Below are 288,358 nucleotides of genomic sequence, written 5' to 3'. Positions count from 1 at the left end.
ACGGAGATTCCTCGACGGGTACCGATGGAGAGAGAGAGTTCAAACTTCACGGTGTCTTCTGGGTCGAGCGGTGGCAAGACAGATCCGAATCTCTCGCTCTTCCCTTCCGATGATCTCTTCTTCAAAGGAAGGCTTGTGCCTTTTGAGCCATCATCCCTTGACTTTAACCCTTTTGAGCCAAACTCAAAGTCTCAGTTCCCTGTCTCCTTGTTGAAATCTGCCACAAAGTTCGAGGTCTTCACGTTGGGGTTCAGGAAGCCCAAATCGACGACATTTGAGAAGTCAGAATCAAACGTTATAGCTGCGGTTGCTCCGAAACAAAATCAGCAACCACAGACTAAGCAGCGCCGACAAGGAAAATTTCTCACAGTGAAATTGAAGGTCGAAGAGGTTCCGATCGCTTCTCTGTTTACCAGAGACAACAGTTCAAGAAGCTCTGGAAACAAGCTTCAGAAGCAGAGCTCCGACGAGGGGGCTACAGACAAGAGGTTTTCGAAGGATGTGGTGCAGAAGTATCTAAAGATGATCAAGCCCCTCTACGTAAAGGTTTCAAGGAGGTATGGGGATAAGCTGAAGTTTTCTGGAATTCTGGGCAGTTGAGCTTGGGGTTAGGAAAGGTAACATCGGCAACTGTTCCTGCTCCAGCGCCAACGACTTCGCCAGTGTCCTCTCCAAAAACAACTAAGAACAACCAAGGAGATAGTTGGAGTGTGAGATGCTCGTTTTGCTCCTATTAAGAGGAAAACCTCACCGGTTGTACACTTTAAACCAGGTTAATGTTTCAGACTTTTTTCTCCTTGCCGCTGGTAATGGTCGCCGTAGCCGGAGCAGGTGATGGTCGCCGTAGCCGCAGCCAGCAGCTATAGAGGGAAGAAGGTGAAATGACAGTTTTTTTCTTTTTATTTAAATAACTAAGGCTAAAATGGATATTTAGGGAAGAAGATGAAATAACACTTTTGTCCTTTTATTTAAATAATTACGGGGTAAAATGGATGGATACTAACTGTGCTTAACGTTTGGGGTGTCTGTGACATTTTGACCAAGTATGATAAGTTTCTGAGATATTGGATACTTTTAGGGGATGTGATAAGGCATAAAAACACCCCACCAATCAGAAGCTGCCACGTGACCGAGTCGAGGTCAATCCAAGAACCGAACCGAGCTCAGCGGGAGATCGGGCCGACCCGATCTTCGATAGACCTTACTGCTTGGCCGAGCTCGCCAAGCACACCCAAGTTATCCGCAGACACCGAGCCGAACTCATATGGGCCAGATGAGGCTGACCTAGTAGGCCTAGCTCTTAGGCCGACCCCTGACGCACCAGATTAATACTGACCCAAAGATCTCCCCAGCACGGCCGAGCTGCACGCCTGTCGATCCCACGGTCCGAGCCTACGCAAGTCGGCAGCGATTGGAGCGCCATGGGGCGGCCGAGCTCACACCCAACTAATGATGACCCTCAGGTCATATTGGCCGAGGCCGACCTCCAAGGCCAACCTCCTAGGCCGAGCCCTCCACCAAGGTCATCATAACGACCTGCCGGGAATTGTGGAGCCACTTCAGTGCAACCCGAGAATCACGGGATAAGGATCGAGCCACAATCCCAGTGCAATACGGAATCTCGCTTTACATGGACTCTTACCTTAACGAGAGTCCGACCCCGAAAATGTCTCTCCATTCTGCTCTACGCGAGAGAGCCTTCCAAAAGAAGGACTCCTACCATATTAGGACTCTCCCAACCGCCTCACCTCATCTTCACTCTATAAATACCCAGGTATGGATCACAATTGGACATCTTACTTTCACTAGCTGTTACGCTATCGCATTGGAGACCTGACTTGAGCGTCGGAGGCCTCTCTTGCGCTCACTCGGTTTTTTGCAGGCTCATCCTTGGGCGAACCGGGCACCGGAGGTTTCCACACGCAACAGGTTTGGCGCCGTCTGTGGGAACGACGTTAGCAAGCTATCGTCGTTTCTACCAACTTCACGAGCAGCAACAATGGTGCACATGAGATCAGGTCAACATGGCTCAACTTCCCGTGGGGATGAGCTGCAGCCTGATAGGCAGGCGAGACGCTCGCCACCTCCTGAGACATTGTGGCAAGGCGTGACTGGAAGACCACCGCGAGGGGGAGCAGCACAGCGGAGTGTAGGAGCCGCGGCTGATCCGATCCCACCGCCGGTGGATGAGAATAGAGGAAGGGTGGTGGACACGGCTGTTGGGGAAGGGCGACCCCAAGATGAGCCTATCCTGCATGGGCTGGCCTTACCGCTATCGCCGCCTTTGCCGGACAACTTGGACCCCGAAGCACCGGCAAACAATCGGCAAGTTATGGACTTGCAGCTGCAGATGCTCCACACCAACGAGATGTTACGCACCTTCATGACCCAGATGGCTCAGGGCGGGCTAATGGGTCAACCATCGGTCGCGCCTCCGCGGGCACCCTCGCATGTCATAGGAGATCAACGACAGCACGGTGATCGGCAGAGGGCCGAGCTTAGCCGGGCCGCGTCATCCCATCCCCGAGGCCGAAGAACTCCCCCTCCACGACTAAGTGGGGGTAATCGACGAAATGAGCCAAGACATCGCCGAAGCCCGAGGGCCACAGAGGACATCGAGCCAGCAGGGTCAGCTGCGCGGAGATCGATCTTTTCTGGATGACTCGGCGACGACGAAGGACCGAGGAGACACCAAGACCGGCGTGAAGAGCCCCGAGGGCGACGTGCTACAAGGGAAGAAGAGAATTCTCGCCCTAGCCCCCTGGCGACGAAGTCCACTTCGCCGAAGAGATGTACGAAGGAGCCCACATGAGTCTAACTATAGAAATGACGAGCGCGTAAGGAGAAGTGAGGTAGGCCGAGCTGAACATAATGGCCGGCCTCATCAACACGAGCGGGAGGAACAAGTTGGCCGACCTCATCAAGATGAGCTGGCCGACCATAACGGCCGACTTCAGCAAGAAAAAGTGCAAGACCCCATCCTAGCTGAGGAGTAAATTGGCCGAGCTCTAGAATCTGAAATGGAGAAGAAGCTAAGGGAGCTGATCGAGCAAGTTGAAGGGCTTAAGAAACAAGCCACCCCGGACGCTTACTCACTGGTCGGGCGTCACCCCTATCCTCCTGAGATCATGACAACACCGCTTCCGATAGGGTTCAAGCCACCTCCCTTTGATCGGTATGACGGGACTACCGACCCGACCGACCACATCAACTACTTCAACGCAACGATGACCATGTACGGCGGGACAAAGATTGTTTCTTGCCGAGCTTTCCCCTCGTCCCTGAAGGGTACGGCAACGCCATGGTTCTCTTGGCTACGACCAAACTCCATTACAAGCTTTGCCCAACTTTGCCGAGCCTTTGTCACGCATTTCCAAAGTAGCATGAAGCATAAGAAGACAACGGTGAACCTCCTCAGCGTGAAACAGAGGTCGGACGAGTCAATCCGATCGTAAGTCTCCCTGTTCAACAAAGAATCCCTGGATGTTAGGGACCTGGATGAAGCCAAGGCTCACACCGCGATGAGCAATGGACTCGCACATGAGGACCTGATCAAGGATCTGGCTCGAAAATCGACCAAAAGTATGGCCGAGCTCCTAGATAGGTGTAACGAGTTCTCAAACATGGAAGACGTTCTCCGAGCACGCAAGGGGAATGAAAGCAAAAGTGAGAAGAAGAGGTCATCCACTGGTGATCGAAAAGATGAGAAGAGGACCTGGACTGATCGCCGAGCTGAAAGGGCTGACCGAGCTCGAAGTCCCGACTACACTCCCTTGAATGCATCGCGAAAGGAGATTCTGATGCAAATTCAAGACGGTGGATACATCCGCCGACCTCGCCCAATGCAAGCCAGCTCATCTTGAAACCCGAACAAGTATTGCTTGTTCCATAAGGACAACGACCACGACACTGAAGACTGCTATCAGCTGAAACGAGAAATTGAGGAGTTGATCAAAGCAGGGCATTTGCAGAAGTATATTAAAGGCAACCGGGAAGAGAGGAGTAGTCGCCGAAGCGATGACAGCGACCAGAGGAAAACCGAGCCGAGACCAGATGGTCGTCGAGCTGACCGAGACGAGGGCAAAGCCCAGCTGGCAAAAAAGATGAGGAGGCCGGGCCGAGTATTGACAAAAGAGCTCCCATGTACACCGTCCTCGGAGGGCCTGGACAGGAATCTACCAGGAAGGCCAAGGCAAATGTGCAGTTCGTCGGAGTCGCTGAGATGCCCACCAAGAAACTCAAGCCCGCGGCGACGATCTCCTTCACTGAGGCCGACCTTGAAGGTATAAGTTTACCTCATGACGATGCTTTAGTGGTGTAGGTAGAAATTGCGAAGAGACCCGTCCATCGGGTATTGGTCGATACCGGCGCATCCGTGGACCTTATGTCGCTAGACGCGTATCGACAATTTGGCTTCGGCGATGAAGTACTCAAACCGGAGGGCACCTCACTTCACGGGTTCTCCGGAGCCGCCGCCACCATCAAGGGCTCAATCGATCTACTGGTCACGATCGGACAAGCTCCATGTCAAGCGACGATCTAGGTCAAATTCATGGTAGTACGCTCGGTTGTGGCTTTCAATGCCATACTCGGCCGCCCATCATTGATCGTTCTCCAAGCCATCGTCTCGCTGATGCACTTGAAGATGAAGTTCCCTACCCCCCGGTATCGGCGAGGTCCAAGGTGACCAGAAGAAGGCACGGGAGTGCTATGCTACTTTTGTCAAGCAAAACAAAGGCAAAGTTTGAGGAATGACAATGTGCGTCGAGCACCTCCCTGAGGATCAGCGGGATGAGCTCATCGAAAGGAGAGGATGACCCGTGGAAGACCTGACCCCATTCCCCCTCAGCGAGGAAGACCCAACAAAGGTGGTCCAGCTCGGATCATTGTTGAGCGAGGATCAAAGGAATCAGCTCAGAAACTTCTTAAAGGCGAACGCCAATGTCTTCGCCTGGTCGGCCGTCGACATGCCGGGCATACCGAGGCATATAGCCGAGCACCGACTCCATGTGGATCCGAGCCGAAAGCCAATACAGCAGAAGAGAAGGAACTACGCCCTTGATCGGCAAGCCACGACCAAAGAGGAGGTGGAGAAGCTCCGCCAATCAGGGTTCATCCGAGAAGAAAAGTTCCCGACCTGGTTAGCTAATGTCGTCATGGTCCCTAAGCTGAACGGGAAGTGGAGAATGTGTGTCGACTACACCGACCTCAACAAGGCTTGTCTGAAAGATGAGTACCCACTACCTCGGATTGACCTCTTGATCGACGCCATGGCAGGCCACGAGATGCTGAGCTTCATGGACGCATATTCCGGCTACAACCAAATCATGATGCATGAGGAGGATGAGCCATACATGGCATTCCGAACTGACCAAGAAAAATTTTGCCACAAAGTCATGCCGTTCGGATTGTAAAACGCCGGAGCGACATACCAGCGGCTTGTGAACTATATATTCCGCGAGCAGATCGAAAGAAACATGGAAGTCTACGTGGACGACATGTTAGTGAAGAGCTTGAAGGTCGAGCACCACTTGGCCGACTTGGAAGAAGCCTTTGGTGTATTGAGTAAAACCCAAATGAAGCTGAACCCCGCCAAGTGTGCATTTGGCGTGACCTCAGGAAATTTCCTCGGCTTCATGGTCTCTGTCAGAGGCATCGAAGCCAATCCGGCAAAAATCAAGGCCATCTAAGAGATGAGCCCTCCAAAGACGATCCGAGAAGTACAAAGGCTAAACGGGCGAGTGGCGGCGTAGGCACGATTCATGTCGAGGTCGGGCGATAAGTGTCTACCATTCTTCAAGGCCCTCAAGAACATCCGGAACCCGAAGGACTTCGTCTGGTCGGACGAATGCCAACAAGCTTTTAAAGAGCTGAAGAAATACTTGGAGAACCCGCCTCTTCTCAGCCAACCCAAGCCAAAAGAGGAGCTTCAAGTTTACTTAGCCGCTACCCTGGTGGCGATCAGCGCGGTGTTGGTCAGGGAAGAAGGTCAAGCTCAGAAACCCATATACTACATCAGCCATGTCCTTGTCGACGTCGAGATAAGATACTCCGGGTTCGAGAAAGTAGCACTCGCTCTTGTCACGGCCGCGAGAAAGCTATGGCCGTACTTCCAAGCTCATCCGATCGCGGTGCTGACCGACCAGCCTCTCAAGAAAATATTGCACAAACCTGACGTATCAGGTCGGCTGATCACCTGGGGGGTTGAGTTGAGTGAGTACGATTTAAGCAATCGCCCGAGGACCGCGATAAATGGACAAGCCCTCTCTGACTTCATCACCGAGTGCACAGTGCCCGACCTCAAAGTCGAGGAGGAGAAGACAGCAGAAGAGGCTGAGGCTAAGGCCGACCCAACCTGGACCATGAATGTCGACGGCTCAAGCAACTCCGGAGGAAGAGGAGCTGGGTTGATCCTGGTAAGCCTCGAGGGGTTTCGGATACAATATGCCCTAAGGTTCAAGTTCCCCGCCTCAAACAATGAGGCCTAGTATGAAGCCCTCCTAGCCGGACTTCGAGTCATCAAGGTAATTGGCATAAAGCGATTAAAGGTGCGAGGAGACTCCCAACTCATGGTCAACCAGGTCAACAGAGACTATGAGGCGAAAGATGAAAGGATGATAGCTTACCTGAACCGAGCACGGGATCTGATCTCTGAGCTCGAGCACTTTGAGATGACTCGAATACCGAGAAAAGAGAATGCCGCGACTGACTCCCTGTCAAAGTTGGCCGAGGCCGACCTCCAATATCTGAGCCGATCAGTGTACATAGAGATCTTGGAGAAGCCATCCTTGCAAGAAGAAAGCGTAAAACACATTGAAGAAGACGGGCCAACCTGGATGGACCCCATTGTCAACTACTTGGAGAATGACCAGCTGCCGGAGAACCGAGACGAAGCAAGAAAGGTCAAGATCCGAGCTGCCAATACACCATGATCAACGGAGTGCTCTACAAAAGAGCAATCTCGACACCTCTTCTCCAATGCCTTGGACCGAAGGGAGCCGAGTACGCCTTGGCCGAGGTGCATGAGGGAATATGCGGGAGTCACATGGGTGGCCGAGCCCTGGCATACAAGATACTTCGGCAAGGATTCTATTGGCCAAGAATGCAAGAGGCCATGAGGTATGTGAAGACATGCGAGAAGTGCCAGCTGTTTGCACCAATTCCAAGACGACCAACAACAAAGCTGACCTCAATGCTAAGCCCAATCCCTTTCGCTATGTGGGGGATGGATATTCTCGGAGATTTCACCCCGGCGTCGGGAAACAGAAAGTACGTGGTGGTGGCGATCGATTACTTCACCAAGTGGGTCGAGGCCGAGCCCCTAGCAACCATCACCGAGAAGAACATGGAGAAGTTCTTCCGAGATAAGGTCATCTACCGGTTCGGACTACCAAAAGTGCTCATCATAGATAATGGCACACAATTCAATAACCCGGCCTTCCGAGAGTTCTGCGAGCACTTCTACATTGACTTCCGACCCATCTCAGTAGCTCATCCACAAGCAAATGGACAAGTAGAAGTGTCCAACCAAACACTACTCGCCGGCATTAAGAGAAGGTTGGATGAGGCCAAAGAAAGATGGGTGGAAGAGCTCCAAGTGTCCTATGGGCATATAGGACGACGGTAAGAACACCAACCGGGGAGAGCCCTTTTCGCCTAGCATATGGGACCGAGGCCCTCGCCCCAGTCGAGGTTATGGCATTGTCATACCGAGTGCTCAACTTCGATGAGAAGACCTATGAAGATGGGCTGAGAGCCAACCTTGACTTCCTCGAAGAAGTTCGAGAAAATGCCCTACTCCGAAACACGGTAAACCAACAGAGGACGGCAAAGTACTATGACTCAAGGGTAAAAGAGCGACACTTCCGTCAAGGGGACCTCGTCCTCAAAAAGCTCAGTGCATCCCAGCTAAGGTAGCAAGGAAAGTTAGCACCAAATTGGGAAGGCACGTACATAGTCTCCAAGCAAATTCGCCCAGGGACGTATCGCTTGCAGACTTCGGGGGGCAAGAAGGTACCGAGACCTTGGAACTCGAAAATTTTGAAAATTTTTTTTTAGTAATTTCCTTAAGTATCCTGCTCGACAAGGTTTATGACGAGCATATTTGTATTTGGCCTCGGCCCCGACGTTTGATTCAATAAAACAAAGTCTTTCTCCACCACTTGGCGTATTTACAAGCTCCAAAATCAAAGTCATAAGACCGGTCCTCATAGACCTGGCCGACCTCAAAGACCGACCCTCATAGGTCGACAACCAAGTCGTAAGACTGGTCCTCATAGACCTGGCTGACCTCAAAGACCGACCCTCATAGGTCGGCAACCAAGTCGTAAAATCGATCCTTATAGACCTGGCCGACCTCAAAGATCGACCCTCATGGGCCGACAACCAAGTCGTAAGATCGGTCCTCATAGACCTGGCCGACCTCAAAGACCGACCCTCATAGGTCGACAACCAAGTCGTAAGATCGGTGCTTATAGACCTGGCCGACCTCAAAGCCCGACCCTCATAGGTCGGCAATCAAGTCGTAAGACCGGTCCTCGTAGACCTGGCCGACCTTAAAGATCGATCCTCATAGGTCGGCAATCAAGTCATAAGACCAGCGCACAAAGACTGACCGACGTCTGAACCAACAAGAGAAAACTCTCCCCATGGCCGAGTTGAACAAAGTCTAAAACTAAGCTAAGGCATTACGCTCAGCCATGGAGGCTGCTCGGCCACACAGCCACTTATGTGGTAGCCGATCTGAGCTGACCTCGAAAAACAAATTAAGTAACCAAGGCGAAAGTCATCCTGACCTCGGACATGGCATGGCCGAACCGATGAGCTGATAAAACATAGTTAAAAAATAGCTAAGTCCTTAAGCTCGGCTAATAGAACGGGTCGTCAGCTCGGCCACAACATCAAATAGAACAACATACACAAGAAAAAGAAGGCTAAAATTATCGAGCTAAAACACTTAGACAAATTTTGAGGAAAGAGATTTTCATTCATTACAAACCGACTGCTCGGCATGGTTACAAAAGTGGGCAGTTCGGCCTAGCAAAAAAAAAAAAATATATATATATATAAATAAATACTAATTACATTTCACTCTCCTCGGCGACGGTCTTAGAAGCGACCTCGGCGACCTCCACAGTAGTGTGCTCGGCAAGGACGTCTTGTGGCTCATCGCCGAAGGCGAGGTGGTCAGCCTGCGTAGGGTCCTCGGTTGGCAAAGCCTACGTGACCTCGGCGCCCTCCTCATCTCCCAACTCCTCAGCCAAAGTGGTCGCATCATCGTCAAAGCCCGAGAGATTGAGATTGGGATAGGCGGCCTTGATCTCGGCCAAGAGTTCAGCCTGGCCTGCCTCAAAACCATCAGCATAAGGAGGCTTCCTGATCTCATTGCATACATTAGCATACTCCTTCGATAGGAGGTAATTGTTGATCGCCTCTTTCGAGCTAGAGCCAGGTCCTCCTTGGCCTTCTCCCTCACGTCGTCAAGCTGAGCCTGCAGAGCCTTAACTTTCTCCTTCTGCTTGGTCACCTCGGCCTTAAAGCTCTTGACCTCAGCCTCGGCGGCAGTGAGCTTATCTTGAGTCTCCTGACGCCTCTGAACGGCCTCCTAAGCATCCTGGTTGGCCTTTTTACACTGGACGCCCAGGGAGTGGTTCTCGATTAAGAGCCGCTAAAAAAGGAGCATGGTCTCCACTGCCTTGGCGAAGCCCTGTAAAAAAGCATCCGAACAAAGGTCAGGTCGGACTCCACAGGTCGGATCCAGTCACAAGAGCCGAATAGAAAACTTACCATGTTAAAATCCTGGAAAAGAGTAGAGAGGAGCTCGGGGTCGGACAGCACCTCGAGCTTCTCCCTGTCGGCCGGGAGCCGACCTGCATCCAACCATTCCTTAGCATGCGAGGCCGACGTCAATGCCGAGTCCCTTGGGAAGAGGCACCAGGTCGGCCTCACCAGAACATTGCTGGCCGAGGCCCTCCCCAAGACGTATCGGGAGATGTCGAGGGGTGAGGCCACGGGCGAAAGACCACCACTCGTCAAATTGACCAAGAGATTTTGACTTTTGATGTCCCTCGGCGGGCTCGGCTCGCCCTTTCGACCCTTCCCTCTACGGGAGGGGCTCAACGTGGCTCTATCCTTCTCGGCCTCTAGGCCAACCACAGCGTCAGCTGGGCTCGGCAGCGTCTCCTTGCCCTTCTGCGCCTTAGAAGACTGGCCTTGAGGTTTCTTCGCGGCATTCTTCCTCCTCCTGTCCACGATGGTCTCGGCCCTGAGCCGAGATGAATCCATTGGGGGAATGTGGTCGACCACTGCAAGAAAGACAGAACGTTAGAAATATATCAAAAAAGAAAGAAAACTAAGTAAAGGGGCCAGCTCGGGCAACAGAAATTGGCTCAGCTCAGGCTCCTACCAGGGGTCATATGTCACCTTTGGAGGAACCCCTCATGCTGAAGCTGGAGGACGTTGAAGGGCTAACGCTGGAGGATCAGGTCAAGCGAGGTCAGCTCATTCTCGATCAGGGGCAATACCCTGTTGACGTAGTTCAAGTGGATCTCCTTGCACTCGGCTCGGAGAGGGTTGTTTGGAATGGAAGCAAAGAAAAAATGAGGCTTCCAAGATTTATTGAAGCTCGGCGTGCTGACCAAAAACTTATGGCCTCCCAGGGCCACTCTCTTCCCAGTTCGACGGGTGAAATAGTACCACCCCTTCTCTGGCGACTTCTTCAAGAAAAAGAGCCGAGAGAAAAGCGCAACGCTTGCACCTCGGCCCATCTCGCAAAACAGGGCATAGAAGCCATACACGGCCAGCCAGGAGTTTGGCACCAGTTGACCTGGGGACAGGTGGAAGTGGTCCAGGATCTGATCCACCAGGTCTAGCATGGGGAGCCTGAATGCGTACTTGAAGGGCAGCTTGTACAAAGCCACCTCGTCGGGCCTGATATAGCAGGCCATCTCCCCTGGGTTGGGAGCTCAGAGTTGGATGTACTCGGGGATGGCGTAAATCATCCTGAGGCGGTCGAGGTCGGCATCCATGATCATGCTCGGGACGGTACCGACACTCCCTTCTTCGGGTTCAGGGGCGTCAGCGGACGAGCTGACCGAACCGACCCCTGCTTTTGAAGAACTATCCTCACTTGGCTCCTCATCATCGGACGAGGACGACTCGGAGCTCTCGGCTCGGTCTTCGGGAATTGGTTGGGCCTCGAGGACAGACTCCAGAGGCAACGAAAGCTCGGCAACGTCGGCTTGACGAGGCTCCCCTACACCGGGCTCGTCCGAAGTCGAGCCCAACAAGTCTATTGTGGGAGAATGAGCTGGGAGCTCTCGGCTCGGACTCGCGCCCTCTGCCGCCCCGACTAGCAGCTCGCCGATGTGACTACTACCAACTGACATATTGGGCGGAGAGGACTTACTGGTTGAAGAAGAGCTGGAGATGAGCTGAACACGAACGAAGTAAAAGCCGAGCTGAACACGAACTGGAAAGCGCTGAGCACTGCAGAGCTGAGAAATCCGAACTAGCAGAGCAGTCAACAACTTGAAGCAGTGAAGAATGAACAGGGAGGAGTTGCCTATTTATAACTATTGGGCTGAACTGATCCAACGGCTGAGAAGAACTCAGTAAGATTCAACGGCCCAGATCGAAGGACGATTCGAATTCCCGAGCTTGCCATAACGACTCTGCTGACGTGGCACTGACGCCCAACTGTCAGACCGTACAATGTCAAATCCTCGACAAAATGAGCTTGGCTCGGCCGCAAGAAGGTTTCAGCTGATCAGACCTAGAAACTTCACTCATCAGTGCCGAGTCGACCCCTGATGAGTGGGGGGGCCTGTGATAAGGCATAAAAACACCCCACCAATCAGAAGCTGCCACGTTGCCTAGCCGAGGTCAGTCCAAGAACCGAACCGAGCTCAGCGGGAGACCGGGCCGACCCGATCTTCGATAGACCTTACTGCTTGGCCGAGCTCGCCAAGTACGCCCAAGTTATTCGCAGACACCAAGCCGAACTCATATGGGCCAGGCGAGGCCGACCTAGTAGGCCGAGCTCTTAGGCCGACCCCTGACTGCACAGCACGACGACAGATTAATACTGACCCAAAGATCTCCCCAGCACGGCCGAGTTGCACGCCTGCCGATCCCACGGTCTGAGCCTACGCAAGTCGGCAGCGATTGGAGCGCCATGGTACGGGCGAGCTCACACACAACTAATGATGACCCTCAGGTCATATTGGCCGAGGCCGACCTCCTAGGCCGAGCCCTCCACCAAGGTCATCATAACGACCCGTCGGAAATTTTGGAGCCACGTCAGCGCATCTCGAGAATCACTGGATAAGGATCGAGCCACAATCCCAGCGCAATACGAAATCTCGCTTTACATGGACTCTGACCTTAACGAGAGTCCGACCCCGAAAATGTCTCTCCATTCTGCTCTACGCGAGAGAGCCTTCCAAAAGAAGGACTCCTTCCATATTAGGACTCTCTCAACCGCCTCACCTCATCTTCACCCTATAAATACCCAGGTATGGATCACAATTGGACATCTTACTTTCACTAGCTGTTACGCTGTTGCATTGGAAACTTGACTTGAGCGTCGGAGATTCCTAGGCCGGAGCCACACCGGCTCTCTTGTGCTCACTTGGTTTTTTGCAGGCTCATCCTTAGACGAATCGAACACCGGAAGTTTCCACACGCAACAGGATGTCTGTAAACTTTTCTTTTGATGAAACAACAACAAAGTGAAGTGTAATCAGACACCAGCCCCAAAAGGTTAAACTTTTCCCTTATTTTTTTGGTAACAGAGAAACCATAATTTTTTGATGAGACAGAGAAACCATAATTTCCAATGGCACTCCCCATCGATGACTGACCTGAAGGGTCAGGTCAGGCTTTCCTTTCCACAGTGGAACCCACACGCTTTCCCAATTTCTATTTTTTCGAAGCTGCCTGTTACTTTTCCTCGTGGAATCAATTTGCCCACCATGAAAGTTCCACATGAGGTTACTGCAATGGTTAGTCTCCGTATAACAAAAGAAAAAGAAAGGTTCTTTTGGGTCGAGCAAGTGGAACCCACGCGCTTTCACAATTTAACTCCTTGGAAACTTCCTGATACTTTCCTCATGGAATCAATTTGGCACCAAGAAAGCTCCTGCTAATAAGAAAGCCCTTTTTAACATCTCTGCAATTCCTACAATTGCAAGTACTATTGCAGTCTCATGGCGGAACTGATCGAGGCATCTTCCTCCTCCTCCTCCTCCTCCTCCTCCTCTGCCTCTTCATCCGGATCTTCCAATTACGATGTGTTTCTCAACTTCAGGGGTGAAGACACTCGCAAAAACTTTACTGGCTTCCTTCACTATGATCTGAAGAACAAAGGAATCAATGTTTTTATTGATAACGAAGAATTGTGGACTGGAGAAGCCATTGGCCCAGCCCTCCTTAAAGCGATCCAGGGCTCCAAAATCTCTATCCCTGTCTTCTTCAAAGCCTACGCTTCAAGCAAATGGTGCCTCCTTGAACTTTCTAAGATACTTCATTGCCACCAATCCAACAGTCAAATAGTCCTCCCCGTATTCCTCGACGTTGAACCGTCGGATGTTCGTAATCAGACCGGAAGTTTTAAGGGACCATTTCGAAAACACGAGAAGAATTTTAAGCCCCAAATCGTAGAGGGTTGGAGAGAAGCTTTGAGAGTGGTAGGAAGTCTGAAGGGATATGTTCTCGAGGACGACGCAAATTGGTGAGTCTCAATTCTACAAATTTATTTCATTAACATATATACTTCAGTCCTTTACTTCCTTCCCTTAAATTTGTTCTCCTTCCCAATATATAGTTTGATTTATTAGCTTTAATAATTTGTTCATAGCCACAAAAAATGTTTAATCATGATAAGTAGGATTAACGATTAAAACTCTTTTTTAGTGTAGTAGTGAACACAATTGCAAAAAGGACGATTAAAACTCTTTTTTTGGGCTCACTCACCTTCTCCAATAATATCAAGAACAAGACAAACAGGGGTGACGGCAGGAAAGCAAGGGATGTGGCGGGGTTGGGAGGGAGCGGAGACTGAGAACGGGGGGAGGGAGGGGGGTGTTGTAGGTGGCGGGGGAGGAGAGACTGAGAACGGGAGAGGAATTGCGGGGATGCAGTGGCCGGATGGTGCAGCCATGTGCGGAGAAGAAAGGAGGAGGAGGAGGCAATACAGATCGTCTACGGCCCAGCTGCCCGTAGCAGCCTGTGTGGCGCAGACTGGGCCGCGCGTGCAATGACTGCCTTACCCCCTGCTCAGCGCCTTGCCCGAGCAGGGGTAAGGCGGTCATTGCGCATGTGGCCCTTTCACGTCGCACAGGCTGCTATGGGCAGCTGGGCCGTAGGAGATCTGGATGCAGGAGGAGGTGGTGGTGGGTCGGATCAGGACCGTCTACGGCCTGCTGCCCGTAGCAGCCATAGCGGCGCCCTAATGAGGTGTGGCGCAATGACCGCCTAACCTCTGCTCAGGCAAGACGCTCTGGCAGGGGTAAGGCGGTCATTGCACCGTGCCTCATTAGGGCGCTGCTATGGTTGCTAAGGGCAGGCAGATCGTAGACGATTTGAATTCATGGTGGGTCCCACATATGTGATTAAAAATTGAAGAATTAAATAACAATTTTTAAAATAAAAAAATGGAGAGAGAAGATAAAGTGTTGGGGTATTTTGAGAAGTTCAATTATTGGGAATACAACTCAACTTTCAAAATCCACGACCTTTGAGTATGCAGAATTCTAGGGTCAGCCTATTCACATGCATACTGTATATGTACCCCTTCAAGTACCAATACATAATCACCACCTTTGGGTATATAACTACACATCAGAGTTGAAGGACATCCCACAACTGTATAAGACCGGTGTTTCACAAATCCAACAAGGAAGGTCGCTTTGGCGGCTGCATCCTGTCGAAACCATGAAACCCCCTTTCAGGATTTTCCAAAGTTACTTACATCCTTAAACAATGTGTTAGTTTATAATTTATGACAAGGGACTTTAAATGTCTTAAAATTAACACAAAAATAATAATAATTCTGTTCATCAAGGTAGGTATTCCAGCAAGTCAGAAATTAGTTCGGTTCCCAATAGAACGAACTAATAAATTACATAAAAGGGCATGCATCAAAAGAATACCAAAAATATTTCAAATATGCATATCTGATCAAAATAGAAGGCACCACTATGTAGAGCACAAAAAAACGAAGCCAACACAAAAAGGGGGACCCCAAACGGAGTCTCGTAGCCCCCAGAAAGCTCGGTCAAAGTTCAAGTCCAAATTCGGTTGACTATACTGGTCAAACCGGTCAAACCAAATTCAATTCAGATCAACCTCGATTCAACCAAACCGGTTCAATTCCGGTCCGACAGGGTCCGGGTCAACCATGCCCGGGTCAAAATCTGGGTTACTGGGTCGGGTCAACAGTTTGGGAAACAGGTCTACCCAACCCGACGACGCACGTTAGCAGGACTATATAACTGTCAGGGGCACACGATAGCAAACCTCGTAAAAAGCTTTTTTTTTTTCTTAACTTCTGCCAGCGAGTGAGATCACCCGCGGCTGCCACCGACGCATGAGAGCGCGTTCGACTGCCGTCGACGGTGATCCACTCACCAAAATTTTTGATTTCCGAGCTCTACACCCCCATGTGATTAGATTTGATTTTTGTCGGTTAAAAAAATCGGCAGTGTACCAGTTCGTACGGATTTTTCAAAAAATTGAAAAACCCCTAAAAACCTTGATTCAAACCGAAAAATTTCGATTCCCTTAGCATGTTCTATTATTTTGAATCCATATAGGTTCAAGAATGGATCTATGGAGGCTCTTATACCACATGTTAGAATAAATTGATCCGAATAGGGACAAAATCCCAAAAGCCAGGATCTCCATAGGGCGTTCAAGAACACAATCAAATAAATAATAGAAAATAGGGATAGAACCACCAGCCTTGTTTCGCATCCATAGTGATGATGATTGTAGCAAAAAATAAAGAACAAAGATCTAAATGCTTCTCCTCTATTCCCAAAGTAACTGGCTTGATGAGAATACCGAATGCATAGGGATGACGAACATTGAATATCTCCCTCTCTTTCAAGAATGCACTCCTCAATAGCAATTGAGAATAATAAGTTCTTATGGGTAGAGGGGGGACCTAGCTCTCCTTATATAGTAATCCCTATAAGGCCTGACTCATCACAGTCCCAATAGGAATCTATCTGGCCCACACTAAGCCAGTCCACATTAGACTTCTAATAAAACATAATGACGCCACTTTATTAGATCAAAACCCTAATTAGCCTGGTTTAGGGATTTACTTATGTCCATATGGAATTTTATTAGAACTAAAATTCTAACATTCCCTACAATTGAAAATAAGCAAAGTAAATTGAATTTGGAGGAGACTACAAGCCAAAATAAATACTGGGAAGTCATTAGGGTGAATCCCATGGTATTTGGAATGTCATAGAAACGGCAATGTAATGCACCTAAATCACTGGCAAAAAGAATTTTAAAATGTAAGAGCATTACTCAATGCACTATATGTTTATTGTACTTTTTAGCATAAGGTCAGCAAGAATATATTAGAATAGGAGAAGAATATACACAATTAACGTTCAGACATTCCAACATGAAACGAAAAAAAAAAAAAAAAAAAACAACACTAACTAAAATAGTCCACTCTTCCATCTTCGGCATTACCATAAGCAAAAGAGAAAACTAACAAAAGAAAGAGACCCATCCTAATAATTCAAAAAATCTATAACGAGGTCTTCCCAGCATGTCCCACCAAATATGTTTATTGTACTTGATTCCATGCACTTTGTATTATTCCATGTACTTTTTATGATAATGTCTCTAAAAACTAGATTATAAGCTCACACACAAAAACTAGGTTTTATGTATATATATGGAGGGAGAGAGAGAGAGAGAGAGAGAGAGAGAGAGACATGTGCTTTGGTTTTACCTTGTGTCCTTCTAATACTTCCAGGATTTGGCCATGAGACCATAACCTACTACGCTTACCCGGCTCCATAAGATTTTCTTCTAAGACAATGTCCCTTCCCATGTCTCGAATTTGATCATGCATCTTCAAGTAGGAGCCTTCAAATTTTAGAAAGGACCTTTTAATTAGCCTGTGTATTACTGATTCAGGATGATATCCACAAGCTTCCCATAAAGTAATTACGATTTCTTTCTCCCATCCAATGAAAAAACATGCAGCATCGAGAAATATGGCTTTTTGATAATCGTCTTCTAGATTATCATAGCTTATCTTCAATCTTCTTTGGACTTTTTCATGAGGATTTTCTTTCAACTTTTGTAATGTACTTTCCCACACTTTTTTGCTTCTTATGTCCGTTAGGTAAGACCCCAGTACCTTTAGAGTCAAAGGCAATCCGCCCGAATAGCTTGCCACATCATGTGAAAATTGCACATAATCTTTAGGAGGCTGGTCCATTGAAAAGACATGCAAACTGAATAGCTGAAGAGATTCCTTATGGTCCAGTACTTGAGGCCAGTAGATTTTATCTTAATTAACTTTAGCCACATTTAGAATATGTTCGTCCCTGGATGTTATTATGACTCTATTTCCTTGACCAAACCAATTGAGTTCAGTAGGCAAAGCATCTATCTATTCTTGATTGTCCACATCATCAAGAACAAGAAGAATATTTTCTTTACAAAGTCTCTGTTCTATCAATTTTTTTCCTCTGTGATAATCAGCTATGTCAATTTTTGTTTTGAGAATATCTTCAAGAAGTTACTTCTGCAAAGATGCTAGACCCATGCATTGCGTTGCTCGTTCTCTAACGTCTGAAAGAAAACTATGCTTATTGAAGGTCAAAAGGATGCGATTATAGACAGCCTTAGCAATAGTTGTCTTCCCAATATCCCCGAAACCACAGATTCCCACAAACTGAACATCATTGGAATCAGTATTTAATAAAGATAATAATTCATTTACATGGGAATCTATTCCAATGTTGTATTTACATTCTGCCAAGTGGGTGGTACTGATCAAATCTTTGAGATTGCACCAATTGTGAAGACCCTGTTTTCATTCTTGAAAGATGTAAGAGAGTCGTTAGGTATTGGGGTTAGGGTTTTGATATGAACAATCCCTCATTATTCATTATCTCCGGAACACGTGGGCGATGAGCCTGGAGAAGTCAATAAACAATGGTTTGAGATATTAATACGAGTAGTCCAATGGCAGTTCGACCTACTCGACCGAAAGGATGCGCTGTCTGGGTCTAGGAAGGGTATTGATTCGCCGTGACCTGATTCACGTAAGCCCAAGGGCAGGAAATCAAGATTCTAAGGGGATGTTTTGGTAAAATCGCATGTATGATCCTGAGGTTAGAAAAAGCTATAAATAGGGGGTGTACCCTCAAAAGAAAGGACTGGGGATTTCTTCCTTCTCGCTCCCTGCGTCATTCCTCCTCTCGACTGTGCTAGAACTAGATCTCATTCATTCCATTTCCCATTCTTGAATATTGTAACCTGGCCCGATCTAGTGATATTGTAATTGATCGAGATCCCTAGATCTCAAGTTGATTAATTGAAGTGTTAACGAAGAATTCCGGCAAGTTTCTTTGTGTAACAGGTTTGTTGGGAAAAAAGAAGAGGCTAATGGGGAAGAAGAAGACGAAACAGTAACATAGGCGAACTTTTGTTTTTTCTTCTGCATTTGCATTTGGAAAAAGGCTAAAATGTGAATCTGATTGAAAATATACTCAGTCAATCTCCTCGAAAACGCTAACCCTACTTTCTCCCTCCAAATCAAGCCTCAAGTCGGCGATTTTTCTCTCAAGAAAACAACCCTCTATGCTTCTAATTCTACATCTATCAAGGCCAACGATAATTCTAAGGAGAATGGTGGAACTCATACCATTGGATTTGCTTGGAGAGACTTGAGTGAATTTCATGGCCACCCAGATGGGTTTTTGTCTGGGGTTGTAGTGATGGCGAAGACGGTTTTGCCGGTGACCAAACGGACTATGGTTAGATTCCGGTGGGGTGAATTTTCCCTTTGATTTAGGGCTGGTTAGGTGTAAATTGATTCCCCATATGTGGAACTCATCTTCCCCAATCGATTTTGGGAAAGATGAGTTTCAAATTTGTTTTTTTTTTTTTTTTGTAAGGGTAATTCTGTCAGTTCAAATCTAAATTTTAACACAATTAGTTATGAACTGACGGAATGGACTTATTTGTTACCGTTTACAAACCTCAAGAGGTTTACGCAGAATTTTCCAAAACTAGGGGGTACAATTATCCTTTCGTCAAACCTCAGGGGTGGTTGTCCGTTCCATGAGATGACTTTCTCACAAAGAGACAACCCAACTGCTTGCCTTGCCCGACTCACTTTTTGAGTTGCTTCCTCTAATTTTTAATTCCTAATAATATTTGATTGGTTTAATCTGGTCAATTGATTTCCACCATTTCTCATATCAAAGGGAAATTATGAAGGGAAAATTTTATGGATACACCTTGTAAGTATATTGAATATCAGACACCCCAAACATTATCAAAATATCAACTTTCCTTTTGATGTTAAGAACAGTTAGCACCAAAGTAGAAATGTTCATTTTACCTCTTTAGTTATTTAAATAAATTTTTACCAAAAACATGTTATTTAAATAAATAAAATAAAGTAATGAATCCCATCCTCCCATCTTTTTCAACTTTCTAACGGAATTAATCAAATCTGAATGCCAATAAAAGTGTGCATATCATTTGATACAGTTAGGGGTTTCAATTTTGGATCGGAACCGGTAATCAGACCAAAATCATCCCATTAGGAATCAGAACCGACCCACTCAATAACTTATTGATCCGGATCTGATTTTAGTGATAGATTATTTGTCCCGATCTGGTCTAATCAAAAAATCAAAGTGAGCGCAAACCAAAGCATAAAAATCCATAGTGTTAAACTTCTGATTGCCAGATAAAATGTGTAAAGTCTAACCAAATTGCTCTCTTCAAGCAATGGACCAGATTCATTACCCAAAATACACTGAAATCAAACCCTGATGTCTCCTGTTTTAATTTATACAAAACGCAGTGTGAGAGAGAGAGACCATAGAAGAAGAACTAATGGGGCAGTGAGGGCAACGCAGCTAAAGCAATGGGAGACTCTGTCCAAATAATTACCAGAGACGGAAAGAGAACAATAGAAGGAAGAAGAACAGAATAGAGAAGAGGGGGAGGGGGGGGGGGGGAGAGGAAGAAGAGCAGAAAAGGAAAACGTACCTAAAAAGGTTGAAACTCCAAGGCTGCCTTCACGCCCTTCAGTCGCCAGTGAGTAGTCTATGCACTTTGAGAATGGAGAAGACACTCAGTTGGGAACTCGCCAGCCGCCACTGCACTCAATCGGGATGTTCAACAGAGAAGAAGAAAAGGGGGTAGGGGGATGCTGTTCTAAAACCAGAAAAAAAAACTACAAATCTGAGAATGCTCTTCGGTTTCCGCTGTCAATAGATTCAATATTTAGGAACTCGCCGGTCACCGCTGCACTAGATTGGGAGTTTGGGATGCTCAGAGTCTTCAGACTTCGTAGTTCAAATGAAGAAGAAGGGGGAAAGGGGCGAGGGTTCCAAAACCAGAGAATGTGAAAGGTTCGCCGGAGAAGAGGGGAAATGGGAAAAGGGTAATTTCGTTATTATAAAAGAAGTAACAGCGATTTAATTGCACAAACTTGGACTAAGTTGAAATTAAATCATAAAGTAAAAGGTGTCTGTGATATTTTGATAATGTTTGGGGTGTCTATGATATTTGATATATTCAAATCTTTCTAGAAAGTAATTAAAGTTAGGGCCGGCATGATAAGACTTTTGTTTCTGTATTTAATTGAAATCTATTTGTTATTATTATTGTGTTCATTGCTAAGTCATATTAATCCGATAAAATATAAATCCATCACTTTCATCTTTTATATATGGTCAAATGTTTTCTATGTTGGGTGCAAGTTGCACCCAAATATATTGGAGTGGGCAAAATGGTTATCCTGGCCCCCTTAAAAGTCAGGCCCATGTGTCTAGGTGTAGACTGCATTATGACACAAAGAACTTGACCCTTTTATATATATATATATATAAAAAGGATCATTAACCAGTGTTGTGTGTAAATGTGTATTTATACCCAGAGATAGACACACAGCACGAAGCAAAAAAACCAATGAAAATTTTTTTCGAGGACATTTTGTTTTAATAGAAATGAGTTATGTGTTGACAAGACAACAACTTGCCCTAGAAACCGGAGGCTAGGTGTCCTTCAAGGACTTGTAATGGCAACTAAGATAGGCTGAGATCTTTTCGACATTTGGACAAATTGCCGTAGAAGCTAGAGGGATAGGTGTCCTTCAAGGACTTTTTTTTTTGTCCATCTGAAAAGGTTTGTATTAATGTAGATTCTGATCCATGATACTGCTGTTGTTTGCTGGGTTAAGACTTAAGAGGTTGGCTTATAATCCTATAATGGAGAAGTCAGCCTATTTTGTTTATGGAAGTTGTGTGGATATTATTTCTCTTTTGAATTAGTGTTTTCTTGCTCCCACACAAATAAATAAATAAATAAAAATTGACAACTTCCGAGAACCAGAAATTGTGAAAACGCTTGGGGCATGGGGAATGCAATTTTGTTTTGGTTAAGAGAAGGTGGAGTAATGCCTCCACCAAGCAAGATCTATAGAAAAAGAGAAGAATCTACAAAGTTATCATTCAGTAAAGAAGGATTTACAAAAAAAAGGAGGTGGATGCAATCACCACACCTTAGAAAGCTTCAAAAGTGCAGTCCCTTTAGCTAGAATATGGGCTTTCCTATTTATAGTCCTAGGAATGTACTGAAAAGAAACACTATCAAAAGAGGAGTATAGAGATTCAATGTCATCAACAATCGAGCGCACTGCCCAATCTGGCGCTGCTGCAGATCTATTTACACAAGCAATGTCACTCATAGAGTCAGAGAGAATAAGGATATGATGAAGATTTAAGCTTCTAGCCAAAATTAGGCCATCTCGTATGACTTCCGCCTCCATAGCTGCTGGAGAAAAACTGCACCTAAACTTGCACTTTACTGCAAAAAAAAACTTTTTCATGATCTTGGATCACAACTCCACGCCCTCCATTCAAGCAGTTTTTCTTCCATGCGCCATCGACATGGATAACAAAATGCCCGGCTGGAATCCGAGAGGAGATTGAAGAGACAGCAGCAGAAAATTTAAATGAGACCTTATTGCTACTAAGGCCAATCCTAGCTTCTTCAACAATACGGTAAAAAAACTGAAAGAGAAATGTTAAGGTTAAGTTAGAATGATTAAAGATATAATTATTGCGGACCTTTCAAATACACCATATCAACGATACCCATTGAAGAACAGCATCACCTGAATGTGGTTTCCTTGATATTTAACTTTGAATGTGGTGAAAGAGAATTATATGGGGTAACAATAATCACCCTAATCTATTAACAATAAGATATTGTGGATTTCTATGTGATTTGGAGATGTGAGGAAACAGGAATAGCTTTAAAAGCCAAATCAGAATGGACTGTCTCAACAAAGAAAAAAATAAAATAAAGAAGAGTTGGATATGCCTTCGGCTATCGATAAGCAAGCAATATGCACCAATCACATGGCTGAATATAAGAGGGAAAGCGAATCTTTTTCAAAGAGAGAAGAGAAAGAATGATACATGTTGAACACCCTTGTGGCATGCCCATCTTTTTCCTGCAAAATTATCACCCAGTGCTAGGAATATTTATTCTTGTGCATTTCGTTCCAAAAACAGAGTACATTTTCTATATTATTATTTTGATGTTTATTTCCAATTTTCTTATCCGCATTTTAATGTTGGAGAATATTTTTACATCATTGTAAGTTTTCTTACCTTTTTTTTTTTTTAAATCTTAGTTTCCAAAATACACAATCATTTCAAACATTGGTGGAAATTCATCTTTTTGTCGGTCATTGGTCAATATAATATTAAAAAAATTCCTAATTGTTTGCTTTTAATCCAATCCCTCATGTTTTTTACTATTACCAATGCCAATTCCACCCCGTTCCCCTCTTTTAAAGGAAAAAAATACTTTTTCTCGTGTGTCATAAGAACATTCAGGGACGATATCATTAACTTTGGTCAAATAGAATGCAAGAAAAAAAATTATTTTCCGACAGTCAATTGGCTCTCGTAATTTTCCACCATCAAGAATCTCATGACTTCAATATTTACCAAGAGAAAAATTGCATGATCATGATATTCATTGTTGGGCCTAAAAGTTCAGCATCTCCTCAGGAACCTGAAACTAACCGCTTACCCTGCATGAGAAAATAAAGTTGCGCTCTTACTACCATTAATTGATTTTAATATTATCATAAACGCTTTATCTGAAAGACCAATAATTAGTATCAGAGCCAAGATCACAGGTTTCAGTGATTTTGGAAACACTGAGGGGAGATTGTTGGGCACAGAAAATCAGCATTACCTTGCGATTCTGGGACTAATCACCCACTCTGCGTATGAAAATAAAGTTGCACTCTCATTACTGTCAATTAGTTTTAGTTTAGCGGTAAGAGCTTTACCTGAATGAGTAGAAGGATGAGGAAGATGAAGAAGAAGTAAACCATGAAAATTAAAATGAATGGAATTTCATGGTACAAGCACAAGTAAGGTTTGACAATAGAAAAGAAATACAAGTTCTCAAGCTAAAATGTCAAAAGGAAACAATCTTCTGGTGGAGAAACGTTGAAACTACCTCAAACGATACTTCGAGTTTTAGGTATCACAAAATGTTTTATAAGAAGACAATTTATGGAAGATGACATCACTTGCTTTTCATTTTTTTTTTGCTAAAAGATCAAATGAAAAATAAAATGAAAAAATATTACCTATATTGAAACCGATACACCAACAAAAATCAAGACTGACCCATACCACCTATGACAAAGTCATCAGTAGGAGGTGAAAGCACACAACATTAAGGGAAAATAAACAGAAACCCCATCATAACATACAATATCTGGGACGATACTGAGCATCCGTCAACAATTCGTCCCGCATAGAGGGGGATAGGGGCACCATAGATGAAAAAACTTCCAAACTTACAATTGATCTAGCTAAAAAATCTGCAAGGGGATTGGCTTCTCTAAAATAGTGGAAGACTTTTCATTCGATAGAAGACATGAAAGACTGCATAACCAATCAAGCTTGACAAATAGACCATGGAACAACATTCGACGACAGTAAAATGACAACTGAGACTGAGTCACACTCCACCCAAATCTTCTGATAGCCAAGGTCTTTAGCTAACTCCAAACCATGAATAATAGCAAAGAATTCAACTTCAAAGTTTGTTTTTACTCCAAGAAATCTTCTAAAAGAGAAAACGACGTCAGAAACCACCCCCACCTCCGCCGCCGCCTCCTCCACATCCGCCACCACCACCGCCATGGTGGTGGTGGTGGTGATGGTGGCCAACACCAACATGGTGGTGGTCAACACCAACATGGTGGTGGCCGACACCGCCGTGGAGGTGGTGGCCACCATTGTTGCCGATGTCATGACGGTGCTTATGACGCTTCTTGTGTCTATTTGAGTTATCTCCACAACCAAATAGTACCATAGAAATCATCAAGAGAGAGACAACCACTACACAAAGCAAGAAGACGCCACCGCTATTGGCTAAACCACCACTCGCTAAACCATCTCTAACACCATCAATAACCCTAACCATTTCTCTCTCTCTCTCTCTCTCTCTCTCTCTCTCTATCTCTCACAAAATTTAGTATAGATTCAATATGAACTTATAGGGTTTTATATAGGCTACAAAGAAGTCACCAATCACCTTAGGTCATCATCCTTAAAAGGAAATTTAAGCTTGTCATGATACACACCTCTTTTTTTTTCTTATGAGGAATTTATTCTATGACGGGAACTTTCGTTTAGAATGTAAATGAGAATTTGGATACTACTTATCTAGTGGATGGTATTCCGATACGACCTTGTGAATTGATGAATGGACTCCAATTATATATAATTGAAAATGAAGTATTAACAACCTAAAATAAGTCTTGAAAATTTATAGATTGACAAAGTTAAATGTGTAAATCGTGTAGTAGTTCCATTGACATTCATTGATTTGTTATCCACATCATCAACTATCAGTTTGAAAGTTTCGGTGAAATTCACTTCTTTTGATATGAATGTATAAAAATTGATTGACTTTTGGGGTAAGATATATATATATATATATCATATCATATCATATCATACTATTATATAAGTGCACAAACTATATATATATATATATATATATATATATATATCATATCATATCATACTATTATATAAGTACACAAACTCATGTTTTATGGCTATTTTTTCACTTGACCATTTTATTCTTTTTTTTTATTTAAATACCATATTTTCTTTAGTAATCTTTTTGTCTTTTATTTTGCATTTTCATAAATTATCGATATTCTTTTATTTATTTTCATTTTTATATTTAAATATTATTTTCCCCACTTCTCACCCTCTCGACCCTCTCACCCCTTCTCTCTCTCTCTTTTTTTTTTTTTGGTGAAGAAAAGAAAATTTAATTAAACATAATATTAACAAGAATATCCAAGCAGTCAGTTGAGGACTGAGTAATCCTAGCATGTCTAGCTAAGTTATCCACAGGCTGTATCAGTGGTCTAGGTTGTTTTAAAATATTTACAGACCAAAAGGAAGAGAGGAATTGGGAGATATCGAACAAAAGTGAAAAATATTTCCAAGGCCAAGGGAAAAGTTCTTTAGCAGTAACCCAATCCTGAATTTGCTGTGAATCTGTCCAAATAGTTACTTTTTAGTAGCCCAATGAAAGTGACATTTCGATCCCTACTTGGACTCCTCGTAGCTCCATTTCTTGTGCTGTGCCTACATAGCCACAATCTATTGCCGATGCCAGAATTGTATTGTTATAAATAATTAAAAAAACCCCAACCACCACATGAGGATGAGTGACAAAAACTGCCATCAGATAAAATAAGACATGAACCCTTGGTGTCTAAGTCCAAGTAATAGGAGAGAGGTAAGGGTTGAGGCTAAGCTGTGTCAGGAGGACTGAGGGGTATGTGTCCCTCATCAGTCACATAAAGGTTTAAATCCGCTACCCAACGATGGATATTAGATAAAATTAGATGGGGGTTGATAGGTTTTTTGGAAAACAGAACTTGATTCCTCTGAATCCAAATGAAGTAAAGGGTAGTACCAATAATACTTAAAATTCTGTTTTGTGTGTCCTTACTCCCTCCAATCGCATTTAAAAGACTAGAGAACCCATCAATTAAAGAGATTCCAGTAACATGTTCAGTTCGGATTCCAAGAGGACCAGCCGCCCAGATTCGTTTAGAGAAACCACGAGAGAGGAAAAGGTGCCAAGGGGTTTCAGTTTCTTCCTGACACAAAACATAGAGATTGTTGTCCAGGGCATGCCAAAATAACTTGGACTTGGTAGGGAGACCATCATGGAGGGTTCTCCAAAGGAAAATCTGAAACTTGGGGGGGAGTTTAAGTTTCCAAATCAGAGCCCAAGTGGGATGAGGTTGACCCTGAATGGGAGTACCATGATTGGTTTGGGTAAGAAAGGTTGCAACTCGTTTAGTGGTTAACTTCCCGGTTTTAGAAATGGGAGAACATAGATGATCCGCATGGGGATGAGAAGAAATATGAATTTTTAAAATTGAGTCGCAGATTTGCTACGGAAAAATAGAGGAAATAAGAGGAATATTCCAAGATCGGTGAGATATTAAATCCGAGACAGTATGATAAAGTGGTATGGGCTGCATAAATTGATTTAGGGATGTAAAGGTGGTAGAGGGGATCCAAGGGTCGTTCCAAAGATAGATATAGGAACCATCCCCCATGTGCCAGCGGACCAATTTCCTAAACAGAGGTAGCATTTGTAAAATGCTATTCCAAGTCTAGGATCCTCTTCTAAAATTAGCAAGTGGATTTAGAAGAGAAGAGTGTGGGAAGTACTTTGCTTTGAGGATGGTGGCCCATAAGGAATGTGGTTCAGAAACCAAGCGCCAAGTTAACTTCAAAATAAGAGCTCTATTGTGATCCCAATGTGACCGAGCCCTAAGGCCTCTAGATTTTTTATGTTGACAAATCGAACTCCAAGATATCATGGGTGGAGTTTTAGTACCCACAAGTTTACCATTCCAGAAGGCAGAACTGAGGGAGTCAAGTTGGGAGCAAACAGATTTGGGAAAGAGGAAATAGGACATTTGGTAAGTGGGAATGGAGTGAAGGACCGATTTGATGAGTGTTAATCTGCCTGCCTGAGAAAGAAGGTTGCACCTCCAATCTGACAATTTCCCTTTAACACGATGGAGGATGGGTGCAAGACTTTTGGACTTAGATCGGCAGGGGAATAGAGGGGTGCCATGGTATTTGGATTCAGGCCGCATATCACCAATTTCCAGAAACTGACAAATGCCACGTCTCAGATGTTGAGATGTATTTGAACTGAAGAAAATGCCACTTTTGGAAGGATCAAGTTGTTGACCAGAGAGGGACTCAAAGAGGCATAAAATGGCCTTTAAAGTGTGAACATCCTCTAAAGTAGCACGGCAGAAAAGAAGTGTGTCATCGGCAAAGAGCAAGTGGGTAATTTCAAGTGCATTGCGAGAGATTTTTATATTTAATTTAATTTTAAATATAAAAAAACTAACAGTACCCCCCCTCCTCCTTTCTCTTGCAACCCCACCATCCCCCACTACCTGCTGCAACCCAACCCACCCCTATCCCCTTACAACGCAACCCCACCACTTCGCTCCACCCTCCTTCTGTTCCTTTCCCCTAACTCCCACCCCCTGCTTCCCCACAACCCCAACAATTTAAATCCAAAATCAAACTGCAAATTACAAAACCCAGATAGTGAAAGCGCCCTGTATCAAAGCCAACCAAAATTAAAACATCAATAGCCAATTATAGAGTCCAACCTTATTCAAATGAAAAGAACAATAATAAAAATGAAAAATAGTGAAAACTAAAAAAATCCTCCAATCAGTAGATCGAAAAACAAACTCAGCAAAAAATGCACATTTTACAGGCAAAAAGAAAAAAAAAATTTAAAGAGATGCCTATAGAGATGTAATTTTACAACTCAGCACCGGCCGAGCTGCAAAATGGGTCTTGAAAGCGAGTGAGAGAATCGGAAGGCGTTCGAAATTCTCAGACCAACCAAAAAAATTATTTTAACAAAATTAAAATTAAATTTAAACGCAAAAAAAAAAAAAAAAAGGGTTGTGGAAAACCAGGGGGTGGGAGTTAGGAAAGGAACAGAGTGAGAGGGAGACGGGGAGGGTGGTGTGAAGTGGTGGGCTTAGGTTGCACCAGAAAAATGTGTTTTTTTGTTCAAAGATTGTTAAATTGAAAATAGTGAAATACAGCACCAAGTTTTTAATTTAGGCTCAGTTTGGTTGCAAGGGGAATTAAAGGGAAGGGAAGGGAAATTTTTCAAACCTAAAACGGAAATTTTTGTAATCATTACCCCATGTGATTGTATAAACTATTTAAATTTCTTACCATACCTAGTAAAGGTACATTTTACATGTAATATTTATTTTACATTTTAAACCAAAGGGAAATAGATGTAAAGTAAAGTGAAGTTTAATAATCAAATATGAAATGATTTAGAGTTAGATATATTGTCACATGGTATCACATGGGGTAATAATTAAAAAAAGTTCTTTTTTTAAGTATGAAAATTTCACTTCTCTTCCCTTTTTCCCTTGCAACCAGACTAAGCCTTAAGATTTCTTGTCATTTTTGGTTTTCATGGCTCCTTTTGTACTATCATACTTTTATAAAAATAAACTATTTTTCAAAGAAAAATTAAAGCAGGATTTACAAAATAAAATGGTAAATGAATATAATTACTTAACTCATTTTATAAAATTTTCTTGTGCTTAACATTAGATCATTAGTAGGGTATGAGTATATATTTATCATAAAATATTTAGAAAAGGGTGGGTGGTAGCGGAACGTGCGTTCTGTGAGCTTGTTCATGCGTTTATTTATTATAACCAGATCTGACATTAAACTAATTAGAACCATCCATTGCCGCAGTCACCGGCTGGTATGCTTATCCAAACAGGAAAAAATGTAGAGAGGCGGTTACGGCTTTGGCTGCAACTCATCTTGTTTGGGCGCCGTGCTCGACGAAGATGCAGAGGGGAGGTAGGGAGGGGGATGTAAAAGCTAGGACGAGAGAGAGAGAGGGTGCAGGGTTGAGAGTGAATGTAGTTTTTTTACAATTTCAGTTTTGTTAGGAGACGATAACAAGTGATACACATTGTAGATCAAGAAAATGTGGGTTTCTGTTTGTTTCCTCCCTCTGACTTTCTCTGAAGGAGATTAGAGATGGATTTCTCTATTTTTTCGGTTTTGGTGATGGATTTACCATTGGAGTTACAATTGATTTTTGGTACAGAAGGGTGGGAGGGAGATACAGAGAAGTGGAGCTAGGAGGGGATGTAGAGGCAAGGGGAGGAGAGAGAGAAAGCGGGGAGCGGGCTGCAGAGGCCAGGAGGGGGAGAGAGAGTACAGAAGTGATGGAGGGAGAGAAAAGGGTGCAGCGGGGATGCAAAGGCGAGGAGGGGGAGAGAAATCACCGTCCTAGTCTGTTTTAGGTAAAGTAAGACTAAAGCAATTCAACGGCAAATAGTCAATGGGGTTAAATCTACGGTTATAACCATAGGAATGCTCTCCCAACTTATTTTTAAGGGCTAATAGTTGGAATGTGTATCCTTAATTCATTCTAGTTCAAGAGGACAATATTTATACAAGAGTGTACATGTGATGAGAAGTATGGTAACCCAATATTGGGTTGTACAAGAATATGGTAACCCAATATTGGGTGATACAAAGATATGAATGGTAAGCTAATCAACCATATATATCTACAAGAGATGCCCAGCCGATTGAGATTCCATAGCAGACTTGATTGAGTTTCCATAGTAAGGTTGATCCATATCACATGTGATCATAACCGAGAAAGGAAGGTATATCGTGATCTTTCTCTCTATACACCCCCTCAACGTGGAGAATCGGGAGGCTGAATCTTCAGCTTGTCCCTTAGTGTCTCAAATCTGGAATGTGGCCAACGGTAGGGTGTGAGCCAGTTGATCTTGAGAAGATATATATTGGACCTGGAGCTGTTTCTTGGCCACACGATAGCGTACAAAATGGAAGTCCACCTCGACGTGCTTGGTACGTGCATGGAGCACAGGATTCGCTGACAAGTACATGGCCCCGAGGTTGTCGCACCATAAGATTGGTGGACTAGAAGTAGGCTGGTCGAGTTCTTTAAGAAGCGATTCTAACCACACCAACTCGGCTGAGGCATCAGCCAAGGCTTTATATTCGGCCTCAGTGGAGGACCGGGCCACAGTTCTTTGTTTTCATGACACCCAGGATATGAGATTTGGGCCGAGAAAAATTGCGAAGCCCCCAGTAGATTTGCGGTCAAACCCATCTCCAGCCCAGTCTGCTTCTGTGAAAGCTTGGAGAGTAATGAGCTGTCGGGGTTGGTGGTGGAAAGTGATAAGGTGAAGGGTTCTGTTGGCGATAGAAGCATCTATCAGTGGAGTGGTTCGTACGCCAGCAAATTGAGCACCAGAATCGACCACAGCCCATAGGGGAGCCACGGCCAAGACCAGCACTTCGACCACCACTACCCCACCAACCACCCCTACCACCACGGCTTGGTGGAGAGGAAGCCGAAGGAGTGGTAGAAGAAGATCTTTGAACATTATTCGTAGATATTTGGGTTCCAGGAGCAGCCGGCTCAGTGATGGTAAGTTTCTTCAGAGATGTGCCATGTAAGAATTCATGGCTCAGTAACATGGCATGGAGATCATCATACTCGATTGGATCGGTTCTAGTAAGCAAGGACGACACCATGGACTTGAATTCTGGTTTCAGCCCACGGTATACATGAAGGTTGAAAGCTCCAGGACGAAGGGGATGACCCGCAGCCACGAGTTCATCAGCAACAGATTTGGCACGCTGGAGGAACACAGAGACGGTTTCATCAGATTTTTGTTCAAGGTCTGTAAGTGCCATATTTAGTGCCATTAAACGGCTCTCAGAGGGAGAGGAGAAAGCAATCTATAGGGTCTCCCAAATTTCTCTGCTGGTTCGCTTGCAAACATCCAGTGGAAGTACCTCCTCGGACAGTGAGGCAACAAGCATACTACGCATAAGTGAGTCCTGACGTCGCCAGGCAGCAACCTCTATAGGATCAATCGAACAAGGGGTAGACCCATCAATATGCTAAAAAAGATTTTGCCCATCCAAGAAGGGCTCGACCTGAGTTTGCCAAAACATATAGTTTTTAGAGGTGAGCTTTAGAGATATGTAATGATGGGCATGATTAAGAGACGGAGGAGAGACTGTGGTAGAGAGGGGAAGAGGGTTGGGCTGTTCTTGGGCGGCCAAAATAGTGCTACCACCGCCAGTTTCATTAGTGTTTTCTCCGGCCATTGCAATTGAGAAAAGGAGTGACAAAAAAAAAAAAAAAAAAAATTTCAAGTGTGGCTCATTGGAGCACTTGTGGCTCTGATACTATAATAGTTGGAATGTGTATCCTTAATTCATTCTAGTCCAAGAGGACAATATTTATACAAGAGTGCACATGTGATGAGAAGTATGGTAACCCAATAATGGATTGTACAAGAATATGGTAACCCAATACTGGGTGATACAAAGATATGAATGGTAAGCTAATCAACCATATATACCTATAAGAGATGCCCAACCGATTGAGATTCCATAGCAGACTTGATTGAGTTTCCATAGTAAGCTTGATCCATATCATATGTGATCATAACCGAGAAAGAAAGGTATATCGTGATCTTTCTCTCTATAAGGGCGTACCGCAATATTTAAGCCTTCAGATAAATGATTATTTAATTATCCTTTGGTAAGTTTCAACACAATGCATTTGAACTCAAAGCTTTTCGAATTTCTACTACCATCTTAATGCCCCCACCTTTAATTATCACTAGAAAAATAAAACCACTATAACCACTGTTAACTGAAAAAATTGAACTAATTAAGGCCATACAAAGAGGGACTAGGTAGAAGAGAAAAAGAGGCTCGATCATCATACAAACTCTCTAGTGAAACAGTTACAGAAACGATCCCAAACAGCTTTCAATGTGACAAAGAGTGTTAAAAATCAATCTAAGAGAAGGTCCTGCTGCCTCATCATTGTCGTCAAAAAGACGAGCTCTCTTGCTGGGCCTCAACATCTCTCCCTTTTCCTCCCATACATCCGAAACAGTGTTGAATCTTAGACGACTCAAGAAATCTACTGTTGGTAATTCCTCTCCTCTTCTTATTCTCTGGTATTTCCAGAGGGATTCCCTTTTCCTGAACATGTGATGGTTGGTCTAGTGCGTGCTGGTTGGAACCATCAACAAAAGCTCCCTTGCAGTCACTAGCCCTCTTCAACTCTCCCTCTTCCTCCTCTGATTCTATAGAAACAGAATTTGATCCTTCAACCTCAGGTCGTAAGCAACTTGTTAAGCTCTGTATATGAAAATGTACTCCATTGTTATCATTGACATATGACCAATTGAAGAATTCTGCAACCATCATGGCACTTGAATGTTCTTTGTTCTTGAACAAGATCTCCCAGTATTTCACTATAGCGCCATGTGTACTAATATCTAAAATCTCAATACCATCTTTTCCTTGCAACGGAATCCCAAACCAATCAAAGCCTTTGAAATGGTGAATGTAGATTATATCTCGATCAGCAGAAACCTCGACATCCTCAATTCTTAGTGTATGAAAACACCTGGTTGTTTTACCTTTTTGGTAGATAGAAGCTGAAATATGTAAATAGAGGGTGGTTTCTGAGAAGAGTTCCAAAACAATGCACAGAATTGATTCCCTATTATAGATCCGGTCATCAGTAGTGAAGGAATATCTAGTTCTCGGTAACCTGTTGGGTAAAAGTGTTCCCTGAAAATCAGAGTAGGAAAGAAAGGAGCTGTCAATAATCAAAGCAATAAATTAATTGGCAGTTTCTAATCATTACCAAGTGTAGGGGAAAACAAGATGGTGAAAATACCTGGCCATATATCTTCCTTCGGGGACGTGTTGAGTTAAAGCATCTTCGTGCATCCAATTCTTCCAAGGATTCTGTTCCATGTAGGCCACTAATCTCCCCTAGGTTTACGCAACCCTCAAGATGTAATGTCTTCAAATTTTTAAGCCTTGACAAATCCGGTAGTCATACCAAACAAGAACATTCTTCACAATGAAGTTCAACTAAACTTGAGGGAAGTTCTGGGAGGTATGCCAACTCCCTAGGAATATTAAAGAAATCTTTGGATTGCGATAATTGCATTACTCTCGTGCTTATGTGTGAAGTCGTCGGCCTTGGAGAAATTTTCAACTCCACTAAATTCGAAAGGATTGAAAAATCATCAGGAAATGCAGCAACACCAGTTCCTCTCAGGTTAATGATACGCAAACACCTCATTCTCCCCATTGATCTTGGTAGCTTCACTAGTTCATGGCAATCCTTAGCATCTAGTACCTCAAGCTTCTCTAATAGTCCAACATGATCGGGCAATTTCTTAATTCCTGAAGCACTCAATTGGAGCTCAACCAAAAATTTTAGATCACCAATGGACATAGGCAACTCTTTTATTTGCCAACAGTTCTTAAGAATAAGATTTTTGAGCTGACTCAACTGCCCAATGGACTCGTCTAATTTATCCAAGGAATCACAGTTTCCAAGATCTAATTGCTCCAAGTAAGGAAACCATGAAAAGTCTGGGGACTTAGATAGATATCTACACTCACTAAGATCAAGAACTTTCAAATTTTGGAACCGCTGGCAAACAAAAAGTTAACATTACAACACTTCCCATAAAACTTAATAATTAAATTAGAAAAGAAAAGGTCAAATAGTATACCTCATTTTCATCTTGAGGCCTGCTATTCCAAGCTTGTCTAATACGGCTCCACGAAAGGTCAAGATAAACTAGTCTGTCATGATAAAAACTGGCTGGTAGAATACCCCAAGGACAGCCCATCCACCTGAGCCAAATTTCCCATAAAGTTTGCTGAACTAATGTCGAGAAATCTTAGATTGGACATCATCTCAAAGTGTTTACTATCTAGAGAAACCCTCGATAAATCAGATGGAAGGATTATGCCTTTTATCATATCAGTTCCCTACAATAGAAAATAAGCAAAGTAAACAGAATTTGGCGGACACTATAAGCCAAAATAAATAATGGGAAGTCATTAGGGTGAATCCCATGGTATTTGGAATGTCATAGAAAAGGCAATGCAATGCACCTAAATCACCGGCAAAAAGAATTTTAAAATGTAAAAGCGTTACTCAATGCACTATATGTTTATTGTACTTTTTTGCATAAGTTCAGCAAGAATATATTAGAATAGGAGAAGAATACACACAATTAACGTTCAGACATTCCTAGATGAAACAAAAAACAAAAAAGCAGCACTAACTAAAATAGTCCACTCTTTCATCTTCGGCATTGCCATCAGCAAAAGAGAAAACTAACAAAAGAAAGAGACCCGTTCTATTGATTCAGAAAATCTATAACAAGGTCTTCCCAGCATGTCCCACCGAATATATTTATTGTACTTGATTCCAAGCAATTTGTATAATTCCATGAACTTTTTATGATAACGTCTCTAAAAACTAGATTATAAGCTCACACACACACAAACTAAGTTATATATATATATATATATATATATATATATATATATGTGTGTGTGTGTGTGTGTGTGTGTGTGTGTGTGTGGAGGGAGGGAGAGAGAGAGAGAGAGGCATGTGCTTTGGTTTTACCTTATGTCCTTCTAATACTTCCAGGATTTGGCCATGAGACCATAACCTACTACGCTTACCCGGCTCCATAAGATTTTCTTCCAAGACAATGTCCCTTCCCATGTCTCGAATTTGATCATGCATCCTCAAGTAGGAGCCTTCAAATTTTAGAAAGGACCTTTTAATTAGCCTGTGTATTGCTGATTCAGGATGATATCCACAAGCTTCCCATAAAGTAATTACGGTTTCTTTCTCCCATCCAATGAAAAAACATGCAGCATCGAGAAATATGGCTTTTTGATAATCGTCTTCTAGATTATCATAGCTTAGCTTCAATCTTCTCTGGACTTTTTCATGAGGAATTTCTTTCAACTTTTGTAATGTACTTTTCCACACTTTTTTGCTTCTTATGTCTGATAGGTAAGACCCCAGTACCTCTAGAGTCAAAGGCAATCCGCCCGAATAGCATGCCGCATCATGTGAAAATTGCACATAATCTTTAGGAGGCTGGTCCATTGAAAAGGCATGCAAACTAAATAGCTGAAGAGATTCCTTATGGTCCAGCACTTGAGGCCAGTAGATTTTATCTTTATTAACTTTAGCCATATTCAGAATATGTTCGTCCCTAGATGTTATTATGACTCTACTTCCTTGACCAAACCAATTGAGTTCAGCAGCCAAAGCATCTATCTGTTCTTGATTGTCCACATCATCAAGAACAAGAAGAATATTTTCTTTACAAAGTCTCTGCTCTATCAATTTTTTTCCTCTGTGATAATCAACTATGTCAATTTTTGTTTTGAGAATATCTTCAAGAAGTTGCTTCTGCAAAGATGCTAGACCCATGCATTGCGTTGCTCGTTCTCTAACGTTTGAAAGAAAACTATGGTTATTGAAGGTCAAAAGGATGCGATTATACACAGCCTTAGCAATAGTTGTGTTCCCAATACCCCCGAAACCACAGATTCCCACGAACTGAACATCATTGGAATCAGTATTTAATAAAATAATAATTCATTTACGTGGGAATCTATTCCAATGTTGTATTTACATTCTGCCAAGTGGGTGGTACTGATCAAATCATTGAGAACCCTTTTGACAACTAATTCAACTAGCTCTGCTTGATCCCTGCAATCATTTCATATCAAAAGTAAAATCAAACCAACAACTAATGTGATGAAAATACCTTGTAAAATGAGAACAAAATAAATTTACAGTTTTTGAAGGAATGGAAAGCAGTTAGAAATAAACACTAACAAAAAATTTTTACTGAGTACAAATTGGAAAATGCATCCTTGTATACAAATTAGGAGTGTGGTGGCTTTTGATTTTGGTTATATGTTTGCAACTATAACATAAATGTAAATATCATTAGAGTGATGACAGAGCAATATCAAGACAATCTAATTTACCAGTTTATTCCAATACTAAGTTACTTAGAGGTATTAAGCTAACCACCTTGGGCTTCAAAAAATGTAGAAAATCCCAAGTAGTATGTCAAAATGGGTTTGAAAATTCCTATTTCTTGAAAAAAAGCTTGAATCAATTGAGATACAAAGGGAAGGGTCTGAAACATGGTCAGCCATTGATGATGAACCAAATCATGAATATGTTCCATCAAAAGGATACCCCTAATCAAACAATACACCAAATTTTCCATGTCTATTAGACAAGTAGAGATATTTCCTTCTTGTAATTATTTGCTCTTTACACTGCAAGTTTTGATTTGAAAGTTCCATTTCCATGGTTAGCAAAATCCATTCTAAATATTATGGGTAGAAAAGAAAAAAAAAAAAAAATCTTGTTTATACATCCAAAGAAAAGGGGAAAAAAATTTTAATGTGTGAAATAATATGAGACTACCTTCAGTACAAGTTTGTGGAATTGAAACTCACCCATTAACGCCTTCCTTGAGAACCCATCCCTTTAGATTCCCTACCTCTCTCAAAGCTTCCCTCCAACTCTCAATGACATCGGGCTTAAAATTCTTCTTATGCTTCCGAAAGGGTCCCTCAAAACTTCCAGTTTGATTCCGAACATGCGAGGGCTCAACATCAAAGAATATGGGCAGGACCATTTGACCATTGGATTTGTGGCAATGAAGAATCTTAGAAAGTTCAAGGAGGCACCATTTGCTAGAGGCGTAGCCTTTGGAGAAGATAGGGATTGAGATTTTGGACCCCTCGATTGCTCTAAGGAGGGCTGGGCCAATAGCTTCTCCGGTCCATAATTTTTCACTATCGAAAAAGACATTTATTCCTCTGTTCTTCAGAGCTTTGTGAAGGAAACCAGTGAAGTTATTGCGAGTGTCTTCACCCCTGAAGTTGAGAAACACTTCGAAATTAGAAGAACCAGATAAAGAGGCAGAGGAGGATGCCTCGGTCAGGTCCGCCATGAAGCTGTAGTTGCAATAGTTGAAGTTGCAGAGATGTGGAAAAGATCTTTCTTCCTATGTATTCTCTCTGCTTGAATGTGCAAACCGCAAAGGCTAATAAACTGTACCAGTAGCAGAAGGGGGTTAAGGCAAGGATTCAAGAAGACTCTCTCGGCTTCCTCTAGAAATTAATTTCTGTCCGATCCGTGAGATGACTTTCTCCCAAGGAGACGACCCAACTGCCTGCCTTGCACCACTCACTTTTCTTTTCGAGTTGCTTTCTCTAATTTTTAATTCTTAATAATATTTAATTGGTTTAATCTGATTAATTAATTTCCAAGGAGACGACCCAACTGCCTGCCTTGCACGACTCATTTTTCGAGTTGCTTCCTCTAATTTTTAATTCCTAATAATATTTGATTGGTTTAATCTGATCAATTAATTTCTACCGTTTCTTATATCAAAGGCGTAATTACTATCACTATCTTATACTTAGCCTATATTAGTTTTAAAAATGGATTATTTGAATGAAATGTCTATAGGTATATTTAGAACATATAATCTTCTTTTGATTGGCATTGTCGTGCACCAAATCATTGGATGGGGTGAGGGGTCGTGTATCATACACGTTGTGCCCATCCAACGATTGAAAGCACGATCGTACACTATATACAATGCAGTAACCTTTCCACTAAGAGGATATTCAAAATTATTTAAGAGTAATTTGCCATTGTATTGTTTTCAAGAGTTGTTATTGTTTTGACGTGTGAAAGAAATATGTGTTATAAACTTATAACATTTTTTTCACCAACCCTGATCATAACAAGATTTTCCCGCTTTGGCCTTGTGGTGTAGCCCAACCATGTTTCATACTACTTGTGGTTGTTTAGACAAAAATTATCATTTATATGAGATTCACAAATTTAGGATATAAGAGAAAAATAATAAAAAATATAGCTTTGCAGATGCGCACTTAGGGCATCTAACGTATGACAAATTGTAGCTTAAATACCTGATGTTTCATATATTACGATTGGGGTATCTAAACCTAAATCGGATTTCAATTAATCCAGATTACTCAAAAAAAAAATTTTAAAATATTTTTTTAATTTTACCGTTGTAAATAGTTAATTTTAATTTTAAAACTAACGGTACCCACATCAGTCCCCCACCCCCCACCTCCCCCCCTCCTCCTCCTTCTAACCCAACCCCACCACTTCGCTCCACCCTCCTTCTGTTCCATTCCCTAACCCCACCCCCTGCTTCCCACAACCCAACAACTTAAACCCAAATCAGATTTAATAAAATTACGTCAAAGATAGAAACAAAACCCTTCTATTGTTCAAGAGTGAAAATCAATCGAAAGCGATACAATGTTACCAAATCTCATCCTCCAAAAAAATTAGGAAAAAAATGGCTACAACACACGACAAAATCAAACTGCAAATTACAAAACCCAGATAGTGAAAGCGCCCTGTATCAAACTCAACCAAAATTAAAACATCAATAGCCAATTACAGAGTCCAACCTTATTCAAATGAAAAGAACAGTAATAAAAATGATAAATAGTGAAAACTAAAAAAATCCTCCAATCAGCAGATCACAAAAACAAACTCAGCAAAAAATGCACATTTTACGGGCAAAAAGTAATAGTGGAAAAAAGAAAAAAATAATAAAGAGATGCCTATAGAGATGTAAACTTACAACTCAGGACCGGCCGAGCTGCAAAATGGGTCTTGAAAGCGAGTGAGAGAATCGGAAGGCGTTCGAAATTCTCAGACCAACCAACAAAATTATTTTAACAAATTTAAAATTAAATTTAAACGAAAAAAATAAAAAAAGGGGTTGCGGGAAACCAGGGGGTGGGAGTCAGGAAAGGAACAGAGTGAGAGGAAGACGGGGAGGGTGGTATGAAGTGGTGGGCTTAGGTTGCACCAGAAAAATATGTTTTTTTGTTCAAAGATTGTGTTAAATTGAAAATAGTGAAATACAGCACCAAGTTTTTAATTTAAGATTTTTTGTCATTTTTGGTTTTCGTGGCTTCTTTTGTACCATCATACTTTTATAAAAATAAACTACTTTTCAAAGAAAAATTAAAGCAGGATTTACAAAATAAAATGGTAAATGAATATAATTACTTAACTCATTTTATAAAATTTTCTTGTGCTTAACATTAGATCATTAGTGGGGTATGAGTATATATTTATCATAAAATATTCAGAAAAGGGTGGGTGGTAGCGGAACGTGCGTTCTGTGAGCTTGTTCATGCGTTTATTTATTATAACCGTAGATCTGACATTAAACTAATCAAAACCATCCAAAACATGTGATGGTTGGTCTAGTGCTTGCTGGTTGGACCCATCAACAAAAGCTCCTTTACAGTCACTAGCCCTATTCAACACTCCCTCTTCCTCCTCTAATTCTATAGAAACAGAATTTGATCCTTCAACCTCAGGTCGTGAGCAACTTGTTAAGCTCTGTATATGAAAATGTACTCCATTGTTATCATTGACATATGACCAATTGAAGAATTCTGCAACCATCATGGCACTAGAATGTTCTTTGTTCTTGAAAAAGATCTCCCAGTATTTCACTATAGAGCCATGTGTACTAATATCTAAAATCTCAATACCATCTTTTCCTTGCAACGGAATCCCAAACCAATCAAAGCCATTGAAATGGTGAATGTAGATTATATCTCGATCAGCAGAAACCTCAACATCCTCAATTCTTAGTGTATGAAAACAGCAGGTTTTTTTACCTTTTTGGTAGATAGAATCTGAAATATGTAAATAGAGGGTGGTTTCTGAGAAGACTTCCAAAACAATGCACAGAATTGATTTCCACCCCACCCCAAAAAAAAAAAAGGTAAAAAAGAAAAATCCGATTTTTTCAAGGGAAGCACTTTAACCTCAAAATGAGATGATAATAGAAATTGGAAAAAATTGATTTCCTCATCATAGACAAAATTAATGAGTGAAACGGCAAAAATAACAAAATTATGTGGAGACGTCAATACCATAAAAGATAAACCCTGCATATTACCATTAGAGTGCTAATGCAAAAAAGGTTGACCTGTTACTAGGAAACCTAGCGGCATATGTCCATCCTATGTTGATTCAAAGGTACATGAAACAGGAAAATTGTCCAAGAACCTGTGCAGAATTGTACAATACAGATATTACTAGTCGTAGGATCCAAAAGGAACTAATATTGAAAATGAGCCGAGAACTCTGACCGAAACAAACGACCCTGACAAAACACTCCCGACCTCTCAAAAAGGTCAAATTCCTCTAACCAATTCACTGCGTCGTGCCGTCGCCGCTGCTATGTGCTTCACAGTGGAATGGGAAAGAAAAGTCGAGAAGATTGTCGCCGCTGCTATGTGCTTCAACCTTCAGTGCTTCACGGCGGAATGGGAAAGAGAAGTCGAGAAGGCCATCGCCGCTGCTATGTGCTTCAGTGCTTCACGATGGACTGGGAAAGAGAAGCCGCTGCTATGTGCAATGTGCTTCATGGCGGAATGGGAAAGAGAAGACGAGAAGGCCGTTGTCGCTGCTAGGTTTTGTAAATGCCTCTCGGCCCTCTCCTCTCTTCACTCTTCTTATTTTTCAAAAGCATTTTAAGGTTTAAAGTAACTAGACTTTTAAGTTTAAGGGATGTAAAGCGGTTCCGGTTCTATTCGATCCTTAATGGGCTATCAGCTCTGGACCTGTTGGAAGAACCAGATCGAAACCAATCCGGACCGACAGGAAATCACTAGAACCAGATCTGTCCTATTAAGCTATTGGATGGTCTGGTTCCAGTTCCTATCAGTCCAGATCGGTTAAGGTTATCAGTTCTGGTTAGGGGTGTCAATGGGTCGGGTTGGGTCAGGCCTGCCCTAAACCCTGACCCGACCCTAGAGGCTTTAACCCTGACTTGACCCTGTCAGGGTCGGACCGGGTTGGGTTGGTCCTGATTTATGGCACAGTCCACGTATCTCATTAGACCATGTTTTTGTAACATAGAATCTCAACCTGTGGAATAGCTACTAAATATGTTGAAAAAAACGGCGTATGTATAGACTCTCTCTCTACAATTGTAACAGTATCCCCTCAATAGGCCTGAAAGCTTATAGAGGCTACAACTAAATAACAATCATGTCAGTGACTCTTTTTATGGCCCTGATCAAAATAGTAGATGATCTACTCTTTTTATGGGTTCCCACTTCATGATGATGACAAAGCTAGTAGATATCTCTCTACAATTCTCTTATATATTTTTTTGTTTGTTAAGAAAATACTTATATTAAGTGTAATATTACATATATATATATATATATATATATATATATATATACTTATAATTAATACAGGGTTGGGTTGGGTCGGGTCGAGTCGAGCTCAGGACGGGTTCGGGCCAACCGGGCTTTATTGACACCCCTAGTTCTGGTCCACAATTGACACCCCAAACTTAAGGGGTGTCATCAAACTGTCAATACGAAAATTGCTTTTAAAAATAAAAAATATCTTATTATAAAGAAAGGTTGGTGAAAAAAATCATAATCTTCTTTTTTTTTGTTTTTGTCCGCTTGATACACGTTTTCTTTTCTCCCTTTTTTTTTTTTTTTTTTTTTTTTTTGGGGTAATTGATACACATTTTCCTTTTAACGAGGGTTGAAATGTTGAACCCATCATTTTACATGTCGAAACATTAGCAACTTGAAAACAATACAATAGTAAGTTAATTTTAAATAATTTTGAATATCCTCTTAAGGGAGAGGTTATGTGCATGGCAGTACATGGTGCATGATCATGCTTTCAACCGTTGGATAGACACGATTGTGTATGATACACGACCCCTCACCTCATCCAATTGTTCGTTTTTTTTATTTTTAATTTTTAATTTTCTATCTAATTAAATGACTCAGTTTCATACAATACGGATAAAGTTGATAAGTGTCGATTTATTAGACCAGTTTTATACAATATGGGTAAAGTTGATTCGGTGTCAATTTATTCTCCTCTGGAGGATGATTTTACCACACACTCCCTCACTTTTTTATCTTGTACAAAAAAGTTTGTTTCAATTCCTCATTTAGGCTATGTTTGGTGCATTTCCATGTTCGAGAATGTGCATTCCCATTCTCAAAACATAGAATGTAAATATTGTTTGGGTACATGCTTGATTAAAATATATTAATTTATTTTTTCAAAATAATTAAGCATTTTATCAAACACTTGATGGATAATTACCAAATTTTTTTTTTTTAGGTGAAAGGTAATTACCAAATATTGAAAATTAACATCACCTAATTCAATAATGAAACTGAGCCAAAAGTTCTCGAACAATAAAAAGTAGAAAACGAAGGAAATTTTCCACTCAACTCGATAAGCAGATAGAATTGTGAGTACTCACCTGATTTATGTATTCGAAGACTCAAATGTGTAAGAAAAAATATAGGATTATAGGATCTGAAACTCGTGAACATGTGCCTACAGAGAAGCACCTCTACTACCGTTCACAACTAAAAGCACTCTCACTCCCGCGACCAAATAAGCACGGCGTCAACCGATGAAGGTTAAGGAGTCCCGACGACCATCGTCCTCACTCCGTCCGGCATTAACCAACGAAGGTTGAGAAACACCTTTGCTACTGCATGCTAGCACTCTATTTGTTTATCTCTCTTCCCCTTAGCATAAGGTATATCACTAGCATACCCAACATTTTCCCTAAATATAATTTCCTTTTTGCAATTATTTGTTCACTACTACACTAAAACAGAATTTTTAATCTCTCATAAAAAAAAAAAAAAAGGGGTCCTCTTCATTTATGAGGGCCAGTCATCGTCCAAGACAAATGGCTTGGACAGTGGAATAGATTGAACAAAAGTCAAAGTAAAAGAAAAAGAAAGAAAGAGAACGTAATACTATTCATAGATACTATTCACGTATTGTTGTATTCTTTTCAGTAGGTGGAAAAGGATTTTTGCACTTTTCCCAATATATCTTACTCATCATGATTAAACATTAGTTGTGATTATGAACAAGTTATTAAGCTTATAAATCAAACAATATACTGGGAAGAAGAACAAATAATTAAGGGAAGGAAGTAAAGGACGGAATGAAGTATATATGTTAATGAAATAAATTTGTGGAATTGAGACTCTCACCCATTTGCGTCGTTCTTGAGAACAAATCCCTTCAGTTCACCTGCCACTCTCAAAGCTTTTCTCCAGCCCTCTACGATTTGGGGCTGAGAAGAAAAATTCTTCTCATGTTCCTGAAATGGTCCCTCAAAACTTCCAGTCTGATTCCGAACATACGATGGCTCAACGTCGAGAAATACTGGGAGGACCATTTGACCTTAGGATTGGTGGCAATGAATTATGTTAGAAAGTTCAAGGAGGCACCATTTGCTTGAAGCGTAACCTTTGGAGAAGACAGGGATAGAGATTTTGGAGCCCTGGATCGCTCTAAGCAGGGCTGGACCAATGGCTTCTCCAGTCCACAATTCTTCATTATCTATAAAGACATTGATTCCTTTGTTCTTCAGAGCATAGTGAAGGAAACCAGTGAAGTTTTTGCGAGTGTCTTCACCTCTGAAGTTGAGAAACACATCGTAATTGGAAGCCCCAGGTGAAGAGGCAGAGGAGGAGGAGGAAGATGTCTCGTTTAGTTCCGCCATGAAGCTGCAGTACTTGCAATAGAATGAGTTGCAGAGATGTTAAAAAGGGCTTTCTTCTATATATAATGCAGCTTGAATGTGCAAAATATAGCATTAGACTTCATGAACAGGAGCTTTGTTGGTGGCCAAATTTTTTTATTTTTTCGATGAATTCTTGGTGGTCAAATTGATGGTTGCATGAGGAAAGGGGAAGCTGGCCGAACTCGGCTGGGAGTCCTTTTGGAAATTATGGTTTCATCCACTTGTCCCAAAAGAATATTCCCATGGCATCTGACATGTGCCTAATATATTATATGGACACCAACGAATCTTTCCAAGATTATAAAACACATGTTGGCCAATTACTGTCCTCCTTATTTTAATTTTTGGGTAAATGATAGTTGGGGTAAAAGATTTTTTGATGAAAGTTTAATCACACAGACCACACACCAATCCTAGAAGGTTAAATGGGTAAAAAGACCTTTCTTTTACCTTCGGCAACGGATTGAATTGATTTGAATTTTTAGGTTAAAACTTTTAAAGGGTAAGTTGGTCATTTTAATTTCACAAGTTTCGATTGAATAACTCATAAGGCTAAATTGGATTTTTCCATTCAACCATTAATAGTAGACTAACACCGTTAGGTTTCATGAGGTATAAGTAATTGGTTGAAAAGTTGGATGTATCAAGCATTCGAGCCATTGTACAGGGGTGTACAAGTACTTTTCCCTTTATTTAGGACACAAAACATATAGTATTAATTGGATGAGACTATCTACTTGCCAAAAAAAAATTGGGTGAGATTATCTAAGCTAGATCATTGAGATGGTTTTTCTCAGGGTAGTGTATCTTTAAAGTTCATCCTCTTAGTCTCATGGATACCATCGGATATACAAATACCATGCACCGCGCTTGAGAAGATGAAAATTCCTTTTTCTCAATTGGTCCAATCCATATAAATAAAACCATAAAGGTATGAGTCTAACTCTCATGTTCATACACTCATCAAAAAAAAAAAAAAAAAAACTCTCATGGTCATACAGATTTTGTTCTCTCTTTTCCCCCCTTTTTATCACTACAACCATATAATAATCGTCGAGACGATAAAGGCTATCATTCCATCACCGTACAAAGCTATCCTATAATCCCAAACTTAAATTTCAAGGAAACCATAATTTCCAGCAGCACGCCTCAGCGATGACCGATGACTGACATCAAGTGTCCGTCAGGCTTTTCTTTCCATAATTGGAACCCACGCGCTTTCGGATTGAGCTCTTCTCCCGCGCGGGGCGATGTCTAGCGCACATTGTTCGGTTGGGGAAGCCTCCATCCATATGCCACTGCATCGGGATATGTGCAATGTTGTGGATCAAAACCCGAAGTCCCCCAGTTGCACGATGTGCACCGAACACCGTCCGGCACACAAGTGTAGTGGGGAAGAGTCGGATCCCGTGCTTTCACAATTTATTTGACTCTTCCTAGAAGCTGTCTGACATTTTCAGATCCAGATGTCTTACGGCCCAGCTGCTCGTACCAGTCTGTGCGACGTGACAAGGCTGCGCGTGCAATGACCGCCTTATTCCTGCTCGAGCAAGAAGCTGACCAGGGTGTAAGGCGATCATTGCGTACAACGCACAGTGTGCGCCGCACAGGCTGTTACGGGCAGCTGGGCCGTAGACGATCTGCATTGGACACTTTCCTCATGGAATCAATTTGGTCGCCAAGAAGACTGCTGATGAAGTCTACTGCTATAATATAGTCTACTGCCTCGCGTTTAGCACACTCAAGCTGCAGTATATATAAGAAGAAAGCCCCTTCCTTTTTAACATCTCTGCAACGATCATACTATTGCAAGTGAAACAGCTTCATGGCGGAACTGATCGAGGCATCCTCCTCCTCTTCCAATTACGATGTTTTTCTCAACTTCAGGGGTGAAGACACTCGCACAAACTTCACTGGTTTCCTTCACTGTGCTCTGAAGAACAAAGGAATCAATATTTTTATTGATAATGAAGAATTGTGGACTGGAGAAGCTAGCCATTGGCCCAGCCCTCCTTAGAGCCATTGAGGGCTCCAAAATCTCGATCCCTGTCTTCTCCAAAGGCTACGCTTCAAGCAAATGGTGCCTCCTTGAGCTTTCTAAGATACTTCAATGCCATCAATCCAATGGTCAAATGGTCCTCCCCGTATTCCTCGACGTTGAGATATCTCATGTTCGGAATCAGACTGGAAGTTTTGAGGGACCTTTTCAGGAACATGAGAAGAAATTTGAACCCCATATTGTAGAGAGTTGGAGGGAAGCTTTGCGAGTGGTAGGGAATCTGAAGGGACATGTTCTCAAGGACGACGTAAATGGGTGAGTCTCAGTAAAAACCACAACCTTGTTTTAAAGATAAGTCTCAATATTATATTATACTTAACGGACTTTCTTTTTATTGTACTTCATTTCATTAGCATATATAGTTTGATTTATAAGCTTTTGTAATAATTCAATAGAATTATTTAGCTTATCAAAATCAAACATTATCACTAAAATTAATTGATCACAGTTTAAGGAACCCTTTTCACGATTCACATGTGGTAATTCTGTCAGCTCCTTTTTGTTGCTATTTGAGTTTTAGATCCTTTGCTCTTTTCTTTTTTTTACATATTTGAGCCGTCGAGTATTGGATCCGACTCCTCTACTTCCGCCTGTCCGATACTGTTGTGCGCCTCTACACACAAGCACGATGAAAAGTATCGCCTTACCCCAGTGGGGGTAAGGCGCTCGGGCAGAGGTAAAGCGATACATTTTGCCTTACTTGTGTGTGGGGTGTACACGCCAGTAGGGGCAGGCAGAAGTAGGGAAGGTGAATTGTGGAATACTTGAATCAGGTGAGGATTCTCAGATTCTACTCCTTATCGAGTTGCAGTGGAAAATTTCCTTCTTTTTTATTTTATTTTACTCTTTTGTTCCTTAACTTATGGCTTCTAATAATCTCTGTTTCATTCTTGAATTAGGTGATGTTAATTTTCATAACCCATGACATGATCGATGACAAACCTAATTATTTTGGGGAAAAAATAATACGTTTTTAATCAAATATGTACCAAAACAGTGTTCACACTCTATATTTTCAGAATGGCAATCAACATTCTCACATTAGGAATGCATACTAAAGATGCGTTTGGGATAAAAATAGTAGTTTTTATGGTCTGAGAATGCAAAAGCAACCTAGAATGCATACCAAACACAGCTTAAGGTACCATTTAGTATACATTCTTCGAATGCATTCTAATTCGATTAGTCTCGGATAATAAAAATAGTTGTTTTATTGCCCGAGAACGTGAAATTAACTTAGAATGCATTCCGAAACGCATACCAAACACAGCCAAAATATAACCTAAATGAGCAATTCGGACGATCTTCTTTATACAAGAAAATGGTTAGTCATGAACATCTTGATGTGCTGGATAGTTTATAAAACCGTAGTCATCCTCAAGAGGAGAATAAATTGATAACTAATCAACTTTACCCATACTTTGTTAAACTGAGACGAATAAATTGGAATTTTTCTCCTCTCAGGTTCCCTGCTCGGTCAGGTTCATAGGTTCCTCTCATAGGGAGGACAGAAATCATGACCTCACCCCACCCGGTCAGTGTGTTCGGGCAGGGGGTGAGGTCGTTATTTTTTACCCCCTATGAGAGGAACCTATGAACCTGACCGGGTAGGGAACCTAAGAGGAGTTATGTCCACTTCATCAACTTTACCCGTATTGTAGAAAACTGAATCAAGCAATCGAATAGCCAAAAAAAAAAAAAAAAGACTGGTATTATTTAAGTTGGCATTGATCCATCAAATTATAGTTTTAAAAATGGATTATTTGAATGAAATGTCTATAGGTATATTTAGAACATATAACCTTTTTTTGATTGGCATTGTCGTGCACCAAATCATTGGATGGGGTGAGGGGTCGTGTATCATACACAGTTGTGCCCATCCAACGATTGAAAGCACGATCGTGCACTATATACAATGCACATAACCTTTCCACAAAGAGGATATTCAAAATTATTTAAGAGTAATTTGCCATTGTATTGTTTTGACGTGTGAAAGAAATATGTGTTTGTTGCGTGTGAAAACCTCCGGTACTTGGTTCGCCCGTGGATGAGCCTGCAAAAACCAAGCAATGAGCACAAGAGGGCCGGTGTGGCTCTGGCCTAGGACTCTCTAATGCTCAAGTCAGGTCTCCAACGCGATAGCGTAACTGCGTAGTAAAAAGCAAGATGAGGAATGGTGCTCCATACCTGGGTATTTATAGAGTGAGGAGGAGATGAGACGGTTGGAAGAGTCCTAGTATGGTAGGAGTCTTTCTTTCGGAAGGTTCTCTCGCGTAGAGCGGAGTGGAGAGTTATTTTCGGGGTCGGACTCTTATTAAGGTAAGAGTCCATGTAGAGTGCGATTCCGTGTTACGCTGGGATCGTGGCTTGATCCCTATCCCGTGATTCTTGGGATGTGCTGACGTGGCCCGGAGATCCCGGTGGGGTGCTATGGGAGCTTCAATGGAGGAGGGCTCGGCCTCGGAGGTCGGCCCAGGGGGTCGGCAGACGGTGTCGGCCCGAGAGGTTGGTCCCGGCCATGAGCTCGGCTAGGAGTCTATGGCTGACCCGTATGAGCTCGGCCTCAGCCACCGGCTAGCTCGCTTAAATTTGGCTTTGTCAGGTGACTTATCGGAGATGGGGTCGGCCCAATCTTCTCCTCGGCCCAACTCGGTTATCGGACTGAGGTTGGGTCGGCCATGTGGCAGCCTCCGATAGGTGGGGTATTTTATGCCTCATCATAGGCCCCCCCACTCATCAGGGGTCGGCTCGGCGTTGATGAGTGAAGTTTCCTGGTCGCTTGTCTGGAAGATTCTTGCGGTTGAGCCGAGCTTATTTATTGCTACGGATTTGACGTTGCACGATCCGACGGTTGGGTGTCGATGCCACGTCGCCAGAGTCATTATGGCAGGCTCGGGAATTCGAAACGTCCTTTGATCTGGACCGTTGAATCATGCTGAGCTCTGGTCGGCCGTTGGATCAGTAAAACCCAAGGATTATAAATAGGCGACTCCTAACTATTCATTCCTCACTGCTTCAAGTTATTGACTTCTTGGCAAGCTTGCATTCTTCAGCTCGGTAGCGCTTGGTGTTTACTTGTTCGTGATCAGCTCGGCCTTTGCTTCGTTCGCGCTCAGCTCTTCTTCAACCAGTAAGTCTTCTCCGCCCAGTATGTCAGTTGGTAGTAGTCCCATGGGCGAGCTGTTCGCCAGGGCGGCAGAGGGTATGAGTCCGAGCCGAGAGCTCCCTGCTCGTTCTCCCACCATAGACTTGTTGGGCTCGACCTCAGATGAGCCCAATGTAGTGGAGCTTCGTCAGGCCGAGGTGGCCGAGCCTCCGTTACTCCTGGAGTTTGACCACGTGGCCCAATCCATAGCCGCAGACCGAGCCGAGAACTTTGGGTCGTCCTCATCCGATGAGGAATCAAGTGAGGGAGATTCGTCCGAGGTGGGGGTTGGCTCGGTCAGCTCGTCTGCTGACGCCCCTGAGCCCGAGGAAGGCAGTGTCGGCACCATTCCGAGCACGATCACGGAGGCCGACCTCGACTATCTGAGGACGACCTATGCCATCCCCGAGGACATTCAGCTCTGAGTTCCTAACCTCGGGGAGATGGCACTGCTTCATCGAGGCCTGCGAGGTGGCTCGCATGCGAGACACCCTTCAAGTATGCGTTCGGGCTCCCCGTTCTCGGCTGGTGGACCGGATCTTGGACCACTTCCACCGTCTCTGGTCGGTGGTGCCGAACTCTTGGCTGGCCGTGTACCGCTTCTACGCCTTATTCTGCGAGATGGGCCGAGGTGCGAGCGTGGCACATTTTTCTCGGCTCTTCTTCTTGAAGAAGTCTCTCGAGAAGGGGTGGTACTACTTCTGCCGCCGATCGGGAAGAGTGCGGCTCAGGCAGCCACAAATTTTTGGTCGACACGCTGACCTTCAATAAGTATTGGAAGCCTCATTTTTCTTCGCTTCCATTCCCAACAACCCTCTCGAACCGAGTGGAAGGAGATGAACTGAACTATGTCAATAGGGTACTACCCCGACCGAGAACGAGATGACCTCGCTCGACTGATCCTCCAGCGTCCGCCCTTCATGTCCTCTAACTTCGGGATGAGGGGTTTCTTGAGTGGCATATGACCCCTGGTAGGAGCCCGAGCCGAGCCCGTCTCTGTTGTCTGAGCTGACCCCATTACTTGGTTTTCTTTTCCTTTTCTGACTTATTTTTTATTTTCTCGGTTTCTTTGCAGTGGTCGGCCACATTCCCCCTATGGATACAGCTCGGCTAAGGGCCGAGACCATTGCGGATCGAAAGAAGAAAAATGCAGAGAAGAAGCCCCGGGGCGAGTCCTCCAAGGCCCCCAAGGGCAAGGCCGTGATGCCGGGGCCATCGGATCTGTGGTCGGCCTTGAGGCCGAGAAGAATACGGCCCACCGGTCTCCGAGGAAGGGGAAAGGCCGAAAAGCGAGAGGAGCCCGCCAGAGACATCAAGCGTCGAAGCTCTCGGTCAATTTGACGAGTGGTGGCCTTCCGCGTGGCTTCTCCCACCAACATCTCCCGATACATCTTGGGGAGGGCCTCAGCCAACAACGTTCCTGTGAGGCCAACCTGGCGTCTCTTCCCAGGGGACTCGGCTTTGACGTCGGCCGCTCACGCCAAAGAATGGCTTGATGCAGTCGGCTTCAGCCGACAAGGAGAAGCTCGAGGCGCTGTCGACCCGAGCTCCTCTCCACTCTATTTCAAGATTTCAACATGGTAAGTTTCCTTGTCGGCTTTTGTGATTAGATATGATCTGTGTAGTTTGTCTTGATTTTTGTTCTCGTGCTTTTTTGTAGGGCTTCGCCAAGGCAGTGGAGACTATGCTCCGCTTAGAGCGGCTCCTGACCGAGAACTATTCCTTGGACGTCCAGTGCAAGAAGGCTTATCAGGATGCCCAGGATGCCGTTCAGAGGCGTCGGGAGACCCAAGAGAAGCTCACTGCTGCTGAGGCTGAAGTGGAGAGCTCTCAGGCCGAGGTGGTTAGGCAGAGAGAGAAGGTTCGGGCAGGCTCAGCTTGCCGAGGTGAAGGAGAAGGCCAAGGAAGATCTGGCTACGGCTCAGAACGGGGCGGTCAACGACTATCTTCAATCGGAGGAGTATGCTGATGTGTGCCATGAGATTAGGAAGCCTCCCTACACCGAAGGTTTCGAGGCAGGACGAGCTGAGCTTTTGGCCGAGATCAAGGCGGCGTACCACTGCTCTCAATCTCTCCGTTTGATGATGATGCGACTACCTTTGCCGGGAGTTGGGAGATGAGGAGGGAGCCGAGGTCACCCAGGCTCTGCCCTTCGAGGAACCTGCTCCGGCCGACGTCTTCCCTATAGAAGCTGGACCACAAGACCTTCCTGCCGAGCCTACCGCCGTGGACACTTCCGAGGTCGCCTCCAAGTCCAACGCCGAGGAGACCGAGATGCAATTTTTTTTTTTTTTTTTTTTTTTTTTTTTTGGGGCCGGACTGCCCATTTTGTAACCGTGCCGATCAGTCGCCTTATAATGAATGAAACAATTTATTTTTGCCAAAATTTGTCTGAGTATTTTAACTCGGCGCCCTTAGCCTTCTTTTCCTTGTGTATTCTGTTCTATTTGTGGCCAAACTGCCGAGTCGTTTCGCTGCCGAGCTTAGGAACTTGTCTCTTTTTTACCCATGCCTCATGTGGTCGGCGGCTCGGCCATGCCATGCCATGCCCGAGGTCAATGTGATCCTCGCCTTGGTTGGTTAATTCGCCGTTCCCTTCGGTCCAATTGGAGAGGCTATCATATAAGCGGACGCGTGGCCGAGCATCCTTCCTGGCCGAGCGTAATGCCTTAGCTTAGTTTTGAACTTTGTTAGGCTCGGCCGAAGGGGGATGTCTGCTCTTGAGAGGTTGGCCGAGTCTATGAGGACCGTCTTACGACTGCTTAGCTGACCTATGAGGGTCGGTCTTTGAGGTCGGCCAGGTCTATGAGGACCGGTCTTACGACTTGGCTTGGCTGCCGACCTATGAGGGTCGGTCTTTGAGGTCGGCCAGGTCTATGAGGACCGGTCTTACGACTTGGCAGCCGACCTATGAGGGTCGGTCTTTGACTTGGCTGCCGACCTATGAGGGTCGGTCTTTGAGGTCGGCCAGGTCTATGAGGACCGGTCTTACGACTCGGCTTGGCTGCCGACCTATGAGGGTCGATCTTTGAGGTCGGCCAGGTCTATGAGGACCGGTCTTACGACTTGGTGCCGACCTATGAGGTCGGTCTTTGAGTCGGCAGTCTATGAGAACCGGTCTTATGACTTTGACTTAGGAGCTTGCAAATCGTTAAGTGGTGGAGAAAGACTTTATTGAATCAAATGTCGGGCTGAAGCCGAATACAAGCATGCTCGATTATTGAAAAAACTTCTTCAAATTTTCCGAGTTCCAAGGTCTCGGTACCTTCTTGCCCCGAGTCGCAGCGTCGTGCCGGCGAATTTGCTTGGAGACTATGTACGGGCCTTCCCAATTTGGTGCTAACTTTCCTTCTTGCCTCGGTGAGATGCGCTGAGTTTTCTGAGAACAAGGTCCCCTTAACGGAAGTGCCGCTCTTTTATCTTTGAGTCATAGTACTTTGCCGTCTTCTGTTTGTACGTCGCGTTCCGGAGTAGGGCATTTTCTCAGACTTCATCGAGGAAGTCAAGGTTGGCTCTCAGCCCGTCTTCATAGGTCTTCTCATCGAAGTTGAGCACTCGGTATGATGAGGCCATAACTTCAACCGGGGCGAGGGCTTCGGTCCCATAAGCGAGGCGAAATGGACTCTCCCCGGTTGGAGTTCTTACTGTCGTCCGATATGCCCATAGGACACTTGGGAGTTCTTCCACCCATCTCCCTTTGGCTTCATCTAACATTCTCTTAATGCCGGCGAGTAATGTTCGGTTGGACACTTCTACTTGTCCATTTGCTTGCGGATGAGCTAGTGAGATGGGTCGGAAGTCAATATCGAAGTGTTCGCAGAACTCCCAGAAGGGTGGGTTGTTGAATTGCGTGCCATTATCAGTGATGAGAACTTTCGGTAGCCCAAACCGGTAGATGACCTTATCTCGGAAGAATTTCTCCATGTTCTTCTCAGTGATGGTGGCAAGGGGCTCGGCCTCGACCCACTTGGTGAAGTAATCGATCGCTACTACCACGTACTTTCTGTTTCCCGATGCCGGGGTGAAATCTCCGAGAATGTCCATTCCCCACATAGCGAATGGGATTGGGCTCAGCATTGAGGTCAACTTTGTTGCTGGTCGGCTTGGGATTGGCGCGAACAATTGGCACTTCTCGCACGTCTTCACGTATCTCATGGCCTCTTCTTGCATTCTTGGCCAATAGAATCCTTGCCGAAGTATCTTGTATGCAAGAGCTCGGCCACCCATGTGACTCCCGCATATTCCCTCATGCACCTCGGCCAATGCATACTCGGCCCCCTTTGGTCCCAGGCATCGGAGAAGAGGGGCCGAGATTGCTCTTTTGTAGAGCACTCCGTCGATCATCGAGTACTTGGAAGCTCGGATCTTGACCTTCCTTGCTTCGTCTTGGTTCCCGGGAGCGGTTATTCTCCAAGTAGTTGTGATGGGGTCCAACCAGGTCGGCCCTTCCTCTTCAATGTGCTTTACGCTTTCTTCTTGTAAGGAGGGCTTCTCCAATATTTCTATGTATCTTGTCGGCTCTCGATATTGGAGGTCGGCCTCCGCCAACCTGGACAAGGAGTCGGCATTGCATTCTCTTTTCTCGGTATTGAGTCATCTCAAAGTGCTCGAGTTCGGAAATCGAGATCTCGGGCTCGACTTCCCGCACGGAGGAGCCGTAACCCGTTATGCGAGGCACGAGGCGATCACCGCCCCGAAGCCTCTCGGCGGGGATAAGCAGAAGACCCCCTAGGGCGGGTGGTGCGCAGCCCATCACGGTACCATTCCCCACCGAGAGAGTGGGAATGGGGAGGTGCGCTAACCACGGCGCGGCTAGCAGGTGCAGGCCGAGCCAAGCTTGGGCCGGGAATGGCCTACCAGCACCGCCACCCTTGCTTGGAGAGTTTGGACCCGGCCCGCAAATAATCGACGAGGTTATGGATTTGCGGTGCTGCAGTGCTCCACACCAACGAGATGCTGCGCACCTTCATAAACCGGATGGCCCGAGGCGGGCTGATGGGCCAACCACGGGCCGCGCCCCCTCCAGCTCCGATACGTGCAGAGAGAAACTTGCAGCAAAATGGTGGCCGGCGTAGAGCCGAGCCGAGTTGAGCCGCCAAATCTGTTGCGTGTGAAAACCTCCGGTACTTGGTTCGCCCGTGGATGAGCCTGCAAAAACCAAGCAATGAGCACAAGAGGGCCGGTGTGGCTCCGGCCTAGGACTCTCCGATGCTCAAGTCAGGTCTCCAACGCGACAGCGTAACTGCGTAGTAAAAAGCAAGATGAGGAATGGTGCTCCATACCTGGGTATTTATATAGTGAGGAGGAGATGAGACGGTTGGAAGAGTCCTAGTATGGTAGGAGTCCTTCTTTCGGAAGGTTCTCTCGCGTAGAGCGGAGTGGAGAGTTATTTTTGGGGTCGGACTCTTATTAAGGTAAGAGTCCATGTAGAGTGCGATTCCGTGTTACGTTGGGATCGTGGCTCGATCCTTATCCCGTGATCCTCGGGTTGTGCTGACGTGGCCCGGAGATCCCGGTGGGGTGCTATGGGAGCTTCAATGGAGGAGGGCTCGGCCTCGGAGGTCGGCCCAGGGGGTCGACAGACGGGGTCGGGCCGAGAGGTTGGTCTCGGCCATGAGCTCGGCCTCAGCCACCGGCTAGCTCGCTTAAATCTGGCTTTGTCAGGTGACTTATCGGAGATGGGGTCGGCCCAATCTTCTCCTCGGCCCAACTCGGTTATCGGACTGAGGTCGGGTCGACCACGTGGCAGCCTCCGATAGGTGGGGTGTTTTATGCCTCATCAGTGTTATAAACTTATAACATTTTTTTTTCACCAACTCTGATTATAACAAGATTTTCCCAATTTGGCCTTGTGGTGTAGCCCAACCTTGTTTCATACTACTTGTGGTTGTTTAGACAAAAAATATCATTTATATGAGATTCACAAAATTAGGATATAAGAGAAAAATAATAAAAAATATAGCTTTGCGATGCGCACTTAGGGCATCTAACGTATGACAAATTGTAGCTTAAATACCTGATGTTTCATATATTACGATTGGGGTATCTAAACCTAAATCGGATTTCAATTAATCAGATTACTCAAAAAAATTTTAAAATATTTTTAATTTTACCGTTGTAAATAGTTAATTTTAATTTTAAAACTAACGGTACCCACATCAGTCCCCACCCCCACCTCCCCCTCCTCCTCCTTCTAACCCAACCCCCACCACTTCGCTCCACCCTCCTTCTGTTCCATTCCCCTAACCCCCACCCCCAGCTTCCCCACAACCCAACAACTTAAACCCAAATCAGATTTAATAAAATTACGTCAAAGATAGAAACAAAACCCTTCTATTGTTCAAGAGTGAAAATCAATCGAAAGCGATACAATGTTACCAAATCTCATCCTCCAAAAAAATTAGGAAAAAAATGGCTACAACACACGACAAAATCAAACTGCAAATTACAAAACCCAGATAGTGAAAGCGCCCTGTATCAAACTCAACCAAAATTAAAACATCAATAGCCAATTACAGAGTCCAACCTTATTCAAATGAAAAGAACAGTAATAAAAATGATAAATAGTGAAAACAATGGATCGGTACGGACAAGGGTAAAAATACGGGAAAAAAAACTAATTTTTTGATGAAAACAAAGCCGATCCAGACCGATACGAATTGATCCGGATCAGTATCGACAGAGACCGAGACCACCGCTCCCGATTACTAAAACCCTGGTCTGGACTCAGGTTTTTTGGTTCCAAGTTGCACCCACAGTCCATTTTATCTAAAAATTCAATATTCTGTACAATTTTCTCTGCAACCGCAATTCAGTGCCAGAAGAAGAAGAAAAGCCCCAAAGTTAAAACGATGATTGTGGAGACTAGCTTGGGAATAAGTTTGTGTGTGTGTGAGAGAGAGAGAGAGAGAGACTTACTTAATTTTTGCATCTCCCTTGAGAGTCCAACCCTTTAGTTTCCCTACCTCTGTCAAAGCATTCTTCCAATTCTCTACAATAGCAGACTCAGACTTCCTCTGGTGTTCTTGAAATGGTACCTCCAAGCTTCCGCTCTGATTTCGAACATCCCGTGGCTCAACATCGATGAATATGGGCAAAATGGTTTGACCGTCGGAAAGATGATATGCCCATATCTCAGAAAGTTCCAATAGGCAGTATTTGCTATCTGCGTAGTGTTGAGAGAAGACAGGAATAAAGATTCTGGACCCTCGAATTGCTCTTAAAAGCGAAGGGCAAATCTCTTCTCCTTCCCAAAGTTCTTCGCTATCTATGAAGACATGGATTCCATCCCTTTTTAGAGTATCGTAAAGAAGACTAATAAAGTTTTCACGAGTATCTACACCTCTGAAATTAATAAACACATCGTAAGAAGAAGTACGGCGGGAGAAAGCTGATGAAGAAGTAGCCCCTGATGATGATGAAGCCATAAATTTGCAGTAGTTGCAGAGATATTGGGGAGGCAGGGAGCCCTCTTGTTTTTCTTGTTAGACTTGAGAGTTGAGAAGCTCTGTTTTTGCTACGAAGTTATTAAAAAGTCTTATCTGCGCATGTGCAGATGTTCCCTTTCTTTTAATGGTAATGCCGTGCGGCGTGCCATAGCAACTTGTATTCATTGACAATTGACCTTCTATAGTGTTTTTTATTTTTGGGGTTAAGCCATAGTGATCGCAATCAATCGAGATCTCCTACGGCGCGCTGCCCGGAGCGGCGTGTCCGGCACAGACTAGGTGTTGCGTGAAATGACTGCCTTACCCCCTTGCCCGAGCGGGGGTAAGGCGGTCATTTTGCATGACACCCAGTTTGCACTGGACACACAGCTCCAAGCAGCGCGCCATAGAAGATCAGGGTCCGATCGCGATCATTGCGATTTGATGAGTGTTAGAGGGATCAGATCCACTATGGCACGTTGCTATAGCGGCCTAAGCGGCATAGACTGACCCGCATGTGCAAACCGCCTTATCCCTGCTCAAATGCCTTGCCCGAGCAGGAGTAAGGCGGTCATTGCATACATGGCCCAGCCTGCACCGCATAAGCCGCTATAGGCAGCTGTGAAAAAGAGGGTTAGGAACCGTTGAGGGTATTTTTTTACCTAAAAAAATAAAAAAAGGGAGTAATAATGACTTAAATTTGTAGGTGTTACCACTTACCATTACGTAGAAGATCAGTAACAATCGCAATACAAGAGAGCACTGGTTGATGCAATTAATGAATGATTATATTAGCTACAAAAAATTTTACTATCGCTATATTGTGATAACTACTCTACCATATGATTGACATTAAATCATGTGTTTCATGTTAAGATCAAACACGTGGAAGTACCTATTACTTCATTCGAGAAAAGTTCATCCATAGAAAATTATAATGCAATCAGTTAAAACAAAAGAACGAGTTGCTAACATGTTCATCAAGGACTTGGTTTTACACCAAGCTTGACAAATACAGAGATTAACTAGGCATAACAAGCATGCTGAAAAAAGTGGGAGCTGTTGTTACCCATTGAAAAATGTCTTGTAGAAAATTCTATAAAAGGGATCCTTTCTAGGGTAATACAAGTGTAATCGTAGTTCAAGTTTGTAATAGAAAGAATTTTTTTCCCTTTCCTATTAGAAAATATTTTCTTGATCCGGGCAATGGATGAGCCGTTAGATTATTTTTTCAGTCCATGGTTTGTCTCGAATGCTTCAGATATCACGAGCGCATCATAGACACTGTCTATGTATCAGGATCTTGTCCAGTAATTGGAGAGAACTTGTGAGAAAAAGTACAGAGGAGAGGATGAGAGTTGTGGGGTGTAAGACCCACTGGAGGACTTTGGGCTTCAATGTCTAGAGAGGAGCCACGCCTAAGGGACCTCCCTCTGAACTAATATGACCTCTTCGCTTTTTTCTTTTATTTATTTGAAATCAAAATTAAGTCTTAAGCAAATGTCCAACCTATGTCCCTCCGGGAACAATTAGAATACACTGAATTTCCATCAAAAAAAAAATTAGGATACCACCCCAACCTTATCAATTATTTAAAAGCAAGGAAAATCTCATTATAATAGTCCACTAAGATAAGATTATCAATGGCCCACCCATCTTGGTTATCCCACATAGAATGATCATGTGGTAGTTATGACCATTGGATAGAAAGTATATATCTGGATTAGTCATTTGTCAAATTTCATAGACTAATTCAATCAAATACTCTCTCATGTATTGACAAGCATTCCATGTATGCCCATGCACTATGATACTCCAATCTCTACTATAAATTTTTCCATAGTCCTAAATTTCCGAACCTCTATCTTGCAACTTGGCAAACTCTGTTTAGATCGAAATTTTACATGTCCACACATGTATATATTTTATACTTGTATAAATTCGGCTATGGTAAGGTTGGGGCGTCTGTGATGCACTAATGTCTCAAGTCCTTTTAAACACAGCCAACCTCAGGCTGGGACTTCTCAAATCCTAACGTAACCCACATAAATGTAGAATAGAATTGGGTGCCTCTTAGGGGATTAAAATCCTCTGCAGTGCAGGCTGAGAGCTCACGACATGGAAGAATCTTCATCCAACGGTGCGAGCTTGAGGCAAGGCAGTTTTTTTTTTTCTTTCCTCGAGCTCAGCACTGTTGGATGTCGCAACTTCCACATGCCGAGCTCTCAGGCCCACAGTGAGAGAGTCTGGGCATGCTGCCAGGTGCTCAGGCTGTGTTTGTCTCTCTCCCAACCCTTTGGAAAGGACCACCATGCTCCTCCCTATGCCACCCGCCCATTGGTCCAGGCTGCCATCGTGCCTGGAGCTGGCAGCGTGCTCACTCCTCCTCCCCCTGAAAAACAAAAAGAAGATGAATCTTCTGCCAGTTGCAGTCTTTTTTGGATCGAGTTTTCCCTCAATGACCGTAAAAAGAGAATTTCTTCACTTCTGGGTTTTAAAGTTCGGATGGAACTCCTAAAACAATGGGGAGGGTAACTCAAACATTCGTGTAATGGGAAATCATTATGACATCTCATCCATGGAATTCCTCCCATAGAATGCATCAAAACTGACACCATATATTTCTATGTTTTGGGTGATGAGTGGAAAATTGTTTTGTTTTGTTCTTTTTCTTTTGGTATTAATTGGGTGTTCGGTTAAAGCTTTAAAGATAAAATTAAGGGAAAGAGAATGCCATCCGATCGCACAACTCACAACCTCTCTGTGTCCTGACACAGGGCATGAGAAATGATCGTCATCGCACCCCCTAAAACCCCGAAAATGACTAGGAATGCAACAGCTATTTTGCACGACCCTGTGCTTAGGTGCAGGGACAACGTCTCTAATGCAACCGGGTGGCATTCTTTTTCCCTAAAATTAAATAAATATAATCCTTGTAGTTCTGACCTAGTTGTCTTTGATAGGTGGTGGAGAGAGTGGATTCAGGTCAAGCTTTTAATCTTCCGTCTAACCTACTAATCCAACATATATTTTCTGATTAAAAATGCTCCTCACCAACAAACACCTATCCTTTCCATATTCAATTGACCACTGACTGGCTAATGCATATCCAATAATGCTATAAATGGCGGAAAATTTTATCAAACATAAGGAGTGCAAAAAATAATTACTCACCTATGTCCTACATGTTTAATTTCCTTAAGCTCGGTTTATTTTATCATTGTTAAATATAAATTCAATATAATCGTGATAAATAATATAATTTCTATATATTAAGTCAGCAGGGCTGCATGCCACTCTGAGTGTACGTTGAGTGATCTACATAGGCACACTCTCTTCAGATTCCCCCTCTCCCACCTAGTTGTAGTACCTATTAGAAAATGCTCCATATTTTTAATTAAGAATTAGACACATTAAGACTTGTAAATTATATAATTATAGGGTAATATTTTGAATATCTCTTAAGGGAAAGAGAACACCATCTGGTCGTGCAACGCACGCTGTCCCTACGTCTTGATACAAGGACTCACGAAATGACCGTTGCATTCCTCTGGAAACCCATAAATGACCAGGATGTGGCGTCTCTGGAATGCCCAAGTGGCGTTCTTTCCCCCATCTCTTAAAAAATTCCATTTATATGGAGGGTTTTCGTTCTCGTCACTATGCCTAGTGAATTATAATGCTTCACTTTCGTCATTTGCCAGTATATGGGTTAATCCATGTGGTGAAGGACCCCACGCACATCTCAATAGTCAAATTTTAGTCCAAAACAATCAAGAAAAATTGCTCAAAGCCTCAAACTATGATTTGAAGTTTTGATAAAATTACCAAAATTTAGCCATTGAGATGTTTGTGGGTTCCTTTATGAACATGGCAAGTAGGGCTGTAAACGGATCGGATTCGACTCGGATAGTGCTATATCCGCATCCGCCTTTTCGGATAGCTATAGCCTATCCATATCTGCATCCGTTTAACTTTCGGAAGGATCCGGATAGTGCTAAACGGATGCAGACACGGATACGGAAACGGATTTCGGCTATTCATTTACACCCCTAATGACAAGTGACAAATAGTGAAGCATTATACTTATTTAGGCATAGTGACGCGTAAAAGGAGGACCCTTTATATGTAACATGTCCATGGAATCAAATTTATTCCCATCCATTTTTGAAAATAATTGAATGGATCCAACGCCACCGACCACCCACACAAGCGACCAGACTAAGCAGACTCTCACACTTGGTTGTGTGACTCACTTCCTCCCCAAATGGGTGGACTTGGTAGTTCATAGTGGGTTTGGTTATGTGAAACACTTTCTCAAATGGGTAAATACTGTTTGAGAAAGTGCTTCACATAACAAAACCCACTATGAACTTTCTCAAATAAATAATCCACTCCATCTACCTTGTTGAATTCAAAATTACACCAGACAATAGCTTGTTAATTTTCTATTGTAGTAGTTATCTTGAGTTCTACTTTGATGCATTGCTCCTTTTGCATTCTAACTCATCCTTTTACTTGCATTTAACTGCATGATGAGCTTGCCAGATTCAGGCTCAAATGAGACAGATCGGCTAGCTCTGCTCGCATTCAAGGCTCATATAACTCATTATCCTTTCAAAGTCATGAGTTCATGGAATGACTCCATTCCCCATTGCATTTCAAGAATGGGTACCAAACGCAGCCTCCCTATGTCATATCCCAAAATTTTCATTTTATCTGTCAATAATCATATCGAATTATATTTTTAATGCATCCACCCTGTATATTCCTATACCCGCAGCCACCATGGAAGAACGCCCGCAAGAGATGCAATGAAACAGAAGAGGCAACAGAGGCCCCACTTCTAGAATCCATGGAAGAAAAGCCCTCTCCGTCGTAGCAATCGCCATAGAAAAGCTCACATTAATTTGATTACATTTTTCGGCATGATTAATTTCAGCAATGAAAGGACAAATCAGACGGCCTGTTTGTACACATACCCTGCAAATCCTTGATAAAGAAAACACCATTTGGAAGCATTTTAAGACCTGGTATTGATCGAAGGAGAATAAACATCAATGCCATATCAAGTTCCACTTTTCTTCAACCCCTTTACTATGGTGTCCATGAAAGATATTTGAAAAAGATGGTATTACCTGAAAAGGTCGTCACATACACAAGGTAACTGAAAGCCCAAAATCAGGTTTCCTTCAATCTCAAAAGCCACTCCCTAGTAACAAACTTCAAATTGAACCTGATAATTTTAAATACATCTGGTTTCTCTGTAAACTCATACTAACATTTGGTAGTCCTCAATGAAAATGTCCATGTTATAACACATTCAAAATAAAAGCAACCTAGATGTATTTGATTCATTTTGAGTACAACCAGCTTCATCGCGATTTCTTTGGGTCTGAAGAAACTCTGCACATGGCATACTTAATGAATAACCCTCCGAAGTACTGCTCGACCTATGAAGTGGAGACAGGTGTGTCCTCTTGTGCTCCCCATTCAGTCCAAGATCCATCATAAACAGCAACATCAGACTTCCCAAGTCGATGGAGACCCTGTAAGGTGATTGTAAGCACTCAAATCTTTTTCAAATATCATAATCCAGATACACTTTAGCAGATCTATAATCTCTCTCGTTTTACCAAAGAAAACTCACCAGTGCAAGAACACAAGCTGTCACACCAGTACCACAAGATGTAACCACAGGTTTATCCAAAGAGATGCCTGCAAACAAAACATGGTGAGAAGAATAAAAGTGGAATGGAGACCAAACATTCACTGAATGTCAACGAAGATAACATAAGTTTAACCATATAAATATTCAGAATTTTGGGACTATATGACTAATCATACAAAACTAAGCACTGAAAGTTCACAACACACAAAAGGATAGAATAGAACATTGTCATCATCACTTTTGGATGTGTGTGAATCCTTACTGGATTTCAAATCGTCATCGTCACTTGTGTGTGTGTGACCATCCAATCCTTAATTTCCCAACAAATACAGGTCTGAGAGAAGGCTGGAATGTGATTATCAGGAAATGTAGGAAATACATTACTTATATGTACTTTAATATAATAATGAGAATTAGGGAAAAAACACAGAAGAGGGTTTAGAATATAAACAACTCAGACATGTCCACCTGAACGTCACAATTTTGAACCTCTTGAAAGCCGTGGTCAATCTCTAAAACCCAGAGCATATTGACCTTTAACCATCTAATCTTAAGGGATTACTGCGTTCTGATTCCCTGCCTTTTTCTCTGTAAGGCACACTGAATATGAGCCACAATGTTTTCTTCATTCAGACTTCAGTTACGAAGTTTGGGCTGGCTCTTGAGAATTTTGGCATATTTTGGATAATGCCTATGCTCATGGTGGTGTACTTGAAAAGGGAAAGAAGATTTGAAAGATCCTGCTACCAGCCACTTCTCAGAGGTTATGGGGGGAAAAAACACGACAGGACATATGAGAATCACCAATGAACCAGCTTACATGGCAGCCAAAACGGCTAAAAACATTTTTTGATAGATAAAAATTGAACTAATTTTTGGGCATCAGTTGGCAAAGAAAATATCAGAAATACACCTATATGATATTAGAGGCAGTTGTACCCCCCTCTCCCCTCTTTTGTATAGTGTAGACATTCTCTTATTAATTGATATGTTTCATGATTAACCTATGGTGGGAAAAAAAATCCAAAATCTTAGTTCAACCACACAAAACAATATCTCAATAGCTACATAAAAAAATTCAATTGGATCATATTACTACTAATTTGAAGGTCTACACACCTTCTAGCTCAAATCGTTTCTTAAGGTCATCCGGAGATAAGAGGGTCTGTGAATCATCCAACATCTGCAAGGGAACATCACACAAATTACAGAACAAGTTCCTGGATTAAGTGAAGTTTTTCCTTGACAGGTTAAAAAAATTAAGATTTCAGATTTTTTTTGTTTTTCAAGAGATCAGAGAAAAGCATGTAAGATGGATATTACACCCTCAAGCAAGTAAAATAATACAAAGCAGTAAAATATTTCTACTAGATTAGTTTTCCCACAATCCAGATTGCAGCAAAACAACGAGATAGTTCAACATCTGAGAGGCATGACAAGAAGAAAACTAACCCTTATTCAAAATTTTCAAAATGTTTCCAGGTTAAAAATCACATCTTGAAATAAAATTCAAACATGACTTAACTTTCTTACTTACAAATTCAAACATGACTTAACTTTGCTTATAATTGAAAAAACGTAATACTGATTAGACTTGAATGGTGAAGTAGGATTCATGTAGTTGATCCCATTTAGTTGGCATAATTCTTAGTTGAGTTAGCTTTTACATTTATTTTCCCTATTCATTTTCCACCCACTTCAGGCTCAATTAACATCATAATTTGTCTGATCTTCTCAAAGGTTAAATCCAATGAATGTCAGGAAGAAAATCTGGATAGAAACTCATCACTGCACCAAGGGAAAGTGGGAGATGCATCAAAAGCAACGAAGATGACTAAAAAATTGAAATTTCTGATAAAACAATAGAAAATAATAACAACAGACCTGACAGGTTGGATTAGAACACATTGGATTCAGCTCAGAAAATACGAGAATCAAAAACTTGAAAAAAAAAGTACAGACCAACATTTCCTAGAATAATGCAGATTCCAAATCACGAAAAGAGAATAACAGTAGGCTTTTGACCTGAGCAAAAGGAATACATTTGCTTCCTGGTACATGACCACTTCTTATTCCCTTTCGTGGCTCTGGTGCAACTCCATCAAACCTGCAAAAGAACCAATAACATCTCCATCAATTCAAGTACAGGATTCCACAAGATGTGGGCCTAACAGAATTCTGTTTATTTACTTAGTTTTTCTATTTGTTTCCTTGCTGATCCAACAGTGCTTGGCACTCAAAAGCAGTTCTCTAACTTCAGCTACAGTTGAACTCAATGTGAAAAGGACATCAGTTTTTATCAAAATTTGGCCCCATGTCAGAAGCCCATTCTTATATTTTGGACACCTAAACTACATTTTTCCTTAGAAGTTTATGTTATTTTCACAGCAGGTGCCATGTTGGACGACGACCATGGTTCGAGAACTCGGTTTCGGTACTGGTTTCCCCCAGCCAAAAAACCGAGTTGGGCCGAGATCTCGGCGAGTTGGTGTTTTTTTTTTTTTGAACTCGATTGATAGTTTCGGTGGGTTTTTTTACCTAATTTGGTCATGAAACTTGGTACACAACCTATTTTGGGTCATATAAACACAATGGCACTATCAGATTGTCCAAAATCGAAGTCCAAATAGGAGTTTGACTTCGAACCCTAGTTTGGTAGGCTACGACGTACTAATAAGCCCTATTCTACACATAATTTAGTAATAGAAAGAAATCAAAGCATACAATTAATATAAAACAACTTAAATAAACATTAAAAATGTAAAAGTGTAAAATACATCAATCTTAACATATACCTCTATCATCCCAAGCCATATTGTCGAATCATGTAAGCCTCTGAATGTGCCACATAGGATTCCCATGTCATAGTGCTGCTGAAGAATCGCACATAGTCTTGGACACAATTCATATAAGTGTTGTCATCAACTAACTGAAGGTACCCTATCCAAGGGTATGGAAGAGGCGGTTGGGTTTTCTGGGGGTATTCTGGGGTCAAAACCATGCAAATTGGTTTACTGGGGGTTCTCTGTCGAGACCAGCGAGAGTAGTGAGATCTCCACATTTTATATGGGTCAGGAACTTAAGTGAACCAAGATCTTGGCTGAGATAATGTAAACCAGCCATTTCGCCACCTATCTCGTCTCGCCTTTCCAAAAAAGCAAGATCTCGCCGAGTTCTTGTTCCATGACGACGACACCCATGCCTGTGTTTGAGTCCTTGTTACTGAAGTTGTACTTGTGAATCCTCGATCAGGCTCATTTTGTCTTTAATAAATTTCTTTCCGTTGCCAATCAAGATATATATATATATATATATATATATAGGATGAGTGGAGACTTGAAATGATACCCTATTAAGACGTAACCAGAGCACAGTTGGCAAAGCACATCAAAACTTTTCCATACAATAGATGTGTTGATGAATGGAGCTTTTAGAGAAAGGGAAGTACGGCCTTGCCTTCTTTTTTTGGGGGAGGTGGGGAGGGAGAGGGTAAGGAACTACTAAAAATTTTGTTTCAATACAACCTGGGGAAAACTCTCATTAGGACTTACAAGATGGTGAAGATACTGTGTTGTGAAATATGCCTATCATCAGAAACTCAAAAAGGCTTTTTTTTTTTTTTTGGGGGGGGGGGGTGTATAGGAGTGGGGAGGAATGAGGGGAGGTGCTATATACGGATGTGACTAGACACTGGATTAAACATACTTCACAGATTTCACTTTTCTTAAGTATATACAGAATACTATATGTTTTCAAGCAGTAGATTTTTTGGTCCATTATTTCACCATTTCAATGTTGAGGTGATATTATAGTTACGACCTAATCATTGATGAAAGAAGAAGACCTAAGAATAAGCAAAACTGTTATAGTCAACTGTCAACATAATATCTTGGCAACTGGAAAAGAAATACATGCCTAAAAGCACAAATTGTTCTAACAATTAATAAGACCTAGGGCAACAAATTTAAAATCAAATAAAGGAATGATCATTACTATATGATATGCAAAATTAAGCATAAATCTTTATAAAATGAAATTCCAATCCTCCCCTTGTGGCCAGATTTCATGCCATTGACAGTCCACTCTAAATTGATTGAAACTTTTCTACTTCATGCTACATACAATAGAATGACACAATTGATACTAGTCAAGAGAAATCTAAACAGAAAATAAAAACATTACAACCATAAATAATTGAATACCTGGCCTTCGAGCGAGCATCTATTTGCTGGTATTCTTTGTCCTCAATATTTGTTCTAACCTGAAACAAATGGAACGAGGAATAAATTACATGCAAATAGTGCTCAAAATAATATTCAATCATGCTTCCCCTTTGGGGGGGTGGACCTCAACCAATTTTCTGTAAATTAGCAGGCCTCATTCTCAAGGAATCTGGCTTATTCATCAAGCTTTTTGAGAAGCCATCATCAATGTTTGAACAGAAGAAAATCTCCACCCCACCTTTGCTACAAGTAATTGAGTCGCACAAAGTATAAACTAGGAGGTATACAAGGTTGGAAAGAAGCAATCCCAAGATAGAAGCAAGGTTCTAAAACTCAGGTTTCGACAAGGTTTCGATCAGCCAGAAATTGAGTTCGTCTCAGTTTCGACCATATCTCGGTCGAAACCTGGGATTTTTTCCCATTGATAGGGAAACCAAGGTTTCGACCCTAAAACAAGGTTTTTTAGACCTGATTTTTTGCAGGTTGCCTATTTTTCACATTTTAAACACAATCCATGAATTACATTGACAAAAAAATCACTGAAAATAGTACTTGTCATTATTGACCCCAGTTTACTACTACATTATAAGGGTATTTGTGTCATTAAACTTGGGTTGTTGATTGCCAATAAAACGGCAAAAGCAAGTTTTGTCTGTTCAGTCAAAAAAGACAGTTACAGATAAAGGGTAACTTGGTCATTTCAGACTCCATAATCACTTTCTTCTCACTGTAAATGCACTATCTTCCACTTTTCCAGTTCAACCGTAGGCCCCAAGACACAGACATGCTTAACATTTTTTTAACATTAAAATAAATAAAAACGAACATAGAATAGATTTTTTAGTTTTTTCAGAAAATTGTAGAGATAATAAAAGTATCATAAATCCTCCATAACGGCTATTCTTCTTCTTCTTCTCTCTCTCGCTTTCAATGGGCCAACCAACGGCTAGTTTTCGTGGTTTTTAGCGCTGCAACTGTTCATTCTCTGGTTTCACTTTAACTAACCCCATTAAAGAGCAAAGAAGAAATAGAAAGTTGGAGAATCAGCAGAGGAAGAGGTGGGATTGTGGGAAGAAGGGACTAAGGAGATATGGATTTGAGCTCGTTTGTCACGTCGCTTGCGACGTCTTTCGTGATATTTTTGTTTTTGATGCTCTTGTTCGTATTGCTTTCGAGAAAACAAGGCAACAGTGCTGTTTACTTTCTGAATCGAATTCTCAAAGGGTTGGAGCCATGGGAAGAATCGAGGTTGAAGAACCCATTTGCTTGGATTCGAGAAGCGTTGAGCTCCACAGAAGCATAGCCTTGGTTTCGACAGGTTTTGCATTGGTTTCGGTCGAAACCATTACGAAACCGTCGAAACCTGTCAAATTAATGGATTTTTCAAAGTTTAGGTCCAACTCGCCTTGGAACCTGTCGAAACCAAGTTGTCTCTGCAGTTTTGACAGGTTTCGACCGAGTTTTGATTCCATGGATAGAAGCATTGAAGGTGTGACAAGACTTAATTTACATCAAGGATTCTAATTAATTCTTCCATCATCCTGCTTGATTCCTTTCAGTAATTTCAGAAAACTAGAACATTCAATCACCAGACAGACAATATATGTATGAACTTTTAGTTGGGTGCACAGGTATCTCCTTGAAACCTCAACACAACCCCCCCACCCCAAAACAAAACCACTACTTTCAGATGCTCAGTAAGGAGTGAATGGAAGAAGGAACCGAATAATTTTACCTCCTTTTCAACAGGAAGCTTTCTACTAAAAAAAAAAAAGCACTGACTAATTAATGCATTTCCAGGTCCAAAAAACACCCCGGCTGGGATCGAATAGGCCTACCCAAGTTCCTAAATAGGTCAATGTGAAAGGGTAGTGACAATCTGGTAATTAACCAGAACTTTCAAGGGGATCGAGTAGAATAAAAGAAAAAGATAAGATACAAATCATAAAATAAAGAGAGACAAACTTGGAATGAAAGTATGTAAAAGAGGATATGGAGGGATAAATACACAGTGAAGCTGTAATTGTGGAAGTGCAGTGAATAAAATAAAGAAGGGAAAAAGCACGCTACCTGGTCGTGTGGCTCCTGCACCCAGACACAGGAACGCGTGAAAGTACCATTGCCCCCCATGAAATAAAAAATTGCATTCATGATGATGCCGCTGTGTGCAGTCTCATTGCCCCCCGTGCTGGCACAGGTGCTATGCAACCAGACAACAATCTCTTGCCCAATAAAGAAATAGAGCTATCGTGGGGAAGGGGGGATCGTCTTCAACCTCCCAATTTGAACCAGCGGCTGGGAGGACTGGATTGATGAGAAGTTCTTCCTCCCTGGAGTTCCGATCAACTTGGGATCTCGGATGAAGAATCGCAAGGACAGTCCGTATTGAATACGAGAGGTAGCAGTCCAATCAACCAACTATTAATGCACATAACAGTGACTGAAATCCCAATGCAATGATAGGTAGGGAACCACCAGTTTCCCGGGTATCAATCTCACAAAAAGGGCGTTTCCAAATCTGAATCTCAGAAAGGTAAGTCGCTTCTTTGAGTATGAATACACCTCCAAACCTCAGGCCAAATGGCCCAGGAATAAAGGAACGTCAATGATTTTCCCTCTTCTCAGACTACCACCCCAAAACGAGGGAGAGAATGATTTATTCAAAGGATGGTTGCAGCAAGGATCTAACGTAGGAAATAAGAACAGCACAGGGGAAAGGGAGAAGATAAGAACAGAAAATTAATAGAAGAAAGGAAGATAAATGAAGAACACTCCTGGATGGGAGGTTCGGAACACCGGGAAAAGGGGGAGGGGACGACAGCCAAGCCGCCTAAGCCACGTAGGCAACACTCAAACTTAAACCAACTGTTCATTCTTCAATTTCTAAAATCCCAATAGTAGGGTACATGCATATAAATAGGAAAATAGAACTCCTGAAAAAAAAAAAAAAAAAAAAAAAAAAAAAACTCTTAGACTAGGAAACTGAAATAAACTCAAACAAATCTCCTACTTAATCTACCAAAATAAAATAAAAGATGAAATAATTATCCCAAAATAGGAATAAATCTTAAATATTCTACTAGACCCAAAGCCCCAAATTTGGACACCAATTCAGCTCGGTCCACAGAAGTGATAGTGCATCACTACTCTCAAATAGAAAAGCTGGAAAAAGAAAAAACTCAAACCCACAAAAGGAAAAATGAAATCCAGCAACACTAGTTATTTGAAAACTTTATCTAGAAAAAATTGGGAACCCTATTGGAATTTACATAATGATATAAGAACCCTGAAATCAAATGACACAAAAAGCACTTCGAAGTTGAAGTTTCAACCACATTAAACCCTAAACATACTCCAAACTAACCGTTATCAGGTAAGCCGGGCCGAATAAATGACATTTTAGTACCAAAAGTTGGAAATTCTAAAAAATCTTCTATCACATTTTCTATCAATAACTTAGAGCCCAGACTTGAAAGAAAAAGGTGGGGTGAGGGAAGAAGATACACGAACAAAGAAAATCAAAGAACACTCTGGCAACTCAGCTGTACTCTACAATCAAACAGGGCACTTGCTACACCATCCCTGGCTAAGAGATCTACCAAAACATTAGCCAATCTGAGATAATGATGATGAGACACCATCAATGTAATAGATGCAATGTTCTTTCCCCAGCCATCGACTTGATAACATTGCTAGAATTTCCCACTATTATGAGAACTACATCCGTGTCCCACCCCCACCCCCACCTGGAAAAAAAAAATAGACAATCACCTAAAATATGTTTAGACATTGAAGAAGAGCCAAAACTTCAGCTTGTCACACTGCAATGAACATGAGAAAGACTCACCTCTTCGGCCAAAGAGACTCTTGCCAAGCAAACAAACCAGAAGATTTCACCTTCTTTAAGGATAAAATAAAATTTTGAGGAAAGTTAAACAAAAATATCCTACTCTCTCAAAATGTTGCTAATAATTTGGACCTTAAAACACCTCTTTGCCCAACCTCAGACTATCATATATATCTTAGTCCAGTGGTAGGTCATCATCTTCGTTTATCAGCAATAACCAACTGCAAGGGGACTTCTTATCAGAAAATTCTTCTATTTCTCTCCTCCAAAATGCCCCAAAATATTGGCCATCAAGGAGATTTTGCAAAGAATACAGATGCAGTTGAATAAAATTCCCATTCCATTGTAGGATGAGATATAGAATCATTCCAAAGATTGGGAAAAGCTACTCCTACCTATGCAGGTTATCACCAATGGGTACCAGGTGAATGCATCAGTATCCAGCTTTTACATGCATCTTCTAAATAGAAAACGAAAAACAAATATCCCAAGAAGATCAACCACGTCAGGATCACAAATTAAACATTGAGAAGATTCAAAGGCCTTAAAAGTATAGATAATGGAGATGATTTTAATTCTAAACATAGTCTCCGACTGGCATTGCAATTTATACATTTAGATTTTAGACAAAATGCTTAGTATTAGGGCGACAATGGGTTCAGAGAGAGAGAGAATCATCTCACATTTCTATAAAATAAGAAACAGTGGTTAATGAAGAACCAAACCTGTTCAAGTGACCAGACGAGATGTGGTTGAAATTTTGTCTGAAATGTAATGGGGGCAACCTGTAGAAACAAGAGTGCAATAAGTAAAAAATACTCAATAGAAATCAGACCAAAAGCAGAAGAAAAACAGAAAAGTGCCAAGTTGTGGGAACTTGGAATGATTTATATTTAGAGGTTATGACAAAGAAGCTAAGAACGAGGCATTTAATGGTGGAGAGCCGGTTAGGGAAGAAGAGGAAACCTGAGAGAAGTCTCAGTGTTGCAGGGGAGGAGATGAAAGAGAGGGGGGGGCAGGGGCCCGGGGGGAGAAGAAACTCGCACACGCACAAAGCCTCGCAGACTCTCAAATATAATTAACTCAAATCATCTTTTCAATCTATTCAACAATGGGGAATTACACCATATATATAGAGAAATAAAAGACTACTAAAAACAAATACTAACTCTCTAACTAGGAAACTAAGAAGAATTTGGAAACCAAATATCCTACATAACAAACAGAACAAATAAAGTAAAAAAAAAAACATTATTTTCCCCAAATAACATAAATTCCTAAAATCCTACTATAGGGGTGTAAATGCTTAGCCAAAATCAGTTTCCGTATCCGTGTCCGTATCCGTTTAGCACTATCCGAATCCGTTCAAAAGCTAAACGGATGCGGATACGGATAGGCTATAGCTATCCGAAAAGCTATATTTACATGTAAATGGATAAAATATCCGATTTGTATCCGTGTCCGTATCCGGTTAGCACTATCCGAATCCGTCCGATAGCTAATCGGATGCGGATGCGGATGCGGATATAGCACTATCCGAGCCGAATCCGATCCGTTTACAGCCCTATCCTACTCCATCCAAAACTAAAACTGGACCCGGTTCATCTCCTTCTGGATACCCAAACGGGTTTGGGTCGGTCCAAGGTAGTGCACCTGCATCAATTCCCCCGGTGTTGAGAAAAACTCGTCCACGAGTTTTGTAGAACGAAAGAATTAAAGCTCACAAGCAGGTGCTATTGCCTCCATGTCTGCAACTTGAAGAAAATTCAAGATATGAAGCTTTGAGGTTGCATTCATGTCTGCAAATGTGTGGGGAAGAATGAACTCATGATGTGGAGGAATTGCTTTCACTGCACTGGAATCCGTTGTTACCTTATCCACAATCTTCTCGTCTTCCGTTGCCACTATTTTCTGTTTTAGTTGAGGCTGCATCACTGATCTTGCCTCGGTTGGCTTAGAACAAACATCATCAACTAACCCATGAAGAATGAATGTTTGGCACATGTGAAATGATGTAGGGTGCACAAGTTCCTGTCACGATCAACAATGCCTTTTCGTTCTTCCAACCATTCTCGGCCCAAATTAATAATGCGCCGAGAAGAATCAAACGCTTCACAATATCCATCGTCACAATATTGAGAAATGGAGAATTCGACGAATACATAATCCTCGAGTGAATAATGATCTGGCTGTTCTTTGATAACATCTCTACCACATCGTAAGAAAAAATTGTTGCTTTGCCCTTCATCAATAAACAACATATCAAGCTTTCCATTGGGAAATCGAACTCTGAAGTTGAACACAAAAGGATCAATGGCCAGGTTTGTATTCAGAATCATTATGGATCCACAAAAATACGAGTACTCAAATCAAGGAGTTAGTGGCAAAACAGTAAATAAATGGAGATTTATACGAGGATGGCAGAAGTGTAATTTAAAGGAATCTTGAAGCATTATTAAGGAGACCAAAGTGAGGATATGCTGGGTAATAAGAATTAATGGCTAGGGACCTACTTGGAACAATAAAAAAATAAAGGAAAAGAGATAAGAGAGGAAGTCAGGGGTATTTTCAATTTTGGGAAACTAAAAAAAACAAAATCAGAATTAAACTAAAGTCGTGAGTGGGGTGGGGGGTACTGACGTACCGTAGTCAATTTGGAAAACCAGCAGGGTTTTGAGTTCACAGACGAAGGAGATCTCAGCTCAACAGAGGAAGGGAGTGAGAGACGTGTTGGGCTTGGTTTCCTCAGCGACGAACTGCTACTTCAATGAGGACTGCAACTTCGAAGGAGGTGCCGACATGAGGAGTTGAATCAGGAGAGAATTCTGAACCAGGTAAGAGGGGTTTTTTTTTCCTTGGCTTTCTCTCGCTCTTATCTTCTCTGCTTCTCTCCTTTTTTTTTTTTTTAACTCACTGAAATCCTAGAAGGGGGAGGGTCCGATCGAAGCTATGGAGCAAAAGGAAGGGAGGGAGTTGCTAAGGGAATCGGAGGGGTGGGTTTTTCTGCGGGAGATGGTAAAGAGAGAGACTGAGAGAAGGGGGTTTTTTTTTTTAGTAGAACCTAAAAGGGTTGTTTGCGGAAACAGAGTAGAGGGGTGTCGGGAAGGTTGCAGAGGGAAGGGAGGAGATGGGTTAGGATTTCACAGTGTAGGGGAAAGAGGGCAAGAGAGTCAGGAGTGTTTTTTTTATTTGCTGTTACAGTGAGGAAGAAGATGGGGAGATGAAAGGCTGCAGTGAGGTTACAGAACTAGTGATGTAGATCGAAATATGAAGAAAAAAAGGCCAAAACACTGTTCACGGTACTGTTCACGTGAACAGTATCACAGCCAATATTTACCTTATTTGGGAATGTTTTTTAGAAGATCTAGTGGGCCCATCAAGTGGAGAAAGCTTCTATCCTAATGCTGCCAAAGTTTAGTTTCTATTTTCATATTTAGAAAGTAGGCTTAAGTTTCTATTTCCTTAAGTTTTTAATTTCAGTTTGTTACTAGTTTTATTTTGTTCTCTAAAAAAGAAGTTTCTATTTTGATGTATGGCAGCTAGATTTTATAGGAAGTTCCTATTTTATGGGTTTTATGAATTAGTAGTTTCCTTTTCTAGATTTATTTAGTTTCTTAATTAGATTGGGACTTTGTTGCTTTGTAATTGGGTTATTATAAATAAGAGTATGAAGCTGAGCAGAGAAGAACAGAGATTAAGAGAAAAGAGTTATGAATGAAGCTGTGAGAAGCGGCAACGATGAGAGACTGTGGGTGAGAGAGGCCCTGGGTGAGAAGATGATGGGCTGAGTGAGCTGATTCTATCCCCCCTTCTATATCCCTTTATTCTTCTTCTTATCCTTTTATGTTTCTTCTTTCATATATGTAAACAGGAACCAAAAAAAAAATTCAGTTATATTCAATTTGTTATTCCTTATTGTGTTGATCTAGGCTGCAATCGATCTCCCACTGGTTTCCCTGGTTCGAGGTCAATTTTTGCATTAACTGGTAATGTAAAAGGGTAGGAGAAGAAGAAAAACTCACAAAACTAATGGATGGAAGGGGAAATCGATTGTGATGGACTGGGAAAAGGAATTGGGTCTCTCACCCTAGGCCTCTCACCCAAGCCTCTCACCCAAGCTCTCACAGGACCCTTACGATGCCAAAGGCAAAGCAATTCTTTCATTATTCTCTAATCTAATTTGCTACTAAGAGCAATTACATATTTATAGCCCAAGGGGCTGAAGTAAATAGACTTTATTCTAACTAGAAATTAAAAGGAAAACAATGACTTAAACCTAATAGACTTAAAAAAACTGTAAACAAAGTCCACGAGTTGGTTGGCTTGGTAGGGTGTAGTGCTGGTCCATGGGGACCCTACACCTGCAGCTGTTTTCCCCTTTCTACAGGCTTGATCTACATCAACTGGGGATAGGGAAATGAGTGAGAGAGGTTGATGGGGAAGGAGATGGATCCTTCGGCTCTAATACCAAATTGGTGGAGGGCCGGTTAGGGAAGAAGAGGAAACCTGAGAGGAGTGTCAGTGTTGCAGGGGAGGACAGGAAATCGCATAACAAAGGAGGGGGGGGGGGGAAGAAGAAACTCACACACGTACACAGCCACGCAGGCTCTCAAACACGACCAACTCAAATGATCTTTTCAATCTATACAACAATGGGGAATTACACCATATATATAGAAAAATAAAAGACTCCTAAAAATAAAGACCAACTAACTCTCTAACTAGGAAACTAATTCAAATAAGGAAACAAAGAAGAATTGGGAAACCAAATATTCTACATAGCAAACAGAATAAATAAAGTAAAAAAGACATTATTTTCCCCAAATAACATAAATTCCTAAAATCCTACTAGATCCAAAAACTTAAACTGGACCCGGTTCATCTCTATTTGGATACCCAAACGGATTAGGGTCGGTCCAAGGTAGTGCACCTGCATCATTTAGATTCCAGAAATTGAGGAAAGTTATAGAGATAAAATATTACAGCAAAGAAAAACTGAAGGACATTTGAAGGTTCTGTCTGGGCAGAGGAAGTTAGTCACCTACCAAATCTAAGTTGGTAGGGTCAACCAAGTGGTTGAACTGGTAACCAGCATACTGGTTCTTTTTCTAGTTGACCATGGTCAGCTTTAATAACTGTGGAAAGGCAGTTCCTAAAACAGCACATTTTAGTCTTGAATAAATCCATAGTGAATGGAGACTCCTAAATCTACAGAACATATTCAACATCACATAAGCAATTTAATGTTCGAATAAAAGCACAAGTGCAATCTTCCTATATGAAAGAGCAATTTTAGCTCATTTTCACTTCATGTAATCTTATTATCTACTCTAACCCCCCCCCCCCCCTCAAAAAAAAAAGAATAATAAGTATGTTGAATCAGTAGAGGATAAAAAATAATAAAATAGTATAGAAGATGTAAAAGTAGACAATACAATTCTATTGGATAGAATATATAACACACAAAGCAAGAATGCAACATCATGTTAGATGGATGAATAACTTACTGTCTTTCCTTGATAAATATTTTCTATTGCTTCACTGGAAGCCTTAACTTTCAAAATAGCGTCTCCAGATGCACTGGATTCAACATCAAAACCTGAAGCACGCCATCGTGGCAAGCCACCATCTAATACCCATACTCTGTCATGACCATATACTCTGAACATCCTTTCCATTCAGCACATATAAAAAAATTTCAGAAATTAAACACATGTGCTTAAGCAAGGAAGGTCATATGTGATATTTAATTATGTTGGATTTTTCGTCTCATGCATAAAACTTACCACCAAACACGAGCCGCACTGAATATTCCTTTCCCATCATAAACAACCAAGCCATCTTTGTTCTGGATGCCAAGCGCAGAAACTGCAGCAGCAAAAGCTTCCTCCGATGGCAACATGTGTGGCAGCTGATCCAAATTGTTTAAATTAAACGCACAGATCATCCGATAGATGATGATTTCTTTAAGAATAAAAACATCAACAAAGAAACACAAGACCTCAAAAAATTGACCACAACTTCTCAGGCAGAGGCATACTGATAGAGGACAGCGTGGAAGGGGATGCATGATCGCCCCACCTACAAAACTCTCAACCCAACAGACAACCCATCTAGATGGTTGCATGACGACTTAATCAAATCCTTTTGTTAGTCATAACGGTATTGACAAAACCATCCAAATAAAACTTCTTTTCATCTAATATGGTGAACATGTAAAAGGACCATGTACTGTTTTCTATATTAATTTGTCTGTCCCAACATGTGAAATTAAAACTTCATAACAAAAACAGTGCATTGGATGAAGCAAATATACAATATGATTGAGTCACTGAGTCAATATACAACATACAATACACCATATGATTGAGTTGTAGCATGTGGCCGATCCAAAGGATCCCCTATTGATCCAATGGTGGAAAGACTTTATCATCATCCTAGATGGCTCAAGTCAAGGGCTCATGTAACCAAACTTGCCTAAGGGACCTGGTAGCTTAACTTTACCCAAGCAATAAATGTACAAAGAAAAATACTTTAGGATGTCAAAGAAGGCATCTCACTTTTGTTGATTGATCTGATATTCCATCCACATCAAAGAAAAGGGCACCGGGAATGTGTGCAACCTGTATAGAAGATAAATTAAAATGAAATAAAAGAGTAAGACAACAGCTCCTCTTCCGCAAGTTGTAACCGAATTGCAGCTGAAATAGTAATCTAGAATATGAAACAGAAAACATAGCGAAGTCATCTAAAAGATTAAGTGATATGGAAGAGTTTCTTCTGAGTTCTGAAGTGAGTCAAGTGACAACCATTAACAAAGTCTATTGAGCTATTACACACAATCTATAAAAGTAGTTACAATGCAATGGAAAAGGTATTGGTAAAATCAAGAAAAGTCAAACAGAATCATAAGCCGCACCTGATATTCTTGAATTGGATTCCTCTGTTCATCTGGCATGTACCAGGAAGCATCCAAAACCTGAAGAAATAACTAAATAGTCAAAATCTGTAGATTTACATAAATGCATCTACGTACAACTAAAACAACAATATTACTTCCCAAATATTTTAACAAAACAAACTACCTCAGGACCATAAATATTTACATCTAATTATGCCACAATGTATTCAAACTTTAGATATTGTTCTCCAAAATTCCCTCCCTAATTGGTCAAAACCTCTCAAAAGATCATTTTGATCATGTACATGGAAACTTGCAGCCCTATCAAGAGAATCCATGCAATACACCAAGAAACTGAGCCTTTAATTTTGCTTTCCATATTTGAGATATCTAGTTAGTTTGTTTGAACATAAGATCCTCTTGGGTAGTGTCAATAGTGAAATTGCCCAAGTCGACATCGAAGAGGGGTGAGGTCGACATCGAGTGGCTGTCGATGAACAGTACTTGACATTGAAGGAAATGGATCAACTGTCGAATGTCATTGTCTGAATGTCGAAGTAAATTAGACAGTAGGGGGGTTCTACCCGATAGTCAAAGGGCATGGCTCGATATCGATGGAAGGTGGGTTCGATGTCGACTCGGGGCCTTTGAGTGTATAGAAAGTATCCCTCATCTTTTTGAAAAAACTTCAAGTTTGAAGATCTTTGCTAACTTCTTTTATATCACTCCCCACCATTCACTTACATACGTGAAGGAGAAAAAATATTGAATTTTTCTTCTCATACTAGCCTCCCCACAGTTATGCAATGTGTACTGTCTTTCCCCCTTCATTGAAATTCTGCCAGCTTGTGACATATCAGTTGATTTCTCCATCAAAAAGGCATCCTATGTTTTAAATTAGGACTTGTATACATTTATGTGCCCTCTCTCTTAGTCCAGATATAGAATGATACAAAAGTGGGTGCTGTAGATGGCTCCCCAGGGTAGTTCAAAGAACATTTTTAACAAGCTCTGAAAATTGGTAGAAGAGAAATGGAAAACTTGAACACTTGCCAGTGAGAGCATAAAGTCACAAAAATAGTATCAGGAACATTTTAAATAGAAAACAGTATAATTGTACTCGCAGAAATGTCAATTAAAATAAAAGAATATAGTATCAACAATCAACCACCTTCACATCAGGCTCCCTAAGGTTAGCATGAAGCCAATCAACAGAAACAACAGGATCTTTAGTGGACACAGATTCTGTTACAAAAGTTGCTTTTGCTCCAAGTGTTGAAGAAGCCATAGCAAAACGGGCCAAACCACAAGTTGTAGATAACGGAGGGGACAGATCAGTCCTTCTGTAAAATGCTTCCTGGAAACAAGAAAATAAAGCAACATAAGATCTCAGCCAAGGGGGGAAAAAAGGAAAACAGATTTAGTTCATATAATAACTAATAGTCAAATTCATAAGGGAGTTAATACTCAAGTGAAGTAAAGAAAATAAAAAATAAATAAATAACTCAATTCAACAAAACCCCATCCAATTTGAATCTGTTTCTGCCTTTCCATCCTATCCAAAGCCCCTAATTTTTTTCACATTGCATTGCATGATTTCTACTCACTGGAGCAGATATTGGTTTTCTCGCATATTAAGGTAAAAATTGCCACATTACATCACCTATATCAAAAACATCAATAAACCACTCCGTAAAGCCATTTCCTAAACATGAATGAACATATATATATAGTCGTTGTTTTCCTTCCCTTTTTTACTTTCATTATTAAAATGTTGGCTTTGCAGGGATCCATGTAGCCTACCCCATTTAGTTGGGATAAGGCTGTGTTGCTGTGTGTGTGTGTGTGTGTGTATATATATATATATATATATGAATCCTGTTTGTCATCAGTGATCTGATCATCTCATAGATGAGACCATAGTTATCAAGGCGACGCCATGGCATCCACACTCCTTGGTCGCCTTGGGCGCCTACGCAGGCACCTTGCCGCCACGGCGGTGTCGCCTTTATTTTTGACAGTCTAAAACGCCATGGTCGCCTTCCCGCCTTGATAATTATGAATGAGACTAGATTATAAGGTGGGACCAATTTCTTAGTGCTACGGTGATCAAGGAAAACAGATGTAAGCAAATGGAACATAATGTGGTGACTCATTTAAGTGGTAAGCTCAAGCCCAATGCAATCAGATGGACCATAGTAATGGAACATTATTCAGAGAAAAGAATGTGATATCCTTCTCAAGGCCATCTTTGCTCACTCAATCGCTTGATTTAGGCTAGGTTATATCTTGAAAGCGATTCCAAGCTATGAAGAATTATTTTTTAACTCTCGAAGAAATGACCCAAATTCCAGATGAAGAATTAACCATTCTAAAACAGCTACCAAAACAATGAGGGGTAACTTTTAAAGCATGGCTACCAACAATGAATGAATTTTATAACGAGTGATCATCCAGAACTCATGGAAAAAGACAAACAATTTCGAGTGAGGGGAAGCTTGGGTCTGTTTTTAACCCAAAAGTGGGTTTCTTGTTTCTTCTCTTGAGAATGAATTGTCTCTTTCAGTTTGTAGTCTTCACTTTTGTTCTTGCCGTACCTCTCCCCTACAACCCACCCCACCCTCAAAAAAAAAAAAAAAAAAGGCAATCCTGTTTGCGAAAAGAATAAGAAGTAAGAAAATAATATCCGTGCATGTTAGATCAAAGTAACTGAATCCATAAGGAAACCAATCATTACATACGAGAAAGTAACAATAGGCAGATACCCAATGATATAAGGATACCAAGATCACGAAAGCCATAAACTCAACCAACCACACATAATAAAACAAGCAAATTCAAACTCAATGACCATAGAAGGCAGGTGATATAAATAAAAATCATCCCTTTACCCACTCATTAAAATCAAAGGTACTAAACCAAATGGAGAAATCCAACCTTCCAAGCATACTATGACTACAAAAATCAAAACCCACAAACAGAAACAGATTGTATGCAAGCCCATAAACAAGACTTCGAAACAGAACACTCGGAAGATTGAGAACCAGAGTATCTAACTTACATTGACAAACGAACTGTAAATTTGTGGCTTCTGCGTATAAGCAATCGAAGGTCGAATCGACCGAAGCCCCATAAGTGTCCTCGTTAACAGGGTAGAAGCCATTTAATCAGAAACTTTTCTTAGAATTTAAAATTCGAATAAAATTGTAGCCGAACATAATCTAAGGCAAGGATCCAAGCATGGCTGCTTATCAACGGCAGCAGTAGCATCAACTAAGAGCAAAAAGCAGAGCTGCAAAGGCTTTTCTCTCTTCGACGTCCTAATCCTTCCCGGTGAAGTTATTATATAGAGAAAGATTTCCTAGTTTCCGACTCAATTCTGCAGACTATTGAATGGACCCAAAGGGCTGTAAGCCATTGCCCCGGTCGGACGAAGATGGTTTGTACGAGGTCCACTTTTTCAACGCTCCCTATTAAAATAAGGGGAAAAGAACTCTACTTGGGACTTAGGAGTGCGCACGCTAGGGCAGGTGCCACACTGCCGGACAGATAATGTATGTTTCCCTTAAAAATTGGGAGGGGATTGCTGTCAATCGTGTAGCCCCTGCACCAAGGGCCAATGGGAACACTGTGCTAGAAATATGGGTGGGATTTTTCATTTTATCGAGGGGGCATCAATATGGGTGGGATTTTTCATTTTATCGAGCTTCCTTCTACTTTCTTTTACTTTTCTTATCTCTTCTACTATCTTAGCCTCCATAGGATCCATGTAGCCGACCCCATTTAGTTAGGATAAGGTTATGGTTGTTGTTGTTGTTGTTGTTGTTGTTGTTGTAGAGTGGTCATTTTTGCAATTCTTGTGTCTAGGTGTAGGTGTCACACAGCCCTGCAGCCTTCTTTTTTCGTAAAAGATAATTCGTTGAATAAACAAAGATTTTAAATTCATTAATTTTGGTATTCATGCACTATAAAGTTCTTGCTTAACCATAATTTTTCTAATTTTATAATAGTATTTATATTGTTTAAGACCGAGTTTTCCTTCAACCACGATCATGGAGAATCCTTTAACCGAGGCCTTCGAATGGCATTGGGAGGGTATTGCTCCATGGGGAAGATGTTTGATAATTTGTAAATAGAGACCAGAAGACATGCAAACATTGATGGTGGCATTGGGAGGGTATTACACCATGGGGAGTATGTTTGACAATTTGTAAATAGAGACCAAAGGACATGCAAACATTGATGGTTGTACGATTCCTTCACTATGTGGTGAAGAAAACCCCTTCCCGTTTTTTATGAAAGAGGAAAGAATAGAGAAAATGTTCTATGTGGGGGGACGCAAGCCATGCCCAGACACAATGGGGGGCAAAATGACTATCCCACCGCCATGAAAGGTGGAAATCCCACCCACCAAGATGCCAGAGCTCGCTCTCATTAGTCGTCGTGTGTGTGCGGCCCCTGTGCTCCCTCACGTAGAACGCTCCCCCTCTAATATATTAGAATAAAAAAGAAAACAATAGAGAAGGGGAATTAGAACCCCCCCCCTCAAAAAAAAAATACAACACAGGACTCAACATGACCTTACAAACCTACATCCCCTGAGATCACACAACACAATCAATTGGATCTATCAGAGAATAGATGCAAAATGCATATACAAAGTGGTAGTAGAGATTAACAATTTAGAAAGCATATCGCCTTATGATTTAAGGAATAAATAGCATACTTGTTAAAAGTTCTTAAGTAATTTTGCCTTGACATCAACAAGTTTTAAAAGCATTTGTTTGCACTCTGCTCTGTAAAGTGATTAAACTCCTTTAACTATTCTCCTTCTGTTGTAAAGATTTTCTTGTTCTAGAAAGGAATTTCATGATTATAATATGCTTTTTGAGAGGGGGGGTTGTTGTCAGGCTGCATGGTGCTTGCACCATAGCGGGAGCCAATGAGAGTGCACTCAAGGGCATCCAACATAGTGGGGTTTTTCATTTTGTTGGACCTAGAAGTTTTATTTATATGATATGTGTTTTGGAGATGGATTTTTCATTTTGTTGGACCTAGAAGTTTTATTTATATGATATGTGTTTTGGAGATGAAAACCATTGTGTGATATATGTTTGGGTGTATTAACATGTATGTTAATATGCTAATTAGAGTTTGATGATACCCAAAGCCACTGATATGGAACCATTAAAGACAAAGATAGCATATTGATTGGAAGAAGAACTACTAAGAATAGACTTTCACGAACAGAAGACAGTCCATTCATGGTGTTGAGAGATTTAAGAGTTGAAAGCTACACCAAGTTGGAGAATCTTTCAAGATTAGAATTAGGATTTGAGCTTTATTGGTTTATCCATGTAATCCTAATGTATATGATCAACAAGATGAGAAAATGTCTGAAGTAAGACATCAAAAAGACTTAAATGAACAAACCCAAAAAATTATAAAAGTTAGTAAATCTGTTATCCATTGTCTTCTATGCATAGAGACGGACAACCGAGCTTAAATAAGAAAATGTAAAAATATTCTATGCCATCTCGAACGGACAACCGTGCTTAAAGAGTTAAGTCAGCTGAAGGACTTAATGGTCTTTCGTGGTGAGCTTCTGACTATCTCTGAGAGCAAGTAAACTAAGTCACTTCGGGACATACGATCACGCAGTCTTCCGTGCTTTGCTTCCATCTAAACCCGAGAGTAACAATCTTGAGTTCTTGCAACTGTGGTCTCCAATGAAAATCATGCGGCCTTCCGTGTAATAGTGATATAAGTTGCGTGGTTAAGCTTTGACTAACTTAATTTGTATAATTATTAATGAAACATTTGTACTGATAAACCATAAATACTCGGGGCCAATCCCGATCCATCACATGACATGGCATGAAGAGAGGACGACCCAGACTCGGCTACATCAAGAATCATCCGCTAGACTTAAGAGGAAGAGACCCAATAGGTCACTCAAGGACCAAGGTCACTACACGAGTTGGGAATGTCATCACCACCTGGATTTACATCATCCGACCGCCGAAGGGATCTTATCCCAAAGAAGATGCACTTTACCCGTGCACGACTCTCAAGGATCTTATCCAACACTTGAGGAGCACGCATGTCTATCTGCAAGGGAACACCTTCCCTACCCGGACTCTACCTACCAAGAGGAGAGATCTACTATGTGATGGACTCTACTACCAAGGAAGCCTATCACCAACTACCTGGACTGTCCACACCGCCATATTCAGCTATAAATACCCAGGTATTCTACCCCATTGACCCATCTTGAATTCCAGTGATTCAGTTGTTGCTGAGAGAGATCTAACTTGAGCATCGGAGAGTCCTAGGCCAGAACCACACCGGTTCTCCCTTGTCCCTGACGTCCTTTTGCAGGTTGCGGTACCCGAAGGACCACCTGATGATTTCTTGACGCAACATGTACTTTAACCACTTGTGTGACATTCATAAACATCTTACTGATATTGAGGAGCTTCAATAGCTAATTTTTCTTGATAAATATAAGTTGAATATAAACTACCAAAATAATTTAATACTTCCAACAAACTTGGAACAGAAGTAGACCTCCAATAGCTATTTTTTCTTGAAAATGAAAAGATAATTCAAATAGTTTGAGTGAGAAACCATGTTTGACTCTAACAACTAGTTTTGTTGAAACTAGGTTGACTCCAACTTACTTTGTTGCTTATAAATAGGTGAAGTCATTTGATATCAAGAATCAATCAACTACAAGATCAAGAATGATTTGATTACCCTTTAGCTATTTAAAGATTGTACAAATGTAGAAACTTTAAGCCATTTATAGTTGCCTAAAATAGGATTGTTTTTTCCTCGTGTCTCTAAGGGTTCTTCGTCATTTTTTTACGTTTTCCCTCTCGTGATGGGTTTCTTTGATGATTGATTGGAGTTTGAGATCCCTTTCTTATTAATGATTGAGGATTTGAGTGAAGTTAGGTAGCACTTCATCTCTATTTCTCTAACTTGCTAAAGGAAATTAGAGAATGGGAATTTTGTAATTTATCTAGGAATCTTGTCTCAGCTTCTAGTTGCTTTGTTTGTTAGTTTAGCGACGCGCAAATTCTAATTGTGTTGACTCACCCATGTTCTTTATGGTGAATATTGGGTTTTTTTTATTCCCATGTGGTGGAAAGACGTGGCCAATGTGAAATTGGATAGATGAAACACCCCTTGGATACGTGCCAAATCTCTTGACCAATCTCAACTGAACGGTCCACTAACTAGTAAATTTTCTCAGAATGTGTTTTCACCAAGTTCTTGTTTGTTTTGTTATAAAATTTTGCATGTAAATAATATTTTACATTAAAATTTTCCATTTTTTCATTTTTATTTTTTATTTTTTTTTTTTTTTTTTTTTTTTTTATTTTTTTTTGCATTTTACTTTAAAAACAAACAATGGAAAAATCAATTTTATAGAAAAAATTTACTTTTTTTAACTTTATATGTAGAAAAAAGTAAAGTCCAACTATCTGAATAAGGAAAGGTGGATTGACCATCTAACAAATTTCAACTTACATTCACCCTATTGTATCATCATTTATGAAGCATTTACCATTGAATGATTAGTCAACCAAAGCTTGCTCATAATTTATATGATTCTGTTAAAATTCAGCACAAGAGGTAAGTGAGATGTGACAATGTGTTCAAAAATTTTTGGGCAAACAATGTATTATTCAGTGGAATACCAAATGGTTTTCATCCTTGGCCCACTAAACAATTCCACAAACTATATTTACAAATTATTTTCTTTTCTTAAGGGAGTCGTTCTGATATTTTGAGGGGATTTTCATCCTCATCTATCGGTTTGTGCAAGATTGTGGATAAAACCTTTTGTCTTTTTTTTTTCCCCTTTATTTGGGGGGGGGGGGGAGTGTCACATTTATTTTTTAACCAAAAGCAATGCTACCTTCTTACAATGGCATCAAGTCCACTTGAAAATACTCAAACTTAGTGGGGCATATAGGGGTTTTCCTCTTGTGATGTCTTAAATCAATTTACAACATCCATATGAATGAAGGGAGGCAGGCAAGATATATAGATATTTCTCATATGGTAAAAATAACGCTGTCGGGCAACCCCCATGCCCTCTCACATGGGGGCAGTGAAATGACCACTTTGCTGATACCTTTGGATGCTCGTACACTCACTCCCATTGGCCCTTGCACCTGCATAAGGGCAACGCAGCCTGGAAGCAAACACCCCCTTTTCTCATATATACATTAGAATATATTAAATTCCATATATGTAGTTTAAACATCTAGGTGGTTTAGGTTGTAGGACATGCTTTGACAATAACATTGCCCTTCTATATATAGCCTCTAAGCTATGATCTTCAAATCCTTTATTTTCTCTACTCATCGTTCAAAGAGGCAAAACAACATATGATATTTCATTTATTTCCTTTGGAAATCATATTATCGACCTTGAACCATTGCTTAGATGTTATGGTAACAGGAAATGTGGTAAAAAGAGATCTTGTACGTGTTTTAACTATGCTATATCATCATGACATTTGGAATGGTGTACTATTCGTATTAGTATTGTAGGCACAAAGTAGAGGCTCAAATAGGTACAAGAGAACGCAAACGTGAGGTTGGAGCTGAATTAAGAGGGTTCGGACTACCCTTTGACATGGCAAAGGAGAGAACTACGAATATAATGGTGGTTTCCAATGTGAAGAAGCTATCAACAACCTGAAATTCAGTGACTTATGAGGGCTAGAACTAGTCATGTTTCTTATGGAAAAAGGCTAGGCACACTGTTGGTGTATCGTAAGCTAGCGCCCATTGTGTCCATCTTTCTCTTCCCCTTTCGAAATGACCTACATGCACCTCCTGAATGATATCCCATCCTATGCCCCTATTAGTGCTACCCACTAGCTTACGCACACCGGTGGTGTGCCTATCCCTCTCCTTGTTTCTTAATCTTACTTGATAATATATTTTTTGGAAAAAGCTTAGCATGCCACCAAGGTTCCCAACATGTATCTTCCTCTCACTTCTCCCTTTGGAAAAGATCCTTTTGCCCTCCTATGTCCAGCTCTGTGATTGGTGTATTCCGCTAGCTTACCAAAAGCTGGCAGCATGCCCAACCCTCTCCCAATGTTTTTAAAGGCTTGTATGACTATAAACTATATTAGTAAGGAACAGGTGACACTGCGCTCTTGCTAGCAATAAAAGAAAACAAAGATAGGTTATCTGGTTCTTATGTACTTTCCTGTGAGTGTTATTTCTTTTCTGCTTCAGCTAATTGATTAGTAGTTTTCATTAAAAAAAAAAAAATTGCCTCCCCCAAACCATAGGAAACTATTGAGAGAATCTAAGCAATTTTCGGTCTTAGGATCTCCATAGTGCGTAAAAATCTTCTTTCCTTTTAACAACCTTGAAAGATAGATAACTTATGACTATCAACTTATATCGATACCTGAATTTCATTCCCAAAACTCGTGAATTAGGAATCACAAATCTCCTTGTTGAATCAGACAACAAGGAGATTATAGCTTTATTGAAGATCAAAACCGTGTTCCATCACTTGATGTAGCAGTTGTCGTTGAAGATGTTCGTGAGTTATGTTTTGCTTTTGTATCTGCCTCTTTTCTTTTTGTTCCAAGGGCTATGAATATAATTGCAGATGCCTTGGCAAGGAAGGCCCTGTCTATCATGTGTGACAGATTGGCCGATTGCCATTCCCTGGCTTGATGATCTTTGTTTATCTGAAGCCACTAGCTGTACACATGATTCTCATCAGTAAATCTTCTTTGTACCCAAAAAAAAAAAAAAAAGAATTTCATTCCCAAAATTAGGTTTTCTAGACATGTTTTTCTAAACGAGCACCCCTTTTTGTGATCTGACAAAGTTGGTTGGAGCCCAGATTTTGTATATCTCTTTGTTCTTTGTTCATGTGTCAAATTTCAACGATGGCCTCCAGGATAAAAATCCTCTACAATACCGGCGGGGCGGTAGTGCACATCCGACGGCACAGCAGAGGCCATGTGTGCCATGTGTGCCACCTGGCCTCTGCTGTGCCGTCGGATGTGCACTGCCGCCCCGCCGGTATTGTAGAGGATCCTGGTCCCATCCCATACTACTATATCATAGTATATGAATCGAGTACAAGAACTGAGACCATACCATGTAAGAACCAAATTTTGGAATTGAAACCAAACCGATCCGAACCTTAAGTATGGATTCCAATAACCAATTCGGCTCAGTTCTAGATCACACCAAAACTCTTTGGAACTGAACCGAATCCAGACTGAGTACCTGGTTCTAGATCAATTGACACCCTTGAGAGATCACCATTGTTGCTTGAACCAACGGCCATACCGTTTTGCTTGGAAGGGTTCAGTTATTGTGGTGATTGATATCCTCTCCTGGCCAGATTTAGAGTTGCAACCAATTGATCCAGCATTTGAATGGTGAAGATGGTGGCAATGATCCAAGTACATTATGGAGATACCATGGGTCATTCTTCCAATTGGTTTTGTGGTTCCTAATAAGTGTATTAGGGTCCCAAATGTGTCTTATATGGATGAGCCAAAAGGAGATGTGGCTTTCACACAGGGATTAAAAACACCGAATCGGAGCTCAAATTGATCACTGCTGATTCGATTCGGATTGGATCAGAATCAGTCAAAATCTAAAAAATCTTTAATCGGCCCTCAGATCCGAAAACTCGATAATTCTAGGGTTTTGGTCCTAAAATCGGCATAGCGGCATGCAACAATCACAGGGCTTGATACAGGAGGGGAAAGAAGTCTTTTCCAAAAGGGGAAGGAGAGAGGATGACACAGACTAACGTTCTATAATGGTTGTCCTTAGAATACCTAAATGCACACAAGCATTTAGGAATTCTTGACTCACCATAATGCATTTCTAAATTTTACCATTATTTTGATTTTTAATTAAAACAATTAATTTTCACTATAATTTTATTCAATGTCAATAACTTTTGATTATTAATGCCATGTAACATTCTCTACTGAAATTCCAGTAAACGTTTTTGTTAGAATATGTTTTATGCTTATAAATAGCAATATATGCACTTACCATAATTTACTCATGACATAACTTATTCAAGCATTAATTGGAAATTCCATTTTTTTGGTAAGCAGGGGCAAAAATTGTCAATTAATTACATATTAAAATATTTTAAGTTTCAACTACAATTTTGGCAAACATATATTTGTCTATAAGTCTCATCTATATATAAATTTTTTTTTGTGGTTTGGTTATTTAATTGTTTGCCTTAATTAAAGAATATTGAATTTTAAAACATGATTTTATCATATTAAAAAAAATTCCTTTTCATTAGGACGGAAGTAAAGCAAGTAAGGCTAATTCTTCGGATATTAACACAAACAGGAAGAATGAGTAAGGAAACACTGGTATGCCAGAGAAGCTTTGCATGGAAAGAATGAAGCCTAAGCCTAAAACTGGAAGGGTAAAAATTGGATTCACTACAAGGTCATAGAGATTCCTATGTTTTTTCAAAGGTCATAAGAAGTTAATTCTCTTTACTTTGACTATAATTATTTCTATTTATTTATAAAATACTGTTATTGTATTTTAAATTTCTTTTAGTTTTGATCTTAATTCTGCCTTTCTCATCTTTATTGGATATGCATCATATTAGCTTTATTTACCATAAGAAAGATCTAAGCACAACAGTGCTGCAACTATTTCAACAGGGAAGAAGTAGAGTAAAGAAGGGGAAAGGTGGAGAAGGGAAAGAAAAAGAGACATGGTGATTTTGAAGCTTACCTTTCTCCTTTTCATAATTCTATGCCTCTCTATGATGCAAAGAACCAGTTTTGCCTCTAAAAAGGTGAGTGTTAGATTTTATTTTCTACCTAACAAAATTAGTTTAGTTTAGTAATGTTCATCTTTCACTTCTCTTTTTGATTGGAGTGATTTATATAGAGGAAAATACTATCTTGATACTTCCCTCTTGGTCTTACAGTCTTTTGTTGTATACCTTGGTGGGCATTCACATGGTAAACAACCATCTTCAGTTGATCTCCATGGAGTAATAGACTCTCATTATGACTTTCTAGGCTCTTTCTTGGGAAGGTCAAAGACTTTGGTTAAACTCATTCTCTATATTAAGCTGTGTTTTCAGTTTTTTTTTTCTTCCCTTCTTGTTCTTATTTTGAGTTTGTCATTGTATAGTAAAGAAAAGGCGATAGATTCAATATTTTACTCGTATAATTGGGATATCAATGGCTTTGCTGCACACCTTGAAAATGAAGAAGCAATGAAGATCTCAAGTAGGAAATGTTTCTTTTATTTCCACAACTCCTCTGTTTCCCCTGTTTTTATCATATTCATCTCTGTTTCACTTGAATTAAAAAATAAAAAAATAAAAAAATCTCTATTTCACATTTTGTAATTTTCTTCCTACTTAGAACATCCAGATGTCATATCTGTTTTCCTGGACAAGGGAAAGAAATTGCACACTACTCGTTCATGGGGTTTTCTAGGATTGGAGAGGAATGACAGAATTCCTTCAAAATCCATATGGCGAAAGGCGGAATTCGGTGAAGATATAATCATTGGAAACATCGACACTGGTTACCCTCTTCCTCAGTTTGTGGTTCTTTCCTATGGAAAATCTTTCACAATTGTTGTGACATTTAGCCTACCATGAAGTCGCACTCCCGCACTCATCTCATTGGTCAAATTTCAAATCCAAACAATGAAAACGAGTATTGACATTTTATTTCATGTCTAACGGAATCTGTGGCATTTTGTGAATCATTTCAGTTTTGAAGTGCTTTCCATATTTGCTCAGGCTGAAATTTGACCAATGAGATAGTTGTCAAGTTTGGCAAAGAATTCTGACCTCATGACAGGCTACCTTCACTAACAATGGTGACGTAAACTCAAACCTTTGCTTGCTATTGTTGTTTGTTTACTCTTTTGGTGGGTTGGTGGTAGGTGTTTGGCCTGAATCAGAGAGCTTTAATGATGAAGGAATGGGACTTGTTCCATCAAGATGGAAAGGATTTTGTCAAAACAACACCAAAGTTGGAGTTAGATGTAACAGGTCTTACCCATTTGTTGTATGGGTAACTCTTTGGATCATGAGTTCATAATCCAAATGCTGCTTATTTATTGAATAATTGGTTTCATAGGAAGTTGATTGGAGCAAAGTACTTCAACAAAGGCTACAAGGGTCCATTAAATGAGTCATTTTTAACTGCGCGAGATTACATTGGCCATGGGACACATACCTTATCAACAGCTGGGGGTCGCTTTGTTGCCGGAGCAAATATCCTGGGATTTGGCAATGGAACAGCAAAAGGAGGGTCACCGAATGCTCGGGTTGCAGCTTACAAAGTCTGCTGGCCACAGATGAACAGTAGAAGCTTGGAGTGTCCTGATGCTAATATAATATCTGCCTTTGATGCTGCAATACATGACGGTGTCGATGTACTATCTGTTTCTATGGGTGATGATCCGAATGATTATTTATCAGATAGTGTAGCAATCGGTTCATTTCATGCTGTTAAAAATGGGATTGTAGTTGTTTGCTCCGCGGGCAATAAAGGGCCTATGGTAGGTTCTGTTAACAATGTGGCACCATGGATCTTTACTGTTGGGGCGAGCACCATTGATCGTGAGTTCTTGACATATGTTCAACTTGGCAATAAGATGCACCTCAAGGTTCAATTTCTCCGCAAATTCCAATTTTAAATGAATGGAATCTACAGTTTAGATGAATCCAGAAGATTTTTCACTATAGTCCATTTACTCTCATTTTGTTTTTTGTTTTAATCTCTACTAGGGGCAGAGCCTCTCACCTGAAACCTTGCCAGTGAAGAAGTTATATCCACTAGTTCTCTCAGTAGATGCTAGAGCGAGAGATGCAACAAAACATGCTGCGTAAGAACTAAACCTGTTTCATCTTAGATGCAGATCAATAGGGGAAAATCCATGTTTAAATATAAGAACATTCTTTAATTTGCATGAGTTCTATTGACAACTTATATATTTGCTTGAAAATCATGAAGGCGGCTCTGCCACATTGGGTCCTTAGATCCTAAGAAGGTGAAAGGAAAGATTGTAGTGTGCCTATGGAGCCCCAATCAAATAACTGAGAAGGGAAAGGTAGTGGGAGATGCTGGGGGAGTTGGGATGATCCTTGTCAATGACATTTCTGCTGGTTATGAGATTATTCCTGATTTACATGTTCTCCCTACATCTCATATCTCTGAAGCTGATGGCCTCATTCTTTCATCCTACATCAATTCTACTAAGTAAGACTTCCTATAGCACTGCCCATTTTTCTCTAATTTGACTTAAATTAAAATGTCCATTATTGTGAATAATTTGTGACAGTTTATTGAGGTTTATCAACTTGCAAATTACTTAGACAGTATTTGTTCCTCTTAAGTTATAAATTGTTTATGTCTTAACATGTAGGAACCCTATGGCTTACATCTCGCCGGCAATAACAAAGCTCGATGCAAAACCAGCACCATCAATCGCCTCTTTCTCATCTAGAGGTCCCAACAGCATTACACCTGAGATTCTAAAGGTTGATCTTGATATTTTCATCTTAAAAGACGGAAGGGGTGGGAGAAGACCATTTATTTCTACTTTGATACTAAAACTGTGTTTATCTTCAAGCCTGATATTGTTGCACCAGGTGTAAGTATTATAGCTGCTTTTCCACCGGCATCCAGGCCTTCGAGTCTTGCTTTTACTTCACGTCGAGTTCTGTTCAACTCTTTGTCTGGCACATCTCAATCATGCCCAATTATTTCCGGCATTGTTGGCCTTCTCAAGGCACTCCATCCTGACTGGAGCCCAGCTGCAATTAAATCAGCACTAATGACTACTGGTGGGTTGATTCTCTATTTCTTTTTCAAATCCTTTCCCCACTTCCATTTCTCTTCATCTCTATTTATTCTTCTATTGTTGTTTGTTTTCAGCTAGAACTCAAAACAATATGAAAGAGCCTCTACTAGACTCCTCACACATCAAAGCAAACCCATTCGGTTATGGTGCAGGACATGTGAGACCAAACAGAGCAATGGACCCTGGCTTGGTCTATGACTTGTCCATCCAAGATTACTTGAACTTCCTATGCGCCGTCGGCTACAAGGATAATCAGATTGCCAAATTTGCCAAAGAATCATACAGATGTCATGTGTATCATCGACTAATAGACTTTAATTACCCTTCAATCACAGTTCCTAGTCTGTATGAATCAGTCACCGTGATCCGAACTGTTAAGAATGTTGGGTCTCCGAGCACTTACAATGTTCGCATCAAGGAGCCTGTTGGAATTTCAGTACTAGTGGAACCAAGAAGCTTGCAATTCAATAGGTATGGTGAAGAAAGGACATTCAATGTGACTTTGAAGTTGAAGGAAGGGAACTCTATTGATGATTACGTTTTTGGAGGACTTGTATGGTATGATGGGGTGCACAAAGTGAGGAGCTCTATAGTAGTCAGACTGGATTAGTGGGAAGGTTGACACTGAACCAATTATGACTACCCGAAACAGGTTCATCTGTGTATACTTTCGATCCATAAAAAGATTTTCATTTAAAAATCATCTGTTCATGCTGAGTTTTGGTGTACAAAATGTTTGAGATTGGGGCATTCCAGCTAGAGATTCTGATCCTTTGAATATGAACAATGATAAAAAGCACTCTCATTTGGGAAATATGGAAGTAATTGAGAGACTACTATATGTTTGTCAACATGCATATTTGATAGTTTTTTTCCTTTCTGTCCATTTGCATAATGATAAGTCAAATAAATTTCATTAGATTTGGTGCTATAGCTTGGATGAACTTTTTAACCCCTCCAACACCCCCCCCCCAAAAAAAATAAAATTAAATCAGTAAATCAGATGGAGCAAAAGGATCGGTTTATACAATGTAGTCCAATGGATCTAAATGAGCATCCACTGATGTATAGATGAGGGGACTATCCTCATGATTTTGAGAATGAACATGTTACCCTCTTTGTGCATGTGTAGGTATTGTGAAGAAATTAGGGCATCAAAGTAGCACTCATTGGCAAGTTATGAAGAAAGCAATTCTAGAGATATTTCCTTTCCTAGACCATCTCATGGTCAAAGCCTCAATCCTGGATGGTGCAAACTTAATTGCTATTGTGGAGTAATCTGAATTCGTCAACTGGATCTCTTTGTTTACTTCTCTGGGATGGCAATGGGTATGTTAATATGTTACAACAGTGAAAGGAGGCCTCCCTCTTGAATGGGAGTTTGGAAGCTAAGGCAGCTTTGGAGGTACTTCAACTAGCATTTCTTTGAATCTTTGGGAGTTTCTCTTTAAGATACACTTCATCAGTTTTTGAAATCAATTACTTACCAAACAGAACTTGTAACTCATTCAACTTATTTTACAAGCTTTTACAGCTTTCAATATCCCACTTCCATTATGTACCTTTTATTGGTATCAATGAACTAGCCAATGAAAATAAATATTATATTAAAAAGAAAAAGATTTGTACAAAAGTAAATAAAATTAACTAATACAACTTTCATGAATTTCTCTGGGATGGTAGGGAAAAAAATGGATAATTACCAAGGAATCTCCTGCCCATCCCAAGCAAAGAACTTTCCATTGTCATTGCTCTTCACACCATCGATGATGCTTAAGAGCTTCTGCACTGAAAATTCCTTGGTGAAGAGCTTGCTTTCTGGAACATTTCTCTGAAATGGCCTTGAGAGATCTGTATCCACTGTTCCTGGGTGCAATAAAATACAAATGACTGGATCTTTCTTCCGTGCGAATTCTACTGCCACAGTTTTTGTCACTGATAGAAGCAACCACATTTAAAAACTTATAAGTCAAAACAAAAGTTATGAAAGTACAAGGATGCTTCTTTTGCTGATACTTCCTCTATTCCACAAAGATAGTCTTGAGTTTGACGGTTTCACAGTCCCAAATTGTTTCTCCATTGTAAATACCACGATATGATTTTTTATTTATAGGGAGTGGATATTTGGCATGCCCGGACCCGATTTTTCTCTGCCACACCCTTGATAACTGCCACTTGGCAGTTCAGACAGGCCTGAAATTTTGTGAGCAGGTGGACCCTGAGTTCCTCTGCTCACATGTCACAGTTTCAGCCCAATCCAAGTATGCCAAGTTCTAGGACCACCAAGAGGGTGCACAGGACTACCATGTGGATGCACAGACATTTAACAACAACAACAAACTCAGCTCTATCCCAACTTAATGGGGTCGGCTACATGGATCCAAACAAAACAAAGTAAGGAAAACCGAGTCATAACCAAAAATGGGAAAGAAAAGATGGGAAAAGAGGGATGGGGAAAGAGGAGAAATGAAAAATGGAAAATGACAAATGAAAGATGAAAGGTAGTAAGAGGAAAGAGGCACAACCCAGCACATCAGGAGAATCTCAGCTAAGTTGGGTCTGCTACATGGATGATGGATCCTTGCCCTCCAATAGGCTCTAACCCAGCACATCAGGACATTCACAACATGCATTTATATGGTATGAACCATGTGCATGAGACATGATCATTCCTCTTCCTTTTAGTACAAATAAGAAAAATTTAAATGGGCATGCATGAAGTTTCAAAGTTAAGAATTTACACTGATTAAGTGCTGTCTTTGATGATCGATATGAATGCCAACCCCCTAATCGATTGTCTCCAATGGACCCTACTCTTGCACTTAAGTTTGCCACTACAGCAACATCCCTTTCAGTCCCAGAGCCTCCTCCCACTTTTAGAAGAGGCCACATGTGCTAATCAATCAATCAAGATTCATAAAAGTATGAATTAGTTTTCTTCAACAATGAAAGACGTGATGAAAAGAACAGATGTAAACCAACAGAAGTCAAAAGAAGCTTCCGAGGAACATAACTCTCAACAAAGGAGGGAGTTTTTTGAACAATCATAGTACTTCTCTCATCCAATGATAAAATTAAAATGGTGAGAGACGACAAAGAAAATATGTAAGAAACCAGTCTTTCTTACCTTGGTAACTAAAATGGGGCCCACTGCATTAACCTCATAAGCAAAGAGCAGAGATGACTTTTGTACCTTACTCAATGTTGTTTCTGTGCACGAGATGCAAGGACATAAGTTTCTACAAGGAGTAGGAGAAGGGTAGTAAAAAACAGAACTAGACTAATTATCCAAGAATTTGGCATAAATTAGTTTTAAGAGTTTTAAAATTCATTTCTTACTAGTTTATGAGGCATTATGAATTTTGAACTCTAAATAAGGTCAAGAGTCACATTCCAAAATCCGCACCTGGTTGCAACACATCAGGTATTGAAAGAACACCAGTTGCATTAATTAGAAGGTTTAAGGACCCATATCTTTCTCTTATGGAGTTCGCAGATGCCTGAAATATGATTCTGTATCAGGTGACTAACAATTAACAAAGCTGACCATAGAAGGCACCTCAAGACCATAGTATACCAAATAGCAAGGATCCAGGAGCCAAGAACAATAAAAACAAAAGAAATCAAAATAATAAGTTTGAAAGAAAAACCTATGAACTTTGGAAATACCAAAGGCATAATGCATTAGGTTGACAATTTTAAATAACAGAATAAATCCCAAGATGAAATACAAAACATTCAGACTTGAGAACCCTCTAAAAGTTAATGAAGCAAGCTATGAAAGAAGTAGAATATGACCACACTGCTATTTTAGAACTCACATGGAAACTTTGAAATAACTGAAAATATGTCCTACACAGGTTGTGAGAGCATGAAACTTGGTAACCATTGAAAGTGAAACAACTTGGACAGGGGAAAGCAACATCGTTGAGTTTCATATTAGTTAGATCAGACATATCACTTAGTTGGGTTTGGTTCCAGGATTAATAAAAACAACCTCTAGAAGCCAGCAGTTAACAAAGAGAACTGCAGAAACTGGAGGGAAATTTACACTTCCCTAATTACTATGGAAGAAAATTTGTTAGAGCAACATTTGACAGAAGCAAGTGCACAACAGACGAACTTAATAGTTTGCATCTTTTAAGAGAATACATTGTGCAGCCTGGAAATTATCAAGACACTTTGGACAAACAATAAATAAAAATCAGTGATGCCACAGTTATATGTTGAATGGACTCTGATCTATCAAATACATGATTGTGAAGCCAGGACACCGAAGAGCAGCATATTTGAGCCTAATAGCAAGGTATTCTAAGCCTGTTAGTATTTGTCTGCCATGAGGTTTAATTGTAGAGTTCATGGCATAAATCAGTTTCATATGCTCACAAACTTAAATAATGGATATTGCAGCCACGACAAAGTGAATGATGACAGCTAGTGGGAGACTGGATTCAAAATTATCCTTTCCAATTAAGATTTTCACATTATTGAAGCATAAATATTTTTGGAGAAGTTCCAACAGGTTGTTGTGTGCCATACACTCCCACAATTTATTGTTGATCTACAAATTCACACTGTATAGGTTTAGAGAGTTATATTTCTACTAGAACAAGAAAAAGAAATTAGCAGTTCAAAGTGTTCTTCTATTGGGAAAAATTCTGAAGGTAGAGAGATTGAGATATCACTCAGAAGACAACGAGGTCACCTCTATGGTATTCTCATTCGTCACATCCAACTGTAGTACGCTAAGGCGTTCATCAAACTTCCTTTTCAAATCAAGAAGGGATGTTGCTCCATTGGGATTCCGACATGTGGCAATGACGTGCCCTTTGTCTTTTTTCTCCAACAGTTGTCTAACCTGTAGAGCATCAGATAAGTTACACAAGTAGTGAGAGCAGCATCAAGAAAACAAAACATTATCAACTACTAAGGGTCTCTTTGGTATGATTTCTATTTGTGTTTATAACCTATTTTTGAGAAATCATTTGTGACAATAAATTATGGTCTACAAATTATAATCCTTTGGTTACTATTTGTACAATCTATTATATAATTAGAAATAGATTTGGTATGCCTATGTACATAATATATTATGGAAAAGAGAACTAGTATGCCTATGAGCATAATATATTATGGGAAAAAGAACTTTGAAAGGCAACATGACCCTTGCGCCCAGACACACAAGGGCACAAAATTACCATCCCACCCCCATAAAAGGTGGAAATTCACCCCGTTGATGCTTCCGCGAGTATTCCCATTTGCCCCCGCACTAATACAGGGGTCTCAATACCTTTCAAGGAACCCTCTCCCATATATTATATCACCCTAAAACTTTTATTAGAATCTATAAAATATTTGAATAAAGGATTCTTGGCCCTTTTACTGACACATATCATGGAGTACAAAGAGAAATAACTTTGTCAATACCATAAGAACCTTGTGGCAAATTATATGAATGTGTGAGCAATCATACACATAGCAATTGGAAAGGAAAAATCATCACTTTGTTTGCCACATGTCTGCAAAACTTGGAATGAGTTTAATATTTTTTTTATCATCAATTTTGATAAGCTTCTCTAATTTGCTCAGCAATTTGTCTATGATATGCTTCCCATTGTTTTTGTTGCGTGCTACTTGCCACATGTGCAAAATCCACAACATTCTCATCATCACTATCACTATCACTGTCTTCCCATTCATCATCGAACGTTCCCCTCTCTGCTTTTTCAAAAAGCCAATCCGATGCCCGCTTGCTTTCTAATAAAGTTGTGTATGGTTACACAGGCAATCACAATCAAAACTTGTGTCTTGAAATCATATGAAGGCATCATCTTCAAAATGGGAAAATGCTTCTTCAAGACTCCAAATGACCGCTCAATAACGGTTCTTAAAGACGAGTGTGTGAAATTGAATAGCTCCTCTGCTTCTTGTGGCCTTCTACGCTTAAAATCATGTTGATGGTATCGAACATTCCTAAAAGGAGCCATATATTAAGAACATTTAAAACCTCAATACTAAAAATTCTTCTTGGATAAGGAAACAAACAAGATCAATCATTTCAAGACCCAACATCCTTTATCAACACTACTAGGGAAAGTGGACAGCAAAAAATACCTGTTTGCACTTTTCACAGGACAAACATCATCCATATGGACCACAGTCAGTCTCTCACAAACTAAAAAACCTCAGTCCTTGAGCCATTGCACCAGCCCTCACTAGCAGATTTTGGTCAAGTGGAGAATACCCATGACAAAAGGGGTACTTCTGTACTACAGCCACATCATGCATTACTTTATTGCCAAGGCAACACATCTTGGCTGAAAATATTACCAAAAAATGCTATCACAGTGGTCAACTGGATATCAACCTACATCTGATTATGCATAGATCTTACAGATGACTCTTATGATTCAGCAACATATAAGCGCTTAGAGAACCATTTAAATCTTCAACTGCTGCAAGCAATAACTAATACAGCAAATTCTACATGCAAAGACTTTCACATTTTCAGATTTTCACTTGTGTCAGTCAATAACCAAAGCCACTATGGAAAAGAATCCTTGTGTAATTACTATTTCCCCATTACCAAACCTTGGTATATCAATCTGTTATTTAAAAAAAAAATTGATAAATAAATAAGTATTAAAAGAAATGGTTGGCAGTGGTAAAACAAATTTAAACACCCACACAGAGGCAGGAATGGTAGCTCAAGGTCTTTTAATCATGGTTTTTTTTTTTTTCTCTCTCTCTCTCTTCAATTGGTGACTTTGATTTTGCTTCAACCCTTGTTCCATAATTGTTCATTAGAAATGGTAACAATTATCATCACTAAAAACCTATTTTGAGTTTAAAATGAATTGATCTGGTCCTATATAGATTGCTGAATTAAAATTCAATCCCAAGTGACAAGACATTGGATGATCAAGAGGGCTCATTGATATTCAGAAATGAACAGTGGATGTTTCCTTTTCGAAGGATGACGAACAAATCCTACACAAACTACAGTATATCTAAGGCAAAACTCAAAGCCTCATACCATGAGAAGATGGGTGCCCTTAGATAGTATTGGTTGCCTTTATAGGGCAGCCAACACGATGGACTGGAGTACTTTTAAAATGCTGTAAAAAAAATAGTAGTTACTATAGAATAAGAAATGATATAACTCAATGGGAAAACTAGACTCTGCTCAACCAAGCCTTATCCCAAGTACTTGGAACAGTAATATGAAACCTCTATTATGCCAATCCCCTGAAATAGATAGAGAAGGCAAATCATGAAGAACAAATATAAGAACTAGTGCACTTAGGTGAACTTGAGAATGTCAAACATGTGATAAAATAAGGAAGAGTCAAAGGAGATGTTTGCAGTTTATTCATATGCTAATAGTGTCTGTTTTGGGATTTGTGAGAAGTGAAAGCCTTGAAAGAGCAAAGAGATGGCTAGCATCTTTTCTTTGTACAGAAGTATGTCCTAGAGTAGACAGGTTGTGATAAGATTCTTTTGCCCAACTGCTAATAGCTAGGAACTTGTAATAACTGCTGATTTTGATGAAAGATAAATATTTCCTCATTGAGAAATAGATGAAATTTCCAGGTTGGTTGTTTGATCCAAAAACACCACAATACTAGCATAACCAACTGGCCCACTGACAACCAATATCCCCAATCTTTACTATTTGTTTCTGCTTCCAGTGCTGCACTCAGAATTTATTTATTTGCACTAGTTTTTAGGTCAGCTAGGGCCTAATTTCTACTGACAGAGGCGCCAGCTTCTCCTCCCCTGTTCATGTCATGGATGAGAAAACTTTCCTTTTCCTTATTTATGCAAAATCCCAAATCTGTGCTTGTGACGAGCAACAGGCTTAACCAGCAGGACAAGCCGGCACTTACAAGCTATGCTTCTCTCATTCTTGATGACTAATGAGATTCAATTTGCTGCATTTCTTACAAAACTGTTTGCATTCACAATTTTTCAGAGGAAGAACCACCAAACTGTTTGCTTTTCTTACAAAACTGTCTGCATTCTACATCAGGTGTTATGTAGAAAGTTCTGTGTTGGTCAAATGATTAGAAAGAAAAAGCAAATGCACTTCTCATCTCACAAATGGAACGAATAGAACAGGATATGATCAAATTTGTGCACTATAGGGGAAGAAAGGCATTGATCACCAAACAAGGGTAAGAAATTGCACACCAAGGTTCGTAGATCTCCAGAACAAGGTGAGAGAGAGAGAGAGAGAGAGAGAGAGAGAGAGAGCTTACCTTCACTCAGGATGATGAGCAACCAAGAGCTTTCACGAGCAACCGAGAGCTTTCGCCTTCACGAACGGGAGAGCGAGACAGAGAGACAGGATTTGAGATTTGATGGTTTAAAATTCCCGATAAACTTAAAAATAAAAATAAAAATAAATGATTTGTAATCACAAATCACAAATAGGTCCAGACCTATTTGTGATTTTTTATTTTTTCTAATTTGTCAAAAATATAAATAAGCATTATAAACTATACTAAACATCTACAAAAATAGAAATTCATAAGATAAATACAAATACAAATCATACCAAAGAGACCCTAAACCTCCTTTAAGGAGAATTTAGCAGAAATCAATAAGAATGTCATGAAAGATGTTGATATCTGTTATATAAGCCAAAAGTGAAAATAAATAACTTACCTCCAATATGTCAACTTTAAGTTGGTGATACGAAGATATTAGCCATTTTTACTTGTCTTAGAAAAAGTAAGAGTCTCAATGGTAATTGGTATTACAGATCCCATTCATGTTTTGATACCTATGACATCCTATGGTCAGATGGAAACCATTTCCTTTCTTTGATTGTACCTTGAATGGAAATAAACTCAAGTTTCACTTGCACAGTTTTGGTTACCAAAGGTACCCTTAGTGTTACCCACTCAAGTAAGACTCCGCTAGTGTTTTTATGTTGCCGGTCCCAATCCCGTGAGTCAGGTCATCGCCCGGCATTATAAACATAGTTGCCAAGGTACCGCTAAGACTCCACTTGTGTTTTTAAGCCGCAAGTCCCAACCCCATGAATCAGGTCATCAGCCAGCATTGTAAACATAGTTGTCAAGGCGTTGCCTAGGCATCCAGGCGCCTTGGTCGCCTTGTTGGTGTTGCCTTGCATCTAGGCCCCCTCCAATGCCTTGGGTCACCTAGATGCAGTGACAACGATGAAAGCCTCATCATGGACCTTGTAAAATCAAATTAGCACTTGTCATGATCCAAAATTGGTTGGGCCCTAATTGAATTGGTACGAGTCAATGGTCATTAAAAATACCGTGTAGAAATGATTTTACAATAGATGTCAATTTCTGTGTACATTTATTTTCGAAATGACTTTACAATGGCTCTCAATCTCTATGTGCATTTATTTAATACTAAGTAAAGAGCAGCTAATCTAGGGAAGCCATTACATCAGAACTATGAAAGTCTATCACACTGCAGCTGTGCATGAGTACTAATTATAACCATGTGTCCAAAATATCTAATTTGCTTTTGTTTAATCGTAATCTAGGGAACCTATTTCATCGTGTAACTCTCATTTCTTCATCAAAGCATCAAAGCAGAAAATCCCAAAATACATTAACAATATCTTGCCTCCTTTATTTGAGGTCGGTGGTTCTGTCCTAGATGCAATTAACCCATAGAAGAAAGTATTCATATGAATCAGAATTTGTGTTGGAAGCAGAATATAATGAAAGCAATGATACAAGTGAAAGCCTACTATATGTACAAAATAGAAAAGTGAAACATTGCTTTTGATAGTGTACAGATTTAATCAACCATACTTACAAAATGGTATGCGGCATATGCGTTAAATCTGATGTAAAGAATTAAATCCATGAAAAAGAATCAAACTACTAATAAGAAAATAACAGAGCTATCTATCATGTAGGCATTCCATACAGAAGAAATCCAAGACACCTGAGAATATCCACATTCCACAAGCACCTGTAAAGATTAGGAAGACCTAACCTCCCTCACCCCCCCCCCCCCCAAATAAAAAAAATAAAAAAAAGACAAGACAAAATTATGTGCCTTTGGAGTAGGGACCTCCAAAACATGAGGAGCTTGAACCATAAAGGGGATAGAAAGTAAAGGCAAAAGAAAGAATTACAATATTCAAACATCAAAGCATCATTACCATGTAAGAAACCCCAACCCAAAAAAAAAAAAAAAAAACTCAACAACTGTTACATATGTCCGCAAATGGAAATGACCATTAATGGGACGTCTGGGAAACCATCAGAAACGATTAACACAAAACAGAGTCTGAGGATACGAAAAGCCAACCAGCCACAACCAAAAGGCACAAGATTAGTGAACATAACCATAAAAGAGAGACCTCCCAGGATCACGAACCAGCCATATAGAAACAGTAAAACGTCACAAATTCAAGCCAAGTAAATCATATAACTCAAAAGACAAACAAAACATAGAATTATTCTACTAATGCTCTCAAAGAAACTGCTCACAAATTCTAGCCCAATTCCTCTTGAAGCACCTTGCACCATTGACACCCCACCTTCCCATTTCAAAGCAGAACTGCAGAAAGAAGCCCTGCGGAATGATCTGAGAGTTATGGCCATGAAAGTTCGTGGCATCAGAAGCTTCATAGTTTACCCTCCACTCAGAATGGAAGAAAAGTCTGTTAAGCGATATGGATATCTGAAGAAAATAGAGAAACTTTTCTGTAGATAATCAAAACTGCAACTTTCTTTACCTACCCGTGAGAGGTAATTCAATGTTACCAGTTCTGTTGTCTTCACTCACAACATTTCTAACGTGAACGCTAGATTTGGATGTCACCAGTACCCCTATATTTTTGAAAAAGACAATTGAATCCTGCCATGTAAGAACGAATGCAATTCAATGCATCCATGAGCCACTGCCCCGATAGCAACTTGACAACTTTAGTCAGTCATTGAGAGTATTTGTTTTGTATTAATCTCTTCTGTCAAGAATCTTATTAATCCGCATTTTCATTGTTTTGTATTTGATTGATACACTAGCTCCAAAGTTGATGGAACACGTTAAATCAAATTCTTTCACCTATCCCATAGTAGGCTGGCTTAATCTAACACCATAAGACCGGGAAAAAAAAATTGGATCTTAGATCTGTACGGTAGGCTTGCTCATTAAACTTTCACCTATAACCTGAAAAAGGGAGAGGGATATATATGCTAACAGTATACGGTATGCTAACACCCTATGTGTCTATCTCTCTCTTTCCTCCTTTGAAATGACTCACTTACCCTCCAAAAGGAGGAAGAGAGAGACACATAGGTTGCTAGTATATGGTATACCGCTAGCATACACAACATTTTTCAAGGCTGCCACTTGCTCTAATGATCTTGGGCTTGGAAGAAAATTCTTAAGTATAGACATCTCGTTGGTGATGCAATTTGATCTAGCATTGATGAAAGTTGTGAACATATATTTGGCTTGACAACTGACATCCTAATGGAGTACTTATTTCCAGATATGGTGATCGTATAAGGTATGACGCTAGTTATGATAGAATAGCCAAAGTCTCTTCTATTATCCGAGATGGTAACTGGTGTCCAGGTCCTAGTACTTCCAGTAATCTGATCGAGGTTTGGTCTAGTCTCTTTGCTACTTTCTTGAGAATTCAAGGCTATGGTGGTTTAATTTTTGGCTTCCTAATTCTTCCTATCCAGGAGATCCTTTTCAATAGAAATTTGACTATTTCTAATTGTTGTTAATACTAGAACTCTCAAGAAAATTTGGATCACCTCTTCTTTTCTTGTCATTTTTCAAGATTTGCTTGGAAAGAGGTCCTAAATAAGTGTTGGCTACAATAAAGAATAATATTTTCCTTTTAGAGAGAATAAAGGTGAATCTTCAAAAGGTTTAGTGGTAAATCAATCTACGACTATATTGGAAAGCTTGCCTTTATTGTTGTCATTCATCATATTTGATAGGAAATATATAAAAGAAGATGGATCTCCTTGTCGCGCATTACAGAATAGATTTTGAAAACCATTACTTTTGAGATCAAATATAGACTTCTCCCCATTCGATCTGTAAAGCTGAACACTTTAAGACATAGACATCTAGCGAAATGTTGGGACCTTTCTCTTATCTCCCCTCGCTCCTTGGGTTCTTGATGTATCATCCTTTATTTTAGTGTTTCTTCCCCCTAAATTTTGATGTATCATCCTTTATTTAGTTGTTTTTCCCCCACCTTGTCTTTTGATGGATCAACTGTTGGTTATTTGTTTTTAGGCTTTTGAATAGGGTTCCCCTTAGGCTTGCCTCTTTGGCTTTTGTTTGTACAATGCTCTTTCCTTTTAATTTATTTTCCACTCATAAAATAAAAAAATAAAAAAATTACAACACATTAATGAAGGTACCAATTTTCATTGTCCAAAATACCCCTATTATGGGGGGTTTCGAGCTAAAGTTTTGTTAAAAGCTGCCTTGGTGCCAAGCTTGGTCCGTATCAACTATGGTTACACCAAGCAAGGCCCTTAATTATTATTATTATTATTTTTGGGTAAGAACCCTTAATTTATAGTATAGACAGCTAACAACATTTTGTTAGAAGGCTCCCTTGGTCCCCTAGGCACCTTGTTGATGTCACCTTGATTTTTTCTCTCCTCGCATGTCTAGGGTCACTTAGACGCCATGACAACTATGTAACAGATAAGGGTGTAAGAGTACACGATTGAAGGGAGTTGTAAGAGATTAAAAGGATAGCTAGTGTGTAACCCAATCGGTTGCTCACTGATGGGGCCAAAGGAACCTAATTGTGGGGGCACACGAATGGATCGTGTGCTTGAAACCCATGATCGATCAAGTCCACTTAAGGTCCAATGAGGAAGCCCAAATCCAAGCCAAAATATAACCATAATACTAGCCCATGCCAATGAATGCTTTAATTGACACTTCTCAACCATAGCCTTGATAGTATTGATGGTTGATGATGCTCTACCACATCACAAAAGTGCCCATGACTGTTAAAATTTTACCTTGATCATCAAATAAGATAAACATAGATTGCTTCAAGAAAAAGATCCTAGATCTTTCTCATTCTATTAGCTAGGGATGATTAATTCTTGCAATTTTCATGTGTCATGTGTAAGGATTACAATCTGGAAAATGCTCGAAAGGAAATTTGCAATCCGTTGATGACTCTTTTACTGTCTTAACGCTAATGAAGCCTTGAATTTGTTACTCCAGTACCTTGATCACAAAGATCTCTATATTTAATGATTTTCTTCCAAGCCTAAGAAGCATCATTTGGACAGGAAGCAGTCCAGATGGAATCAGACTAAAGATATCTAGAATAAACTCAATCAGTCCAAATACTTTTTTGTTTTTTTTTCTAGATGCAATTTTCCAGGTAAGGTTGATGATTTCAACAATGTTTGTTTCTTTCACCTTACAATGGCTAAACCCACCCTCATCTTTTGGAAGGTCAAAAACATTTTCCCAACTAATGATCGATATGAAGAAATATAGAATTCTTCTAGCCTTTCCAAGGAAAAGAAGACATAATGGACTCAATTATGGACATAGTAGATGAAGAAGCCCAAAAATGTTAGATTAATAAATATATAAATTTTACATAACTGATCTAACTAGTTCTAGACGACCCGCGAAAGAGAGGATCTTACTCCAAAATTAGAGTCTATTACGAAATCTATCAAGGATAGGAGAACAATACAATGATGGGAGAAGAGATCAATGAAAGACCCAAATAGGTGACAGGAATATGACTCTTAGGAATTCCTCGAATATCTAACATATGAGCCTTAATGTCAGTGGAACAAGCTTACCGAAAACTGGCAGCATGCCTAACCCTCTCTCCAAATAAAAACTTATGACTTTACACAAGCTGGTCTTGGGTTGATCTAAACCCGTATGACTGGGCTAGAGATGTCATATCCCAGCCCAACCTAGGCCTAAGTTGAGCATTTGGTCAAGATTTGAATAAAGTGGAAAGCTTTGGATGCACAGTAGGCCATATGATAAGTTTTTGGGTACACAACATTGTAAATTGCTGATCCAAATGGTCCCCATACTAGCCCACTAGCCAGAATTGTACGGACATAGCCCAGTATACTTCTAAGATTATGGCCCACTATACATATAAGATTACTTTCTCCTTAACAATGATTTTAGGTAGTTTAGAAAAACTATTTCAGTTTTGACATCGAAAGGGTTGAAAGTAGGACTGCAACAGGGCTGGGTTGGGCCGGGCTTTTTAAAACCCCAGCCCAACCCTGGATCCCCTTAGCTTAGCCCATGCCCGTCCTAACCTTAACTCAAGGTCTAAAAACCTCAACCCAGGCCAAATCCTATCAGGCTCAACTCAGCCGAGGCCCACCCTAATTGGCCCTCGGGCCGGGTTAGAATTATCTTTAGCTCAAGTCAATTAACCTGAATTAAAAAAGATTTATAAATTCATTTGCCTTATGTCAAACATACTAATCAACACATATTTAAGCACATAATTATTCAAAATCCATTTGTCTCATACCATTTAGGACTGGGCTGAGCCGGATGCCTAACCCTGGACTCGGGCCTGAAAAATCCAACCCTAGCCCGTCCTCAATATTGAAAAATCTAGTCCACACCCTATTCAGGCTCAGAGTGGAGTACGGTGGGGTCTAGACCTACTAGGCTATGATACCCACTCGCGCCCATCCTTCAGCCCATGACGAACGAGGCTGAAGGAAAACTGTTCCTAGATTTGAAGAAAACAAAAGTAAAGAAGAACCCAATTTTCATGTCAATATCACCTTATAATAATCTTATCATCTACTACTTTGTCATTGAAAGTTTTTTTCAGCAACTAGTTGACCTTATTCATGAACCTTTCGGTGAAATTATCATCTAAATTATTTAGCTTTTGACCGAACATCAACTTATGATCTTTGCAAATTCATGTATTTAAGGATTAGAAGATAAGAACACCCAGAACATCAAATTGATGTTCTGCCAGCCATTTCAAAGAAAGAAGACTAAATGGTCATGAAGCTTTTCTGCATGTTATATATCAGTTAACTCCACTCTTCCATTCTTTTTATAATCATGACTACAGTCTATTCCATAAACTAAAATGCCTCAAAATTCCTTCAAACATATAATGACCTTTCTCCATCAATCAAAAAATGAAAAACCCATTTCAAGAGAACTTTAAACTGTTCCTTTTTGTTTCAGGGGTAGAAAAAATTTATGAAAGTGGGTTCATGATTTGACAGAAACTTTTTTCTTGAAATAATTGCATAAGAAAAAAAAAATATTTTAGGCTAAAAGGCATTAGTGGCTAGAAATGAAAATGGAGTCTTATGGTTTACCGGTAGAATCATAGGAGATGTAATATTTACTTGAGATGCTACATTTGATGTCATTTTGTCATAATTAGCAACAAAGAGAATAAAATAAGTCAATCCTTCAATCAAGTTTGGTTTATTTTTCCCAACTGAAGTTAAGCGAGAATGTGATTTGAGACTACGGTTTGCTGTTCATCCATGTTCTCTCTTCTATTCAATCAAAAGAGTGATGGTGAGTTAGAAAGGAAAAAATAAAAAGGGTGGTAGTTTCTGTCCGGGGGCTACGTAATATTCAGTGTGTCTTCTTCCTCTCAAACAAGGGCAAAGGTGTCTTTTCATATGGGCGGAGAGAGATGCTCATGGAAGTGCGGCGTAGCACATTCCAAAATTCTTTCCCCACCCCCAAATTTTTTTTTTTTTAACGGAAAAATAGTTTTAGTGATAGATTTTACTATCACTAATGGTAAAAAATCCGCTGCTAAAGTCTTTAGTAGCCGTTTTTTTTTTCTCTCTTTTAATCCTTGAAAATCCACCACTAAATTTGTTGTGGTTTTTTTTTATTATCGCAAGGCATATACCCTTTAGCAGAAGTATATTGTATCTCCTCTAAATTTATACATTTAGTGATGGGAAAATCTGTTTATTTTATTTAAAAATATTATATATATCTTTTAGCGGCGGATATACCAGCATTAATAATATTTATTTTATTTTAAAAAACTATTGATGGGAATTGAATGTTTAGCGGCGGTTCAAATACCGCCACTAAATAATTTTTATTTAAAAAAAACAAAGGGAAAAGGCTCTCTGAGCCTAAGGCGGTCTTATGCCTCCTTTTTTTCCACTAAAGGTCATGTATATTACAAGAGAATAAAATTATAGAGTACAAACAGACTGGAAAAACGAGAAACAAACAGCAAAATCAACTAGAACGAACCCCACTTACGACATTGCCATCAACAGGATAGACGACTAGTAACCAAAAAAACTTAAGAAAAAATTCCAGAATTTAGCACACCCGAACTCTAGGTCCTCCCTAAGCATCAACTCTGAGTTCCTCTACCACTAAACATGGTCAAGAAACAATTGGAAAAGAAATCTCTAGCTTAGCCGCCAACTTTGCAAGGAAATTTGCCACCGGGTTAGCCTCCCAATAGCAGTATGTAATTTTCCACTCAATGTCCACGAGAAAATCCTATAAAGCAGTCCAATGTTGCCAGACAAACTAGGGGACCATCTGCTTCAAAACCATAAACACCACTGCGGATGAATCACATTCAATCCAAATCTTGGGGAGGTGAAGGTCTCTAGCATGTTCCAAACCCAAAATTAGTGCACGAAACTCCGCCATAGAAACCCCTAGGAAAACTCTAAAAGATGAGACCACCTTGGCATTATAATCTTTGACAACTCCCTCTGCACCCGCCTTTCTAGGATTGCCTAGAGCGCGACCATCAGTGTTAATTTTGAACCAACCAATCTGGGGAGGGCACCAAAAAACTTCAATAAAAGATCTAGACCTACCCTAGGGTGGAGAGATGTTCAACCTTCTCGAACACAACAAATTTGCCACTGATGCTAACCGGCCTTTGAAAGAAGGCACCAAATCCCTAAGATCCCTCAACACAAGAGAGAAAATTTGCCTCAAACTTCTTGATGACCCATTGAACCTTCTCGAGTTTTTTTCAAGCCAAAAGAAATAAAGAACCAAAGTAAATCTTGAGCACCACACCTCTTTGAGACCCAAGATTTTTGACTTTTGAAACCACCACAACATAAGATGTTGGAAGTTGTCAAAGCATGATTGCCACGAAATCCCAAAACAATTTGCGAAAGATGTCCATAGATGATTGACAAAATCACACTAAAAGAAGATATGCTGGAATGATTCTTCATGATGTAAGCATACCGCACACCTCGATGGTAATCATACTCCCTTCCCCTTAACTTTATCATCATAAGAAAGTTTACTGTGTATAAGCTTCCAACCAAAGATAGACTGGCGAGGGCGAAGATCAATGCCCCAAATAAGCTTTGCTCAACCCACCTTCAGACAAGATCCTCTCAGGGCCTCCCAAGCTGATTTGATAGAGAAACCTCCTGAAGAGGATAAGGACCAACTGCAGACATCATCAAGACCATTTTTCGAAATGGGCAGATCAATTTTTCACCTTCTCCAGAAAGTCCCTCATAAAATTAGATGCAACAGGGGAAAACACCCAAGTTCCATCAGAAATTAATTCTGAAACCTTTGTAATGTGGCCTTGAAAAAAAGATGGATGCAATTGAGATAAATTTACCACAGAAGAAGGATCAAACATTCATCATGTCAAAACAGATTTTTTCTCCATTTCCAACCGACCATCGTTCATTAGATCTAACGAACTCCCACATCTTCTTAATGCCAGACCAAATCGAAGAAGATTTATAGCCTGCCTTCAAGGATCCATAAGGATTGACAAACCTAGCACGAAGAAAAGAGCTCATGGCAGATTCTTCATGCTTCACTTGCCAAACCAACTTGCTAATACAAGCACTATTCACTTCCCTTAGACAATGAATGCCTAATCCACCATCAGATTTGGGCTTTCGGACATCCTTCCATTTAACGGTCTTTTTTTTTTTTACCGTGTCTACCTCAGTAGACCAGATAAAATTGTGCATCCATCGTTCTACTGTTATCATTGAATCTGGCCACTAATAGACCGCAAAATTATGGATAGGCATGCCTACAATTACTGATCTGACAAGTTCCACCCTACCGGCCATAGACAAAAGCCTGCCACGCCAACCCTGAAGCCTTAATTTTGTTCATCAAGGGATTCATTCTATCTCTGGTAACACGGCCCTTAAATATTTCCACCCTAAGATAACGAGTTGGGAGGGAACACACGGGAACACCCAGCGTCTCTAAAATAAATCTTCTTCTATGGGGAGCAACTTTGCCAAAAAATAATTTGCTTTTATCCAAGTTAAATTTCTGCACTGAGAACTCCTGATACTTTAATATGAAAGAATTCAAATTCCTCACATACCTTGCCGAAGCATTCATGAAGATGAAAATGTCGTCTGCAAAGAGTGGATGACTTGGCACCATCACTCCCCTAGGACTGAGAGAGCCTTCATCTTCCCCTCATCTAGAAGCTTTTTGAGACACCTGCATAATACTTCTTCTGCAAGAATAAATAGCAAAGGGGATAAAGGATCACCTTGTCTAAGACATCTCTCAGCACTAAAAAATCTGACAGGCCCTCCATTTAATAAAACTGAAATTTTTGAAGAAATCAGGATTTTCCGTAGCCACCCTATGCACTCATCTGAGAAACCAAACTTCTTCAAAACCATGAACATAAAATTCCATGACAGTGTCATAAGCCTTTTGCACATCTAGTTTGATTCCCATGCCCCTACCATGCATTTGCTTCCTTCGAAAAAAGTTCATCACTCAGCCCCTGCATCTCAATAGTCCCTTGGATACTGTCCAAATTGGCCTTGGCAGAAGCTAGTTTGAGAACAAAATTGGGAAAAGCTGATCTCGACCAGGATCTCAGAATTGGTTTCAACCTTTTGAGTTTTTGTGCCAAATGAGAGATAGGATTTCCCCTCACTTTCCCTTCCAAGAAAGCCTTCACAACTTGAATAAACTCATCATGATCACCCCAAAATATATGAAAGCGAAAGGGAATATTCACTGCTCTTGATACTACTTCAGAAATGATCGCTAGGGGGGCATGGTCCAAGCAAGAGCAAGGGAGCACCCGCTGGGAGCAATCCTGAAAATGACTTATAACCACCTCTCATTATAGAACTACAATCAAGAGTGGCTGCCACGTTACCCCTTCTTCTATTATTTGTCCAAGTAAATTTCTTACCTTGGGAGGAAGCCACAATAAGATCACACACATTCACCATTGCTTGGATATTCACCGTCGAACTAGCATTAAACCTTTCGGGGCCTCTCTTTTCATGGGACAACAACGTAGCATTGAAGTCCCCTATAACTGACCAAGGTAAAGAAACCGAAGAGAGGGCTGCGAGGTCTACCCAGAGATCTCTTCTCAAGGCCCTAAAACAACTAGCATGTATCAAAGACACCATCACCCTCTGCCCATTCCACTCCATAGAAATCAAAACATCTTGCTCTGATTGCTTAAGAATTAAAGGACGGTGCAAATTTGCTTTCCATATGAGATTTGAAATATAATTTGTGCGATCATTGGGAATAAGGTCAACTGCGTAACCCATCTTGTTGAGGTCGATGCAGGAGATTCAATGTCTTGTATTGAGGAAATCCAAGTTGAACATCGTGAACCCGGGCCATGCATATGCAAGTACGATCTTCAGAAATTCAGCGAGTTCTCCTCAATGCTGTTTCCAAATTTCTTGGGAGTTCAAACTAGTTTCTTTTATGATTTCAGTGCTTTCTTCATTGGGTTATAGATAGCCTAGAATTCAAAAGTTATGGATTGAATCAGATTCTCATGCAGTTGTGATTTGTATTACTAGTCTCTCTTTTCCTTGGATGTTTCTACAACAATGGAATCATTATGATGAGTATGTTTCTTCCATTTTCTGAAAGATATCTCATTGCTATAGAGAAGCAAATTCAGTTGTTGATATGTTAGCAAAGAAAGGAGCCAAAAATTAACCTTCAGCTTATTGGCCGTTGCATCCTCTATATATTAGTCATGAAATCAGTTGGGATGCCCAAGATAGGCCACGTTTTCAGTTTGATGATGGATAGTATTAGGATGATTGTATTATATCTTCTATTTACGGTTTTCTACTAATGGTCATGTCAAAGATGGAGTCTTAGGACTTCTTCTCTGTTATTATTTTGTTTGCCTTCTGGGTATACCAAGTGTTTGAGTTAAAATAATACCGCAAGCGTACGGGTCAATCGTAGCTACGGGTCGAACACGAGGAGATATACGCCACTCTATTTAACTAACTTAAAAGTAATGCAAAGTGAACCAAATTAAAGTGTTAAATTAAACTAATTAAATTAATGAAAATTAATGCATCCTAACTCATAAGCATCTAACAAAATTAAGGGATTAAATTGGCGTCCTAACACATGAGCATCTAACCTATCAGACTAGCGCAAATTGAAAGGAATAAAAATGCAGCCACACATAATAACCACATAAAAAGGAATAAGGGAATAAAAGTGCATCCACAAACCACAACCGTATAAAAATAAAATAAAAGAAATAGAGGGAGAAGAAGAAGAAGATAGAGAGAGATAGAGGAGAGGGAGAATGAGATTGAGAGTTTAGATAGTAAAACCTAGATGTGTTTGCATGAATGTAATTGAAAAGCTTGAATACTTGCATAAACTTACCATGGCCTCCTCTTCTAAATCTTCAAGTCTTGTCATCAACTTAAGAACTTAGACTAGAAGGCTTAAAACCTAAACTAGAATTAAGAAATTACAACCCAATTGAAGGCTTAAATTGAAATTAAAGCATAAACTAAATCTATTACAACCATTAAATGAAAATAAAAAAGCAAACTAGAACTTATAAAAGTAAAAAATCACAACTTAGAAGGAGAAGAAGAAAAGAAATTTTACTAAGTGAATGAACTAAAAATTATACTAAAAACTGAATTAAAATTGAACTAGAAACTAACTAAAAACTGAACTAAAAAACTAACTTCTTACAACCCAAAGGGCAAGGGGTATTTATAGGGGGAAGAGAAGAGAAGAGAGAAGAGGGAAGTGTAGGAAAAATATTCCCTAAGAAAAAAGAATAGTCTCTTCTCCTTCCTCTTTTACAATGCCTTGAATCCTAAGAAAAAAGGAAAAAACATAGAAAAAAGAAGAAGAGAAAATTGTTTACATAGAACTTCTATTTCTAGAAAAATAAACTTCCAATTATAACAAGTGTTTCATTTTCTTTGTAGATATCTTCTCCAAGCAATAAAATCAAAGATGCTTTGACTTTTCAACTTTCCATAGGTGAGAGAATATCTTTCAAAATAAATCTATCCCAAGTAGAATTCCAGAAGTGCCCTTGAGAAGTTGGAGGAGAGAGAGAGTAAGGGTGATGACTAGGATTCCTTCAAGAATAAATAAAATACCCATTCTGTCCTTCAGAAAACGTGGAGCATGGGGTGCTTATATAGGCCTCACCATTGTGTTCCTTGCGAAAAATCACCCAAAATAGATCCAAATTTCGTCCAATTTGGAGTTCGGGAGCCCAAGATATCTCAAGTTGAAGTTGGACTGTCCAGAGCCCTCCAAATGGAATCTTTCGGGTACAAGAAAAATAACTTCTAATAATTGCGTTAAGGTCCCTGAAACCTGAACTTTCGATTCACTTTGTCCCCAGCCGACTATCAATAATTACAAATAAACCCCTATAGACCATTTTTCGCGCTTCGTTACGGAAACGGCCGTAACTTCTTCGTTTCAGCTCGGAATCAAGTACCGTTTGAACCGTTACGAAGCTGACTTGATGGGCTACGCATCCAAGCCATTAACACCTTTAAACAACTTAAAAACATTTCCTTAGCATCATCTCCTCCATTTTCACAAGAATTCACCTAAAACCTGAAAAGCACGAGAAAGCACCGAGTAACTCTGTCCAATGTGGTAAAATGTATGCTTTATGCCCTAAGATTTCACACATAAATGTGCTCATCAGATTTCCCCACACTTGAACGTTACTTGTCCTTAAATAAAGCAAAAGAAAAACTAACCTAGAATGCAGTAAATCCTAATTCACTTTCGTAGGAATCACGGTTGCACTTAGCATGTGCAACAAGCCTTTGAACCCCCAGGTTACCCCTAGTGGACGAGTTGTGTCTCGTGGGTGTTTGCAATGAATATACACTCAAAATTCAATTGTAAATGAATGCTGCAAATTTTAATCATAGCATAAGTATGACAATGCACATAATCCCAAAAAGTGTTCAACCAAAGACCAAGGAGCCAAAGGTTCCCCCACACTTGAATTTTATCACCCCACATCAATTCAAGTAACAAGTATGCATCAAGTTCAAGGGATCTCCTCATATTTTCTGAACACTTCTCACCTTCAAGTAAACCCCCCATAGCATCGATGGAACCAAAGACTTAGGCATTGAGTATTGTTGACCATACTTTTTTTTTTCAGGCATTAAGGCAAAAGTTTTTTTCTTTCTCAACCACAAACTCTATTTCTACTCCACTACTGTTCTCTAAATGACATGATGGAGCATACACCAGACACCCAAATACTTGGTAGCTTCGCTTTTTGCATATATCCATAAGACATTGAGACATTGATGCAAGAGTTTTTTTTTTTTAGTTTCCTTCCAAGGAATTTCGATCAAGTCACCCTGCTTCATGAGGCACAGTGCCCTGTCTAGTCCCAAGGAATTCCACTTTTTTTTCTGTTCCTTTTTTTTTTTTTTTCATTCACTTCCACTTTCATGCCTTGCCTTGCCACAAACAAATTGGTCTCAACTACTAGCCAAAAGATCAAAGGGTCCATAAAACACATAGAGGAATCTAGCCATCAAATGAAATAACGCTCATATTTTCCAATTCAATCACTCTCACCGGATACAAACCAACCACCATCCTTGAAAAGGGATTTTTTTATTATTTCGCATGCTAGGGTACCTAATTCCCTCTTTCTCTTACTTTACAAATCGAAGAGACTTATGCACATAACCAAACCATCACCACAATCAAAATTTATCAATTAAGCCCAACATCTCCCCCACACTTAATTCATGCAGTGTCCTCAATGCATGCATAAAAGAAAGAATAAGGACAAGGGAGGAGATGAAGGGGCTTACCGGATATAATCAACAAAGAGGATCATGAAGAGTCATGAGCTCTACAAAAAGTGCTAGGAGCATCAACAGAAATCTCAATCCATGGCCAGTAAATGGAGAAATAACTTCAGACCCAGAAAACACTCGACCATGAATTTTAGTAAAGTGAGAAATAATATAGAAGTTAAGCACAACTGAGAAATATCCAATAGAAAAATCTATCCTCATGGGACAGTGGAAAATGAAGGCATTAAAACTCAGGCCATAAATCTGTCCCTCCTCTCCTGTTTGCAATGTAGAACACCTATCATTCTTTGAAAAACCAATCAAAAACGGATCACAATAAGCATAAAAAGGATTATGAATAACCTCATCTAAATAATCATAAAAAATTGGGGGTTTACTCAAATCAATCCTAGCAATACAATTATCCGCTCTTTGCATAACTTGGTTTGCCAAATAAGGATCATGGAAATATGCTTGAAAGGCATTATGACTAACATTGTCCTCCTCAATAAAATCGTCAAACCTAAGAGGTTTGGACAAATCAACATGTGAGATAATGAAATTCTCAAAATGACAATTATCTAAGTTTTCCAAAGAGAGAGGGGGAGATCGAATTTCCTGGCTTTCTATGTTATCATGAAAATCTGATTCTAAATCAATAAATTCACTAGGCTCACTAAAATCAGAAATTTCAGGAAAAAGTTGGACTTCCCCAGGTAGCTCATCAAATCTCGCTTCACTAATATCCTGATGAGACTCAATCTCAACAAATAAATCATCATGAAAAGCAGCTTGTTGGGAATGACTCTCATTAACCTCAAATTGGGGTGGTGGACTTTCAATATCATTAAATTGGGGATGGGGTGGTTCATTCTGAACAGGAATCTGGTAACATAGACTAGGTTCAGGCTGACTAGGTAATGTACCCATTTCCTCCTCTTGTAACATGGTGATCAGTTGAGAGAGTTGCTTCTCCATGGTATTGTGGTTTGTTGTGAGAAGGGCTATGTTCCTCTCAAGCTCACTCAGTCTGGCCTCCTCACCTATGTTTTGAAATTCAGGGGGTTGGTTGTATGGTTCAAGGAGAGGTGGCCCATTGAGATTCAATGGAGGGTTGGGCATTGGAGGATGAAACTGACCATGATATTGGAAATTGGGTGGTCCAGCTTGGTTATTCCATTGATCCCACGAGAAATAGGGATGTTCACTCCACCCGTGATTGTAAGTGCCAAAAGAATTGTATTAAAATTGAGGACTCACATTCTCATCACCATTGCTACCCCCATAAAGATTTGGGCATCCTTCCATAACATGGATAGTCTGGGGATGTGACCAATTAAAATTTCTCGAAAGCCCATAGTTGGGTTGGGGAGCAAAATTGTACTGGGGTGGTCCAAAATTGTTCTCTATCTCACTACTTTTGGCTTCCCTAACCTGTTTAAATATTTCCTCCAAAATCATGGTTGCCTTAGCATAGGTCCATCTTTCCCCCAAAGTCTTATATGGAAGTGTATCTCCCATTATTCTAAATTAACCACCTATCCCAAATTGAGGTCTCCCATAAACAAAAAATTTAAAGAAAATAAAAGACTAGAACAAAAAAAATACTAAAAACAAGAGGGAGCCCAAGGTAGATAGTGCATCTATCCCTCAGAAATCGAAACAATGGTTCCAAAGCTGTAAGGTTACCATATATGTTGATAGCAAGGGAACCCGTATAGTCTTCACGAGCTACCTACGGGCGACTCCAAATGGATTCTGATGTAGGGTGGAGGACTACTATACGTTTATGTTTCCAACGCTCTCACTATGTCGCTTTCCTGTTATCAAGAGTGGTCACCTCCAAAGATAAGTCACATGCCAATCCAAACCACCCAACGAATCAAGGGGCACCAAGATTGGCTGGGTTTGGGCATATGAAGGACTTTAGATTGGGCACACACTATTTGAAACAGAAGAGAAACAAGAAGAGGTTTTCAAAAACTTTTTTTTTTATTTTTTTTAGAAAAAGAAGAGAAGAGAATAAACTAAAATACTTCGAACTACTTAAAAATCAAAAAAATAAAGTGGTCAATAATCTCCCCGGCAACGGCGCCAAAAACTTGTTTGAGTTAAAATAATACCGCAAGCGTACGGGTCAATCGTAGCTACGGGTCGAACACGAGGAGATATACGCCACTCTATTTAACTAACTTAAAAGTAATGCAAAGTGAACCAAATTAAAGTGTTAAATTAAACTAATTAAATTAATGAAAATTAATGCATCCTAACTCATAAGCATCTAACAAAATTAAGGGATTAAATTGGCGTCCTAACACATAAGCATCTAACCTATCAGACTAACGCAAATTGAAAGGAATAAAAATGCAGCCACACATAATAACCACATAAAAAGGAATAAGGGAATAAAAGTGCATCCACAAACCACAACCGTATAAAAAAAAAATAACAGAAATAGAGGGAGAAGAAGAAGAAGATAGAGAGAGATAGAGGAGAGGGAGAATGAGATTGAGAGTTTAGATAGTAAAACCTAGATGTGCTTGCATGAATGTAATTGAAATGCTTGAATACTTGCATAAACTTACCATGGCCTCCTCTTCTAAATCTTCAAGTCTTGTCATCAACTTAAGAACTTAGACTAGAAGGCTTAAAACCTAAACTAGAATTAAGAAATTACAACCCAATTGAAGGCTTAAATTGAAATTAAAGCATAAACTAAACCTATTACAACCATTAAATGAAAATAAAAAAGCAAACTAGAACTTATAAAAGTAAAAAATCACAACTTAGAAGGAGAAGAAGAAAAGAAATTTTACTAAGTGAATGAACTAAAAATTATACTAAAAACTGAATTAAAATTGAACTAGAAACTAACTAAAAACTGAACTAAAAAACTAACTTCTTACAACCCAAAGGGCAAGGGGTATTTATAGGGGGAAGAGAAGAGAAGAGAGAAGAGGGAAGTGTAGGAAAAATATTCCCTAAGAAAAAAGAATATTCTCTTCTCCTTCCTCTTTTACAATGCCTTGAATCCTAAGAAAAAAGGAAAAAACATAGAAAGAAGAAGAAGAGAAAATTGTTTACATAGAACTTCTATTTCTAGAAAAGTAAACTTCCAATTATAACAAGTGTTTTCTTTTCTTTGTAGATATATTCTCCAAGCAATAAAATCAAAGATGCTTTGACTTTTCAACTTTCCATAGGTGAGAGAATATCTTTCAAAATAAATCTATCCCAAGTAGAATTCCAAAAGTGCCCTTGAGAAGTTGGAGGAGAGAGAGAGTAAGGGTGATGACTAGGATTCCTTCAAGAATAAATAAAATACCCATTCTGTCCTTCAGAAAACGTGGAGCATGGGGTGCTTATATAGGCCTCACCATTGTGTTCCTTGCGAAAAATCACCCAAAATAGATCCAAATTTCGTCCAATTTGGAGTTCGGGAGCCCAAGATACCTCAAGTTGAAGTTGGACTGTCCAGAGCCCTCCAAATGAAATCTTTCGGGTACAAGAAAAATAACTTCTAATAATTGTGTTAAGGCCCCTGAAATTTGAACTTTTGCTTCACTTTATCCCCAATCGATTGTCAATAATTATAAATAAACCCCTATAGACCATTTTCGTGCTTCGTTACGGAAACGGCCGTAACTTCTTCGTTTCAACTCGGAATCAAGTGCCGTTTTAACCGTTACGAAGCTGACTCGATGGGCTACGCATCCAAGCCATTAACACCTTTAAACAGCTTAAAAACATTTCTTTAGCATCATCTCCTCCATTTTCTCAAGAATTCACCTAAAACCTGAAAAGCACAAGAAAGCACCGAGTAACTCTGTCCAATGTGATAAAATGTATGCTTTATGCCCTAAGATTTCACACATAAATGTGTTCATCACCAAGACGTTAGTCCTGTGCATCAATTTCATATTTTTTAATATAATCTTTTGTTGACTTTTAGTAACAAAAAAAAGTGGGGGTGCAAGAAACAAACCATATAGAATCCTTTTTATGGAATTGAGAATATATCTAATCTACCCAAATACCTTCCCATTTTCAACGAACTTACATACCAATTTGAGAATCCAATCTATATTAACCTCCATGACCCTCCTTAAACCTCGCCTCGTCCTCCTTAGGAAGGCAAACAAACCTAGATAATGGTGTGCAGAAATTTATTATTATCACTGTTTTTCTGTAGGAAAACACTCATTATGAATTCTACTTTTTGCATGACAGAGAAAGGCAAACCAATAACACATGTCCAATAAATGTAAGAGCTCTGTATAACTGACCTTACTACTCCAAGTGACCAACATAAGACAATAACTTTGCTTTCGATAGTTGGAGTCTTTTCCAAACATTGTCTAAGATAAGAGAGAATGATGGGTAGTCAGCTTAGTGGAGATCAAGGGTAGCTTAGATACTTGACTGGAAGATGACACATAGAGAAGCTCAGAATACATCCCACCTCTCCTTAGCCTCATCAGAGATACTAGTGAAGAACAACTGGGATTTTTGCTGATTATCGCAAAGGCTCGACATAGCAGTATATGAATTTAAGGATGCCAATACTATTTCAAAAGATGAGTGGGAGGCCTTCGTTAAGACCATGATGTCATCTGCGAAGGTAAGATGTGATAACTGGATTGCCTTAAATTTAGGGAAGATACAATAAGCTTTTGCTTCACCTTAGATTGCAAACTCTGAGACAAAACCTCCAATGCCAGTGATGGGTCCTCTTTTGCCCCTATTGAAAGCGGATTGATTGTCACTAATCAATCCATCCATCACTCTCTTGAGTTTTTTCTTTTTGGAATTAGAGACCTTTAGTTGGGGGGGGGGGGGGGATAGGCCCCAAGATGGTTTGAACTCATGACCTCTTATTTGAGGAGTTGGTCTTTTGACAACTGAGCTGACTTCTTGGGGTCACTCTCTTGAGTTGATTGGCTAAAATCTTAGCAACGTTATAAAGAACGTTACAAACAGATGTAGGTTTGAAATTTGAGAAAGAACTAGCCCCCTCTAGAGCCCTTTTATTTTATTAGGAGTGGTGATCTCCGCCCAGGAGTGCATGGGGGCGCAGGCTGCACCCAGACACATGGGGCGAGATGGGGTGATCATTTCGGTCATTTAGGGGGTGGGACGGTCATTTTGCCCACCCCCAAGTGTCTTGGCACACCCCAGTGCAGAGAACATATTCCCTTTTTTATTATTAACAAAACTTATTGATGTGGCTCAACATACTTAGATCTAGCTATTGCGATATAGAGTTTCATACACCGCCATGCAGCAAGAGATTTCTTTTCAAATAGAAACAGTCTTCAACAAGGTGTTCTACAATTAATGGATATGCTCAGAATGAATCTTTTCTTCTTATGTTTGAAACCATGAAGTAGAGAACAGATAAAGAAAGAAAAAGGAGGTAAAATAATAAGGTATTGTCCTCACAAACAAACAATCTATAATAGCTGATACACATTAAATAAATCTCCAAAATATACAATTTGGGGAGAAAGGGGATTCAAGAACAGAAAGCTGGGGAACACAAGACCTTGTATTCACTACATATCTCTCCTTTTCACATCAAAGGACTGATAAGATAAGTCAAGCTTTTTCTTTCTCTACCCACCTCTCTTTGCTTTTCTCTCTTGTCTTCTTTCATTTATTTGGTTTTTTCTCAAAGACTTTAAAGTGTGGATTTTCCTTTCATGAATTCCCAAAAATTGAACTAGCCTTGAATGATTTTCCCCACTTTGAAAGGTAAGAGAATGGAAAGAAGAAAAAAGAGGACCCATCTTATATCAACTCTCTTGCAGGGCTTTTCAATCATGTCTAAGACATGTACTTGGTTTTAACTAGTGAGAGCTTCTGTTCCTCTACTTTCTGTCCCATCCACTAGTATTTCCAAAGAATGTGGGTATCATGAGTCTGTTCAAAATCAATCAAAACTCTATACTCTTTTCCTAATCTGCAGACTGTAGTTTCTGGAAATAACAATAAATATAATATGATAATGGATTTTTAAGGTTCATAACCAGTGAATGAATTGAACCACAAGAGTGTAACTAAAGTTGTCTTAGTGGGCTTTGCTTCTGTTTGCCATAAACCCCACCTACAATTTATGTAATTATCATCAGTTGTTCCCTGTCCAATCAAAGAGGCTGAAGGGATCTAAGGCTTTGTTATCTCTTTCTTCATCCATTTTCTCTCCATTAAATCCTTGAGAAAGTAAGAGATTTAGTGGGTCTGGTTCCAATTCTGCCAGATCTGCAAAGAAGCTATCAGATTGGTCAGAGTCTGGAGGTGCCGGCCTATAACTCTGAGGGAAACCTTGATTGAATTCACTGTCATCCATGTCTACTGCTTTTTCTGACTCAATCATCTCTTCCTCCTTAATAGCTGTAGAAGCTGCTGATCCCATGGGAATAGTGGGTGGCACACTATGATCACTAGTGTTTTCCTTATGTTCTTCCTTCAAATTTGTGGATTTTTGGGTTTGTGAAGATGGTGAGCTCTTTGAAGCTGTGTTGTTGTTCTTTGCAGGCTGAGATCTGGATGAGCCAGCAAGAGCATTTCTTTGGGTTGGCCATGGATGATTATGTTCAGAGGTGTAGGTAATGACCAACATGTTGGGATCAGTTCTACTCCTCTCGACTTGTTTCCTTGCAGAGCAACCTTTAGAGCTGCTGCATCTATAATAGCCCCTGGGAGGTTTAAAGATGACAGATCAACCACAAAAAAAAAAAAAAACATCAAATTAACAACCCAAATTCTGAAGCATGAATCTAATTTCCTGCAAAATATATATTTATTCATTTTAATTAAACCCCAAAATGTAGACGGTGAAAACCCACTCTGATACCATGGGAATTTAAACTTGTGTTTGGTATGCATTCTAAGTCGATTTCGCATTCTTGAACGATAAAAACAACTATTTTTATCATCCGAGAATGCGAAATCAGCCCAGAATGCATACCAAACACAGCCTAAATTTCCATCCTAAAAGTTCAAACTGGTAGGTGAAGGGGACTTCTAAGTGTTTAAGAGGGGGGGGGGAGGCTAGGTTGTAGCCTATGTGGGACTAAACTCCCAACACTTCCATGATTAACATGTCATTTATGATAGAAAAAAGTTTTTTATTGGATTCTTAACCAAAGTTTAAACAAGTTAATTAGCTCTATTAATAAAGAAATTTTGGAGTACCTCAGCCATTTCTACTCAAGCTAACAAATTTGAATCTTACCTTGGATAAGGAGAACCTTTGATGGGTTTCTGACCATACTTTCTCCATGCCCAGAGATCTGATGGCACTACTTCTCCACTAGGCCTGCTGTTTGCAGCTGCTGGTGCTGGGATGCAAACCACCTTCTTTGCCTGGCTCTTTCTGAACAACAAAACCAAGTTGATTATCAGTGTTGGTTTCTTGTAGAAACATAGAAGAAGAATAAGAAGAATTTCTGATAAATCTATACTCTTAATCTATTTCTTTTGTAGTGAGTGTTCCATCTGGCACTAGTACTTTAAAGAAGAAAAAAAATTCTTTTAGTTGGAAGATAAAAAGTGCTTTGCTTCTAGGTCAGAAAGATAAAAGTGTAAATTATGTCAAGTCCAATATGGTGACATGGGATTGATCCTTTCAGTCAGGCTGGCAACTTCAAACAAACAAAAGGTGGGCTTAGCAACAAAAGTTGCAGATAATTATATAAAATAACTAATTTTGTGCTTATTCATGTCACACTTGCAGAAAAGAGCTTTGGTTGTAAAAGTTGACAGAAAGGGACCTCATCTTTAAATCATAGAGCTTCTCATAATTCTTCCACTAATTTAGACAAGTTGTGTGATCATTGTTAATCATCCCCAACAAAATCAAGCTCTTAGATTATCATCATAGCTTGGGCTTAACTAAAAGGAAAATAAATATTAATAATAGTTAGTAATTATCATAATTAAAATTTAAGCCATAATTATATGAACGAGGAATCACAAGTTTACAAAAATTTTTAGAGAAAAAAATACAAGTCTTTAACATCCAGACATTCTTAGACGAATATAAAGACATAAAAGATAGAAATTAAAAATCCCTACAGAAAATAAGAACGACGGAATTACCTCAAACTAACAAAAGCGATATCTTGCCCGTGCCATAAAAAAGTCAAAATTAATAATCATGTACTATGATCATATTCATAGATCATAGGAAAACTAATTCTACAATCAAAGTTTAGATAGGGAAAAATTAGTACTTACCTTCTCTTGATACCCGGATTTCGTGGTGAGGAGATCTGAACTCCTCCATTCTCTATGGAGCAACCTGTGGAGTTGTTAACCCTAAGTATATCATTAGCAGCTAAAGAAGAAGTCTTAATTCCTCTAGGTGAAGCTGTCATGGTAGATATGCCATGAGGGGAAACTGGCATAGCTGTATTAGGTGAGATCTGAAGCATCCTTGAGAAGATATTACAAGGCCTCATCTCTTCATCCAAAATTTTCTGAGCAAGAAGATTACCAGTAATATTACTACTACTACTACTCTCTTGGATATTCATCTGAACCAAGCCTGTACTAGAATTTGAGCTATCAAAGCCTGCAATTCCAAGTTCTTGAAGCAATGAATCGCGCGAATTAGAGAAAGGATCGCCGAAATCATCGGTGCCGCTGCCGCCGCCGCCTTGTTCTAACATGGACTGAAAATTGGTGGGTTCTGAAGGGAATTGCCAGTCTAAAACTGGGTTGTTTGTACTAGTTCCAGAACTGCTACCACCTGCACGAACTATATCTGCCAAATCGCCTTGATAATTCTCCATCTTTTGGAAAGATAAACTACACATATTAATAAAATAAGAAGTGTAAGTAAAAGGAATTTGATTTATTCATTGGACTCTGGTTTTGATCAGTTTTGAACCCAACAAAAGAAAAAAAGTACTTGAAATTATATTTTGTTTTTGGGTTTGATTGATCTGGAAATCAAAATTGGGATGATGGGTCTTGCTGGGATACCAAAAAAGCAAATAGGTTGGGAAGGTTGAAATTGATGTTCTTCTCAAAAACAAAGTATGAAGTTTCTCAGAAGAGAGAGAGGTGTTTTCTTACTCATATAATCCTCCAACGCTGACTTTTCATCCTATCTCTCTCTTGAGAGAGAGAGAGAGAGAGATTGATCTGTTAGAGTATTGAGTTGGGTGGGTTTATCATTTAGCATCAAGAGGCTCAAAATCTCTCAGCAAATGTTAGTTTGCTTTTTTAATATATTTTATTTAAGTATTGATATCTCTCTCTTTCTATTACAGAAGACCTTTCCAAAAAGTCTTTTTTAAATAGGTTGCAAAGAATTATAGAAAAGAAAAGGAGGCGGCAAGTAGCCGCATTTCTCGGTTGCTCTAACTGATTCCATCTTTCTTCTTTTAAAAAAATATGAAAAAAAGAACGTTAATTGGTGTTGCGTCTGGGTATATATCTGCATCTAAACACAGCTTGATGCAAAAAGATCGATGCTGTCCTTGGTCATTCTTGCTTTTCGAGGGCAGTGTTGATCTATTTGTGCCGAATTATGTTTAGGCATAGGTACACAAATCCAGGCAAAGCATCAGTTAGCATTTTTTCTCCCAAAATATATATATATTAAGCTTGTTAGAGTTTCTTCTACTTCTTCTCATTTTTATAAGAAATAAATCAATACTGTAACAGCTCTATACAGCTTCATTTTTATTATTATTTTATCTTCTTTTTTTTTTTTAATGTTTTACTCTCCTACAAATTCTATCTTTATTTTTTTCCTCTTATAAAGTTATATTAGCCTTATAGTGCTTTAGTAATTCACCACTTCTGTCTTCATCTGCTTTTAGCTCAAACAAAACCTATACTATACTACACACACAGCAGCCATGGCATCTTCTCTCTCTCTCTCACAGTCATGATCTTTGGATTCTGTTGTACAATCCAGTGGAGGGGATTGATTGGCTGGGTAATTATTGAATTGAAGACAATGTTTATTATGTATCTAACAAAAGTCATGGCCACAAATATTCCAAATTGGTGGTCCATCAAAGTTATATTGATGATTTGTTTAATTTTTTTTAAGTTTAGAAATTTTCAAAGTCAGAGGATTCTAAGAGAGTTACACAAAGAAGGGATTAAAATTATGCTCTTCACTAGAAAAAAAAAAACATGTTTAAGTTTGTGTTCCCATGTGTTAGAAAAATCAATGCACCAGAATGACAATTTTGTAGAAGAAATACAAAGGGAAAGAGACATCACACACAAGACAAGATTTACGTGAGTCACACTCAAGAAGGAAGGCTACATCTACGATCGAATGATAGGACGAATCCACTATTTCTGTGAAGCAAATACAAACCTCACTCACATCTCTCAAAGAGATAACAACAATTTATAAGAAAACCCTAATCCCTGAAAGTACAAAACTGTCCCTAGAAAACCAGCAGGTTTGATCTGAACTGAAATAGGCCAAAATACATATCAAATCGAAACTCTCGACGAGCTCTACAGGGGTCAGCGCCGAAAATACTTTTTGGCCATTCTGACGTGGTTTGAATGTAAAATTACCTGCCTAAGAATTACCGCAGCATTTTCTAGATTAAAACTGAGATCAGGCTTCACCAATAACACCATGGTGAGCTGAATCATTAGTGATAGAGACCAAAGTCATGAAATGAGACTCTAGATAGAAATTAGGTAGAAATTTGAATGGAAATTTAATCAAATGTGGTTGATAGATTTGTTTGTTTAGTATATGTTCCCAATTAATATTAAGATGCTTATTTGCACTGCGTTTGTGTATGTGTTGGATCTGATAATTAGTTAGCCAGAAGCTTCTTTCTTCCATTTCAAACTCTATCATGATTATACTGTTCTGATCAGTGGACTGATTAGCTCATTCATTTGATACCAAAATATGATTTTCTTCATCCTATCATTGACAGCTTTGGATATCTCTTGTACATTGAACTGTAAAGCCAGTGGTCGAGAAAGAAAAGGAGCCTCAAAGCACAAAAATTGTAATAAAGACAAGTGAGATATCTATAGAGTATTAGAAAGATGCTAGTGATTTTTCATCAAAAACCATTCAAAAGTCAACATAAGTTGATGACTTCACTTACCATATCTCAAGCCTTGCACTCGTGGGGTGGAGCCTTTCTTTCTTTCTTTTCAACCATTTCAAAATTCCCTGTGGTACCCACTAATTCATTGTGACTATTGGGCAATTTTCTAATTGTTCTGAGGTTAGCTTTTGATTAGGGGACTCCAATAGGGTTCAAAATGATTAGGATTTCTTTTATGGGTTTGTAGATCTTTGGGACAAGTAGGTAGGTTTTTAAGTATCAGGGCTTAACTAGACATAAGCATGCATTAAATAAAGAAGTTAGCTTTTAGAGTTCTAGCTATACTCTTTGCATTTAAAAGTTTAGTTATGGACTTTTTGGGTGTTAATTAAGGTTTGAAAAGGGAGATTATGATTAGACTTAGGTAATTAATTAGGAGTTTTTAAGATTGTCGGAATGAGCAAAGACAGAAAGGTTTGATTTAAAAGCCTAAATAAACAGAATGTGAAGGCTTTTTTTGTTTGTAAAAAAAAAAAAGGTGTGGACTAGGTAGAAACTAGAAAGATACTTGGGTCTTTCGTGCAATTTTTGGCTTAAGTGCGAGATGACATGAAGCTTTAGGTCATCAGAGTCGTGGAATTTTTCAAGATTTTGAAACTCATGAGGTGTTAACCTTTATCTCTATAAAGGGTTGTTCGTGTTTAGGAGTAATTTATTAGGAAAACAGTGTTTGTTTGAGAATAATATATTGAGGGGAAAAAGCATTTTTGGCATTCCATATAATTTAATAGGGTGGAGAGGGGAGTGAGGCTTTGGGTGTGGGGTAGTGACAGGTGGGGTTTTGCTCAGCATTTGTTTGTGTGATTGAAGTTTTCAATAGGCCAATGATCATTGGGGGGCAATAACTGACCTCTTCTCTCTTTGATGGGTCCTTTTGAGAATCATTAATGACTTCTATCTCTCTTCCTCCACTTAGGGATATAAACGGATCGAATTGAACTCGAATTTACTATTATTTGAATCCAAATCTATTTATCGAATGATATATCCGTATTCAATCAGATATCCAACGGAATGTTAAAAACTAATATTATTTTTGAATTCGAAAAATTTATCGGGTATCCAGATATTATTCGATTCGATTAGTAATCAAATTTGACCTATAATGATTACGGATTTTCGATTTCTGACTCCGATTATTGACTTTAATTACCAAACTATTCTTATAAAAGTGTTTATAGTAAAGATAATATAGTAATATATCATATGTTTTTACCAAAAATTAAATCAATCGTCTTTTACAATCAGATAGTAAATTATCCGGATAATTATCCGATTCGAAATGAAACTATCTGAATCTAAATCCGATTATCTTTCGAACAAATTCAAATATTTTTTGTAAACTAAAATTTTGGATTCGAAAACCCCTAAACGGATTCAAACACGGGTCAAACATGAATTTTTGACTATCCATTTATATCCCTACCTCCGCTTCAAGTTTTTGATTTAGAAATGCATCAGAAGACCATTGCTGCCAACAAATCCACTCTATCTCCATTTCCTTAGTTCATCTTTGTCCATTAACCTCTCTCTCTCTCTCTCTCTCTCTCTTCCTTCAAGGTAAGATAATGACAATTACAATTATGATAACGAGGTTTATATGATCTTCTATCCACCCTAATTAATATCCATATGAAGCTGTGAACTAATTTAATCCATAAAGCTGTGTCTTATTGTGAGTCTTCATTCTCTTACTTTAAGAATTTAATTAGACTCATATGAACCAATGCTAATTGGTTTGTTATGGATCACTATGGTTAGAGTGGTCCGACCCTTAGAACCAAGTGTTTAGTAGTAAACCATTAATTAGCTTCTAAAGATCACTTCTCCACGTTCCTGCATGACAAGCCACCCAATGTCCTCACTAGAGAACAAAATTTACACTGGGATTCTCTCTCTCTCTCTCTCTCTCTCTCTCTCTCTCTCTCTCTCTCTCTCTCTTTGTGTGTTTCCCACAACTTAATAAGTTCCCCAAGAATCAGAAGCATCCTTCCATGTGATGCAGACCAATAATTAAATCACTATTAAATTAGTTTGTCATGACCCATTACCACCTTATAATGCTAACCCCCTAATTGTTGACTATTGGGTTTTTCATTTTATTAATCAAATCTCTGTGCTTAAAAGTCATGTTTAACGCCCCTTAGTTCTTGCCTTGTAACACTAATCCTATTGGTTTACACGCCATCAGTTACATAAGCATTCGACGCCACATGATGTCACCACATACCGGCAACCTCATCAGTAACATCAATCGTGGCCGTCCGATCGAGGACCTCACATGGATGGCTACGATTCATTTGCCACCTTTCGTGATCATTGATGTAGAAGGAAACAGAGGGATTAAATAGATCTCGTTCTAACGTCGATGAACTTGAATCCACAAGTAGGAAAAATGGAGAACTTTCTTCTATTCAAAATGCTAACTGATTACCAAGGAACATTAGAAACCCTAATATAGAGAGTTTTTTTTATTAAAAAATTCAAAATTCAAAATTTGAAATTTGAAATTTGAAATTTTGACAAGGCCATTTTGTCTTCGAAACACACGAAAAAAGGCCAAAAAACTGGCTCAGGAATTCATCGAGATCGTTGAAATCTTCGATTAGATATGTATTTCAATCCATATCGCTTAATATCTCTGATCAGTCTGAGTGGAAACTGCTGGTTCAATTGGCTCAGGAACTCATCCGATATTTCCTCTATATCATTATACCCTAAAGTTCACATTCTAGATCTCCTGGCACAAGGTCAAAGGATGTCCTACATGAATTAAGCTAACCCACATTTTGGGAGACTGGTTTTACTAGTTTTATTTATAAATACAAGGCCACTTGTATTGAATTAGCCTCTCAAATCACCACCAAACCAAGAGCCTAGCTAGTAATTATCTCTAGGCTTAGTTGGGCTATACCCTAAAACTACATGCATGTGCATAATATGATGGACCCTTCCCTAGGTAATTCAAACCCTAATTTGTTGAAGGTAATTAAAATGAGATGGGCACCTCGATATGCTTTGAAATATAAAATATCTAGGGAAACTCCAAATTAAAAGCTTCACCCTTTCTTTCTCCATCTTTGTATGTGATTTTAATTAAAGGTATGGACGATAATCAGCCTCGGATTGTGTAGCACGTGGCTCTTTCCCATGTGATCTAAATATGTTTGCTTCAAATGAGAAGAACTTAAAAGCTTTTGGCCTTTATTTAGGGCGATCATTTAGAGATCCCATGCCCCTTTAATTGAATTCCAAGTCCAAAAACCAGGGTCTCTCTTACACACTTGTTTCTTATTCTATCTTCTTTGTCACTAAAACTCAGGGCAGATCACCAACGACAAAACTTCAAATGTTAGGAATAATGGGCCTTTATTTTATGTTCTGAATGGCACATGGTTAAGATGGATTGGACTTAATTTTAATAGGATTTTATTTGACCTACTAGTCCTAACCTTTCCTTCTCTAAAGGCTCCATGTATCACAGCACAATATGGTTTTATATGTAAGGTTTGTTAGGCTGTGTTTGGTATGCATTCACGGAATGCATTCTAGGTCGATAATGTATTCCAAAAAATCATACCAAATGCAGCCTTAGGAAAACACCATGATCTTAAACATCTGAGCCCACTATTTATTAACCTATATTTGTCATCACATCTTCGATCTCAATCTCAACATTGTGTGGGTCTCTAGCACCAATCCCCTTGAAAATCCCAAATCTTTATAATGATTAAAGAGAGTGAACTATACAGTTATACATCGAAAGAATTTAGAATTGTATAATGGACTATTTTGAAATTAAGTTTGCATTTGAGATATATTATTTCTTGGAATGCATTAGCAACCTAGAATACATTCCAAAAATGTATACCAAACACAACATTAGTCTTGTAGTCATAGAAAACTGACCAGGCTAACTTGAGCGATCTACTCTACGTACAAGACTAAAGAACAAAGGGCATAAGAGAGGACCGGAGCAAACTCTGTGGGAACTCCCTGATGCAACAACACGAATTAGTAGAATAATTTGTGCAAGAGAATGAAAGATTAATTGATCCCGGCCCATTCCTAGGTATTTAATTACCTTTGTATTTATAAGATGAATGCGAGAGACAATCCTGAGAGTAAGTATTGTGAGTCAAATATTGGCAGGTAATTTCCGAAAAGAAATTGAATTCTTGTAAGAATCTGATATGGAAGGATATCATCGTCAAGAGTCCCAAAGAGAAAGTCCTGATATGGCGTGAGCTGCGTGGCACCTAGATGAGGCAGAAGAAAGTCCCAATATAACAGGGTGTATCTCGCGATCTGTGAGTCATTCTAACCAAGTGTCGCTTGCCTACTAATAGGCAATATTTATGTGTATCAAGCCTAATAATTGGACCAGACAAGTGTCAAAGCGGATTGACAAAAAACGGTCAGGGGTTTGTCGAACAATGCATCATGTGAGAATCAATCTCACCAGTTCTTGTACCATTATTTACTTGAGTTTTCTTTTTCTTATTTTTTCTCTTTTTAAATCTTGGTGGGTCAGCCCATGAACTAGTTTGGTCTGGTCCAGTTTTAAAAATTATGACAGAGACAATGTTGATGAAAGCTCTAGCTAGAGTATTACCTGCTCTCTGAGAGTATATTATACACCTAATTGTGAATCAAAGCTCACGAGATAATCAATTGTTATTGGCTGAGATTACAATAATATGCATTATATGGGAAAAAGAATTCTGTCTGGGAGTGTGGCCTATGCCAGCACGTCCATGAGTCTATCTCTCTTCTCTCTTTATGAAAAGACACCTCTGCCCCCTTATTTTGAAGAAGAGCAATAGATACATGAGGATCTTGACGTACGCCACACTTTCAGACAGAAAACTACTTCCATCATTATATGTAGAAGATTGACAATAACCTGTTGCGCCACTTTGGGAGGCATGCATCATAGGTGTGTGATGAGATTACTAAAACTGTGAATATTGATACACTTGGTGAACGGTCACAATATGAAGGATATTAGAGGCTTAGAAAAACTTGGATATCCCAATAGGTAAAATACATGTAGAACTATTATTTATGGGAGAGAGAATGCTACTTGATCGTGTAGCCCCTGCAACAGCACGGGACCAATGGAAGCATACGCTCAAGCATCCAATATGCGTGCAAAGTAGTCATTTTGCCACCCATGTGTCTAGGCATAGGAAGTGCGACCAAATATCCTTCTTTTTTCCATTATTTACACTTTAATTTAATGGTTCAAGGAAGTTGCACTTCAAAACCAATAACCAATAGTTGTCCAACACTTTCAACTTTCACTTTTTTGTTATTTCTTTTTCTGGCTGATTGGATGATTGTCTGACATATTTCAAGTCGGCAAAAACTTGAGCAGAATGGTTTGGTGATGATAGAGATCAGGCACCTTCTTAAACTAGATTGACAATGATTTATAAATTTTTATCAGTTAAATTACACTTGAGGTATCTAATGTTTAGAGAAAAACCACGTCTGAGGTAGCTCACGTTTGAAATATTATAATCAATTTGGTCGAAAAACCAAAAGAATCGGTTATTGATATCGATATTACCAAGTACATCTGTGGAGATCATAATTTGTTTTCTAACTGTACTATAATCAATTTTTGGAGATATGACCTACATGGAAAATTCTCAAACCTCAAGAGTCATTGGCAAGGGATAAATAACCTTAAAACTTATCTCAAGGAATACCCTTATTCTGAAGGATGTGTTGCATGTATCAGATTTTTACCAGAATCTTGTATTGGGACATTTCCACAACAAAGCAAAATGATGTTCATGTTGGGAAGGTATATTTGAGTCATGGTTTATTTGTATTTTGTAGTTATGAAATTATTAAGGATAAGCCTAGTGTTTCATCTGTTTTATATGATTGACTCTTTTGATTTATAGCATAGTAGGCTGGGTCATTGTAATGCATCGTATATTAAGAATATATGCAAATTAGGCTTGATAGAAAATAATATAAAGCCACCAATAGACAAGTGTCAATTTTACTAAAACTCATAAACCAATAAAAATGCAAAATGACCTACTTGACTTAGTACATAGTGATATAGTGATTTTAAATCACATGAGGCTAGATGTGGTAAGAGATATTTTATAACTTTTGTTAGTGAACACTCTAGGTTATGTCCTACAAGATAGAGATAAATAATCAACTAGGAAGGAAGATAAAGAAGATAGGGACTGATAAATTAAATGAATATAGAACATTTAGTCTCACTAAATTTTGTGAGGAAACTGGAATCATCCATGAGATAACATTTCCTTATCAACTCGAGTGAAAGGAGGTAACAGAAAGAAAAATAGGACTCTGAAAGCAATGATGAACTATATGCTCATAAGTTTAAAGTTTCCACTTAATATGTGGGGTGGAGGGGGGGGGGGGAGGGGAAGCCATTTTATCAACATGTTATGTACTTAATAGAATATCCCATAAGAAGATTGGGTTACTTCTATTTGAATTATGGGTTGACAAAAAACCAAGTTTAATACACTTGAAAGTGTGGGGTGTTTGGCTAGGATCGCAATAACTGAACCCAAGAAAAAAAAATTAGGTCCTAAAATTTGTGACTATGTATTTATTGTTGCATAAAAAAATTTAGGTCTTATATATATATATATTTTTTTTTTTTTGGTTAAAAAAATTTAGTGGTTAAAGCCATGAAAAATGTGTTTGATGCAAACACCATAATAGAGTCTAGAGATGCTAAATCTTTGAAAATATATTTCCTAATAAAATAGACTTACCTATTAATTAATAAGGTAGATAGAGGTGACATAACTTTAAAGAATGATGTGTCAAAAAAAGTGACCCTAAACTTAGTGATAAGGGACAACCAAGAAGAAGCAAAAGCAAAAGGAAAGCTATAAATCTATAAGTTCATATGCTCATCTACTTAATTGACAAGGACCGTCGAATATGTAAAGAGACTTACATCTTTGGATTCTACCTTTCGGAAAGAGGCTATAAGGAGTGAATTAGACTCTATTAGTCAATTATACATGAGAATTGATTGACCTCCACCCGGTAGTAAATGGATATTTTGAAAAAAATTGAAATCAGATGGACCACTTGATAAGTGTAAAACAAGAATTGTAGTCAATGGCTTTAAACAAAAGACAAATGTAAACTATTTTGACACATTTGCTCTAGTGGTGAGAATAACCGCTATAAAGGTTATGATGGTTGTGACATCTATATATAATTTGGTGATATACAAAATGGATATCAAAGCAATATTCTTGATCTGTGGTCTAGACGAGAAAATATACTTTAAAAAATCGGAAGGTTGTACTACATCTGGACTTAAGGACAAAGTTTATAAACTTATGAAATATTTGTATGGCTTAAAACAAGCACCTAAATAATAACATGCGAAGTTTGATATGATTTTAATATCAAATTGTTTCCTCATAAATGATGTCGATAAGTGTGTATATGATAATTTTAGAAATGGTGAAGATGTATTTATCATACTATATGTAAATGATATGTTAATATGGGAACTAGTCTAAACATAGTGAAATCCACTAAAAGTTTCTTAACGTCAAACTTTGATACAAAGGATATAGGAGAGGTTGATGTAATTCTCAGCATCGAGATCATCAGGAAAGGAAATGTGACTATACAATTTAAGGTTCATTATGTTGAAAAAAAACTTAAAAGGTATAGTTACTATGACTACCCAATGATTAGAATACCTTTCGAAGTTGGAGGTTATTTACAAAGGAACATGGGTGAACTTGTCCCCTAAAAGGAGTACTCACAAATAACCAGACCTGGACACTAAAAATTTTGCTTTGCATTATAGTGGAAACCCAATTGTACTAGAAAGCAAATGTAATGCAAATTGGATTTCGGATTCTAACAAATCTGTGGCTACTGATGGGTGTGTGTTCACACTAGGGAGTGAAACGATTCCTTGAAAATCGGTGAAACAAATTTACAGAACAATATCCACCATAGAAATAGAATTTGTGGTTTCAGAAAAAAATCGATACTGAAGTCAAATGACTAAAAATCTTAATGGCAAATATACCATTATGGCCAAGGCCTATGCCTTCCATATCACTACAATGGAAAAAATAAGATACATTCATCTAAGACGTATATTGTAAGGTAGTATATAACTGAAAGAACGATATCTATCAACTTTATGAGGTCAAAACAAAATTTGACAGACATGTTCACGAAGTTTGCCTATAAAGGCTATTCATGAATTATCTAAAGAAATGAGCCGAAGGACCGTGAAATAAGTAATATGATGGACATCCAACCTATATGATAGGAAATCCCTAAGATTAGATTCAAAGGATAAAAATGAAGTCACTGAATGGCTTGCTTCATTACTATTATAACTTGTTCATTCTAGTTAGATGAGAAAGTAGTATTACCAGAACAAAGGGAGGGTTGAATTGTAAAACTCTTAATCAGTCAATACTCATAAAATGTGTGGGTGTTAATTATAATACATAGTACACACTATGGACTAACCTAAGTGAATGTAGAAGGTGAAACCGTTTACTGATAATAAACATTCTTAAGACGAACTTTCTAAACAACCATGAATTTGAGATGGGGACAAAATATTCTAAATCGTTACCAGCTACTATGGCAACTAATCTGGGTAATTGTGTGTGCCCAAACCTTTGAAACCTAATTATTAAAAAACGCAACAAAAAAAAAAAAAAAAAATTTCCTAAGACGCATTTTCATAAGACATCCAGAATTCTGGACCCCAGATCCACTACTAAATGGGTCCCACTTCGACAATGAGTAATAAAACACTTTTACATTTTTCTTGGGTAAACTGAGCAGTCAAACATCACCGCAGTAGATGATCTTTGTACTAACGACTTCCCTTTCATCCTTTCTATGATGGCAGAAAAAAATGGCAGATGCAGGAAAAACATATTGGGCTGTAGAAGACCCAAAGCAAAAGTCCATGAAGCAATCATAATGTGAATACACATTGGATTTAGTAAGCCTCAAAGTCCTTACAAAGCATAGATCAAAGCCCTAGTTCAACTTAATCTTTTCCTTTTGCCCCCACATTAGTGCCTTTAATATTTTTGAGAGCCAAAGATCTCTAATTTGGTCACCCAACTCCAACTTCAGCTGGTGGGACATTTAATTTTGCCATGTGAAAGAATGATATGCAATTTTAGTCACTAGGGGTCTGAGTGGCAATTTTTTTTTTTTTTTTAAAATAAAAATGCTTTTGGTGTTTCTGTGTTTTTTTTTTTTGGAATATATTTGAATAGAATATGTATGTCATATCCAGTTTGTTTTTGTGTTTTTTTAGAATAAACCGGATAAAAAAAAAAAATTTTGAAATAGTTTTGAGAAGCATATTGATAACGGTTACACAAAAGGGTAACAAAAACATATCTTTCATTCACAACCCTAGACTATCGTGACCATCTGGACTTTTTCTACCACCACCAATACGGAGTAGAAGAAATATTTCTGTTAAGATGCATTCCAGACGTGCTTCTAGTATTTTTTAGTGGCAAAATTTTGTTTTCCCAATTTTACCATACAACATTTGTTGGTACAGAATTATTTCAAATTAACAGGAACACAGAAAGTTTCTAACTCAGAAGTACTAATTTGGAACAGAAACATTGTCATACACAACCTAGATGTCTAAATTAAACTCTGTCAAATTTCAGATTCAAATTTTTTTATTTATCTTTTTATATATCCATGCATCTTCCTAACAATTCATGCACTCACATATTAGTTTTGAATTTTTCAATGCTTTATTTTACCATGTGGTAAATTCCACTTAGGGTTGTTTACCAAAAAAAAAAAAAAAAACTTAGGGTCCATGTCTCCTTCAAATTTTAGTGTTGTTTGATTTGGCACATGACAATTGACCCTAACAACAATGAATATTTCTAACACATGGTGGTGGTCATGTCTATTGTTCAAGCCCATGTATCAAAATTAAGTTTTTCTAAAATTATTTGGAAAAATCAACTTTATTTAAATATAATAATCCTTAATTATAAATAATAAAAAAAAGAGAAAAACTTAAAAATGATGATCAGTTGTGAACTTAATGGACCACTAAGGAATTTATTGTCATATATATGTCCAATATTAGAATGGCCAGTTATGATATAGATATACTGCTGGTGCTATGACTTTTTTCTTTTCTTTTTTATTTAACTGCTCAAGGAAGGAACCCATTTCTGTTATAATGCATCTACCTATATTTTATGGTAGTTCAGTTGGTATAGAACTTTGTTTATATGTTGTCTACATTAGCTGATATTATAGTCAATTCCGATCGTCTGCAGTGCAGCTGCCCGTAGCGACTTGTGTGGTGCAGACTGGGCTGCGCGTGTAATGATCGCCTTACCCCCCACTCGGGCAAGACATATGGGCAGGGGTAAGGCGGTCTTTGCGTGCGTGGCTCAGTCTGCACCGCTCAGGCTGCTACGGGCAGCACACTGTAGAGGATCTAATACATTAGCTGATATTATAATCCCTACCAAATGCTTTATTACTGGTAACAGTAAACCTTCAAAAATAGGAGTTGAGAAAAACTTGTTAACATGACCAAGTACTCAGATTTGAGAGGCCTCTCCATTTAGCTTATATTTCAACTTCGTAATCTAGCTTGGGTTATCTTTATTTTAATTGACAGTGGCTAATCCAATGTTTAGTGTGACCAAGTATGCCCTTTACATGGCTTAAAAAGGCTGGACTTCTTAACACGAACCGTGTAGGATGTCCTATCCCATAAAAGTTTTAAAGAAATTGACAATTCAAAAGGCACGAGTCTTCTTCACCCACTATGATGAAGAGAGAACTAATAAATCCACGGATTTTTATAGTTTTTTTTTTTTTTTTTTTTGATGAAAGTGTAATCACACAAACCACACACCAATCCCAGAAGGTTAACCGGATTTTTAGGACCGTGGAATGGCGGATATACACAACACACACCATACTGACACACCCAATGTGGGACTAAACCCACACACCCTTTCTTTTTTGAAGAAAGTGTAATCACACAAACCACACACCAATCCCAAAAGGTTAACCGGAATTTTAGGACCATGGAATGGCGGATATACACACGGATTTTTATAGTTTGATAACACTATGGGTGAAAGTTTGGCCCTGACAGCCCGAGCCCGCCTTGGCCCACCCTGAGCCTGAACAGGGCCTGAGTTGAGATACCTTAGCCCTGAGGGCGGGTTAGGGTTGAGAATTTCTAGCTTTGAGTTAGGGTTGAGGCCTCGGGCCGGCCCAACCCGACCCTATCTTCCTTTCTGTTCTTTCTTCTTCTTCTTTTCCTAGCCTAGCGAGCCCATGCAGCTCCCTTCCCACCCCTCTCCACAGTCAGGGCCAATCAGGGTCAGCCCGACCAGACCCTGAGGGCAGATCAGGGTTGGATTTTTCTGACCATGAGTCAGGGTTGGGTCGAACCTGGGCCCAGCTAAAGGGTCTCAAGGTTGGGCTGGGGTTTTAAAAGGCCCGGCCCAACCTGACCCTGTTGCTGCCCTAGACGTGACTTTTCTATAGAATACTACTATGGGTATTTCAGACTTCATACAGTGGGATTAGATGGAATAATGACGTCCATGACTTGATTCTCTTCACCCACAATGAAGAAAAACTTTCATCATTTCAAAAAGGCAAAAGGATTTTTGCATGAACGCTTAGGAAAGGCATACCCATGTGGTCAAGATTTCTCATCTGTTAATTTTTAGAGTCGAATTCAACCATATACCTCACACGTATTACCAATTCTGATTTTTTTTCAGCCGTCAATATATTCTCAACTGCAAACAATCGTTAGCTCAGTTGATCGGTGGCATGCCAATTGAGTGCATCGTCCCTCAAGAGGTCAAGGGATCAACTTCTCCTGATTGCATTATTGGGCAATTGATGGCCTCTCTTGGTGGTGGTAGATGGGCATTCAAAAACAAGACCCAAAAGAAAACCATCGCATTGCTTAAGATACAAGAAGAAATATTTAAGACATAGAAAAAGAGTTTTTTATTGGGAGATAGTTTTTAATTAGGGAATGTGACCCTTGTTCGCACCGAGGCCAGTGGGAGCATACCTAAAAGCATCAATAAGGTGGACGATATTTATGCCTTTCATGAGGCCGCGCGGGGTGCTCATTCACCCCCTTTGTATCTAGGCGCAACGTACACATTTCCCAATAGAGTTCTTTTTTCCTATTTTATTTTTATTTTAAGTTTATTTTTTCTTAAATTAATCCCTCAGCTCCATTGTAACCTAGTGATCATGGGTTTGAGTCTCTGGAAATAGTCTCTCTGCGAAAACTAAGGGTAAGAGCCTCGTGCACTGAGTACTTCTTTTAACCCCTCAGCTCCATTCTCCCCCTCCCCCCTCTCAAAAAAAAATCCCGTCTCAAAATTGAAAACATTCTATATGACATCGATACCCTACTTAAAATTGTTTCAAATACATTCGTAGACAATGTATAATAGTGAGACAATAGATTACAACCACGAGCAACAGGCTTTCATGAATAGGACATGAGGGTCATATCATGAACCATTAAAGGAGGAGTTTGAACCCAAGTTGGCCATGAGCAAAAGTGATGTCTAAGTGACACAACAACTTTGCTCAAAGATTAATTATGAAGGTCGAAACCAAAATCCATTGGCCATGAAACAGATTTCTAAGTAGCTAGAAGCAACCCCCCACCCACCCAAACTACTAAATAACAAAAGCAAAAGGATTCTTGGCTAGTCTCTTTCTCAACTGGAATGATGAGGAAGGAGTTTTGTTTCCATGCAAGTGGAAAAAGGAGGGAACATAACCATGCACTTTTTGAATCCCTGAGGATGAAAGCCACTGCTTGCAAGCATCATCTCTATTCAAAATGCTCACTGACCTCAGCAATCCTTGCATTCTCAAAATGTTGTTGGTGCTTGTCCTTCTCTCATCATTCTCTCTCTCTCAAAGGTTTTTTAAAAGTTCACTGGATCACTCCTTTCTTTGTTGATCCAAGTACAAAAACTATCAAAGGATTGGCAATACGACTATCCAATGCATATGATGCAGCATAGGAATTACTAATGGTGCGATGTTTTTTGCCTGGGGGCGCATGGGGGCACAGGTTGAACCCAGACACATGGAACAGAACAGGATAATTATTTCAGTTATTTAAGGGGTGGAACGATCATTTTACCCACCCCTTATGTGTCTGGGTGCATCCTCCACCCGAGATGCAGAAAACATTTTCCCTTAACTAATAAATCCAAAAGGTTGCCTTTATTGATGATGTCATGATGGTACTCTAGTGGGTTAAATTAACTATAAAATGGTCACTTGTTTGGGGAAGCTTTTGAGTTAAAATTAGAGGATTACTGTGAAATTTCTAGAGTTCTATACAACATAAAGAGTGAAAGATGTCTCATATGAGTAACAGGATCATAGAAGGTCTCAATTTTATTCCCTTTTTAGTGTTTTTTTGGGTAATGAATTTTATTCCATTTGATTGCATGACTGTTTTAGGAATTTAGCTCGTCTCCAGGGAGACCAGCACGTCCAGGATGCTATCAGCTGTTGGATTGTACCGCACACATCCCTAGGTGTGCGCTGAGATGTGTGCGGCACAGCTCCACCGTTGGATGCATGGTTCCCTGGAGACGATCCTGATTCCTATTTTAGAGTTGTTCTAGGTATACATGTTCGCCATAAACTAGTGACAACATGATAAAGGAGTAACACTTACAGAAATTATTTGAACAGTCTGACCTATAGGCGGCCCATCTTATTGTGCTATGTGGAATAATGATGTGAGATTTCTGATTGTTGGGTAGTTAATGCATATCTTAGATTAGTCATGTGTCAAATTTTATATTCTAATTCAATCAAATGTTATCTTATGTAGTGGCATGCATCCTATATATTTCCATGCATACATATTGTATTCTGACCACTACCATGCACTCTCCTATAACCCTGATTTTAAAATTTTTTTTAATACGATTTGGTAAACTCTGTTTCAACTGAAAATTTACATGGTGAATAAGGCACTTGGGTTCTAGCTATGCACAAGTTTTGGGCCACATCAAATCTACTACTCAACAAAACAAATATTTCGGCTGCCTAAGTAAGTTTGTCAAGGTGAACCATTGCTCCAAAAAATTTAATGCCTTTGTTATTATTGTAAATTAAATATCTAGATGAATAATATTACAATGTTGACGGGAGTTGTTTAGGAAATCCTGGCAGGTCGGTGCTGGAATCATGATGGCAAAGTCGAATTTGTTGGTTTCATGGAAGGTATCATCAAAACAAAGGAATTGAACGTGCTTGCTCTGTGGATTGAATCAGACTCTGCATCGGTAGTCCTCTTAGTTCAATCTAGAACAATTCCTTGGTTTGCAATTCAAGATTGGATTTTTCTCCAACATTTCCTGAGTTCTATACCATAGAAGATTATGCACTATTATAGAGAGACTAATCACATTGTTGATTTACTAGCAAAAGACACTGCAAAATCAAGGAATTCAGACTCTATGGTTCAATTCCCTAATCACATAGCTGAGGAACTAGGGATGATGCAATAAATAGATCGAGGTTCTTATTTTGTTAGTGGGGAGGGGGGGATCAAGTTCCTACTGATGGCTTTGCCATAGGTAGGGTTGCCCCTTCTCTTGTGTTTTCCGCCTCAGAATGCTTACGCTTTTGTTTCCATGTAATTTCTCTTCTTTTTTTTCTCTCCTTATTAATGAATCCTTTTGGCAAAAAAAAAATATTGCACTAAGGCCCTTCTTTGTTGATCTTTGACATGAGATCTTCCCAAGTACCCTAAACATTGCTTATAATTGTTTCCCTTGTAAGTTCAAATCTATCTTTGGCACAAAAAAAATGAAACTTTGATATCATCTCTCGTAGTTTCTAAAATTTCCATCTTCATAGCATGTTCTATTACTTATTCTCTATTTTGTTTTCCCTTTTCAATTAAGGGAGTGTGTGAATGACACCTCTATAGGTGTATTTAGAATTTGACACCTTTTTAATTTCCCATTGTCTAATTTTCAAAAGTTATTTAAGGGTATAAAAGGGTTTTGAATAATAGTTTTAAATGAGACATCATAATGTCATTACCAACATAATCAGAAGGTGTCACTGTCGTACACATTTTTCGAATATATATAAAATGACAATATTTACCTTTATTGGAAAGAATTAAGAACTAAATGTTTATTTAAAAGGACAAAAGATGTAAGCTTACAAATTTTTTCACTTTTTGAAGGATGTCAACATGAAATTCCCTTCAAATAAGTTTCCCCTTTTGATAATGCGTATACTATATACATTCTCTCTTTACTGTTCCCCTTCATTGTAAGGCTTGATTGTGGATCTTTATTCAATATGTCGTATTCTCTATAGGGTACAAGGTGTTGGGAATAATCCCATATGATGACTAACTAAAGACCTTGATGACTAATTCATATACCGGTAGAGTCTCTACATCTAATTGCATAAGTTATTAGATTAAACAATTCAGAAGAAAATGTCATAATTAAACATACTTAGAATTCTCATCCATCAAACATGGAGGATAGTAGTCTCTCCAACAAAACCCTCATTGAAAAACGGAGAAGGATTAGGGTTAGAGAATGTTGTAACATCGTATAAAAAAATAAATAAATAAAAAAAAGGGAGTACCCAGTGCACAAGACTCCCACCACTGTAGATTGTAGGGAGGATCATATTGTATGCAGCCTTACCCCTGCTTTCGCAAAGAAACTGTTTCCAAATCGCTTGGTGATAATGGAGCAACCTTACCTTTGCACCAAGGCCCACCCTCTAATGTTGTAACATCATACGAAGAATTAAAAAGAGCATTTTAAAACTTCCAAGAAACCTACATTGTAGAAGAAAAAATACGAAAATCTAGAATATGCTTGTCTGATGATTACAATGTTGGTAGGAACCATATTGTAGTGTTGAAAATTCCTATTTATTTAAATCAAGTGAGTTTTTTTTTATTATTAAAAAATGAGCTTTTTAAAATATGAACGGAATTTTAAAATGTTTTACTTCTTGGGTAGTAATGAAAGATTTTATTCTTCAAAGACAAAAAATTTTCCTTTTTAAATTCATTATACCATTCCAGAAATACTTCCTTATGCCACAAAAAAATTAAATAACTATATGTTTAGTTGCTGCTCCAACTAATTGAGAACAAGAGAATGTTTCTCTAAATCCTTTTAAATTACTGAAATTTATACTAATATAGAGTTTTGAATTGCATTTGACAAACTCTTTCTCAACTATAGTATCATATACAAGATCATTAATTCATTCTTAGCTGAATGTTCTCTTAGCATCATAATTCATTAGTTACAAAGTCAACGTGATTGACTAAAAACCTAAAAAATGAAGTGCTCAAAAGTCAACTAATAATTTTGATATAATTTATGGAAGAAAAAAAAATATTCCATCTATGGTTATATATATTCCCAATATAGTAGAAAGTGTCTGAAATACCATCAACTTATCCCAGAATCCCATCAAAATGTCAAAAATATGGTGGGTGAAGGAAACTCGATCTTACTATCTTTAACAAATTATTTGAAATGTATTCTAATAGAACTTACCACTTATATTTGTCACCTAATATTGACCAAGTCATCTAATTTATTTTTTTTCATTTCTTTTCGAGTACTCTGGCTAATTAAAACTATAATGATCAAAGTACCCTAATAGGCCTTACACAAACAAGTCAATTAGATAACCAAACATTCATTACTTGTACATGTTTTGCAACTCCAAACACATTGAACGGGTGATCAGGCTTACCCATAAGCAATCCCAAACACAAGGATTTGATAACTTTGACCCCCTTGACTAGAGATTGGGGTTAGATGATCAAGTCGGATTCAAAATAATGATTTTAAGAGATTCAAGTCCAAGTTAGAAAACAAAAATTAAATACAATAACCCATTTGATACTTGGCAGATGTTGTCTATAGGGATGTAAATGAAAATAGTCGAAATCCGTTTCTGTATCCGTGTCCGTATCTGTGTCCGTATCCGTTTAGGACTATCTGAATCTGTTCGAAAGCTACATGGATGCGGATATGGATAAGGATAGGCTATAGCTATCCGACAAACTATATCTACATGTAAACAAATAAAATATCCAATCCGTATCCATTTAGCACTATCCGAATCCGTCCGAAAACTAATCAGATGCGGATGCAGATATACCACTATCCGAACCAAATCCAACCCGTTTACATCCCTAGTTGTCTGCACATTGGAAGCTAAGTAAAGTAACACTTTTAGCTAATTATAGTGTAAGTGATAAAATAATGAATAGTTAAAGTACTAGTGGTGTATATAACTTTTTTTTTTTTTTTATGAAAGTGTAATCACACAAACCACACACAACAATCCCAAAAGTGACGTTGCTACTAGCATCAAATACATATTAGTCAATTGTATCTGGTATTTATTAGGTCAGGTCCAAGATAGATGTAGTATTTGATATTCATAATTCAACATGATTGAATAAACTATTTAAATTTCTTAACATAATTAGTAATGATACCTAATTGATGGAATTTTTATTGTACTTTTCAAATCCAAGGGGATTGGATGCGATTTAAAGTAAAATTTAATGACCAAATATGAAATTATTTGAAGTTAGTGACATAATGTGGTGTAATAATTACAAAACTTTCCATTTTAAGTTTAAAAATTTCACTTCCCTTCCCTTCCCTTCATTTCACTTACCTTCCCTTCATTTCACTTGCAACCAAACTGATTCGAAAACATAAAATATCAACTAAGAACAACTTTTCACCCAAAATTAATGAATAATAACAGACCTTTTTCCCGCTATACACCTAGCTAGCTCTCTGAGAATGCAGTTTAATTGATCAGAGCATTGCCATATCAAGGCAGAGGCTGCAGGTTCAAGCGCCATCAGTCTCAACCGTACCCCAAAATCCGATAAATCAATCAATCCAATTCTCCATCTCTGTGCAGAGTTGGGATAGAGCAGGATCCAATGAATCAATCAATTTATTTCTCCACTTTCTGGTGAATAGAGTCTACAAAGAACATAGATCTACTTTGCAGCAGGAGACATTTCTCATTGAACATATCATGGAATCCAAAAGGCAAGAACATCAAGGCCTGGTGATAAAAAACTGAACCTGATCACCGATACTAACGGTCCAGTACAAATATATGCAAGAATGCAAACATACATGGCTATCATCCGAGGGTACCAGGTTTTGTCCCTTGCCACTTAAATATTTCCATCTTATCCAGGAATTAAAGAAAAACTCAAGTCTATCACTAGATTATAAGCAATAATTCTTATATCCAGAAATTGCAATCCATCTACAACTTATTTGTTATCATCCAAGAAATACAAAATGTAGCATTAACTATTTCCGAATATGACACAGTGGAGCCACATCAGAAACAACAGCTGGAAATAAATTTACAAAGTGGGGTCAAACTAGACTGCATCTTCTTCCCCCCTTCTTTTATTATCCTATTCCATCTGGTTAGTATGTATTGTTTCTTTGTAAGGAAAACTAAATAAAGAACACAGGTAATATTACAGAGTGGGGGAGGGGGACCAAGAATCTATTTCTTTATTTTCTTTCTTTAAACTACTATCTGTTTGCTTTGGCTATTGACAGTTACATGTGAAGCTCGACTTTACATGTGAAGATCGACTCGTTTGTCATCTTTGTGAAGGTTTGTGCTGAGATGGTGGGGATCTACTGGAGTGAACTGGTGATTGCTCAGGACTTTCACAGACCTCCACTTGGGTAGGCAACATGTTGAGGAAGCTTCCTTGGACAGGCTGATCGGAAGAATCAGTCGTGTCTGTGATCATACCACAACGGAAATTTCAACAAGGTCAGAAGTGAAAACTTATCAGGGAGGTTAAAGTGATTGGAGAACATACCAAACAATGACTTGATTGATGGCCTCTTTGGCTTGTTACTCTTTTTCTTCAAGTCCACTGCATTAAATCAGCAACATTTTGTTAGTTGAGCAAGAATGGAGCTTTATTAATATATTGCATAGAGAGCACATCAGTTAATCTGATGCCTCCTGCAAAAGATGCTCTAGAATATATTTTTTTCTTTTGGTATAAAAGATGCTCTACAAATTACAAAACTGTACACGTAAAGCACATAAACATTGCTTAAGAGTTCCTTTTCTGTAGGAAGGATAATAGTCCAAATATGAAAACTTATCCTAACAGAGGTGATCATTATCTATTCACCCACACTCTTAGAAAAGATGGATCAAGGTTCACCATATTACATTCTCCATTTTTTTTTTATGATTACTCGGGATTATATATCAATCAGAGTGCACTTCTAAACCATGAATGTAATTTCACAGGGATCCCTATGACTCTCTTACAGATTGTGCACCTCATTAGTGCCTGTGCAAGACAATTAAGCTCACTAGTGAATAGCAACTACAATATGTAAAAGGCAAAAGGTGCATGCATGTGCTTGTGTGTGTGTGTGTGTGTGTGTGTGTGTGTGTGTGTGAGAGAGAGAGAGAGAGAGACCAAGGCCAGGCATTTGATGGTCATTGACAATTTCAAAATTCTTGTACGTATAACCCACAAAATTTACATCCTTGGATGAAAGCATCTGCGAAAACGATAGAAGAGAAAAGCTTACATTAGTTTCTTCATGCATTTAAAGAACACCTTTGAGACAAAAGAAGATACGGTAAAATGAACCACGAAAACTATGACCTAACATATTATTCAAAGGAAAATATTTGCTCCTGGCAAAACCCATCAGGAAGTTGGGGAATAGGAGTTAAAAGAAGCTGAGGCCGGAGAAGAAACATTGAATTAATTATGCAATCTCTTAATGACAACAGCGATGTCCTTCCATCAACTACTTCAGCATCTAAAAGATTTCCCCCACACAGCACAACAATTGAACAATACAGTTTGTTCATTCCTTGCCTAGATGAGATATGGTGGATCCAACCTCTGTATGTTTCGGATATGGAAAGCACAGGACAAGTGGACATCTATACCAATTGCAATTGGATTCACTACAAATTTCATATAACAAAGGCTGCTTTCACTCCAGACATCAACTATATTATACATGAAAAGTGCTCTTCATACAAGTTCACCTACATGATCCCTGTACCAGACCAAGCAAGCAAATAGAATTTAAATAAACATGGTTAGCGAGGCAGTTGGACATCTACAGTTTGTTGATCCTGATCCAAAGTACTCTAACAAAGTAGGCTATTCAACACATCCCTATACTTTCTTTTTCCACTGGATGGGTTTGTGTCATGGGATACTGGATACCTAGAAGACTAAAAATGCTTCAGATTTGCAAACTAGATTCTCTTTTGAATGGGAAAAATTCTTTTTTACCAATATACCTTTTCTTCTTCACGTTCCTTTGCACAGCATATAGAGAAAATTTGACGTTTAAAAAAACTCACAAAGTAAAAAAAAAGAGATTGAAATCCACTAATGGGAGAAGCCTCTCTGCCTCTCTGGCATCAGGCACTAATACATTTTAAAGATTGGGTAATCATTCAAATTAAAAAGAGTCATATAAAGGTGTTTCCAATTTCGAATATCAGCTCAAGGATTTAAGTAATGTATCATATCAGCCAATACTTAGTGATACATATCATATGTTTGAGGAACCGATATGATATGTATTCGATATGGTACTTATTATTTTAAAAATTTGTAGCATACCATATTGGCAATACTTACGGATACGGAACGATACTAATCAATATAGTTGACACTTTCCTCAAAACCTCCGGTTGAGTTATGTAAACCGATAAGGGTTTTGGGTATATTAATATATTTTGTGTTTTTTCCCATAGCTAATATAGTCGGTTATGTAGGGATTTATTTGTAATTCTGCCACTCCTTGAAAGTTATAAATAAAGATGCTTGGTGATCACATTGATCATTCAAGCCATTCACTAAATTCTGTTTCGTTAACACGTCATCAGAGCCAGATTCTCTGATCTGAGTTTTCAAAACCCTCTCCCCCCCCCCCCCCCCAATCATCGTTTTTTTCTTCCCTCCCACTTTCCCTTGATTTTTTTTCTCTCCTTTTTTCTTGATTCGCATCCTCCACCTTAGGGCAGCACTAATGAAGTGATCGTATGATCTAGATGCTGCCCTCAATCCGATCTCTTATCTCCATGTTCTAAACATCACTTCAGCTTGATGGTTGCTGCAGCCCTTCTCTGTGATTTTTGGAGTTCTTTTTTTTGAAGATCAAGCCTCTCTCCGCTTTGAAGGTTGATTTTCCCTGGTTGGAGATTCATTTGCAGTCCTGGCCAGCAACTATCACAGCTCTACCACACTTTTTTGAAGGCCCCTAACCTAAATCTATCTCCACTTTCAGGGTTTTATAAAACCCTGACACCTATCGATTTTTGGGTTAGGGCTGTTCACCTGCCCATAGTCTGGTTCTCTACAAGACCGATGAATGTCCAATGATGCTATGGTGATGTCCTATTTGCTCCACTCTATGCAACCTGACCTCTCCAGCAACTACTTATTATTGGACATAGCCCATCAAATATGAAGTGCTGCCAAGAAGACTTATGGGCAGGTAGGGAAGATGTTCAGGTGTATGAGAATCGCAAGAAGATTCATGACACCACTCAAAAAGAGTTATTTGTTTCTAATTACTATGCTGCCCTCAAGAGCTTATGGCAGCAATTGGATCATTACTCAGATTTTCCGCCTTCTACTGCTATTGATATTGCTGCTTATCGCAAACACATCGACAAAATCCGTGTGTCTAACTTCTTGGCAGGTCTGAACATTGAGTACGACCCTACTCGAGTGCAAGTGCTTAGCCGATCTCCATTTTCTACCTTCGAGCAGTTTTTGCTTTGGTTCATACAGAGGAGACTTGTAGGGCTGCTATGTTGCACACTCCTACAGTTGATTGATCTGCCTTACAAGCTAGTTCCAGCCCTACTTCTATTACCATTACTGATGATGGTAATGCTGCCTCCAAAGAGTCTGTAAAGTGTGAACACTACAACAAACCATATCACACTAAGGCTCAATGCTGGAAATTACATGGGAAACCTGTTGACTTTGAGGTGAAACGTGGTCGTGGGAAGTCCAAAATCCAAAGCTAATCATACTGAATCCACTATTGATGCTGTTGCTGCCCCTTCTACAGACGTTGGTCTGACTCCGGATGAAATTCTGGCTTTCCATTGCATGCTACAGGCCTCTTCCATTGCACCTACACCGGCATCTGCACCTGCTGCCCCTTCTGGTTCTCACTTTGCTTCATGTATTCCAATCATTAGTCATTGTGCATCGGTTGTCTCCAGTCCTTGGATTATAGACTCCGGTGCTATTGACCACATGACTAGTTCCTCCCATGTGTTTCACTACTATTCTCCCTCTTCTGAGAAAGACACTATTCGAGTGGCTAATGGTTCCCTTTCTCCTATTAATGGAAAAGGTTCCATTCGCTACTCTCCTACCCTTACATTGAATTCCAATTTGCATGTTCCCTCTTTTTCTACTAATCTTCTTTCAATTAGTAGTCTAACCAAAGATTTAAACTGCAAAATAATGTTTTTTCCATCTCATTATGTCTTACAGGATCTGGTGAAAGGGAACACGATTGGGGGTGGTAAGGTACATAGTGGTCTCTACTTACTCGACACGGGTCAGACTTCTCTTCTGCCAACTTCTTCTTTAACTCATCAGTTACATTAAGCAACTGCTCCTGATCTCCATCTATGGCATTGTCGGTTTGACCATCCTCCACTTAGGAATTTAGCTTTTTTATTTCCTCAATTAGTCAAAAATTGTAAAAAGGATGAGTTTTTATGTGAAGCTCGTGTTTTGCCCAAACGTTCCAGTTATTCTCCTTCAAATATAAGAAGTGTTTCTCCCTTTGCTTTAGTTCATTCTGATGTGTGGGGCCTTGCCCGTTGTGCTTCCATTTCTGGCCATAGACAGTTTGTTTCCTTTATCAACTGCTTTACTCGGACCACTTGGGTGTACATGATGCAGCACAAAAGAGAGGTTTTTCGCTGTTTTCAGCTATTTCATCATATGGTTCAGACCCAATCCAATGCCACCTTAAAAATTTTGTGGAGTGATAATGGCAGAGAATACCTGGAGGGTCAGTTCCAAAATTATTTGGCTGAAAATGGGATAATTCATCAGACTAGCTGTGTAGCTGAAAGAAAGAATAGACATCTTTTGGACATGGCTCGGGCCATTATGTTTGCACGGCAGGACCCTTCTCAATATTGGAGTGATGCTATCCCTACCACTGCCTACCTCATACCGCATGCCTATCCATGTTCTTGATGGCCGTGCATCTATTGACATTCTCCAGCGTTCTTCTTTTGTGGTACCCCCAAAAATATTTGGCTGCGTTTGTTATGCTCGCAACCATCATCCTTATGACAAGCTCGATTCTCGTAGCATTCGGTGTATTTTTTTGGGATACTCTGCTACCCAGAATGGCTACAAATGTTATCACCCTCCCACTCAGCGTACTTTGGTTACTATGGATATTGTCTTCCATGAATCCCTGGCATATTATTCTCAGCCACCTCTTCAAGGGGAGCATGATCCAAGTTTTGAAGATGTACCTGCTATTCTACCGGTTCCTATTCAGGGGGAGCCTTCTTCTCCAGATCCTCCAACTCTAGCCCCTAGTTTGGTTCCTATTCAAGGGGAGCATAGACCTGTGAGTTAGATTCCTGTTGATAAAGTCTATACCTAGAAGCGTAAGGAGCAAGTTGAGACTACCAGTACTGTACCTCTTCTCCAATCGAAAGAACTTGATCCAAAGCCTGCTAAATCATCTGGCAAGGATCCTTCTCTTGAATTACCTATTGTTGTTCGTAAAGGCATTAGGTCTTGTACCCAACATCCCATCTCCAATGTTGTTTCCTATGATTCTTTATCTTCTTCCTATCGACCATTTGTGTCTTTTTTTTCCTTTGTTTCTATTCCTTAGAAGACAGGAGGCGGTTGCAGATCCAAAGTGGAAAGTAGACATGATGGAAGAGATGAAGGCCTTATCCAAAAATGAGACTTGGGAGCTAGCGCTTTTTCCTACGGGCAATAAACTAGTCAGCTGTAAATGGTTATTTATTGTCAAGCAGAAGGTGGATGGGTCAGTAGATAGATACAAGGCCAGACTTTTGGCCAAGGGGTTTACTCAAACCTATGGGATCGACTATCAGGAGACTTTTGCCCAAGTTGCAAAGTTGAATATTGTTCGGGTATCACTGTCATATGCTGTCAATCTAGGCTAGGATTTGCAGCAATTGGACGTAAAAAATGCCTTTCTTCATGGAAAGTTGGAAGAGGAAGTTTATATGGAGATTCCCCCAAGTTTTTCTTGTGACAAAACTTATGGGAAGGTTTGCAGACTGAAGCGAGCATTTTATGGGCTGAAGCAGTCTCCTCGGGCTTGGTTTGGTAGGTTCCATAGAGCAATGATCTCTATAGGATACAAACAGAGTAATGTTGATCACACCTTGTTCATCAAGCGTCGTGGAGATAAGATCAGCTTTCTTATAGTCGATGACATGGTTGTGACTGGTAATGATGTAGATGAAGTTTCTCACCTGAAGATTTTCTTGGGACAAGAATTTGAAATAAAAGATCTAGGACAGCTACGGTACTTCCTTGGGATTGAAGTTACTTGTTCTCCCAAAGGCATTTTTCTCTCCCAAAGGAAGTATGTTCTAGACCTACTCTCAGAGACTGGTTTGTTAGGGTGTTATCCTTGCGACACTCCTTTAGAAGCTACTACTCGTCTGAAAGAGAAGGATGGTGATCCTATTGATAAGGGACGATATCAATGGTTCATGGGAAAATTGATTTATCTCTCCCACAGTAGACCAGACATCGCATTTGCAGTCAGTTTGGTCAGTCAGTTCATGCATGATCCCTACTCCACTCATATGGCTGATGTTCTTCATATTCTACATTACTTAAAGTCCGCTCCAGGAAAAGGGATTCTCTTGTCTCCACATGATCATCTTCGTATTGAGGCCTACACTGATGCTGACTGGGATGGTAATCCTGACCCTAAATCTACTTCAGGTTATTGTGCGTTTGTAGGAGGTAATCTTGTCACGTGGTGTAGTAAGACACAGAATATTGTAGCAAGGTCCAGCTGAAGCAGAATTCTATGTTATGGCCCAAGGCATCTGTGAGTTATTATGGCTTCAGAGTTTACTCCAAGATCTTAGTAGTTTTGTTCATCGTCCAATGATGTTGTACTGTGACAACAAAGCAGCAATCAACATTGCCCATAATCCAATGCAGCATGACCGTACCAAGCATGTGGAAATTGATAGACACTTCATCAAGAAGTCAGAGATTGGGCAGGTTTGTATACCTTTTGTGAAGTTAGGTGATCAGCTTGCTGATGTCTTTACTAAATGGCTGAGTGGAAAGTTGTTTCATCCTAGTTTAGTCAAGTTGGGCATGTGCGATATCTATGCACCAACTTAAGGGGGAGTGTTGAGTTATGTAACCCGATAAGGGTATTTTGGGTATATTTTGTTTTTTTTCCCCATAGCTAGTCAAGTCGGCTATGTAGGGATTTAATTGTAATTCTGCCACTCCTTGAAAGTTAAAAATAAAGATGCTTGGTTATCACATTGATCATTCAAGACATTCACTAAATTCTGTTTTGTTAACACCTCCCAAAAAAAATCTATTTTTGAGAAATAAAAGAAATTTTGAAAACACTATTGATACATTGATGCAAATTGGTCCAATGTTGTTTGAAAACTACATGTACTATATGAAAAACATTATGGATACATTGCTGCATTTTTTCTGATTTTTCTTATATTTTATAAATTTTTTTCTATTTTCTGAAAAATAAAAAAATTATGGATACTTTAAACCTTGTTCACACTACCATCAGCATTACGGACGTATATTCGGTCTGTGCACAACTTCATCTTGGTTGCACATTTAATTGAGACCAGTTCCAACCAGGGTTTTAGTAATAGGTATCGATATTGGTCTCGGCCAATTCCGATCCAGATTGGTCCATATCAGTCTGATTTACCCCTGTTTCCTTTGAAAAAATAATTTTTTTAACGTTTTTACCCATCCATACCGATCCACCAATAAGGGATCAATCAGGAATCAGTATCTCGACACTGATATGAATCAGCTGAACCAGCCAATCCGATACCGATTCCTCAAAGCATGCTTCCAACTCGAGTTTGAACCACCCTGTGACTCTATGGTATTATTAGTGCATGCAAGAAACCTCATCCTTTATACATAATTAATTGAATGCAATTATCTCGTTGTACTTTGTTCTCTATCTTATGCATGATATATTATATTTATTGCTTATTTATAGTGTTTGATGCTTCAAAATTGCATTTTGCATATATTTTTAGCATTTCTATGGGCTTCTTGACCATTTCCATGCATATCTTTAGAATTTATTGGTTTCTCCAGCCGGTATGATATGATATGTCCCTTAAATCATCCATCCAATACAATACCCGATACCGATGCTTAAAACCTTTGCTAAGCTACCATATTATAGTTATTCAATACGGATGAATTACATAAAATGAAAACATAACGGCAATTCATACAGGTCCAGCTACATATTATCCCTATAGGCCAAGCCAATCAAATAGAATTTAAATAAATTTGGTGCCTACAAAATATAATATAAATAATGGGTCCTCAGCATCGAAAAATAATTATCAAGAAATTATATGCCCCCAGTAAATCTAGCAATATGTAAAATTTGGGAGTTGAAAATGTACTATAAAATGTAAGACAGTCAAAACTTACTTTTCTCCATGGACCTGACTTCGGTGAAGTTCTCATTGGAGGTCCTGACTGCATCCACGCAAGACATCAACATACTAATTAATAATACCATAAGAAACGATGAACTTAGTTGAAGAAAGAATAGTAGAGCAATCATCTCTCCTCATAAGCTTCAACAATGAATGTGGTAGAATTCAATTATTCTAAATGAACAGAAACAAATGACCCAAATGACAAAATAAAGGAGATAGTGAGTTGCAAAACCCAATAGTAAACTACGGCCAATTGACTACCGGAACAATTACCAAAAAAGGATAAGAAAAAACTAACCCCCCAAATGAGAAACTAAGAGGCAGTTTGGAAGTGTTCCTTGATGCTCAACACTTCCAAACTGCCACTTAGTTTTCAACAATCCTAACAACATTGTCTTTGAATCCAACACTGGCCACAAATTTATCTATTTATTAAGATTTTGTATGTTACCCAACCATAGATACTTAATTGGACAGCACACCAATGTTCCACGTGGTAGGTCGGATGAGGCTGAAATTTTGACAGGTAGATGCCAAGATCCCAAGCTGACATGTCAAGCTTCAGCGCAAAAAAAAATTTGCCGCATTGCAAAATAAAACATAAAAAATAAGGACTACGAAGGTTGCATGGATCACCGAAAGGATGGAAGGACAAATATGGTAGGGCATACCATTACATGGGAAGGAAAATGATTGCACTAGATTCTCAAATTTGATACTTGACCAATCCAGACCATCCCCTAGATATCCAACAGTCAAAAGTGCCACACCATCTTTCCATGTGGCACACCTTTTGCCTCCTTTCTTTTTTTTTTTTTTGTTTTGCTTTGGGGGGGGGGGGCAGAGAGAGAATGGAGGTAGCAATACAGTTGGTCCAACATCATCAAGCCTAGCTTATAAAGTGATGCAGGAGCTTGTCAGATCAGTTATCCAAGCATCTAACCTTTATTGGACTGGTGTCTTTGGGATTCCTGGTTCTACCATCAATAAGATAGACTCCCTCGAGTGTTTTCCTATGGAAGAGTAGTGATAACAATAAGTTCCTCCATACTATAAGTTGACCCTATGTGAACCTCCCTAAAAAGGAAGGAGGGCTTGGTTTAAAGAGGATGAAAGAGGTGAATCAGGTTGGGCTTCTGAAGCTTGTTTGGAAGGAAGAAAGACAGTCTGTGGATCTGTTGGATTCACTCAACGTATCTCAAGGCAGATTTTATATGAACAGTGTCTTGCCCCTCTGATGCTTCCTGGAGTTGAAGAAAGCTTCTTCAGATCAGGCCCGTCACTCTGGGGGTGATCAAAAATCACATTGACAATGGAATTCACACTCTTCTCTATTTAGAGAACTGATATCCCTGTGGCATTCTCCTTCTTATGGCTCTATTAGTCCATCCCCTAAATCTTTGGATCTCCTACATGTCTGGCCCTAGCTGCAGTTGATCTCTTGTAGGCATCCCGATGCTGGTGATATTGTTCAATGGTCAGCTTCCTCTATGTGCTCCTCATCAGCCTCTGCTGGGGATTTGGTTCGCTCTCGTAGGGCTTCTGTTCCTTGGGTGGGGATTGTGTGGTATAAGCACCACATTCCTAGGCATAGTTTCATCACTTGGCATGCTTTAAGTTACACTCTCCCCAATCAGGATTTCATTCTTCAAAGGAACCTTACAATCCAGAATTGTTGTTTCTGTTGGATTCTCACGAGGAAGTTGAGCATCTTTTTTTTAGTTGAACTTTCTCAAGGAATATCTAGAAAGGGGTCTGCCAAAAGTGTTGACTTTGCCCTAGGCCTTCGCTTCCTTTCGAAGGGGAGTGGAGATGGATTGTCAAGAAATTCAAGCGGGGCTCGATTAGTCATCTTTTCGTTAAGATGGCCTTCTGTGCCACTATCTATCTGTTGAATTGTATGATGTATACCGTGGGGGTATACTTGGTATTCTATTGTGTAATTTTCCCTTTCTTTATTTCCCTTTTTCCCCTATCTAATAACTCTAAATATTAGAGTTAATTAGAGTAAGGGTAGCTGTGTAATTTCACTTCTAAGTGACTCTTTATAGATAGAAGCTTGACTGATCTCATTGATCATTCAAGCACTTCAGCTCTATTACTCTTCTTCTCAGATTCTAACATGGTATCAGAGCTGAAACTGATCTAGAGACTAGAACAAACATCTCCATTGTTTCTCTCCTTCTCTAAAAGCCCCTTCTTCACCTTCAAACCTTTTTTCTTCTCCTTCTTCTCCTTCTTCTCCTTGGTCCTAAATCTGTACAAAGGATAGCACGTATGAAGTAGACATTGATCTTGTGCTGTCCTTCCTTTACCTCAATCAGAATATGTCTTAAAGACAGTCCATTGGAGATTGAGAAGAGCTGCTGCCTTTATTTCTGCGTTTTTGGAGTTTTCATCCATTGAAGATCAAGCCAACTATTGGAGTTCGAGTCTTCCCTCTTGAAGATCCACACTAGTATGCCTTGGACAGCAGTGTATTGATCATCTCCCTCAAAAATTTTCAGATTCAGCCCAAAAAGGAGAAAAGTCGATCTCAGCATTTAGGGTTTTTCAAAACCCTAACACCCTAATCGATTTAGGGTTTCCCTTTTCTGTTGAGGCTGATTTTTTTAGGGTAGTTTCTCTCATATTAGGAAAATACTCTATCCAACTTTGAGCCTTTTCTATCTGGGATTTTGGAGTTACCGCTGTTGCACTTCTCAACCCTTCTACACTACTACCAGGGTGCTCAACAAGTGTTTGATGAATTGCCTCTTATAGTTCTCCTTCTCCGATTGATTTGAATTTTTGAGGACTACTTCCATCCTCATTGAAGAGTACTCAATCAAATTTTTTAGCTCAGTTCATTGAAGATTTCTTGGATTACTGCTGCTACACTTCTCAGCCCTTCTCCTACACTGCTGCATCTTCAACATGACTGGCTCAGGGACTGTTTCAGATGTCACTTCAGCATCCTCCGATGGACAGCCTAGGAGTGATTATCTCCCTTCTACTGCTTCCCTTAAGCTTGACAGTACCAACTACTTGATGTGGTCCAGATCCATGTACTTGACTATTGCAGGCCGAGACCTTACTGGACACATCACTGGCACCAATGTTAAACCAGCTGAAGAAGGTCCTACCAAGAAAAGATGGATTGCAAATGACTCTAATGTGAAGTCTTTCTTATTCAACTCGATGCAATCTTATATTTCTAGTGGGTATTTGTTACTAGATACTGCAGCCCAGATCTGGGCAGGTGCAAAGGACATATACGGTCAAGTTGGGAATGATGCCCAGGTGTATGAACTCCGTAAGACGGTTTATGACACCACCCAGAAGGAACTATCTGTCTCCCAGTACTGGGCAGCCCTTCGAAGCTTATGGCAAAAACTTGATTATTATTCCAACTACCAGCCTACCAATGCTGCAGATATTGCTGCATATCGCAAGCATGTGGACAAGATTCGAGTATGATTTCCTTGCTGGTTTGAATGTCGAGTACGACCAGATTCAGGTTCAGATTTTGAGCAGAGTTCCTTTTCCTTCTTTGGAGCAGTCGTATGCATTGGTCCTCACAGAGGAGAGTCACCGAGCTGCTATGTTGCACACTCCTACCGTTGACCGATCAGCCCTCCAAGTGGGCCAGCCCTACGCCCCTACTCCCACTACAGAGATTTCAGCTCATTTGGGTGCTTCTTCGAAAGAGGTTGTTTGATGTGAGCATTGCAACAAACCATTTCACACAAAGGTTACTTGCTGGAAGCTCCATGGGAAGCCAGCTGACTTTGAAGCCAAATGTGCAGTCAAGGGTAAACCTAAGACCAAGGCTCATCACAAAGAGACAGTTGACACTTCACCTCCTACTGATGTGGGTCTTTCCCCAGAGGGGCTACAGGCCTTCCATCGCATGTTGAGGGCTTCATCTGCTTCTACTCCATCCTCCACTGCCAATGCACCAACAACTTCAGGTTCCCATTTTGCCCAGTCAGGTATTCCTTTTGTTGGTCATTGTGCATCGATTGTTTCCACTTTGTGGATTATAGACTCCGGTGCCACTGACCACATGACAGGTTCTTTAAATCTATTTCATAAGTATTTCCCTTCATCTGGTAAAGACAAAGTTCAAGTAGCAGATGGCACCCTCTCTTCTATATCTGGGAAGGGTTCCATAAGCAGCTCTCCCTCGCTTACCCTGTCTTCAGTTCTACATATTCCTAACTTTACTACTAATCTTCTTTCTATTAGTAGTTTGATCCGAGATTTGAACTGTAAAATAATATTTTATCTTAATCATTGTGTTTTCCAAGATCTGGCGCATGGGAGGACGATTGGATTGGGTAGAGTGCATGGTGGTCTCTACTTGCTTGAGGGCACTTCTACATTAACAGTGTTGCCTTCTCAGCTTCATTCTCCTCATCCTCAGCTTTCGTCTGCATTTTCTACTACTTTGTATCAATGGCACTGCCACTTGGGTCATCCCCCCTTAGGGATTTTATCTATTTTGTTTCCTAAACTAGTTCAAGAATGTAATTGAACTGAGTTTTTTTGTGAAGCCTGTGTTATAGCTAAACAAACTCATTCTACTTATTCTCCAACTAATCAAAGAAGCAATGTTGTTTTTCATTTGGTTCATACTGATGTGTGGGGCCCCTCTCGTCATACTTCCATTTCTGGTCATCGTTTTATTACTTTTATAGATTGTCATTCCCATCTTACTTGGGTTTATATGATGCAACATAAGAGTGAAGTCTTTCGTTGTTTTCAGCTATTCCATAAAATGGTTCAAACCCAATACCAAGCTACCATTAAAATTCTTAGGAGTGATAATGGTACTGAGTACACAGAGGGCCAGTTCCAAAAATACCTAGCTGATCATGGCATTATTCACCAAACTAGTTGTGTTGATACCCCTGCCCAAAATGGGGTGGCCGAAAGAAAGAACCGCCACCTCTTGGAAGTAGCCCGTCCTCTCATGTTTGATCACCATGTCCCTTTCCAATACTGGAGTAATGCTATTCTTACCGCTGCTTATCTCATAAACCGCATGCCTACTCGTTTTTTGGGTGCTCAATCTCCTATTGAAATACTGGAGGGGTCTTCCTCTTTTATTGTTCCTCCCCACACTTTTGGATGTGCCTGTTATGTCCGTGACACACATTCTTCTGGCAAGTTTGAACCATGTGGGCTGCGGCGTATTTTTCTTGGGTATTCTCCAACCCAGAAGGGTTATCGGTGCCACTTTCCTCCTACTCGTCATACTATGGTGAGTATGGATGTTATCTTTCATGAGTCAGTTCCTACTATTGCTTGCCTCCTCTTAAGGGGGAGAGTACTAGTAATAGTGAAGATGTGGCTGTCCATGAGTTTTTTTCCTCCTATCGTCACTGAGATTCCAACATAGGGGGAGCCTACTCCTCAGGTTAACAAGAAGTTGATAGATGATCCCAACCTCATAACCTTTTATCGGAAGAAGTTAAAGAAGAACAAGCAAGTTGAGATCTCTCCCACAACAACACCTGAACTTGTCCAATTGGAGCCTCCTGAGCCAGAACCGAGCTCCATTGGTAATCCCACTTCTCCTCAACCTTCTCTTGATCTTGATTTACCTATTGCTCATCGTAAAGGCACTAGGTCTTGCACTCAACACCCCATATCTCATGTTGTTTCTTATGATGCATTATCTACTTCCTATCGTACAATTGTTTCTTCGCTTTCCTCTGCTGGTATTCCACACAATTGGCAGGAGGCCCTTACAGATTTGAAGTGGAAAGCAGCCATGGTAGAAGAAATGAATGCCTTAAAGAAAAACAACACATGGGACATTGTAGCTCTTCCTCCAGGGAAGAAACCAATTGGGTGCAAGTGGGTGTTTGTGGTCAAGCAAAAAATTGATGGCAGTGTGGACAGATACAAGGCAAGACTTGTGGCTAACATGGTTCGAGAACTCGCGAGATCTCCCCGAGTTTCTCGGTTTCGTGAGATCCCGAGACGAGATGACATACGGTTCCTAAAACTGCATTTTCTCGGCCGAGATCTCGGCGAGATATCGGTGATGTCTCAATGCAGATTTTTTGAGGTTTTTGTAGTTGAAAAAATGCAATATCTCGGCGAGATCTCGGTATCGGGTCATACATGGATTTGACCCATTTTGAAAGCTCATTTTCACCCATATGCCCATTTTATTAAAAGAGAGAGCATGGACAGAACTCGGAAATCTCGATAGTTCTGTCCATGCTCTCTTAAGTCTCTAAACAAAGGGGAAAATAGCTCTCTCCCTCAAATTTCTTCCTCTTTCTTTCAATTCTTGGTTGGAATGGTTGGTTTGAAGTGAGATTCAAGTGCCAAAGAGAAGTTCAACTCCAACAGTTCAAGAATCATCACCTATTTGTAGGATTTCAAAGGTATTTTCTAATTTCTCCCCCAATCTACTTTTTTTCAAAAAAAATTGTGTAATCCTTGTTAGATTCATGTGGTTTTAATATATGTTAAACATCTTTGCCTGATCTATCACTTGATGGAGTCGGATTTATTTTTCAGTTATTAAATTTTTTTATTATAATTTCCAGAAAAATAAATGATTTATTTAAAAAAAAGAAAATGAAAAAAATAGGATGAATAGTGATTGTTTGAAAATGATTTTCATATATGTTAAACTACTTGGGATGCTCTACAGCCCCATGGATTAATTTTTTATTTTCACCTATTAAAAAATTTATTTTATTTTTCAGATTTAATAAATATATTATAAAAATTACAAATATATATATAATATTAAAGAAAAATACTTATTGCTTATGAAAAATTATGTACAATATATGTACATAATATTCAACTTCAAATGGTATCAAATACATCATTACATTATATTTTTCTCATACTTTTAAGGTATAAATATTTTTTTAAAAAATTCAAAATATTATTTTTAATTAAGAAATAAATACTAGGGTTAGGGTATAAATAAGAGATAGTTATTTCATAGTTCTAGTTGCTTGACAATACGTTTAAGAGTTATGAATAGCATACTTTAAGTCTTGAATACCTTACTTTAAGTGATCCATGGTTATTAATACATGCTTTTTATGTAACAGTGTAAACTATAAGACATTTTATATACAATGTCTGATATAGCATGGCAACATGGAGTTCGCATGTGCGCAAACAAAAAGAAGTCCAAATGCAATTATTGTGGGAAGTTGCTATCTGGAGGAGCCACTAGGTTAAAGCAACACTTGTCTAGTACAGGTAAGGATGTTGCCTCATGCCCAAATGTTCCTATCCAAGTGAAAGTGGCAATGGCACAACACTTTAAAGGAGGAAGATTAAAGAAAGCTAAGAGGGAAAGAATGCAACAAGAGTTTGATGAGGCAGTACTAGAGAGGGCTGGTGTAGAGGTCCGTGGCGGAGATGATACTGACATTGGGCCTCCACCTGGCGAGCTTTAATTAGAGGCTGAATGGAAAATTTACCAGCAGACTTTGGCTGAGAGTAGACAAAGTTTTCATTTTGAGAATATAAGAGCATATGAGCAAGCAAGAGGAGCTGGTGGATCTGGCTCAGCTGCACCAGTGCAAGAAGATGAGAGGAGGAAAAGCACCGGGACAAGAAATATACCACGACCCCAAACCCGACCACGAGTACAAGCTCCAGAGCCCATTTTTGAGCAGGATCCCACAACTTTTAGGCACCAAGATGCCTACCAGCCAACCATCCCGCAAATATTTGGTGGTAAACAAGAGGAGGCACGAAAAGCCTTCAGCAAGTTCATGCTTTACCATGGCATTCCAGCCAATGTAGCACAAGAAACATACTATAATGCATTCCTTGATGCTGCAGGGAGGGCTGGTGCAGGATGGAAGGGACCTTCACCACATAAATTATACAATGTATATTTGCCTCAGGAGGTACAGGAGCTGAAAGATTACATTGATAGTTTGAAGCCAATGTGGGAGACATATGGGGTTACTCTTATGGCTGATGGATGGACTGGACCTACTAGACTATCCATTATAAATTTCATGGTGAGTTGCAATGGAAAGACTGTATTCTTGAAGTCCATCGATGCATCAAATAATGTAAAGGATGCATCATACTTGTATAAGGAGTTGAAGCAAGTGGTGGAGGAGGTAGGACCAAGGAACGTTATCCAAATTGTGACGGATAACGGTTCCAACTTTAAAAAGGCTGGAGAGAAGTTGATGAATAAGAAGAGTAAGAGGATCCGGCTCTTTTGGACCCCATGTGCAACCCATTCTATTGATTTAATGCTGAAGGACATGGGGAAAAAGATTTTGGTGACGGGTGTGGTAAATAGGGCAAAAGTGACAACTTTTGTGTACAACCATTCTTATGCTTTAGCCTTGTTGAGGGAGAAATGCAATGGAGATTTAGTGAGGCCTGGTGTCACTCGATTTGCCACCAATTACATTGCATTGAAGAGCTTTCAGACTAAGGCGATAGGTCTGAGGTCTATATTTCCAAGTGACAAATGGTTTGGTTGGCAAGGTTCTAAGTCAAAAGATGCAAAGGCAGCACAACAGACCATTGCAAGTGATGGATGTTGGAAGGACTTGGGGAAAGTGGTTGCCATATTAGAGCCAGTGGTGGCAGTACTGAGGATGGTTGATACAGAGAAGAAGCCTACCTTGGCCCACATTTGTGCTGCCATCCAAAAAATGAAGGAAATGGTTAGAGCTGTTATACCTCGAAGTGCAAAGTCCTACACTAACATCATTGATGAGCGGTGGGAGAAGCACTTGAGTCATCCATTGCATCAAGCTGGTGAGTTCAACATACTTTACACTTTAAATGTTATAACTTTTTTACATTTACATATTCAAAACCCAAAGGCATTAAGTCACTAACAAATCATATTTATGGTGTCTACTTTACCAACATACTATTTGAATCCAAAGTATCACTACTCCCATGATCTTGGGCTAGACATAGAATTGTTAGAGGCAATTCAAGCTGTTACTGCGAAGTTAGAGCTTAATCCAAAGACATAATCTGCTTGCAATGATGAGGTGAGAGTATGGGACTTTGGTACTTTGGTAGTTAGTTTATGAATGTAATTACTAAATAGAAAATACTAATGCCTCAAATTGAAAATAGATCAAATACTTCAAAGAGGCCCCAGCAAATTTCGGTCGACAAACTGCAATGGAGGGTAGACAAAAGTCAGACCGTGGTAGGTGGCATGATATTACATTTATGAATTATAATTTTATCTCTTTAGAATGTACATATTCTTACTATTCTATATTTGTAATGCAGCCGACTGGTGGGTGCTTTATGGTACAAGTTCACCCAACCTAAGGAAGGTAGTAGTGAGAGTGCTCTCACAAACTTGTTCATCCTCCGGATGTGAGCGCAACTAGAGTACATTCTCATTGATACATTCAGAGAGGCAGCACAAGTTGGGTAGCGAACGACTGAAGCAGCTTGTGTATGTGCACTACAATATGAGATTAAGGATGAGGCACATACGTGAAGGAATTGAGGCCAATGATAAAGAACCCATTGAACTATCCAACATTTTCCAAGAGGACTCTGATGACGATGAGGATCCCCTATTCCAGTGGGTGAGGGACCGTGGTACACCTGATATGGATCAGCCTGGGGGTAGTCCCGACCCCACCATTGCGTCTGTAACCGGCATTGATGTTGATGATTATGTCGTTGCAAGAGAGGCGTGCACATGCAGAGTCACCGAAACCTTTTGAGCCTGCTGTAGGAAGTCCTGCTGATGATGATGATGGTGGTGGTGATGACAGTGGTGATGGTTATGATGGTGATGGTGATGGTGATGGTGGTGGTGGTGGTGGCATGCAGAGTGGCGGTTATTATGATGATTGTCATGAGGGGATGCGCGAGTAGTACCAGTATGAGGTGGGAACGCAGGACCCTGTGCGTTTCACCGGTGAGTCTCAGTTTACTCATGCCACTCAAGATCAAGACCATGGCGGCCACCCTAAAACATACAACCGGAAGAAGGGTGGCAAACACTTACATCAGTCAGATGCTCAGGATGATGACAGCAGTATAAACACCATGCTTGCAAGTTTCGGAAGCATGAGTATAGATACTACTAGTGAGCATCAGTCATGGCAATCATCTCAACATCATCATGTGCTATGACTATGGCCAGGAGAGCACCGGTTCGATTATAGTGCCTTATGGTCGTCAGATGGGCAGCGACAATGAGTAATATCAAAGCTCGGGTCGCTTTTGGGTAAATATTCCCATCCCCAAACCAGCCATACATGCCTCAAACTCAATATGACAAGAGCAGTTCAACTTACACCTCATACCAACAGCCTCCCATGTACCCTCAGATAGGGAGACTGGTATATGTTGATCAGAAGACTTATATGGCAGCTGTATCACACTATGTGCAACACTACAGCAATTCCATGACATAGGAATTCTTTGTGGATCAATATGGGGATGAATTTATTACTCAATCATATTTTATGTAACAAATTCAGTGAACATTGACGTAATTAGAATGTTTTGATTGCTATTTTATTTGAATGTTTTGATTGATATATACTAATTAAAATGTTTTGATTGCTAATTTGCTAAGTTTTACTAAATTATATGTAGAGTAGGTTGTTTTAGACTTTTAGTATGACTCGTCGCCTACCAACCTATGGTCCAAAGTAAAACTCATATTTGGACTTGTTTTTTGGCAAATCTGGGCATGCCATTGTGTTTAAATGGCCTAAAATAGACTGGATACCAAGTTTCAGACCCAAAATATGTGTAAAACCCACCGAGATAGGGGTCCGAGTCAAAAAAAAATTGCACCAACTCGCCGAGATCTCGGCTCGACTCGGTTTCTGGCTTGGCCGAGATGCCACCGAGACCCGAGTCTTAGAACCTTGGTGGCTAAAGGATTCACTCTAACCTATGGGATTGATTACCAGGAGACCTTTGCCCCAGTTGCCAAGCTGAACACAGTTAGAGTTTTATTGTCATGTGTTGTGAATCTAGGGTGGGATCTACAGCAACTTGATGTGAAAAATGCTTTCCTTTATGGAGAGCTTGATGAGGAAGTATACATGGAAGTTCCTCCTAGTTTTTCCTCTGACACAACCAGTGGCCAAGTTTGCAAGTTGAAGCGTGCTCTATATGACCACAAACAGTCTCCTAGAGCTTAGTTTTGCAGATTTCATAAGGCCATGACATCTGTGGGGTTCAAACAAAGCAATGCTAATCACACTCTGTTTATCAAACGTCATGGTAATAAGGTCACAATCCTTATTGTATATGTAGATGACATAATTGTGACTAGAAATGACAGTGAGGAGATAAATCACCTTAAGGAGTTCTTCGAATGTGAGTTTGAGATCAAGGACCTAGGAAAGCTCAAGTATTTTCTTGGGATAGAAGTTGCCAGATCATCAAAAGGTATCTTTCCCAGAGGAAATACATCCTAGACCTTTTATCAGAGACCGGGCTGTTGGGTTGTCATCCAAGTGATACTCCTCTTAAAGCTAACACTAGGCTAAAGGAAAGTAATGGAGAACCAGTAAGAGGTCGTTATCAAAGGTTGGTGGGAAAACTGATCTATTTATCTCACACACGACCTGACATTACCTTTGTTGTGAGCCTTGTAAGCTAGTTCATGCATGATACCTATTCCACAAACATGGAGGATGTTCTTCGTATTCTCCGTTACTTGAAGGCAGCTCCAGGGAAAGGAATTCTCTTATCCCCACATGATCACTTGAGGGTTGAAGCCTATACAAATGTTGATTGGGATGGTTCTCCAGATCATAAGTCAGTGACAGGGTATTGCACTTTTATTGGAGGCAATCTAGTAACATGGCACAGCAAGAAGCAAAATGTGGTGGCCAGATCAAGTGTCGAAGCTGAATTTCGTGCAATTGCCCAAGGCATTTGTGAGTTGTTATGGATTCAAGGTTTACTTCAAAACATTGGTGTTCCTACTCCTCTTCCTATGATGCTATATTGTGACAACAAAACTGCAAAATAGCCCACAATCCAATTCAGCATGACCGTACTAAACATGTGGAGATTGACAGACACTTCATTAAGGAAAAGTTTGAAAGTGGTCTTATTTGTGTTACCTTCGTGAAGTCTGAAGATCAACTTGCTGATGTATTCACCAAGGAGCTGACTGGAGAGTTATTTCATCCTTTTGTATCCAAGTTGGGCATGATTGATATCTATGCTCCAACTTGAGGGGGAGTGTCGAATTATATGATGTATACCTTGGGGTATACCTGGTATTTTATTATGTAATTTTCCCTTTCTTTATTTCCTTTTTTCCCCTATCTAATAAATCTAAATATTAGAGTTAATTAGAGCAAGGGTAGCTGTGTAATTTCACTTTTAAGTGACTCTTCATAAATAGAAGCTTGACTGATCTCATTGATCATTCAAGCACTTCAGCTCTATTTCTCTTCTTCTCAGATTCTAACACTATCACTTATGATAGGAAAGAAATCAGCTTAGGTGGACTTCCTCCTCTCGTATGTGGAATCAAATATGGAGCTCCATCGATTTCGACATAAAATCAAAAGTTAATCACCTGGCTGCCTCTTGTCCTAATAATGAATTAAACCGCCACATTGTTGCTTCTTAGGGTCTCCAGATTCATCTTTTGTAGTTTTATTTTGATGTAATTTTTCTCTTAGGGTATTCCCCTTCGTTGGTCCTTCTTGGGTTTGTTTGTTTTCTTTCTTTTCTCTAATGCATTATTTTATTTACTTCAAAAAAAAATGATGCACGAGAACTTCCGAGGATCAGCCGGACCTGTTTGGGAATCTAGTTGGAGATGAACTGGGTCCAATTTGGGTTTTGGTCTGGTAGGATATTTTATGATTTTAGTAATTTATATTTTTGGGATTCTTTGTAATTTTTAATTGGGAGTTTTAGTTAGAGCTAAATACATAGGATTTCAAGTTTCCTAATTGCTTTAATTTCCCTATGAGTTAATTTCCTAGTTGGAGGGTGGGCCTTGGTGCAACGGTAAGGTTGCTCCATTGTGACCAAGTGTCACGGGTTCGAGTCTGGAAACAGCCTCTCTGTGAAAGCAGGGGTAGGGCTGCGTACATTATGACCCTCCCCGAATCCCGCAGTGGCGAGAGCCTCGTGCACTGGGTACGCCCTTTTTAGTTAATTTCCTAGTTGAGAGAGTTTTTACTTTTCGGAGTCTTTTATTTCTGTATGAATATGCCTGTAAACCCCCCCCGGTCATGGGAGTTGCTGGCTTGTGCGAACTCCCCCCCCCCCCCCTTTCTTCCGTGTGGTCCTTCTCTTCACCCAAAATCACCACGATTCTGGTTGTGTTCTCCCATCTTCCTTCCCTCTCAGTATCATTCTTCTACTCTCACTTTCCCTTATTTTATTTCTTTATCATATTCATCTTCCTTCCATTATATTTTCCTTGGGTCTGAACTTCCCCATTTGTTAAACCGTTCCAGCATAACTGGGTTCAGATTTAGCGAATCGATCTCTCTTTCCTTTCTCTTCTCTCCCCGTCCTCCTAGCGTAGGATCCTCTCCTCTGGGCGACCAAACCTCGAGAGTTTCACCCCTTAATCCCTGACCAACATTGAGAACCAGACCTGCAACTAGGTGGTTCATGAATCTGTCCACCAGATGCAATTTCATCCCTACAATCTCAGTAATTTGACAGTCGATTTGGTATCTGTTGGAGGTATGTCCATCATCTACCTAGTACCTACCATTAAAATCCTAGGCCAAACAGAGAAGTACCGAAAGAGTTCTCTCTCTCAAAGCCCTGCTGGGTTTTCTGCCTCTGCTTTGTGCTTGAGGTTGAAGACGATAACCTCTTCCTCCTCCCTTGGTTCGTTGTCTTTAGTTTTGCCCCTTGTTTCAAAAGTATCCCTCCTACCCACCCTTATTACTTCCTTCCTTTCTTTTTGATTCACTTCCAAGTTTAACCATACATAATAAATACGATTTCCACTTGTGTTCTTGCCTTTAGTATATCAAGTAACCCTTCCCTTGTTTGGTTAATTACAACCATACTACTCCCCCTGGATAAATTCAATTTATACAGAATTGCCATCACTTCTTTGTAACTTGGGTCTTTGGTACCTGGGTGGGCCCATAGCAACCCAATGGGTATTTTGACCTGGGTTCCACATCATAAAGTAGTTAACAGAATAACATTTCATTCAGAGAGAAGGCCCTCCAAGACTGCATTCAAAGTTAAAACATTAAATCCATCCAGACCAATTCAGCTTACAGATAAATATATAATATTCATAAAAATAAAATAAAATATCATTTTACCTCCTCAAACTTTTCAAAGTTCTGAGTATCCAGTTCGTCCTTAACCTCTGGTTTAAAAGCAGCTTCCATCTGGTATAGTCTGTCCCATTTGATGCCTTTGAACCATGGGTGTGCCTGAAATAGAGATCAATATCAACATTTCAGTTTTGAATTTGATACAGCGAAATTGATAAACAAAGAGCCAGATAGAAAAAAGAGTGCTAACTTTTATTTCATGTGCTCCTTTGGTCCCAAGCCTCTGTTCTACATTGCACAGAAGTTTGCATATGAGATCTTTGGCCTCAGAAGATAGCTTTGCCTCTTTAGGGAACTTCAAGTGAGTTCTCCAGTTTACTATCTGCATGAAATCAATGAGACAAATGCTGTGATTGGGAATTATAATAAGAAGTAATGAAAAAAATGCATGGTTATCCACACCAGAATAAGTAATCAGTTCACCAAGACCTCATAACTTCGAAGAGCCAAGGTTTTCCACCTCTTTGATTGGTACATGAATTGCTTAAAGCAACAAAGACATAAAATATCCACAATCAAAACTGTAGAAGTTATGAAAGAGCCACTGAAATAAATTTATGCAGGATATGGTCCAACAAACTGTAAGGAAACAGTAAGGTTTCTCCATTGTGACCAAGTGGTCACAGGTTCGAGTCTGGAAACAGCCTCTCTGTGAAAGCAGGGGTAAGGCTGCATACATTATGACACTCCCCAGACCCGCAGTGGAGGGAGTCTCATGCACTGGGTACGCCCTTTTTTACGGTCCAACGAACCCTAGTCCTAATGGGTAATAAGCACAGTATAGCTGTTGTTGCTGTTATTAAGTAACATCAAGAAGTTAATAATTTCCTATGTCCAGCAAACAAAAACCCAAAACTGAATAGGCTTTAATTAGACTGACCTACGGCTACAATGTCCAATGAAATTACAAGAAACTTTGAGTTATGCATGTAGATTCAAACTCCGATCAAAAATTAAATCTTACTTCAATGTGACAAAGACGAGTAAAATAACTTAAACAGCAGCAGTACATGTTAAACCTGTAGATCCAATGGTTGCAATGCGTCATGAACCATTTTGGTTGGATTCGCTGCTCCATAAGCACAGATCAGAAAAAATTTCCATTTTGAATATTGTCAATCACCATGGAACAATCACTTCGTTCCATAAGGCTTTCACAGTGAGCTTGCCGTCACTCGCCGGGGCCCACACCAATCTATCAGTCCTACTTGACCAAGAAAAAATTTCCATTTTGAACACTGTCAATCACCATGGCAGAATCGATCTTTTGCAAAACCTCCTGATTCCAAACACCTTCCAGGCTAAGACCATCACACACCCGAGTTGAGAGATCGAGATGAAAGGCTCCATCCACACGGTCAAGCAGAGCACCCCACCCTGACCAGTTATCAAGCCAGAAATTGGCGTCTCCTTTTCCAATCAGCCATTGCGACTTTGAAAGGAGCATTTCTTTATGCAACAGAGCTCTTCTCCAAGACACCGAGCCAGACAACCTTGAACCAGCCAAGGCAATGTGTTTATTTTTGAGAAACTTAGCTTTAAAAAATGAAGACCATAAAGAATTACCTGACATCGAACGCAACAACCCTTTCAGCCGAATAGCAAGACCAATGTCCTCAAGACGCCTCACCCCCAAGCCCCCTTCGGCCATGGGTTTACATACCTTAGGCCACCCCACCCAATGACGACGGTTGCCCCAATCCAATTAACCACACAAGAAATCCGCACAAATGCCATTAAATTTTTTAATGACCGCCTTTGGAACATCAAGAGTAGAAATATGTATGGGCATTGAGGCAAGCACGTGCTTAAGCAAAACCAATCTCCCACCTGAGGACAACAGCTTCCCCTTCCAACTGGCCACCTTCTTGTGCAACTTGGCCAGGAACTCATCAAAAAAGCTAACCCGGAGTCTGCCAGCATAAAGAGGAGCCCCAAGATACAGGATCGGAAGCTTCTTTCTAGAAAAGCCAGTAACTACTTCCACCATTCGGCACCTGTGGTCTGCTGCCTTTTCACTCATCATAAAGCAGCTTTTGATCTTGTTGACAAGCTGCCCGGAGCAAGCTTCAAATCTAGAAATGAAACCAAGAATCTGTTTCAAGGAGTTCTTTAAACCCTTTGAAAAACTTATCGTGTCATCCGCAAACAAGCTGTGTGACACTCCTGGACACCCCCGGGGCAACTGAAAGTATTCTGCCTGGCACTCCACGAATAAAGATCTTAGCCCTCTATTGAGCACTTCCTCCGCAATAATGAAGAGAGCAGGCGATAAGGGATACCCTTGACAAACCCCCCTAGAAGATTTGAAGAAGTCGGTGGGACGACCATCAAGAACCACCGAGAACCAACAAATCTCAACAGTCTTTTTGATCAAAGTAATCCACTCCTCTGCAAACCCAAATTTGCTTAAAACTTGGAATAAGAAGTCCCACTCCAACCTATTGTAAGCCTTAGCCATATCTAGCTGAAGGACCACATTACCACCACGAGCCTTTCTGTTAATATCTTGAACCACCTCTTGCACCACGGCAATATTATCATGAATGCACCAACCCTGAACAAAAGCACCTTGTTCCTTCGATATAATAGAGGGAAGGATGGAACCCAATCTTGCAGAAATAATTTTAGCAATTATTTTATAGGAAAAATTGCACAAGCTTATTGGGCGGAAATTAGACATTACCTCGGGGTCCTCCTTCTTGGGAATAATCATCAAGTTCGCCGATGTGTAGCACCGCGGCAAGAAACCACCTGCAAAGAAATCCTTTACCGCCTCCCAAACATGGGTACCAACAATGTCCCAACATGCCGTAAAGAAATAACCTGTAAAGCCATCCTGGCCTAGAGCGCTATCCGAGGAGAGATCGAAAACCGCACCCTTCACCTCCTTCAATGATGGAGGGGCCAGCAAGAGCACATTATCCTCCTCAGAAACGAGTTTGGGTATGAGGTCTAATAGATCTTCATCCTGCTGACTTCCTTGGGAAGCGAAAATTTCAGAGAAAAATTTAACCACTTCCGTTGCTACCTCCAAAGATCCAGAAACCAGACCCCATCTTCATTTTTAATTTTATCCACCCCCCTGTGTCACCGCCGAACATTGGCCAAAGTACGAAAAAACTTTATGTTTCTTTCCCCCTCTTCAAGCCACCGAACTCTTGATTTTTGCTTCCAAAAAATTTCTTCCTGCAACAAAACATCATGTAGAGCCCTTCTAGCATCCGACAGCTCACCACCCCTCACATCATCCCGACAAAGCTCAAATTCAATCTCCGCCCTGCCAGCTTTGTCCTCGGCATTTCTAACATTTTGGTGGACATTGCCGAAGACTGAGGTATTCCATACCCGTAACCTGGAGCGAAGGGATTTTAATTTAAAGAAAAGCACATAAAAAGGGACCATAGCACGGCTTCTCCCAGCACTCCTTAACACACCGTATAAAATCCGGAACCGCATCTGCTGGAATCTAAAGGAAGAGATTCTAGCCACCGCTTGAGGAGAAAACTCCAAAAGAGTAGGAGCATGGTCGGAGCAAACCCGATTTAAATGCTCCACTCTATTTAATGCAAAAGAGTTAGCCCATAGATCATTAAACAAGAACCGATCTAGGCACGCTAAAATTTTACTGCCGCCATCATGATTATTGGACCAGGTGAAGTTATTTCCAAAGAAACCTCCATCAAAGAGAGTGGCATCATTCACAAACTTCCTGAAATCCTCCAAAGAGAGAGGACAAGCCAGTCTCCCCCCAACTTTTTCCAAAGGATCTAACACTGCGTTAAAGTCACCACCAATCGCCAAAGTAAGGGTTGTAGAATTAACAACCTCCAACAAACCATTCCAGAGATCCCTCCGCTCCCCGACCGAGCACAAAGCATGCACAAAAGTAACCAAAAAAATTGGAAGAATTGTGAGTACACTTGTCACACCCCGGCCCGATTATTAAGGGCCAAGTGTGGCGGGATGTCTCTGACATCCAACCAATCCCCAAGGATCACAAGTGCAATACCCTATTCACAATCATTGCTCACAGATACAATAATCAGAGGCAGCGGAAACAATTTAATTAATAGAGATAACATCATTAGTAAGAGAAGTCTAAATGATATTTCATTTATATAAATGATAAGGCTTGTGATACAACTATACAGTTCTCAAAGGTAGCACAGAGTAAAAGTATACAAGAAACTATTCTATAACTATATAAAGCATTTATAAAGCATAAAAAAGTGGGGAGGTAGCCTGGACTATCAGGCCAAGATCAGGAGGTTGCCTAATCATCACGTGCGCACGAAGTATCGTGCACTTCAAACTCTAGCGCCGCAAATCCAACATTAGAAGTAACTAAATCACCTGAAAAATAAGGATATCCACAGGGGTAAGCTCTCAACTGAGCCCAGTAAGGGGGGTACAAGCATACAAACACAATAAATCCATGATGCATGTGCTAAACTAACATGTTCCGAGCACAGATACTAAGTCTCATGGGGTATAAGTACTACTACTAGTGGTAGATGCTAACCACGGTCCTGAAACTAACCCTTCGGTCACCTGAGCGAAACCATTCTACCAGGGTGAGGACCCGCCAGTTCCGGAACTAACACATCGGACCCCGACAGACCCCCAAATGACCAACCCTGCCTGTTTATTCCCACAGCGGAATTAGGGACCCGCTAACATGGGACAGAAGATGGCATCCCGAAACTAACACATCGGTCTCTGCCACGGGTTGTCCAACACCTTTCCCCCTGTTGGTAAGGGGCGCAGTACTGGGTAATGAATATCAACCTAGCCCAGTGCAGTCTAAACATGATGAGGCAAGCATGATCTAAGTTATAAATTACCGAATTCCATGATCTGAGACAAATTGCCCATGTTCTTTAATCACCGACACCTGGACCTCCTTTCTCCAAAATTCCCAAATTCTGTCCCCATTAGCCGTGCCATTAAAGCAAGAAACGTCCATGCCTAGTTTCTTCATTACCCGAGCTACCTTAGAAAACTCAATTTTTGGTTCTGCAATCACCACCAAATCCACTTTAGACAATAAAATAATCGACCGAAGACGCCTCAAAGAAGGCATATTTCCCAACCCTTGAATGTTCCAAAAGAGCACAATCATTAAAAAAAATTCAAGGGGGAAGTAGCCGGTCCCATGGACCTAGTGACTCAACGATGCAACAACATTACGCGTTTTTACTTCTCTAGCACTAATGGCTTGTTCTTCTTCAAAATCCACAAGATCCTCCTCAACCACCACCCCCTTCTCCTCCTGCATCCGCAAAAAGAAGGCGTTAAAGCTTTTATCTATATGTAAGCTTGACAGACGAAGCTCATCTAAAGACCTTTTCCAATCAACATCCTGCCTCTCAATCCCTCCGAAAGGTCACCTCTCGTGGTTAGAACAACCTGCACCTCCCGACTTCAGTTCATAACCCCTCCCTCGGACCAGCCACCGGTGGTCTTCAAAAAATTCATTGAAGACACTTCTTCCAACTCTTCCTCGGCCACAACCTCATTTCCCATGCTCCCCTCCTCGTCCTGATCATCAAAAGAATCTGAAACATATCCGATCGAGTTTACCTCCCTTATTACGTCCAGAGAAGCACCTAGCCGCATCCCAATTGGCTGCCAAAAGTGGCGAGCAGCACCCTTACTAGAAGCCTGAGCGAGAGAGGTCTGACCCTGCATGCTGCTAGGACCCACCTTCGTCGTTGGAGCCAATCCACGCCCCAGAGATTCTTCCTCACCACCATCCCTAGAAGAACTATTATCCACCAATACTTCCTAACCTTTATTCAATCGCGAGATATTCAATGTTTCCACATGGCCTTCACCTTCAAGAACCTCTCTATTAACCTCCTCCAAGGGACCTTGTCGAGGCCTATCCAAATGATCCACGAGATTCTGGGCATTGGCAGCATCTCCCTAATGCATCTTCCTACAATTATCCAGCACATTACCAAGCTTAGAAAACCATGAACAGCACACCAGCATCCTTGCATAGATTACCTTCTGAAAGAACCTAGAAGACCCACAACCAATCTAGATCTGGTCAGGGTGGCTGGAGTGAAGATCAATCTCAACACACGCCATTTTCGCAACCGTCCTCGTGCAACCAAAAGTTGCACCATCGACCTTCAACACCTTCCCCACAGCACCAGCCACCGATCTGAAATAATTCCCTTGGTATAAATTAATTGGGAGATTGGGAAAAGAAACCCAGATAGGGATGAACAGCGATTCAACCCCAGCCTCGAAGAGACGTGTCCACTAAAAGAATCTGAAAGGGTAACCTTTAATCACCAGATATTCCTTGAGCCAAACCCTAGCGAAGTCCGAATGAAGCCCAAACCGAAGTAGTAAGTGCCTAGCATCCAGCGAAGAAACCTAGATATCAGCAGCAAGGTGGAAGGAAGCCTGAAGCTCACTTTTGATGTCAAAGATGGAGGGTCTCCCGTATGCGCACTTCGCCACGAAGGCCATCTGAAAAGGCTCCTTCGATCCCGCGATCTCCTCTATAAAGAAGAACACAACAAGGGCTCGCAAGTGAAAAGAGGAAGCCATCAAAGCAATCGACACAGGATTGAGAGACGTCGACCCGCTAGCAACAACTGACACAAACGATCTTGGAACCACACCAGCCACCTGCCGAGAGGGATCCAGCGGGCAACCCTCCCTAACGGAGGGAGGACCAGCCATGAAAACCCTAGCAAACACCGATGCTAAAGTGTACCTACAGAGCCTCCCCAGGCAACCAATGTTACATACGTATTATCGATGATAGAAAAACAGCAAATGGCTTCTCGAATAGGAATTTGAGGTGACCACTAGAATCCATCATTAGGGGCAGGAACCTTGAGAGCGGAAGTTCAACTTAGACACATCAAAAGCTAGGGTAGGCGAAAGGGATAGAGATGGCGGGGGCAGGGGAGGGTGGGGCTGGGGTAGGGTTGACGAGAGAGAGGTCCTCACCATCATGGACAAAGTGAACCCCATCAACAAGCATAACTTCAAGTTCCCTTTGTCTGCGGTTGTCGCAACTTTGGCGAAGCCCTTGTTAGGGTTCGCGAAGGTGCTGCCATGATTCACACCAATTGAGAGGATGATACAGCCAACACTATCTAGGTCATGAGACATGTAAGGTACGTGATGGGCGACATTAGGGTCCTACATAACATGGATGACAACGAGGTCTTCGCGTTCGCCAAGAAAGAAAGCAAATGTTACTTTTGGATTTTGTGAATGTTCTCTAGTGGACTCTCCTAGGAACAGGCACATTGTTACTTTCTGGAGCCTTGCTGTTTCTTTTCAGCCTCCTAGCCCGCCCCTTTAGGGTTTGTAGGGCTGGAGTCTTTGTATAGCTTCCCCCCTCTACCTCTCCCTTTCCCTGTATATTCTTCCCCTCCCCTTTTCTCTTCCCCCGTTTTGGTAATATATTCTTATTCACCCAAAAAACAAATCATATAGCATAACTACGTATCAATTAGTGCTAGATGGAAAACCAAAATGAGAAACACCCCCTGAACCATTTGCACCCTAAAACCTTTACTCCATTCACTCCCCATTCTCACTCCACTCACTCAAATGAAAAGGTGTAACCCACTAGTGCCCACATGGGTTGTCTGAGAAACACCTGTTCATGGAAGAAACATAGCTATGTTTGATAGATTTTTAGATTAGAAAGGGGAGGCTCCTTGTGAATTTGGATCGGGATAAGTGTAATCGACTTGTTCTGATTTGGCTGTGGTAGGCTTGGCACATTGTATGTCTGATTTTGAGTCGCAAGGAGGGTTGCTTGATCTCCTTGATAAGGCCTGAGTCGCTCAAGCGACCCTTGGCCATGGCAAGGATGGGTTTTGTAGGGTGGGAGCGGGGACAGGGGAGGGTGGGGCGATGAAGCAGGGAGTTATGGGTGGGCTTGCAGGGGAGACTGTGGGGTTGGGGGAGGAACTGAGGGGGTGGTCCCATTGGGAAGAGGATGGTGTGGGGTGGGGCTGGGTCACTGTGGTAATGGTGGTGGCTGGGTGTATAATTGGAAATATAAAAATAGGTACCCCAAATACAATTTGACAAATGTTGGGTATCTTAGGTGCATTTTCTTCAAAAGTTAAGTACCCCAAGTGTCATTTACCCATATCTATTTTCATACAACCCTTCAGACATTATTTTTGAGCCTCATAATGTAGTTCATTACAAATAAAACCCAAAGAAATTAAATCCCATACACCATAGATATTATTAGAATAGGACCAACTTTTCAATTGGGCCTGCATTAACCCCCCCCCCCCCCGGTCTCAGAACTATGCCACCGACAATTCATATAATTAACACCAAACTTAGGGGAAGCTTGCTTCTTACATTAATCCAAGACAATTTTTATTTTTTTTTTTGGGTTAATAACTTAATATCCAAGATAATCTTTTCACAACATTAAGTATTGAATTCACTTTCATATTTTAAATTCTGGAAAGTGTTTTGACAAAGCACTTCAATTTCTATATATTCAATTGGAATTTAACTTTGATTTTAATTTTTATTTCAATTAAAATAATAAATCAGTATCATGAATTTATTTTCAAATATCACATTTTATTGATTTCTTTTTCATAATATCATATTTTCTTGAATTATATAAATAAACATTTTATTTATTTATTAAAAATGCATGCTCAAGAGGCTTTTGATGCATCCTTCAGGCCCATGTTTCATATTTTCTCTAGATCAGTTACCTCACAGTAAAAAACACATAAAACAAGAAGGCAGTAATAATCAGGAACTCAGCAGAGTGAAATCTATATACAAAACTAGCTCAGGTTCCAGACCAAGAAGAGCCAGAATCATCTACAAAAAAGCACCACTTGGTCATATCCTTATATGTCCACTACTCGTCATGATAACCCAGAAACTTGTCACAGGCATGAATGAGATCAAGATGCACCTGTAAAGATAGAGATGAATTGTGTTTGTCTTCCTCAATCGTTGAGGTTAGACGTGTATTGTATATATAATTGTGATTTTCAAAATTCAAACTCCCTAAGAGATAGAGTTTGATTACAAGAGGACTCTCCTATCTACAAGGAAGAGATAAGAGTTTGACCTGGTATTACGTTGAGTTCACAACAGTTTGAACTCTAACATTTTACAATTCAAGTTTCAAAATTTTAAAATTCAAAAGAGTTTCAACTGAAATCATATTCCTTAACAGCCCCCCTCAAGTGGAAGACGAGTGCTTGCAGATCTTCAACTTGTCACGTAGAAATAGGAACCGGATTGTGGATAACGGCTTTGTGAGGATATCCGCAATCTGGTCCTTTGTGGATATGAACTTGACCGTGAGAAGACCTTGAGTCACAAGATGGCGAACAAAATGGAAGTCCACCTCGATATGCTTTGTGCGTGCATGAAAGAGGGGATTTGCTGTTAAGTAAGTAGCACCCAAGTTGTCGCACCATAACAACGGGGAGTCTTTCTGAGGAACATGAAGTTCTTGCAGGAGAGATGTGATCCAGATAAGCTCGGCTGTGGCATTGGCAATGGCACGGTACTCAGACTCTGTAGAGGAGCGTGCAATTGTTGGTTGTTTTCGAGCAGACCATTATATGAGGTTTTCACCCATGTAAATTGCAAAGCCACCAATGGACCTCCTCTCATCAACACACCCGGCCCAGTCTGCATCTGAAAAGGCCATGAGCCGGCTGGTGGAACTCCTGGATATAAGCAGCCCATGGGTAATGGTAGATTTAAGATAACGCAAAATGCGTTTCACGGCTTGCCAATGTATCTCTGTTGGAGCATGAAGATATTGACATACTTTGTTTACTGAGAAGGAAATGTCAAGCCGAGTGAGGGTTGCATATTGCAATGCCCCAACTATGCTACGATATAGAATGCAATCGGACATTGGATCCCCATCAAATTTGGACAACTTTGTAAAAGAGGCCATAGGAGTTTGAACTGGTTTGGCGCCCTCCATACCTGTACGGACTAACAAGTCATGAATGTACTTTTGTTGTGACAATATGATGCCATTGGGGTGAGATAGCACTTCCACACCTAAGAAGTAATGAAGAGGCCCCAAGGCCCGTATTGCAAACTCTGCACTAAGTGAATCAATAACCTGTTGGATCAATGCCTCTGTAGAACCAGTAATAATCAGGTCATCAACATATACCAAGAGATAAAGATACTTGTCACCGGTCTTGGAGATAAATAATGATGTATCTGTTTTGGATCCCTCAAAGCCAATAGTAAGTAAGAAAGAACTCAGCCGTTGGAACCAAGCTCGTGGAGCCTGTTTCAACCCATATAGGGATTTTTGTAGCTTGCAGACATGGTGTGGCCACTCTAGGTCTATAAAGCCCATTGGTTGGGACATATAGACGTCCTCATTTAGTGTGCCATGAAGAAAGGCATTGCTAATGTCTAACTAACGCAGTGGCCAATTATGAGTTGTGGCCAAAGAGAGCACTGTACGGATAGTAGTAGGCTTCACAACTGGACTGAATGTCTCGGTATAGTCAATACCAGCTTGCTGGTTATACCCCTTGGCCACTAAACGAGCCTTATACCTTTCAAGTGTTCCATCAGCCTTGCGCTTGATGCGAAAGACCCACTTGGATCCAACCACATTCTGTTTGGGTGAGGGAGGGACTAGGCTCCATGTACCATTATGCAGTAATGAGTTAAATTCCTCCAACATTGCAGCAGACCACTCCGGATATTTGGCAGCCTCTGTGTAGCATGTGGGTTCCCTTTCAGTTGTGCTATGGGTGAGGAAGGCTGATGGCAAAGGGTAACGGCTAGATGGCTTTGGGTGAGATCTTAGTTGCATGTGATGAGTTCTTTGTGGAGGATTCGTAATAGGCACAGTTGTGGAAGGAGCTACTGGTTCGGTCACAGGTGGTTCGGTCTCAGCTAGCTCGGTATTGGATGGATTAAGGTGTGGTGATGATGGGGCTGGAACAATAGGTTGGGTTGGGATTGATGGGGAATTAGGTAATGGGGAGGGGGGTAAAGTACCTGTGATAGGGGCAGCTGCAGCAATAGACCCGTCAGATGGATTGTATGATGAGGAGATCGTCATCCAAGGTGAATCCATAGAACATGGTGATGGATGATGTTTGGACAAGGTGGCATATGGGAAAACAGATTCGATGAAATTCACATGGCGAGCAATATATATCCGGTTTGTTGAGGGGTCAAGACACCTATAACCCAAATGATGAGAACTATACCCTAAAAACACACATTGAGTGGAACGAAAGGAAAACTTATGTGTGTTATAAGGACGTAGTAACAGATATGCAGCACAGCCAAAAACCTTAAGAAATTTGTAATCAGGCTTATGTCCAATTAATTTTTCCAAAGGGGAAATATTTTTTATGACGGGTGTGGGTAGCCGATTAATCAAAAAGACTACTGTTTCAAAAGCAAAGTGCCAAAACTTTAAAGGAAGGGAGGCATGGGCCAAAAGAGTGAGTCCATTGTCTACAATATGACGGATTTTGCGCTCTGCAGCCCCATTTTGTTCATGCGTATGAGGGCAGGCAACACGATGTATAATACCGTATTTAGTCAATATTGTATTCAATTTTCTATATTCCCCACCCCAATCAGACTGTAAAGCCTTAATGGATTTGGAGAATTGACGTTCCACCATGTTTTTAAATTGAATAAACAAAGAAGGAACTTCAGAACGTTTAGACATAGGATAAAACCATGTGAATTTGGAGAAATCATCAATGAAAATAAGGAAATAAAAATGACCAGTAGTTCAAGAAATAGGACCAGGACCCCATACATCAGTAAATATTAAATTTAATGGTTCAGTACTTATACTGCCAGTTTGGGGTAAGAAAAATTTATGGGACTTGCCCATAAAACAAGAAGAACAAGTGCTGGAAATTGTAGAAGAACAAGGCAGTGTATGAGACCTAACGACACTGCGAACAACATGATTATTGGGATGACCTAGGCGAGCATGCCATGCATCAATGGAAACCTGTTCATTAATGTTGGCTTCTTTGGGAGGAGGTGAATGGAGACTTGTGAGGCGATACAATCCATCTTTAAGGGTTCCTTGAAGCAGCGGCACCTTCGTGACCTGGTCCTTCACAATAAAATGATATGGGTGAAATTCAAAAAAGCATGAATTATCTTCTGTAAAGTGATGAACAGATAAAAGGTTCTTAGTAATGGTAGGGACATGAAGAAGATTAGAAAAATGAAAATTCTTACTGGAAGGAGAAATAAAGGTGGAAGAGCCAACATTGGTGATAGGTAAACCTACCCCATTGCCGACTCTGAGTGCATCATTACCAGAGTAACTAGAAGACTGCTGGAGTAGTGAGAGATCCGGTGTAATGTGGTTTGTTGCTGCTGTATCAGGGCACCAGTCTTTCAACGAGGCAGCTGGATGAAGGCCGACCATGTTTGCTGCACGTTGTGGTGCTGATGTGGAGGAAGTAGAGTAACGGAAATAGCACCTATTGGCAGTGTGGTTATATTTGCTACATATTTGACAGCGTTCCCTCCGCTTGTTGCGCTGACCTTGATTGCGAGTGCCCTGATTTGGAGTGCTGGTCTGCAAGGTTTGAGAACCTTGCTGTCGAGTAGGAAGTAGCCCTTGTTGTGATGAAGGCAGGGGCAAAAGAGGCTGCTGGAATGTAGCTTTGGCTTGACCGGCTGAAGCATGAGAAAGGTTGGCTTCAATAATGGTTTGCGCTGTTTGCATACGCAGCTCATGACTAATCAGCAATTGGTGAAGCTCATGAAAAGGAGTTGGGTCAGGTTTGATAGCAAGAGCCGCTACCACCTCTTTAAAGTCTTCACCAATATTGCGAAAAATAATCGCATTCAGTTCTGCAGTGGAGATGGGCTTATTTGCAGCCGATAATTGATCACAAATATACTTGACTTCACGCAAGTAAGTCAAGATAGATTTCTCGCCCTTGGAAGTATTCTGCAGTTGCATATGAAGCTGGAGTATGCTGGTATGAGAAAGGGTGCCAAAAGAAGTTCGCAGGGCATTCCAAACCTCGGCTGCTGTTGTGAGACCTACCACATAAGGTAGCACCTCAGGCGTGAGAGAGGCTAGGATCCAACTCATAACTAGTTGATCCCTTTTTATCCATTCAGCATGAGCAGGATTAGGAACAAGAGTTGGAGAGGCGTTGGATGAAGGTTCAGAAGTTGCACCAGTGCCGTCTGATGTTGGAGTTGCAGTCTCATCCGATGCAATGAAGGCCGATGGAGAGGGCTTGGTCCCATCAACGAAACCGAGAAGATCATAACTGCGCAGTAAGGGATAGAACTGGGTTGTCCATAGGAGATAATTATCGGTTGATAATTTGAGAGTGATATGGTGCTGAAAGTTGGGAATTGGAAGGTGAGAAGGAGAAGCAGCAGAAGACATTTTGGTTAATTGGAGATCGATTGGTCGTCGGATACCATGTAAAGATAGAGATGGATTGTGTTTGTCTTCCTCAATCGTTGAGGTTAGACGTGTATTGTATATATAATTGTGATTTTCAAAATTCAAACTCCCTAAGAGATAGAGTTTGATTACAAGAGGACTCTCCTATCTACAAGGAAGAGATAAGAGTTTGACCTGGTATTACGTTGAGTTCACAACAGTTTGAACTCTAACGTTTTACAATTCAAGTTTCAAAATTTTAAAATTCAAAAGAGTTTCAACTGAAATCATATTCCTTAACAGCACCCATAACAGTCAAAACATGCAAACATTGGAAGCATATAGCTCATCTTCGTCTTTTTGTGCCTTCAAGGCATCTATTTTTTCTTTATAAAAAAAAAAACACAATGTCAACATGCATAAGTGACAGAATAAGATGGACAAGTTGATATTGTTTCTTCACAATAAAATGGATGCTACTTTTTACTCTTTTAGTTGGCAAAATACTTGGAAATCAGAAGATTCCAAATTCAAGTTAGAAGGAATCACGATTCAAAAATATCACCTACCTTTCTGCATGTTGACATTGGCTCTTCAGAATAAAATGGTGGATAACCTACAAGCATTTCATACATAATTGCTCCAAGGGACCACCTACATACAGATAAGATTTAAGACATGAAAACAATTATAGATCTGTGATGGTGCTTCCTGAGTAAAACAGCCATGGTTGTTCTCCCTTATCAAAACCCCTACATACGTTAGAGTGTAGATGAAATAGGGAGAGGCTTTATCACCACCAAAGTGAAAACCACTGGTTTGGAAACTTCTATCTAAATGCACAGGAACTCCTATCTTGTTTATGGAACCTCAGGCTATTCTATCAACACCACTGACAAAAATGTTTCAGGCCAATGTGTTTAAATCTGACAATAATGCTTGCTGCCATCCTCCAGAGACACCATCCGACTAATAATTTTGAGACACAGTAAAACATGAAAAATATAACTAACCAATCACACTCCATTCCGTATCCTTTCTTCAACAGAACTTCAGGAGCAATATAGTCAGGAGTCCCCACCGTGGAATAAGCCTGAATACATAAAGAAAACACATAAGATAGTCGTAGCACAAAGCCTCCAAGTAGACAAGTGGCAAAAAGAACATGGATCATGAATTATTAAATCTTATAAGAAATGATAAGGGCACAACACATAACACAGAAAATAGGCAGTTATAAATTAGTAATCAGATATATAAGCCTTCTAATTCTGTCAATTTCTGGAAGAAATTTCTAAAAGCTTTACATTAAGTTGTAGAAATGAAGGGCATAAATGTGAGATGAAAAATCCTTCCACACTGTACATTGAAATATACAATTTTCCAGTCGCATATGCAAGCACAACCAAGTTCATAACTCCAAACAATATTTTACAAGTCAATCAAGAATAACGATCAACATAATGAACAACCTAGACAACCACTCTGTTCTGCCATGACCACGGACACAATTGTGTCTTGACAAGTGGTACCATACGAAAATGGGAAGTTTGGGTAACCAGAAGCACTGAAGCATCATGTTATACAAACATACCCAATTCCCATAAAAAGCGGGCAAGTGAATAGAAAAATTGTATCCACTCCCAGAAACCTTTTTAACTCTAGATCATCTGTCTTCTTTCTTTCTTCCGTCTCTTTTACCTAGGAAGTAGGAAGAACAAAAAATTTCATCAAGGAAATGAAATGATTGCAAAAGGATGGAAATGATGCAGAAGCATCCATGCACAGAATCTAGAGGATTGATCCTTCACCATCAGTCGTCAAATTAGGATTTCCAGCAGAGAGGTACTGTCTTACCATGGGTTGGGTTGTGCTCGTCTGGTTTTAAATAAAAAAAGGGGCCTTTTATTTTTAATATATACCACATAAGTGGATAGTCGAAAACACAGAGTGGAGAATTGAAATCAAATATGTGTTGAGAAGAGGAATTTTGGATGTCGTAAACTGTTATTTCTCTGGTCAACTATGTATATTGTAAAGAGTTCAAAGTTTGCATGTATGTAGATTTTGGATAAGTCATCTCACTCCATAAATATATGATGTAACTATTATTTTTGTGATAAATATATGATGAAACTGTTATTTTTGTGATAAGTAATCTCTCCCTCCCTCCCTCCCTGCTATTCTATTTCCAACAAGTCCAAGATTGCTTAAATCTGATTTATATTGAAGGAGTTATGCCCCGGTCAAACTTAATTTGGTGTGTGCGAATGCTGTCAAATCGCTCTGAATGAAAATATTTTTTTGGACATCAAAGCAAATGAATATTTTACCGCACTTTTGGTTTTTAGCAATGTTTTACCATATTAAGATTTATGGAATTTTTAGATTTGAGAAAAAACCCAGCATTAGAAAGTTGAAAATTACACCTACCGCCGAAAATCCAATTTTTGTTCTTGAACCGGGGGGACTGACTTTTTTCCTTTTGGAATTTGATTTCTTAATCATCTTTATTGGATTCAAATAGGGGGGTATCTGCTTATTTATGAATAATATCTTAAGTAAAAAAACATTTACATAAATGACATTAGGCATAAATAAGTGTTTGTCCTGTGTCTGTCTTGGTTTCCCACTAAGTGAAACTCCTATTTGAACTTTGTTTTTACAAAATCTAATAGTGCCATTGTGTTTAAAATGGCTTGAAATATGCTGAGTACCAAGTTTCAGACCCAAACTAGGACTAAAACCAACTGAAACCAGCCTTCAAGTTGAAAAAAAAAATACACTAACTTGACCGAGATCTCGAGTCAACTCGATTTTTCCCAAGGTCAAAACATGGTCGAGTTCCGAGTTTTAGTTCCATGCCAGCTTCCAACAGAATGATTCGGTTAGCAATTTAGTCTCCTTTAATGTAATATCCTGGAATAATAAGAGAATTAATTTAAAGCTTGATCTGTTATGTATATCCTATAGAAGTGACGGAAGGATGATCGGATTTCTGGGAAAGCCCTGAGAGCACTTTGGCCTTGAGACAATCAATCAGGGGATAGTACTTTTGCCTAAACTAATATTTTATTGGCTTTTAGGCCGAAATAAGTCCGTACATAGTCAAGGTTAGTTTTTTTTTTTTTGGTGAATAAAAAATTAATTACCAAAGAAAGCCCGAGGTGGGCAAGAGAGAAATACAAGGGAAAGGGGGGGAAAACAAGCCACAATCCCATTAGGGAGGGGGCTGTAAAATGGTACAATCAAGGTCCCAGGCACTAACAATATGCCTATTCCTGGGAGAGTCCAACAAAGGCTTGTGGGGGAGGAAGCTCGATTTCGTAGAAACGTCAAAGGAGATGGACTTCCAAATCAAGTCGAAGGATCTAGAGTTGGTAGACCATCTCCGGAGGTTTCTCTCCATCCAAATATGGTAAAGTATAGCTCCAAAAACTAGCTTCCCTATGGCATCGCATATAGAGCCTCCTGGGAAGGATCTGATCATCCAAAGCCACTCTCTAATAAAGGGGAGGGGGCGTCTACTGCGGGGCCAAATGAACGATAGAGCTTTTTTCCAGATGGTTTGGGAGAAGGGGCAAGCAAAGAAAAGGTGGTCGATGTCGTCAGAACCAGACCAGCACAAGGTGCAGGATAAGGGGGCAAGGATTTTACAATGGATGAGAAAAGCTTGGGTGGGAAGGCATTGGTTGAGGGTTCGCCAAACTAAGAAGCTATGGCAAGGGATGTGGCCTTTGAACCAAACCAGTTTGTGCCAGGGGACAGTGGGGGCTTGAGGACGGACAAAATTCCAAACAGAGCTGAAGCTAAAGAGGCCAGTGGATGAAGGGAGCCAATTTATTTTGTCAGCAGTGGAGGGGGAGGGGGGGGAAGGGGGGAGAAAAGGTCAGATCAAGGAGAGGATGGGGATAGGGGGGAAGGGGGGGGACCAAGAGCCAAGGGAGATGATAGAAGAGAGGGACGCGTCCTTAGGGATACCGGAGGAATAGATAGCTCTGGGACCAAAATGGTTGCAGAGGACTCCAAGCGGGTGCCAAGGATCAAGCCAAATGGAAGTAAAGGAGCCATCAGCAATGGAGAAGGAGATGGCACGCACGGCAGTATGGCGCAGGTGGAGAATCTTGCACCAGATGTAGGAGGAATCGGGGTGGATGGGAGCGGTCCAGATGGAGTTATTTTTGAGAAGGTGGGAGTAAACCCATTGGACCCAAATGGAATCATGCTTGGAAGAGATTTTCCAGATTAGCTTTAGGATGCCAGCAGTATTGGAATCCTGAATACGCCTAATCCCTAGGCCTCTCTCAGCTTTGGGGAGGCAGACAGAGTTCCAACTGATAGGGTGAAGGAATTTGGAAGTTTCCTTTCCTTTCCAGAGGAAAGCGCAGAAGAGTCTTTCCATAGTTAAGGAGGTGGCTTTTGGAATGGCAAAAACTCCACACCAGTAGATGTAACAGGATTGGAGGACTGATCTGATGCACTCAAGTCTACCCGCATAGGAGAGGAGCTTGGCTTTCCAAAGTTGGAGACGCTTGCGGATATTGTCAAGCATGGGGGTGCAGTGATGGCTGGAGAGCCTGGCAGGGATGAGAGGGAGGCCAAGGTATTTAACTGGGAGAATGCCAAGGGAGAAGCCAGTCAAATGGAGCAGATTGGCTTTAGCATCATCAGGGATTCCAGAGAGGAAGAGTTTGGATTTGAGGAGCTTGATACGAAGCCCCGAAAGGCATTCGAAGAGGTGAAGGGAGGACATGATGTTGGAGATGGAGGAAGGGGAGGCTTTGGAGAAGATCATCAAATCGTCAGCGAAGGCCAAGTGGTTGAGATTGATGTGTTTACATTTGGGAAGAGGGGAGATAAGGTGAAGGTCAGTGTTGGTTTGAAGGCTCCTAGAAAGAACTTCAAGGGCCAGGGAGAAAAGGAAGGGGGAAAGGGGGCAGCCTTGACGGATCCCGGCTTTAGCGTGGAAAAACCCCGCGGGGGAGCCGTTAATAATGACCGAGAAGGAAGGGGAGGCTATGCAAGCAAGGATCCATCTGATGAAAGGAGGAGGGAAGCCCATTAGAGACATCACTTCGGCGATAAAGTCCCAGCGAAGGGAGTCAAAAGCTTTGTGGAGGTCAATCTTCATCAGGGCAGCCGGCGAGTGGGATTTCCTATCGAATCCTCTAACAATTTCGAAGCAGAGGATGATGTTATACGCGATGCTTTTACCAGAGATGAAAGCAGACTGGTTCGGGCTCACCAAGGAGGGGGATGACGAGCTGGATCCGATTGGCCAGGATCTTTGCAATGAACTTGTAGAGAAGATTACAAAGGGAGATAGGCCTGAAATCAGAGAGAGAGGAAGCCCCATCTTTTTTAGGGATGAGGCAGAGGAAAGTCTGGTTGATCTGGGCTAGCTGATTGGGGTTGAAGAAGAAACTGCGGACAACAGTGATGAGCTCAGCTTTGATGCGGTCCCAGCAGCTCAAGAAAAAACCCATGCTAAAGCCATCAGGGCCTGGAGCCTTGTTGGATTTATGGGAGAGGATAGCTTTGAAGATCTCATCATCAGATGGAATGGCGAGAAGAGACCTAACAAGAGAGGGGGGGACGAATTTATTTATGAGATCAGGGGGGATGGGAGCAGGAGGGAGGAGGGGAGGGTTGAAGAGGGAGGAGAAGAAGGAGATTGCCTCGAATTTGATATCAGAGACAGAAGAAAGGAGGGAGCCATCGTTCGCGATGAGCAAGGAGATGGAGTTGGAGCCAAGCCTGGCTTTGAGAGAGCGGTGAAAATAAGCCAAGTTGGAGTCGCCCAGCTCCAGCCAACGAATGCGGGATTTCTGGCCAAGGAAGTTTTCTTCTTGAGAGGAGAAGGAGGCAAGGGATTCAGAGAGCTTTTTCTCCTCCTCCGCCAAGAAGGGGTTAAGAGAGTCAGCTTGGAGGCGAGATTGGATGCCGGAGAGCTCGTTGCGGCAATCAGAAACGCGGGAGGAGATGTTGCCAAAAATGGAGAAGTTCCAAGCTTTGAGGGCTGATTTGGTGAGGCGGAGTTTTTTGGCAAAGGAAGAGGGGGAGGGAGGGGCAGGGGGCAGGAGAGCACCAAGCTTTGAGGACGGTGGGGAGGTAGAAGGGGTGGGAGGTCCACATGTCAAAGAATTCAAAAGGTTTGGGGCCAAAGGAAGAGTATTGTTGGATGTGAAGGAGGCAGGGGCAGTGATCAGAAAGACCTTGAGGGGGAAAAAAAGCGTGGGAGTGGGGAAAAGAAGAGAGCCACGCTCCATTGGTAAGGAGCCGATCAAGCTTGTAGGCTATCCGGTCAGGACCTGCCCGGCGATTGTGCCAAGTAAGAGGGGATCCAGGACCATCGAAGGTCATCAATCCCCGCTTCCTCGATGCAATCGTTAAAAGCAAAGACGGCGAGAGGGTCAAGGGGACGGCCTCCAATTTTTCATGCTGAAATCTGACAACATTAAAGTCTCCCCCCACCCCCCAAGGGCTGGACCCGACCCTGGAATTGAGGAGGAGAAGGTCGTCCCAAAGAGGGGTACGATCGGCCGCCCTGTTAAAGGCATAGACAACAGAGAAGGGAGTTGGGGAGAGAGATGGAAAGGTGAAGGAGTTGGGGGGAGGAGTGGGAGATGGAGAAGTGGATTTTGGAAGGGTCCAAAAGAATCCAGATGCGGCCGTTGGGCGAATGGTCATAGTTGGAAAGGAAAGTCCAAGAAGGGGCTATTGCAGCCGCAATGCGAGGGGCGTTCTCAATGGGGACCCGGGTTTCAAGGAGGGCACAGAAAGAGGAGTTGGAGGAATTAATGAGATTCTTGATTTCATGATGTTTTGCCAGGGAATTAAGGCCCCGGACATTCCAAATAAATCCAGAAGACATGGGGAACTAAAGGGGGGGCAACGAGTTCCTAGGAGGGGCACTCCGGTATCTCTTGCGGAAATAAGAGATGGTGGGACGATGGCGGGCTATAATTTGAGCAGCAATGGAGCAAGGGAGTCCAGGTGTTGGAACAAGAGGGGAGGGGAGGTGGATCTGGCCAGACCCGAGAAAGGGGGAGGGGGGTAAGGTTGCCAAGGACCAAGGAGAGAAGGGAGGGGACTGCTGGCAGCAGGGGTGCACAAATGGGCCAAGAGGTTCTCAGGTCTGAAAGCCAAAGGGTTACCGGTTCGGGTTACAAGGGCAGAGGGGTTATTGGGATGGGTTACAGGGGCAGACGGGTTAGGGGGATGGGTCGGGGAGATGGGTCTAGAGGGGTTATCGTTAACTGGCATGTGCGGGATGTGGGCATTAAGAAGGTGAGTAGGGGGTAAAATGGGTAAATTGTAGGTGAAGTAGGATGGGAGGGGTTTAAAAGGTGGTGGGGCCAGGGATTGAGGGGTACAAGTGGGATTAGGGGAAAAATTGGGGATACGTGGCAAGGGAGGGGAGGTGGATGGGAGGGGGTTGGTGAAAAGCGACAGAGGGTAGGTAGGGACAAAAGGAGAAGGGTTTGAAAAAGGGGAGAGGTCATCGTTCACAGAGCCTGAAAGCAGATTAGAGCATCTGTCGAGAGAGAGACTTCTGGAGGCAAATCGCGAATCGCAGGAGACTGAAACTGCATCAACGCCAGGGGGAGGCAGAGCCCAAAAAGGGTAAAAATGTCATTTTTAGGGTTTTTTGAAGAGAGAAACTACAAAGGATATTTTTGGAATTTTCATAATAAAATTTAATAAGTAAATCAATAAGTAATTTAATAAATGTTCACTATTTGAATAATACATTAATTTCTAATTAGTACAACCAAACAGACCTTAACCTAATTTGGGCTAAACCTAAACCGGTCTAGTTCTAGTGTGAATAGGCCTAACATTGGTGGGCTTAATAAATTATAATTTAATTATTCTAGCTTAACAAAATAACATTATTTTAAAGGATTTATGCTTAGATGATTTACGTAGACTATATAGATTTTATTTGATTTTTTTGAATGAGAGGATTGAGGTGATGTGGCAATCTCCCATTATTTGGAAACTTAGCACTAAGAGAATCTTTTCTCTAAGGATAGAGAAAATCTCCATGAAATAGAATCCTAGAAAAATAAGGAAGTTAAGTTATATTAAAACTACTAAATCTGATTTTAAATTCAAAACCCCAAGCCAAAGATTCCTTTTGAAATAATTCTATTGGAGGAAAACAACTCAAAATTTGAAAAGGATTTTAGGAAGAATCATAAAGGGATTTGATCTAATATTCAAAAGAGTTTTAAATCTGGAAAAAAAGAGTGGAAGCTCCCATGTTTCCCTAGCAAAAACGTGAGAGAGAGACAGGGAGAGAAATCGTGGAAGAGAAAAAAAGGAGAAAGGAAGGAAAAGAGAAAAAGAAAAGAAGAAAGGAAGAGAAAAGGATCAGAATTATTACCTCGCCTCCATTGCTAGACCTGTAGATGCAACGCGCTCATCATCTTACATTAGAGCACCTTAAAGCTTTGTTAGGAAATCTGATTTTTTCAAGCAAATGGTGAGTTGATTCTATCCTGTACAGATTTGACTTTTCCCTGTTGCGAAGACCATAACTCACTCAATACAGATCGAAATCGATTGATTCCATCATTCCAACTCCGTTAGTCAATAGACACCGAAATCTACAAATGTTGCAGAAATAGACATCTTCCAATTTCGCCTCTAAGTGGACCAAAAGTTGAGTTGAAGTTAAGTACGAAATTCTGGAAATTTCAAATTTCAGGAGAAATACACATTGATTAACTCGACAAACCGGTAAGTGCACTTTATGATTCCATGCTTGTATTCTTCATTCCTCTTCGACCCTTTATTTGATTTATTCTCCAATGATCTATCCTCTATTTGATTTGACCTCCAATGAAACTATATCTATTTTATTTGTCTATGATGATCTATTCCTATCAAAATACTGATCTTATGATTTTATGTGGATACATCTTAAGCCAACCTATGATCTATTCTAATTGCTATCAGTTGATTTGGTGAACCTATCTTTTGGTTATTTACGATAGTGATTTTATATGGTGAATATCATATGTCATGATTTAAATTCCTATAAGCAATATTAATATTGTGATTTATTTTCATGCATGTGTTTAAAGGGAGAATTTTTATGAAATTACATTGCATATTATTTTGTGAGTTGGGGATTATATTCTCAAATATTTTGGATAAAAAGAAAAGAAAATTATTGATTTACACCTAATGGTAATGACATATTGTTTAAGGTTGTATTATGTTACAAGCCGTACCACGTTACGAGGCACTATGTCATGATCCTGAAGGATATATATTGGTAGCCATAAGAGTTGACATTGATGAAACCTGGAAATGGTTAAAGGCCGTATCACATTACAGGTCGTATTACGTTACGGGGCTATATTTCATGTTCACCAAGAATTTATTTGGTAATGTTTAAGAGAAGATTATTTTATAGCATGAGCATAGTATTACCTCACCTTTGTTTATGATCTTCTATTCCGTTATTACCATGATTTCCATCTAATCTTGACTGCTGCTATTCCTCAACTTGTGTCTCTAATTTGGATACTCGAATGGTTATTATGTTGTGTACTTGCTAAGCTTTTTCTCGAAAGCTTACAACTTAACAAATTTCAAATAATGAGCCCATAGAACCTGAAACCGCACTTGGTGGATGGGCGACTGAAGAGGAGGAGCCACGTGATGATAATGATGGACCGTACTATCTTTGCTGTTAGAAGACACTATAGCTTAGTTTTAAATTTCTTTGGAGTTCAAAAAAAAAAAAAGATTGATTTTAATTTGAGACTTTATGGAGGATTGTAATAGACATCATGTTTAAGATTTTAAGGATGACTAGAATAAGGTACATGTTGTTGGATTTTTTTTAAAGACTTCCATTGTGTTTATTTGAATGGTTATGATTAGATACACTACTACTATAATTCGAGGCTATTATGATTTATTTTGATTCACACTCCAGTTCCTTTTTGATAAGACTATCGATCTTGTGGTCCGTTAACGACTTAAACTCCTGGGTGGATTTAGGGGCGTTACATTTAATCTCCGAACAACAAGGCAATCGTTGCTCCTCCCACTAACCCAGCCTGCACTCTCTACTCCAGTATCTTCTTCCCCGCCCCTCTCTCTCTCGCTTCACTTTTTTCTCACTAGACTTCTCTCTCTGTCTCTATAAGGTCTCCCATCAAAATGGGCACTCCTTGTAGTGTCATCCTTCCAATAAAATTCAGTTCTAATAATGTATTATGTGTCGATTTGACTGTCCTAGAGCAGCCCATACCCAAAAAAATCACAGAACTCCATATCTAAGTTCACAAGAAATGATAAAGCCCCACTTAAATGCGATTATAAAATATCAGAGGAAATCTTCTTCCTTTCATTTCCATATAGAGAAAGTTCAGACAATCACAAATTAGGCACGAATAGCCCAAAATTAGGCATTCTAAGTTCAAAAAAGCAATGACTGAAAGAGCACAATCCTCTTTCCTTTCGGAAAACTGTAGATCTACAGTGAATTGAGTGGCAACAATTAAGACCTTAGAGATCCATTTGGCAGCCCAAAACAAGAAAATTTAAAGCCAATAGTAAAAGCATGGAATTATCTCTGTTTCCCATGCCAACCTCTTCTTAGTCCCTATCCGATACAACATGGAATTGATCAATTAGTTGACGGAGAAAGCATTATCCAATACAATGTGGAATTGATCAATTAGTTGACAGAGAAAGCAGAGAACTTATTAGAGGTGATTAAAATTTGATTTGTTTGTTCGGAGGTAAAAAATCCCACGTCGTTCCAAAGAAAATATCACCTCTTTTGGAGCTGCAAATCGATCATGCATGGTCATTATCATCATCGTCATCTGTGAGGAATGATCTGAGGAGGTTGGTGAAGAGATTTGGGTGTAAATCGCCGAACTAGAGAAAGGGTTTTCCATGGGATTGCGCCAGTCTGGGTAGAGAAGCTGGGCGACATTTTCAGAGGCGGCAAGGTCGAGAGCTACGTAATAGTCTTGGAAATGGTGGCAGAAAAGTAGAACGTACCATACGTTAATGGAGATATGGAAAGCCTCTTTCTTAAGCCCCAAAAAGGAAAAATTTTGTGCACGCAGATCGTGGGAGGGGTCTGTGTGATTGTCATTTATTGTTGAACCTGAAGCTTAGTTCAGTCTACAAGTTAAACAATGGAGGAGAGAGTTCTGGTCTCAGACTAATTTAAGACTAGATTAGGGTTAACCTAGTCCCAATAATCCACAACACAAATAACCAAATAGCAGCCAAAACACTGCAACCGCAGGTCTAAAACATAGGTTTAGCATCAGAAAATTGCTAACTAAATAATGTAAGACTAAACTAGGTCAGATTTAGTCCCAAACCCACAATAATTTTCAGCAGTAAACTAGAATAACCCCAACAGCAGGTTTTAAGCAAGGGTCGAAACTCAGATGTAAGGATGGGTTGTGTTTCAAATTCCAGCCACTCAATGGGGCTGATATCAAGGATGAGTGCAGGTCCTAGGATACTCAGCAAACTCTCCAAACAGGAATAGAATAGGATGAGCAGATCACAAGTTATCAACAGGTCACAAAATTAGAAAGTACGGAACAGTGTGTAGAAAAACCAAACCAACCAATAGAATAGAACCAAACTCAGGTCAAGTGATGCTGTATAGAGGAAAAGCACTGCAGAATGTTCCAATCAATTCTGATGGTGACGTTGAGAGATCTAGAGGTTGCACCAAGCCTACAGGCCAAACCAACCAGCAGCAGGGTCTCAGGTTGGGATTGAGTGTAAGCCACCTTGACAGGGATCAGCCCTCTAAAATTCAGCCAATTCTGATCAGTGGTTGCTGAGTTATGATCCTCACAAGTTGCAGCAGCAAGACTGAATCGCAGGAGCAGCCACAGCCTCAATCGAATGGGAGAAACAGCAGCAGCAGTAGAGGCATTCGAGTGTTCTTCTTCAATGGCTGAGCAGTCACAAAACACAACAGGAGCACAGAGATCGATGGAGAGACAGAAAATAGAAGGTTGGGGGATAGGTGGATTTAGCACTCCCAGCCAGGCTCCTTCTGCCCTTCAAGTTTTCACACATAACTTGATAGAAAATTCATAGTCGCAGCAAAGCAAAACTGATTTAATTCAACTGGTAATCGTGGGGAGAGGCATCAACTTACAATATAAAGAGGTCAATACCTGCACCTCAAGTAAGAGAGAAAATAAAAACTTGACATAATAAGTGCAACATAAAAATAGAAACTACTCTAATTAACTAGGACTGAAATAAAATAGAAACATAATAAAAACTTCTAAATCTTAAGTTTTCAAATCTTCTTGTGGGACCCACTTGGATGACTTAATTGTTGAGCCAAAATCTCCAGCCTGTGGTCCCCATCAGTACAACTTATTAACTTTAGATGAATAACAAAATTGCCCTTCACTTAAGGACTTGAATCACTAATACTTAAAAGACTAATCAGCCCCCACAATTCTTCAAGGAATATTCTCACTAAGCCAAAAATAAGTGGCTGTGACACTGTTCACGTGAACAGTGTTTTGGCCTCTTTTTCTTCATGTTTTGTCCTACATCACAGACTCTTCCGTTCTCAGCCCTTGCAGCCTTGTGGGTGATTTTTGTTCAAAACATCAAATTGTCCAACCGACCTTCATCCCCATTCTTGAAATGGAAGCTGTTCATTCTTGCATTCATATGTCCAATGGCGCAAATAGTACAAGGTGGGCGATTGATTAGATTTGCAAGTTAGGGTTTAGATTGGCAGATTAGGGCCTTTTTGGGGGGACATGGAAGGTAGCAGGGACAATAGATTGAGGGGCAAAAAGGTAACATCAACCCTATCAAGGATAGTATGGTCAATATAAAATTGATTTTCAAATTAAGCCATTACCTAACTTTAAAACACTAACGGACTGGGGTTGAGTGCAACGAAGTTTGTAAAGTAGGGGAGGTTTGACTAAATGTCGGAAATGCAGGGGAGGTTCGCGTAATTGTCAGAAAGGTCAGGGGAGGTCAGCCTAATTTACTCATATATAATATAATATAATATAATATAATGATAAATTGTTTCATAAGTAAGAAGAGCTTTGCCCGAATTGACAATTAAAAAATATATTTGTAATTTTCATCAGGATGCACACTGGCTGAGTTAATAAGCAAAGTCTCAGTTTCTTTAATACTAAGTTCAGTAATAGATAATAGTATTCCAAGAATATAAAAATGCCCAGGAATTTTGTTAATTATTTAATCAAATAACCAAGGATCTGAGAAAAAGGAAGTATTTACAATCTAATAATTCCCTATTAGCAGTCAACACTGTTACTTGCATATTTAAGTCCCCCTAAGTAAACAGACAGGGATTAAGAGAAATTTACCAACATCCGCCGGTTCTTTTGCCAGTGTAATAGCTGCTCCTGCTGTGTACGCCTCGGTACAGGGGGTGTACTGGAATACCTATCATTCTCCATTGTACTTTTGAAATTCCCTCCCAATCCGCTGTCATTTTCAGTAAGATTTGGAAAACTGCTACAGTCCAAGGGTTTACACAACCCAAAATCCGAAAGCTTCATGTGACCATTACGATCGAGTAATAAATTGTCAGGCTTGATATCCCTACAAAGGATCAGAATAAAGTATTTTAACTTTAGGGACACCTTATACAGTGAGTTCTTGCATGCATAGTTGTCAAGGCATCGCCTAGGTGTCCAGGCCCCTCCAACGCCTTGGGTCGCCTTGATAACAATGCTTGAGTATGTCTTGCAAAGATAAAGATTTGTCGGTTTTTATTTATTTTTTTTTTTTTCATAAAGCAAGCAGAAACGTATTTAATAGAAGCAAACAAAAAGAAAGGAGTATATCATGCACCCATCATATAGACCATTTATCTGCTAGCAGCATAATGTTATGTGACATGCATTGGCCAGAAGTTTAAGAACAATCCAGGCAGAAATGGAGGCAGAGGTGTGAAGAGAAGGTGTGCTGCACCATGCAACCAAGCACTTGGGCAGAGTAAAGCTGATTGTAGAGCATTCAGTCGCCCACACCTAAAGGTCCACAAGAACAACAGAAACCCAATTTGATGCTCCTATCAAACCAATCATTAGCATTCAACTGATATGATCTTTTGCATTCGTTAGGTGACCAAAAAGAGCAGCGGAAAAGAGTTTGTGACAAGTATGTTTGTCAATTGGAAAGATTTGACCGACGGGTTCAATGGTTGGTAGAGCAGATCTCACAGGTGGGAACCATCAAATGCCAGTCATATCCCCCAGAATATGCAATAGATGTTTTTTAGAGGTTGTTTTTGTTAAGATGGTCTATACGGTGAGCACTGTAGATCCCTCAAAATATAACGAAAGAAACTGCAGTTACACACCTGTGGACGTAATTGTGCTTGTGAATAGACTCAATGGCAAGGACAGTCTCTGCAACATAAAACCTAGCCTCATCCTCAGTCAAGGTATCCTTGCGCATTAGTAATGTCATCATGTCTCCACCAGGAAGATATTCCATTACAAGATACAAAAATTCTTCGTCCTGAAAGGAACAGTAGAGTTTGACAATGAAAGCACTGTCAACCTCCGCAAGGAGATTTCTTTCGGCTTTAACATGCTCAACCTAGAAAATGTGAATACAGAAAAAACATTATAAAGTTATATTAGTATGAAAGAACTCTTAGACTCCTTAGCAATGAGATTCTTGATTCGTTATTAAGGAACGAACTTCTAGGGTATCAGCTGTGATTGGGCATTCAATTTCCCTTACATATTCAAATAGAGAAGATTTTATCAAAATTAAATAGTGCAAAACATAGATGACTTATTACAAAATTAATACCTGGCCTCTACGAAGCATCTCAGATTTCTTTAGTTTTTTCATCGCATACACATGACCAGTGGCCTTTTCTCTGCTGATCCTCACCTGTTTGTAGAAAATTTGTTTTAACATGGAGTTCCTAAAAACTGAAATGCAGCACAGAAAAACTCAACATGCTGTGTCCTTTGATAACCTGAGAACATTTATTAAGAAAACAAGAAAGAAATATCTTATCTTTGATATGATGAATTCACACCTTTGTTCTGCCAATAGATTATATCCATGTATGAACCACATCTATAATAAAAATTATCCAATTTTCACCAATTATGATATCAACAAGAGAATAGTATAGTTTTAAATTTTGCAACCTCATCCTTCTGATTAGAGTGTGCTTTCACTCTCAAACCTTAAATTCAAACTTTGACAGAGCACATATAATCATTGAATTCTGATTCTTGAGAGCATGCTTTACAAAAAAAATCCATGGGTTCTAAATAAGCGTGAGGTCTAACATTTTCATTTAGTTGGACACTTGGGCAGCTCCGAGCTTAAAATCCATATTGGGTTGAACACCACAAATGTTTCCGTAGTTCTCCATCCTTTATTCATATTCAATGAACCCTAAAATCCAAGTATATATACAGCCATGTCTACATCTACATATATATATATATATATATATATATCTGTGTGTTTGTGTGTATAGATAGATAGATAAGTCTGGACTGCACTCTGCACTAAACGGATTAAATTCCACATTTGCATTCTCATTCTTAGGCACTTGGGTCTGAAGCTATTAGAATACCGCACGACTGTTAAAAAAAGCATTGTTCCAACAGGTAAGCTGTGAATAGTTTTCCACAACTCCTTAAGGATAAAAGTTGAAGCTCTTAGGTAACTCTATGATGGAACTTTACAATGTCAGAAAATTCTTCAAAGCCTACAAGCAGGATTCCCTAAGGCTCAGTTTATTTGCAGGTAAAAACAAATGAAAATTTTTATGTGAAATTCCACTTTTTGTAATAATTTTACTTGAAGATTTTTCTTTTACATGGATTTTATCCGGAAACAAATGGAGACTCAAAGAGAAAATGGAAACCATCCAAAAGATTAATAATAAATGAAATAGTTCATTTGCTAGTAGAAACCAGTTCTTTTTTCCCCCTTTTTCTAAGTAACACTTTGTTTAGTTGTCCGGAAATGGATGTAAAGAAAAAGTAGTTGAAGTAGCAAAAGGAAAGAGCAGAAAATGAATTGAAGTTCATGTTTTATTACTGCCTGGATCGGTCTTGCTTTCAATCAGATCTGTGACACAGTATTTATTTACAATGAGATGACATTTCGTTTCAGGAGTCACTACATATCAGAGTGCAGTACCATGAGGACATGTTAAATGCTATAGAATAGAGATCGAGGAACTCCTCAAAAAGAGTGTCAAATAAGTAAAGAATATGCAATGATGAGAAGAATAGGAGCAAATAAATTCTGACCAGGATTGTTACAAGGTTAGCAAAAACATGTAAAAGGAAGCTGGACTATGAAACATTGTCAACCAGACATAACCATACTTGAAAGAGACACCAATTTAGGCTAGCTGATAAGTGGTCAACAATGAAACAATCTTCATTGAATCATCAAAAGAGAGGTGGAAATCAAAATGCAGCCTTGATACACATTTTCTTTAACTTAATAGCCAAGATTCCTCCAAACAGACAACTATTGCAGTTCCAACAACTAAACGGGGTCGGCAACATAGATCCTTGCCCTCCAATCAGCTCTATTCAAGGTCATACTTAATACAAGGCCTAAGCTATGCATGTCTTTCCTCACCACTTCTCCTAAGGTCATTTTAGGTTTGCCCCTAGCTCTTTTAGTTCCTTCAATCTGAATCAAATCACTCCTCCGTACTGGAGCATCCAAAGGTCTCCATTGAACATGGTCATGCCACCTCAAACGACTTTCTCGTAGTTTATCATGTAACAAAGCTACTCCCAAACCAGCTCTGATATGATCATTCCTTACTTTATCCTTCCTAGATTGTCACTCATCCATCTCAACATCCTCATCTCTGCTACACTGAGTTTATCTATATGATGCTTCTTAACAGGCCAACATGCCGCATCATACATCATAGCTGGTCGTACAATTGTCCTATAAAATTTTCCTTTTTAAGTTTTAAAGGAATATGCCGATCACACAACATTCCGGATGCACCTCTCCACTTCATTGATCCTATTTCAATTCTCCGTGAAACATCATCCTCTATATCACCTTCTTTATTTATGATTGACCCAAGATACCTAAAATAATCACTTTGCGGAATCTCCCTCTCATCAATTTTCACCACCTCATTATCTGTCCTAGTGTAACCAAAATTACACACCATATACTTTGTGCAACGGTAAAGGTTGCTCCATTGTGACCAAGTGGTCACGGGTTCGAGTCTGGAAATAGCCTCTTTGTAAAAGCAGGAGTAAGGCTGCATACATTATGACCCTCCCCATAACCCGCAGTGGCAAGAGCCTCATGGACTGGGTACACCCTTTTTTTATACTTCGCCTTCATTCTACTTATCCTTAAACCTTTTGATTCCAAGGTTGATCTCCATAACTCTAACTTGGCGTTAATCCCTGTTTTTGGGCAAACCAAGAATGAGGGCTACAATCATAAAAAACATATAGGCATATCAGTTACCAAAAATAATGATTATACAAAAGGGTTCAAAACAATATCTTACCAGAACCATTAGAGACAATCATCAAAGAGCAGCTCATTATTGGGCATTTCAAAAACAATTCTCCATGACGCATTATTTGAAGTCAATTTACAATTTCATGAAACTTGAATACGCAAAGTCAGAATACTGCAGATACTTCAAAGTAACATGGAATAAATTATAAAAAAAAGTTAAAAGGAAAAAATAATGACCTCTCCAAATGCACCCCTTCCTATTATTGTTAGGAGTTCAAAATCGTCGACACCCATTTTATGTCTTTGTAGTCGCATATACTCTGTCTCCTTCTTCTCCAAGTGTTTGAGAAGATTGTTCTGCTCCTCCGGGGAAACATCAGCATCGGCTAGCTTTCTCTCCAAAACCCAGCGTCTGGATGTAGTAAAAAATAAGTTCAAAGAAATAAGACCAACAGAAGTTTAAAATTACAGGCGATAAAAGTACAAGAGAGTCAAACACAAATAACTGGAAATGCAGAAAAAGTGTTTATCCAGTCCAATTATGAATCTTAAACATGGATAGACATATCATACTATTGTAATTTGACACCAGAATAAAAGTATAGGACTACAATAACCAAAACTAATACACAATATGGTTGCTAGTACATATTTGGATCGAGATTGCTTGAAACAACATAGATGACTGCTTGAAAGGAATGAAACGTCAAGGTTGGTCCTGCACATACAAATGCAATAGGTACTTTTCTTCACTTGGTCACTAGACCAATTCAAATACCATATTTAATGGCCCGTCTACATCTAAAGGTAGTGAAGATACCCACTTTTCTTTTAACTTCTTGCACCCACCAATATATCAATTCCATAGTGAAACTACACAAAATCTGTTACTGGATGGAATATCACTTCTTTCAACAGACCAAATGTTGTAACAGTTTTTTCTGCCTTCCTATTTCGCTCATAAATTGAAATTTCAACATTTACTTCTAGACCAGTATTTCCAAAGGTAGTTGTTATGTGCATATGGCGTAATTATGAGTGTTAATTGTACTAGGTTCGTTTATGTGTTTGCAGTTAGTTTATGGACGTAGAGTAGCTGTAGGAGTGGGTGGAGTTATTATAGGAAGTGATTAGTGGGCAGTTTAGTAGGTTATTACTTGAATGTTATATACTAAATGAACGAAAGCAAGGCAAAATAGACTTGACAGAATTGGGTTCCTATAATTTCGCTATGGTGAAAAGAGGATCGGCAACCTCCTAGTTACGCCAAGACGCCAGGCTTAGTCTGTAAAGCCGCAATTTATCCTATTTTATCTTTTTTAATTTCTTAATTATTTCTTCTTTTTTCCCTTTTTATCTCTTCTCCTTGGCATGTATGCATCATCTGGTATAAGTTGGAACGTACAAGGGCTGTGAGTGTTTACCTATCTTGGATAGCACGGTAGAGCAAGAGATAAGGAAAGTTTGTAGAGGATAATTGGCTTAACGAAGGAAACCTTGCCTCTATTCTCACGAGAGAAATTTTAGGAAATTTTCAAGTTACCTCCTACTTCATTAACTCCTCTTAAATAGGTAATACAACTCATTTAAACAACATCACGATGCAGCCCATGTACAATAAGTAACTACCCAAATACTTAAATATCTCCACTACTAACATGACTACTAACCCAATAACATAACCACACTAACTTATCATAACTCCTACATAACCAACTTTATGTAACCCCCTCCACTTAACACTTACTTTCCTAAACTACCATGCATGCATAATGTATGCATTACAACCCATCATGCTAACAAAAACATAACATCCCTCCTCCCTCCTTAAGATTAGGCTTGTCCTCAAGCCCTAGATCCAGAAATTGCTTCATGAAAACTTCGGAAGTATCAGCATCCTCATCATCTTGATAATCCCATCAAAAATAGCTTCTTACAACGGTGACCGGGCACAAACTGTTCATTGGAATTATAACACAACCCTTCTGTACGTCTCCTTCATATTAGACATGCTAAACCATTTTCTGCTGAGAGGGATGATGGCCAGACTGTAATCACATGATTCACATCCGCCTTGAGATTATTTTTCAAGCCGTTAACGAAGCAACTAATTTGTCATTCGGGTGAAAGATAGCCCACTTTAGTCAGGAGTTTTTCGAATTGCAACTAATAATCTCGTAGACTTCCCATTTATTGTAATTTGGCCGGTTTGCCGAAGAATTCTTGAAATTGATTAGGCCCAAATCGAGCGTGCACTCCTTTATAGAACAACGGCCAATTCAAACCTTCTCCTCCTTGCTTGAATAGTTGGAATCATAGTAATGTAGTCCTAGATAGGTAGGAGACCTACTAGGAGCCAAACAACAGGATCAAATAATAAAAGGGGCTGCTGGTTCGAATGGACAGCACTAGGATTTAGGTCAATTCCTAGGGTTTGAGTTGGATATTGGGAAAGGGGTTTATAGGGTATTAATGGGCAGGTCTAGGAGGTCAATATGGTATAAAAAGGTTAGGATTTGGATGAGTTTTGAAATTCTGCAATTTTGGGCAGAATTGAATTTTAGGGTTTTGGGTTTGGGTTTTAATGGAGCAAGGAGATGAAGGGGTTAGAGTGGGAGTTTGGGGCTGAAACCTGGATCGAGTGTCAACAATGATGTAAGGGATGTATGCTGAAAGTTTGGTTTGAAACTGATGGACAGATTTGGAGTTATGGAGGTTTCCTAGTAGAAGTAGGAAAGAGGGGTAAAACTGTAATGGGCATCTCCTTCGAGGTAAAATGAAGCAAGAGCGACTTGTTCCTCTTTTGGAGTATGGTGGAATTTAAAGAACTGTTCCACCCTGCAAATCCAACTAGTAGTGTCTTCATCCCCATTAAAGCATGAAAAATCCAACTAGACAAATCTCAAAGTGAAGGTATTTGGAGCACTAGTCGGACGACTACCGGTGGTCTGACCAAGCCATTCTCCATGGGTCCGAGGTCGATCCATGGAAGTCTCTCCTTCTCAATCATTGTAGGTGGCGCATGAACCAAGCCTCTCAAGCACATCAGTCAGCTCGTTCATGATCAGTTGCTGCCCTGAAGAGAGAGATTCCACCTCGTTTTCTAGCTTCTCCACTCTCTCGTCCATGCCTCGGCTATAATACCAAGCTGGTACGTACAAGGGCTGTGAGCGTTAACCTATCTTGGATAGCACGGTAGAGAAAGAGATGAGAATTTGTAGAGGGGATAATTGGCTTAACAGAGGAAGCCTTGCCTCTATTCTCAAGAAATAAATTTTAGGAAATTTTCAAGTTACCTCCTACTTCATTATCTTCTCTTAAATAGGCAATACAACTCATTTAAACAACATCACAATGCAGCCCACATACAATAAGTAACTACCCAAATACTTAAATATCTCAACTACTAACATGACTACTAACCCAATAACATAACCACACTAACTTATCATAACTCCTACATAACCAACCTTACGTAACCCCCTCCACTTAACACTTATTTTCCTAAACTACCATGCGTGCATACATGTATGCATTACAACCCATCATGCTAACCAACATGTAACAGCAGTGAATTGCAAACAGTCAGTCTACAGTTACTATTCTGTTTAAAAGCCAATCCATATTTTCTATTTCACATCCTAATTATTAACTCATTTTGTTTATTACATCAAGGAAGGGAAGCTTTGATATTATTTGAACAAAAAGTTCAGAGGATAAACATTTGGTTCATGTACCTCTCCTTCCTATCTTGCAGAGACTTCATTTGAGCCTTGTAATGATTCTCAATATACTGCTTTGCAGCAGCAGCCTTCTGTTTTGTAACAGTTGAAGGTGCATCATCGAAAGGAGGCTTCTGTGCATCCTTTCCATTCTCTGTTTCCTTCTTTTTTGTCAACCCAGATCTCACTTTATCTGCTCTAGGCTGAAATTTTTGAAACCAACTTCTTGCAGAATCCATTAGGGATCAAAACACGACACCACCATTGCAGTAACAATTCAACATTCCTTTCTGCACCAAGTAGTAACAAAGACTTAATCTCCTTCTTCCTTATGTCCACAATTCTGCATCAAATATCAATGATACTGATTTTTCAGCAGTACGGAGGAAAATGTGAAATACAGACACTATAATACCAAATGCAGTCATTACAAAATCAAATCAGGGCCGGGACTTCTCTGAATTATGATTTCTGGACGCAAAGCAACTTGAAAACTTTCAAAAGGATTTTTCAGAATTAAAAATTATGATGAAGACTTAAACTAGTGTGAACTCCCGTGAAATGAGTGAATTAAAATTGGGGTGAAAAGAAGTTACCTCATCCCAATATCCGATTTTCTGGAGAATCTTTTACTTTTGGAAAAAATTTAAACCTATTCCATAGAATTTAGGGAAATCCAACAGCGAAAAAACATCCCTCACATACCAAAATTAAATTTTAAAGGTCAATACCAAATCCTCAATTTTGCACCAAACTCAACACTAAAAGTTTCAAAAACATGGAAAAAACCCTGCAACGACAGTCAACAAAGGAAAACCAAGAAGCTATAAAAAACAGCACACATTCTAAGAGCTTCCCAAAATTAAGTAGTAGAATTCAAGCAGATAGACAGAATAGAAACCCAGGATAGAAAGAACACCATCAGTTATACGAAATCTCATCTTCCCACCACTTTAGCTTCAAAACCAGGTAAGGCGAGGAAGGAAAAAAATCTGAAACCACCAACCACTAAAGAAAAGGATAATTTTCACCAAAGACAGTGACTTACACATCAAGCTACAACTCAAAATCCAAAAGAATTAAAAAACAAATCCAGCAATAATCGATAGAGCCCTTATCTCACTGAAAGCAACTCACTCCTGCATCAAATTCAACTCAAAACACTTGGATGAAAACAGAAAAGAAGAACTACCCTATCCACTTGCATAGAAATCCTACCTGGATCAAGAGATCGATTTAGTTTGGGAACTCCAATTCGTTGAATCCAAAGCCACTGTTGAGAGCTCCAGATCAACACACAACACACACACTCTCTCTCTCTCTCTCTCTTACTCACAGAGGCAAAACCATCGACGAAGCGCGTTCTCTCCACCTTCCTCTCTCCAGCTCAGAGAACAAGAGTACAGAAATTTTTCTGAATTGAGATTAAAAAGGAGTTAAATTTACTATACAATCCTTTACATTTCCATAATTTGCAGACAGTGACAGGTGATGAGAAGTCAACTCTGGGGGTATCATAGTCAAATGGAAAAGCGATCATCGGATTATACGTCGTGCAAGTTAGGATGACGTCGTCGACGTGGGAGTCGCCGTCGGGTTAAGCTTTCCCGCTAACCGGTAATAAAAGACCGGAATTTAATGCTCCCCCCATCGCCCACGTCTGTATCGAAACTGGTTAACACATATAGAATCGTCAACGTTACGCGGGAAAGCGTCTGTGACTGACACGTGCCATCCCAATGGGCCAAAACCTGCCTGACATATTAGAGAACGTGATAGACCAGGATCCTCTATAGTACCAGCAGTGCGCATCCATCGACACAGCAAAGCTCACGTAACACACATGACACATATGGTCTTTGCTGTCCCGTCGAATGTGCATTGCCGCACCGGGTATTACAGAGGATTTTAATTCAAAACGTGACACCATGATCGAGAATTTGAAGTGGCACTTCCGACAAAGTTAGACATAAATATAAGGCCTTGATGAGTAGTTAAGCTACGTATTCATTTCCATATATAAAATAGATAAACTTGACATTCGAAAAGAACATAAATTTAACATATAATGAAATCACAATTGTGGCACTAAATGCAACTCTTGGTAGTTATTTAATATCTGTTCCTCAACCAAGAAACAATCCTAATCTAAGTGGCAAACCTATATAGGTTTTCCTTTGCAAATTTAGCATAGGCTGGCTCAACTTGGACTCTAAATGTTGCATTTTATAGAATTATCTTTTTCTGTTTCTGTTTTGGAACTATGTTCTTTGGCTCTAGATTAGCATTTGGTAAATCTGTTCTATAATTAGTTTACAACAACCATGACCTTATCCCAGCTAAATGTGGTCGGTCACATGGATCCAATAGAGGCTACGACAGTAAAAGAAATAAGAGAAAGTAAAGAAAGTAAAAAGAAGTAAAAAGAAAAAGAACAGCAATGGTGTTTGGTAAAACATGTTCCAGAACAATTTTTAAAAATTGTTACCAATAATTCATTACTATCATAATTAATGTAAATAATTATGTAAATGTCATAATCACCCAAGCCACCATAACCAAAAATTACGAAAAATTCCAATACCATTCGGCTTTCCTAAAAATTATTATAAAAAATATTATTACTTCTACGCAATTTGGGAAAATATTATTAAACCAACTACACAGGCTAAGTGGCAAGTTCAGGAGCTAGTATTAATCTTCATATTTGTTCAAGTCAAGCTTATTGAAAACATCAGGGACGTTTTTCAACATCCTTGTATCGTTCTCTGAACCTCTAATTGCTCATTTCAAGTATGCTTGATAAAATTTGATCAAACACAAAAAATGGATAGAAGCGAAGTTTGGTAGTCTTTTTATAGAATCATTTCTAACTGCAACACATCCAATAATTATGTAAATTCCATTACCCTCACACTTAACCAAAATAATTATGAAAATGTTGTTATCATATTTGAAACTATAACAAAAAAGTATGAAAATTATATTGTTGAAGAAAAAAAGAACTACAAGAAAGATGTTTTGGTGGCATGCACATGGATCTTTATCATTCCCAGTACATCCAATAATTACGTAAATTCCATGACCCTCACACTTAACCAAAATAATTATGAAAATGTTGTTATCATATTTGAAACTATAACAAAAAATTATGAAAATTATATTGTTAAAGAAAAAAAGAACTACAAGAAAGTTTTTTTGGTGGCATGCGCATGGATCTTTATCATTCCCAGTACATCCAATAATTACGTAAATTCCATTACCCTCACACTTAACCAAAATAATTATGAAAATGTTGTTATCATATTTGAAACTATAACAAAAAATTATGAAAATTATATTGTTGAAGAAAAAAATAACTACAAGAAAGATGTTTTGGTGGCATGCACATGGATCTTTATCATTCCCAGTACTAGGGGGGTCCTGTGCACATCATGCGGCTAGGCACCACCCATGTGTGCACAGTGGGCCGGGTGCACGGTGGGGCCCACTGTGCACACATGGGCAATGCCCAACCGCACGATGCACATAGGACCGCCCTTAGTACTAGGGGCGATAATTTTCCCATGCACATACGAGCAACAAAGTTAAAAACTTAAACAAATAGGTTTGGAAATGTTAACTATAACTTTGGGGTTGGGGGGGGGGGGGGGGAGGAGGGGTGTTTCAAAGATATTTTGTGGTTTCAACTGCATAACTTTTATGTTTGTGTATATGAATCCAAAGTCAAAACATATTATTGAACAAAAGTATATCTGAATTTAAAATTATCTTGTTACATAAAAAAGAGTCTTAGTGGATTTGAACCACCATCCCCTTGGAACATGCTTGAAACATATTAATGTTTCAAGTACTCTACCAATTTGAGCTAAGGGCCCATAAAGTAGAGTTTGGAAATTTACAAATAACCATTAGATGTTGCTACATAGAGGGTGGGCCTTGTTGCAATGGTAAGGTTACTCCATTGTGACCAAGTAGTCACAGATTCGAGTTTGGAAACAACCTCGTTCTCTGCAAAAACAGAGGTAACGCTGCATACATTATGACCCTCCCTAGACCCCGTAGTGCCAGGAACCTCGTGCAATGGGTACGCCCTTCATGAGATGTTGCCACAAACCTTATTTCAAAGAAAATACCCAATGGGATTTCTAGATTTCAATTAAGACTCAAAGCTTTATAAACCTTTAAAAAAGATTGACAATATCCATGGCATGTTCACACTTGTCCTTAGTTGCTGTTATCTAGCACCCTAATCTGTTTGTATTTTATTCCAAAATTGTACTTTTAAATGGCTAGTTCCAGCAACATATAGCCTCTCAAGCAAGTTGAACCGGGCAACAATCATAAAATCTCTCTATTTTTTATAGTAATGAACAGATGGAGTCTCTCCAATCATTTAGGATAGTAATGAACTACACAACTTATGAAATCTCAAATTGATATTGATTTCTTACTCGCACTTATCCACAAAAAAAAAAATCATATTGATTTCCTGTCACCATGGTTTTCAAATCAAAGAGATTGGTTCTGTATGATTATAAGTACGAAGATCAAAAGTTCTATGACTAATACCTCAAATGCAAGAACAAAACATGAAGATCCATTTAAATGAACTACTAAGCAGTAACAACTTCAAGCACGTCCAACAAACAATGTTCATATCTCAATCAAACCTATATCAAGAATCAAGACCACCAACTGAAAATTCTGTATATTTAGTCCCTTTTTTAATTTAAACCATTGATGCTTTGTTTGAGAGATAATCAACTTATACGGAAGCAAAAATTCAGTATTCTGTTCCATTTATATCTTGAAGCCAGATTAATCCAAAATGTTGAGGTCCTCTGTTCTTCAGCCAGCTTTCAGTGCACCTGCTTTGAACAACAAGATATAATTAACCTCATAACTACAACAATATATAAATTTAAGCTATTTCATGTTTCCATTTCATTTTCTCCAGAATCATGCACGTCACCCACCAACTCACTCTAACACTTCATAGATGCAGGATACAGCCCCAAACAACAAACATAAACAATAAAATTTATGCTGACGTCTAATTAATACAAAACGAGGATAACCCAAAAAAGTTCAAGACAACAAATCAGGAAGAGTAAAAAAAAAAGGAAGGGCCACAAGGGAGAAGTCCACAAATCAGATAATTACAAATACTAAGGTAAGGACAGGATAGCATGGGGGCAGTTTAAATGAATAACCACGCCCAACAGCCCCTAGGGGATTGAGTTTGACAGCACTAGGTTGGGAAGTGAGTTTAGATATGATGAGTTGATAATGCATGGTATGTTTTTAAGCCAGAGCTGAGTTTTTAAACTCCTAACAGGGGGTCCTTATATCCATGACGTTTATTCTCTGTTTAGACTCTTCTACCCTTCTTCAATAAACAATGTAGATTTTGTTATTCATTTAGAAAGTTAAGCAAGAATCATTACCTTTGGTTGTTCATGGCACTGCCTCTTTTTCCCTCCCCTCCATCTTTCTAGTTTGAAGCATATGTAGCTAGGTCCTAATTGATTATGACAGGGAAAGAAGATGAAAGAGAGAATAATATGACAGATTTGAATTGGGTTTGAGGAAATATGGTTCATTGATGATTGAACATATGATCCTTTTCTCTCCACTCCTTGGATGGAGGCAATGGCACTATCTGAAAGCAAAAGAAAAAAGAACAAGACAGAGAGCCACACTCCCTGTCTCCGCCCATTAGTTTATTTTGATGGCATCCAAGAGGGGGAATCTGAGTGGACAGCTTATAATTGAGGTAGAGCATCTCACTATCACTGACAATGGATACATGCACTAAATCCTTTAAAGAAAAGTGGAATTGAGAAATATGCTAAACCCATTAACTTGAGAAATATATAAAGTGTGTATTTCCTTTAGAAGAACTGAAATTGCTAGATTTCCCAAGAACCCATTTCTTAAGTCAGCAAGAACAGATCAACTGCTCTCCCATCAGATAGGACCCAATACATTATGCCAGTAGAATTCAATACAAAGTTGCCCTTTAATTTGGTCTCCAACAACCCCCGCCCCCCCAAAAAAAAAGACAAAAAAAATCATTCTCATAATAGTAATTTCTCCAGAAAATCACCATTAACCACTGACACGGGCATTCTCGAATCAAAATATACAGAAAAAATATTTAGTAATCATATATTTCTCAATGCTTCAATGTGTAAAACTATCCATCCACAGATGAAGTAAAAATTGTACTTACAAAACCATTAAGAGAAAATGCCCAATGCCTTTAATAACCCAATAAAGAAACAAGAAACAGATTACTGGTCTTGAACGAAAAAATAAGATCCAATATTATTTAATAAATAAGAACATTTAAACTAAATTGACTAAAAACATGTTTCTTTTTCCTCTTTTGGCAAGGGAGCAATAGAAAAGAAGGGAATGCAAAGATTAAAATGATTCTCTCTTCAGATTCATTCTGGTATTGCCCAAAATTTGGAAGATACATTCTCATAAGTATGCATTGAATCTATAAATTTGTCAACATCGATTCTGTAAACATGGAAAGACCAGCAAGTCTAATTTCTGAAAGAGAAGTGCAGCAATAGCTGGCTCCATTGATATTGCAGAAACTAACAAGAATTGAGAAAATGAAAATCCAGATTTCTCACGAAGGTAAATGGAAACTAAAATGCTGCCCAAGTTCAATGATTTTTCACCAATACAAAGAACGCAAAACGTAAGTAACTGAAAAGGCACAATTTCTGCAAGGCAAATATCAATCACAAGTTAATTGAGAAATATGCTAAACCAGTCGTGATGGGATGAGTCACTCTTGTCGCTGATATAGAGGGAGAGAAGACCAGAATTGAACTTGTGCATGGGTTGTAGAACAGAATCGAGGAACAGCCTTTGAGCTTGCGCGAGTGTTGAAGCCTGAGTGGGAGAGGTGGCCCTTGAGCTTGCGCGAGCGTTGCAGGTCGAACAGCCTTGAGCTTGAGGGCAAAAGTAGAAAAAATAACGCGAGGGAGGAGAAAACGTTGGGAACAAACCTTTTTCTTCTTTTTTAGTGCAGACAAGTTTTTTGATGTGTGCATGGTAGGGAGAGAAGATAAGAATATAAGGAGAGAAAATAGATTACAGAATGAAGGAAATAAAATAGCGGGTAAAAAAAAAGATAAATAGTTTTATGGACGAAGCTATGACGTCTTTGGCTTAATATAGAAAGTCATGACATCCTCGAAAGAGAACTTGTAGGATTCCAATTGTCATTCAAGTCTATTTATCCATACTTTATTATCCCATATAAATAGAATTACAAGTAGTTAAAACTACTCAACCCACTACTAGAGTAACTTCACACTAAGACTCAATAACTACTCTTATTAAGATTCATCTCATGTAAAATGTTAAATAAATAATTATAAATACTGATAATAAATAACCATATAATATTCTCCCCCACCGCATCCAATGCACGTGCATTTTGTTGTTCTTCTAAACTTGTTCTTTCAAGGATTTTTGTGCTGGTTCGTTCTGTGACAACACAAGAACAAACCGGATTTACCAAATGGTTTTCAGGTGCTCTTGTGTTCCCTCATAATAGAAGAACTGTTCCCCAAGATGGTTACCAAACACAACCTAATTGACCCAAGTTGAATTGGTCAATGGCCATTGGTTCGAAATAAGGCCCAATGTAGAGCAGGGCATTAGGGTTAGTTGGGTTGGCTTTGGGAGGCTAAAACCAAGCCCAAGACCTCACAAGCAGGGTGTGCTAGGTCTTAAAAACCAAGGATATCTTTGTCTATCTGTAGTAATTTGGTGGGTGAGATGTCTCTTTACTCTGCTTGTCAGCACATGGCTTTCGTTGCTTTCTCATGGATGATGTCTTGCAAAGCAGACAATACTAAAAGGAAGAGAAAAATAGAAGCAAAAAATGGTGAATGGGTGGGAGAGGTTGCTCCTCAGTTTTCTTCTCATACACTGGCCCCGTCCATTGTTGGTTTAACAGTTTCAAGCCATTCATAATCCACTTCAAGAGTTGCTGCTCTACAGAGCAGTTATTCTACACTCCATTGCAAAGTAACATGAAGAAGAGAAGCAGACAATGGAGTAAGAATGCAGCCAGACTTACTTCTGTGAACAAGTAGATCACTCCTCAGGATTCCTATACTAAAATTTGTCTACTACTTCGAAATTAACCACCAAAACAAAAGCTGCCGAAAGTACCATTGCTGTAGACAGAGTAACATGTCTATAGCTGTTGGTTGTTCGTTATTCCATCACTGTTGGCCATGGCAATGGGCTAGGTATCTTGGCAGATTGAATCTAGTTACTTAATCCTTTTATACCTTGGTGATGGTGATCATAAATTAACAACAAATATGTTCTTAGTAATTTAAATCTCAAGTTTTTATGGATTCATTTGCCAATCTTCATAGATCTTTATCATGGTAATCTCTCTCAGATTTCATTAAGTATATATTCAGGTTCAGCAATTAATATGTATAATAAAGTATCAAACAGGTTTTGTTTATGTATGTGCTTCACTACAACTCTAAAAGAAAAGGCTCTAGCCAGTTTGGTTAGAAATGAAGAGAAATCAAATCTGCACTGGTAATATGGAAAAAAGCAGAAGCACCCTTTCAATAAGGGAGATTTGGTTGGAAGTGAGATGGAAAAAGGAAAGGGATTTTATTTCACTGTTGGATTTTTCACTCACTTCACTTGAATCACTTCTAACCGAATAGATCTGTAGGTCACCAATCAATTCTCCGATTGAAAGAATCTTTAGTCCTTTGCCCCTTGCCCCTGCAGTGGCACAACTTCAATTCAGAATTAGCATATCGTCCTTTGTTGAGGCTGCTTGGGCCTTGGACTGGTAGTGAGAGGAATGATTAGCTTTGACATTTAGGATCTTCCCTCCAATGTAGTTAACGGCCCAAGAGAGCTCCACATTGGGATTGGACATATATGATTTTGTATCTTTACATGTTGAATTAGTGGAAGGAATTTGGAATTAAGTCCAGGAATGCCATGGTACCTGATCCAAGTCTGTATTTGTATTAAATTTCTTTTGTCTTCTTTTTTCAGCTTAAGGGATTTGAAATTAAATTCAAGAATTTGTAATTTCTCTCTCACTGACTATCTTTTTAATATGACTTGTAGAGATTTTAAACCACCTCAATAAGAAACCTCAAGAAACATGGAGGGGTAAGGTAATGCACAAGGAGATCTTCATCGAAGTAATGCAAGATGAACACTCATGTCCAGGTGCGCTTGGCAGTACTTGAAGTATGTCCAAAGGATTTAAATGGGCCCTCAAGTAGAAATTGTGTTGACTTTATGTTGGAGAATTCCAAGTTACAGAGTGAGGTGAGAGCTTTGAGAAAGAGTCTTGAAGAACAAAATGAAGATATCTGTTCAATGCAGTCTTAACTTAATATGTTAGTGCAACTTGTGAAAGAAAAAATCCAACGGGCATATAGATCTTTGTACTTTCACACTGATTCTCAACATTCTATAATGTCTTTAATATAACATGAGAGCATTGAAAATTTAGGACTATATGAGAGTGCACAAAGTGTTTTGAGTACTACAAGTGTGCATGGATGCACACAGGGATGCATGCCAATACATAGGAGGGTATTTGATTGATTTAGGCTCTCAAAATTTGCCATATGGCCAATCCAGACCATGGACAATCCACCCAAAGTCTTAGAATTGGCATATCACCATTCCACGTGGCACAATAAGGATGGGCCACTTTGACAAACTTATCCCATGAGAATGAGTTTTTCCCTAATTTCCGTTGAAACAAACTTAACCAACACTTAAAGAGAGAGCCTCCTCCACCTCCAACTCCTAAACGAACATTGTAAAATTTGGAAGTTGATCCATAACATTTGCATTGGATAGGATAAAATAAAAAAGAGAGCCATTTCAAATAACATAAGCATAAAGATACAAAACAGATATAGAAAAAACACATTATCCCACATAATACAAATCATAAGACAAGCTAGAAGACATAAATCAGATAACCATCTCAACAACTGGCACAAACCCACTCCCTCTCTACCAAGACATTGGTTTGAACCAGATGGGCGGAGACAGAGAGGAATGGGAATAATTTAAGAGAAAAGGTTTAATGCTATTGTCTTCTAAGTGATACACACCCAAATCATAGCAATTTGTCCGCCAATACATCATTGCTGAATGTAGACACTGACTTTTGTCACCCCCCGGCGATGATGACAACAGGACACAGACAGACATCGGTATCTCTCTTAAGAAGGATTCTTGTCCTTACATCTAAACCAAATCACCCTAACATCCCTAAAATGACTTATAAGACCCTTTTACCAAATGTTGAAGGAGGAACTGCTCACCCTCTCCCACCACGATGGTCCCGCTAGCCGGTTAGCGAGCCGTGGGGGTCTAGGGGGGTAGATAGCCCCCCTACGGGGGGTGTAGGGGGGCGGAGCCCCCCAACAGAAAATTTTTTGAAGAGTCAGAAGGGAGCCAAAAGCCCAAAAAATAAGAAAAAAATAAGGAAAAATGGCACTGCGCCCCCACGGCGCAGTAGGCTCCTTCCCATGGCACCGTGGGGATGTGTACCGGATTTCCAAGGCGCCACGAGGGGGTGTGACATCAGCTTGCTGATGTCACCCACAACGTCATGGAAAAGTCCCCCACGGCCCCGTGGACATCTCCACGGCGTCGTGGATGACTTATCTGGCCAGGAGAGAGAGGGGACCCCTCCCTATAAATAGGAGGGTCCCCCTCCCTCATTTCTCAAGCTTTTCTCGGGTAAGGAGACCCTCCAGGGCTTGTTTTGCCCCATTTTCATCCTCTTTTCCCCTGTCTTTCCCTCGTGAGTATGTGAGTGAGTGGAGTTCTTCGACATGGGTGGATCCTTCGGTTACCCATCTAAGCATAGAGCGATTCTGCTCTTGGGTATTGTTATCCCGTCAGTGTACGGATAACGAAAAACCCACTTCACAATCGTTATCTGTCTGTATACAGATAATAAGAATCTCTTATATAGCCGTTACTTTGCCCGAAGTTTGAGTAGAGAAATCCATCTCATATAGTCTTTACTCTGTCCGACAAGAGAGAGATAAGCCGATCGTCCGTCTATACCTGAGCCGTGGGACATTACATATTTCGCCCTCGATGCGCTTTCATTTATTTCTTACATCTCTAGACAGGTATTTGTCTCTTTCCCTCTCATTATTTTTGGCATTATGTAGACAATTAAAGTAACTCGTTTTAGTGTACATAGTAAATGATTTTTCTTTCTTTGTCATGATTAGTGCATCATAACTTAGCCTTACATGTTAGTATAAGATATATTATTAAGGGAGAATATTCGAAAATCAGCATTTAGTAGAAAGATCGATTTATCCGGGCGAGGTGGGTGCCTAACACCTTCCCACCCTCGTAACCTGACTACTTACCCTGAATCTCTGACCAGACCATATGGAATTACGTAGCCCTTTCCACTAACTCCTGATGGGGCTACACCCATTGGGTCCTAGGCCCTAATCCTAGGTGGTGACTCCATTTCTTTATAAAGCATGATCCCAATCCCCATGATGATATATCGGAATGATACACCGTTATTCATCGAAGCCAATCCTTGTCATCAAGAGGTTGAGGAACCCTCGTCCTGAGGACCACAGTACTTACACTGAAAAGTCATGAGAGAAATCATCTGTGAAATATATGCAGTTTCCTCTAAATCCAGGGAAGTCAACTGCAGAAAGAGAGAAGCCAGTACTTGTGCCAATAAATAGCATTTGATCATCCAAGTCTTCCCCCTTATTCCAACACCGACCCTTTAGATCTAACTTGAATATCTTGAACATAGCAGGTTTAGGGATTATCATTGAATCAACAAATACATGACATCTTATAACCATCAACAAGTCTCCAAGACGTTCCACCAAATAAAAGGACTTCATCCGCTTAGTGAGAGGGCTAAATTCCTCTTCTGCTGGAGGAGCAACGTTACAACTTGTTCCTTTTGGATGAGGATGCAACTCCACAAGTATAAGTTCATATTGAAAAGTAATAGCATATAATTTTCCTTCGTAGAATATAATGTCTTCAAAAGATTCCTCAAAATGGTAATTTCCAAAAGTTGTCCACGCCTCATCTCCTAGTCTACATAAGGCTAAATGGTGGCTACCATAAATTGCTACAACCAAGCAATCATCTGTTGCAATAGAGGATACAACACTGTTATTATAATCTAAATTGGAATTGTTAGTAGTAGTAGTAGTAGCAGCAGGGGGTTGCGACAACAACATAGCCTTGCGAATGTAGTATTGGCTCTGTTTAACAAACTAATAAAGAAAACCCTGACCGAGAACAGGAAGAGTAGCTTGAGTTGGAAGTTGGTCAATTACAGCCCTAGTAAATGGATGCAAAAGAAAAATGCGTCTCATCTCACCCACCATTATCAACCATCCCCAATTACACCCACAACACTGTGTGTCATAGATTTCAGGCAATTCTAACCTAAAAACTTCGTCATGGGAGAGACTGAAAAACCCAAAAAGATGGGAAACCATCAGCCATGGGAGTTGAGGTCTAAGGTGCAACAGCCGTGTTTTCTTGGCAGCAATGGCAATAGATTGCCAAGACCTGCAGACTGCACTAAAATGATGGAAGCCCACCAAGTCTAACTTGTTTATGATCAGCACCACGATATCCTCTAGAAGTACTGCAACCGTAACATTGTCGACACCATGGCAATTTTCAGTGGAGTTCTTCAACCCAGTTGACCAGCTGGAAGCAATAGTATTGCAATCATCGGGAAGGGAACCCATGCTAACTTGGCATATAACCACACATAAAACTTAAGTTGTTCTTACAGATTGTTTAGTACTGTACGAAATCTAAATTAACACACAAACACAGAGGACCTGTTGAACAGAAAAAGAAAAAAAAAAAAAAAAAAGAAGAAGAACAGATTTGAGTACCTAGAACGACTGATCGTCAATAGTAGGGTATTGAGGCACCCACAATGATTTTATAATCCACAAGAGGAGTTATCACCCTTCCGCTCGATCAATCTTAGTAGGATTTAACTTGGATCCCAAGTTTGTGTGATTACACTTTCTTAAAAAAAAAGAACACTTGGATCCCAAGTTTATAAACTGATTCAGAGTTTTCATTTTTCCTTCTAAAGTTTCTCATTTGGACTTTGAAATACTATAATTTTAGATCATTCAAGGTCGGTATTGTATTCAAAAGTCGGTTAACCTTTTGGGGTTGGTGTGTGGTTTGTGTGATTACACTTCACTTTGATGTTGTTTCATAAAAAAAAAAACAAAAAAAGTCGGTATTGTATTGGTTGTATTGGGAACCGTTATCGTCTATGGTTCCTTGCTCGGTGCAGTTCCCTAGTGCCTCTCACAAGAGGGGGTGGGACCCACCTGGGGCACTTGACCGAACACTCTGCCGGGGTGGGGTCCACCCTCCTCTAGTGAGAGGCACTAGGGAACCGCACCGGTCAGGGAACCGCATAGGAAAAAAATTAGTTGTATTGGCTACTATTTATTGGTATCGCTGGTCCCTAATACCAATATGGTAGCACTGTATCTGGGATAATTATCTCCTCCAGTTTCTGCCCGACTCAGTTCCACAGTTCCTCTAACAGGGGGTGGTGGGCCCCGAATTTTTATCCTATGTTGTTACTGCACGGTGCAGTACTGCATTATGCGGCGGCTGTAGAGGCCATGTGCACCATGTGGGGCTCACTATACCACATGGCCTCTACTGCGCTGCACGATGTAGAACTGCACCGTGCCGTTGCAGGAGAGGATAACGATTTGGTGGGCCCCACCCAAGCAGTGTGTTTGGGTAGAGCCGTAGAGGTAGCTAGGGTGGTCATGGATCTTTATCTTCTCAATTACACTGCCCGTACTTGACATCAAGTACATCTAATAGAGGAGGCAAAAATGACTATCCTATCCCCTGCCCAAACATACTGCCCGAGGTGGGGTCCACCCCCCTCTATTAGATGTACTTGATGTCAAGTATGGATAAAAATTCGGCGGTCATTCGGAGTTCGTTCCTCTGCACGTATCAACAGGTGACCGTACATGTGAGAGCCAAGCACTTGTCTTATTTTTTTCCATTTTACAAGGGGAGGAGTTTTTATGGAAACAAAATTAAAATATAATTGGCTCTGAGATGTACGTTCACCTGTTGGTACATGCAAATAATCCATTCTCGTCATTCCAACCCCTTTGTTAGAGGAACTGGGAACTGGGCCGGGCAGAGAATTGAAGGGGATAAGCATCTGCATTGAGGGGCAAAACTATCCAAAAAGTGTTTTTTCTTTTTCCAAAAAATAAGGGCAAAATTGTGTGATATGGCCCATATCATTCGATCCATATCAAGTATTGGACTTGGGTCTTTCTACTGAATACATGGTCCAAACAATGAAACTACTTATGTTACTCGTCTCCTTGACTTGTCTAAGTATTGCCATTTACTCCAGTCCTCAACACAATTTTGCATAGTAAACTCCTCATAGTTAGGAACTTGATACAAAAGGGGGCTGCCAAACCAAGTTGCTTGAGCAAATGGGCATTGCAAAATGATATGATCAGCAGATTCAACCTTTGCTCCACAGCGAGTGCATTGAGGCTCAATATGCATTTGTCTTTGAGTGAAGCCCTCCCCAGTCGCAAGACCCACTACATAGGCTCTCCATAAGAAATATCTTATCATCGACCATGTATGGCATCTCCAAGTTGATTTCCTCACACAAGTTGAAGTAGTCGACCATCTACTGATGCGCGACAAGGCCAGTACAATGTTGTTCGAATGCCACTAGATAATACATTGCAAATGATAACCTTCCAGAAGGTGCACCATTTTAGGGGTGTCAATAAGGAGGTTGAACTTAATTGACTGAAAAAAAATCAAACTCGAACAAATCGAGTTTCTTATTGCTCTAGTTTCAATTTTGATTTTATAAAAAATCTTAAGGGAAGTAGTTTTTTGTCCTATGTCTATCTTTCTCCTCCTCAAAACAAGGGAGCAGATGTGTTTTTTCAAATGGGGAGGAGAAAAATAGACACATGGGAGTGATGGCATAGGCCACACTCCTGGACAGAGAACTTTCTCCCAAATCTTAAATATCAATCAATTTCCGTAGCTCGATGGACCAATAAAATCAATCGAAATTGAAACTAAAAATGACGAAAAAAAGTAATTGTTTTGTTATTTATTTATGAGAAAGAGTTTCTCATGCAGCTAATGTAACTTATGCCCTCTCACGTGGGTTTTTTTTAATTGTTTTCTCTCTCTCTCCTCCCCTAACTATGTGGATCACATGTGGATGACGTTGTTTCCCATGTTTCCATTGGTGTGGCGTGGAAGATTTCTCCACACTAGCAACGTAAGGAACCCTCTTCCTTTATTTGTTCATATATTTAATGAGAAAAACATTTCCACAATGTCAAAGTGCAATTTCTCTCTCACATGAATTATTTTATTACTTTCTTTCACCAAAAAAGATTAATTTATTATTTTCTCTCCTATTTTGACTATATGGGTACTATGTTGATGATACTTTTTTAGAAGACCCATTAGTAAGGTGTGCAGATTCCACCCCACACTGGCTGCATAGGGAACCCTCTGTCCTACTTAATTGATTATAACCGCAAAAAAATCAAATTATATAACTTACATTTTTTTGCCCTTTTGGTATGGCACACACTTCCAATAAGAATAATAATGTCATTTCAGATGGTATACTCGAAAATGTGCATAACAATGACATCTTTAGATCGGATAAGGTCTCCTACATGCCTGGGATTAGGGTAGCAATAGGGTCGGGTTTGGTCAAACTTTATTAAACCCTAACCGAACCCTGAGTCCCCTTAGCTGGGCTCGGGCCCAACCTGACCCGAACTCAGGGCCTAAAAAATCCAACCCTGACCCGTCCTCAGGATCGGGCCGGGCTGACCCTGATTGGCCTTGATCATGGGGAGAGTTAAATTATCAATTTTACATGAAATGTGGTTGACATTTAAAATTTATAATATATATATTATATCAATATATATTTTATAGTATAGCTTAAAACAGGGTCAGGCTAGGCTGGGCTAGGCTTAGCTCAAAGCCTCAACTCTGACCCGACCCGACCCTGACTCAGGGCCAGAAATTTTCAGCATTGACCCATCCTAGGGCCAAATATCTCAGCCCATGCCCTGTTCGGGCTCAGGGCGAGTTCGACCTAACAGGACCAAACTTGCACCCTACCTGGGATCATTGAAGATTGTAATTTATCTTTTTTACCTCCCTAGGGAAGTGCATGCAATTCCTTTCATCTTGTTAGTGGAGTAATATAGGTGTGGTAGAGATAATTCTCTAATGCACAACATTGCACCATCATCTCTCTTCTCTTCTTTCTCCTTCTTCTCTAACCTTTGACTTTCATCTTTCTCCTTCTTGTCCTAGATTCTTTAACTTCCAACTTGATATCAAAGCACACTTTGTTGGTTTGATAGTCGAGTTACCTTCTTATTCCTTTTCATATTTTTCTGCTTTGAACGAGTTGTATCAAGATATGAGATCTAGAACCAAGTGTGTACTCAAGAGGCAATGGAAGCAATGGGCTAAGGACCAAGTCAAGGAACAAAGACCAAAGGGCAATTGAGTAGAAAATTGAACTAGAAATCCAGGGGGACCCTCACCAACGTGAGTGTAAAGGGGTGTGTGCACTCCCAAATTCGTGTAAGGATGCTAGGTATGATCTATACCGTCAGTAAAACATGTCTTTGCATAAACGATGGGTGTCTCTTCTATAAAACCAACAAGGGAGAGGGGGTTACCAGAGAGCTTGGAATCTTCATGTCACTTGTGGATCATTCATGGTTTTAGGTATTGGGATTAGATAGTCCGTGGTTATTACCAATACATGACTGATACCATATTGGTGGTGTCAAATATGGAGCAAAATGGCCCAAAAAAACTCTAAGTCAATACTTGGGAGGATGAAATGATTTGAATCGACTAGATATGGTCAATCTTTATCGATATCAATATTAGGTTGGTAGCAAAGCTACAAGTTTGGGAACAAAATTTATCGCAATTTGACCTAGAAATATTAGGTTGGTATCGGTATCATGTTATTTTCTTCGTTGTCAAGATCCACAATTTTTGTTTCCTTTCCATGTTTTCCTTTCAAATAGTCTAGCCTAGATACATATACTTGTATTGCACTATTGAGAAAAATATTTTTCAAGGAAATAGAAAAATGTATGTGGAATATTAAGTTAGGGGAAGGGTTTGTTGCTTTATCACATGCCCTCTTCCTCCAACAAGAGGGCATGTTGGTCATTTCATCTCTCTTAGGGGAAGGGAACGTGACTAGGCAACATTTCTTTTCCCATTAAGTTATAAACAAGTAGGGAAAAAGAACTTTGCCTCGCAGTGTGGTGTTTGTGCCTTGATACAAAGGGAGACGAAATGACTACCCTGCCCTTGTGAATGCAAAAAATCCCATCCCTATTTAAGCTTTTGAATGTGCTATGATTGGCTCCATGCTACTTGCGCTGGGCCCATGCTAGCAGGCACAAAAACCTCTCCTCAACGGATTAAAAAATCCTCTCCAATTCCGGGGTGGAGAGGTTGACATCTGGAAGACGTGACATCCAACAGTTTGAGTTGCACCGATCTAGTTTTTTTTTCTTTCAACTTGAGCTTGGTACTGTTGGATGTCGCACCTGATAGGTTTCGACATCTCCCCTCCAAACTGCACCGCACTGCACCATGGGGGAATTGGAGAGGCTATTTTTCCCTCCTCGACAAGTATAATATATGTAGTACGTATAATACGGTTAATACGTTAAAAAAACGTTATATTCAATTAAGTATATCTAAAAAAAGGCGAACTCTTCGTCCGTCCCTTTCCTTCTTCCGAAAACCTAGAAACGAGCCATAGCCAGTCGCCCGTACTTTCGTTCTGCGCCTGCTGCCGTCGCTCTTCATTGCAGTCGTCGCCTTCGCTGGAGAAATCACCGGCGCCAGGTGACACTCTGTTGCCGTCCCTGAGGTCCAGGTTGGTAGTATGTCTAAAATCTAATTCAAATGAGCCTTTTTTCGGTCTGAAACTCATTGTTTCTCTGTGCTTTTCGGTTTGATACTCTGGTATCTCTCTCTCTTTCTTTTCATTTATTCCAAGTTCCTGCTCTTTAAGATGACATGCAGAGTGACTAATATCCTATCGAGGTCAAGCAATCTGCTTATCTTTGCATGGCCATGGAGTATGCCTTTCTCGATGGTCGGGGCTGTAGTTTTAGGTAGGAGTAGACTGCTTGTGCTTTCATTGAAGCTGTTCTAGTCTCTACATTTCCATTGCCTTCTCCTCCTGGGCCAAGCCCAAGAAAGGGTCGCTGAGAGTCTGTGTCTGGTTGGCAGGCATCCTCACTTCCCTACGCTGATATTCAGCACTATTTGGGACGGGGAAGAAGAAGGGTGCCATTAGCTTTGTTTTTTCCTCCCCAAAATGCAATTAATACATTTTAATTTAATATCAGTGCCCCTTCCCGTGCTCGCTCTTCATTGTGACATATAGAGCTTTTTTCTACTATACGTTAGGAAGGACATTGAGGGAGAGGGGGGAGGGGGTTCTTAGCTTACCAATCAAATTCCAAAATCAAAGGATTCGCAATAGAGATTAGAAACTTAAAGATTAAACTTTCATCTAAACACATTGTAAACTGCATCTGTCAGTCCTCCTCCCATAACATGCTTTGCAGTGAAAATGCAAAAGTTCCAAATATAACCATTTCAAGGGGCAGGAAACAAATAATTTTGAAATTAAGAACAGTTGGCATCAATAATCCCTGGGCGGGACAAGGACCCGTGCAGTCGACCCCTTGTAGGGGAATGTTCGTGGGATGCTGCTTTGACTATTGCTTAGACTTTTTTCTTTATTAATTTTATTTTATTTTACTTATGGGAAGCAGTTTTCTGTACGGGAGTGTGGTCTACGCAAGTACTCCCATGTGTCTATCTCTCTCCTCCCTAAAACAAGGGGGCAGAGGTGTCTTTTCACATGGGGAGGAGAGAGATAGACTCATGGGATTGCTGGCATAGGCCACACTCTCGGACAGAGAACTTTTTCCCTTTATTTATTTACTTATTTATTTTTTCTTTTAGGGAAAAAGTTCTCTGTCCCGGAGTGTGGCCTACGCCAGCACTCCCATGGGTCTATTTCTCTCTTCCTTAAAACAAGGGGGCACAGGTGTCTTTTCACATGGGGAGGAGAGAGATAGACTCATGGGAGTGCTGGCGTAGGCCACACTCCCGGACAGAGAACTTTTTCCCTTTCTTTTAATCCCTTTTTACCTTTTTACCTTTTTACTTCCTTCTACTGCTCCTATTTCTATTATTGTCTTGGCCCCTTCGGATCCATGTAACCGACCCTATTTAGTTGGGATAAGGTTATGGTTGTTGTTGTCGTTGTTTTGGGACTGTTGGCCCTGCTTGAAATGTTATTCAAACTGAAAGCTAGTTTTAATATGATTTCTTATTACAACTTCCCTTTTTTTCCACCTCTCTTTGTTTGGTTAGTCTCTTCTAGGACCAAGTTTTAACTTAATATATTACTATTTGAATGTAAACCCTTGGATAATCGCATGAGGAATCAGCCTCATATCAATGACCTACATCTACCATTAATTTTTGTTATAGTCAATTTTAGTTAATGTTATGTTAGTTCATTTCTTAAAATTCTATGCATTTTCCTTTTTTATGGTGTATATTTTGCTGGATTGCATGGGTTGTATGACTATGCTACCAATACTTTGATGTATGCTTTATGATCATCTTGTGGTATGAATGATAAGATTAAGTGTGACTTACTAATTGGTTAGCCCTTTAAGATCAAAGGGCCCCACATTTTTTTCCACCAAGAATGTTTATGAAACTCTTTGACCCCCGAATTTGGAGTATCCTACTTTCACGTGATTCACAGGGTTTTAATGGCTATTTGGCTTCAATCTCCTCTCTACAAACCCAAAAATGGAAGATTTAGTTACGATTTCAGTGGGGAAAATTTCCTTTTGATAAATTTGTATTCTAGACGCTATTATTATGCTTGTTGAATGATGTGCTTGTCTGTTGCATATTGATACAATGCCCGAATTTTCCCTTGTCTGTTGCATTTTGATGTAATTTCTGTTTTTTACGACTGAATTTTTAAACAGGAACTGTATTAAACATGTAATTTAAAAGTATTTAAGTCCTGGCCTGTTTAATACCCGTACGTTCCATGTACTTTTTTATGGCCGTACTTATATTTACTAACTATGGTCTAGCCAAGTAACCAACTGAACACTAATGTAGTTTCTAGTCACATAACGGATTAGGGTTTAGAAATCCAAGAAGAATACCAGAATCATAGGAATAAGGAACAACCAGGTCAAGAGAACAGTTGACATTTTAATCAAAACCAGTCAGATTGGGCAGAAACTTTGGTTGAGTGGTCTTCTTAACAGGGAGAATATCTCAGCAAAAATTGATTGAAATTCAACGGCTGGTTTAAGTTTCTACTTTATGATTAACACCAGGGTTTAAGTTAGATTCAATTCAGCAACTTAAACCCGGATTAATCATAAAGTAGAAACTGAGAAATTTAGCAGAAAAGTAAATCCAAGGTTAAAAAACTCGTCTCGACCTGGTTGAGATGACCAAGATCTTGGCGAGTTAGTGTCTTTTTTTTTGTTTTGTTTCAGTATGATGTTTCGGTCTGCAAATTGCCGTAGTTGGCTCCAAAACTGTAAGGGAAGCTTGTTTTATGATTAATAAACATATTTTAATCTTCAAATTGTAAAATAAAAGCACCCAATTTGGTGTTTTGGATTTGCACCCTTGGTTGGCAATAATCATTGAATCCTTAATGTAATATGGCCTATTCTACACATTGTTTGAGTGCTATGAAAAATAATTGGCAAGTAAAACAAGTAAATTATGCAATAATGGATGAAGACACATAATATTGAATAATTATTTAAGAAATAGTTAAAAGACTTAAAGTTTGTATTACAAACCACAAGATACAGTGAAGTGTTCACTGTTCACAATACATATTACATAGACTCCAAGATCTCGGCGAGTTAGTGTCTTTTTTTGTTTTGTTTCGGTATGATGTTTCGGTGGGCAAATGGCCATAGTTGGCTCCAAAACTGTAAGGGAAGCTTGTTTTAGGATTAATAAACATATTTTAATCTTCAAATTGTAAAATAAAAGCACCCAATTTGGTGTTTTGGATTTGCACCCTTGGTTGGCAGTAATCATTGAACCCTTAATGTAATATTGCTTAGTCTACACATTGTTTGAGTGCTATGAAAAATAATTGGCAAGTTAAACAAGTAAATTATGCAATAATGGATAAAGACACATAATATTGAATAATTATTTAAGAAATGGTTAAAAGACTTAAAGTTTCTACTACAAACCACAAGATACAGTGAAGTGTTCACAATACATATTACATAGACACCCAACCCAAGTACAATGAATAATGCACAAGTCATAGTTAGAATATAGGTTTAAGAAATAAGAAGAGAGAAGGAAGAGGTTGGAGGAAGAAGAAGATAGCAAGAGAGAAGAGAGAAGAGAGAAGAGTGTATTGGGCTGTAACGATTGTGAATGGAGAGACTTCTCCATTCACCATATATTCATTAATCACAACTAATATGGAATTACATCTACCTCCCTAGGGAGGTAAAAGGGAAATAAAGAAATAAAGAAGAATTACATAATAAGGCAACTAGTGTTAGAACTAGGTCCTAACTACCCCTATTACATTACTTCTAACACTCCCCCTCAAGCTGGAGAATATATATCATGCATTCCCAGCTTGCTTAGGAAGGAACTAAACTGAGGAGAGCCAAGAGTTTTGGTGAAGATATCTGCCAACTGATCACCAGTCTTCACAAAAGGAGTACAAATACAGCCAGAGTCTATCTTCTCCTTGATGAAATGCCTATCAACCTCAATGTGCTTAGTCCGGTCATGTTGCACAGGGTTGTGGGCAATCTGATGGCAACCTTGTTGTCACGATGCGATCTCATGGGCCCTTGATGTCAAACCCGGTTCTTGAACAAGTCTTTTCAGCCAGATGAGCTCACACACTCCATGTGCCATAGCTCTAAATTCTGCCTCGGCACTAGATCTGGCCACAACATGCTGTTTCTTGCTCCTCCATGTGACTAAGTTACCTCCCACAAAGGTACAATAGCCGGAGGTAGATCTCCTGTCTGTAATGGAACCAGCCCAATCGGCATCTGTGAAACCTTCCACTCTCAAGTGGTTGTGCCTTGCATACAATAGTCCTTTCCCTGGAGAGGACTTCAAATACCTTAGAATGCGATACACAACATCCAAATGGCCACTCTTGGGAGCTTGCATGAATTGACTGACAACTCCCACTGCATAAGAGATATCTGGCCGAGTCATAGAGAGATAGATAAGTTTCCCCACTAGCCTTTGATACTTCCCTGCATCAACAAGAGAGGGACCACAATCCTCTCTTAGTTTGTGATTCTGCTCAATAGGAGAGCTAGCTGGTTTGCAGCCTAACATCCCTGTCTCTGTCAACAGGTCAAGAATAAACCTCCTCTGACATATGTTGATCTCTTTCTTGGTCCTTGACACTGCTATTCCTAAGAAGTACTTCAAGGGACCCAGATCTTTGATCTCAAATTGCTGTGCCAGGTAGCTCTTCAATTTACCTAGCTCAGCTGTATCATCTCTAGTGACCACGATATCATCAACATAGATAATGAGAGCTGTGATAGTACCATTACTCCGCTTGGTAAAGAGAGTATGATCAGCTTGGCTCTGGGAATATCCATTCTTCAGAATGGCCTAGCGGAAGCGCTCAAACCATGCCTTTGGTGACTATTTGAGACCATATAGAGCCTTCTTAAGGAGACACACTTTCCCTTCAGCTGAGGGCATCTTGAAGCCTGGTGGAGTTTGCATGTACACTTCCTCTTCCAAATCACCATGAAGGAAGGCATTTTTCACATCCAACTGATATAAAGGCCAATCTTTGTTGGCAACTAAGGATAAAAGAACTCTTATGGAGTTATGCTTGGCCACAGGGGCAAATGTCTCCTGGTAATCAATTCCATAGACTTGGTTGTGCCCCTTGGCCACCAACCTTGCTTTGTATCTCTCAATACTGCCATCGGATTTATACTTGATTGTATAGACCCATCTGCATCCAACTGGGACACGTCCCTTGGGAAGGTCAACAAGTTGCCAAATACCATTCTTCTCAAGTGCCATCATCTCCTCAGACATGGCTTGGCTCTACTTTGGGTTAGACATAGCATCAATGACATTCTTGGGAATGGAAGCAGTAGAGAGAGCGGTAATAAAGGCAAGGCTTATAGGAGAAATTGCATCATAGGAAACAAGCTGGGATATAGGATTAGTACAAGTTCTTTTCCCTTTCCTAATAGCAATAGGAAGGTCCAAATCAGATGGAGGAGAAGAAATGTCACCTGATTGAGAAGGATGAATCTCAGGATGTGGATCTGGATCTGAAGAGGACTCTTGGTAGGTCTTCTTTCTTGTATTATGTAAGCCTTCACCTTTTTTGTATGTAATGTGGTAATCCTTCTCCTTACCAGAACCACTTTCAACAACCAAATCTGTATTCCCCCTGGTTGATCATTGATCTCAACCACATCTACAGTCCTCTGTTTTCCAATGTCAAGCAGAAAAGGAGATGTAGGTAGAGGAGAAAGGAAGAAATCATCAGTAGCCTATTTACTCCCACAATTCTCCCCCTGAAGAGAATGCTGAGAAGGAACAAAGAAAGGGACAGATTCAAGGAAGGTAACATCCTTGGAAATGAAACTTCGGCGGGAAGAAGGATGATAACACCTGTACCCCTTGGTAGTAGAAGAGTACCCAAGAAAGAGACACTTAAGAGCTTTGGGATCAAGTTTAGTGCGAGCAGATTTGTTAACATACACATAATAAACACAACCAAAGACTCTAGAAGGAAGAGAAAAGACAGAGGCCTTGGGAGATAAGATGTCCAAGGGAGATTTGTAGTTAAGAAGCTTGGTAGGCATACGATTGATGAGAAAGGAGGCGGTTAGAAGAACCGCAGACCAGAAGGTCTTGAGGACATGCATGCCCAGCAAGAGCCTACGGGTGACCTCTAGGAGATGGCGATTTTTCCTCTCAGCAACCCCATTTTGTTGGGGCGTGTCAACACACGCTAGCTGATGGATAATGCCATGAGTAGTAAAGAAGGCTTGAAGGCCACCAAACATGTACTCTCCCCCTATATCAGAACGCACAATTTTGATGGGGGTCTCAAATTGGGTAAGGATCATTTGGTAAAAATTCTGAAAGGCATCACAAACATCACTTTTATGCTTCAAAAGTACAGTCCATGTGGCACGGGAAAAATCATCAATAAATGACATAAAGTAACGATAACCAAATAAAGAAGTAGTAGGGGTAGGACCCCACACATCAGTATGCACAATATGAAAAGGAGCAACAGTTCTATTACCATGATAAGGATATGAAGACCTACAATGTTTGGCAAACATACATGTTTCACATTGAAAAACATGAGAAGAGGCAATAGATGAAAATAAGTGAGGCAACTGTTGCCTCATTATAACAAGATGGATGGCCAAGACGGCGATGCCATAACATAACAGAATCCACAGAACTACTATTGTTTCGGCCACACACATAGGAATGAGCTGTGGGCAAAAACGGATAAAAAAAGTAGAGGCCTTTCTCCTTACGTCCACTACCAATAATCCTCTTCGTCACCAAATCCTGAAAAAGACAGTGAGAAAGAAAAAATGTGACACAGCAGTTGAGAGATTTGGTCAGATGACTCACAGATAGAAGATTCAGAGTAAGGTTAGGGACATGAAGAACAGAAGAAAGTGAAATAGATGATGTCATAGGGATATTACCCTTACCAGATATGGAGGAAAGGGAGCCGTCAGCTATCCTAACCTTGTCCTTACTAGAGCAAATGGTATAGGAATCATAATAATGAGACGTACCAGTCATGTGGTCCGTGGCACCCGAGTCAATGACCTAAGACTGGGCGGCAGTGGAAGCTGAGGTGGAGACCTCCAAAGCTGAGGATGATGAGGATCCAGCCATACTAGATGTGCTCAACTGTGACACAACCCTGCGAACCACTGCATCCATAAAGGTGGAGTCATCCTGTGGGGCATCAGCATCAGTTGCCGCTGCGGAATGAGCCCAAGCTCCCCCTCTACGGCCACCACGACCACGCATACCAGGAGGACGACCATGGCGAGACCAACACCTATCCTTGGTGTGTCCAATGCGACCACAATGATCACATTTAAATCTGTCTCGCCCAACTCCACTGACACCAACTGTCTCCACAGTACTAGCTTCCTCACGGTTAGGCCCTGGGCCTCTACCACCTCCACGGGTGTCTCGAACAGAACTAGAATTGAGGGCTGACCTCTCAGATGGTGCTAGGGGTGGTGCCATAGTAAGTCGCCTAGTCTCTTCACTCTATAAGTAACTACAGACTTCACTAAGAGAGGGAAGGGGAGACCGGCCCAACAGCTGGAGTCTGACTGGCTCATAGTCAGAGATCAAACCACTAAGCAAACAGAAGACACGCTCTTTTTCAAGAGTCAGATACACCTTGGCTTCATCCTCTGGGTTGGTCAAATGAAGGTCTCTGTAATGATCATACTCTTCCACAAGACTAAGGAACGCACCGTAGTACTCAGAAATAGTGCTGTCACCCTGTTTCAATGAGTGGATTTGTTGATGGAGCTGATAAACCTTGGTAGTGTCACCTACTCTGTCAAAGGCCACAGAGACACTGTCCCAAATAGCTTTGGCAGTTTCCTTCCTTATAAATCTTCTCCCAATCTCGGGCTTCATGGAGAAGATCAACCAGGTCATAACAGTAGAATTTCGGTCTCCCATTTATCAAAGGCCGGTGAACCAGTCGTGGGGGCCTTGGTAGCACTTGTTATATATCCAAGCTTTCCCTTACTCCTGAGGGAAAGTCTCACAGAGTGTGACCAATCCAGGTAATTAGTACCATCAAGTTTCACAAAAGAAATCTGTTGATGAGTACTCTCATAAGCCAACTGAGGGACAATAGTGGGAGGCTGAGAATCAGCAGTACCAAGCACAGATGTATCCGAATCAGCCATGATGGATACTAACAATAAACAATATCACCAAATGCAAGTGGGGAGTACACACTCAACCCAAACAAGCAAGAAGTCCTATAAGCAGCTTAGGATAGCACACTGCTGAAGCAGTCCTAGCAGCAAATGTCTAAGAGGACTTAAATCAAACACTTCACGGGCAGTATAATAGCAGCCCAGCAGGTCAGTCCCTAAAAAGGCCTCACAAAGGCTTGCAAGTAGTAATAAAAGCTTCAAACAAGTGATAAAACTGCTCAAAGTCTATGCATATCCAATCCTCAACTAAGAGAGCATCAACCTTCAACTCGAAGCAAGAAAAAAAAGGAAGAAAATTACTCTCGGTGTTACCTGGGCCGAATAGAGGAACCATGAGATTGAGTTTTATCAAAGAGCCAGCCATAAAGAGCACAAAAGACAGGAAAAAGGATCCTTCTACGATCCTAATAAGCTGGCTCCACCATCAAATCCATGCCGAAATGAGAAAGACATAAGGGAATGAAGTCTGCAACATCAGAAATCTGGGCAGAAACTGGTTCCCACGAAAAAGAGTTGTGCTCAGATGTAGTCTTCAATCAGCAAGAAGCAGTACATGGCCCTTGAACTCCATCCTTCCACGATTCTAATGACCCATTCCAATCCACAAAACCAGGCCAATCGAAGGAGATATAGGAACTGCAGTGGAGGGCTGGCAGTAACTCCAAACAGTAGCTATCTGAACTTTAAATCACCAAATGAGCTGCATCCAAGCTCGAATAGCAGTAGGAATCACTAGAATAGGTTATTCCAACCCTATTTCATAGTTTTCTCATAGATTTGTTTACATAGGAGGCTTCTCCTTGAAATAAATGATTTCAAAGAGAAGCAAAAAATGAGAACAGGAAGCTGGATTAGACTCTCAAACCCTAGGGCTCTGATACCAAGTTATAATATAGGTTTAGGAAATAAGAAGAGAGAAGGAAGAGGTTGGAGGAAGAAGAAGATAGCAAGAGAGAAGAGAGAAGAGCGAAGAGAGAAGAGTGTATTGGGCTGTAACGATTGTGAATGGAGAGACTTCTCCATTCACCATATATTCATTAATCACAACTAATAAGGAATTGCATCCACCTCCCTAGGGAGGTAAAAGGAAAATAAAGAAATAAAGAAGAATTACATAATAAGGCAACTAGTGTTAGAAATAGTTCCTAACTACCCCTATTACATGACTTCTAACAATAGACACCTTACTTCCTTAGTCTTCCTCGTCTCAACTCTCAGGTCTCAAGATTTCGAAATATTTGAGATTTCTCCTAGATTATCGAAATATTTGAAATTTCGGTCGAGTTTATTTGAAACTGTGCATGTTTCGTGTCTCGTATGTCATCTTGTTTTGAGGAGCTCAAGCTTCTCAATATATTTGAGATCTCGCCGAGATTTCGGCAAGCTTTTGAACTATGAGTAAATCGCAGGGTATATGGACTTAGAAGTCTGACCTGAAATTTGGAAGTGAAAAAAGATAGAAGAGCCAATTCAGGAGTCCTCCTAAACTGAAGGCCTGGAATCCACCAGCAGTCACCAGCAGCTACTGAATCCACAGCAGGCCCCATTCAGAATCCACTGAGCATCACTCCTGAATCCACTATGGAATTGATGGCTTCCCTCTATTTGCAACTGCAGATTGCCCTAAAGGTGCAATGCGATCCTTCCAAGCAGGGGCAGGATGGAGAAACAAGTTGAATGAGGGAAAAGTGGGTACTCAGAGAGGAGTTGAGTTTTCACCTGCGTGCCTGAATAGCATTGCTGGCCTTTTTGCTAAGGTAGCTATCATTCAAGATTTATACTTGGAACATTTGTCTATCCTCACTTGTGGCTTAATGACCTTTAGTGCATCGGTTTTTTTTTTTTTTGGGGGGGGGGGGGGTTGCAAATGCAGCAGTTGTCTAAACTCCTAACCAATATGAAAATGGGCAAATATAGTTGTCTTAAGCATCAGTATTTGTAATGGCGAGAGTCTAATTTCTGATTCACATATGGGGCACAATCTCATATTTGGCACTAAAAGCAAAGTTCACTCCACTTTGAATAAGCCTTAGGACTGAGAAATGAGGAGTTTTATCCTGTAAGGCTGATGTTCTGGTGACCTTATAGCTAGTTTCCGCTTACCTGTGTGGCTTAACACATTGATATACATTTGACCTGTATCATCTATCTTCCTGGTTCTAATTATGTGAGTACTGCAGAGTGCAGGCAAACAGAAAGGAAAAATCCGATCCTTTTGCATGTGTTTACTCATTAAGGATGAAGCGAGGGTATGAAGAATCTGCTTCAACCTCTGTTGGTCCACCTCAATCAAAGCGTAGATTTGATACTCTTGGTAAGTTTCTACAGGATTGATTTCTTTCTTTTTTACTTTCATTTGGTTTCAGGAAGTTTGTATTATGTATGGGTCTTTCTTTTTTTCCTTGTTAATCTGTTCATTGTTGATTTTGATCTTAACAGAACAAGGGTTTAGCATTCTTTCTTTCACTAATGTTATTTCATATGTCTTAGGCGACACCCAATTTTTTTCAGAGGAGGATGAAAGCACAAAGAATCTTGCACGAAAGGTGGCTGAGCATTACAGTGCAAGGACAAATCAAACTCTAGAGGAACGAGAAGCAAGTCCTATTATCCATTTAAAGAAACTAAACAATTGGGTATGCGTCGATTTGCTCTTTTGATGCGAAATTGCCTCCTCTTATTACTTCCTTTCCTTTTGGTTTACCTTTTGCTTTTATGGAGCTGAGCTTTATAATGAATATTTCAGTCTTGCGTCACATTTATTCTTGGTTTAGGCTTTAGAGTTGGGAAATCCTACTATCTATATTTACAGGATATATTTGATTTGATTTCATCAAATCAAGTGGTCACGGGTTCTAGTCTGGAAAGTAGAAACAGACTCTCTATTAAAGCAGGGATAAGGCTGCGTACATTATGACGCTCCCCAGACCCCGCAGTGGCGGTGCATTGGGTACATCCTTTTTTTTTCATCCATAAAAAAAGAATAATCTTGATTTGGTTTTTATTTTCATTATTCTTAAAACAGATTAAAAGTGTTCTTATCCAACTCTATGCTCACCGGGCTGATTTTGTTCTAGATCTTGCTTGTGGGAAGGTAAGAACATGCTTTCTTCAATCATATGCAGTTTTTATTTATTAATATAGCAATTGGGATTACTATATCACAAAATTGTCAAAGCCCCTAGGTGACCAAAGGCGTTGGAAGGGGGTCAAAAACTAAGGCGACACTAACGAGGTGACCAAGGCACCCATCCAAAAATAGACGCCTGAATGCCTAGGCGGCGGCGCCTTGACAACTATGCTATATCAAAGCTTAAGCTCTGATGCAATGTTGAAGAAGTTCAATCCAAAAGCTTAAGCTATAAGGTGAAGAGGCTGAACTGGTATATGAAGGCATCCAAGGTCTTAGAGTTTTCCAATATGGGATTATTCCCAACATATTTACCACGCTTTTGGTTGTCATGAATGCCAGACTCCTGTTTGTTGCTACTATATTCAGCATATTGGCCTTCTTAGAACTTTGAAAGCAGTATTTGTGGCCGTTTGCTCTTTCTGAAGTTCTGAATCTACATTCTCTGTTGTTTTGACCCAGGGTGGTGATTTGATCAAATGGGACAAGGCGAAGGTTGGATATTATGTTGGCATTGATATAGCTGAAGGCTCGGTAACACGCTAAAACATTTTCCTTTTCTTTGGTTGTGATTCACAGATATAGCAACTGGGGGTTACTCGTTTTCTTTTAGCATGTACTATCAGCATTTTGCAGAGTTGAGTCCCAGATAAAGCAACAAAATTATTCCTTAATTTATTAATATTCCTTAACTGTACTATGAAAAAAAAAAATCTCCTGTGTACTTGGCTTATGGAATCTGAAACTCTTTTAAGCTCCGAGGGTTTGGGAATATTTGTAGAAGACTCGGCAACTTGTGCCAGGAATGTTTGTTAGATGTTAACTTAACAAACTACATTGAGGGAATGCCCAACAGTCGGTCTGTGAAACAGCGGGCCAGCTGCATTCTACGTACAGTCAAACTGCCATCATAAATATTAAAAATAAAAAAAGAACTTGCCTTAATATTGTCACCTGTAAATTTATTCTTCCAGTTCATGCTTTCCATAAAATTAAGATCATCCCCACTGGTGAAGAGACCCACTTGCCTGCACTGTTTATATCCAAAAATTTGAAACCCCTTCCAGAATTCCTTTATCTCTTTTCCGGTATGGTTAAACTTATGCTTGACTGTCTTTACCATGAGTCGATTTCTTTTTTTTTCCCTGTTTCTTCCAACCTCCTCTTTAGACTTCCAAATTAACCTTTACCCTGGGTTGGTTAAAAGGATTCTTCCATTGCCAGTTTCACTGATAAAAATAAAAGTATTTTGTTTTGTTCTGTACAAAATTATGCTATTATTTCGCAATCAGTTAGTTTGGCACAATGCCCCGAGTCTTGAAAATCTTATTGGTTGCCATGTAATATATGCTACATTGTGATGTCAGATCTTTGATCACCATTATACTTTTCTGTTTCTGCTGTTAGATGTTTTCTATTGTAAGTGACCTGTTCTTTTTCTTAAAACAATTCTGAGCTAGATAGAAGACTGTCGCACACGCTATAATGGTGATGCAGACCACCACCAACATCGCAAAAAGTTTACATTCCCAGCACGGCTTATCTGCGGAGATTGTTTCGAGGTAACTGCTATTATCTGTTGCCTTTGCCTCTTTTGGTTTTAAATCAAGTCATCTTAACTATGGTGCAATCGAACAATACAGTTTTAAATTGGAATTTAGAGTGCCTATGTTTTTTACTTGTCAGTCTATCCTATATTCCTATGTTTTCATAACTTGATTTAAATGACAACCAACAAAATTTCTTTCACATTTGCAGATACTAGATACAGTGTGTTATTGTACTTAATGGCTTTGGAATGATTAGGTTAGAATTGCCTTTAAGCTGTCTGACCTTGCAAGTACCTTTTTGGCTCATACTGGAGTATTATTTATACGTAATTATGATGGACCAGTTTGGTAATTGCAAGATCCACTTTGTGTTGATGGATTTCAGGTACGCTTGGATAAAGTTCTTGAAGATGATGCCCCATTTGATATATGCAGCTGTCAGGTAAAAGGAAAAAATTTTAGCGGTCTATCTTGATTTTGAGCTAGTGCTTATGTTGTTAATTTCTGAATGAGGATTAACACCCTTTTTTTTTTGGGGGGGGGGGGGAAGGGGGGTTGGTAGATTTGTCAGTTATTGAGTTATTGAGAGTGTAACTGTTTCTATCTCTTTGTGGTCTTGTGCTTTCTTTTTATATCTTATCTTTGATGACTTAAAGCTTCATTTAGGATGGTAAACTATAATACCCATTTGAACTTTGGTGCTAATAACTATGAACTATGAAGTACATAGCTTCTATTATTCTTTGCTTGTTCAAAGGAAGAAAATATCAATGAAGTGGAGAAGGACCAGCCAGCCAAGGTTTTAGATCTCGGTTTCGGTACTGGTTTCGCCAGCCCACGAAACCGAGATCTCGCCGAGATGATTTATTTATTTTATTGAACTCGATGCTAGCTTTCAGTGGTTGTTTGGCCAAGATAGGGGCTGCAACTTGACATTCCCCCTATTTTAGGCCTTCTAAACACAGTGGAACCATTAGTTTTTACAAATTCAAATCCAAAATGGTACTTTGACTACGGACCCTAAGTTGGTAATCTACGGCGTGCGTGAGGTCTATCCTAGGTTATTCTACACAAACAAGGTTAGTTCATGTTTCTATGAAAAATATAGTTTTTGAGATGAATAGTTACCTTAGGTTCTTGAGAGTTGAGATGCAGCTTGGAGGAGATTAACAGCTTCAATCTTCAATGAATCATGCTTCGATTAGGTGTTGGAGGTGTGATTTGCCAAAAGAAATGAAAAATATCACCCAAAGATGGAGTTTCCCTTCACAGAGACGAGACAGGCGAGATCTCGTCGAGTTATGGTATTTTATAAGCTTTAATAAGGTTGAAACTGAGAAATAGCTCGAGACGTATCGCAAGGCATCTCGTCTTGAGTTTCTACGAAACCGAGACTTCAGTGAGATCTCGCCGAGATCTTGAACCATGCAGCCAGCTATTTTCATCATTAATTTCTTTTTATAGATAACATGCAAAAGAGGAAGAACAATAAAAACTGAAGATCAATAGCAACAGAAAACACAAATAAGATTGCAACAACAAGAAGAGGTCTAAGCCTGTAAGGCCCGCACACAGAACTAATCTGCAGAATAGGGATCCTAGTCAACAGACTGCCTGTTGACCCCTTTTCTAAACATTTTTTCAGCAGGAGCATTGGCAGATCTCAAGCTACAAGAAAAGTAAATTTTCCTTTAGAGCTTAAAAATTTTGTTTTTCTAATACAATGCCAATATCTCCAGAGCCCAGAAGATTGAACAAGCCAATGACCATCTTTGAGTCACCTCAACAACGTTGTCTATCCATTCATTAACTGAAGAAATTTCCAGTCCTTAATACTCAGTTTGAGCTCCGCAGAGACTGAGTGGGTTCTATCAGTGGGATAATAAAACCCCAATGAAAGTGTCCCTTCATGTCTTGTTAAGATGCCTCCAAATACCAGCCAGGCCTATGATTACCTAAATAACTGCCATTAGTGCCATCAACATTAATATTTGTGGGAGGGACCAACACGTGCTGAACTTTCATAGGATCTATGCTCGACACTAGATTCCAGTAATTAAGGAAATGGTCAATGGATAATGGAGATCCCTCTGAAGCTTTCATGGTAGAAGCCCATCTTTCTGTTCTCAACATAATAATCTCAACCACTTCTTGACCAGATCTAATGTAGAAGCCTAGGTCACACAAAGGTAAAATAGGGTGATGCAGAACTATCACCAAACTGGGCTTCTTTTATTAGGAATAAGTCTAGGGTTGGGATATATATATGTTGGGCCTTTGATCGCAAAGGTTTTCTATGTAATAGGCCTGGAATAGGGTTATATAGGTTGCATATGGGATTACCCAATACTTAGTCTTACTTTTATGTTTTTAATTGAGCCGGTTTAAAATTGGTTGCATCCAATTGGTTCAATTGGGTCAATTTAAGTTATTTAGTTAGATGTCTTTTAACTTAAGTTAGTAGGGTTAAATAGGTCTTTTTACTGTTTTAAGTTGTACTCATGGTTCAAAATTTCGCGATATATTGCTGGCGATATTTCGGCAAATTTCGACACTACCGAGACGAGATGGGCTTCCGAAATGAAAAAAGTTCAAATTTCGTAGAAATTTCGGTATATTTCGGGATATTTCGTAGAAATACTATGTATTGAGTACATATTTCGATAAATTTCATAGAAATACTTTGTGTATTGAGTATTGAAATATTGACTATTATGGAGTTTATGAGTTATGACTTATGAACTTATGACTTTATGAGTTTAAACTTTAAAGTTTAAATTAAAGGCTACATTTGACTTTATTTTTGTTTCATTACTTTGTTTAAATTTCTTATTGTGTCTTTTAGTACTTAAACAATGTGTATTTAACTATTTATGCATCAGGGTCGGCGACCGTATGCTGTCAATCAAGGGTGCATACCCAAAACCTCACTTTGAGTTCATTTTTTTGCAATATGAAGGTGTAAATGTGTTTATTTAACTTAAATAAGGATGTGCATGGAGTATCAGGCCTTAATATGGCCAAAACCCCACCGAGATGGACTGCCGAAATATGGCAGAAAAAATACCATATTTTGGCCATCTCAACAAGCCCGAGATACCGATATATCGCGAGATCTTAAACTATGGTTGTACTAGGTTTTGGCTGTTAGCCTATGTTATAAATAGTCAAATCGTGAGAGGCTCCCCCATATATTATTTGAATTAAAAAAAAATAGAATTTGCTGCTGCCGATTGCTGCTGCTGTTGCTCCTTGGAGTGTTTGCCTTGTGGTTCTATGAAGGAAGAAGGGCAGGTGGATCTCCTGTGACTCCTTGCGCCATGACGGCCGGGAGGATGCTTAGCTGAAGGTGGTTCTATCCTTCAACTAGTCAAAGCTTGCGGCCAGTGGAATCTCCAGTAAGTTAGACACCCAATTTCTTCTCTAACCCTCTAATCCTTTCCCCCAATCGACCCCCTTTATTTTTGGTTTGAATCCCATAAACCCTAACTCCATTAAACCCTAGATCTTGCTGCCTAGCCATATTTAACCATTAGAATTACTTCAAATTCAAACCACAGCCTCTCCTTAACACCCCCTATACTCGACCGAAGCTGCTGCCCCTATTTGTCTTTCAAAACCCTAAATCCCCTCACCTCCATTAAAGCCCTAAAAGCCCTAAAATCCCCACAGCCTGATTTAACCATCAAAACCAGCCCATATTTGGATTGAACCTTCCCCTCCCTGTTTAGAAAACTCAACCCCAAGCCCAACCCTTACATCCCACTTAAAACCCTAAATTTGACCTAATTTCTAAAACCCAAAACCCGAAACCCTAACCCTAAAATTCTGGAATTTGAATTTTTTATTCAAATCTTGTTCAAACCTACATTAATAGCTTCTCCTAGACCTGCCCATCAATACCCTATAAGATTCATCTCCATATTCATAAACCTAACCCTAGAAATTGACTTAAAACCCTAATTCTGCCCATTCGAACCAGCAGCCCCCTTTGAGATCTTGTTGCTTGGCCTCTAATAGGATCCTTCTCCTATGTAGAGCTACATCATAGGGATTCCAATAATGACCAGAATCACAGGGCTTTAACAGATGCTAAAATGGTAAAATATCTCACAATAGAATAATTAGATTGGTAAAATAACCCCACAAAACCATGCTCTGTCTCTCACAAATCACACAACATTAAAGCTAAATTATTTTCTCATATCAAATGGTAGTGGGTATGATCCCTTACTCTTTATTTATAACTTAAGGGAAACAAGCAAAATAGGAAACCCCTATGTATAGTAGGGAGAATCCCTGACAACGTAAGTCTCTCTTCAAAATAGAAGCTATTCTAGAACATGAAAAAAATAGAAACTAACTACTTAATCCCGTATAGGACTTAAATCCCAAATATTTGGGCTTATAGATTTGGCCCATTATAATAGTTAATCAAAAAATATAAAGCCCATGGCCCTTTGCATGTGTTCACTCGCTCTTGATCTCGTAAAGATTCAGCAGATATTACCGCTATTGCTGTTCTACCTGGTAAACCGCTCTCCTCAAACCCAAGTCGCCCATCATCTCATTTGAACCTGGTATTCTTCCTCCTCCTAGTGATGACTCTTTGAATTTTCCTATTGATGTTCATAAAGGGAAAAGGAGTTATAAAAACATCCTATTTCTCATGTTGTGTCTTATGATTCCCTCTCTCCTTATCGTGCAGTGGTGTCTTCCTTGTTGTCTATTTCTATTCCTCAATCTTGGCAGGATGCAATGGCAGATTCGAGATGGAAAAAGGCTAGATAGAGGTGATGAGAGCCCTTGGAAAAAATGATACATGGGATCTTGTCTCTCTTCTTCCAGGCAAGAGACCCTTGGGCTGCAAATGAGTATACAGTGAAACAAAAAGCTGATGGAACAGTGGATCGATATAAAGCCAGGCTGGTTGCAAAGGGGTTCACCCAAACGTATGTGATTGACTAATAGGAAACATTTGCACCTGTTGCAGAATTGAACACCGTTCAAGTTATCCTTTCATGTGCCGTTAATTTGGGTGGGAACTGTTTCAACTTGATGTTAAAAATGCTTTCCTCCATGGCGAACTTGAAGAGGGTATATATGGAATTTCCTTAAAGATTCTCAAGTAAGGAAACTCAAGGGAAAGTGTGCAAACTGAAGCGTGCTTTGTATGGGCTAAAGCAATACCCTAGAGCCTGGTTTGGGTGTTTTCATAAGGCTATGGTTACCACTGGGTACACTCAAAGTAATGCTGATCACTCCTTGTTCATTAAGTGGTTTGGTGATCTCATTACTATTCTCATTGTTTATGTTGATGACATCGTCCTTATTGGAAGTGACTTAGTTGAAATAGCTAAATTGAAAAAATATTTGGGACAAGAGTTTAAGATAAAGATTTTGGGTAATTGTGGTGCTTCCTTGGGATTGAAGTTGCTCCTTCTTCTAAATGAATCTTTCTCTCTCAAAGGAAGTATACCTTGGATCTCCTATCCGAGACTGGGATGCTTGGTTGTCGCCCTGTTGATACTCTGAAAGGCAAAGATGGTGAGCTAGTTGACAAAGGAGGCTATCAACGATTGGTGGGAAGGTTGATATATCTCTCCCATACTCGACCAGACATTGCTCATGCTGTGAGTCTGGTGAGTCAGTATATGCATGACCCATACTCAACCCCCTTGGATGCTGTGTATCATATTCTAAGGTACCTGAAGTCAGCTCCAGGAAAAGGGTTTCTTTTCTCTCCTCATATTCACATGCGTATAGAAGCCTTCACTGATGCCGATTGGCCAGGCTCTCCTCATGATCGAAGGTCCATATCTGGTTATTGTACCTTTGTAGGAGGTAAGCTTGTGACTTGGCAGAGTAAGAAGCAAGCTGTGGTTGCTCGGTCTAGTGTAGAGGCTGAATTCCGTGCTATGGCACACAACATATGTGAGTTGTTGTGGCTCAAGGGTCTTTTTCATGACCTTGGTGTTAGTTCCAATTCTCCCATAACACTGTACTGTGATAGCAAATATGCTATTAGTATTGCCCACAATCCTGTTGAGCATGTGGAGATAGACCGCCATTTCATCAAGGAGAAACTGGATCAAGGTGTTATATGTTATCCCATTTGTTCAATTTGGTGATCAATTGGCCGATGTCTTCACTAAAGGGCTTAGTGGGAAGGTGCTCCATTCTATTTTGTGCAAGTTGGGCATATTATGCACCAACTTGAGGGGAGTATTGTAATTTGGGGATTTTGAGTATTCTCGTAGGTGTGTTCTGCCATAAGGGTATACTTGTAATTTTGTTCTTTTCTCTTTTATTATAAATAGAACTTGGCTGTGATCCCTAGGGACATAAGTCATCATTCTCCCCAATTAATTTTCATCAGAATATGATTGAGCTACAACAGTTTATGCTTCACAAATAGATAAAACTGTAGTTGTTAGTGTGCTAGACTGAGTTTTGAATGCTTGGCTTCAGTGGTTGAACTCAGGGGACTTGAGTGGGTCTCACTCTCATTAAAAACGGTAGTTCACCTGGCTTAGACGTAATTCAGCCCAAGCGCTTGCTTAAGCCCACTTTGTTAGTTGCGTTGCAATCGCATTTGGAATTCTGCAAGATTCCCGATAGAAAATCCATAACCTAAAATTATTAAGGTTAGAGTTGGAAATTATATAATAATTGAATGATAACTTTATCCCATTGGAAACTAACTTGACTAAGTCTTCTTCTTGATGGCAGAACGTGGTTTATACTGTTTACTTGGTGCAATTTGTCACAACTTATTCTCCTGGGGTTGCTTTAATTGTCTGTAACTATATACTCTAAATAATCAAAGCATCAAATATGAAATTTTTGCAGTTTGCCACGCACTACTCATGGTCTACAGAGGTACGTGCACGACGAGCATTGGCCAATGTATCAACATTACTGCGTCCAGGTGGCGTCTTCATTGGAACAATGCCAGATGCAAATGTTATCATAAAAAAGCTTAGGGAAGGTAATCTGATTTGGACCATAGCACTTCCCTACTAGTGTGTGGTTGCTTTTCGTTTGTTTTTCATTGAGGTTGCTGAGAGAAATGTTCTTTGTTCATCGACAACATGAGACATAGCTCTTTTTTATTTCTCTAATTTGGGTCCCTCAGTGATGCTGCCTGAATGGAGTTCTTTTTCCTTACATGAGATTTTTTTTTCAAGTCTTTTTATTGGAGCATCTTGTGTTATACTTTCTTTCTGGCACAGATACTTTTTTGGTTCTATAATTCTAAACTTTTTTTTTCCTTATCTTATTTTTAGTTAGGGGAAAGAGCCTTGACTAAGGAATAGCTGTTGGCAAACTATTGAGTTAAATTCTGTTTTTATTGATTTTTCTTTGGTCTTTATGTATTCATATTTTTAATATCATAAGAACTTGAAGGAAAGATTCTCTAATTGGAGGAGAGTAAATAAAAGCTATTGATGTTATCCATGATTAATTTTTTTAATGAACTTAATGGCAACTGTAATTTTAAAAAAAAAATAATAAAATTGTACTAGTTAGTGATGTTAGATGTTACTGAAAATTACTAGGATAGAGATTTATCTGTTACTACTGCATTATTAGAGGATCCAATCCTTAAAAAATTTGTCATATCAGATCAAGCTCGATTTATTTTCAGAATGGTTCAAATATTAGTGTACTGTTTGGGTCCCTTCAAATGTTCTTCTATCTGTTTGATTTCATCCTTGTCATGTGAATTAGTCAATATTTTCTAATTTACCTAAAGTTGACTGTTGGGAATGATACTATTTTTTATCATTCTTAACAGCAAATGATTTTTCCATCTTGTATCTGCAGTGGAAGGGCTTGCATTTGGGAACAGCGTATACTGGATTCGCTTTGAAGATGAATATGCTCAAAAGGTGAGTTCTCTTTTGTTGTCAGGTTGCCATGATATGATATTGGATATGTTAGTTTTAGGTTCCTTGCTTATTTCAAATGTTTGTGTGGCTCAGAAATTTAAAGCTTCTAGCCCCTTTGGTATCAAGTACACATTCCACTTAGAGGTACAGTCTATCTTATCAAGTAATTTTTCTCCAAACTCCTACTAGACTTGGGTTTGTTGCAGACATGAATTTGCTCCGTAAAATGTTCCTTAAATATCTTGTTTTTGGAAGTGATTATATTGACTTTACATCTCTGCCATACAACAGCCTTGATGGTTAGTTAAATCCTTTGCATTTGAATGCCTGAAAAATTTGCCATATTTTGTCCGGTACTTTGGAGTTTATTCATTTATGATTACTGTTTTTAAATATCACATGATTAAATTTTTTTCTTATCTTTTTTGACCTTTCAAACTTTGATTGGTGTTTGAGTTACAATAATACCGCAAGCGTACGGGTCAATCGTAGCTACGGGTCGAACACGAGGAGATATACGCCACTCTATTTAACTAACTTAAAAGTAATGCATGCAAAGTGAACCAAATTAAAGTGTTAAATTAAACTAATTAAATTAATGAAAATTAATGCATCCTAACTCATAAGCATCTAACAAAATTAAGGGATTAAATTGGCGTCCTAACACATGAGCATCTAACCTATCAAACTAAAGCGAATTGAAAGGAATAACAAAAACGCAGCCACACTTCATAATCACATAAAAAGAAATAAGGGAATAAAAGTGCATCCACATACCACAACAATATAACAAAAATAAAAGAAATAGAGGGAGAAGAAGAAGAAGATAGAGAGAGATAGAGGAAAGGGAGAATGAGATTGAGAGTTTAGATAGTAAAACCTAGATGTGCTTGCAGCATGAATGTAATTGAAAAGCTTGAATACTTGCATAAACTTACCATGGCCTCCTCTTCTAAATCTTCAAGTCTTGTCATCAACTTAAGAATTTAAACTAGAAGGCTTAAAACCTAAACTAGAATTAAGAAATTACAACCCAATTGAAGACTTAAATTGAAATTAAAGCATAAATTAAACCTATTACAACCATTAAATGAAAATCAAAAAGCAAACTAGAACTTAGAAAGGCCAAAAATCATAACTTAGAAGGAGAAGAAGAAAAAAAATTTTACTAAGTGAATGAACTCAAAATTACACAAAAAACTGAATTAAAATTGAACTAGAAACTAACTAAAAACTAAACTAAAAAAAACTGACTTCTTACAACCCAAAGGGCAAGGGGTATTTATAGGGGAAGGGAAGAGAAGGGAGAAGAGGGAAGTGTAGGAGAAATATTCCCTAAGAAAAGAGAATATTCTCTTCTCCTTCCTCTTTTACAATGCCTTGAATCCTAAGAAAAAAGAAAAAAATAGAAAGAAGAAGAAAAGAATATTGTTTACATAGACCTTCTATTTCTAGAAAAGTAAACTTCCAATTCTAACAAGTGCTTCCTTTTCTTTGTAGATATCTTCTCCAAACAATAAAATCAAAGCATCTTTGATTTTTCAACTTTCCATAGGTGAGAGAATATCTTTCAAAATAAGTCTATCCCAAGTAGAATTCCATAAGTGCCCTTGAGAAGTTGGAGGAGAGAGAAAGGGTGATGACTAGGATTCCTTTAAGAATAAATAAAATACCCATTCTGTCCTTCAGGAAACGTGGAGCATGGGGTGCTTATATAGGCCTCACCATTGTGTTCCTTGCGAAAAATCACCCAAAATAGACCCAAATTTCGTCCAATTTGGAGTTCGGGAGCCCAAGATATCTCAAGTTGAAGTTGGACTGTCCAGAGCCCTCCAAATGGAATCTTTCGGGTACAAGAAATATAACTTCTAATAATTGTGTTAAGGCCCCTGCAATCTGAACTTTCGCTTCACTTTGTCCCCAGCCGACTGTCAATAATTACAAATAAACCCTTATAGACCATTTTCATGCTTCGTTACGGAAACGGCCGTAACTTCTTCGTTTCAACTCGGAATCACGTGCCGTTTAAACCGTTGCGAAGCTGACTCGATGGGCTACGCATCCAAGCCATTAACACCTTTAAACAGCTTAAAAACATTTCCTTAGCATCATCTCCTCCATTTTCACAAGAATTCACCTAAAACTTGAAAAGCACAAGAAAGCACCGAGTAACTCTGTCCAATATGGTAAAATATATGCTTTATGCCCTAAGATTTCACACATAAATGTTCTCATCAATTGGGGTTATTTAATTTTTTCAATTATTGTTCTTAAGATCATTTGAATTCATGTTGCAGGATGCTGTTGATTGTCCGGAATGGATTGTTCCTTTCAATGTCTTCAAATCATTGGCAGAGGAGGTTTGAATTTTGTTTGACATTATTCTATTGAACTTTCAGGGGATTCCAGTAATACAGTGTATCGGCCATAAGCCTTACCTATCAGAGCTGGTTGCTTTTTGTTCTTTCCTGTATAGGAGAAGAGCTTTGAATACTGATGGTCTTTTTTATTAGCATCTCTTCCCTAGTTTGGTGGGTAGATGGGGGCTATGATGCTGTGGGATTACGATCTTACAGGGTTGTTAATTATATGTACCGTGGGGTACATTATGTTTTAACATGATAGGGGAGTCTTCCCTCCATCGTGGGTTGATGTTTAGGTTCCTAATATGTTTAGGAGTAATTAGGGTCACTCTTTGGGTTATTTACTTATTTTATTTCTGATTCCTATTACAAATAGGAGTCTACTATTGTACTCTCTTGATTATAAATAAAGGCTTGGGGGGTGGGGGACAGCTAGATTATTGACTTCTGTCCTCTACAGAGTCCCCCTTTCTCTCCCATCTCTTCTATTCTCTGTTTCTATTGCTTAGATTCTGTCACATGGTATCAGAGCGATGAAGAAGAAGAAGAAAAAGAAAAAAAAAGGGTATCCCGTGTTTGATTACTGCTGGTGCAAAGAAAAAAAAAAAAATCTTACCTGCTCTTTGTTTGTTCTTTGGTCTGGTTTTGGTTTGCTCTCGTTTGTTCTTATTTAAAAAAAAAAAAAAAGAGTTGCAGAGATCCATTGCCGTGAACCTCTGCCATTGCATCCTTCAGCGCCACATTATTCTGTACTGCAATAGACACCCTTCTTGTTGAGCTCTAAGCCACATCTTCACCAGGTGTCACTGTGCGTATAACTCACAGGTCCTGATAAGGGTAGATTGAACTCTGTCGGTTCGAAGCAAGCCATTGATGAGACAACTTCTCAGATTTGGGGATTTCGATAGTCGTAATCAAGGGGTGTGCTATCTGATTGTATGCTTCTGATTGCATATGGGTTTGTTGCTGATCTCTTCTTCTTTCGTGAAACCAATTAACTGCTGACCAGAATCTGCTGCTGGCCTGGAAAACCATTGGTTCCTTCCTCTGGTTTCCTCCTCGACAACCCCTCTCTCGACTGCCACTGTTTGCCCCCTGGTTTTGTCTCGAGGAGATGATGGAGTTGGTTACCGCATTGGTCTCTTTCTCTGGTTTCAAGAAGGAAGATAACTATTCCCTCATGCTACCTTCTTTTTAGTCTTTCATTTTTTTTTAATTATTTGAGTTTCCCTTTTTCCCCCCCCCCATCTCTTTTCTTATCCCATAATGTCCATATTTTATCCTATCTTCCAATTGTACCTTTGGTCTTTGTTTGTGTTTATATTTGAATTTCCATTAAATTACAGCCATGCCATCCTCTTTAACTTTGAGCTATTTACAGTATTGTCATTCCTTCTCCTTTATTTACCAATAGCCTCTTTTAAAATTCTGGCTAACTACCAAACTGTTATTGCCTTCTAATACCTGGAGTCTTATTGATTGGGTGGACCCATTAATGTAGTCCTAGATTTGAATTTCGCAAACTAGGAACCAAAACAAGATCTTTACCAAAAGATAGATTCAGTTTAGGGTTTAAAACCAGGGAAAATGACTAATTTAGGGTTAGGGTTTTATGGGGTTTAAGGTATGGAGGTTAAGGTTAATATTAAGTTTTGATTTACTAATTTCAGTGATGTAGTAAACTGAATTCAGCAAACCAGGGTGTGGACAGAATTGGTGGCAAGGAATTGGGAAATAGAGGGAAATTAGGGTTAGAGTTTAGAAGAGAGAAAGTGGGGTTTCTAGGGTTCGTCTGGTCAGAACCAGCCACAAATTGGATCTAGTTCTCCAATGGGACGGGAATACTCGATCAAAATAGGGGATGATTCCCACGGCTGGTTTGGGCTGGGATGAATGTAGAACTTGGGAAAAGAAAGGGGAAAGAGGGGAACTAGGGTTTGGGGATTAGGACTTACTTGTTGGTGATGAATAAACTGATGCGGAAGCTGAAACCATGATTTAATTGACTGTTCTTTGATTTTCGTTGGAGCGTTTTTACTTTTCTTATGATAGGGTTAAAACAGTCTTTTTATATTTATTTTCTTAGTTCCCCTCCACGATTTTAGAGGGATTAGTATTTTATTTTATTTCTTTTAGTTGTTTACACTTATACTCCTATTTAGAGTATAAGTGTATTTTATGTTTTATAATTAGGATTCAGATTAGGAATCCCAACTCCTAATCTGATTAGGACTGCTTTAGATTGATTATTTGTAAGGCCTTTTGGCCCCCCTTTATTATTATAAATAGTAGAATCGTGGGAGGCTCCCCCACCTATTATGTTTTGAAATTTTGTGGCTGCTGCCGCCATGACTGCTGCTGCTTCTCTGTCTTGTGTGTCATATCGAGACCCCTTGTGAGTTATAACAAGGGCTAGGGTTGGAGAAATCCAACGACTCCTTGCATCTCGTAGATCGGGAGGTTCTTCTTCTTCTTCTTCAATCAAGCTCTTCGAGTTGCTGCCATTGAAGTTCTTCTATTACAAATCTGACCACCAGTTTTCATTAAACTTCTAACCACAGATCCCTCACAGCAGACCTTCAACTCGACCTAACCTGCAGCCTTCATCTCAACAACTAAACCCTAATTTCCTCTCTTCTCAATTATACCCCAACAACCCTAAATACTGCCCAGCCCTAACCAGCCATCCAAATCATCCCATACTTCAGCTGAACCCTATTCCCTACCTCTGTGACACTCGGCCAGAAGCTCTTGGCCTGATTCCCTCTAGAAACCCTAGATCCCTTTATCCTCTTTATTCCTAAAACCCAAAACCCTAACCCTAATATTCTGAATTTCTATTTCTTATTTAAACCTAGTTAGATCCTATACTAATAGACTCCTAAAACCCTGCAGACCATTACCCAATAAAACCCTAACTCAATCTCCCACTCCTAACCCTAATTTTGCCCTAATAACCCTAATCTGCCCATTCGGCCAACCCTTAGACAGAACCTGGTCCTAAGTGGAAGTTGTTTCACCTAGGCTACATCAAATTGGTATCAGAGCCATGACTGAACATGGCAGCCCTGCTGTGGATCCCACACGACCACCCCAACCTGAGTCCCTTGCTGCAATCATGACTATGCTGCAGAAGATCTCCACAGACCAGCAAGCTCTTGGTGATCGAATGACAGCCATGGAACAAAGGCAAGCTGTGCCTATTGTAAATAACCCTCTATACGTAGAGGAGGATAGACTCCAAGTACGTTCTGAAGTACATGGAACTCTGGGAAGGGATGACAATCACAGAGATTATCCCCGACATCACAGGAACCACAGAGACCATTCTAGACATGACAGAGACTACAGGGATCGACGTAGATATGACAGAGAAGATAGGGACAGAACCACTGAATCACCTCGAAGGCCTAACTTTGAGGAATATTTGAGGTCCTACTTCACTGGAGATGAAGCTACTAACCGGCGGTTCGATACACAGAAGATCAAGCTAGAATTGAAAGAGTATGATGGGCATGGTGATCCACAAAAATTCTATGACTGGTTTGCTGCCCTAGATGATTACTTTGACTGGTATGATTTGCCTGAAGACCGAAAGATGAGACTGGCACACACTAAACTAATCGGCTCTGCTCGAGAATGGTGGTGCAAGGCAGAGTGGGACATGGAACGTGAAGGTAAAGCACCTACCAACTGGGAGGATATGAAGTATGATTTGAAAGAGAAGTACTTACCAAGACACTACACCACTCAGATGCAAGATCAATTCAACTCCTTTCGTCAAGGGAACATGATTGTATCCGAGTACATGCAAAAGTTTGACTCTCTCTCATCTCGCACTGACACAATAGAAAGTGCAACTCAGATGTTGTCCCGATTCCGGTTGGGATTGAGATCTGATATTATTAGAGCTATTGGAGTTGTTGATGTTCTGGACTTCAAGGACTGTTTTGAGAAGGCATTGAAGGCTGAAGAATTATTGGTTGGGAATAGAGGATTTGATTCTTCCACTGAGGGTACTGTCAAACTTTTTCAGCATTCAAGTCTACTACCACTAGTCACAATCGAACTGGAAATTCTACTGCTGGTCCTACTCGATCAGGCTACTCCGCTGGTAGTTCTTCCCGTTCTCCACTTGCTAATCATAAAGATAAAGCTCCCATGGACAGCAAGGAACCCCACAAGTGTTTCCATTGCAATGAACTTGGGCACTATGCCAAAGATTGCCCACAAAAGCACAGACCTGTTAATGTGGCTGCCAAGGCAAAGGAAACCTTTGAAGAGCACGATGAGCATGGCATATATGCACTACCCCTTGATAGTGATGAAGACTTAGACCGTCACCTTGAAGATCTAGATGGTGGTGCTCAAGGTGTCCATACAATTGCTCCAGTTCTCATGGATGATGCGGTTGATTGTGATTAGGTAATTGGGAACATTTCACAGGGAGACAGTATCAAGCAAGTTGCTGTTCTTGAAGAGGTGGGGCTGAATGAGAAGGTTATAAATATTGAAGACCCTATGGAGGTTGAACACATTGATTTCGTGATGCCCCCTTGGTTCTTCGAAGAGAAGGCCCCATGACTTGAAGACCATATTCCCACTGTTATAACTTCAACAGAATTCTGCCAGGGAAGTGTTGAAGCTGCTGCCCACATGTTACTTCCTCCTCCTCATCACAAGGTTCGTGGACGAGTTTCTTCACACAAGCATGGTACGTGGACCCCCATTCATAAAGTCAACAAGTTCAGCCCCAAGTTGCCAAAGCGTTGCATGGATTTCACCCTTTCATCGGAGATGAATGTTTCTAAGTCGGGGAGAGTTGATGCAGAAGCTGAAACCATGATTTAATTGACTGTTCTTTGATTTTTCGTTGGAGCCTTTTTACTTTTCATATGATAGGGTTAAAACAGTCTTTTTATATTTATTTTCTTAGTTCCCCTCCACGATTTTAGAGGGATTAGTATTTTATTTTATTTGTTTTAGTTGTTTACACTTATACTCCTATTTAGAGTATAAGTCTATTTTATGTTTTATAATTAGGATTCAGATTAGGAATCCCAACTCCTAATCTGATTAGGACTGCTTTAGATTGATTATTTGTAAGGCCTTTTGGCCCCCCTTTATTATTATAAATAGTAGAATCGTGGAGGCTCCCCACCTATTATGTTTTGAAATTTTGTTTCTTCTTCTTCTTCCATGATCTATTTGTGCTTCTCTGTCTTGTGTGTCATATCAAGACCCCTTGTGAGTTATATCAAGGGCTAGGGTTGGCGAAATCCAGCGACTCCTTGCATCTCGTAGATTGGGAGGTTCTTCTTCTTCTTCTTCAATCAAGCTCTTCGAGTTGCTGCCATTGAAGTTCTTCTATTACAAATCTGACCACCAGTTTTCATTAAACTTCTAACCACAGATCCCTCACAGTAGACCTTCAACTCGACCTAACCTGCAGCCTTCATCTCAACAACTAAACCCTAATTTCCTCTCTTCTCCATTATACCCCAACAACCCTGAATACTGCCCAGCCCTAACCAGCCATCCAAATCATCCCATACTTCAGCCGAACCCTATTCCCTACCTCTGTGACACTCGGCCAGAAGCTCTTGGCCTGATTCCCTCTAGAAACCCTAGATCCCTTTATCCTCTTTATTCCTAAAACCCAAAACCCTAACCCTAATAGTCTGAATTTCTATTTCTTATTTAAACCTAGTTAGATCCTATACTAATAGACTCCTAAAAACCTACAGACCATTACCCAATAAAACCCTAACTCAATCTCCCACTCCTAACCCTAATTTTGCCCTAATAACCCTAATCTGCCCATTCGGCCAACCCTTAGACAGAACCTGGTCCTAAGTTGTTTCACCTAGGCTACATCATAAACCTTGAGATCAGAATGCTTGACTGTAGAGTAGTAATGGGGATGCAAAAGAGAACCAAATGAACCACCTGGGCTTCCCACCGCAAGGTGTCAATCGGATCAAATACTGATTCCGTCAGCCTTGATCAAACACAAGACAAGATCTTCGCGAAGAAGACAAAGTTGCAAGAGGCAGCCTCGAGTTATTTTTTTAAACATTCAATGGGAAAAATAGGAGCCCCACGGATGGCTTTTATTAAAGGTCCTAAAGGCCAATTACTCCTAATCAAACTAGGGGCCTGAAAGCCCCTAGCTGACTCTAAAACATAACACTACCTCTCTAAGAACCATGGAGAAGGGTGGACCCACTTACATTGCTTAAAAAGGAATAATAAAGGCAACTAAAGAGATCTGCTAAATTCACTTAAATTGAACCACTAGTTGAACCAGCTTGGACTCCGTTCAATTTAAGATCAAAAGACTCCAAAATGAAAGACCAAACATCAACTACTTGTTCTTCTTCTTCTTCTTGGGGATGTAGGTCTTCAGATCTGCTTCACCCATAGACTATCCAAGCTGGTTTTGGAACCCTGATTGCATTATTTGGTATATTTTCTTAGGTGCTCCTATATGTGTTGCTAGAATTTAAAAAATTGCAATTAGACTTGCATATTTGCTTTGCATGGAGTGTTGATGGTTATTGCTATTTTGCTCGGATTTATTTATATCTGGTCTATTTGGTATTGGCTACCGTGAGGGGGAGCTTGAAAATTATTGGGATCTTCCTTGCATGGAAATTATTTATATCTTGATGGGGTGAATTGGAGATTATTTTATTGGGATCTTGTTGTAGCGCTACTCTTGTTTATTAGATTTTTTTGATTCTCATCCTTTGAGATGCTGATTTTTTGTGGTCATTATTTTTCCACATGTAATGCTACACTTGAGGGAGAGATTGAAGATTATTATTCTCTTATTTGCTCAAGTCATCAGCTCAATACTATTTTTGTCTGAAGATTACTATTATTTATTTGTTTGTGTCCTCAATAACAATTTTATTTGTGAAGATGGTATTCAACAACAATTCATATTTATTTGGTCTACACTCTAATCTTGTCTGGTTAGCAGTAACCTATAGTGCCTATTTGGTTTGCAGTAACCTATACTGCCTATCTGGTCCGCAGTAACCTATACTGCCTATCTGGTCCATAGTAACCTATCTTGCCTATTTGGTTTGCAGTAACCTATATTGCCTATCTGGTCCGCATTAACCTATACTGCCGTCCGCAGTAACCTATACTCCTATATATCGTTGGAGTTTTTATCTGAGACCTTTGTTTGGGGCTCAATATCTGCCTTTGTTTGAGCAGATTACTACCTACTACTTGCTGCTTATGATGTGCTGTTGGATGCTGCATTTTCTTCTTTCTTTAGGAAGATTATTACCTGCTACTTACTGCTTATGATGTAGCTGATGGATGCTACTTTTTTTTTTTTTAAATCTTTGAGAAGATTAACCTGAGTGTCTTTGATATTGTTTTTGCTTCTATGATTCATGTTTTCTGCCATCTATTTTACTCATTGGTAATTGGATTTGTTTGACACGAAGATTATTATCTACTGATGCTGCTAATGATTGGTGTGCTTGAGTTGATATTGCTTCTTGAATAAAGTTCTCTCCATGCTCATGGGCGTCTACAATTGCTATTCAAGACTGGTGCTGCTTTTAATATCTGTTCCTGTTGTTCCAATCTGGAGCTTTTGATTTGTATGCTCCAGCTTGAGGGGGAGTGTTAATTATATGTACCGTGGGGTACATTATGTTGTAACGATAGGGGGAGTCATCCCTCTATCGTGGGTTGATGTTTGGGTCCTTAATATGTTTAATAGTATTCAGGGTTAGTCTTTGGGTTATTTACTTAATCTCTGTTTCTATTACTTAGATTCTGTCACAAGGGTATTGAGAAGAAGCAAATTATACCACTCCAAGAGGGATGGCGATGGCCAGATCAAATAGGACCCTGCCTTCCTCTTCTCATGTTGTTTAGTGTCGCTGTTCATCATAAGCCTTACCTATCAGAGCAGGTTGCTTTTTGTTCTTTCCTGTATAGGAGAAGAGCTTTGAATCTGATGGTCTTTTTTATTAGTTTCTCTTCCTTAGTTTGGTGGGTAGCTGGGAGGTATGATGCTATGGGATTACAATCTTACAGGGTATCAAGGAGGAGCAAATGATACCACTCCAAGAGGGATGGCGATGGCCAGATCAAATAGGGCCCTGCCTTCCTCTTCTCCTGTTGGTTAGTTTCGCGGTTCATCATGGAACAGCCCCAGGGCCCTCATTATGGTGACCTTATTATATATTTTGTTTACATGTGGTGATTGGGTTAAAGTTGAGCAATAAGTAATGGGATTAGGTTCAGCAATGGTTAAATCTGATGTGAACTTCATCTGTCACCATCCCTGTTCTCAAAGAACAACGTTTGATGGATGTGGGGAAGCTTGTATTGGTATAAAAACACTTCAATTTGTTCATTAATTTGCCCCACCAGACAGCCTAATTGACAACCATATTTGGGCTTGCAGTATGACCTGGAGCTTGTTTTTGTGAAGAACTCCCATGAATTTGTGGACGAGTACTTGAAAAAACCGGAATTTGCTGAGCTTATGCGGAGGCTTGGTGCCTTGGGTGATGGAAACCAGGACCAGAGTGAGTGAATTTACTCCCTTTTCTTCTGCAGCTCTTTCATTCTCGTGCTAAAGCACTTCTTGGTCCAGACATGTGTTCCCGGTAGTGGTGGTGGTGGTTTGAACAATTTATTTTCTCCATCTGGTTCAACTTTTACCAAACCCCTCCTCGTTTTTGTTTTGGTACTCTGGATAGATTAAGAGTACTCAGTTATAAATGTTTTTATTTTAACCATTTTCATGCTTTGTGATGTGCAGGCACACTGTCGGAGGATGAGTGGGAGGTTGCTTATTTATATTTGACTTTTGTCTTGAGAAAGGTAATAAGATTTCCATAGATTATCGTCATGGATGTTGGATAATGCCATCTTGTTTATCCATAACTTGCATCTGCTATTGCATTTGATTGTTTTGTATTTAGAATCAACTGTGATCTTTGAATTTGCTGCTTCAATGCATAATTATTTGATCATAGATCTTTGTGAATGATTGCAATGGACATATGTTTCTCTTTGTAGAGGCCAGACTTTATGAATGAGGCATCAATTTTGACACTTTATGTTCTATTATTTTGACAATCTGGATACTGTACTACTTGGCATTGATCGATGATGGAATGTTTTAACCACATTGGTTAGGTTTGAGCTGCCACATTGGTTGTGATTTGTAGCATGTTAGATCCCAGAACAGAGAAACACCATTTAATTTCATAGGTCTCAAGCTATGTATGCTCTCCTTTTTCTTTTCCTTTGATCTTTGGATTTATGAGCTAAAATTCAAAATTCTTTTACCAATCTCAGCGGGGTCAACTAGATGGCAACCGCAGGAGCAACAATAATAGAGGAAACAGAGGTCAGATGCAGATCTCAAAGGAAGACATCATGTACATTAGTAGCAGCGAGGTGTGAGAGTAAAGTGCCAAGTTTGGTCCCAGAGATCTCCATCGCAAAATATAGGCCAAATTGATTGATGAAAATCAAAGGGGGGAAAAATCCTGCTGTGATTGGTTAGGGGATCATATTTAGGATTCAGTTATGCAAAATCTCATCATCGCTGGTATGTGTTAACATTTGGGTTATTTCTATTTATATTTTTAGAGAAAAGATCTTCATGATGCCAGCACAAAAATGAAACTGCACACACCCACCCATATTACTGCCCCCCCTCCCCCATTGAAACTCTCTACATATCCTCCTATTTGAATGGTTTTCCTGTAACACTCCCCTCCTCTACCCGTAACTGCACACGGGCGTTAGATGGAACCGTGACGCATATTTCTATATAGGGTAATCCTCAACACGATGGGAAGTGAAGTGAAGTAAACTGCCACACAATGACTTTTTGGCCTGTAGTTTTTTTTTTTATAAATTTTTTTTATCATTAAATGCAAAAATAAAAAGAAAATATCACATTTTGCATTGATGTAGTTGATCAAAGGATTTAAAGACCCGGATTGGGGTTTGGATCGGCCACTGGCAATACAATCCAATCTGATATGATCCTGATTTGGATAGCTGGACGAACGGTCGAAGTAAAGTTTGATTTCAGGACTCTGATCCAATGATTTCTTACCCAACATGTCAAACCGAAAATTGAATTTTCACCTTTAAAATCCCATTGATTAGCAAAGAATCAGATCTTGAGCCTTTTTTTTTACCAAAAAAAAAATAAAATAAAAGATTTTGAGCCTTTTGATCTCTCCAATAGAAATGTGTTTTCTAGTTCAAGGATTGTGTGGACTCAAAAAAAATACTGAAATGCAGTAAGTATGAAATTTCAGTTCCTGTGAGGCCTTTACTCTTGTTTGAAGGGGGAAAGAATGAAAATGAGAATAGTGTAGCAGATTCTGATATTTCTAATGCTTAACATTCCCAATTCGATCTGTGTTGGATTATCTGACCAGCTGATCCTGCCAAGCTACAGTCAAATATACCTGGTCTGTGAATTATGATTCAAGTCAAACATCAAAACGGTCTTGGGCAATGCTGAGAGGAATGGCCTGATATGCTTAATCAAATTGATAAACTCATAGTCGCAAGATTGAAGCAGCGTTTGAATTCGCTGAGATAATTTTATTATCACATGTATGAGAATTTATACAATTGAGAAAAAGATTACAATCAAGGAGAAGAGATCGAATTAGAATACAAATAAGGAAGTAGAGATTGGATAGGATTCTGAATACTTGGAGGGCCAGGCTTGACACATGCTTCTTCCAATAAGACGCGTAATACTCCCCCTCAAGTTGGAGTGCGTAGGTAATAAATGCCCAACTTGGATAAAATAAAATGAAAAAGATCTTGACTAAGAAGCTTGGTGAAGATGTCTGCAAGTTGGAGGTGTGAAGGGACATGGGCAGTAGCAATGCAAACAGACTAGAGGCGCTCACGGACAACGTGACAATCAATGTCAATGTCTTTGGTACGCTCATGGAAGACAGGATTGGCAGCAATATGAAGAGCAACCTGGTTATCACAATAGAGGTGCATCAGACCAGAAGATGTGACACCCAAATTGGGCAAAAGACAGTGGAGCCAAACTAATTCGCAGGTCATTGTGGCCATGGAACGATATTTTGCTTTTGCCGAAGAGCCAGAAACTGTGGTCTGTTTCTTGGACTTCCAAGATAGGGGACTGTCACCAAGAAAAGTAACATAGCCAGTATGGAGCGTCGACTAGAGGGACAGGCAGCCCAATCGGAATCCCAAAAAAGCTCTTAAAGTAAGAGTACACCTTGCTAAGAAAAAAAATGCCCTTGCCCAGAGCCGATTTGAGATAACGAAGGACATGCATGGCAACATCTAAATTGGATTGCCGGGGTGCTTGCATGAACTGACTGAGCATGTTGATGGTGAAAGTAATGTCCGGGTGAGTGATAGTGAGGTAGATGAGGCGGCCAATGAGCCTGCGATACATGGAAGGATCAGCCAAGGGAGTGCCCTTATCAGGGTCAAGATGAAGATGTTGCTCCATTGGAAAAGTGACGGGCTTAGCAGCTAGTAAGCCCGATTATGAAAGTATGTCCAAAGTATATTTTCGTTGATTGATAAATATACCAGTGGAGTGGCGTGCAACCTCAATACAAAGAAAATATTTGAGTGGCCCCAAATCCTTGATGTGAAAGTACTGTTGAAGAAATAATTTAAGATGCTGAATGGCAAAAGAATCATCGCCTGCCACGATGATATCATCGACATAAACCAGTACGGTCGTATAAGTGGAGCTACCAGACTTGGTAAAAAAGAATAATCGTCCAAGGATTGACAATACCCGTCATCAGACACCATTTGCTGATAAAAAGAACGACACAATTTAAGGATTTGGTTAAACGAGAAACAAAAATCAAATTATATTGGAATGAAGGAATGTAAAAACCATCTTCAAATAAAAAATCAGAAGAGAGAGATTTGGTGCCACGATGAGTGATAGGGATGGTAACCCCATTGGGAAGCCGAACAGGGATAGGGGAGGGAAGGGGTGTGGCGATGGTGAGACCGGCGTGGCAGAGGTAGAGGTCGCCACAAACAGCTCAGCCCTATGTCAGATCTGCCAACGTGGAACACACTCTGCACTTGCATGTCACAATCGGTTTAATTCGAATTTTCTTGGCTAAGTAGAAGGCCAGTGAAATCTTCCAGAGGGAGTGGATCAATTCTCGTTGTAACAGAGGTTGCAAATTACTCATATTCGGGGCCTAAACCACGTAGGATGCTAAGATCAACATTTGGATTTGAAACTGGGTTGGCTGCTAGAGCAAGGTTAGCCACCAGTTCTTTCACCTTTTGAAGGTAGTAATGTAGTACCTTTTTTTTACTTGCAGTAACCGGTACTTCAGTTGCATCACTCTTGCCTGAGTGTGAGGCATAGGTGCGCTCCAATGTAGTCCATGCACCATGACATGAAGAAACGCCAATGATATGAGCCATAGAGTGCTCGGTGAGTGAGAGATTATCCAACTAAGGATAATCTGATCTTAATGTTTCCATAGAGTATAGTCTGGATTTGGAGATGGGGTAGAGATGGGGGATTCGGTGGGTAGTGTAAGAGTTAGGGGAGGGCAAGGAAAGGTGCCATCCACATAACCAAAGAGGTCATGTGCAAGGAGTGGGATGAATTGGGATTTCCAAAGGAGGAAGTTTCCACGATCTAGCTTGATCGACAGAAGTTGCACACTATTGGTTGGAGAGATCAACGTTGAATCAGAGGAGGTGGTTGAGGTGGTGGAGTCTGAATTAGCCATAGATTGGAGTGACATTTGTCAAGGGGTCGATGATACCATGAAAGGATAAGAATCTGAAGAGGTTTAGATAGAGACTAGAGGATATTAGGATAAGATGTTCACCATGCTATGAAGTTCACGAGATCTCTTTTCATATTGTAGTAAGTGTTTGCATCTTTACATTTGAAAATTTGAAAATCAAAAGAAGGCTAGAGTTTGTGTTCATCCAAACTACTCTAACAGCCTTATACAAGAGAGATAATAGGAAGAGAATAACACAAGAGGTTACAGTTGTTGGAGAAGCTTGGATCAGGTCAACCAGCCTTCCCGTTGTTACAATTCAAATTCAAATTTGAATTTGAATTTGAATTTGATGTGTTATCCTTAATAACTTGTATGTGTTAAAATTTGTTTCTAGATATATAACATCACTTGCTCAGTTTGATCTACTATAATTAATATTTAATCATGGCTCCGAGCTTTTCTGTATTGGGAAAAAACAAATTCAATTTTACTTGTGTCTTATGAAGATACACAACAGTAAAGTATGTGCAAAAGTTAACAACTAAAATAAATTAAACCAATCAAATCACAAAAGAATGCACCCATTTTTAACGTGGAAAACACTTCCAAGGTGAAAGGGGAAAAACCACGAGGCTCTAACCCAGAAAAATCTTCACTATGATAATGATAGGAATACAAATCTTCTGTAGACAGTACTTGAGGCTCACAATAAAATAAAATAAAAAAATAAAAAACTATTATTGGATAACAAAATAATTCTCACCTAATGAAATGGATTCAAAAGAGCATAGTACCCTCACCAAAATACTGACAAGACAAACACAGGAAGAACTACAACATTTTCCTTCTTTTCTTGACAGAGAGAACATTGTTACACCACTATCTAATTGACACAGAGAGAACACCATCACGCTGCCATCTTCTTTGTTGCTTCAGTCCTCTCCTTTTATAATAGGATTTTTGCTTCCATGTGACTCTTTCAACAAAGCAGTACGTTATATATTAAGGAGGCAAAACAGTTTAGGCCATAGATACCTCAAATTTTGTGTATGGGCCCCTTCCTTAACATGAGGAGGAAACCCAACATTGGAGTTTCACTCAGTCTTAATACATACTTGGATTCAATTCAGATTCTCAATTGTGGCTAATAATTAGAATTGGTGCAATGAAGTATATGTTCTATTGCAAACATGTCATGTATGTAAAGTTTTTTCAAAGTACGCATAACATGTGATGATTATAAACTACATTTTCAAAGCAAACAGAATCCTTTGGTGCGAAAAAGGAATTAATTTAGAGGGTTATTTCTTAGATCCACGAGATAGGAAAAAGAATTACAAAACAAGTAAATTTACAAGACAAAGTAAGCATAAGACAAATTCAAACCTATTTGCTTTGTAATTAATTTCCTTTCCTCATAGATCTAAGCAATTTCTCCTTAAATTTATTTTTTAAAATTTATCTTAAATGATTGGCAAGGTGATGTACATGACCCTAAACATTTTGGTTAACATTATTTTAGATAGTAAAATAAAAGCAAAAGGGACTCACTTCTGCAACCTCCCACCAATTGGATGGTCTGGTCCTCAATCAGGAAATGGCATTTGTCACTCATTGTTCAAGCTGAGCACAACAACAAAAACATATAAAAGGTTAGAATTTCTTTTTCTTTCTTGAGGTGATGAGAACAAATTATTAAAAGTTAGATTAAAATCTAATATGTAGATTCAACTAACCTGCTTGTGCTTGAGAAAGTTGAACTGAGGCTACATATACGAGCTGAAGGACCAAGAGAAGGGAATAGTTCCCCATCACGGGCACCCTCTACTGAAAACAGTTGCAGAAACAACCCCAAAATAGCTTCAGTTCGACAAAGCAATTGTATATCCCTGAACCAGCTTCAGCTGGTTCATCTTCTATCTCCCCTACCTCTTCATTTGGTTGTTTGTTCAGCATTTTCTGTAGGTTAGTCTCATCATCATCATCTTACACAAATTCTCCTCTTCCTCCATTACTACATCAGAAACAGAGTCATCATCTTCCTCCTCTTTTTCCTTATTAGGTACACAATTTGATCCTCCTCCTCCTCCTCCACCATCATTATCATCATCATCATCATCATCATTATCATCGAAATGTGACGAATTGAAGAAATCTGCTACCATCAGGGCACTCGAAAGTTGATTATTAGGCTTTTTTAGCTGGTGGTCAGGTTCCTTATTCTCCAACAAAAGCTTCCAGAATTTTACTCTACATTGTACCGGAAACCTAAACTCATCAAGGCCGTAAAATTCTGTGGATTGATAAATCATCCAAATCTCAATCTCATCTTTACCTTGCAACGGAATCCCAAACCAGTCAAAGCCATTGAAATTCCAAAACAAGGCACAAAATTAACCCCTTATTATTATTATTATTATTAGTATATATCCCATCATTAGCAGCAGTCAAGGGAAGAGTGTAAGATCGCAGCAGCGGCATGTCCGATAAAAGTTTTCCCTGAGAATCAGAGGAAAGAAACCGTCAATAATGAATCGTCTCAAAGTAATAGGAGCCTAAATGGCAAGTAAGTTTCTAAAAAATTAATTGTTAATTAGATCGAGTAGTGGAAAGAAAACAAGACGATGAAAGTACAACAACCTGGCCATGTATCTTCTTCCCAGCTGCTGGTGTACGTGTCAAGTTATAGCATCCTCTCACAATCAATAATTCTAAAGATTCTGTCAACCCAAGTCCTCCAATCTCCTCCAGCTTTATGCAACCATTAAGATTTATCCATCTCAAAATTTTCAGACTTGACAAATCCGGTAGTCCTACCAATGAATAACATTTTCCACAATCCAATCCAACCAATCTTGAGGGAAGCTCTGGGAGTTCTTCCAAATTTGTACTCGACAAGTAAAGAAATTTTAGAGATTTTAAATTAACAATGGACTCAGGCAACTTCTTAAAAGATTCACACCCAATAAGATTAAGCACTCTGAGAGAACTTAGCCCAAAAATGCTATCACAGAGTTCTTCTATTTGTGTCCCACCCAAGTTAAGTATCACCAAAGATTTTAGATCACCAATGGACTCAGGCAACCCGTTGAGTGATGTGCAATTCATGAGAATAAGCTTTTTAAGAGAACTAAGCTTGAAAATGCTGTCTGGGAGATTTTTTATTTGTGCTCCACAACAGTCAAGTCTGACCAGAGTGGTTAGATCACCAATTGACTCAGGCAACTTCTTGAGTGGTTCGCTAAGTTTAAACTCTTTGAGAGAACTCATCCTGGAAATGCTGTTTGGGAGTTCTTCTATTTGTGTCCCACACAAGTCAAGCTGGACTAGACATTTTAGATCACCAATGGATTCAGGCAACTTCTCGAGTGATGAGCACTCTTTTAGAATAAGCTCTTTTAGAGAACTTAGCCTAGAAATACTGTTTGGGAGTTCTTCTATTTGTGTTTCATACAAGTAAAGCTGGACTAGACATTTTAGATCACCAATGGATTCAGGCAACTTCTTGAGTGATGAGCACTCTTTGAGAATAAGCTCTTTTAGAGAACTTAGCCTAGAAATACTGTTTGGGAGTTCTTCTATTTGTGTTCCATACAATTCAAGCTTGACTAGACATTTGAGATCACCAATGGACTCCGACAATTTATCCAAGCATGCACATTCTTTGAGAACTAATCGCTCCAAGTGAGGAAACCATGAAAAGTTAGGGCACATAGATAAATATCTGCAACCCTTAAGATTTAGAACTTTCAAATTTTGGAACTGTTGTCAAACAAAGAGAAACATATGTATTAACTTAAGATTTTATATCCATAAAACTTAATAATCAAATGAGAAAACAAAAGGTCAAATACTATACCTTATTTTCATCTTGAGGCTCGATATTCCAAGCTTGAATAATCTTGCCATTTGAAAGCGATAGGTTGAGAACAACCAATCTCTTATGATAAAAATTGATTGGTAGACAATTTGAAATATTACACTCGAACAATCTTATTGAAGAAGGAAGGCGCGAAAAGTCTCCAGTGAAGTGTGTTAAACTAAGTTTGAGAAATCTTAGGTTGGGCATCATCTCAAAGTGTTCATTAGTTAAATGCATTCCCTCTGGAATGATCAAGCCTTGTATCATGTTAGTTCCTACAATAGAAAATAATCAAAGTAAATGGGCATTGGTAGACAATGAAACCAAAAAATAAAAAATAATGCTATAGTAAAGGCAGTAGAGAGTCTGCATCACTGTTCAAAAGAATTCCACACACACACACACGTAGAGAGAGAGAGAGAGAGAGAGAGAGAGAGAGAGGCATGTGCTTAAGCTTTACCTTGTGCCCTTCTAAAACTTCTAAGACTTCGTCATGAGACCATAACCAACTACGCTTTCCAGGCTCCATATGGCTTTCTTCTAAGACAATTTTCCTTCCCATGTCTCGAATTTGATCATGCATCTTCAAGCAGTATTTCCCGTAAGCATTTTTTTCAAACTTTAGAAGGGATCTTTTAATTAATCTGTCTATTGCTGATTTTGGATAATAACCACAAGCTTCCCAAAAAGAAATCACAGTTTCTTTCTCCCATCCAATGAAAAAGCATGCAGCATCAAGAAATATGGCTTTCTGACAATAGTCTTCTAGACTATCATAGCTTATTCTCAACCTTCTCTGGACATCTCCACGAGGAATTTCTTTCAATTTTTGTAATGTACTTTCCCACACTTCTTTACAGCTTATGCCCGATAGGTAAGACCCTAAAACCTCTAGAGTCAAAGGCACCCCTCTAGCATAACATGCCAGAACATGTGAAAGTTGGATATAATCTTCAGGAGGTCGGTACTTCGAAAAGGCATGTAAACTAAATAGTTGAAGAGATTGCTTAAGATCTAGCTCTTGAGGCTTGTATATTTTATCTTTATCAACTTTAGCCACATTCAGTATATGTTCGTCTCTTGTTGTTATTATGACCCTACTTCCTGGACCAAACCAATTGAGTTCACCAGCCAAAGCATCTATCTGTTCTCGTTTGTCCACGTCATCAAGAACAACAAGAACTTTTTTTTTACAAAGTCTTTCTTGTATAAATTTTTTTCCACTATGATAATCAGCAATGTCAATGTCTGCTTTCAAGATATCGATCTTTAAGAAGTCGTTTCTGCAAAGACACAAGACCCATGCATTGTGTTGCTTGTTCTCTAACATCTGAAATAATACTATGCTTCTCGAAGCTTGAAAGGATGTGATTGTACACAGCCTTTGCAAGAGTTGTCTTCCCAATGCCACCAAAACCACAGATACCCACGAATTGAACATTATCGGAGCCAACATTTAATAAATCTAATAGATGATTTACACGGGATTCCATTCCAATAGAGTATTTACATTCAGTCAAGGGTGTGTTACTAACCAATTCACCAAGAGCCCTTTGAACAATTAATTCAACTAACTTTGCTTGATCCCTACAATCATTTCATAACAAAAGGAAAACCACAACAACAACTGATTTATGAGATGAAAATATCAAGTAGAACATAACAACTTGTAGATTTAAAGTTTTTTTTTTATGGAATGGAAAAGCCTACAAAAATAAACACTAATGAGAAATTGGTATATTAAAAAGTGGAATATATACCGAAGTATGGGGTGTGATCAAAATGAGACTTACGTAGTTTCGTCGATAACTTCTCCTTTCAACCCTCCTACCACTCTCAAAGCTTCCCTCCAACTCTCTATGATATGGGCCTCGAAATTCTTCTCGTGTTCTCGAAACGCTTCTTCAAAACTTCCAGTCTAATGTCGAACTTGCGATGGCTCAACATGAAAGAATATGGGCAGGACCTTTTGGCCGTTGGATCTGTAGCACTGAACTATCCGATCGAGCAAGTTCCATCAGACACCATTTGCTATGAGCATAACCTTTAGAGAAGACAGGGATCGAGATTTTGCAACCCTCGATTGCTCTGAAAAGGGAAGGGCCAATGGCTTCTCCACTCCACAATTTTTCACTATCAATGAACACATTGATTCCCCTGGTTTTCAGAAGTAAGTTAAGAAAAGCAGTGAAGTTATTGCGAGTATCTTCGCCCCTAAAGTTGAGAAACACATCGTAACTAGAAGATTCAATAATAGAGGCAGAGGAAGAGGAAGAAGAAGCCCAATCTAATGCTGCCATGAAGTTGAAGTTGAAGTTGCAGTTGCAGTTGCAGAGAAGATAAGGATGTTAAAGAGCTCTTTTTCTCTCAAGGAACTCTCTTGGTTTACAAACAGGTTCTTAATAGGAAGTGTTGGACTCCTCAACTGCCATACACGAACTCAGTTGTTTGTGTAAATGATTAGCATTGGTAGAAGGAAGAGGAAGTTGAGGAAAGTATTATACAGCTTCGGCGTCCCTTCAAGGAAAGTATTGCTTTTTGGAAATTATTGTTTCTTTTCTTTTTTTTTTCTTTTTTAGGAGTAAAGCTTTTTCAGCTTTGTCATTCACCAGTCACCACCAACATTTTAGTATTGCCTAAGGAAAGTACTAGACAACTTCCACATACCTCAACAGAAATCGGATATTGCCTTATGGAAAGCGTCAATTTTTTTTTAAAATTTTTGGGGTAAATTATGGAAAAGAGTCACACCACTATGGCAAAGGATGTCAGGCCTGACTTTTGAGGTGGGGAAGGTAATGCTTTTGATAATTATGGATTTTGTTTAGCTTTTATACTTTAGCGGATATCTGGAATCAAATATTTTTTGCTTTATTATAAGGAAAGAGTTGCGAACTTTGTTAGACACCGTTCGTTTAGACCCACAAGCCCATGGCCCCATAGACCATTTCGGCACTAGGAAAGTTAAGGTTATGAGTAAATATCATCCCCTTCCTCTGACCTCTAAAGTTGTGTTTGGTAATGATCTGAACAAAGAACATTCGTTCTTGACTAGAAACGTTCTTTTATGCTTTTATCTAGAACAGTGTTTTGAGACAAAAAATAACCGTTTGGTAACGTTCTCAAGAACACTGTTTAGAACGAAAATGGTGTTTAGTAAAATCTATTCTTCCTTATTTGATATTAATTACAATAATATCATTTCTTTGTCAATTATACCAAAAAAAGACTTGTAAAATCGTTTTTTCTTACAAACCTTAGCATAAAATTAAAATATCTCATTAACATAATCAAAGTAAGTATAAAATTAAAGATGTTAAATTTCAAAGATGCCATTAAAATTGGGTTCTTGAGTGGATTAGTGGCGTAACTAACTATGCTATGAATAGTTGAATAAAGAGGGCCTTAGTGGACTCGAACCACCATCTTCTTGGAACATGCTCATGTTCCAAGTGCTCTACCAATTTGAGCTAAAAAGGCCCATCAAGTTGTTAATGAATTAATACAACAGATTAAACCAAATAATATTCTCCATTCATTTGGATTCTAGAAAGCCAAGCACTTGGCTATTTTGGACATGAGAAGTAAAGAAATTTTTTGTTTTTCAAAGAAAAGGCAATTAGTACAAACAGAAAAATGGTGGTGCCAATGCCAAAACCTTTTGAAATTGGTCCTAAGAGATAACATAGATGGGCCGTGCTCTTACTTGCCATTCATTGCTTCCTTTCTCAGTAATTTCTTTGTCTTCCCCAATCCCCTTTCTCCTATGTGAGTGGGAAAAAGTAAAGGGAGAAAAGGTATGGATATGAAAGTTGAATCAACTTATAATTTAAAGAACAATCATATGATAGTCCCCCATAGGGTACCCAGATCAGAAATCAAAAGTTCAAGTTTGAACCATTCTCCCCTGTCATACCCAGATCAATATCATCCAATCAAGTCCTTCTAGGCTGAAGATCACATCTCATGATCAGTATCTTATTAAAATCTGACCTGTTTCAAATTCTCTTGGATGGTTTTCACAGTGATAGATTTAGAAACCAGATTTAAAAATAAATTTAATAACAGGCAATCAAAGTTTCAGATATGGTCCAAAAGCTGGTCGAAGGTCAATTATATGGAGAAGAATGGTTCTCAAATTTTGGCTCAAATCTAATGGACAGATCTGAAGTAAATAGTGTTGGAATCTAATCAGACTTCTTGTTTGGGAGATATCACCAGTTTACTTTTCTGGTTGTGTCCATATGCGATTCTGCCTATTGGATTGGAATCTGAACTTTCCTTAGGGTTGCCTTGATCAAAACTAGCATGGTGCTTTCTGTAGTCATAAAGAGAAAAGGAAGTTGATAAGGACTTTGTTTATCAACATACTGTTTCCTAACCAGACAGTAACACCACTTTTATAAAGATTTCATTCAACTTTAGACCTGTTTTTCCATCATGCAGAATATACCATCAGGTGAAACACCAACACTCGACCATAAATTATATGCTACGATGTACCTATAGTATACCAAAGTAACCAAACGAAGCCCATCCCACCTACAAATTTCCTTTTATTGTTTCCAGCAACTAGAATTGATTTCTGCAGCCCCCTGTAGTGCACTGTTCTTCTCATTGATTCTATAGGTCAGAATATTATTTCCTACATTTAGGTTCAAATCCGTTGGCCTGTTTTAGCTCCTGCATATAGACAGCAAAACTGTCCATACAACTGTTTGTTTCCAATCGTTCTTGCTTGAATTTCAATCTTGTTTATCTATTCTGAGTTGTACAACCACTGATAAGAAAAGATGGGAAGAGAGTTGGATGATAGATGGTGTGTATATCATACCAGCAGCCTTCATGTTTTTATATTTAGAAAGCCAATTCAAATAAGAGTTACAAAGGAGATAGGACTCTAACACCTCTTACCTAGCTAAGCCTAGAACCTAATTACAACAAGAAACTGAAATATAACTATAATAGGAAAGAGAAACAATATAACAATTAAATCCCAAATTACTTAGCTAAGACTACCCTCCCATGTATGTATCTTTAACAGGCTCCATTGAATGTCCAGCCCTTTTTGGGCCCATAAATGAACTCATGGATGACCCACAATTTTCAGTGATAAATAAGACTACCCCCTCTTTTGTCTTTTATCTTCTGCTGTAGATTATGGAAGCTTTAAATTGAGTTATAGCCTACTACTAATAGGCTTAATAGTAGAGTTGACATCAGCATCTATGTACAGTGAGGAGATCTAGGTTGTTGCATGAGAAATTCAGTGGGAAAATTTAAAGGGTGGTACATGCACCTTAAAGGTAACCCTAAATTCAAGAGTTAAATGTTGAAGAATGTAAGATATGGAGAACAGAAGTACTGAAGAAGAGTCCTAAAGAACTATGCAAGGCCATCCTTGTGACAATAAAACACGGATTCCATCAAAAGGATATAGAACAAAAATAGTTTTCTTCGTTATTAATTTAGAGTAGCAGGTGCCTTGTGCACTGAGATGCTTTTTTGATATTCTAGAGTAGGAGGATAGTAATTCAATGAATTTAAGCTCTCCCATCCACTGGCATTTAGTACCTGTCATTGTAAACAAAAATTCCAAGATACCCCTTTTACAATACCAGACACATCACAAGGCTTCTAGAGAAATTCCTTCTAAAATCTCTAGGGGCAATCAAACCTTTAATAAACATCACCGGCATCTTCAAACCCAATTTGCAATTGAAAAAAAAAAAAATATGGAAGTACTGAGCTCCCAAATGGTTTGTTATTTATTTTCAGAATTTCAAAAAACAAAATCAGATGAGATTCATGGATAGAGTGGCTAGTATGTTCAAAGAAAACAAATTTCGAAGATCAAAACTATCATAAACAAAGTAAACTAATTAAACACCTTGCAATAAATATACCGTAATTTAAACTAAAATTAGAGAAAACAGTCTCAAAAATGGACACATTCATTCATCCAAAAAACGCAAACATGGGCAGATAACATATACAACAACAACAATAATTCAGAACTGAGATATAATATTACCAGAGACAAAATGGGAAACAAAGGGGTGCTGATCCATACCTTTTAGGTTGTAGGGTGCTGATTAAAGGGGTGCTGATCCACTTCCTGAGACAAAATCGGAAACAAATTGGATCAATCTTCCATAATCTCTACACAGAGACGGTGAGAGGGAGAGCATGAGAGGGAGAGAGAGATAGAGAGAGGAAAAGAGCCAAAAAACGACACAGAGAGTATGAGAAGGAGAGAGAGACAGAGAAAGGGAAAGAGCGAGAGAGAAGTGCAGAGAGTGCGAGAGATAGAGAGGGAGAGAGAGAAACAGAGAGAGGGAAACAACGAGCGAGGGAGGCAGAGCATGCGAGAGATAGAGAGGGAGAGAGAGAGAGCGAGAGAGAGTGAGAGATCTCACCTAGGGTTGCAAAGCGAGGAGTCCTTCTTCGTCGTCTCCAAAATTGGTGCTAGCAGAGCGAGAGAGATGAGTGCATGTTGCGATTTTTCTTCAAAAAATCATGGGTTTTGTGATTTGTCCGTCGCTCGCGTCGTTCTTTGTTCTTTGCAGACCGTCTTTGAGATGGTTTGCAAAGAACATTTTTTTGGTGTTCAAGAACTCCGATTCGTTCTAAAAGAACGAAAAAATGAACCGCAAAGCCAAACATTTTTTCATGTTTTTTGTTCTTTATGAACAAAAGAATTGCGTTCTGAACGTAACCAAATGCACTCTAAGTATCCATGATATCAAACTTCTCTTTCAAGTTTTAAATAATGATGATGCCCTCTTTTACTTTTGAAATATTCTATCAATCATATCTTAAGTGACTAACGGTATTAAAACAACAGTTCAAAAGATCGCTTTAAAAAAAAAACCACCTTGCAGAACAGACTGCAGGGTGACTAGTTAAAGACCAGTGACTGAGATGGTCGACGGAGTGAAATCGCTTTCTCTCCGATAAACTGTTTAGATTAAAAAAAAAATTTCTGAGCAACTAAGGCTACCATAACCGTAAAGCTCTCATAGAATGTACGTAAAGAATGGTGGGATTAATGGTGGAGTCGTGCTTGCCTCTGTTGAAATCGTGGGAAGATCAAGTCGGAGGAGGTAAGGGAGGAGTTGCAGAGATTACAGTTGATGAAGATCTGAGATATTAATATTTCAGCTGATGTTTTCTCTAAAGCTTGTTTTGGAAGTTGCTACTCTGAAGGAAAAGAGATCGTTTCATTGCTTAGGACGTTGCAGAGGATCACCTTTCGCACAAGCTTACATGCTAGAATTCCTGCTTTGAGGTAACCATTTATCACGCACTAAACCTCAACAAATTACGCTACAGATTGTGATTTGATTTGTGAATGATAATTCCCACTAAGTGTTTTATTATTCCATTAATTAATTATTGGATTAAAACCCCTAACTTTGGTACATTGGGCTCCATCTGTAGGATCGACCAAGGGTTTTGTCAAATTCAAGTCCATCCTCTTACAGATATTTAGAACACGATTGAATAAAAAACAGTAGAAAAATAAAGTATACCTAGCATCCACATATGCTGATGAAGAACAGATAAGAACGCATCCAATAGCAGCACCGATCTGTTAGATAATGAATGTAAGTCCTCGAATAATCTCGGACAACCGCGATAGGGATCTTCTACAGTTTCCTAGACTCTCCCACTAAGTTCCTTTTCTTGTGGAGAAAAGAGAAAAGAGAATAGTGATTGCAGGGATCCCTAATTATTAGTATTTATAATACTCCCTAAAATCCTAACCCACTTCCACAATGGGCCAGGCCGATCCGATCCATCTCAATAAAATAGTAACAAGCCATGTCACCCCTCGTATTTCTTTATCCCCATCAATGATCTACCCGATAATTAATTAAGCCCACTCGTCGCAATTTGAAAAATTCCTAATACCATCTCCATTCTCCAGTTAAAATGTAGTCTCATCGTGGGTGGTAGATGACTAGTAATTCATAGAAAGCAATAGTTTTGTTATGGTCGCCAGCCTTTCCGGCAACCACTTATGTCTCTTTTGCTTGCAGAGTTTAGGTTCCTCAACCACGGGGTAATGGCTGTATTTCCACTTGAAGATATGTTGTAAGGTGCACAGAATACACTTATGGCTATCAAATTCGGTGACCTGCAGATTCCAAAAAAATAAAAAATAAAAGGGTTAATTCCAAATGCCCCCCTGAAAATGGCCAAACGTACGGTTGCTCACCTAAACTTTCACTAATGCACTGTGCCCCCTGCTTTTCAAACTAAGTACTAATATAGTCCCTCCCGTTAGATAGAGACGTTATGTTCTAACGTCAGACATTTTTTGTACATGGTCAGACCATTCTGCCCTTAATAGAATGAAATGACAAAAATACCCTTATTTTGAAAAAAAAAAAACCTGCAACCCATCTTCCTATGAGTTCTTGAATCATCTTCCATGCGAATGAAAAACTAACAAACACAAAACAACGGGAAAAAATAATCTTAGCATGAGAGGGTAGAAGAAAATAGAGAAACCCGTTTGATATAAAACTTGCTGCGAATGGACAAGAAATTTAATAGGAAACCTAAATCGCACTCCCCAAGCAGATCAATCCAGTGCAAAGCAACTAACCTCTGTAGTTGAGTAAAAATATTGAGGAAAAAGAAATAAATAACAAAGAACCAATGAAATGCAATCTTAAAGCTTCTCCACAACAACCTGCCTGATCACCGACGCCTTTATTCAAAATCACAAAACCCTAGAGGTGTAATCACAACGAACGATTGATCCGTTGCGAAAGAAGCAGACAATGAGCAGCTACCGAACCCTCTCAAGATTTCGACAATCCCACTAGTAATCCAGACAACAAATCCCTCTGAAGGAAGCGAATGAAAAGGATTTACAAAGAGGCTGCACAAGTTAAAAAGAAATCCAAACGAAATATATAGTTCGGCATCAATGGAACCCACGATTAATTCTTTCAAATAAACCAATTAAAGACAATTCACATTTATTTTTTTCTACTCCATTATTCCTCTTTTCTTTTCTCTTTCGGAGAAGTTCTTTATTCTTTTTAGCTATTTTGTCCCTCTCTGTTTTATCGACGAAGGAGAAGAAATTGCAGAGGTTAGCGTCTGCGCCGATGTAGGGGAGTGAGAAGCTATTGGCTGCGAGCCATTCGCTGCTACTTGCTCCTTTGGTGGGTTATTTTCCCTCTGGCGTCGACCCTGAAAAGAACCAAGAAGATGATGAACCTAGGGTTTGGGTTTTCAGAAATACACTTAGACACTATCGACTGCAACTTCTTGTTAGTCCTAATGGTTTGAATCCTGGCTTCGTTGGTACCAATTACACTGGTCAAGCGACTGCGGCTCAGGTCTGTACTTACGCACTCGAATCCTAAAATTGCTCAAAGAAGGAATCTGGGCGGGGGATTCAAATACTCATCTTCCCCAAACCCTAAACGATTTGGGGAAGATGAGTTACAGGGTTATTTTTTTTTTTTTTTTTTTTTCAAGTAAGGTCACTTTGGTCATTTTACCCTATCCAAGGGCAAAATGATCTATCCAAGTTAAAAAACTGGGATCCATTATGTTATAATGTCTCAGACTAACGGCAGGACTATATTGATATTTAGTTTGAAAAGCAAGGGGCACATTGCATTAGTGAAAGTTCAAGGGAACAACCGTACATTTGGCCATTTTCAGTGAGACATTTGGAATTAACCCAAAATGAAAAAAACTGTAAGTCACAGAGTGGGTTAGGTAATCGAATGAAGAAGAAAGTGTATTTTTTGGTTGTTTTTTCGGGTTACAGATCCCGGCATAAAGGTCATCGAAGTTTCATTGTTGTTTGCCGTGGTTTTCAAAAACTAGAGCATCGTCGGGTGAAGCCGCATTTGGCGGCGATTTTTTCGAACACGTTATGTGTTTCTGTTTTGACTTGAGGTTGAAGACAGGACTCGCTCGTCATTATGTGATTTGTTTTTCAATTTTAAAGTTATTTTATTTAAAATTACATTAAAGGTATTGGAATAAAATTGCATTAAGGGTATTATGGAGTTTTAAAAAATTTGTAAATGCCACGTCATCACTTAATAACGTTTTTTACGATTAAGGTACAGTTGATAGAATCTTTCAAAAATAGGAGAAGACATTATCATTATTCAAAACCTAGGGTAAGAGTTTGATATTATGGATACTTAAAGGGGAGGGGATGATATTTACTCAAAAGTTATTTATAGAGGAATCAACGAAGAAGAAGAAGAAGAAGAAGAAGAAGAAGAAGAAGAAGAAGAAGAAGAAGCTGATGCCAGTGATGACAATGACTCACTTGGCTGAGCAACGTTAGTCTTGTAGTAAATAGATCAGTTTGTTGTTTTTTTTTTTTAATCCGAATATTACTTGGGACTCGGGCTAACTCTTAAATTATTATCAAAAATTGATTGAAACAAATAACACATGTGGGGACTTAACCCGCCTTACCTCAAACCCGAAAAGAGAATTCTCTCTGACACATAGAAAATTATATGCTCAATTTCGAGATAATGGTCCCTAACACACCCAACATTAAAATCTAAAAATTTAGAGACTACCTTTATCCTTCCGAATAATACAACTAAGCTCCCTAGTATAATAGATCTCACCAGATGGAAAGTGACGGTTTGCATCAATCGAGCTCTTAGTCTATTTCATGAGTTAAGAGCTCAGGAATTGAGACCTGATGCTGTGAGTGTTATGAGGCACCTCCCAGTTTCTGCATGTTTGGCTTCGATCCACCTGTGGGCATGTTATGGCTTCATGTTAAAATATTGATTTTGGGTGCTAATTGTGCTTAACGTCAGGGGAAAGGTTGATATTTTGACAATATTTAGGGTGTCCGTGATATTTGATATACTTACAGGGGGTGTCTGTGAAATTTTCTCTAAATAATTTTGTTATGTGTGTCTCGAATTCTTGTACCAGTTTCAAAGATTGATCCGCGCAGACATTTTTTGGTGGTAGCCAAATGTTTTTTTTTTTTTTTTTTTGTTTGAGGTCTGTGAATGTAGCGGAGGGCTTGACCCTATGGATCGACCAGCTTGGAATAGTATTTATATGTTTTATTTGTTTTCTTGTGAAAGAAAGTGAAAGGTGAGCATTTGGGATTTTCGAGCTAGGGTTTCTAGGTGAGGGTTTTTACCACCGTTTTGGGTGTTCTTCAGAGTTCTCTACATTGTATCTTTTATTACATAGTGAAACATCTTTAGGTTTGCCTGTGGACGTAGCACATCGTATTGGTGTGTGAACCACATTAAAACTATGTGTCATCTTCATTTGCTTTGATTTGTTTGTTCTTGTTTCCTGGTGTTTGTTTTAACAAAATTTTCATCTCCTCAAACTAAAACCAAATTGAATGAGTTTGGTTTTTGTTTTTTTAATTTCTATTTTGGGGTTTTTGTATTTGGTTTCATTTGGTTCGTATACGATCTTGGTCATTCGAGTTAAATTTGCTACCGTTCTAAACTGAATAAGAACTAGTAAAACTGGATCAAATAGAAACCAGTAAAAACAAATAAACATTCTGTACGGCCTTATGTTCAAGCAATGGTTGGTTTTGTGTTTCTAAGAGACTGTATTTCTAAAGTGACTTTTATATGATTTTAAAATGTACAGTAAAAAAATCCACAATATATATTGAGATGGTAAGCTTTAGTTACTCTAAACTTTTTGTGCCATGATCTACCCATTTGGTGGGAAAAAAATAAGAGAAGATAGTCAAATTCATCAGATATTGATTTTTATCAATTTTGAAATTTGGCAAAAGGGTCTCTCTATTCTTTCCCCTTATAGGGATAGTGAGAGGAATAAATTTATTGCCTATTCTTGGAATGTGCCCCTTCAGTACATTCCCCTTACTCCCACTCCCACTTTCCCTACCCCTCACTCAGTCACTCCTAATTCTCCTCCCCCTCGGCTATCTTTCTTGGATTGGTTGGTTTCTTTTTACCTTGATGGCCATATTTATTTCCTTTTGATTTTTCAGTTGGGTTTTCTGAAGCCTTACAGTGTTCTTTTTGTTGCGATTTGCTTGGTTTGGTTATAGATTTTTGTTTTCCTTTTGGGTTTTATAAAATTTATTTATTCACCAAAAAGAAAAATTTCTATTTTTCTTTGATTTATATATTCTTTTTAGTTGGAGGTAAGCACGCAATTTTTAGTAGCATTTTTGCCTCAATATATTTAATTGGTTATAGTTATTGGACATTTGTTTATTTTTTTTCTGGGATGAAACATTTGATTAGTCTACACCAAATTTGTTCCCCTTCTATTTTCTTAGTCTTAGCAACAATTAATTCGTATACTAGAGCTTCATATACAATGTCGTAAACAAGTTATTCAAGATATAAAAAGGTATACTAGTCCCTAAAATCTTGTGATTATCAGTTTTTAGCTCTTCATGCAGTCTTTCCATGGTGTCTTATATATTTTGGAACTTTAGCCTCTCAACCATTGCATCAAAAAGTTTGAAACGTTGTTAATTGTATGAGCCCATGTGTAGCGGGTGGGTGTTATAGATGGCCATAACAAGTTCAAGGGAGGAAGGGAGATAACAAACATCTTATTTGGTAATTTGGTTAAACAAAAAATTGGATGGACAGTTTTCGAATCTTTTCTCCCCCTGTGATACTTAGAAAAGTGTTTGTAATCTGAACCATCTGGAATCACTAAAATTGGGTATGCAGCAAGTTTGAGTTTTAAGAAAATCACAGTCCTATGTCCCTTCTTAACCCTAGGGCCCCAATCTGGTTGCCTAAAGTCCCTTTCATTATTCATGGACGAGATGGGTCCAGGTTGATCAATAGCATAAATGGTGCTGTTCTTTAGTTAGGCTAAACTCGGCAGATCCAGATCCTCTATTGCCAAGCTGCCCGACAGGACCGTGCTGTCCAGACACATTGAGGTGCGCAATGACTACCTTACCCCCACTAGGGCAAGGCATTTGGGCAGGGTTAAGGCGGTCATTACACGCCTTGCCATGTCTAGGCAGCACGATCCTGCTAGGCAGCTCGACAGTAGAGGATCCAAATTGAAACTCGGCACACCCATTCATTGTTGCTATCCCTCAATCTAAATATATAACATCACTTGTGCATGCTCAGTTTGGTCTACTATAATATTCAATCATAGGTACAAGCTTTACTGTGTTGGGAAAAAACATATTCATTCTCACTTGTGTGGAAGTTTATGAATATACACTAGAATAAAGTATGTGCAAAAGTGAATAACTTAAATAAATTAAACCAATCAAACCACAAAAGAATGCACCGATTTTTAACGTGGAAAACCCTTCCAAGGTGAAAGGGGAAAAACCACGAGGCCAGCTCTAGCCCAGAAAAATCTCCACTATGATAATGATAGGAATACAAATCTTCTCTAGACAGCACTTGAGGCTCACAATAAAATAAAATAAAAAAATAAATAACTATTATTGGATAACAAAATAATTCTCACCTAATGAAATGGATTCAAAAGAACATAATACCCTCACCAAAATACTGACAAGACAAACACAGGAAAAACTGCAACATTTTCCTTCTTTTCTTGACAGAGAGAACATTGTTATGCCACTATCTAATTGACACAGAGAGAACACCATCACGCCGCCATCTTCTTTGTTGCTTCAGTCCTCTCCTTTTATGATAAAAAAAATAATGAAAATTTGAAAGTAGATACAAATAGGATTTTTGCTTCCATGTGAGTCCTTCAACAAAGCAGTTATATCTTAAAGAGGCAAAACAGTTTAAGCCATAGATACCTCAAATTTTGTGTATGGGCCCCTTCCTTAACGTGAAGAGGAAACCCAACATTGGAGTTTCACTCAGTCTTAATACATACTTGGATTCAATCCAGATTCTCAATTGGGGCTGATAATTAGAATTGATGGAATGAATTACATGTTCTAGTGCAAACATGCCATGTATGTAAGGTTTTTCCTAAGTACGTATGCAGAACATGTGATAATTATAAATTACATTTTCAATGCAAACATGTCATATAGAATCCTTCGGTGCTGAAAGGGAATTAATTTATAAGATAATTTCTTAGATCCACGAGATAAAAAAAAGAATTACAAAAATAAGTAAATTTACAAGATAAAGTAAGTGTAAAACAAAGTCAAACCTATTTGGTTTGTAATTAATTTTCATATATATCTCATATATCTAAGAAATTTCCCTTTAATTTATTATTATTTATCTTAGCTCGCTGTGAAGGTGATGTACATGTGGATCTGACTCTCTATTTCCCATCTGCCCGGTATTGTTGTGCGCCCCCACACACAAGCGGAGCGAAAAGTACTGCCTTACCTCCGCTCGGGCAAGGTGTTCAGGCAGGGGTAAGGCGATGCATTCCGCCTTGCTTGTATGTAGAGGCGTAAAGCACACACGGGAGTAGGGGCAGGTGGAAGTAGAGGAGTTGAGTAGATGTACATGACCCTAACATTTTAGTTAACATTATTTCAAAATGTAAGATAAAAACATGAACAAAAGGAACAAGTGGCAAATGCCAAAGGGACACTCACTTCTGAAATCTCCCACCAATTGGATGGCCTGGTCCTCGATCAGGAAATGGCATTTGTCATTCATTGTTCAAGCTGAGCACAACAACAAACATATAAAAGGTTAGGATTTCTTTTTCTTCTTAGGGTGATGAGAACAAATTATTAAAGATTAGATAAAAATTTAATATGTAGATTCAACTAACCTGCTTGTCCTTGAGAAAGTTGAACAGTTGCACAACACAGGCGCCCTCTACTGAAAACAGTTGCAGAAACAATCCCAAAACAGCTTCAGTGCGACGAAGCAATTGTAGAACCCTGAACCAGCTTCATCTTCTTCCTCCCCTACCTCTTCATTTGGTTGTTTGTTCAGCATTTTCTGCAGGTTAGTCTCATTATCATCGTTGTCATGATGAAGAAGAGCTCTCTTGCTGGGCTTCAAAATTTTCTCTTCCTCAATTACTACGTCAGAAACAGAGTCATCATCTTCCTCCTCTTTTTCCTTATTAGGTACAGAATTTGCTCCTCCTCCTCCTCCTCCTCCTCCACCATCATTATCATCGAAATGTGACCAATTGAAGAAATCTGCTACCATCAGGGCACTCGAAAGTTGATTATTAGGCTTTTTTAGCTGGTGGTCAGGTTCCTTATTCTCCAACAAAAGCTTCCAGAATTTTACTCTACATTTTACCGGACACCTAAACCCATCAAGGCCGTAAAATTCTGTGGATTGATTAATCATCCAAATCTCAATCTCGTCTTTTTCTTGCAATGGAATCCCAAACCAGTCAAAGCCATTGAAATGGTGAATGTATATTTTATCTGTTTCAGTAGTATACTCAACATCCTCAATTCTCAGCGTACGATGATACCAGGTTGTTTTACCTCTTTGGAGGATACAACTATGAACATTTAAATCAATGGATACTAGTAGGTGACCACCATGTTTCAATTTCCGATTGTCCAGGAAATCGTCGGAGGCGAATTCCAAAACAAGGCACAAAATTAATACCTTATTATCAGTACTATATATCCCATCATTAGCAGCTGTCAAGGGAAGAGTATAAGATCGTAGCAGCGGCATGTCCGATAAAAGTTTTCCCTACGAAACAGAGAAAAGAAACCGTCAATCAATCGTCAAAGTAATAGGACCCTAAATGGCAAAGTTTCTAATAGTAGTTGTCAATTAGATCGGCGTAGGGGAAAGAAAACAAGACGATGAAAGTACAACCTGGCCATGTATCATCTTCCCTGCTGGTGTACGTCTCAAGTTATAGCATCCTGTCACGTCCAATATTAAGATAGATTCTGTCAACCCAAGTCCTCCAATCTCCTTCAGCTTTATGCAACCCCGAAGTCTTAATAGGTACAAATTTTCCAGCCTTGATAAATCCGATAGTCCTACCAATGAATAACATTTTTCACAATCCAATAGACGCAAACTTGATGGAAGCTTTGGGAGTTCTTCCAATTTTGTGCTTGACAAGTGAAGAAATACTAGAGATTTTAGATCAACAATGGACTCAGGCAACTTCTTAATGCACTCCCTAAGATTAAGCACATTGAGAGAACTTAGCCCAGAAATGCTATCAGGGAGTTCTTCTATTTGTGTCCCACCCAAATTAAGCGTCACCAAAGATTTTAGATCACCTATGGACTCAGGCAACCTGTTGAGTGATGTGCAATTCTCAAGAATAAGCTCTTTAAGAGAACTAAGCTTGAAAATGCTGTCTGGGAGTTTTTTTATTTGTGCCCCACAACAGTCAAGTATGACCAGAGAGGTTAGATCACCAATTGACTCAGGCAACTTCTTGAGTGATTTGCACCCATTAAGAATAATCTCTTTCAGAGAACTCATCCTGGAAATGCTGTCTGGGAGCTCTTCTATTTGTGTCCCACACAAGTCAAGCTTGAGTAGATATTTTAGATCACCAATGGACTCAGGCAACTTCTTGAGTGATTTGGAAAGTTTAAACTCTTTGAGAGAGCTCATCCTAGAAATGCTGTTTGGGAGTTCTTCTATTTGTGTCCCACACAAGTCAAGCTGGACTAGACATTTTAGATCACCAATGATTCAGGCAACTTCTTGAGTGATGAGCACTCTTTGAGAATAAGCTTTTTTAGAGAACTTAGCCTAGAAATACTGTTTGGGAGTACTTTTATTTGTGTTCCATACAAGTCAAGCTTGACTAGACATTTTAGATCACCAATGGACTCAGACAACTTATCCAAGTGTTGAACAACTAATCGCTCCAAGTGAGGAAACCATGAAAAGTTAGGACACACAGATAAATATCTGCAGCCCTTAAGATTGAGAACTTTCAAATTTTGGAACTGTTGTCAAACAAAGAGAAACATATGTATTAACTTAATATTTTATATCCATAAAACTTAAAAATCAAATGAGAAAAGAAAAAGTCAAATACTATACCTTATTTTCATCTTGAGGCTTGATATTCCAAGCTTGTTCAATAATGGCATCTTGATATGATAGGTCAAGAAGAACCAATTTCTTATGAAAAAAATTGATTGGTAGACAATTTGGAGTATTGCACATGAACAATCTTAAGTTTTATATCCATAAAACTTAATAATCAAATGAGAAGAAAAAGTCAAATACTATACCTTATTTTCATCTTGAGGCTTGATATTCCAAGCTTGTTCAATAATGGCATCTTGATATGATAGGTCAAGAAGAACCAATTTCTTATGAAAAAAATTGATTGGTAGACAATTTGGAGTATTGCACATGAACAATCTTATTGAAGAAGGAAGGCACGAAAAGTCTCCAGTGAAGTATGTTGAATTAAACTTGAGAAATCTTAGGTTGGACATCATCTCAAAGTGTTCATTAGTTAAACGCAATCCCTCAGGAATGACCATGCCTTGTATCATGTTAGTCCCCTACAACAGATGATAATTGAAGTAAATTGGAATTGGCATGCACCCGCACGCACGCATGCGCGCGCGCACACACACACACACACACATATATATATATAGATAGACAAATAGAGAGAGAGAGAGAGAGAGAGAGAGAAGCATGTGCTTAAGTTTTACCTTGTGCCCTTCTAAAACTTCTAAGACTTCGTCATGAAACCATAAGCTACTACGCTTTCCGGGCTCCATATGGCTTTCTTCTAAGACAATTTCCCTTCCCATGTCTCGAATTTGATCACGCATCTTCAAGTAGTATTCACCAAGATCATAATCTTTTTCAAACTTTAGAAGGGATCTTTTAATTAATCTGTCTATTGCTGATTTTGGATAATAACCACAAGCTTCCCAAAAAGAAATCACAGTTTCTTCCTCCCATCCAATGAAAAAGCATGCAGCATCAAGAAATATGGCTTTCTGAAAATAGTCTTCTAGACTATCATAGCTTATCCTCAACCTTCTCTGGACATCTCCATGAGGAATTTTTTCCAATTTTTGTAATGTACTTTCCCACACTTCTTTACAGCTTATGCTCGATAGGTAAGACCCTAAAACCTCTAGAGTCAAAGGCACCCCTCCAGCATAGCATGCCAGACCATGTGAAAGTTGGATATAATCTTCAGGAGGTTGGTCCTTTGAAAAGGCATGCAAACTAAATAGTTGAAGAGATTGCTTACGATCTAGCTCTTGAGGCTTGTGTATTTTATCTTTATCAACTTTAGCCACATCCAGAATATGCTCATCTCTGGTTGTTATTATGACCCTACTTCCTTGACCAAACCAATTGAGTTCACCAGCCAAAGCATCTACTTGTTCTCTCTTGTCCACGTCGTCAAGAACAACAAGAACTTTTTCTTTACAAAGTCTTTGATGTATAATTCTTTTCCCACTATGATAATCAACTATGTCAATGTCTGCTTTGAAGATATCTTTAAGAAGTCGCTTTTACAAAGACACAAGACCCATGCATTGTGTTGCTACTTCTCTAATGTCTGAAAGAAAACTATACTTATCGAAGGTTGGAAGTATGTGATTGTACACAGCCTTCGCAAGAGTTGTCTTCCCAATGCCACCGAAACCACAGATTCCCACGAATTGAACATTCTCAAAGCCAACATTTAGTAAATCTAATAAATGATTTACACGGGAATCCATTCCAATAGAGTATTTACATTCAGCGAAGTATGTGTTACTGACCAATTCACCTAGAGCCCTTTCAACGATTAATTCAACTAACTTTGCTTGATCCCTGCAATCATTTCATATCAAAAGGCAAATTACATCAACTTATGAGATGGAAATATCTAAAAAAACATAAGAACATTTAAAGTTAATGTTATTGATGGAATGAAAAGCACTCAAAAATAAACACTAGGGTTGGTGAAATCCACTGGTGTTTTTAGACGACAGTCAAGGCCCACCTGAAGCCTACTGAAAATCTCAGAGCAAAGAATTGGACTTTTCAACCTATCGTGAGCCAAGCTGGGATTTCTCTTCCTATAGATGGGCTTGGGCTGTTCCTGATCTATTCCAAGCCTGGTAGGGTTGGCTTTGGGTTGAGATATTTGAAACGATCCCCTAGTGGCAGGTTACATAGAAAAATCTTTTTTTTTTTTTTTTGATGAGAAAAAGGAATTTTATAGATTACGAGGGCAAATAAACATGAGAGTCAAAAAGATAACAAGTATCAGTACTATGAGTTAGCCTACTGTAATACTTTAGCCAATCACGGAGAGAAGGTTCATCAATTGTTTTAAAAGACATTCCCTTGACGCGGTCCACTATTTGCAAAAAAAGGTTCCGAACTTCAAAAGGCCAAGGAGAATAGGATGGAGTTGGAAGAAGTCCTGGTAACGCCTGATTGGAACATCAAACTTCTTTCAGCTTCAAACCTCTCTTAGTGGCAAGGTCCAATCCATAGAGAATCCCAGTTAACTCTGGTTCCAGAGTATGTTTGGTCTTAATCTACCCTGCAGCCAACAAAAAGAGTTTTCCATCTAGCAAAATGCAAAAAGCCCAGCCAGAATAATCTATACTTCCTATGTCTCTGGGTTCAAACCCTGTGCATAACAAAACAGGAGAGTCTAAAATAGGTAAAAGCACATTAGGAAATGAAGAGATAAACTTATCACTAGATAATAAAGAGTCCAACTTGATAAAGGGGGGGGGGGGCTAAATGAAGATCCAACAACCAATGTTCAATCTTCCGCACCACAACAATGGGATCAGGCTTAACATAATTAAAAATAAAATTGTGTCTAACATACCAAACAACATAACAAGTTATTATAAAAACAGAGAAAAACCAAATGAGGGAAGTCTTCAAGCCGGCGGCTAAGGAAAGTAGAAATGTAGAAATGGTTGATAGAAGGAAAAGCAATGAATTCCGTCCTCAGACCCAGTGGACCAACTGCCCAGATATGTTTAACCCAATCACAGGAGAGGAAGATATGCCAGAGGGTCTCATTACAAGTGCCACAGAGAGCACAAGTGGGATCGACCTGATTCCATTTCGAAACAAAATCCTTAACCAGAATCCCTGCATGTAATACACGCCAGAAGAAAATTTTAAACTTCGGATGGATATTAAGTTTCCAAAAAAATTTCCACCATGTGGTACCAGAGAAATCATTTAAAGAAGAACAGGAAAGAAAATGTGCAACTTTTTTTTGTGCTGAAGCGCCCATCTTTAGAGAGAGAGCACCACCAAGTATCAGCAATATTAGAATAGGGGATGCTACAGATATTAGACACATAAGTAGGGACTGTACATCTAAGCAACCAAGGGTCAGTCTATAAATAAGTATCATCACCATTTCCAATCTTCCTTAAACTAAAGGATTTGAGTGGCTCGATAATCTTAGTAATGCTATTCCATATCCAAGAGTCCCTCTTCAGCCGAGTACATGGGTCAAAAAGTGAAGTGTAAGGGAAGTACTTAGCCTTAAGAACTTTGTTCTGCAGCCGAGCAGGGCGAAAACCTAATCCACCCAAGAAAGTAGGAGAGCTTAAAGTTTTCCAAGACACCATGGAGACTTTCCTTTCATCTTTGGTACCACCACACCAAAAATTATAGCTGATGGAATCAATTCTTCTACAAATCAGTTTAGGAAAATATAAGCAACTCATCCTTAAAACAGATTTTATAAGTACACCACGCCCTACATAGGAGAGACTATTAGAAATCCAAGAAGAAAGTCTACAATTAATTCTATTAACCAAGGGCATAAGATGTTTTACCTTAGATTTATGGGGGACAAGTGAGGTACCAAGATATAAAGAATCAGGATTCATAAGAGCGATACCCAGAATGGAGCTGAGTCTAGACCTCCCAAAATCCAAAACATTCTTACTAAAATAAAGGCCACTCTTATCTAAGTTAATTTGTTGGCCAGATAAATCAGTGAACAGATCCAAAGTAGCCTTAATAGTTAATAAATCCTCATCAGATGCTCTGCAGAAGATAAAGATATCATCAACAAAAAATAGATACGTGATTTCAGGAGCACCTCTAGCAACTATTACTCCATGAAAAAGATCAAGGTCCCGATAGGTAGAGAGAAGACGGGACAAAACCTCCATTCTGGTGATGAAAAAGTAGGGACTTAACGGGCACCCCTGTCTCAATCCTCTCGTGCCCTTAAACAGGCCGAACGGGCTACCTTCCAATTTAATGGAGAAAGAGGTTGAAGAAATTAAAAGAGAAATGAGATCACAAGACCGACTGTAAAAACCAAGAAATTTAAAAATAGAGGTCAAGAAAGACCACTCCATTCGGTCGTACACCTTCGAGATATCAATCTTAATGGCCACAAAACCCTCCCGACCAGTCTTATGGTTGAGGAAATGAAAGACCTCATTAGCCACAACAATGTTATCAGAAATTTGTCGGCCTTGCACAAAGGCACCTTGAAAGGGTGAAATAAAAAGGGAACAGAGAGGTTTAAGCCTTAGGGCAACAATTTTAGCAAAAATTTTATAGGTAACGGTACACAAACTGATAGGCCTAAAATCACCCGGATGGCAAGCAGAGTCCAGTTTGGGAATAAGGCAAATGAGGGTATGATTGATAGTAGACGGGATGGATAGTGTAGAGAAGCAGTTGGTTATAAAGACTAAAAGTGGAGACTTAATATCTTCCCAAAATTTCTGGAAAAACAAGCCTGAAACCCATCAATCCTCAGGGCCTTAAGGGGACCAAGAGAAAAGACCACATGCTTGAGTTCATCAAGTGTAGGAGGAGAGTAAAGAGAATCACAAATGTTATCAGGGAGGATGGGAGGAAATAAACATTCAATAAAGCTAGCATTCAAAGGATCAGGTGTGGTAAAAAGCTGGGAAAAGTGATCAGCAAAGGTTAAGGCAATAGAGCTGGGTTCAGTTAACCTAGATCCATCATCCAACAAGATATGCCCAATTTTCCTTCGACTGAGATTGTGCTTCGCCATTAGATGAACAAACCGACCGTTACAATCACCAGAAATCAGAAAATTCTGCTTGGACTTCTGGAGCCAATAACACTCCTCAACATTTAGGATCCATTTAAGCTTATTAGCATAGTCTGCAATATCATTCAAAGGAGGGGATGATAGATCCTCCAACGAGCCATACAAAGATATGAGTTTGTCTTTCAATACATCAATATGACCAAAGAAATGTTTATTCCAACCACGAAGAAAATTAGAGAAAGAAGCGAGGTTGTAGGGGAAAGAGTCAGAAGAGCTTTCATTCCAGAAGGTAGCACACATTTGGGAAAACTCAGGATGGTGGGTCCAAGCAAGTTGAAAATGAAAGATCTTCCGGAAAGAAAGTTTGGAAGATGAAGTAGAAAGAACAATAGGGTTATGGTCCAAGCATAAAGAGGGTAATTTTTGCAAGGAAGTCATCAGCGAGAGATGAAGCCAAAATTCAGAACAAAAAGCTCTATCAAGACATTCTTTAATGATCGTTGGTGGTTTATGTCGATTAGACCAAGTAAATTTGGATCCACACAACTTACTCCTCCAAAGATAGAACATAAATAAGTTCAACGAGCTGTTTAGAGGATGCAAAATGGTAAAAGATAGATCCACCAAAATTTTCAGATTACTCAAGGATTTCATTAAAATCTCCAATAACACAATAGGGTTCCTGGACTGAGGACAAGGTCAAGAAAAATTCTTCCTAGAATCCAAGTTTGATAAATAAAATAAGGGAAAATATCTACCCCCTCCCCTCTAAGTTTGCCTAATCTCAATCCAGTACCCAAGTTTTGAAAAATATCTACCCCCTCCCCTACTTTATAAAGATTATATCAACCGTACCCCAACCATTAAAAACCACCATTAAATAACAACATGGCATTTACAAAATTTTGAAAACCCCAAAATACCCTTCATGTAACTTTATTCCAATTTTACCCATCCCTACTTGCCCTTTTCGTCTTCTTTTCCCATTTCCTATTTTTCCTCTGTGCTGCTTCTTAGTCTTCTGCTAGCACCACCTCCGCCTCCACCTCTGCCATCTCCGATCCATCAGCAAATACAATCCCAGCCATCACCATTTGTACCATCGTAAGCCACTGATGCCTCGAATCAATCATCAGCTTCACCACATGACATCATCCTCACCGTCGTGTCTATCCCACTGTTTCTCCGCCTCGTGTGACCGTGTCGACCCCAGGTATGCGATTCTTAGTTTCGTCTCGCATCCTTGACCCATCGCCACTCCCCCATCCTCCACTTAGTCAACAAAGCACCGAATTCAACCATGCCTGTTAAATCTCCGATCATCCATTTTGTCTTTTCTTCTCTAGTGTACCACCCTCCTCGTTTCTTCTCTCTTCATTTGTTCTACTCACTGCATTTCGTCTACTTTATTCTTCCTTGTTTTTTTCTTTCTTATATCTTGTTTGTCTTTTCTTCTCTAATGTGCCATCCACCCAGTTTCTTCCCTCTTCCCATTTGTTCTACACTAAACGAATAGAGAGAAGAAAAACCGTTCTTCTCCGAACGTGGCGGAGATCGAACCCATTGAACCAAACCCAACAGCTCCAGTAGCCATTAACAGTAGTAGCAGAAATGAGGAGGGAAGAAACGCAGAATCCCTTCTGGGGAAACATCTCTAGTTTGGTTTTGTTGCTATTGGGTTTTCCTCGTCCAACGATACTTATTGATGTTTAAAGAATTTTTCTCTGAGCTGAATGCCAAAAATTAAAGTTCGGACGAACAAGCATTCCTTATTTTTTTACAGTTCCAGTGAAACGTTAGAGCTGGGACGTGATGCCCATAAACAGTGCCTTAATCTTCATAACTAAAGGTAGTTACTGCAATTCCTGATAGTTAAAAACGTTGCAAATAGGCCTGAAACAGGCAAGTATCAACCTAAAATCGATTAAAATGACCTTGAATTTCTGGGTCGGATTGACTGGATTCAGGATCGATGGTCATTCCTATTCAAATCGATTGATTCAACTAATCCATTTCTGAGTTATTAACTTAGCCAACAGGGAAAAAAAGAGTGAAGAATCATAAATATATTTGGCATATGTTTCGCAGGAGGGGTTTCGGCGGTGTGGTAGTGGTGGTGGTGGCGGTAGAAGAGGATCGTAGGCGGCAGGGGTGGCGATGATGGTGGTGCTAGCAGAAGAAGAAGAAGAAGCAACACAAAGGAAATGGGAGAAGAAGACGAAAAGGGAAAGTAGGGAAGGGGGTAAAATTGAAATAAAGTTATGTGAATGGTATTTTGGGGTTTTAAAAATTTTGTACATGCCATGTCATCACTTAATGGTGATTTTGAACGGTTGGGGTACGGTTGATATAATCTTTATAAAGTAGGAGAGGGAGTAGATATTTTTCAAAACTTGGGTACTGGATTGATATTAGACAAACTTAGAGGGGGAGGGGGTAGATATTTTCCCATAAAATAACACCAAATCACACCCATTGAATTCTCATTCATCTTAATGCCAATAAAATGGGAATATCCAAAATAACTAGTGAACGATTTCCAAATACACACATACCCCCTTTGCCCTTGGATTCAGGGGGGCTATCAATATGGGCCAGCAAAGTAAAGTTCTTGGAAAGACCACACATTTTTAAGAGGAATGGCTGCAGCCCTTGGTTTCACAGAGAAAGACTAAATCAAGTTTATAATCCTTAACATAAAGGCTAACACATCTTTTAGAGAAGCCATTATTGATGCCTCGTATATTCTAGGACAAACAAATCATACTGGTAATAGGGCAACAGAGAACAGTCAAAGTTAAAATAAACAGATACCAACACATGCAACCAAGATTACAAGGAACGACGGGGCTTGAAAGATCGTCGAAGGAAGCGCAAATTAAGAAAACAAGTACTAACAGAAACACATAGCATAAAGACAAAAAGAACAGAAAAGAAGTTAAAAAATTCAGAGTGCAAGAGGAAGAATGTTACCGAGCTAGGATTCAGTGATCCATGTACTTCCCCAGGTACTGTGTGTACAGTTGTGCCATAAGAAAAAGTAGAATCAGTTTGGAGGTAGTCCGGGAGGAGAACTCCTTCAGCCATTCATTAACCAAGAACAACAGAGCTTCCGTGTCAGAGGCATTGCCGAGAGAAGATTCCAAGAGATCTTTAATCGAGGTGAAGGCCGAGAGAACAGACGGGGAGACATCAGGTGGCATGAACTTGCGCTTCTTAGAAGGAGGTGACGGTACTATCGAGCCCACAAAGAAAACTTTCCCACCATCATTCAGGCCCACCGAAGAGGAGGACGAGTTCTTCCCATCAAGATCAGGAGCGGCAACTTTAGGTCCAGAAAACTTAGGAACATCAAAGATATGCTCACCAGACATAGCAAGACTTGCCTCAACATTCACAATATCAGCAAACGAATCCCCAAACAGCGGTAGAGGTTGAAAATCCATAAATAGAAATGAAATAAAGGTGTCCTCACTCGAGGGGGGACTAGGATCTTTCGGCATTACCACAGGAGGATGAGGGAGAGCATCACTCAAAGGGGCGGGATCACCAGAAGCGACTTCAGGAGCTGGCAAACATTCTTCCAACGGCACCGCATGTGCAACAACATCACTTACAGGAGGGGTAAGGGAATCATCCACTTCCATGGAATCAGCATGACCCGGGCTAGAAAGCGGTAAACCCATCTCATCAGACGACGTCAAGTCAGGCTCCAGCATGGCCACATCATAACGGATGAAGGGTGCCGCACCGTAGAATTGATATAAAGAGGTTGGGTAAGGGCCGAGTCAAAGTTCCCCCACAGTAACCAACGGCTAGAAGACGATTTAACAAAGGAGCAAAAGTATGCAACATGAAAATATCAGCCACAGCGGAAGCAAATCTTAAGCGCCTCATACTTGAAGGAAACAGGCAACGGATCTCCATTAGGTTTACGGAGAATGGAGGTCAAACAGACTTGTTGTTTCAGCCGAAACAGAACCTTTGCTCGCACGACACCGACATCAGGAGCAACACCAACACTATGAAAATGAAGATCAACGAGTTACCAATGCACAAAACTGCCTGTTTCACAGCATCGAAAGAACAGAACTCGGCTGGAATCGAACAAAGTTGCACCCAAATAGGAAAAAACTTTCGTTCATGAGCATAATGTTCGTCATCCAAAGCATGTTCCACAAGGTTAATAAGGTTCGTCCACACCACCAGGGACCGAAAGCCCAGACTTTGTCCAGTTCTGAACTAGAATTAAACTCCACTATAAACCCCCTTCTCATAACAACATAGATACACCGCCCCATAGACTCGCAAAGGTCCACCAGCTTCGTACAGAGAGAATCCTGAGATGGGCGGGGATAGCCCAGAGTGAAGCCATATAAAACCTTAGAAGAAAGCAACGGACGCATCCCACCACCATCCAACAAGCGCGGCTGATCAATTACCGGAACCCTCCAAATAGCTGAAGGACACTGCCGATGGGAAGAATCAGTCCTAAAATCACCAGACCGCGAACCACCATGGCCCGGAACCGCATTTATAGACAAACAATGGCAAGAGGAAGACTGAAACTGTGCCATAGTACACAACACCGTCACAACCAATAAGCGGAAGTGGAAAAGAGATCAGAACCACTAACAGAGCAAAAGTCACCACCAGACCAAACGATGTCGAGAATAGAAGAGAAAATAGCAGAGAGAAGTAAATAGAGGGCACGAATAGTAACCGTGTAGAATGGGGTGGTATGGGAGGAAAGAGGAGAAAAGGACGGAAGGGAGATGAGACGGCGGGACAGGTGGCACATTTGCACACACAACACAAAAGAAAGCCTAGGATCACCTACCTAGCACGGGGCCCGAAAAATTAAAGAGTATGGGAAGAAAGAAGGAAGGAAGCGCGTTGGAACTCGAAAGATGGTAAGGCAATACGTCAAAATGGAAAAGAAGAAAAAACATAGGGATATGAAGGATTGCAAGCCATCATCTGTAGAATTGCCAATCTTAGACTTGATAAGGATAAAGTGGTCTCGAACTCGAAATCTCTTGGGGGCTAAGCTCTACTGCACTACCCTCAAGTCCGCCACACTAGCAGTTAGTTACATAGAAAAATTTTAGTAGCTTTGAAAATTAGTTTGAAATATAACTTTATGGGTAAGTTGATTGAAAGTAGGGTTGCAACAGGGTCGGGTTGGGCCGGGCTTTATAGAACCCTAATCCAACCCTAAGTCCCCTTAGCCGGGCCCAAGCCCGACCCCACCCTGACTCAGGGTCAGAAAAATCCAACCCTGACCCGCCCTCAGGGTCAGGCCGGGCCGACCCTAATTGGCCTTGATCATGGGGAGGGGAAAAGAAATGCATGGGTTGGAGTGGGCTGGGAAGAACTTATTAATTTTACATAAAATAACAATATAATAAATTATATTATAACACTTATTGTCTTCATATATAGTATATTATATAAAAAAATGTGGGTGAAATTTAAAGTTCATAATGTATAAATTATATCAATATATATTTTATAGTATAACTTAAATCAGGGTCAGGCCGGGCCAGGTCAAGCTTAGCTCGAGGCCTCAACCCTAACCCGACCCGACCCTAACTCAGGGCCAGAAGTTTCTAGCCCTGACCCGCCCCCAGGGCCAAATATCTCAGCCCAGACCCTGTTCGGGCTCAGGGCGGGCCAGGGCGGGTTCGGGCCGGCAGGGCCAAACTTGCACCCCTAATTGAAACTTCTCATGGCTACAATTGCTTGGCCCTATCTTTTATAATGTTGAAAATGTGGGGTCATATGTATTATATGGGAAAAAGAACACCGCCCGATCAGGTGAACTCTACGTCCAAACACAAGGTCATGTGAAATTACTGTCCACACCCAAGTGAAATGAAAATGTTTCATCCACATTGATACCTTTGTGTGCGCTCTCATTGGCTCCCACGTTAGTGCAAGAACCACACAACCAGGCAAAGTAAGGAAAGTAATATGAAATAAGGTTGGGTTAGATTTACCTTTTACACGATGGTATCATAGAGATATTATATACATAGTAAGGAAAGTAGTATGAAACAAGGTTGGGTTACACCCACAAGGCCAAACTTTTATTTTTGAAAGCATATTATTTCTACTTGTATGTCACCCATTGGCAGAAGCTATATATTTCAATGGGCCATGTATAAATAGTAACTAAGGGTGTTAATTCGGTACTGAAACCATTTACCGCACCAGTACTATACTGAATTACCCGTATCGCACCGTATTGAATACAATTCGGTATGGTACCAATATGAAAAAATGGTATCGTATTCGATATGGTACAGTATCGAGATGGATGTTGATACTGGCGGTACATACCGCTACTATCCCAAATTACTGAATACCAGTACCGAACCGTATTATCATAATATATATTTATATATACTAATTTATATATAAAAGACTA

The 288,358-nt window shown here is 39.8% G+C and overlaps 11 protein-coding genes, 1 long non-coding RNA gene and 3 pseudogenes across 19 annotated transcripts; 4 read left to right on the top strand and 11 right to left on the bottom strand.

Annotated features, from left to right (window-relative positions):
- The window catches only part of LOC122639103, a 1,016-nt pseudogene extending 279 nt beyond the window's left edge, over positions 1–737 (top strand).
- Positions 738–3,822: 3,085 nt separating this feature from the next.
- Positions 3,823–18,971, bottom strand: LOC122639327. Its single transcript, XR_006329502.1, has 3 exons — positions 18,879–18,971; positions 5,202–5,207; positions 3,823–3,834 (listed from the first exon to the last, which is right to left on the bottom strand). It is a non-coding gene; the product is annotated as an uncharacterized LOC122639327 (long non-coding RNA).
- Positions 18,972–30,530: 11,559 nt separating this feature from the next.
- Positions 30,531–31,130, bottom strand: LOC122639102. The gene has a single exon (XM_043831937.1). It carries the CDS (start codon positions 31,128–31,130, stop codon positions 30,531–30,533), a length of 600 nt encoding a protein of 199 aa, XP_043687872.1.
- A 1,155-nt stretch (positions 31,131–32,285) lies between these two features.
- Positions 32,286–35,870, bottom strand: LOC122639101 (disease resistance protein RUN1-like). The gene is made up of 4 exons (XM_043831935.1): positions 34,909–35,870; positions 34,125–34,262; positions 33,316–33,918; positions 32,286–33,038 (listed from the first exon to the last, which is right to left on the bottom strand). Exons 1-4 carry the CDS (start codon positions 35,731–35,733, stop codon positions 32,286–32,288), a joined length of 2,319 nt encoding a protein of 772 aa, XP_043687870.1. The 5' UTR covers positions 35,734–35,870.
- A 15-nt stretch (positions 35,871–35,885) lies between these two features.
- Positions 35,886–37,324, bottom strand: LOC122639100 (toll/interleukin-1 receptor-like protein). The gene is made up of 2 exons (XM_043831934.1): positions 36,783–37,324; positions 35,886–36,015 (listed from the first exon to the last, which is right to left on the bottom strand). Exons 1-2 carry the CDS (start codon positions 37,280–37,282, stop codon positions 35,886–35,888), a joined length of 630 nt encoding a protein of 209 aa, XP_043687869.1. The 5' UTR covers positions 37,283–37,324.
- Positions 37,325–45,775: 8,451 nt separating this feature from the next.
- On the top strand, positions 45,776–46,269 carry LOC122639326 (annotated as a pseudogene).
- Positions 46,270–56,069: 9,800 nt separating this feature from the next.
- LOC122639099 (disease resistance protein L6-like) lies at positions 56,070–56,582 on the bottom strand. The gene has a single exon (XM_043831933.1). The coding sequence runs from the start codon at positions 56,580–56,582 to the stop codon at positions 56,070–56,072; it is 513 nt and encodes a 170-aa protein (XP_043687868.1).
- A 5,243-nt stretch (positions 56,583–61,825) lies between these two features.
- Positions 61,826–80,529, bottom strand: LOC122640850 (thiosulfate/3-mercaptopyruvate sulfurtransferase 1, mitochondrial-like). The gene is made up of 12 exons (XM_043834110.1): positions 80,286–80,529; positions 78,396–78,581; positions 77,243–77,302; positions 76,884–76,946; positions 76,110–76,234; positions 75,831–75,993; positions 71,049–71,108; positions 66,456–66,514; positions 64,279–64,360; positions 63,373–63,436; positions 62,233–62,300; positions 61,826–62,131 (listed from the first exon to the last, which is right to left on the bottom strand). Exons 1-12 carry the CDS (start codon positions 80,385–80,387, stop codon positions 62,036–62,038), a joined length of 1,128 nt encoding a protein of 375 aa, XP_043690045.1. The 5' UTR covers positions 80,388–80,529; the 3' UTR covers positions 61,826–62,035.
- Positions 80,530–88,990: 8,461 nt separating this feature from the next.
- LOC122639097 (subtilisin-like protease SBT5.3) lies at positions 88,991–92,722 on the top strand. Its single transcript, XM_043831931.1, has 11 exons — positions 88,991–89,074; positions 89,210–89,319; positions 89,419–89,516; positions 89,655–89,819; positions 90,187–90,295; positions 90,384–90,915; positions 91,037–91,134; positions 91,263–91,508; positions 91,675–91,789; positions 91,882–92,095; positions 92,187–92,722. Exons 1-11 carry the CDS (start codon positions 88,991–88,993, stop codon positions 92,720–92,722), a joined length of 2,307 nt encoding a protein of 768 aa, XP_043687866.1.
- Positions 92,723–93,780: 1,058 nt separating this feature from the next.
- LOC122639323 (C-factor-like) lies at positions 93,781–102,902 on the bottom strand. Of its 2 annotated transcripts, none has more exons than XM_043832148.1 (6): positions 102,606–102,902; positions 96,815–96,970; positions 95,519–95,609; positions 95,240–95,322; positions 94,854–95,007; positions 93,781–94,047 (listed from the first exon to the last, which is right to left on the bottom strand). In XM_043832148.1, exons 1-6 carry the CDS (start codon positions 102,744–102,746, stop codon positions 93,812–93,814), a joined length of 861 nt encoding a protein of 286 aa, XP_043688083.1. In that variant the 5' UTR covers positions 102,747–102,902; the 3' UTR covers positions 93,781–93,811. The 2 variants fall into 2 exon arrangements, with proteins under 2 accessions (XP_043688083.1, XP_043688082.1); XM_043832147.1 differs by having other exon boundaries at positions 95,519–95,612; positions 96,818–96,970; positions 102,606–102,901.
- An 18,036-nt stretch (positions 102,903–120,938) lies between these two features.
- LOC122639610 (probable WRKY transcription factor 14) lies at positions 120,939–124,359 on the bottom strand. Of its 2 annotated transcripts, XM_043832484.1 has the most exons (4): positions 124,296–124,359; positions 123,453–124,025; positions 122,449–122,589; positions 120,939–121,909 (listed from the first exon to the last, which is right to left on the bottom strand). In XM_043832484.1, exons 2-4 carry the CDS (start codon positions 124,007–124,009, stop codon positions 121,339–121,341), a joined length of 1,269 nt encoding a protein of 422 aa, XP_043688419.1. In that variant the 5' UTR covers positions 124,010–124,025; positions 124,296–124,359; the 3' UTR covers positions 120,939–121,338. The 2 variants fall into 2 exon arrangements, with proteins under 2 accessions (XP_043688419.1, XP_043688418.1); XM_043832483.1 differs by lacking the exon at positions 124,296–124,359 and having other exon boundaries at positions 123,453–124,277.
- Positions 124,360–145,000: 20,641 nt separating this feature from the next.
- On the bottom strand, positions 145,001–203,442 carry LOC122640941 (serine/threonine-protein kinase tricornered-like). Of its 2 annotated transcripts, XM_043834238.1 has the most exons (14): positions 203,389–203,442; positions 202,186–202,513; positions 198,686–198,860; positions 195,776–195,859; positions 195,315–195,556; positions 194,314–194,551; positions 181,945–182,024; positions 181,501–181,585; positions 167,702–167,833; positions 167,497–167,610; positions 153,210–153,257; positions 145,929–146,013; positions 145,308–145,364; positions 145,001–145,225 (listed from the first exon to the last, which is right to left on the bottom strand). In XM_043834238.1, exons 2-14 carry the CDS (start codon positions 202,407–202,409, stop codon positions 145,080–145,082), a joined length of 1,710 nt encoding a protein of 569 aa, XP_043690173.1. In that variant the 5' UTR covers positions 202,410–202,513; positions 203,389–203,442; the 3' UTR covers positions 145,001–145,079. The 2 variants fall into 2 exon arrangements, with proteins under 2 accessions (XP_043690173.1, XP_043690172.1); XM_043834237.1 differs by lacking the exon at positions 203,389–203,442 and having other exon boundaries at positions 202,186–202,524.
- A 10,400-nt stretch (positions 203,443–213,842) lies between these two features.
- On the bottom strand, positions 213,843–214,991 carry LOC122639096 (F-box protein At4g00893-like). The gene is made up of 2 exons (XM_043831930.1): positions 214,526–214,991; positions 213,843–214,375 (listed from the first exon to the last, which is right to left on the bottom strand). Exons 1-2 carry the CDS (start codon positions 214,989–214,991, stop codon positions 213,843–213,845), a joined length of 999 nt encoding a protein of 332 aa, XP_043687865.1.
- Positions 214,992–220,158: 5,167 nt separating this feature from the next.
- On the top strand, positions 220,159–252,877 carry LOC122641143 (mRNA cap guanine-N7 methyltransferase 1-like). Of its 5 annotated transcripts, none has more exons than XM_043834473.1 (14): positions 220,159–220,212; positions 230,616–230,742; positions 230,930–231,064; positions 231,454–231,522; positions 232,021–232,092; positions 233,019–233,120; positions 233,494–233,550; positions 239,961–240,099; positions 240,939–241,003; positions 241,097–241,147; positions 243,301–243,363; positions 251,810–251,933; positions 252,170–252,231; positions 252,712–252,877. In XM_043834473.1, exons 2-14 carry the CDS (start codon positions 230,680–230,682, stop codon positions 252,817–252,819), a joined length of 1,110 nt encoding a protein of 369 aa, XP_043690408.1. In that variant the 5' UTR covers positions 220,159–220,212; positions 230,616–230,679; the 3' UTR covers positions 252,820–252,877. The 5 variants fall into 5 exon arrangements, with proteins under 5 accessions (XP_043690408.1, XP_043690405.1, XP_043690406.1 ...); XM_043834470.1 differs by having other exon boundaries at positions 220,161–220,212; positions 230,919–231,064; XM_043834471.1 differs by lacking the exon at positions 220,159–220,212 and adding an exon at positions 220,220–220,243 and having other exon boundaries at positions 230,940–231,064.
- Positions 252,878–254,286: 1,409 nt separating this feature from the next.
- LOC122639095 lies at positions 254,287–262,381 on the bottom strand (annotated as a pseudogene).
- Positions 262,382–288,358: the final 25,977 nt, after the last annotated feature.

Source organism: Telopea speciosissima, chromosome 9, assembly GCF_018873765.1.
Source record: "Telopea speciosissima isolate NSW1024214 ecotype Mountain lineage chromosome 9, Tspe_v1, whole genome shotgun sequence".
NCBI classification, from domain to species: Eukaryota; Viridiplantae; Streptophyta; class Magnoliopsida; order Proteales; family Proteaceae; genus Telopea; species Telopea speciosissima.
The sequence above is the reverse complement of the archived record's forward strand: the minus strand, read 5'-3'. Positions and strand labels throughout refer to the sequence as shown.

Bases quoted from the DNA above. Each gene is read 5' to 3' on its own strand.
- LOC122639097 (XM_043831931.1), top strand. From the start codon at position 88,991: ATGGTGATTTTGAAGCTTACCTTTCTCCTTTTCATAATTCTATGCCTC. The intron at 90,916-91,036 runs GTTCAATTTCTC...AATCTCTACTAG, and splicing joins GCAATAAGATGCACCTCAAG to GGGCAGAGCCTCTCACCTGA. The intron at 91,135-91,262 runs GTAAGAACTAAA...AAAATCATGAAG, and splicing joins GATGCAACAAAACATGCTGC to GCGGCTCTGCCACATTGGGT.
- LOC122640941 (XM_043834238.1), bottom strand. From the start codon at position 202,409: ATGGATTCTGCAAGAAGTTGGTTTCAAAAATTTCAGCCTAGAGCAGAT. The intron at 167,834-181,500 runs GTAGGTGATATT...GATTTCATGCAG, and splicing joins CAATGTCAACATGCAGAAAG to ATAGTAAACTGGAGAACTCA. The intron at 145,226-145,307 runs GTATGTTCTCCA...GTATGATCACAG, and splicing joins ATCAATCAAGTCATTGTTTG to ACACGACTGATTCTTCCGAT.
- LOC122641143 (XM_043834470.1), top strand. From the start codon at position 230,667: ATGAAGCGAGGGTATGAAGAATCTGCTTCAACCTCTGTTGGTCCACCT. The intron at 231,065-231,453 runs GTATGCGTCGAT...TTCTTAAAACAG, and splicing joins TAAAGAAACTAAACAATTGG to ATTAAAAGTGTTCTTATCCA. The intron at 231,523-232,020 runs GTAAGAACATGC...GTTTTGACCCAG, and splicing joins TAGATCTTGCTTGTGGGAAG to GGTGGTGATTTGATCAAATG.
- LOC122639096 (XM_043831930.1), bottom strand. From the start codon at position 214,991: ATGGGTTCCCTTCCCGATGATTGCAATACTATTGCTTCCAGCTGGTCA. The intron at 214,376-214,525 runs GTCAGGGTTTTC...CTATTGCAACAG, and splicing joins AGCTACTCTTCCTGTTCTCG to ATGATTGCTTGGTTGTAGCA.
- LOC122640850 (XM_043834110.1), bottom strand. From the start codon at position 80,387: ATGGCTTCTACCCTGTTAACGAGGACACTTATGGGGCTTCGGTCGATT. The intron at 71,109-75,830 runs GTAAGTTATTCA...TTGTTTCTACAG, and splicing joins ATATTTATCAAGGAAAGACA to GTTGCCCCCATTACATTTCA. The intron at 62,132-62,232 runs GTGAGTTTTCTT...ATCACCTTACAG, and splicing joins CAGCTTGTGTTCTTGCACTG to GGTCTCCATCGACTTGGGAA.
- LOC122639610 (XM_043832483.1), bottom strand. From the start codon at position 124,033: ATGTGTAGTTTATCTTTCCAAAAGATGGAGAATTATCAAGGCGATTTG. The intron at 122,590-123,452 runs GTAAGTACTAAT...TTTGTTGTTCAG, and splicing joins AATCCGGGTATCAAGAGAAG to AAAGAGCCAGGCAAAGAAGG. The intron at 121,910-122,448 runs GTAAGATTCAAA...TAAACCTCCCAG, and splicing joins AAAGGTTCTCCTTATCCAAG to GGGCTATTATAGATGCAGCA.
- LOC122639102 (XM_043831937.1), bottom strand. From the start codon at position 31,130: ATGGCACTTACAGACCTTGAACAAAAATCTGATGAAACCGTCTCTGTG.
- LOC122639100 (XM_043831934.1), bottom strand. From the start codon at position 37,282: ATGGCGGACCTGACCGAGGCATCCTCCTCTGCCTCTTTATCTGGTTCT. The intron at 36,016-36,782 runs GTGAGTTTCAAT...AAATGATTGCAG, and splicing joins CTCAAGGAAGGCGTTAATGG to GGATCAAGCAGAGCTAGTTG.
- LOC122639101 (XM_043831935.1), bottom strand. From the start codon at position 35,733: ATGGGTCTAGCATCTTTGCAGAAGCAACTTCTTGAAGATATTCTCAAA. The intron at 34,263-34,908 runs GTAAAACCAAAG...TTTCTATTGTAG, and splicing joins AAGTATTAGAAGGACATAAG to GGAACTGATATGATAAAAGG. The intron at 33,039-33,315 runs GTATGACTACCG...TCTGATTTTCAG, and splicing joins GTGAAGAATGTTCTTGTTTG to GGAACACTTTTACCCAACAG.
- LOC122639099 (XM_043831933.1), bottom strand. From the start codon at position 56,582: ATGGCTTCATCATCATCAGGGGCTACTTCTTCATCAGCTTTCTCCCGC.
- LOC122639323 (XM_043832148.1), bottom strand. From the start codon at position 102,746: ATGAAGCTTCTGATGCCACGAACTTTCATGGCCATAACTCTCAGATCA. The intron at 95,610-96,814 runs ACCTCGTTGTCT...ATATTTCAGGCA, and splicing joins ATGAGAATACCATAGAGGTG to TCTGCGAACTCCATAAGAGA. The intron at 95,323-95,518 runs GTGCGGATTTTG...TCTCGTGCACAG, and splicing joins ACCTGATGTGTTGCAACCAG to AAACAACATTGAGTAAGGTA.